The 279387-nt window shown below is 40.7% G+C and overlaps 26 protein-coding genes across 50 annotated transcripts; 9 read left to right on the forward strand and 17 right to left on the reverse strand.

The window, feature by feature from the left end:
• Window positions 1–1638: 1638 nt before the first annotated feature.
• On the reverse strand, window positions 1639–12737 carry bicc2 (bicaudal C homolog 2). The gene is made up of 19 exons (XM_068326286.1): window positions 12488–12737; window positions 11383–11429; window positions 10933–11002; window positions 10353–10432; window positions 10036–10197; window positions 9894–9947; window positions 9463–9678; window positions 9110–9352; window positions 8837–8968; window positions 8308–8497; window positions 7841–7971; window positions 7532–7737; window positions 7107–7212; window positions 6712–6751; window positions 3788–3951; window positions 2902–3100; window positions 2640–2806; window positions 2314–2413; window positions 1639–2219 (listed from the first exon to the last, which is right to left on the reverse strand). The coding sequence occupies exons 1-19, from the start codon at window positions 12735–12737 to the stop codon at window positions 2089–2091; spliced, it is 2688 nt and encodes an 895-aa protein (XP_068182387.1). The 3' UTR covers window positions 1639–2088.
• A 4197-nt stretch (window positions 12738–16934) lies between these two features.
• On the forward strand, window positions 16935–23179 carry dele1 (DAP3 binding cell death enhancer 1). 3 transcript variants are annotated; one of them, XM_068325525.1, is made up of 12 exons: window positions 16935–17117; window positions 18193–18310; window positions 18438–18540; window positions 18765–18909; window positions 19036–19236; window positions 19364–19446; window positions 19562–19655; window positions 19834–19976; window positions 20097–20255; window positions 21617–21709; window positions 22097–22256; window positions 22406–23179. In XM_068325525.1, exons 1-12 carry the CDS (start codon window positions 17087–17089, stop codon window positions 22660–22662), a joined length of 1587 nt encoding a protein of 528 aa, XP_068181626.1. In that variant the 5' UTR covers window positions 16935–17086; the 3' UTR covers window positions 22663–23179. The 3 variants fall into 3 exon arrangements, with proteins under 3 accessions (XP_068181626.1, XP_068181627.1, XP_068181628.1); XM_068325526.1 differs by having other exon boundaries at window positions 22409–23179; XM_068325527.1 differs by having other exon boundaries at window positions 19565–19655.
• Window positions 23180–23743: 564 nt separating this feature from the next.
• On the forward strand, window positions 23744–60171 carry LOC137603098 (amyloid beta precursor protein binding family B member 2). Of its 3 annotated transcripts, none has more exons than XM_068326304.1 (14): window positions 23744–24001; window positions 27643–28907; window positions 29309–29517; window positions 29996–30142; window positions 30678–30763; window positions 30861–30921; window positions 33779–33925; window positions 36353–36480; window positions 50891–51005; window positions 54652–54727; window positions 57480–57560; window positions 57649–57764; window positions 57874–58056; window positions 58461–60171. In XM_068326304.1, the coding sequence occupies exons 2-14, from the start codon at window positions 27674–27676 to the stop codon at window positions 58635–58637; spliced, it is 2760 nt and encodes a 919-aa protein (XP_068182405.1). In that variant the 5' UTR covers window positions 23744–24001; window positions 27643–27673; the 3' UTR covers window positions 58638–60171. The 3 variants fall into 3 exon arrangements, with proteins under 3 accessions (XP_068182405.1, XP_068182407.1, XP_068182406.1); XM_068326306.1 differs by having other exon boundaries at window positions 29312–29517; XM_068326305.1 differs by having other exon boundaries at window positions 23744–23911.
• A 325-nt stretch (window positions 60172–60496) lies between these two features.
• LOC137603225 (putative methyltransferase NSUN7) lies at window positions 60497–79970 on the reverse strand. Its single transcript, XM_068326465.1, has 12 exons — window positions 79679–79970; window positions 73700–73758; window positions 71208–71338; window positions 69968–70120; window positions 69231–69408; window positions 68289–68523; window positions 67462–67605; window positions 66783–66884; window positions 65399–65531; window positions 64809–64917; window positions 61088–61343; window positions 60497–60888 (listed from the first exon to the last, which is right to left on the reverse strand). Exons 1-12 carry the CDS (start codon window positions 79968–79970, stop codon window positions 60497–60499), a joined length of 2184 nt encoding a protein of 727 aa, XP_068182566.1.
• A 4874-nt stretch (window positions 79971–84844) lies between these two features.
• On the reverse strand, window positions 84845–90539 carry LOC137603226 (neuronal acetylcholine receptor subunit alpha-9-II). Its single transcript, XM_068326466.1, has 6 exons — window positions 90491–90539; window positions 89824–89969; window positions 88371–88525; window positions 86948–87128; window positions 86031–86382; window positions 84845–85641 (listed from the first exon to the last, which is right to left on the reverse strand). The coding sequence occupies exons 1-6, from the start codon at window positions 90537–90539 to the stop codon at window positions 84845–84847; spliced, it is 1680 nt and encodes a 559-aa protein (XP_068182567.1).
• A 5535-nt stretch (window positions 90540–96074) lies between these two features.
• LOC137602522 (ubiquitin-conjugating enzyme E2 K) lies at window positions 96075–101505 on the reverse strand. Of its 2 annotated transcripts, XM_068325343.1 has the most exons (7): window positions 101168–101505; window positions 100507–100600; window positions 100218–100276; window positions 99999–100081; window positions 98820–98919; window positions 97392–97520; window positions 96075–97299 (listed from the first exon to the last, which is right to left on the reverse strand). In XM_068325343.1, the coding sequence occupies exons 1-7, from the start codon at window positions 101228–101230 to the stop codon at window positions 97225–97227; spliced, it is 603 nt and encodes a 200-aa protein (XP_068181444.1). In that variant the 5' UTR covers window positions 101231–101505; the 3' UTR covers window positions 96075–97224. The 2 variants fall into 2 exon arrangements, with proteins under 2 accessions (XP_068181444.1, XP_068181445.1); XM_068325344.1 differs by lacking the exons at window positions 96075–97299; window positions 97392–97520 and adding an exon at window positions 98687–98713.
• Window positions 101506–102558: 1053 nt separating this feature from the next.
• On the reverse strand, window positions 102559–108400 carry klb (klotho beta). Its single transcript, XM_068326476.1, has 6 exons — window positions 107642–108400; window positions 106185–106698; window positions 105823–106091; window positions 105470–105726; window positions 104397–105325; window positions 102559–102926 (listed from the first exon to the last, which is right to left on the reverse strand). Exons 1-6 carry the CDS (start codon window positions 108398–108400, stop codon window positions 102559–102561), a joined length of 3096 nt encoding a protein of 1031 aa, XP_068182577.1.
• A 638-nt stretch (window positions 108401–109038) lies between these two features.
• Window positions 109039–118576, reverse strand: ints10 (integrator complex subunit 10). The gene is made up of 17 exons (XM_068325422.1): window positions 118084–118576; window positions 117920–117987; window positions 117715–117818; window positions 117429–117568; window positions 117260–117341; window positions 117030–117170; window positions 116681–116855; window positions 116043–116212; window positions 115785–115924; window positions 115458–115611; window positions 115209–115291; window positions 113706–113861; window positions 113395–113503; window positions 113013–113092; window positions 111952–112114; window positions 111723–111816; window positions 109039–110889 (listed from the first exon to the last, which is right to left on the reverse strand). Exons 1-17 carry the CDS (start codon window positions 118210–118212, stop codon window positions 110733–110735), a joined length of 2145 nt encoding a protein of 714 aa, XP_068181523.1. The 5' UTR covers window positions 118213–118576; the 3' UTR covers window positions 109039–110732.
• Window positions 118577–118830: 254 nt separating this feature from the next.
• slc25a51b (solute carrier family 25 member 51b) lies at window positions 118831–124721 on the forward strand. The gene is made up of 2 exons (XM_068325423.1): window positions 118831–118974; window positions 122037–124721. Exon 2 carries the CDS (start codon window positions 122110–122112, stop codon window positions 123040–123042), a length of 933 nt encoding a protein of 310 aa, XP_068181524.1. The 5' UTR covers window positions 118831–118974; window positions 122037–122109; the 3' UTR covers window positions 123043–124721.
• A 162-nt stretch (window positions 124722–124883) lies between these two features.
• frmpd1b (FERM and PDZ domain containing 1b) lies at window positions 124884–151247 on the reverse strand. Of its 3 annotated transcripts, none has more exons than XM_068326517.1 (17): window positions 150939–151247; window positions 142876–143027; window positions 140854–140964; window positions 139090–139262; window positions 137791–137893; window positions 136416–136461; window positions 135988–136092; window positions 135772–135867; window positions 134425–134550; window positions 134103–134222; window positions 133332–133465; window positions 132525–132651; window positions 132279–132371; window positions 131995–132177; window positions 131466–131613; window positions 130220–131197; window positions 124884–130001 (listed from the first exon to the last, which is right to left on the reverse strand). In XM_068326517.1, the coding sequence occupies exons 3-17, from the start codon at window positions 140958–140960 to the stop codon at window positions 127426–127428; spliced, it is 5115 nt and encodes a 1704-aa protein (XP_068182618.1). In that variant the 5' UTR covers window positions 140961–140964; window positions 142876–143027; window positions 150939–151247; the 3' UTR covers window positions 124884–127425. The 3 variants fall into 3 exon arrangements, with proteins under 3 accessions (XP_068182618.1, XP_068182616.1, XP_068182617.1); XM_068326515.1 differs by having other exon boundaries at window positions 131412–131613; XM_068326516.1 differs by lacking the exon at window positions 150939–151247 and adding an exon at window positions 143131–143309 and having other exon boundaries at window positions 131412–131613.
• Window positions 151248–151664: 417 nt separating this feature from the next.
• Window positions 151665–152880, forward strand: tomm5 (translocase of outer mitochondrial membrane 5 homolog (yeast)). Its single transcript, XM_068326521.1, has 2 exons — window positions 151665–151865; window positions 152514–152880. The coding sequence occupies exons 1-2, from the start codon at window positions 151745–151747 to the stop codon at window positions 152546–152548; spliced, it is 156 nt and encodes a 51-aa protein (XP_068182622.1). The 5' UTR covers window positions 151665–151744; the 3' UTR covers window positions 152549–152880.
• A 199-nt stretch (window positions 152881–153079) lies between these two features.
• Window positions 153080–156718, forward strand: LOC137603260 (zinc finger and BTB domain-containing protein 5-like). The gene has a single exon (XM_068326518.1). It carries the CDS (start codon window positions 154457–154459, stop codon window positions 156434–156436), a length of 1980 nt encoding a protein of 659 aa, XP_068182619.1. The 5' UTR covers window positions 153080–154456; the 3' UTR covers window positions 156437–156718.
• A 146-nt stretch (window positions 156719–156864) lies between these two features.
• Window positions 156865–161807, reverse strand: grhpra (glyoxylate reductase/hydroxypyruvate reductase a). Of its 2 annotated transcripts, XM_068326519.1 has the most exons (10): window positions 161626–161807; window positions 161106–161236; window positions 160681–160743; window positions 158716–158788; window positions 158526–158642; window positions 158338–158420; window positions 157866–157967; window positions 157576–157711; window positions 157306–157436; window positions 156865–157194 (listed from the first exon to the last, which is right to left on the reverse strand). In XM_068326519.1, the coding sequence occupies exons 1-10, from the start codon at window positions 161688–161690 to the stop codon at window positions 157073–157075; spliced, it is 1023 nt and encodes a 340-aa protein (XP_068182620.1). In that variant the 5' UTR covers window positions 161691–161807; the 3' UTR covers window positions 156865–157072. The 2 variants fall into 2 exon arrangements, with proteins under 2 accessions (XP_068182620.1, XP_068182621.1); XM_068326520.1 differs by lacking the exon at window positions 160681–160743 and having other exon boundaries at window positions 161626–161805.
• Window positions 161808–168088: 6281 nt separating this feature from the next.
• ssh3 (slingshot protein phosphatase 3) lies at window positions 168089–180768 on the forward strand. Of its 2 annotated transcripts, none has more exons than XM_068324881.1 (17): window positions 168089–168242; window positions 169193–169356; window positions 170742–170779; window positions 170891–171077; window positions 171686–171801; window positions 171930–171998; window positions 173176–173241; window positions 173398–173580; window positions 173725–173827; window positions 173948–174076; window positions 174318–174364; window positions 176356–176502; window positions 177028–177228; window positions 177354–177543; window positions 177621–177734; window positions 177833–177928; window positions 179602–180768. In XM_068324881.1, the coding sequence occupies exons 2-17, from the start codon at window positions 169309–169311 to the stop codon at window positions 179761–179763; spliced, it is 1896 nt and encodes a 631-aa protein (XP_068180982.1). In that variant the 5' UTR covers window positions 168089–168242; window positions 169193–169308; the 3' UTR covers window positions 179764–180768. The 2 variants fall into 2 exon arrangements, with proteins under 2 accessions (XP_068180982.1, XP_068180983.1); XM_068324882.1 differs by having other exon boundaries at window positions 173725–173818.
• A 153-nt stretch (window positions 180769–180921) lies between these two features.
• Window positions 180922–182856, reverse strand: mrpl18 (mitochondrial ribosomal protein L18). 2 transcript variants are annotated; one of them, XM_068324884.1, is made up of 4 exons: window positions 182607–182856; window positions 181869–182037; window positions 181244–181478; window positions 180922–181122 (listed from the first exon to the last, which is right to left on the reverse strand). In XM_068324884.1, exons 1-4 carry the CDS (start codon window positions 182686–182688, stop codon window positions 181045–181047), a joined length of 564 nt encoding a protein of 187 aa, XP_068180985.1. In that variant the 5' UTR covers window positions 182689–182856; the 3' UTR covers window positions 180922–181044. The 2 variants fall into 2 exon arrangements, with proteins under 2 accessions (XP_068180985.1, XP_068180984.1); XM_068324883.1 differs by lacking the exon at window positions 182607–182856 and adding an exon at window positions 182142–182361.
• Window positions 182857–183636: 780 nt separating this feature from the next.
• Window positions 183637–193540, reverse strand: tcirg1b (T cell immune regulator 1, ATPase H+ transporting V0 subunit a3b). 2 transcript variants are annotated; one of them, XM_068324879.1, is made up of 21 exons: window positions 193380–193540; window positions 192004–192126; window positions 191303–191381; window positions 191077–191225; window positions 190887–190982; window positions 190745–190806; window positions 190532–190658; window positions 190329–190411; window positions 189723–189816; window positions 189398–189610; window positions 189153–189303; window positions 188897–189036; window positions 188501–188658; window positions 188330–188420; window positions 188107–188225; window positions 187787–188000; window positions 186405–186515; window positions 186227–186316; window positions 186009–186129; window positions 185665–185836; window positions 183637–184484 (listed from the first exon to the last, which is right to left on the reverse strand). In XM_068324879.1, the coding sequence occupies exons 2-21, from the start codon at window positions 192118–192120 to the stop codon at window positions 184391–184393; spliced, it is 2481 nt and encodes an 826-aa protein (XP_068180980.1). In that variant the 5' UTR covers window positions 192121–192126; window positions 193380–193540; the 3' UTR covers window positions 183637–184390. The 2 variants fall into 2 exon arrangements, with proteins under 2 accessions (XP_068180980.1, XP_068180981.1); XM_068324880.1 differs by lacking the exon at window positions 192004–192126.
• A 745-nt stretch (window positions 193541–194285) lies between these two features.
• On the reverse strand, window positions 194286–199175 carry prpf19 (pre-mRNA processing factor 19). The gene is made up of 16 exons (XM_068325697.1): window positions 199013–199175; window positions 198687–198836; window positions 198119–198195; window positions 197826–197967; window positions 197606–197679; window positions 197418–197483; window positions 197272–197313; window positions 197108–197182; window positions 196900–196975; window positions 196669–196778; window positions 196353–196508; window positions 196160–196229; window positions 195898–196071; window positions 195608–195690; window positions 195077–195182; window positions 194286–194989 (listed from the first exon to the last, which is right to left on the reverse strand). Exons 1-16 carry the CDS (start codon window positions 199029–199031, stop codon window positions 194892–194894), a joined length of 1518 nt encoding a protein of 505 aa, XP_068181798.1. The 5' UTR covers window positions 199032–199175; the 3' UTR covers window positions 194286–194891.
• Window positions 199176–200013: 838 nt separating this feature from the next.
• Window positions 200014–207760, reverse strand: LOC137603022 (uncharacterized). Of its 6 annotated transcripts, none has more exons than XM_068326193.1 (11): window positions 207652–207760; window positions 205566–205647; window positions 203901–203915; window positions 203680–203810; window positions 203459–203594; window positions 202888–203172; window positions 202381–202719; window positions 202105–202286; window positions 201286–201381; window positions 201085–201183; window positions 200014–201010 (listed from the first exon to the last, which is right to left on the reverse strand). In XM_068326193.1, the coding sequence occupies exons 2-11, from the start codon at window positions 205645–205647 to the stop codon at window positions 200789–200791; spliced, it is 1587 nt and encodes a 528-aa protein (XP_068182294.1). In that variant the 5' UTR covers window positions 207652–207760; the 3' UTR covers window positions 200014–200788. The 6 variants fall into 6 exon arrangements, with proteins under 6 accessions (XP_068182294.1, XP_068182295.1, XP_068182293.1 ...); XM_068326194.1 differs by lacking the exon at window positions 207652–207760 and adding an exon at window positions 205974–206180 and having other exon boundaries at window positions 200014–201007; XM_068326192.1 differs by lacking the exon at window positions 207652–207760 and adding an exon at window positions 205974–206180.
• A 7-nt stretch (window positions 207761–207767) lies between these two features.
• Window positions 207768–213722, forward strand: LOC137603024 (uncharacterized). Of its 2 annotated transcripts, XM_068326198.1 has the most exons (9): window positions 207768–207886; window positions 208023–208065; window positions 209781–209932; window positions 210081–210216; window positions 210329–210601; window positions 210681–210977; window positions 211066–211205; window positions 211283–211504; window positions 212642–213722. In XM_068326198.1, exons 2-9 carry the CDS (start codon window positions 208026–208028, stop codon window positions 212828–212830), a joined length of 1449 nt encoding a protein of 482 aa, XP_068182299.1. In that variant the 5' UTR covers window positions 207768–207886; window positions 208023–208025; the 3' UTR covers window positions 212831–213722. The 2 variants fall into 2 exon arrangements, with proteins under 2 accessions (XP_068182299.1, XP_068182300.1); XM_068326199.1 differs by lacking the exon at window positions 207768–207886 and having other exon boundaries at window positions 208049–208180.
• Window positions 213723–215710: 1988 nt separating this feature from the next.
• Window positions 215711–218790, reverse strand: LOC137602703 (voltage-gated monoatomic cation channel TMEM109-like). Of its 3 annotated transcripts, none has more exons than XM_068325649.1 (5): window positions 218439–218790; window positions 217819–218167; window positions 217443–217502; window positions 216428–216530; window positions 215711–216178 (listed from the first exon to the last, which is right to left on the reverse strand). In XM_068325649.1, the coding sequence occupies exons 2-5, from the start codon at window positions 218062–218064 to the stop codon at window positions 215823–215825; spliced, it is 765 nt and encodes a 254-aa protein (XP_068181750.1). In that variant the 5' UTR covers window positions 218065–218167; window positions 218439–218790; the 3' UTR covers window positions 215711–215822. The 3 variants fall into 3 exon arrangements, with proteins under 3 accessions (XP_068181750.1, XP_068181751.1, XP_068181753.1); XM_068325650.1 differs by having other exon boundaries at window positions 218629–218789; XM_068325652.1 differs by lacking the exon at window positions 217443–217502 and having other exon boundaries at window positions 217819–218788.
• Window positions 218791–218960: 170 nt separating this feature from the next.
• rnf20 (ring finger protein 20, E3 ubiquitin protein ligase) lies at window positions 218961–229605 on the reverse strand. 2 transcript variants are annotated; one of them, XM_068325303.1, is made up of 22 exons: window positions 229511–229605; window positions 228941–229121; window positions 228752–228820; window positions 228557–228655; window positions 228303–228450; window positions 228008–228193; window positions 227777–227892; window positions 225402–225548; window positions 225222–225296; window positions 224963–225082; window positions 224171–224350; window positions 223962–224097; window positions 223745–223866; window positions 223464–223617; window positions 223047–223371; window positions 222295–222412; window positions 221598–221747; window positions 221301–221513; window positions 220825–220950; window positions 220500–220640; window positions 220296–220400; window positions 218961–219874 (listed from the first exon to the last, which is right to left on the reverse strand). In XM_068325303.1, exons 2-22 carry the CDS (start codon window positions 229109–229111, stop codon window positions 219698–219700), a joined length of 3078 nt encoding a protein of 1025 aa, XP_068181404.1. In that variant the 5' UTR covers window positions 229112–229121; window positions 229511–229605; the 3' UTR covers window positions 218961–219697. The 2 variants fall into 2 exon arrangements, with proteins under 2 accessions (XP_068181404.1, XP_068181403.1); XM_068325302.1 differs by having other exon boundaries at window positions 223745–223884.
• Window positions 229606–232270: 2665 nt separating this feature from the next.
• aldob (aldolase b, fructose-bisphosphate) lies at window positions 232271–235130 on the forward strand. Of its 2 annotated transcripts, none has more exons than XM_068324899.1 (9): window positions 232271–232425; window positions 233037–233149; window positions 233225–233436; window positions 233522–233576; window positions 233729–233889; window positions 233980–234063; window positions 234175–234349; window positions 234418–234617; window positions 234848–235130. In XM_068324899.1, exons 2-9 carry the CDS (start codon window positions 233038–233040, stop codon window positions 234941–234943), a joined length of 1095 nt encoding a protein of 364 aa, XP_068181000.1. In that variant the 5' UTR covers window positions 232271–232425; window position 233037; the 3' UTR covers window positions 234944–235130. The 2 variants fall into 2 exon arrangements, with proteins under 2 accessions (XP_068181000.1, XP_068181001.1); XM_068324900.1 differs by having other exon boundaries at window positions 232312–232429.
• A 449-nt stretch (window positions 235131–235579) lies between these two features.
• LOC137602316 (membrane-spanning 4-domains subfamily A member 4D-like) lies at window positions 235580–238589 on the reverse strand. Its single transcript, XM_068324901.1, has 7 exons — window positions 238532–238589; window positions 238256–238445; window positions 238045–238155; window positions 237737–237793; window positions 237491–237634; window positions 237218–237331; window positions 235580–236598 (listed from the first exon to the last, which is right to left on the reverse strand). The coding sequence occupies exons 2-7, from the start codon at window positions 238385–238387 to the stop codon at window positions 236548–236550; spliced, it is 609 nt and encodes a 202-aa protein (XP_068181002.1). The 5' UTR covers window positions 238388–238445; window positions 238532–238589; the 3' UTR covers window positions 235580–236547.
• Window positions 238590–239084: 495 nt separating this feature from the next.
• tmco6 (transmembrane and coiled-coil domains 6) lies at window positions 239085–243635 on the reverse strand. The gene is made up of 12 exons (XM_068324898.1): window positions 243420–243635; window positions 242477–242583; window positions 242290–242402; window positions 242005–242188; window positions 241815–241919; window positions 241625–241716; window positions 241393–241509; window positions 241142–241256; window positions 240424–240601; window positions 240129–240220; window positions 239812–239979; window positions 239085–239709 (listed from the first exon to the last, which is right to left on the reverse strand). The coding sequence occupies exons 1-12, from the start codon at window positions 243508–243510 to the stop codon at window positions 239584–239586; spliced, it is 1488 nt and encodes a 495-aa protein (XP_068180999.1). The 5' UTR covers window positions 243511–243635; the 3' UTR covers window positions 239085–239583.
• Window positions 243636–243716: 81 nt separating this feature from the next.
• On the reverse strand, window positions 243717–250589 carry LOC137602312 (uncharacterized protein DDB_G0286299-like). Its single transcript, XM_068324897.1, has 11 exons — window positions 250368–250589; window positions 249189–249241; window positions 249026–249102; window positions 248368–248444; window positions 248086–248250; window positions 246712–246808; window positions 246581–246630; window positions 246311–246479; window positions 244554–245678; window positions 244365–244474; window positions 243717–244255 (listed from the first exon to the last, which is right to left on the reverse strand). The coding sequence occupies exons 1-11, from the start codon at window positions 250473–250475 to the stop codon at window positions 244223–244225; spliced, it is 2064 nt and encodes a 687-aa protein (XP_068180998.1). The 5' UTR covers window positions 250476–250589; the 3' UTR covers window positions 243717–244222.
• Window positions 250590–258065: 7476 nt separating this feature from the next.
• LOC137602736 (glutathione synthetase-like) lies at window positions 258066–274090 on the forward strand. Of its 4 annotated transcripts, XM_068325717.1 has the most exons (13): window positions 258066–258384; window positions 260675–260846; window positions 261970–262115; window positions 262230–262305; window positions 263442–263581; window positions 263770–263886; window positions 268101–268184; window positions 268869–268946; window positions 269431–269497; window positions 269740–269934; window positions 270089–270170; window positions 270643–270832; window positions 272736–274090. In XM_068325717.1, exons 2-13 carry the CDS (start codon window positions 260709–260711, stop codon window positions 272857–272859), a joined length of 1437 nt encoding a protein of 478 aa, XP_068181818.1. In that variant the 5' UTR covers window positions 258066–258384; window positions 260675–260708; the 3' UTR covers window positions 272860–274090. The 4 variants fall into 4 exon arrangements, with proteins under 4 accessions (XP_068181818.1, XP_068181815.1, XP_068181819.1 ...); XM_068325714.1 differs by having other exon boundaries at window positions 261970–262305; XM_068325718.1 differs by lacking the exon at window positions 260675–260846 and having other exon boundaries at window positions 261970–262305.
• The last annotated feature ends 5297 nt before the right edge of the window (window positions 274091–279387 follow it).

Here is a 279387-nt window from a genome sequence, read left to right on the forward strand (position 1 = left end):
AACAGGTAAAACACATTGTGTCCATAGTTAATAAAATATATTCAAATAAGCAAAAAATCACAGAGTATTTACAGTTTATTTTTCCTGCACACTTGTGTCCTCAGTCACCACATGGTTCATCGGTTACACACCACCGCCCCCTAACTCGTTTTTGTTTCTATTTCCTCACGCTCTCCCACTCATTCTACCAGAGTGAGTTTCATCTTCAGCTCCCTGAGGGAGATGCGCAATTTGTTTTATCCTCAGGGCACTCAACTTCTCTATTTTCTTTTTCTACTGACTAGATTTTTTTTTACCATCAACAACTGGCTACGCTGCGAGGTGGCCCCTCCCAGCGGCCCAGTCTTGTCATGGAGTCTCACCATGGATTTATATAATTGATGATCTTCATAGGAAGGGAAAAGGAGCTCCCTGATTAAATAAGCCATTTAAAGTGAAATGTTTCTTAGCATCTTATAGTCAGATCGAATTTGCTGCAAACAACATTGTCATATCGTGAATAAGCTATTTCCACAAACAGCACCACATTATCCATCATATAGAGTTGTATATGTGCCAATTAGAAGAATGAGTCCAGTAATTAATCTCTTTTTAACTCTGTTTCTGATATGGAAATCTTTGTTGCTGAAAAGCAATTCTTGATCACTAGAACTCTTAGTATGCTTGTCATTGGTTTCCTGAGCAGGTAGCACAGATTCAGTTCACAACAAGATGGACTAGAAGTGGAGTCTGCTAGGAGCTTCAATTTGCATACCTACCATATAATTTTGCTGCCTGGAAAGATTGCCACTTCAGTAGGTGAAAAGCCCAAGTGGCTTTCAACAGTCTTCAGGTTTGAGCTGCTGCTGGTTCTTCCAGTTTTTCATTCAATCTCGGTAATCAAGGACTGATTTAGAACCACATCCACAGGAGAGTGCAATTAACTCCCTGACAAAAAAAAAATCCAGCAACACTCTAAAGCCCAAGAAGCAGACTTGAGAATCACTGGTCTGAAGCCTGCCTATGTAATTGGCAGAGACATTATAATAAGCAGGGATCATCGCTCTAATCTGTCACAGACAACCACTTCCACTCACACTCTCTTTCATGCTTGGCTGCTGGTGCACTAGCCAGCTTGCGGAGCTTCTGAATGGATCAGACTCCCTCATGCCCCGATGGAAGTTTACTGGCTCGTTCACTTCACTGCGGTAATCAAGATGTTATTCCAATTTTTCACATTTAGATAGAAATTGGATGGGTTGCTGTTAATACACATCATATTGAAGTATCTGATGATTGTAAGGTGCCACCTCCACCTTTCCCAACAGGATCTCTGTTGCTTTTGTCACTGCACTACTTCTTGAAACAAATCCATAGTTCTGTATGTAACAGAAATGTGACATGAATTTCCAAATATAGAGTGGGACACCAGTGTCCTCTGGTGGTAGGGTACTGGCCCTGCGCAGGAGACCAGTTCTCAATGAAACTGGCTGTAATTAATAAAAAGAAATTACAGCCTTGGGGTGTTCATGACTGTTTTATGTATGACATTTAGAGACTGTTGTTAATTTTTTTAGTCTCTCCCATCATGTCCTGACATCGCTTTCATAGCAGTATCCCCCCAACCAGTCACCCAAAACAATGAGGTACACTGCAGCAATCTTTTTATTCATCATTACTATGAGAGTACAGTAGCATTTAGTTTTCTAAATCTCAATTACAGTTGCAAACAATTGCATATGCGTAGCGGTTAATGTCTACTTGGTGAAAACATATCTGTGATAATGTGAAAAAGGAAGGCACTTCATGATTAGAGATGCAGTAAAGAGTCTGACTGATTCCATGTTGACTTGTATTTATTTTATTTTTCATCATTGGCATATTGGAGGGGAAGCCCCTCTTGTCTTGGCTGTCATTTAAAAAATACGGGTATGGCTATGGTTTAAAGGCACTGGATTTAAAGGTTTAAATAATTCTTGTTGCTCTTCAGAGCAATTTCATAATAAAAAGATTAGAACTCTGTATGGGCTGTAGAATCACTGTGCACTTCTGGAGTCTGACAGTCTCCACTTAGGTCAGCTCTAGCATACAGCTGGTTGACATTTCATCTCACCAACGATTACTCTGTGCAGCAGCATCTAGATCCATGATTCGTGGAAGTCGACCACTGGCACCACCCTCCAGGTACCCAGGTTTCACTCCCGATGTATCTGAAAGTCTCCTCTTGCATTTGTTCAGGTCTGGAGAAAACAAAAATCAACAATCACTTCAGCACCTTTCGTCACCAAACACAGAAGAAGATCATACTTCAAGTCAGGGACATCAGATTCTCACCTGAGATTGCCAATAACATCTTGCGTCTGGCCCCAAAAGTGGAAACGCCCACTTCCTTCAGATCTTCATCAGACAGGGTGAGGAATGTCTGATAATCAATCTGCAGGAGAGAGAGCAGTTTAATCAAAATGCTCCATCACAAAGTAGCACATGATACTTTAGGCTGGGGGTTAAGAGTGTGTGTGTGCTAGTTTGTTAGAGTTTCGATGCTCTGCATCTAGTTCTTCCACAAAAGCAGGCAAAGTGATAACAAAAAATTTTCACACTTGTAAATGTTTTTTTTCCACCCAGAAAATGATTGATTGCTCATCTCTGCATTTTCTCACCTCTTGTTCTTCAAACACATCGATGTATTTAATCAGACCAAGTTGGCTGAGCAGCTCTGGCAGGTCATCTGTCATTTGAGGAGAGGGGCTCCGCTGACTACAGGTTGATGCCCTCCTCAGTGAGCAAACCCCTTCTAAGTAGCTGCTGCTGCTGGGGAAGCTCTCCGCTGGAATGTTTCAGATCAACAATCAGGACTAAATTTTAAAAGTGTTCCAGACTCTTTAGCAAAACAAAACAAAACACACATTTGGTAAGACTTACAAAGTTTGTCCTCTCTGCTTCTGTGCATCGTGGGTGCAAACGCAGCAAGGGAGGATGTGGATGAGGAGAATGTTGATGGAGGTGAGCATGGGGAAGAGGAAAAGGAGGAAGAAGATACAGGCAGGGATGAGCCACGCCTGTCTCTCCAGTTATCAGAGTCGCTCCCATTGCAAGCTTTTCCGGTCGCTGCAGCCCTTGACTTGAAGGAGACATTGTGATGGTATAAAAATTAACCAGCGTTTCTCCCATTTGCAAAAATTTCACAGCAGGATCTTGTACTTCTGCTACTCCTTTCTTTCTTCCTCTCCCTTTCCACATTGAAGATGATGAGACAAATGAATACAAGTGACAAATTATCTAAGGTGCAGGTTTCAGCAGATATAATGTGCACAGATCCAAAAGATTGGACAAGAAATGTGATTAATCATGTTACTCAACTAGCTCATTTTCCTCTCTTGGCTGACCTGTGACGATAACCCTCTGTCACTAGAAATTATCAGTGCAGTGGGAAAAGAATATGCTGTCCATATTCTTTGCCGTATTTTTCCATGGATCTCAGAAGAAAACTGACCTTATCTGGGGACTGTCTTTCTCCTGTTAAGCACAGTGTGTCAACGTGTGTCATGTTTTAAGAGCTACTGAATTGAGATGAGAGTTTAGGCAAACAGATTTGCTGATATGTGACTATGTTGATTAAGACAGTATTATCAGATATCTGTACAGACTGGTGATGCTTGCCACCCAGAGATTAATATTTCAAATCAACACTAGTTAATGAGAAATGATGATGGGGATAAAATACAGGTTGTCAGACCAAACAGCAACTAAAAAGACACGTAAAGTTTAGTTAAAGCACACATTAAATTAACATGACTTTTATTGGTACCTGATGCTGGCTATTGATCATGCTCAAGTAGGGTTTGTAGCAGCGCCGGCTAACGTGGCGCATCTCTTTGACTGCTTCTGCTGGCATAGACTTGGAGAAGCCAAGGCCACTCCAAGTGTCTGTGGGTGTCCGGACCTCTGTGACCACAGGCTTCCTCTGCATAGCTACAGAAAGAAAATACTTTGCATTAGCTGTTTTATATTATATTATATTATTCATTCATTCATTCCTTCATTTTCAATACCCGCTTCTTCTACTGTCACGAGTGGGGTTGCTGGAGTCTATCCTTTGGCCGTGAGGCATGCTACACTGCAGGCACAACCCAGTGTACCATGGAGCTATATTATATTATATTATGTTATGTTATGTTATGTTATGTTATGTTATGTTATGTTATGTTATGTTATGTTATGTTATATTATATTATATTATATTATATTATATTATATTATATTATATTATATTATATTATATTATATTACTAGCGGGAACCAGTGGAAATTCCACCATAAAACCATAATATCAGACTTCATTTGTTTTCTTTTTTTTCTTCGCTGTCACAAGAAAACAAACCACTGTGTTCATTGATGCCGTGTGTGCGGGACGAACGAGCACCAAGACGAAGGCCGCTTCGGCATTACGGTCTGTCCATCTGGGTAGACGATTGTTTTATGACTTTGGTCCTGATGAATAAAATATCGGGGTTCCGACAACAGGAGGTCTGTCACAATCAAAGAATATAAACCGCTATGTTTGACGAAGCCCAAACGGCTCCGTAAGTGAGAGACATGGACAAATGTTGAAGGCCGGAGTTAACTCAGCGTGACAGCGTGACGTTTTCAAGTGAGCTTATTCAAATAAATAGGTGGGGATTATATTATATTATGCAACTTTGCAAACATCATACTCTTAGCAAAAATGTACCAAATTAAACTTCAGTCTCTAGGCATGTCAAGACAATGGCATTCAGATGACATTTCATCATAGCACCAGGGATTGAGCAAATGTTAGGTAGACTGCAAAGGGAAGTTTGAAATCATTTTTAAAAATCTGTTTGTGTCATAAGAAAATAACACAGATGGGAGAAATGCCTGTTCATTAAAGTAATAAATTTATTTGGAGCCAAAAGAGATGAAAGGTTCCAAATGATTTGTGGTGCTGTTGTGTTAGGGAGTGATAATTCTGTTTCTCTTTGTCAGATTAACGTTGTTGACCATATTGCCTGTCATCAGTTGGTCCATTTTTAATCTAACGCTATTGATTACAGAACATTGAAGTGATATACTGTATAACAGTTTATGTATCTGCAGTTGCTCCATCCTGAAAATGTATTAGTTATTGTCCATGTCTCCTCCGAAATTCTAAAGTGATTAAGTTTAGGTGACAAACAAGGCTTCTTCTTCCCAGGGTCCGATAAATTCAATAAATGCAAATTGCTGAAATGGATACAGATGCACTCTCCAGTGATGAATAAATTAACCTGGTCCACTTTTTGCCCTGAAATGGGTTGTAAAGATGTAAAGTGTAGCACCGCATCACAGATAATCCAGTATCACTATAAGAATATAATTGGTTGATTGACATTTGTGTATGTGCGTGTTTTTGTGATTAAATGGCCCATTCATATGTTGACATATGGGTGTTTTAATGACAGTGAGGCAGATGGCCCATTCAAACTGCTAATTCATATTCCCATAAAGTAATACTGGGGGAATTCAGTATCAGTTGGCTGCAGATCTCCCGGTATCTCTCATTCTGCATGATGAATGAGAGAGCACTTCCCGTGTGTGTGTGTGTGTGTGTGTGTGTGTGTGTGTGTGTGTGTGTGTGTGTGTGTGTGTGTGTGTGTGTGTGTGTGTGTGTGTGTGTGTGTGTGTGTGTGTGTGTGTGTGTGTGTGTGTGCATATGAGAAAGAGAGAGAGAGAGAGAGAGAGAGAGAGTGTACACCCGGGTGTCTAGACGTGTGAATGTTTTGTCTCTGCTATGTTTCTGGACCATGTGAATGAAGTGGGAGTGCCCGTGCCACTCAGTTATACCTTTGGCTCAGGGCTGCTCATAAACAGGTCCTTTCATCAGTTGTCTTGGCAGAGAGCACCACTGAAATGGGAGTCGACCATCAAGGCCCCCTCTCCACTCAGGATATCAGCATGTTCCCTCCATAATGTGCTTGAATACACTAAAAAATCTGCTTCGTTTTGTATGATTACTGCATGAGACATCCAATACTTTAAAGACATTATCAGAAAACTGTCTGCAGTTTTACAGAAAATGAACTAATTTTCTGCTATGGTGTTGTGTGAGGAGCTGACTTTATGTATAAGAGGCCATTAAGGACATAACATATTCTTACTCCTACACACACTATCCAACTCACACACTATCAAACTCTTTCATAGAGTTTGATAGTGTGTGTGTGTGTGTGTGTGTGTGTGTGTGTGTGCGTGCGTGCGTGCGTGCGTGCGTGCGTGCGTGCGTGCGTGCGTGTTTGCATGCTGGCATGGGTGGGTGCCTGCACGCGTGTTTGTTAGTGTGTGTAAAAGTAAGAATGAATTATGTCCTAAATGGCCTCTAATATTTATGGACTTCTCCATTGTATACCCTCTTCAGCGCCATCTCCAAAGTTATTATTGTTCAAGTGTCTCATGGGGTCTATTTAAGATTAAATTATCCTTCAAATTGTGTCTTAAATATATTTTCTACTCCGTAAAGCGGCTAAATATGAATAGAATAGGAAATATTTGTTTGGCAGTATTTTATTACATCCCGCTTCAAAGCGGCGATGTAGTGGTCAAAGCTAGCGCATAACTTTGACCTAACATGAAGCTTTGACCCTGACCTACCCTTAAAGTAGGTCAGGGTAAGTCGCTGGATGCTGCAGTCTCTGACTGCCTTGTTGTTACTGTAGAAGTGTTTGCAGCACTAACCTCTGTTGGCCAGCAGTTTCTTCCTCTCATAGTCATAATCCTGCAAAAAATAAACATTAAATGGAGTGGTAAATAATGTAAGAAAAAAATTGAACACTTTGTGCTGCTGTGACTTTAAATCTAAACACAGAAAAACTTTGCAGGGGGTCAACGATGTGAAAGTAATTTAAGTTAGTAACAGCAAAACAAAATATTACTGTTGTTTTCAATCTGTTTTCAGTTTGATGCAAAAACCTTATAAAATTACACTTCATCTTTTCCCTCTCTCAGACTCTCCTCCTATCTCATTGTATTTCATCTGAAAGTTAGCGACGGCAGAATCAGGTTGCTCATCAGTACAGTGTGCCATTTTGTTGGTACAAATAAAGAAACCTTCAAATTGCCGTTTTCCTCACCTCATCCTTGAATGACTCAGAACGAACATCTTGAGCGAGTATCATGTCTCTCCTTAGGCTATTCCTCCACTCACTCATCCCTTCTTCAGTCCCTGCATTCAACAGTCTTGCGAATTAAAGACACACACACACACGCACACACACACAGATGGAAGGATAAGGTTTGTCTCAGATTGATGTACAACATCATCTAAGGTCTTATCTACTCTTTCTTTCTATTACAGCAAAGTATTAGGAGGGCTTGAAAGACAGATTCATGACATAATATTTAATAATATTAAGAGAGTGCACCTTATTTAATACATTAGTTAGAAGATTAATTACAACAGAGCCCTGGAGAGGAAAAATATATATTTTTCTCAAGTATTTGTAAGGCCATGAAAGCCAAAACACGACTGTCAGATTGGTTGTAACTGAACGCTCACCTGTGTGTTAGGGCTTGTCCCGTTGAATGACGTCTCCCTGGGTTGAAAACCTTGGTCATTTCAGGACCCTGGAAGCTCCCCCTACGACACATTAATCCTGCCCTGTTGATGTTGCTAACCGCATCACACACCTCAGATGATAGGTTCATTACACCATTAGGGCTCTCATCCTCTGATTGACAAGACACATCCTCAGTTTCTAGAATCTGAAAAAGAGGAGCGCATTCATTTGTTTTTGTTGTCGAATAAGTTTATCAATCAAAAGAATGACTTTTTTTTTTTTGCACTGATGGAAATTTGGTCACTAACCTTTTCCAGTGGTCGACTGTCTGTTGCTTTCAGTACCGTCCTCGCTTCATCAGGAGGAGGGTTAAGACCTGGTGGAGCGGAGGGGCGGGGCTTAATTGGACTTGTCTCTGAGGTGGGAGCAGGAACAGTGCCTGATCAGCAAGCAGTGAGAAACGTTGTGAAGTTGATGAGTTTGAGTAATTTGTTGGTGAGTTACAACTAAAATAGTGCAATTTAAAACACAGACTGAACTTAAAATACAGGTCTCACTGAATAAATATGCTAGCGTTTCAGGGACGATCATAAGAAGATTAAAGTGGAGACATACATTTGATAAGTCATTGACCATTGACCATGGTCGTTTTTGACACAATGTCTTTTTTGGTCATTGGTGGAAGTTTTAATATTTAACCATGTGAGTTTTATAGTTGTCCATGCTTTCTGGAGTTGAACTATGCCAACATTTTCTATTATGAATGCACACTCACCCTGTTCAGATAGATGAAGCTGCTGCAGCAACATGTTCAGCCAGTAGTTGGTCAGCCCACTGGTGGTGAACATGGGGTCAGGGGTCATCTCTGTTGCCTTGGTAGTCTCACAAGAATCCAGTCCTAGGAGCAGACGACGAGCTTCATAAAGACAGGAGATGTTCTTCTCCAGACCTTTCACCACCACTGACTGAATTAGGAATCAACACAGAGATACGGTGGAGTAGTGCTTCATCCAAAATAAAAGTAAACACTGAAGAAGGATTTCTGTTTTGATCCAGCAGAATTTAAATTAGTAATGACAAAATCCATTTGGTAATACCAAACTGGAATTACTAAGTTAAAAATGTGGAATTAATGTCAATGAAAAAGCATCACAGCAACACTGTGTATGTCGCATTTGTTGTTGGATGCTAGATATGACATTAATAATTTACCTGGAAGACTATAGCCAGCGATACCAAAGTTATGTTTAAAATAGGTTCAGTATCAGGCAAGTAAACAGCAGAGAGCCAAAACCAATTTTTACCTTGGTTGTCTGTTTTACTTTGGGCTTGACACTAATGAAGACTTCCAGGCTTTGCATCATTTGGGCCAGTTTAAGAGGATCTGCCTCCCCATTTTCACGCATGTCAAACATCAAACACACAGGCAAACAGTCCTAGATGTGCACACAGTAATACACATATCAAACAAACTGTAAAATAAAGATAGATGCACATTTTTATAAAATGTGATTTCTACCTCAGGATGTTCATTTTTATTTTTGTACCTAAACTATTAACAACACACTGCACTGTACCAACAACTGCTGTCGAGCCAGACACACTCCATCAGGGTTGCCCTGAATTAGCAGTGATGGAGGGCTCTGAGGAGCGCTGAGGTCAGGTAGGATGATCTGGGTCTGGGTCTGGTGCATGACACTGAGGAAATGAGCTCCATTCTGTCCCAACAGGAAGAGATGCTGCTGGGAGGTGACATCCAGCTGGCTGCTCACTGTGACCTCTGACCCCAGCAGCAGGTCCATTAGGAGGGATGCTGCCTTCTGTTAAATTATGTCATATGACATATGATTATTTGATGTGCATTAATTAGACATTATATTTGTAAAGATCATAACAGATTGAATTTCTTATCTAAATAATTTACACTAACCTTGACAGCAGCTGAGTTGCCCTGCAAGCCCCAGACGGTGCAACAGCTTTCATAGAAGGCCGGTTGCACCTGAGGGTGGGGTGGTATGGCCCTGAAGGTCACACTAACCCCCAGAGTCTGCACTACCTGCTGGATGAGTGGAGATCCTGCATCTGGAAGTGTCTGTGGCACCAGGCTGACTGGGAGGTCAAAGGTCAGGGATAAGGGCTGCAGGTCCTAGGAATGGGAGAATATGTTGGAAAACAAAGAAAATTGTGTGATATAGAAGGGGGACATTAGCCAAAAAAAGACAGCATGTTTTATATAAATACTCCTGTCATTTCTTGTTTTGAATCCTTTCTTTAAAACACTTTATTGATTGATGTGTCTTGACAGGAGTGTAGAGACAAATAGAAATCTGTCTCAGCTCAGAATATAAAACGACCACTTACTCTTATTCTTCTCCTGGCGTCTTCAACTCCTTCAATGGGCCCAGCAATAGAGACCTGGATAAAGGTATAAAAAACACTTCTGAATAAAATCGTTTTCGATTTCTTAACTAATATTTGAAAAATTTGCGGTTGCTTGAGTCACCTGGTTGCTTTTCTCTCCTGTGGCATTGTGGCGGTTCGAGTCAGGGAAGTGGATATGACAGGATGTCACCTCCATCACCTTTTTGATGTTTCCGCCACCTTTTCCAATCACATGGGAGTGTTCTGTGTAGGCTACATCCATCTTTAGAGTCACCTTGTTCACCTCGATTTTATAGTAACAGTGGCATCATTGATAGGGCTCACTTTCCAGTTTTTTGTATTTTTCATGAAATGTCATTGCAAGGTCTGTCACTTAAAGTATGCTATTGGCACATTCTTGATTGAAAATCATTAAAATTATGACAATCAAGGCCTCACCCTAGTTTCCAATAATTCCAGTATCTTCTTTTTGGCCTCCAGAACATTAGCTCTCTTCCCTTCCACCTTCACATGAGGATCTAGATTGAGATACTGCATTATTTCATTTTCTTTTCAATTCATTTAATTTAAGGCGAGACAATCCGTAATAGTCTCATATTTAGTCTTATCTGGAATGAATCCTACCTATCCCAGCTGACTACAGGCAGAGGTTGGGTTCACTTTGCATAAGTCACCAGTTCATTGCAGGGCCACACAGACAGACAGACGCCCATTCACACCCTCAGTCATACCTACGGTCAGTTTGGAATAACCAGTTCCCCCAAGCTGCATGTTGTTAATGTTTGGAAGAAGCAGGAGAATCCGCAGACAACCCACACAGACATGGGAGAACATACAAACTCTGCAAAGAGAGGCCCCAGGCGAAAGTGAACAAACGGAGCAGCAACTTTACCCTCACCGTGCTGCCCCAGGATATTATTTCAGATACCTTTCATTAGTTACACTTCATGGGTAATGGTGAATCAATTTGCCAGAGCAGAGTTAAAATAATAATATTTGTGTGACTTGAATTTGTCACCTTTCTTTGATTTTGCTCCAATTTTCAGCTTGGATGGCCATTTCACCTCAGTGTCAGTTTCCCTCATCACCTGTGAAAACACGGACAATGAGAGCGAGAGATACAAAGACATGACTGTCATTGTATGCAACAAAGACACTCATACAATCAGAACACACACAGCCTGACACTCAGAGAATCCCTTTGACCAACAATTACCGGCCTGTTTTGCATTTCAAAGATTGCATTGTCACCTCCATAAAATCATTAATCAGTTGATACAGACAGGGGCTTTCCCACCATAAAATGATAGTTGGTAGGGGTGCTGTCACTAATCTGTAAATTACATTTTATCAGGAGACATTGTACAATTACATTTATCCCTGGCTTAGAACAGCATTTCTCTTTTCTTTCCTCTGTTTTGGGATTTTTTGGTTCATGAGATGTTTCCACATATGACGCTCTACTTACCCTTTCAAAAAATTCCTCTCCTGTTTCACCATCTCCATTCTTTGGAGCTGAAAGACACAAAGATTACGATAATGACAAATATAAATTCAAAATTGCTGGTGAAATTCATCACATTTTGGGGTTTCTAGCAGGCAAGTATTTTCATTTGTTTGTAACACAAGCACCCAATATCAAGCATGTGTGTAGAGTCAACATTAAATGTTGACTAGGCTGACATTTGCCAATTGGAACAAAAGTTTGCCAGGAACACAACAATTTTACAAGGCCATTGCTCCTCGGTGACATTTACAAGGTACCAGAGGGACCCAGGAACGCCCTCACCCCCACCCCACATCACCATGGGATATGCTGGCCAGAGTTCAGGAATGGGAAGAGAACAGTATGGGCTAAAAAGAGAAGGTGGTGGTTGAGAAGGGGGCAAACACAAATTATCCTTGACATCTAATGACAATGACGCAAAAACCTCCCACTTGAACAGAATTTAAACAACAACTACAAAATCAAGACAGAATGTCGAAAAAACTGAGTGCTCTTCCACCTGTTTGAGAGAAGTCTGAACTGCAACCTGACAGTGTATGACTTAAATACATGAACTGCAATATTTACGGTTTTACTGAGGTAGTTTAAAATTGTTAATGCATTCAATCTTCCTATCCAGAGTCTGTGTGGGCACAAATCCACAAATATAAGAATCTATCTGTGGCAGTACTGTGCTGTCAAAAAGAGCTATCCAAAATAGAGGAGAGGTATTTATAATGAACATCCCTAGCAGCACTAACGAACAAAGGTAGCCACCTTGTCATCCTGCATGGGATGGGTAACAACCAAGATACTCCTGATTGCATAAGCCTTTGCAGGTCATTAATCATGATGATAAAGCAACAGGAGTTCAATGAACGTGTGGTGTACTGATGGTGACAAAGGTGCAGCTGGAGGCTGTGACAGATGGACAGGGCCAGATAGATAACAGAGGCTGCGGGGCAGAACACACGGGAAGGCCGTGACAGCCGAGTTTCAGAAAAGAGCAGCTATTAGAGAGAAATATGAGAATGAAGTTGGAGCTACTTGAAGGCCACACAGCTCCAGTTCATCTCAGGTCACTCACCATACAACATGTTCTCCAGCTTCTTCCTGTCGATCCTGAACCTCTCCTCCACCCACTCTGGGTCCAAACTCTCCCCTCCTGGGTTCTCCTGCCCAACTTCCTCCTCTCCTTCATCTTTTTCATCGAGCTGACCATTGCTGGACTCAGGCTTTGCTGTTGAGCTGGGTTCTACGTTAGTTTCCAAGTCAGACTCCTTGGGTGCTATGGTGGCCAGGACCGGAGAGCTCTCCTCAGTGGCGGTGGTGGCCATAGCAGGACTGAGCCCTTGTCAGTGTTTGTGTATGTGTGTGTGTTTGTGTGTGTGTGTGTGTTGTGTGTGTGTGTGCGTGTAAGGATGTGTGCATGTGTGTGACCAAGGAGATCAGCGGGGAGAGAAAAGGGGGAGAGAGGGGCAAGAAACACCCCCTGTGCCTTTTCTTTAAATCCCCCGCCCCCTTCACTTACTCTAATACCCAGATCAAGCTGTCTCTGGTTGAGCTGTTTGAGGCTGGATGGATTTGCTGTACTTTCCTGCATTGCACAGATGTATAAAGACAGTCACTTCTTTCCTGAAGCAAAGGCCATGTTTTCTCCATCTGAGGGGCTCCAGGAAAACAAACTAAATCTATAACTTCGCCTGAGGCACACTCTGCTTCGAACAAATCCTCTCTAATCCCCGGGTCAACTTCCACAGATTTTGCAGATATTGTCAAGGCCTAAACTAAGGCAAGACTCATCTCACACACATACACACATCCTGAAAACTGTCCTCACACCAGCAAACACAGCTATCAAAATAAACAGGCCATCCTATTGGATTCCACCTCAAACCCCATCTAGTTCTGTCCTCCCCCCCTCCACCAAATGAGAAGTGTGAGGGCCAGAGATTCCAGAGGGTGAGAGTGGAGGGGTGAATCACAGCAATCCACAGTCTTTATGTTAAGGGGGGAGGCTTGCAACAAGTACTCAGAAATTAATATATATTTTAATTTACAACAGAATAATGACACAAAACGCTCGTACAAGTTCAAGTAATTGAATCAAAATCCTGCCAGATGAAAAAAACCTGATCAGATAAATATGCATTAAGCAACACGAGTAATAGTAATTAATGTGTAAGCTGTCCCGTGTTACTGTCGTTACCCGTGTTGCTGTCCATGTTTATGCACCAACTGTACGTATTTATTCCAGAATGTGCAATATTTTCAGAGTTGTTTGCTGAGTGTGTGTGTGTGTGTGTGTGTGTGTGTGTGTGTGTGTGTGTGTGTGTGTGTGTGTGTGTGTGTGTGTGTGTGTGTGTGTGTGTGTGTGTGTGTGTGTGTGAGTGTGAATTTATTCACTTCTGAAAAATGACGTCTGTGTTTTCATTCATTCCCTGTAAACATTGTTTTCATTATGTAATTCCCCCTGCCATTAACAACAACATCTACTGCTCAGACTGGAACTGTTGGGCCATTTCTGTCCACTTGTCACTAATATCCTTCTCACCGAATAAATGTGTGGATTAGCTGTTGCCGAACAGTACTATACATTTAGAACATTACTCTTTCTAAGCTGCTGATACAACCTCAATCCCAAAAAATTAAAATATTTCAGAGTAGTGAACCTGTCTTGATTTGCTGCCGTAAGCCATAATTCAGGTCTTAAATTATCCTATTAGCAGCTGCTCTAACATATGGTCGGTCTTTTGTCCCTCTTTCAGTTTGTGATAGCAGCTAGTTTCATCATCTGATCTTTTCACCACTCTGACACACCATCATTTGTCTGTCATCTAGCATCTTTTCTTTTTAAACATAACAATCTCATTACCTTTTGTAGATTTCCAGAGTTTTCGTGCACGCCGTCTACCACCCTGGCTCACAAATTCACCAACTTCAGCTGTCACCCCTAGCCTCATGGCTCTCAGCAGAGTCATCAGTCACCACCACCAGTGACTCCAAATTTTTTTTGCTGCCGCTTGAGGTAGACACCATTCGATCACAATCTCCCTGAAGCAACAAAGGCTTTCTGACTGACTAATCACCACATATCACCTTATGTAATGAAAAATGATCTCTACTTCACTCCCTTGTCTCCCCTGGTTGAAATCAATGAAGCTGATCAGTTATGAGTTATGAGATGTATCGCTTTTATATTGTTTTCAATTGAACTGGATGTTAAAGAAAGTATCAGGAAAATATTGTACTCTTTTGTTTACATTTTACACAACATTAAAACTTTTTTAAATGTTTTTTTCTATCTATTTAAAAATAGGAATATCTGTAATCTAAAAGCATGAATAGCAATTCAGCAATGATAACTCTACGAGTCTCTTGCATGTACAGAATTAAGCTTTCATGGCAAGTGAAACCAAGATTTTGCAACTTAGCCTGATTCACATAAATCTTATTTGTAAATGTCAAATAAATGCAATCACACATCGGAATCAGAGTGCTTTATTAAAATTGCTTTAAAATTGCTGTGACAATTGTACTTGTCCAGAAAGCGCACTAGAAAATGTTAGAATATGAAAAAGTTTTAGGATAAAGAGCTAAACAACAAAAAAACTGCATAAAATAACTTTATTACTTTCAACATACGACTTAAATAATACTTAACTCAAATAATATGTTTACATTAACTACCAAGTTCAAAAATCCTAAACTCTTGTAGCAGAGTTGCAAAAAAGCTATATAAATTTGAAAGCAAATATTAAGTCTCATCCCTATTTCTGAATTTGCAAACTTGAGAACTCGACTGCAAACATGAATAAAAAATGCAGTTAGTCAGCTCATGTGGGAGCTTTCCAGCAGTGTTTTCCATATTGCACAGACAAATTTAGCCCTAGGTGAATCAGTATTTGGCTGAAATCTTAATAACATTACAAATTACTGAAAGCTTTACGTATTTGCCCAGAAAACATAGTAAGTGACAAATGAAAAAAACATGGATTCATGTATGGTTCAGTTTCTACTACAATGTATTTGAAATGTATGGCCCAAAACTAATCTGTGGTCATGAATTTCACCTGTCTTATGTTGCTAAAGTCATTTCTCCTCATCTGATCTTTTGCCAACCTGTTGACGGATTTGGACGATTAAATTATGAATGTGGACTTTTCGCATTTGGGTTCTAACTACACCCTTGACAGTGAATGTTACATTTCACAATCCATTTGTATCTTTGTGTTAAATATGAAAGTTAAACTGGTCAGAATTAGGCTCAGAGGGCCTATCATTAATCTAAAACAGAACTATTGCATTTGACAAGCTGTACATTAGTACAGCTTGTTTTTCATGATTAAAAAAATCCTTCATCTGTTTTTATATACCATATATTATATATATACATTGTTACGGCCGGCTCATAGACCACAGCAAATATACAATTTACATATGTATATATACATATAATCTTTTTTTTAAACAAATTTTTACTTATTGTGATTCACCGATAAATACTACAAGAATTAATATTTAGTACATATTCCTAAACAAAACATACTTGTGCATTCAGTATAAAAACAGGATTTTCAAAATATGGTTCTAGATTCATGCAGTGTGCAAAACTAATACATATTCCAACCATCCATCCATTTCCTTGTACACGAGATGAATGCAGTCTCTGCAGCACATAAATCAGAGGAAAGATTTTGCATTTACTCACCCCTGCTGGAGATGTAAAATGTTCTTTTGACTGTCTTCTTGATTTTATATGATTACAGATGGTCCTCAAGAAGCGAACATCCGACTTGAGAACATTTATAGACAAAAACAACTACGTTCATGTCCTGTTATTGTTTCTGGTAAGTCTTCAGTAATGTTACTTTTGTATCTAGAATAGTAATGGCATTTAAATGACCTCAGATGGAATTTATAGATTGATATTTAATAAATAACAACTTACGTACGATTTGGAGACATAAATATTATTCCATATGAGTTATATAATGATATGGGCTAATAAAACTCATGATTAAAGACTTTTTGAAATGTAAAATATAGTAAGAAACACACTGATTTAGCTACCAAAATGATTGATGGTACTCTGCATGCCGGCTCACCACAAAGTGCCATTGATGCTCTTTTTGGGGCACTTGCACACAATGCAGACAGTGTTGATTTTAAAACTAACACCACTCCTACAAAAGGAGAGAGATAGACGCCAATACGTTTGGCTTTATTAAGCTCACTTTATGGATTTGTCAGCCATTTATCAGCCTTCTTGCACAATTCATATGGCATGCTTCATTCAAAAAGACAAATCAGTTAGATTACACAAAAACATACTTCAAATATGAAGACTTCTTTATTTCAAATTCTAAGTATACGTAAATAAATTTGAAAAGTGATAACTGAGTTTGGAAATTAGGACGCTTATTTGCACATGCAGCTGTTAGACTGTCGTTACTCATCAGTCCGGTTAGTGGCGCTGTGACGCTGAAAACCACCTCAAACTTTCACAATTGCGTCATTACCTGTACTTCCGGTTTGCGCTTCTTCCGACAGATCTCGTGAGTCCTGACAGGATTTACGTATTTATTCATCTTACGGGCCAGTAGACCCTCCAAGATGAATCTAAAATGTAAATATGGGTGCTAAAAGATTATTTTTCACTTAAAGCTGCTGTAAAAGACGAGCCATGTGGAGAGTCCAAGGTTTCGTTCTAAGAGGTAAGAGAAATGACACTGACATTGAAGAGCCATGTTGTGTTTCCATGAGACTGTGTTTGCTAAGTGGAACCAAGAAACTGCCAGCACCGTCAGTCGATTTGTTTAGATACTAAAGTTGTACACAAAAACTTCTCAGTGTATAATATACTATATGGCTGCATCCTTGCCACAAAGTGCTACCGTATGAACACTACTACTGCCTATCATACAACAATACAATTTCCTCCGGGATTAATAAAGTATCTATCTATCTATCCAGCCATCGACCGACCGACCGACCGTGTTATTTGAGTCCGTCTCTTGCTTTGTTCATATGTTCAGCTTCTCCGACATCCTGCAAACCAGACAGTACATAAATAGAGGAAACCATTCCTTCCCACTACTATGATTCTTTATTATTAATATCTCACCTCACCAAAAGTGAGTACTCAGGTCCCACAACTTCACACATTCCATTCTTATAAAGGTCCATCACATATTATTATATTCTTGTGCTCTGTATAGTTTTTAAATGTCTTCTGTTAAATAATTTTTATTTTTTTTTATCATTTTATGCTTCTTCAGTCGTTACTTAGGATGTTTTATTATACATGAACGCACACACGCACACACAAACCTTCTCCTACTACTATAGTTGTTTGTTCTTGCTGCTGTAAAAAAAAAAAAAAAAAGATTTTCCCAAACTGGCATTAACAAAGTAAATCTTTCATCTAATGAACAAGTTCCAATTATATATTGTATGTCATTTTACAGCAGGTCTGCATAACTGAATTTTTACTGAATTCCAAAAAGAAAATGTCATTTCTAGTAATTTAGAAATATTTTAATTCATTAATTGAAATATGTGCCCTAAGTAGTTTTTTTGGCAACAAGAAACAATTTCTTATGAAGTATGCAATGAAATTAATTGATCTTAATAGCTTTAATTTTAGTGACTGTCTCAGGTTACTTTCACTTTCCATGTAAGGGTATTCTATTCGGAAATGGTTCCTGGGGGCTGGACCTCATATCTCTCTGAATTTTCCGCATTGGTGTAAGTATTTCTACTGTTTTTGTCCCCCACACTACTGCTCAGCTCTGCATCGATGCTATGGAAACAACCCCTTGAGATTGCCACAGACACACCACGTGGAGGATGAGGTCATCAGCAGCTCAAATGTACTCTCCACATCTCGACACACCTCTGACAGCAGGTACATTCCACACTTCCATCAAGTTTTTGTTTTTGTCTGTGAACAACAACAAGAGCACCACGCATGTCTTTATAGCGTAGACTGATGATAAAAAGAGATTCACACAAACAAAACAATTTTTTGTCAGCTCTCAGAAAGAGGAAGGTGGAGATTGGAGACAGAAACAAAGAACCTTCCAGTATGAGTTTGCTGAGCTTCCACGTTACACAGCTCTCGATGCTGTTGGATGGGTACGTCTAAATTTAAGCCTCAACTATTCACAATTATTTGGCATGCAATTTACAACCAGAATTCTGCTAAGCATGCATTTTGTATATTAAGCACACAATCTGGTAAGTTTCCATCTTTGTTTTTACAACCTGTAGATTTGGTTGTCCACAGCACATGGAAAACCACACTTCAGTTATACAGTTAAAATGATTCCACTGGTAGCAATGCTGATGTTTCCCCACAGGGTGCCGCAGCAGCTCTGTTCATGCAGATCTGCAGGAGGATCCATTCTCAGCTCTCTTCAGGCACTGAATCAAACCCAATAAATGGGAGCCTATCAGCTGGCTCCACCTTGTACAAGTGTGGCTACCGCATCTTGCTGGACACTTGTGAGTCCTTATTCCCTTATTAAATCAGTTGATTATGTCAGTTAACAAGGTTGTTTTACAAAATAGACTTTAAGTCGTCACACATTTTGAATCAGAATGCTGATTTTGTTTGTTTGGATTCTCCAGTGTCTAGACGTGATATTCTACCAAGACAAAGGAGTGTGTTGGGTCTGCAGGGAGTACCAGAGAATCAGAGCAGCAGCAGCGGTGGCGGCACTACAGGTACAGCTGCCAGTCATCACAGCAGTAGAGAGGACCATCTGACTACTGAGTGTTCCACCTTTGACCAGCAGAGAACACCCCTGAGCCAGGACTCTCCAATATTCGGTATGTACTTTACCTTGTTATATTCAAAGCTGATGAGTTTTTTAAAAAACATTATTTTTCCTCATTTTTTCTTATGGTGGTATGTGTAAAAGCAGAGAAATCACTTTTTTTCATGTCCAATCCAAAGAGGAATCTATTGTGTCAGCATCCTGTCCCCTACAGAATGATGGCAACAGAAACAGCACCAAGTCAAACAATTCTAATAATCAGGTGAAAGTTAATTTACTTATTAAAGACCATTTTAAAGGAAGTAGTACATCAACTTTATTCTTGCTGGGACTGAGTGACGTGTCGTCCTGATTGTTTGGATTTTTTTTTCTTTCAGAAGGCATTGTCTGATGAGGAGAGGCTAGCAGAAGCCATACTGAACCTCAAGCATGTGGGAGACGACAGTGTCCCTGTCATCCTCAACATCATTGGTGAACATTTGCTTGCACAGATCCAGACCAAAATGTTTTCAAACATTAATTACAATTCAGGATGATCAGTTATTCACAAACCAGATATTGCATATGTTCTTCATTTTAAGTCTTTTAAAAAAATGAACTTTGCTGTTTCTGTCAATAACCAATACCACCATCTCTTTGTTTATGACAGCTCTAGAAAATGCCAGGAGCGAGAACTATGATGAAGCTTTCCCTTACTTTGTAGCTGCAGCACAGCAGGGCTACAGCAAGGCCCAGTTTAATGTTGGGGTGTGCTATGAGAAAGGGAGAGGAGTCCGTAAAGACACAGAGAAAGTGAGAATCCAGACAGCATTCTTTATTTGTCTGAGTGTTTGTATTCTCATAGTCATTGCACTTAGTCCTCTGTAATGTAGAAAGTGTTATTGAGAGGATTGTCTACTGTTTCTGTTCAAGGCTATAAATTACTACCAGCAGGCAGCAGCTGGGGGTCACATACAGGCTCAGTACCGGTATGCAAAGCTGCTCCTGACCACTAGGGAGCACCAGAGTTTGGAGGAACTAAATACAGCCATCACCTTACTGGAACAGTCTGCTGCCGCGGGATTCACTAAGGTACAAAGCTTGACAAATCCTGCTACACCATGCTGTCCAGTACAGATTGCATAACAGATGTAGCTTCAAGTATTGTGAGCACCAGCAGACCATTCACGATGTAGAATGCTCATATGTGGGACCAAGAATCATTATACAGTAACATAATTCTTTATTCGTCCCACAATGGGGAAATTTTCATGATCACAGCAGCAGTATTCAAAAAAGGACAGTGACGTGTCTAGCTGCTAAGGTGAAATAAAAGGAGACGGTGTCGAGCTGAGGAGGTAATTATAAGTGAAAAGAGCCTGCAGGAAGAGGATGAGTTTTGTGTCTTCACCCGGTGAAGCCTCCAGTAAAATAAAATTGATAATAGATATTGAAAAATTTGATCTCTGGTTAATGTTCAGTGATGTGGGGCCATATGTTCACACTGAACAGCCAATCAGATGAAGACTTATTTAGTTGGCTGATTTTGGTGGTAACGACTGAGGAAGGACAAAGCGCTACTACCGCCAATTAGGTGTTTGTTAATCTGACTTAGATTAGTGATCAATAGATAACAAGTCAACAAGTTGTCAAGAGTCGATGTCCATTAGCAGTGGTGCTCCCCAGAGCTGTACTTCATTCCCTTGTTTGTATACACAGTGCATTCCTCAGTGCCTTAAAGCAAAGCAGCTTCTCACAGTGTAGTGTTTTTTATATCCAAAGGATCAATTCATCAATGTATTCAATTAAGTATCTCAAAGGAGATAAGAAATGAACCATACAAACAAGTGGAGTATATTAACAGCAATTATATGTAAATGAAAATGTAAAAAGAAATAAATAAGTAGTTATAGGCTAATTACGCTTTTCTACACGGAAAGAAGCAGGTGATTTTTCATTAAACTATAATTTAGAATGGAGGGTTAGTTCTGAGCTGCAGAGACTTAGAACATCACCATATTGGGCCGACCTAACCTAATATATTTAACATGCATGTTGTGACTGTAGGAGAAAACCGGAGAGAACCCACACAGACATGGAAAGAACATGCATTCTCCTGTTGCAGCTGATCTGCAATGTCTATCACAGTTTGCAGGTTCTGGTTTTGGACGTTGTACTTGCTCTATTTTTGGGTTCAAATCCATCCTTTTTGTTGTTTTTCATGTAACATTTACCAAACTTGTTCTCCCCATGTCTGTGTGGGCTGCCTCCACGTGTTCCATTTTCCAACTGAGGTACAAAAACATAAAGAAAATTAATTGATGACATTAAACTGCATCCGTTGTGCACCAGCCTCCAAGACCCTTTGAAGGATGGGCAGTTCAAGAAAGCGCATGCATTCCCTGCTGGTACTGTTTGGGCTAATTGACTCTGTGTCTGTCTTCGCTCTCTAGGCTCAGGTCTGCCTCGCCTCTGTCTTCACTCAGAAGCCTGTGAGAAATGGGAGAAAGTCTGTTCAGTTCCTGAAGATGGCAGCAGAGAGCGGAGTGAGTGCCTTCTAGATGCTTCTAGAGTTTTATCTGTGGCACCATCACTCAGATTTCATCTCCCCTCCCAGGTTCCATCTCAGCCATCCTGCAGTAGTAAACATCCACCCCACCTCCTACATTTACTAATCGTTTGAAACATGCCTGTGCTTCTTAAACTTCGTTGTCGTGGTGGTATTTCTGTATAATCGCCGGGACTACAAAATATTCAGAGGTGCAAATCTGTTGTGATATTTTTAATAGTGACATCTTCAGTCTTTACCACTATGTATTGAGGCTCCCGGTGTCAATGAACCTCAGAGCTGTCTGTCGCTTCTTTCTTGTACATGTACAAGTCTCCTCTTGGAGATTAAGCAGCTGAAAGGTTGACTGTGTTCTTGTGTTCAGGACAGCACAGCGCTGCTCTTCCTGGGTCAGTGTTACCAGAGTGGTTTTGGGGTGCAGCAGAATATGAAAAGAGCAGTTTTTTACTATAGACAAGCTGCTCGGGCAGGAAACAAGCAGGCACAGCTCCTACTATTGCCTCCTACTTGCACAGAAAGTAAAGGTAAACACACTTGCTCTCTTCACATTTGTATTTATTGTTAGATTTTGTGCATATGTTAACGATGGTGCTGCATGTGATAAGCATTTAATGAGCCAAGGCAGCTATGATAATTAGTAGTTCAGTTCTCTTCCACCTCTCTCTCCTCTCAGCAGAAGATGCAGTGTTGCGCTCCATCCGTTCTGCTCCGTGTTTCCCTGAGGCAGACCATTTGTTGCAGCAGCCCCTCTCCTCCCTAGCCGGTCACATCCCTCCCTCCACGGGTCACCCCGTCAGCCTTCCTGTCTTGCCTCACTCCTGGAGCACTGGGAGCCTGTTTGTCCCCATGACCCTGTTCTCCAGGCCTCTTCAAGTCAACCATCACAGCACTGAGGAAGGATCCTGCCAGTGGACTGTTGGGATAGGATAGTTACTAGCTGAATGTTATTAACAGGTACATACAGTATGAAGGCAGGTCTTTGAATGAATAAAATGTAACCAGTGTGATTGATGTAACCAGCTTTGTACAGTTTAAGAGGAGGTTTTCTGAAATTACCTGTTGCCATAGAGTGATTTTTTTGCATTACAACATAACGATCAATGTGTGTAAGGTGTGTAAAAATTGTGTGAATCAAAGTGAATAATTCTGGGTCAGCTATGTGAGTGAACATGTTTTTTATAGTTCTGAATGTGGTGTTGGATGAAACATTCTATTTGGAAAATAATGAAAGTGTAGCATGTGTTTGCTACATTACAGTGTTTCCTGTTACAGGTTTTGCTATGCCCAAGAGAAAGTGATCTGGGTGCCTTAGCAATGATGGTCTCCATACTTGTGAGATTAAAGGTAGAAAGAAGATAGGTGCTGAGATTTTGTCATCTGTAATCTGCATCATGCTCCTGACAAAGTGCTTTAAGATAATGTTTAATAAAAGAGGTTTGAAAATTCCTGCTTGTTTACTGTTTATAAAACAGCTTTGAATGACAAAAACATTACATTCTTTTTTTGTAACAATCCAACTTCAACACATACCAACGCGAATTATAGTGCATTATGAGGAAAGTGATGCTGAAAAAATAGGTGTCGTTATAGTTCTACTTGAACATTTAAATCTGCTGATGGACAGCACTTCAATTTTCTAACCAGACAGTAATCTGTTGACATTAGCAGGACTAAAGCATGTGATGGAGGCATTATTTTGGGATAACTTTCTTTCAGGCGTCAAACAGTATAAACAGAGACTGTGTCAAAGGGGGCAGACGTAACGTATAGCGCTAGACGAAATTTATATTTCCCGTGATGTCTGCATACCTTTATTTCCCCTATAATGTATGATTTCACCACCTGAGTCACAAAATTGCACTGGCCGATTTATTACGGTTGCAACTCCTCCTGTCCAGAACGTCCTGCGTCCGCGGCTCTGATTGGCCGGCAGGGAGAGCGCTGCACAGCGCCGCGCAGCTCTCGGTTCCTTTTGCGCAGAGAGAAAACGCAGCTTTTTCCGCCAGCGAGCACCGCGCCGGGCTGAGAGCAGAAGATGTGATGTGATCCATACGGGCGACCGGCTGTAGCTACGGGCGGACTGGCACCTTAAAAGCGGCTGCTCCTCGGCCATTGCTCGCTAATGCGTGTGTCGTCCTAAGAGCGGAGGCGCACAAGCCCGGAGGCTGACCGACGAGCGGTGAGTGGATGTAAATAGATGCTGTGGATGGGATGCGCTCCCCTCCCAGTGCGGCGGTGCTGTTGGTGGTGGTGAGGTTGCAGAGAGAAGGTATGAAGACTGAAATTTTGATGCGTTTTAGACGATAGTTTATCTTCCGCACATCTTTTGCACCCTGTCGATGTGTCCACGGCGGTATGGTGAATTTATCAGTTTCTGATGAGAGAGTTTATTTATATTGGAGAGAGAAACGAGGAGCCAGATTACCCCACCCATGACATCATCGACTTTCCCAAGTTCATGTCTCCCCATCCTGAGCTTTCATCTGTTGCTCTTAATTTCTTAAGCAGTGGGTGCAGCTCAGAGTTGAGGGAACAGGCCTGCCATACGTAAAGCAACGTACTAAAGGACATTTTCCTCTAACAGGCCGAGGTCTCAATATCTATTGATGAACTCTAAAATAGGTTATTGGTTGAAAGTGATACAGCTTTAATTTCTAAATGGAAAAACTGTGTAAACAAGGGTATCAGAGAGTGTAACATCTAGAGCAGACAAGGATCGAGATTCAACACCTTCCTCTGAAAAAATAGAGGGGGCATGAAATTGTTTTATCAATATACATCCTTTTTATACTTGTAAACAGAGAGGTATGCAACATGATTGCCCCCTCATATGTTACTGTAACACAATCAACATTAGAGAGCAGAGCATACGTCTTCGTTAATGGAAACTATTTTGTTAGGGTATGGGTTCTGTTCTTTACTGGGATAAGCTGCTGAATTCTAATGAATGACTTCCTTGTTTAGAATTATTGAGGAACAGTTCTGACTATACCCCTGTTGCTGACCATGCACCAATGTTCGGCAAACTGCTGTGTCATTCTCCTCGCTTTCTCCCAACAATAACTGTCGATCCCTCCCCCTCATCCCCTGGCATCCTCTTCCCACCTCACTTTATTTCCTCATGGAGATTTGTTCTGCACTGCCGAAGTGGAAAAAAGAAAGAAAAAGCTAGTTCTCTGTAGTGTAATGCAGTTAGCTCAGTACTTGTCATCAGTTGTAGAGGGTAGTGTCAGGATGTGTAACCCATTGTCACATCCCAGAATAATGGTACATCTAAGATGCTGGAACAGTGACAGATAACCAATAATAACCCAGAGTCCAGATCGCATAGCGGGAAGAAAAAGTTTATTTTCAACAAGTAACAAATAAAACAACTCAAAATCAAACTGGAGTGAGCAAAGGTCGTGTCAAAATTAATTAAAAAGTTTACAAGAAAACTATCCCTTCCTAACCTTGTGAATGGAAACAAAAACCTGCGTACTCTAAAACAGATGTAAACAAATATAAATACAAGGGTTGGCACCGACCACTTACCTACTTTATCTACTAAAGGTAAACCTATGTGATAAAAATGTACAGGACACCCCCAAATTTATCTACTCCCCACTTGTTATCAAAAACATCAGTCTAAATTTAACAGAAACACACCACTGGCTGTGGCTTCTAGAGCATAGTCAAGAGAGAGTGGAGATTCTGCCATGTGCAGTGCATAAAACCACTGCAGGATGGTGATTGTGACCAGCCTTCAGCTGGGCCACACCAGTGAACCCCATTCCCTCTGTCACCTCTTTAGGGAGCGTGGAAAGTGGGAGAAAACAATTAAGATTCCTACTGAAATGTAACACCTGTCCTATGAGTCATGAAATATATTTGCTGTGATTTGCAGCTTCATAATTTGTGACTGTTGGATGGCCTGTAGCTTGTTGTTAATGCATTCCCAGTATCGCTTTATTTTTGAAGGTTTTTTATAACATTCTGTAACTATTGAGAATTGGTTTGTATGGTAGCGTTACAATTGCAACATTAAGAAAGCCTTTCTGATTGACGATTGTGATGTGACCTCATGCATAAATGCAGGCAGTTTGTACCTGTTGACTCTTTGCTTGTGTCTGAGTCACAGGCCTGCAGCATGAGAGCAGATTCAGCACAAACACCTTGTTGTGGTAGTTTGACTCCATGATAAAGGTAGAAGATGAAGCCACCCAGGGAGAATGGATAGGGGCCCCTTATGAACGAAGCGCACCAGGGATTGTTCTGTCTATTCCCAAGGTCTTACTGGGCTGTCAATCTGTTGAGTTTGTGTTTTTTTGTTTGTTTGGGGGGGGGCGGTTTTCAGAAGAGAGGCGCTGATGATGACTGAAGCATTTTTTGAGGTGTGTGTGAAGTTTATGATTGTACAATGATTATGGATATCTTTTTCTACTTGTGTTCGGCTGTTTACCAACCGTTCACACTGTTCTAGACATTTAACTACAGAGTACAGTGATGCAACCCATACATGCAGTGTATTAGGATCATAATGATCCGTGCCATTGTCTTTCTTCATCTTCTTGTATTCAGCATCATAAGGCTGACCCACTCAGCGATAAGTGAGGTACTAGAGCAGACTGAGTTGCTGCTCAGCTCGGCTGTGAATTTCAGTCCTGGACGGACAGATAAGCTGAAGCTGTGACTCATTCCTGCCTCCAAATAAATGCAGTCCAGCCCCAGTGTTATTTAAAACTTCTGTAGTGGCACCTTTTCTGTAAAAGTGGTGTGAGGATGAGAGATACTGTAATGCGTGTATTAATGAAGCACATTGAGACTTGCTGTGGTAGAGACAGAGAAAGCAGAGAGAGAGAGAGATGTTTGGTTTTATGTTAATTTTCAAGAATCTGAGAAATGCAAATGACTAAAACATTACTGGATGTCTGAACCTGATGATGTCACCTCTCTACTGACGTCAGCAACAAATGAAGACGTGGTGAAAAAATATCAGACATTATTATGGTTATTATACTTTCTTCTCACTTTTTCCTGTACCCCTCTGATAAAAAATTTAACATATGCTTGGGATTAGAGCTCTGGATATTGAATATAATATAAAAATCATAAGAACAAATGTTCAAACTGGAAAAACTGATCTGCCCATTTATAGAAATTTCCTCTCAACCTCATTGTTCTCTCTCTTGGTCTCGGCCTTGTCTCCCACCAAGTTTCTTTGAAATCCATCAGGTAGTTTAAGCGAAATTTGCAAAGCAGTGTAAAAAGGTGTTATGTTCAAAAAAGGGTAAAACATACCTGAGTCCACCCTTTTAAAGGTTCTTCTATGTACAACTTTATAAAGTTTCCTCAGAGTGCAGCTGGTCGTTTATGTGTAATAGATGAACATACTGATAAAGGCTTTGTCTCACAATATTAAAGGAAGTTATAAACAAAATCTGCATCAGTCCTTTATCCAGATGGCCTTCAGAATTTCAAAACAAAGTGCTTCAACCCTTACAACCAAGTTTGAAGAAAATCTGTCATTTAATTTGCTTGTCTGTTTGCTAAGAGATGAACAAACAACAGATGCCTTTTTAAACCCAGTCTCCTAAGCAGGGATAATGAAACAATCAATACTGTTGGGAATGTAGTTTTAGCACATTATGGCCTCATTACAGATGATATAGCAATATTCTTGTTTGATAAGATAAACAGGTGAAATCCTGTCAGTAGGTATTTACTGTGTGACTCCTTTTGACCACATTTGACATATCGACCACATGTCCTGAAGGGATCCTTATGAATGTTGTTTTCAACTTTGTTTTGTGCATATCTTTTAAAATTACAAAGTCCAATTTTACAATTATAACAATCCAGTATCAGATGATTCTTATTACGGAGAAAGCTTAAATTTACACAATTCCATAACCTCTTTTCTCTCTACAGCTCTATCACATCAGTGGATATCCAATCAGCTATGATGTCAGTACAAACTCCTCCTCTCTCCCGCTCTGGCTCCTCACCCTCTAATGTGGGTTTATGCAGTCGCAGCGGCCCGTCCGCCACCCCTCCCAACTCCCTCGGCCTTCGCTCATCATACAACCAATTGCTTGGGAGAGATGCTCTAAAGGGGTCAATCGAAACAGGAAGCTCAGCCACTTTGCCAAAGAGTCGTCAGAGGTACGCAATGACCAGCGTACGGAGCGCCATGGGGCTAAGCGACAACATGGCTCCGTCCTCTAAAAACCAACCTGTAACCAGAGGGAGGAGTCTCCCCACCAAGTCCTCCTCCAGTTCAGCTCTCTACTCCTCCTCTGCCTCCTCTTCTCTTTTTAATACGACCAATCCCAAACTAGCCAAGAACGGGGCCAACATGCAAAGACGAGCTGAGAGCCAACAGCTGGAGCTGAGCCGGGCCAACACAGAGGGGAAAATTCACAATGACCTTATCAATAACCCCAGCTGTGACTGGCTAGAATTTGGAAAAGACAATTCACAGGTGCCTCCATTCCGCAGAAGGACCAAGAGCTTCTTGGAGTACCATGAAAAGTGCTGGGATCTGGACCTCAGTTGGGGAAACAAAGAGGACATGAAGGAGAACAAGCAGCAGTTGTCCCCAGAGAAGGAGCAGGCCAGCCCTGTCAAAGAAAGGGAGAGTCAGAAAGAGGAGAAGCCCAGCAGCAAGCAAACCTGCCAGGAAGAAAAAGTGGAGGTGGAGCCAGTACTGGAAGAGGAAGAAGAAGACCCGACACCAACTCCAAGACAGCCCCTGCTACCGGTGGTGGTGGAAGCAACTCTTTCATCCACCTCCTCTTCTTCTACCAACAGCCCAGAATGGGTCCCAGACAACCAGAACCAGGCTCCGGCCCAGATAAGAGAAGCACTTTGTGCCAAGGTTCAAGCTACCCCACGCAGTCCTGCAAAACCTCCTCGAAGCTCCCAGCCTCGAGTGATCAAGGTGGAGCTGCACCCCAACAATGAGAACCAGTTCCTGCAACAGTATCCACCATCCTCCCCTAAACAGGCTCATGCTACAGAGAGGACCACACCCACCAGGAACAGGCCGAACCCAGTCATGCCAGATCCTGAGCCAGAGACGGGGCTGCCTAAAGTGGCCTTAAGAATGGATCTGACTCCATCAGAGGATGAAGACTCCAGCTGGACCACCCTGTCCCAGGAGACACCCTCTCCTCAAACTCCACGGGACACAGGTTTGATTATTCCCTTCCTCTCCTCCTACTTCCATCTCTCCTTCAGACCTCCTGAAGGCTGTCTGATCCTGAAATTTATGAAAGAGCCTTCTTATGCGGGGATGTCACTCCAGCAATACTGCTGGAACCTGTAAGGCCCCTGTGAGCACCCTATAGCACAGAGAGAAAGCAGGAGGGATATAAAGGTACTGCAGAGTTCAGTGTTTAACAGGAAGGATGAAAAGAGTGAGGGAGCTGGATTCAGAAAGCAATGACTGTTTGGAATGTATGACAAGAACAGTATGAAGATATTGAGAGCAATTTGTTGTTTTGAAGAATCTCTGTGGCCACATGTACATGTAAAGAATGTGTTTGTGATCCAGTCATATTACATGTGTTTGATTGTCACTTTCATTTATCAGCAGACGTTTGGGGTGATGGAGACCTGCCTCCAGGCTGGCGAGAGATCTCAGACTCATCAGAGGTTTATTTTTGGCATGTCCCCACCGGCACCACTCAGTACCACCGACCCGTTGCCTCTGGCAACCAACACACTCCTCCCAACAGTGAACCAGACGCTGAACATGATCCACCCCAGGAAACACAGGACTCTCTGAAGCCACCCAATGAGGTGAGAGGACCCACAATAAATCTACCGTTTTTTTTCTTCAGGTGTACTTCACACATTATCATAAAAACATAAACTGTCGTTGAGACATTAGATGAAGTGAAATCCAGAAACCATAATGTTTTTGCGAAATAATTATGAAACAACATTATATTTGACATTTACTATATATACAGTTTAACATGAAAGCCAAATATTTAAAACTCAGTTTTAATGTGTGTACACTGTCTCAATGACCCATGAAAGGTCCATCTGCTGATGAACTGTGAGATATGACTGAAGTCAGTGTAACAGTTAGAGGGTGGACTATAAAATTTCTTTTAAAAGATTTAATAGCAACGTGTTGAGAAACAGGTTTAACACTTTTCTACTTAGCTTTTGGTGGAACAATAGCATTCCAGGTGCTTGACTGTTGGTGATCATTGATGAAAACTCTATCTCTGTATACCTATATCTCCTTATCTTTATCTGTCTCCCACAGCGTCCCAGCAGTCTCATATCTGATAGTTCAGTGGAGCCGGTCCCCTCACCCTCTGGCTCCTCCCACTCCTTCTCCTCCTCCTCCTCCACCCCTTCCAATGATGTCACCTCTTCTGGACCAAATCACACAGCCACCTGTGCTGCCAATGTGAATCACATTTATTTTGTTGAAACTGCCTCCCAGTGGAAGGCCAATACTGTTAAGATTTTTTACATAATTTTTAAAATATTTTAATTTATTAGTTTTAGTTTAAATTTAATGTTGTATTTATTCATTATGGAAATACTTGCAATGATTTATTATTTATCCCCAATCAAAAATATCTCAAAAACAGTCATTCTGTTGCATAGAGTGATATATGCATCTAATTCAGTGACAGTGTAATTCCGGTCAAGCTTAGGTACGTTAGAATAGCGCTTTGCACAGCTGACTTTAATTTGCTTTTTCCCCTGAAAGCTCTCTAAATCTAAATCACAATTTCATTATGGCGTTGATTAAACCTGAATAGTAATCTCTATCCAAGCCGACATAAAGGACATTTTCAACAGTGGTGTATTTATAGCGTGAGCTCAAATAAATATTTACCCTTTTTTCAAAACAACTAAATTGGCAAAATTAAAAATATGATCTGACACTTTTTCCACTAATGCCTGAATATCTGTCTGTGTGTGTTTTGGTCCAGGAGCTGAAGGACTATCCAGTCTATCCTGACCCCAGTCTTAAGGCTTTTGAAGGGGCTACCCTCCGCTATGCGTCACTTAAACTCAAGTAGTGCAGCAGAGACTAAGCTACATTATTTTCATGATGAAGTTTGTGTATGATGACATTACATAGAAATTTTCTTATATGTGATGTTTCTCTGCAGCCCTCCAGAGCAACTAGAGACGGTGGACCTCAATAATACCTTCTCTGATCCAGAGGCATTGGTAAGATCTTAGCAAAAACAGATCCAACACCAAAAAATGTGTTTGTGAAATAAACATGTAACCAAATCTAAACATGTGCTGGGTGTTATCACTGGATAAACTAAATAAATGGATATCTGTCACTGAAGCTTGTACATGTAGTCCTCAACTTAAGAACATTTGACTTACGAACATTTGGAAATATGAACAAATGCGCGCCGCCATATCCGAGTATTGTACTGCAGTTTCCCTTTCTGCCACAACCCCCTCCAAACATGCATCTCCGACACTCAACACCCCCTCTTGTTGTTGTTTGTTTTTGTCTGCTTCAACATCTCATCAGGTCTCATTAGGTCCATGCTGACCTTGAACCACCAAGCCAAGTCCTTAAGGACTGAGCTGCTGCCACCCTCTAGTATTTAGCAGTTAGTAGTTAGGAGTGGGCGGCACTGTCAACCACATAACCTTCTGTCAACCACATAGCAAGGTGGGTCCGGGTTTGAGTCCCACTCCGTGCGGAGTTTGCATGTTCTTGTCGAGTCTGCATGGGCTCCCTCCAGGCTCTCCGGCTTCCTCCCACTTTCAAAAACATGGGCTTCAGGTTAATTAGCCTTTCCAAATTGCCAGTAGGAGTGAGTGTATGTGTGCGTGGTTGTCTGTGTCTCTGTGTGGCTCTGCGGTGTACTGGCATTGTGCCCTGCTCCCCGTGACCTGCTACGGCGGATAAAGCGGTGATTAGAAGATGGATGGATGGATAGTTAGAAGGGAGTAAGAAGGAATGTGGTTAACAGGCCTTGTAACTTGGGGTTTGGAATTGTACCTGTATTTGATGTGTTCTATGATGGGTTTTCATTCATTAATTTTCTTCCGCTTCATCCACCGTAGCGGGTCACGGGGAGCTGGAGCCTATCCCAGCCGGCATAGGGCGTGAGGCAGGGGACACTCCGGGCACGACGCCAGTGCACACACAATGGGTTTTGTGTGTTTATATTTTTAAGTATGTCTCTGTTGTGAGAGTTGGTGTAATTTCTGGTGGGAAAAACCTATTAGTGACTAAGCTCTGTTAAGTAAGGCACATGGCCTAAAGTTTCTGTTATCAAAGAGAGAGTCCTCTGGGAGTTGTTATTTTTAGTGGCTTACTGTTAGCCCTAATTTTGAGAATCCTGCTCAAATGAAATGGGCTGAATAATGAGACTGCTACTGACATTATTGGCATAGCTGACAACTTCAGTTTGCTCTCCAGGGACCTAGTAGTCAAACAACCTAACTACATTTTTTGTTTGTTTGAGAATACTCCCTGCTTCTTGTTGAAATACATTCTTTGTGTGTAATTTTACACATTACATGCATTTAACTCATGCTTACCCATTATTTAGGTGGTAAAAAGTAAACTCAGGTAAAAGCCAAGTCTTACACAGGATTGATTCTAGGGCTACACATACTGTATATGTTTATTGCTTAGAACACAGTTGGCCATCTTTTAACGACTGTTTGGTAAATTTTATAGCATTTGGTGAAAAGACATTTCTACTGTCAGTCAGTCCGACCTCAGTTGTTGAACAACTTTTCAGTCTTTCATAAAATCCTGCTTTAGTTAATAAAGCTAAGTTTGCAGGCAGTGTTTGCATTGATGTACTGAACCTGTTCACAGCAGTAATCGCTCTCTACTGCAGCCCCACCTAGTGGTTACTTTGTGAACTGTGGTATAGTAGTCCACGAATTCACAACAAAATTGAGTCTTGATGGAACGAATGATTACCCATCGCAACCCTGATATGATCACAATGACAGCACTAAATGATTCCATTAACAGAGGAATGGAAGGAACGGTCATTTCGTTCAGTCAAGTTTGAAAATGGCAGACTAATCTTTTCTCAGACAGAATTCATTTAATCCTACAATAAACATATGTTGCATGAATCTTTAGTGCATTAATAGGGCATAAAAGAGAAGCAATAGCATCACATTTTTGATTCATACTGCACTCTGTGCATTTTCTTGTTTTCATTTTTGCATAAAGACAAAACATGAATCACAAAGAACAGAAAATTAAACTCAGTGTAACAAAACATTCTGATATTCTGATCGCTCAAAGGTACCCAAAAACACAGAAGAGATTATTCAAATTCAGATATGATCTCAGGATGTGTGAAAGTTTAGTAACGACAAAAATGACAGTCATTGATATGATCAGATATGATCAAGGACTGAGAATGTGTGCGTGTGTGTGTGTGTGTGTGTGTGTGTGTGTGTGTGTGCGTGCGTGTGTGCGTGCGTGCGTGCGTGTGTGTGTGTGCTTGTGCTGAAGTGAAGCTTGACATTGATGCTCAGCTCAAGGAAAGTATGAGGTTGTTTAGCAGAGAAGAGCTCACCATTGTGGGATGAAAATAGAGATAGCGATGGAGAGAAGATAATGGTAATCATTGCAAGCCTGAGGCTGTCCACATGCACACACACACACAACACACGTTTTATATTTCATCCACTGTCATCTCCTTAGTCTCAGTTACCGTTCTTGCGCTCAGCTTTTTAGTATATCCGTAACCTTGAATTTGCTGTAATTCTGCCTACTCACAGTTTTATTGTCTAATAAATGATTGCCCCAGTTGTTGATTATTAAAAAGTGGTTTTAGAAAGTATAGCTAAACTTTGCTTTCTTTACAATCCATCCAACCTTGTTCCCTGTGAGACTTGTTTATAGTATTATCAATGAGTAACAAAATCTCACACATCATTTTGCTGAGCATAATGCTATTTTAATAGCATTTCAATACCTGATTCGAAAATTCATAAATTTGTTTAATCCCTTAAGAACATACCTTAAATAATATAGACTCAAAACACTGAAGTCTGATAAAACTCAATGTGACTCTTGCAGTCATTTCCAGTGCGATCTCTGGGCTGGATGGAGATGGCAGAACAGGACCTGTGTGAGGGGAGGAGCAGTGTGGCCGTTCACCACTGCATCCGACAACTGTCCTACTGCAGGAGGGACATACGGGACTCCGCCGGTGTCTGGGGAGAGGTGAGTGCACCACTGAGACCTTTGTCTTCCTTTCTTTGTTTTTTTGTCTGTGTTTCTTGTTCTTTATTTGTATGGACTGTTTACAATATTGTGTCGTGGTCTTTAATTTTCATAAGATGTCACAAAATGCATCACACAAAGTTTAGGATTTAAGATTTTGGAGTAGATTTTATGTATACTTTTATTTGTTGAAGTCTGTATTATATTTCCATTATATGTTGCACTATTAAATCTATAACAATTTTCATATACTGTGTGTATGTGTGTGTGTGTGTGTGTGTGTGTGTGTATATATATATATACATATATATATATATTAGGGCTGTCACTTTAACGCATTCATTAGATTCATTAATTACGCTGCAAATTAACGCACTATAAAAATTAATGCAATTAATCGCGAGTGGCAAGTCAACGCGCAAGCATTTTAAATTTGGCCCATTGAGGAACCCGTAGGCTGCAGTGACATCACTTCCTACCTGCGCCACTAGTCAAAAGCAGAGTGACTGACAACAGAGTTGGACGCGACACAGGAGAACGAGGCAAGCCCATTCAGACCTTTGGGCGGAAAGTTTATTCATTAAAAAAACAAAGACGGGACTATCAACAAAAACAAAGTGATTCTGCGCTGCCAATTTGCGCTGTAGACTCCTCCGTCAGTCTGCCCCAGGGCAGCCGTGGCTACACACGTAGCTTTACCATGAATGAGGAGTGAATGAGTAATGGATCCGATGAGTGTCCAGAAAAGCGCTATATAAATCGAATCCATTATTATTATTATTGTTATTAATATTTGTACCTTTTGTAAAAGAGAATTTTCATATCACTGAAGCAGCTCCAGCCTAACCTATCATTTAAACGTAAAACATGTCAAGGACACAGAGTTGAATGTTAGCTTACCCTTTTAAAGGAAAAGCCTGTTGGCCTCTTGCTATTGATGTTACCTTATTTAGAGGCATGTTATACTATTCATTTTCAATTGCTGTATTGAGTCAGCTTTAGTATTCATTTTGATTGAGAGTCTGCTTATGTGTCTATTTGAGACTCAGCCTTATTTATGAAATTTATTTTATTTAACTGTATTTGTGTTGCATTTTTGAGAAATGCACCTTGGTTTGCTGATGTGTTTGGCCTTTTTTCTTTTGAATTTCATTTATAAAGCACACTTAACCTATAAAAATGTGGATTTCAAATCTTTTCTTCTTGGTGCATTTTACTATTATTTCGTAATGTCCTAGAATTCAAATTCTTTATTTGGGGGCCTTTAGCAGATATGATATGAGATTTTATATATATATATATATATATATATATATATATATATATATATATATATATATATATATATATATATATATATAATTTATAGAATTGGTCAAACTACAAAAATATATTATTAAGTATAAAGGAACTCATGTGATTTTCACAGTGCATGTACATTTTCTATTTGATGTAAATTGCAGTTTGACCAATCTTTTTTATTTTATTTGTTTCACTTCACATTACACTGTCTCTAGATGTATACATGACACTTATTAATTGAAATTTGAATTTCTTACATAGGTAGTCTTCAACATACAAACAAAATTGGTTACAAGAAGTTATTCGAGGGTTGAATTGTTTGCATGTTTTTATTCATTAAATTTCAATCTGTAATTTTGATTTGAGTTACGTAATTTAAATACAATTACTACTCTAGATACGAAAGTATTATTCCCTAAGACTTACCAGGAACAATAACAGGACATAAAAACAACACATAATGAAGTAAAACAAAGTCGTTCCGAGTTAAGTCGTTCTCGAGTATACTTCAGTTTTAACAAAAATACATGGAAAACATAATCACGTTAACGTCTTCTCACTTATTCGCCACAGATACTGGACTCTTAAAATCACTAGAAAACCATTAAAAACAAATAAATTACAATAAAACCATAAAATCCTATTGAAAGACATACAGGTAGTTCCACTGTATGGTTCTATACCATGTGGTATGTAGCTTACCTTTAGAGCGAAGGGGGTGGGGGGGGTTATCGTTGGTCAGAGATAGAGTTGTCACCAGAGAGATGGTCATCACTACCTCTTACTTCACTAGACTTTGCTTTATCAACCATGATACAGTAAATAGTGAAGTATCCAAGGTATGCGCTGAGATGCTCAGACACAACAACAAACAACAAGAGGGGTCGAGATGCACAAATGTAGCGGTGCTGCTCGGGGGGTTGTGGCAAAAAGGGGAACTGCAATACAATAGTTGGAGATTTTGTCGCACATTTGTTTTTATCTCCAAATGTCCATAAATCGATTGTTTGTATATTGAGTATTGCCTGTAATTGGCATCTGAAAAGTCAGAGACGAGGAGGTAATGTATGTCGCAGCTTGGTTTTCAGCACCATTCCTAGTCTTTCCCTGTTTGTGCTCTTTCAGGGTAAAGGAATGTTACTGGTGCTTCGGGATCGCATGTTGACCCTGGTTGACCCAGATGATTGTAGCCTGTTCCACTCTCAGCCAATCAGTAGCATCCGTGTCTGGGGTGTTGGCCGAGACCACGACAGGTCAGTGGACACAAATCTTTTTATTCGGAAACCATTTGTTTATTTGTTGTTGCTTTGCTGTTTGATCCATAGCAAATCCATTTGTATAATTTGTTCTTGAATTTCAATGGCATACAAAGACACACAGACACATAAATCAACCGAAAAGCATACCTGCAAATATACAAATACACTGTGTGTACACTGTATATAGCCTGGAGAACTCACCAGCAGCAGCTGATTCAGGGTTTTATATTATCATCAGAGAATTGAACTAGAGTCATTATTTTTCTATGTAAATGTGTAAAATCTAAAAAAAAAAAAAAACTAATTATGTGTTTTGTTCCATGCTTTCATTCCTGACTGAGGACCTCTGGGACCTTCAGTCATTTGGCAACGTCCCATAATCTTAACCTTTCACTACTGAGATGACATGTGCTGATGCTAGCACAGTTGCTAATGTAGGGGGGAAGTAAGCCCTTATTGATATGTCCCCCTCAGGGTTTCCACAATGCAGCCACTATTTAAAACACTCACATAAACTTAGACAGAATTTTAAACGATAGTACTGATACAATGCTTATATTAAATACCAGTATAGAGATGTTGTGAACTCTGTATTGGATGTTAAAACAGAGAGAAGTGAGAACATTTTGGAGATGTGGTGGACTTTAGAGATTTGTCACATGATGGCTGCAAAAACAGAAATATTGTGGAGGTTTGTACTGCAGGAAGCTGTGTGGTCCTGACATGTGTGATCAGTTAGTCAGGGTTTGGGTGAAAATGAAGTTTAAAATAGAATCTGTGTAAAAAGCTTCATGTCAATTCTCTTGCCGGTGTCATGTTACATTTTTTCTCCTTTCCTGCCTTGAGTGTCATTCAATCCCTCTCCTGTTATAATCATAAGAATGCAGTGAGACACATTCTACCTCTTCTTCCATTAACAATAGATAGATAGATAGATAGATAGATAGATAGATAGATAGATAGATAGATAGATAGATAGATAGATAGATAGATAGATAGATAGATAGATAGATAGATAGATAGATAGATAGATAGATAGATAGATAGATAGATAGATAGATAGATAGATAGATAGATAGATAGATAGATAGAAAGAGAGTCAGTCAGTCAGTCAGTCAGTCAGTCAGTCCCGGAGGAAATTGCACAAAATAGCGTGTCTTTGTGTGTGGAGGATGAGGAAACTTCAGTGTATGTCTATCTTAGCAGTAATGGATAAAGCATGTAGAGGAAGGAGGGGGGAGGGCCCTGTCTCTCTTTCTCATGCTTTTTGCTCATTTTTTTTTAATTCTTCTCTCTAATTGTGTTACATCTCCTCGCTTCTCTACGTCTCCTCCTAATAACGTGATCTAAACTGCAGATTCTATTTCAGGCTCACAGCTTTGAAAGTACATTAATGCATCCCAAGCTAGGAGTTGGTATCACAAGAACACAGTGTGTGTGTGTGTGTGTGTGTGTGTGTGTGTGTGTGTGTGTGTGTGTGTGTGTGTGTGTGTGTGTGTGTGTGCGTGTGTGCGTGTGTGCGTGAGTGCGTGAGTGTGTGTGTGTGTGTGTGTGTGTGTGTGTGTGTGTGTGTGTGTGTGTGTGTGTGTGTGTGTGTGTGTGTGTGAGCATGCGTGCGTGCGTGTGTGCATGGGTGTGCATACATGCCTCTACCTGACAAGGTGATGCTTTGCCACAGGCTGCAATAGCTTAGTCCTGCCAATAGAGTGCAGTATAACCAAAGTCTTACATTCAGAGTAGCAGCAGAAGAACACAAAATGATCTGGATGCAATCATACATGTGCTCTTTTTTTCTCGATCTTATTTTCATGTTTTGGTAATGTCCTTCAGTTAAAACATTCTTAAATCCTTACAATAACAATTTAGACAATGGTGGAGGGATTATCTGTTGCAACTACAATGGAGGGTTTAATTGAAATTTTTTTTGTAAATTTTTAAAAAGTTTGAAAAGAAATGTTTTTACAGTTTTTTCATACTTTTCTACTGTTATTAAATCTGTATATTTAAGATTGAAGAGTTTGCACTCCAGACAAATGTATATGTACTGTATGTTCTCTTTAGAAAAGCAGACGACTCAATAGATACTGACCCTGGACTGGAAACCGTGAAATATAATCATTAAATGATTATTAGGAAGATAGAGAGAGAAAAAAATTGTAGCAGAAGGGCAGGGAAGAAGAGGGGGAGACTCAAGGGGGGTGGGGCCATAAGGGGAAAAGAAGCCACACAAGATAAAATAAATGATTGATTTGATATTAAAAATCACGTTTATTTACAAAAGCCAAATTACAAGATAATCACGTTGACACAAAATCCAAGAGAGTCACGCAAACAGGAACTCAAAGAAAAGAAGAAAGCAACAAAGATTGTATATAAACTGTGCATATCCTTGGAAAAGTAAACCAAACAATGAGAAGGGGCAAAAGACCGATGCTTCTCGGCACATGCATTGACGGCTTCCTTTACTCTGTATCTTTTGTCCATCCGTCTCTTTCTGTGTTTCTTTGTCCATCTATCTGAGGAATATTCCTAGTCTTTGCCTGAATGTTGTCTTTGCCTCTCCTTCAACTTGATTCAATATGAATGAGTCCCCCGGTCTCTTAAGAGAGGCAGGATGAGGAGGGGAGGGAGGCGGGGTGTTTAGCTCCAAGGTGAGGTCATGAAGCTATATATGGAGCACTCAGCAACTCTGTGTACACACCCGTGTGTGTGCATACACATGTTTGTGCCTGCATTTCCATGGACTCGCAATGATGAAGTCATAGTTCTGCATCTGGAGCACTCTGGTGTGTGTTGGTGAATGAGTGGGTGTGTCTATGTTTCCCCCCACTTCGCCATCCCTTCTTTCTGTCTGTAACGCTCTTGCGCTATTTCTCTTCTTTGTCTCCAGTATTCTTTATGAGTCCCTCTTCAGCCATTGGATGCAAAATTTGAAGTCTTTCTGTCTTGCTTTGTTTCTATTGTTTTCATAATTCAAGAGAGGCAGAGACAAAGATAGCAGCAAGTGAGAAAGAGAAGATACTCAACATGGAAGCGTGTAGGAAGAAAGAGTGAGGTCTGAACACAGTGATGGAGGGTCAGTGAGGGAGGAAGAGGGAGTGTATGGGCTTCTCTGCTTGCGCTGAGCTGGACACCGCAGGAGACTCTTCAGATCAGGCGAACCAGGCAAAGGAAGCAGACCAAAGAGGAAGACGGAGAGAAAGAGAAAAGGTGTAGAAGAGGGGCAGGGAGGAAGAGGGGGGAGACAAGGGGGGGAGGGGAAGGAAAGAGGGAGAGTAGGGGGGGGGAGAAGCCACACAGGATTAAAAAAAAAGAAGAGAGAGAAGGAAGCGAGAGGAAGCACACAAGAGATTTAAGCCGGGTACGAAATTGAAGAGGCTGTAGCAATGTCACTGTGGTGGAGAAGCTAACGAGGCAGGGAAGCGTTCATCTGTAACGGAGCGAGGATGTCTGCCTGTGTGAGTATCACAATTTGTTATTCTCTAATTCTCCCCATCCATCCATCCATCCATACATTCAAACAGCTGCACATCCACTCTCTTCTCCATTTGCAGAAGACGCATCCAGACCCACTTTCATTCATTCGCTTTCCCTTTATTTTTCATTCATTCGCTTCTCAGCCTCCTGCTGTGTTTGACTTCAAGCTGTGTACTTGGTGACTCTTCTTCTTTCTACTCGTCTCTTCTTCTCTGTGCTCTATGATGAGAAAGAAAGAAAGTAAGAAAGAAAAAGAAAGATTAAGAGTTTGGATGTGCTGCATGGATTTGCGTGTCAAAAAACTGTTAGATATTGTGTTTGTGTGTGTGTGCGTGCTCGCACTCGTGTGTGTCTGTCTGTATGTGTGTTCTGCAAAATAAGACATTATTTTTGACATTCACATCTTGTTCTGCATAATATTTTTTTCCAACTGAGGATGTAAATGTAGGTGAAGGAAGGTGTTTGGGCACACGGGGCATTCCTTCACTTCATGCAAAAGTATTTCCCTCCCTTTTCATAAGAAGCAGGGGAGGGGGAGAGATGATTAGGGATGAGCAGTTAAACATTGAGCAAAGAACAAAAGAGCAGAGTGAAATGATTTACAACATCAGGCAGGCAGCGGCTGCTTGTTTTCTTGTCCTTGGTGCGTGACACTTATTAGGATTGAAACAACAGCGAGGGTGATGCACCCCTTTAATAGTGTCTTTGTATAACCCTGGTTTCCCCATGTGTGATTCTTGCTATTACAGCAAATTATAAATACATACAGTGATTCTAGGTTTCATTCATATTAATTTGTGACTTCAGTGGGGATTCTTACTCCCTCCAGATCCTTCATATAGATCCTTCAATCGAGAGAAGGAGAGGAGAGGACAGAGAAGACATCAGTCGTTATAGTTTAAGTCCAAACACGTGAGATCATCTCCACTTAAGTCAGTGAGGTGTGTTTGCTTCAGTCAGACCATCCCAGTTTTACCACTGTTTGCTGACATCGATGGTTCTACAGCCTTAATTAACATGTGAGGCCCACTGACGGCCCACAGGGACGGGGACCAAACACCTAGACCCACTCGATAGGACCAAGAGTGATTGATGGCCTCTCCCCCGCTCCTGCTCCAATTTGAGTCCCTACCAGCCTCTTTTTTCCTCCAAGTCAGTGCTCCTCCATGTCAGCACCTTCTGTCTTCCCACAATCCATCACTCCTACTTCTGCACACACACACACACATACACACACACACACACACACACACACACACACACACACACACACACACACACACACACACACACACACACACACACACACACACACACTCCTCACATCAGTGGTATGTCCACTGAACTCCCCAGAAACCCTCATTCTCTAAAGGGTCATTATGGCAGGAGCTGTGTCCCCACTTACAACACTACCATACAGCTGACACACACGCGCACGCACACATACACACACACACACACACACACACAAATACAAATAGAGTCACTCATGTTATTCATATTCATTTATACAAAAAAAATTCACCATCACAAAGAAACATTCAAAATCACAAACATTTTTCTTCCTTTTTTCCACACTTTCTCTATCCCTCCCTCTCTCTCTCTCTCTCTCTCTCTCTCTCTCTCTCTCTCTCTCTCTCTCTCTCTCTCTCTCTCTCTCTCTCTCTCTCTCTCTCATTTGCATTAGTATTGTTAGGCACACCTGCTGTAATCCCTGTCTCCCTGACAGATTACCCTGCCTGTTCTTCCTATAGATTCCCTGTTTTGACCCACCAGCCAATAAATCTCCCCCAGATAAAACCTTAGCTGTGGCAGAGATTTCAGATGATGTTGATGTTCACTGATCCCACAGGACTTATCACTGCAGGACGCCGGTACAGTCAGTCTGCCTGTTGCCCATCATCCTGACTGGAGATGGCCTCAGATGCCACAAATCAGTTACTTACAGCTGTTCTAGGTTTGTTTTTTTCATTAGAATTTCAGCTCTTTTTGTCCTCAGAAAATAAATATAATTTGAGACATATCAATCAGCTATTATTTCTTTTAGAATTAATAATTAACAAAACAATTTGTTCAGATAGCATGTTTAGCTCTTAAAGCTGCATATTTATGCCTATTATTTATTCATTTATTAATTTTCTACCCGCTTCATCCGCTTGCGTGGGTCATGGAGAGCTGGAGCCTATCCCAGCTGGCATAGGGTGTGAGGCGGGGAAAACTCCGGGCACGATGCTAGTGCGCCGCAGAGACATAAAAACATACTCACTCACTCTTACAGGCAATTTGGGAGTAGCCAATTAACCTGAAGCGCGTGTTTTTGGAGGTTGGAGGAAGCCTGAGAACCCGGAGAGAACCCACGCAGATACGTGGAGATAATGCAGTCTCCACACAGAGTGGGACTCGAACCCGCACCTGCCTTGCTGTGCGGCAACAGAGCTACCTACTGCGGCACCGTGCCGCCTATAAAAATATTAATTGTTCAAATTATTTTTCCACAAATAAATAAATATATAAAACTTTGTACTCACCCTTTGTGAAAGGATAATTTGGGGCTTGGTCTGCAGGTTTTGAGATATGCATGTCTGAGATTTCTGCCTCCATGACTCAAAGGCAACGTCTTTCCTGAGACAGCATCTCTGGATAAGCCACAAAATCCACAGTCAACAAAAAGGTTTTAATGGAAACTGTTCACGGGCCAAATCTCACAGGTGAACACCTCCGATAAAACTGAAGCTACCTGAGTGCTATAGTAGACACAACTGGAGGACGATGAGGGAGAACTTTTTCAATTTCTGTGGAAAATTTGCAAAACAAGCAGATAGCAGAATGCTTCTGTTTGACCAGACCCAAAAATGATTATGTAGTTTCACATAAAACAAAGACAAGCAGTTGCAGCAATGCAGTTTTTGTTAATTGGCTAAACAATTAGTTGACTCAGGTCTGGTTAGAAGATTTTTTTTATTCTTCATGTAAGTACAAGAAGAGAGACCAACTGCTAATTGCTTTCTCCTGTGTACATGAAATATAGTGATTTATGGCACAAGAAGGTAATTAGGTTACATGCATACAATATGACACAAACCGCTCTGTGGGTAGAGCTCAGCATAAATCTGTGCTAACTCGACACCAAATCCCCACGCTCTCCCACGCACTAGCTTTGTCTATTTCTGTTAGCAAGATACACGAACAGGGACGTCTTCTTTAAGTGAGAAGCTGAAGAATTGTCTGTTAAAACATCGTAGCTTGAGTGAAAAACTCTCACATCCATACACACATCTATCTGAGCAATGTGATGTATAAATGATCAAGAGCAGACAGAACAGCAGGACATCATCTTTCTCCTACTCTCGCCTACCCAGAATCCCTTTTTCTTCCACTCACCCTCAACCACATTCCACACATACACAAACACACTTTCTATCTTGCCCAGCCACCCACCTATTCCTGCTTTTAAATGTGTAATCAAATATGATAACTGTTGACACCGGAGTACCGTGTGTGTGTGTGTGTGTGTGTGTGTGTGTGTGTGTGTGTGTGTGTGTGTGTGTGTGTGTGTCTCCTCAGCTTGTGGCCCCTCCCTCACTCGTTTGCCTCTCTGCCACACCAAATGCTTGGAATTGGGTCACAAAGCCGCATAAACATAAACCGGGTTTGTGTGCAGGCATCTTCTTTTTTAACAGTCTTCATCGTGATCTTTGGAAATTAGTGCTGTTTTCTTAGAAATATTGCAGGGGAATGAAGGACGAATTAAACGAAATCGTTGTGGCTCCAGACTGCTATCTGCTTTTCACACATTGTAAACAAAGGGCTAAATTTTTATTTCAACATGATTTTGTCCTAGTTCTTTGTTGCCTTGGGCAATATTAGTTATTTTGTGTGGTTCTGTCTGAATATGTGTGTTTATGCCTGCAAAGAGTGCGTGCGTAGTGTGGTATCACTGATGCATGGCCTCCTCCTTCTCCATTGCACCCTCTGGTCATGGGTGCACTTTTTATTTCTCATCTTGGTGCTGTAAACAAGTTTATAGTGTAGAGGTAATTACGCACAGACATTCTACATTAGGCCTAATAGCTGTGTGCTGTGACTAATTCTCTAGGTCACAGTGGGTTTTCTGCTTGGTTGTCACTAGAATAGTTTCAACTATTCTGGTGAGATTGTAGATGCATTAAATGATGTTTCTTTTACTGTTGTCCAAGGTACTTCCAAAGTCCTGCTCTTTTGGACATTTTTTGTCAGTGTGATTCCAAATCATTTCACACCAGTACAGGTCAAGCTCTAGTTTAACTACTCAGACTCTGCATCATTGACACAGTCATCAAAACTGCAGTGATCCAAAATCTATGCAGTTTAAATTTGGCTTTGTAAAGTTTGGACTTAATTGTTTATTATTGTATCTAATCTTTGTGGTTTTATCTTTAGCCTTTCTTGAGCCTTTTCATCACAATGGTCTATCTCCCCTTGCTATAAAATGCCATTAACTTCAGTCACAAGCACCATTTAATGTTTTCTGCTATCAGCCCTCAGGGGTCCTATTTTTTATCGCAGTTTGTTTCTATGTTTATCGTGTTTGGATGTATGAGAATGGAAAAGGTTACCAGCAAGATACACGAAGGTGCATAAGGAAAAATTTTGATGAATGCAAATATAGAAGCATTTGGAAGCCCCAACACAGAAAGAGAGATTTAGGGTGGATTTATTGGATTTACAACCCCATTTAATATTTATGGATATTATTATAGTTTGTAATAATGTGTTCATTTTATCTTTCTTCTGATGATGTCTTTCAAATCTTTTGATAAAAAAAAAAAGTTGTGCAGGGGTTTGCCCTGCAGAGACAGATTTCACGCTGCATCATGTTTTTTAAGTAAGCTTATAAAACTCACAGTCTTGCAAAAACCTGATTTTTTTTAAAAAGAATATTTTGATTGAAACAGCTGCTAAATATTAATGTACCTGAGAGTGTTTTGTTATTCCCTTTTTCAGCACAATGAAAAGACATTTCACTAAATCTAAATCCATCATGTCACAATTCAGATTCACATCCAGTTTGGACTGAAGCCAAATCACAACATAAAAGCAATCAGAGACTTACCAGTGCAGATACGATAAACAGGTATATCTCTCTCTCTCACACACACACACACACACACACGCACGCACACACACACAAGGACAGTCACAGTCACTTCCTCCTTAGACATTCTCTATTTCATTCAACATTTAGCAGTTAGCTCTTAGCATCTGTAAATACTTTAGCTCAGCAACAGCCAGTACCCAAACTCTGTGAAGTAGTTTGATAATTTAAGTCTGTGTGAAGTGTGTATGTGTGTGATGTCCCAGTGCTCAGTGTGTGTGCGTGTGTGTGTGTGTGTGTGTGTGTGCGCGCACGTGACAGATGGTTTGGAGAGGACATGAGTCTCTGCTGAGCGATACTGGAAGCTACAAAGGACAGGAAAACAGGCTGGGGACTAGTTAAATTTTGTGTTGTTTTCACTGCCTCTTAGAAATACTCTTTTTACAGCAGCATTTACTTTTATTACACCATTTTAGATGCACAGAAATGCATAGTCAATTTATTTAGATATTCAAATCTATGCAGTAATACAATTTGATGTGATTTATAAACAATATACTCTACAGTGAAACCATGTTTTTAATCAAATTTATTGAACATTACATTCAGACATTATAATGCCCATGAAGCAAAAACAACAAGGGAAAACAATACTGCGACGCAATGCAGTTTTATCAGCAGAAATAAGTGAATACATTTGAGACAGTAATTAATAGCTGCAGATGTCAGTTAATAATTACTGTGCCAGAAAGTTTTTGGCTCTTAGACTCATAGATAAATCCCGCATGGTGTCCAGACGCTGATGGTGGTGGTGGTTGATGATTCTGCTGAGACTGATGAGGCTAATAAATCTATGATAAATGATATAATAAATCTACAGAATCTGTCTCATTGTCTACCACACTCCTCAAAGTGTGGCAGTTAAGATTTTGATTTTTACAAAGTAAACCATGCTTAGATGGTTATAAAAGCTAAGAAATGGCGAATGTCAGCGGGAAGTCAAAACTTCAGTGGGCCATATTGAATGACTTTTGATGTTTATGAGTCTTTGAATGATTGGGGTCCAGTTGAAACTAAAGGTTAAAGTATTGATGAACTTCATGACAAAAATCTGAAAGCCTTTTTCTGCCATTGCTTTCTGCCATTGAATTTCCCTTTAACTGTACAAATGTTCAGTTTACTACTACACCCAGCGCTGTTACTATATGATGTGTGTCTGATGTCAGAACTGCAAACCCACTTCAACATCCATCTTTAGTCGTGACCTCATTTAATCTGTAAGTCAGTGTGCACCGTCTCCACCCTCGCAGAGACATCTCACAACCCTGAGGATCAAAGAAGGATCGGTAGTAGTGAGTCAGTCATCCTTTCAGCTTTGGAAACATGTGGAGCACAGAGAGCAAAAAAAAGAGCACATGAGCTGTGGGAGTCATGCTGAAAACTCATCTCTCTACGTTAGTACTTTCATACCTTTCATCTCGTAGCTCTTTTTAGCTTTCCTTTGCTTCATCGCTGCTTTCTCCCCCATCCAGCCCTCACCTCATTCCTCTTTGCTATTCTCCCAACTTTTCATTTCGGCTTTCTGTCCTCCAGCCTTTATCACATCTTGCTCTGAGATAATATCTATCTCTATCAATCTGTCTCTCCTCCCACAGCATCTCTGAGGTCTAGGTGTCATTCATCTCCAGTTGGTGGTTCGCTTATTGCCTGTCTGGCTCTGCCATGTGTGTGGCCTCTTCCATGAACTGAGGCCAGACACAACTGTTTCTCGATGTCAGAGAGCAGAAGTTGCAATATCGCCTTCTTCTAGACAAAAACACAGTTTACATAAGTTGACAAGCCTGTGTTTAGGTTTAGGTGTTTAGAATTCACACTAAATTCTAGGAACAATTTAGCATTTTACAATGAAGCTTAAATTGGAGGATATATTGTTACTGTTATGTCAATGACACACAGATTTACCTCTCTGTAGAGTTTAATATGTACAACAAAGAGCTACTCAGTGAATGACAATCTCTGCCAAGTGTAATTATGAACACTGCTGTAGCACATTTTGAACGCGCCCAATTGTTTGAGATGGTCTCCTTTCGAACCCAAAAATACACACTCACACACACCATGCCACCAGAAATAAACCAATTTCAGCACTTTCATTCCACTTACCATGCTCAAATTACGAGACGAAGTGTTGAGGTAAATGGAGAGAAGCTTCGAATTTTGGCATAAAAAAAATTAATTCAACCAAATTGACAGGCAGTGAAAGATGCCTTGAGTCTGAATTTGAAATGGAGCAGGAGGAAGCAGAATGGAGAATATAAAAATACGAGTGGCATTCAAACAGAGAGAACAAAGTGTGTTTTCAGAGGAGATGTGAAGACACTTTTGAAACTTTTAAACAGTTTACACATTTGTTGATTTTGTTTGTATGTGTGTGTGTGTGTGTGTGTGTGTGTGTGTGTGTGTGTGTGTGTGTGTGTGTGTGTGTGTGTGTGTGTGTGTGTGTGTGTGTGTGCGTGCGTGCGTGCGTGTGTGTGTGTATGTGTGTGTGTGTGTGTGTGTTAGTTTGTGTCTGACCACCGGTTGCTTAGAGGAGAAGCAGCAGCTCTGATGCTCTGACTGAAGATCTCTTTTTGAAAAAAGCTGCCATAGACACACACACACAAACATACACACAAACACACACACACAAACATACACACACACACACACACAAAGATGCACACACACACACACGCACGCATAAGCGTACCTCTTCTTACAAAGTGAATCGTCAAAGACTCAAAGAGAATGGATGTTTGAATTATGCCTCTGTTCTTTATTCAGCATGTGCCTCTTTTGTAGTGTTACGGAGTGAGGACAGCAGCTGGGATAAGTCACACTGTTGATATGAATCAGTCTTTTGGGGAGGAGCACACCTCCAGTTAGGAATGGACACATAGTAAGTAGGGGAGTGGGGGCTGAAGAGAGCCATGGAACAGATAAGAAGGATTAAATGAGTGAAAGCAAAGAGGCGGATGAAAGGGGAGGAAAGGAGGTAGAAAGATGTGCTATGTCACTGAAATGAAAACACCACAACTGAGCTCCAGTGCACAAATGCAACACATCTGTCTTATAGGAAAACAGTGACTGAGGTGAAAGAGTGTTTGGTCTGTTTCTTAGGATGTCATATGTATTAAAATTGCTTTTGTTTTCTCTTTTCCAATTTCTATTCCATTTTCTGCTCCTGTCTTTCTTTTTACTTTTCATGTTCTGTCATAATTTTTATTGTTCTTTCTTACGTTTGTGTTTCAATTCCGTTATTTTTGCCTTATTTCTTTAACTCATTTATTCTTCTATTATTTTCCCCCCATCATCCTCCTTTCATGTCCTCTTACTTCTGCTACCTGGGATTCAGAGAAAGGTAATTGTTCTTTTTGATGTGGTCAAATGTGATCTGCTTCTCTATTGTTTCCTGTAATCATCGCATAAAGACTCCCACCCCACCCTCAGTGTCAATTCACGTATCAGACGAGTGGCTTTGCTTTGGCCTGACTCTGCAGCTTCTTACCAGCTTCAGCAGCATCTCGTCAACTGTGTTAAAGTTGTACTGGACTGTGACTATTTCCTGTAAAGAGTTTTATAGCGTTTCAATCTCAAGAGAGGGAACAGAAGTCATAAAAGATCCATTTGTTGTATGCAAGGCAAGGCCACTCATGCTTCCTTGGTGACACACCCCTCGAATCTCCCTGAACAAAGTGTACTCATGCACTCACTGCACACACACACACACACGTCCTATTACAATTTCCTTTCTGGCCACAAGCACAGGCACCATTATCGACCCAAAGTGTGTGAGCACACGATTAAGCAGAGGAGATGGGATGTATAATAGACTCATAAACACAAAGAGCCCACTGTGATAAATGCCAGCTGTGTTTGCTACATCTCTGGTTGTGCCTATGGTCATTTTGGAGTGTGCAATGTATACCTGTATGTATGTCTGTGCATGAAGTTGTGTAGTGACAAAGCCTCCAGCTGGTTCTTTGCATGACCCCATGTTCCGCTGTCACACTGCTATCTCAAGCTTTAAACCTACTCTCTTGTGCAGCTTTCCTCATAAGAAAGAAAAGCCTTTCATTGTGTGCATGAGTGTGCATTGTGTGCATGGGTATGTTGTATCTTCCATGTGTTGTTGTGTTTGAAATTTCCATTCTCTTCAATGCAACACCATTAAAACACTCGCAATTTCACACAGTTTCTTGCAATTTGTGTAGCTGGGTCTGCCTACCACTGCTGAAACAACTCACAGCACAAACTGCATCAATGTTGGAAAGTTTTTCTTCCATACTCTGCTGCCACATTACAAAGAATTTGAAAAACACAAGTTGGCATTCATACCAACAGTTTTGTGTGAAGCCAGTTGCCATTTGGCAAGAGTTTTTTGAGCATTTAAAGAAATGTTTAATCTTAATATGCAACACTGTCCAAAATTGGCTCTCTGAGGAATAATAGCAGATGAAAGCTTTTTACTGAAGCGCTAGTTGCAGGCTCCCAAATGGAATACAAGGAAAATGATTTTTAAAAAGCATCAAGGGGAAAATAAAAATTCAGAAATAGATATATTTTTATGATGATAAATGAAATAGTCTTATTTTACAGTTTTGAACAATAGAGTCCTCATATATTTTCTCACATCTTCCCTATCAGAAACACATATGTGCAGATTTATCTCATTACTACACTACATGCTCAAACTAGAAGCACCCAGAGCACATACCCCCCCCCCCAACACTACCATATCCATTAAACCTGAACCACTGGACAGAAGTTTCAAGTCTGGTGCATAAAAAAATACTAATGTTGTTGTAGGTTTTTGTTATGACATCAGTTTTCTTTTAATTTGATCTTTCATTTTTCCCTTTAGTCCAAAATATTGCTTGTTTTTTAGTTTATTGCCATTTGCTCTTTTACATTCCCTTCCACTCAATTGCCCACAAGTAAGACAGCAGCGGGCTACTGAGATGAGTTGAATTCCATCAGTGAAGTATCAGTTCAGGCTGGTCGATCACCCATCCAATGAAATATCATCAGTGAGTTGTTTGTGATTTGAGACAACATACGGTATCCATATTTAATGCCTTTTTATTAAAATAAATGCTTGTTTCAACTGTGGAAGAGGTTGAACAAGGTAATTTGTGTATCAGTTTTCTCTTTAGCGTGCGTCCTTGTGTCATTGATGCACATTTTTTGACAGGTGCGCACGATCGTCAGACAGCATGCTTCCCTGGGACGCCTGCTTTAAATGTACTTCCATTCAACAAAAATATTCACAATGCTTCTATTTCTCCACTTAAATTTCGAACCCGGAAATCGACATTATGTTTTGATCGTGCACGAGTTTCTCGTCACAAGACTCACCTGTGTGATTCTGCCTTATTAAAATCTACCAAACGCCAAAACAACAGCTGCTCGATTTATGCTCTGCAGTGAGGGCGATGAGTTAGTTAGACCCTTCAGAGCAAGCATAGGCGACCTGTTGGGTTTCTCTGTCTCTTAAAGCACTTATGAAATGTCTGCTGTTGTGATTAAGCGCTCTACAAATAAAGGTTGATTGATTGATTGATTGATTATCACCATGCCTCCAAAAAAGATGCAAAAGTTGGAGCAAAACCAAGTGACAGGATTGAAAAACTCAGTCCTTATGTGTACTTCTACCGTATATTCTGTTATTACTTTTGGGATTTTGAGATGCACAAATTTTTCTTGAAGCACATCCAAAAGATGCAGAACTTTCTTGAGGTAAAATGAACTCTGATCTATGGTTTTATTTTTTAACAAACATTCACATGTGATTATTCTCTGAATTTGTTTCAGGGACTTTGCCTACGTGGCGAGGGACAAAAACACTCGTGTGCTAAAGTGCCACGTTTTCCGATGTGATACCCCTGCCGCAGCCATTGCCACAAGTCTCCACGAAATCTGCTCCAAGGTGGGTGCCATAGTCACCCATGCCTCCACATAAGTGAGCATATCTGTTACCCTGAAACAAGCTTCCCAACTTTAATTATGGTGGAAACTGAAGAGAGAAACAAATACTTTTTTTGCTGATTCTGTTGATCAGTGCTCTATCACTTTGAAGGTAACGTATCTTATATGGTTCTCCTACACACTGTTATATGAAATGAAAAGAAAGAAACTCTGTGGCAACACCCTGTCATGATTCCGAATACCATTGTCAAGAAAACTAGAGGTAAAAAAAAGAAATACATTGAGGTTATTAGGGGAAAGGCAAGGAGATGAGAAGAGATGCCAGAGAGAGAGAGAGATAGAAAGAGAGAGAGAGAGCGAAAGGATGGCAGTATGTTAACCTTCTCAAGGACAGGAAATCCCGGTTCTTTAATAGCTGCAGAGCTAAAGCTTTATTCCTCCTCACCATATGAAACACAGCTAACAGGAGAAGCAGAACACACCAAATCAACCTCTGGATAAAAAGGATTGGAGTTCTGGAGGGGTTATATGCTGTTACACGCCCCGTAGTGATGCACGCCAAAATGCGGAAATTGTTACAGGAGCATTGCAATGGTCAGTGTAGAAAGTCAAAGCTTGAATAATGACTACGATTTCATTGCAGCAATATTGCGGGATGTTTTTGTAAATAGCTTTTCTCTCTTTCACCCACAATTTAATAATTTATTTACATCCCCATAAAAAGAACAGTACCAGTTCACACAAAGTGAAAAGCTGTTTAGTTTTCCCAACCTGCATTTATGACCCATCTCCACGATGACACTGGATAAGCGCGACCATAAAAACATCCTACTGAGTTACAGGTGTGGAACAAACTCAGATTTGGATTCTGTATCTGTTTATTGCATCTGATTTCTTGACAAAAAGATCCCAAAATGATCTGTGCTGCTATTACGAAGATGTAACATTAAGGGTCAGACATAAGCAAATTCTCATTGAAAATGGAAAAAGATTCACCACATTATTTTTTGTTATGTTCACTATTCTATCATGTCCTATGTTGATAAATGTATCAGCCATTCCTAATGTGTGAAGTAATGGTAATGGCATTTAAAGCATCAAATGGCCATTGTAGATTGAAATTTAATAACTAACGACTTATGAACAATTCAATTTACAAAAAACCTCTCTGAAACAGTTGTGTTCCTAGGTTGAGGACTACCTGTAAGGATAACAAACCAATACTGAAAAGGACAAATACTCTTAAACTTCAGCAGCAGTTGTGGATCAGTCCATTGATCGTTTTCGAATGGTGGTACTTTTGCATCGCCAGAAGAAATTGCTGAACACCCACTATCAGATTCTCCTGCTAGTCTTCACCAGGATCAAAATTGACATCATCCAGATTAGCAGGTCTAATGGAACCTGCATTACTATCATTTAAATAAGCTGTGGCTGTCATTGAAAGCAGGCATGTCTGGAACTACTTGTGGACCTGTCAAAATCGTTTCTACTGAGCATAGCGGTGTGTTAGACTCTATTTCTTCAGTGACAGCTGACGGCCTGTGAGCGTACATACAGTAGGTCTGGTAATGTCTCTGTTACAAGAAAAACATCAGGTTCAATGTCCCTTAAACCACTGCTAAGCCCCAAAAGCTTAAAGCAGTCCCTGTCCCTCTGTCCTGAGCCAGTATCAGGTGAGGTCCTGTCACCTCAGTACTCAAAGTCAGCTTTCCTGTGAGTGACAGTGTGACACCTTCCCTTTTTTGGTAGTACAAGCTCCAGAAAAGCTTTAATCTAACAAATTTTGGCCCAACATGTCACTTTTCATAATCCAGGTGATTTCATGTATTAATAATCATAACATATCAGGGACACAATCTGAACTGGTGTCAAAGACTTGTGCCCTGTGGCTCAGTACAGCAACTCTTTTCGTAAATTTGCATTGGATGGGGTCTGATTTTGTCAGGAACTCTGGAGTGTGTCAGATTTCTAGACAACTTGACACTTGCTGTGATTTTGTGTTGTTCTGGCAACTTCATAACACATGGCAGGTGGGCCCCTGACAGGCTCAGTAGGTGTGAAAGAACCTTTATTATCTGGTATACAGACCCTCTACAGGAGAGTTTTCTGTCAAAGTCAAATTCCATTCTCATGTCTTCTGGACACTGAACGGGTCAAGCCAAAGTCAATTAAGTGGACCCCAATGGCTGGTCTGTGTGGTTGAGTTTCATGTTACAGTACCAGATTTGAGGCGTTTATGAAGGATGGCAGTATGCCTCAGCCCTCCTGATGTGAAGAGCAGCTGGTGTGTGACAGGTCAAATGTCATTAACAGACAATGAAGAAACTAGTCCCAGCCTCAAGGCTCTTTCCTTCAGATAGCAACATGAAAGAAACAGACTGAAAGTAACATCATTGATGTGTCAACATCAACAGCATCCCCCCACCACCACCACCACCACAGCCACCCCCACACCCCAGGGCTTCATAAAGATATAGCTGTTGCTGTGTCTCTCTGTCCATAAACATTTTTGTTTGTCTAGAGCATAATTCAAAAACTGTACAGTAGGATGATTCAGACGTATAAAATGTTGTTTAGAAATTCACACAAACACACACAAACACACACAAACACACACAAACACACACCGCAGTAAATCTACCAGGACCCACAGATTTTCTCACTTAGGGGCATGTTGACCCATTTAGAAAATACTGTTTTTTTTATTTCCTATTAACATGTACCCCATACTGAAAGAGGAGTGTGTTTCTGTGTGCGTGTGTGTGTGTGTGTGTGTGTGTGTGTGTGTGTGTGTGTGTGTGTGTGTGTGTGTGCGCGTGCGTGCGTGTGTGTGTGTGTGCGTGTGTGCGTGTGTGTGCGTGTGTGACCAGGATTCTTCATACTGGTTATTTTAAACATAGTGGTATCTTTTTCTTACTGCAGCGGAGAAACTTGGTGACCTGAGTCTTGCAGCTGTGCAGCGTGCTGAGCGGGCTTAGTGTGTGTGTGTGTGTGTGTGTGTGTGTGTGTGTGTGTGCTTGTGTGTGTGTGTGTGTGTGAGAGAGAGAGAGAGAGAGAGCGCATATATGTGAATATGCTCCATTGTGAGCAGAGCTGCAGACTCACCATTGATGTTGATTAATGACACATAGCATTAATCAAGTATATGTCGCAGGAAGAGCGCAGCAGTTCGATGCAGAAGCCATGCAGACCATTCAAGATTTTTAAAGTGTGTCCAGTGCTGCAGAAGAGCAGCAGGAATGACAAAAGGCAAAAAGACAATGCTAGAAATTTTGCTATCATAGTGTAATGCTGTAAATACTATTTGTATTACTAATAAAATCCAAACGCCTGCTGCTGCTTCATCCGTTGTAAACCGTAATTCACGAATATTAGAGTAACGACTGCTAAAAACTACTGTGTCTGGCTTTTCTACTCATTTTTCGAAAACAGTTACAAAAAATAAATTTTCCCTTGCCTTATCCTTCAAAACTTATTTACGTTACTCAGCTCTAATTCTTTGCTGAAAATATGTTTGAGAGGCAACCTAAGCTTCTTTCATCCCCGTAGAGTTTGGTTCCAAGTTAATCTCATCATCTTCCCACTCCCATCATGAATTCGCACCTCCTCTCTCTCTTTCTCTCTCTCTCACCTCTCTCGTTTAGATCATGGCTGAAAGGAAGAGTGCCAAGGCTGCAGGTGGCAGCTCCTACCAGACCAGCTCTGATGTACCCCTACAAGGTACACACACACACACGCACACACACACACACAAACATGCTGTTGTTGTTTCTCGTCTAGCATTACATCATTCCTCATCCCAAGCCATGTGTTTTTAAAGACCTTACCGCCTCAGGAATGATTAAACAAATGTTAACAGAAAAGGTAGCAGCGTTTACTTCAGTCACACTCACATATTGCTGACTCAGGAACAACTGTTCAGTCTATAATCACTGAGATTTTTCTGCCAAGCCTATTTCTGTTCACCATTTCCTCTTCAATTAAGTCAGATGCTTAAAAAAAAAATCAGCAGCAGAGTTCAACCTCCACTGTAACTGCAGCATCTGTGTCTGCTGAAAGTCAGTGTAAGACGCTCTGGCATTCGTCACTATATCAGCTCTTAACTTATTAAAAGTTAACGGGGTATTATGAGGCAAAGGCTGGTCTTCCACCTCACAGGATCAAAAATATACAGTATACTGTATTGATGACAATCCTTCACTTCCTTTAAAGCTGTAACTTGTTGAATTTACTAACTTTTAAATGGAAAAGTTGGTATTGTTGGAGAGGCATTGTCATAGAAGAAGACAGACCAGAGATCTATTCTCAGCAAAACCTCCCCTGGCTTTGATCTGTTCCGGTTGTTAAGGTACGATCCCATGTTGAGACACATTTTCAGAGCTTAGTTGCCGCCTGACTTGGAATGCGCTCCAATGTCATCCGATTTGGCTTGGTCTGAATTCCACTTTTAATATGACTTTTAAATACTCTGACTGTTCATCACTCATGAAACTACTGACATTTGTAAAATCTTTAACATAGAAAATGGGATATTTCTGACGTTTTCAAGCAGTACACTAATGAGTTGAATCCAGACTAAATCCTTCACCCCCCAAAGGCTTTTCATTACTTATTCCATGTTGACTAATTAATTACCTGAAGTAAGAAAGATGGGAATTGCACAAATTTGGAACTTACTCCTTACTCAGCTGCTTTTTTTCTTTACCTTTTGGCTTGTTCCATTAGGGGTCGCCACAGAGTGTCATCCTTTTCCATGTCAGCATCCTTCTCTCTAACACTAAATGCCCTCATGTCTTCTATCACTACATCCACCGTCTCTTTGGTCTACCTCTTACCCTCTTGCCTGGTAGCTCAGTCCCCAACACCCTCGTATACTCATAATCTCTTCTTGGGACGTGTCCAAACCATCACAGTCTACTGTCTCTAACTTTCTCTCCAAAACATCTCACCTTAATCCTATTCAACCTGATCACTCCTAGAAAGAAACTCAACATCTTTATTTCCTCCACCACCATTTGCACTTCCTGTCTTCTTTTCAGCAGCTCCATCTCTAATCCATACATCACGGTTGGCCTCACTGCAGTCTTATTAACTTAACCCTTCATTCTAGCAGAGACTATTCTGTCCCATAAGACACCTCACGCTTTCCTCCAAACGTTCCAGCCTGGTACCGCATGTCCATTTTCTTTTGCAAAGTCTACCAGCATCTGCCCGCCCAAATTCCTTTGCTGGATGTCAGTCCTGTCTATCACTTCTTCATCACCTCTTTTTCCTTCTCAAACATATTCTGTAAAAGCTACACCAACTACACAAAGTTACAACTAACTCCTTCTACCTACAACCAGAATTTCTCTTTCTCCTCCACTTCACCTGTGGGGTGTAATGATTAATCACATTATACATCACACCCTCAATTTCAAGTTTCACCCTTATCACCCTTATGAATTGGTTGAAAACATACAGTAATGAGAGGTTTTTCATTGATTCTGGGGACGGGAACTACAACAGCCAAATGGCTTCTACCCATCAGCTATTTTTTTTAGATGTTGATGATGTTGCAAATGAGATGAAGGTTGCAAAGTCTGCTGTAATGACAAGTACGAAAAAAAATAAAAGAAATAAATATAAATTTTAAAAAAAATTTCAGTCTGACACTCTTTTCATCTCCAACACACTCTAAAGTAACTCTACTGCTCCATTTCTCTTACCATCAGCACTATAGTTAATTAATTTAATTAATCCTAAGCTTCAAGACTTGCTGCTTTTTCACTTGCTCACCTGTACACACAGTAAATCTATCTTCCTCCTGATTATCAAGTCAGACAAGACAATGTGTCTTGTAATATGAGGCAGTCACAGGTCTATTCTGGGTTCTGAATTTTGGCATTTTATTATTCAGAGAGGTAACAAGAAATAAGAGAAATGAATCTCCCTGGTTGGATTCAAACCAGGACATTGGTTTTCACAAATTTCACAAATTCTATTATGTTTTATGAAGATTTTCACAGATTCATATTGACTAGAAGTCCATACTTTATGTCGCAGTATAGATCTTCATAATTAGGGATGCATTATCGTTATTACTTCAACATTAACAGAAGTTTATTACACATAGCATGAGGTGTTTGTAGTGAACGTACAAAGTTAAATTATGCTAAACGTTGTGCTCTGTTGAAATGCAGTTCATAAATTTTTCATCACCCTCATTCAAGGTGTATTGCAATGTTGTCTGCCTGCATTGTGTAAACAGACACAGCTGGATTTTCAAGCAAACTGCATGAATGTATATTTATAATGCCCTAATCATGTCAACGGCACCCTAGCATATTCACTGATGCTTATTTTTCTGTTTTAAGTTCATTAACATCTCTTTTGGAAAGCTGCGTTAGATGTTGTGTGATAAAACTCCTGCGTATGAAGTGTGAGTTTGTATTTTCCTGTGTGTCGGTATGCTTGTGTTTACTCTCTGCAGAGTTTCCCATGCCAAAGACTGAGCTTGTGCAGAAGTTTCATGTGCTGTATCTGGGTGTGACATCTGTGTCTCGCCCCATAGGTAACTGATCCTGAAACCCACGTACACATTATAACACAACCAACACAATCAGTCTCAATGCTCAGACAATCATGTGTTTTGTTCTCAGGTATGGATATCATAAATGGGGCCATAGACAGTCTCCTGTCCTCCACAGGCAAAGAGGACATGACTCCTGTCACACTGAGTATCGCCGATACAACGATGGCCGTCATCAAAGAGAAGGTAAGCAGTATCAGATGAATAAAATATATTCATATTAATTGATTAAAGAGGAAGAGCTAACAGAGTATAGCATCTATAGGTCTGATCCGCATCTTGGCTGTCTCTGCAGGAAGAGGAGGAGGAGGTGTTGGTGGAGTGTCGTGTCCGCTTTTTGTCCTTCATGGGAGTGGGGCGGGATGTGCACACGTTTGCCTTCATTATGGACACTGGAAACCAACATTTTCAGTGTCACGTGTTCTGGTGTGACCCCAACGCAGGCAGCGTGTCTGAGGCTGTGCAGGCAGCTTGTGTGGTAAGTTCATATTATTTCATTTGCCACAAGATGATGATAGACATCCAAGTGTTGTTTTGTTTTGAACTGTTCCTCAATTAATATTGGAAGGTTTTATACTTAGAATAATATTGTAGCATTTTGAAAAATGTAGCTTCCCTTGCCCAGAACTGATGAGAAAAGTGATACTGCTCTCATGTCTGTATAGTAAATGTAAATCTCCTGCTAATTTTAATATTCTGTGTATAAATTTAATGGTGATATCAATCATGTCATCATCTTTAAGGAAAGAAGCAAATAAGTGTATGTCCCTAAAAAAATTACCCAACTGCAGAAAACATAAACGTATCTTGCACAATGTTTTTGTCTTTTACCCCAAACCCAAGTGTTACAATGTCTTCTGATTCCATCCTTGTCTTCTGTAGCTGCGGTATCAGAAGTGTCTGGTGGCACGACCGCCCTCCCAACGAGCAGGATCATCCTCTGCACCCTCTCCAGACTCTGTGACCCGCCGGGTGACCAGTAGCGTGAAACGAGGTGTCCAGTCTCTCATAGACACTCTGAAAACCAAGAAACAGCCATCAGAACTCCCCCAGAAATAACCGTCACCAACCACAGCACCCCCAGGAAATGCCTGGATGCCACTCACACACTATTGCCACAATAACACCTAATCAGTACCAGCCATGGTAACCAGTGATATGTACATATATGTTAAAAAACACCAACACAGAGGAAGGAGGAGTCATTATTGAGTCCGACGGTTAAAACTAATAAACCTACAGTATGTTTTGGGATGAAAAGAAGAGCTGCTGACTCTGGGTGAAGTCTGACCTTTGAACGTGTGTCCGAGTGGAAACAGCCTACAAGTCTTATTGGCCTTTAGTTTGTTTGGCTTTCTGGGCAAAAATGAATTGATGAAGCACTCCACAGGAAGGATGCAGAGTCAAACAGAAGAAAAAGATCTATTAACATGCTGATCACTTCATTTTATTTCATGCTCTGTTGCTGTGAAAAACCCTTCAGCATGATCAGAGCTCCTGGATTGGAAACCTAAGCCAAGCTACACAGGAGCTTTCCAAGAATGGAAAGATGGAAAGACACCCCCCCCCCCCAAAAAAAAAGAAGTCTCCTAATTATAATAATGAACTGTATGTAAATGATTGAACTTTGAATTTTGAATTTATGGCACAAGAGTTGTAGATACGAGGGTGTCTGGACAGAAAGAGAAGAGGAACAGACCCTGGTTTTGATTTTGCATGTTTTCTCAAGAGGATAATTATTGTGTTGACAAATTATGAGGCGGTCTCAGAAGAGTGAACATGAAAGAAATGGATGCTCTCAGCACAAGCAATCTACATTTTATTACTGGATTTACAACTTGCACAAAAAAATTAGGCCTCTCTAACCTATAGGAGAATAAAAGGTTACTTTGTCCCATTTTACACAATTACTAAAATAATAAAAGATTGTCAGTCAACAATTTTTACTTTCCATTTCTTGGTGGATGAGTAGATCAGTAAAAAGAAATCTTTGTTTTTAATGTGTTTTGAAGCTCTGAATTAGATAAGAATGCAGTTTTTGCATACAGTATAAAAGACTGAGCTCATGAATGTTACATTGCTTGTTAAACTTTACAATTTCCTCAGGAATCTTTTTCCATGCACCCAAATTTATGTCGTAGCAAGAAATTCAAGATCCAAATATTGATGCTGACAGATGTGGAGTTGTCTTTGTGGCTCTATGAACAGTGGAGCACAACTGTGTTCAGTCCTGCTTGGACTGCAGTGAAATAATCAAGTCTCTGACAGACATTAAGGGTTAATCACACTTTCTTTTCTCTGGTAAATACAGCCAGTCTAGTACCACTCACATATAAAATACCTGTACACATATATGCATATTTAAAAATGCATTTATGAAGATGTCTGCTATCACTGTTACCAAATCGTGACACTGCTCCTATTGCTCGGGGCCACCACCTGCACTAGACATGAATTCATGAACTCCGTGGTCCAATTGAAATAAAAAAGAGATACACACACAAAAAGCAGACGCTGTAAAACATCTCAGTTTGTTCTTCAGTCATCTCTACACCGTGTATATGTAATCTGTTGTGACAATAAATGCATTAACATGACAAAAATAGCTTCCTGAACGTCTCCTTTGTCTTTCAGGTCAAAGGAACCACATGCATATATACATTCATCAAATACATTCAGTTTGATTACTTTCTGACTCAGGCAAGTTTTTAATGGTGGTAAATAAACACTAATGAAATTGTTGTAGGAAAAAATACTAATGGCTGCACTTGCTTTTTCAAAATGCTATCTAAGTCAGCAGTTGAATGGTACTGTCAACATTTTATTCATAGATGCATGTAATAGTGAATTATTTGTGTAAAATATTGCCAAAAATTCATTTTTCTATACATATATTTATTTGTGTTGTGATTTTGAGCTCAAAACAGACCACGAGATTTGAACACAGCATCCCTGGCAAAAGCAGATGAATGGAGTGTGATTGGGGCTCCCCGTTTGTCGTGGGTGAGGTTGGGGCTTGCTCTTGTGCGGCCAGGTTGATGTAGGAAGAAGTTGGGGAAGTTAAGAGGAGGCAGATGGAGCACCACAGGCTTCAGCACAACTTGAGTTTTGCAAGGACGGACAGCTGGGGCCACTGGGATAGGAGGGGGGGGAGGGACGGGATGGAGGTTGGAGATGGAGGGTCTTGTTTTTACTGCAGGGGTGATGCTTTTCTTGGATGTGATGGAGACAATGCTTTTTTGTTTGGAGGAAGAGAAAGTGGGCGACAAAGTGTTCTTTGAGTCTTGTAAATGTGGTGTTTTGGCTCTTCCTGAAGGACAAAAACAAGAAGCGTTTTTTTAACATGGCCAAAGATGTAGATTGAACAGCTGTGGTTTTCTGGGAGTTCACACTTAACAGACAGACACCATGTAACGTTTTATGAAGAGAACAAGTGTTGTTACCAAAACATCTTGATCATTTAGCTTCATGCAGGTATCTGAAAGTACCTAAGTTGGAATCAACCCCACCTTGCATTGACTGCTGCTGATGACCACACAGTGGAGGACTGTTGCTTCCCTTTGCCTCTTGTTTTTTCAACTGAATACAGGAGGAGAGGAGGGGCTCAGAAATGTGTGCACGGGTTTGCTTTTTCTTCTGTTTAGTGCGACCATGCTGATCTTTGCTGGTTAGCTGGTGGTCGGAGCTGATCTTATCCAGTATGCCTTTGGCATTTGCCTTGAGAAGCACTTTGTGTGGTATTTCTTCACCTTTTGGCTCAGGCAGCTGAGAGGCGACAGAGAAAATCCTTTATTTTCTAAGACATAATAGAATTACACAGTTAACCTTCAACGTATCAGTGGATCTTGGTTGTAGTAAGTCCATCTAAAAACTGTTGCATCAAATAAGAAATCTGGCATTGCACACATAAATTCTAATCTAGCGCAACGAGAACCATGCACTGAGTCAATTTTGCCAAATTGGGAAATTAATTAAAACCAATTTTGATACACCTTAACCAAAGACCATTAATGTTCTAACCACCGTCAAATCATATACAGATGAGAGGAGAGGAGAGGAGAGCAGGGGAGAGGAGGGGAGAGGAGAGGACCACCTTGTCCCTGCTGCTGGCTGCAGGTCACCTGCTGCCTCAGCATCAGCCCACACAGCAGCCTCCTGCTCTCCTCCACACGTGAATAATTCACAGGAGCAGTGTTCACTGCAGGGACACGTAGTCTGTGTGGATTTTGAGGCTAATCTGACTTTAAGTGTTTGCTTATTCTTAAATTCAAACATTTACCCAAGAGGTCTATAACCCTATGCACATGTTTCTGTGCATACAGAAAGAAATTGTGCATTTTGCACTAATTCATGGGCTTATGTGTGTTGATGTATTATACCCATGTAAACATGCTTCAGAAGCAGCACTGTGATGCAGTCTTTGGTGGACACCCTCTGAACTTCACTGATGTTAACTCATGCAGACAGGAGCCGCTGAATTATTCAACAGACACTCTCTTGCCTCCTTTCCTTCTCTCTCACCCCCGTAAAATTCACTTCTTCTCCATCTCCATGAAGAAATATGCCATACCTTAAGACTCACATCTCTTTTAAGACTCTTTGCTTAATGTCAAACACCCTTTGGAGTTGAATGAAAAACGATACTCTAGCATAAGGTCAGTCAGAAAAACTAAATCCTTGTTCACTTGGGGTATATTTCATAATCTATGTTGTTCTTATGAATGGGTCAAACCCATTTAAAAGTACAGTGACACACCTTCATTGTCAGCTATACCATCTTGCTCCTGTCTGTATAAATATGACTCATTATTTCTCCTATTATTGTTTTATAGGCACTTCAACCACCACCACCCCTTCACAACCCACTCTTTAAAAATTCACCATGTTCATAATTCATGAGCTCCCCCAGTTCAACCACCAGTTTCTGGGCTCCAAGGGGGATATACATATCTTGCTGCTAGTCCGGACAAATGCTCTTTGATCTCCATCTACCTGAAGCATCTCAGAACCAAAGACTTACTGACCCTAAAGATTAATTATCACACATCATTTGATGTAATAAATGCTCATTAGTCTCTCATGATTGAAATTACAGAAAAACTTGTTGGTGTCTAACACAAATTTAGGAAACATCCTGAGCAATACTTAAAAAGTGAAAGCAGTAGGGATCCCGAACCGCTCTTACTATTGTATAAATATTTCCTGCAGAGGTCAGGGTCTGTCCACTTGTGATGCGCTTTATGTCCTCTGGAAATTATACAAGTAACACATCACTGGACTCATATTGTTCCCAGCTGTTTCTGAATGGAGGGTTCATAAAGAACGCACGACTGCAACAGTCGATGCAAGCCAGACAGCATTAAAACAATTATGTAATTGCTATTTTTATGGCGTTTATCAGAGTGCCACAATAACTTTTGATTGGTTGAGTTTATTAGAAGCAGGGAGGGGGAAAAATTCTGTTCAAACCACCATTACTACAGTTTGATTATCTTTTCATCCCTATCTGTGGAGGAATAAAACAGGATGATGATAGCCAGAGAGGACCAGACACTACAAGAGCCCTACGTCACAACTGGTAGGGGGTAAGAAGGTTTAATAACCCCACGCCGGCTTGATGATACAAAGGGGTATGCTTGAGAGTGTGAGGATGTGGGGAGGCCCAGTCACACAGATTTGATAAGGCTTACTGATGCACATTTATCAGCCCTGTGGCGATGCTGCAACACCAAATTATAAATAGGCTTACCTCATATAGTAGTATTACAGACTTATTATAAACCTCTAAGAACTAATAGAACATAATAACAATAATGTGACAGAGGAGTAGAGAGATTAGGAGAGGCAGTCGGGTGATACCAGAAGGAAGAGAGGGTCAGTATGGCTGATACACTAAACATGAGATGTTATAAAGCAATAAGAGCCTGTTGGTAGACAACATAATAGTCACAGAACAGATGGAGGGAATCCTAATTATTTCATGAAAGTTCATGAAGGACAATTTATCAAAAACACTGGTTTTCTTGAAATAAAAGTACCATGAAAGTGTGTTGCGTACGTTTTTAAAGCTTAATTCATTACAAATATATCCAGCTTTGCACTTTTACCGCAGTCGTGTTCTGCTCTGGTTAAAAACCAACTTTCTGTTTTAACTGCATGCGCCACTGCTCTCACTCCCCAAATCATTTCATCCCATCTTCTCAGCTTTCTGAAGCTGACTTCAGAATTCATTCACACTCATCCCACCACCTTCTCCACCTACATCTTACACTCTCTTTCTGATTACTGATTAGAGTGCGAACTTACTTCCATTTCTTCTCGCAGACTGTTCTCTTTACTGCATGTTTGTCTCTATCTAGAGTTACATGTTACATGATCTCACCTTCAGTAGAGTTGTTTATATATACAGTATAATAGATAGACAGACAGACAGACAGACAGACAGACAGACAGACAGACAGACAGACAGACAGACAGACAGACAGACAGACAGACAGACAGACAGACAGACAGATAGAACAATGAAATGGATGGATGGCTGCTTCCATTCTGACCTCACCTTTAATAGGTGATTCTTTTAATTTATCTTTCATTATTTTTTAATGTCATTTATTTTTTAATGTCAAAGCCCACGGTCAGAGGCAGATGATCACATCGATCGTACTAGACAGCTTGGCAGGATTCTAAAACGAGCTAAATTTGTCTCTTTTACCTCACTGCCAAAAAGCAGCAGCAGCTGAAGACATGTCATTGGGTGACTGCGGCTTAGGTGGGAAAAATGTTTTTGCATTTACTGGGTTTGGTGGTTTTAGCGCCAGTCCTCCAGTCTACATGTCAAGATACTTACCCCCCCAAGTGTTAGAAAAGCTGCCCACTTCTCCGCAGGGATGGGTCAAATGAAGAATTTTGTCTCCAGTGCATCAATTATGTAAAAGAAAATCTTAACTTTGTATTCTGTGTGATTTAGGTAGATTACTGTAATCCTTTGCTAAACATTTATGCTTGGAGACAACAACCTAGAAGAAGCTCATCTGTTTTCACTTCAAAAATGAGCCATGGTGGTTTCCTGTGGTAACCTGTATACATAATAATTTAAATGCTAAACCTGCTTCCTGGTGTATATAGGTGTGTGATGAGATAAACAATATAGTGATGTCACCCTGTCTTTGTCAATTCATCAACATTCACCACTGCTTTACTCTGTGAGACTTTTGTCAAAGTGATATTTACATCTCTTGTGAAGATGGCGAGAAAGCAGCCATTATTCTGTCTTGAGGGCTCCAACATAAAGACGGGATACGCATCCTGGTCAGGAATGCTGAACGGAGAAGCACTGAGCCTGGAAGAAACACACACAGACGGGAAAAAAAGTGCTCAAATACGCATTAAGGCAGCTGCAAAAGACTCACACAAAGAATACATGCATGAATCCACTGTTTGAAGAGACTCATACCAATAATATGTCTCTTTTATTGAGTATAGCATGAAACATGGCCAACTCTCTCTCACACCCACACGCACACACACAAACATAAAAAGTCTAAAAAAAAAAAAAAACTAAATCGATCAGAGGTTATTCTGTCTGAAAATCTTTTTTTTTCACATTTAAAAGACATAAAATGGCATCATTGATTATATTTTTACTGAATCTCCTATAGTCGCTCGCTGAGGTAATCTGAGATCTTCATAGAAGCCAGTCTGCAGGGAAACAGACGAACCACCAACCCGCTGACAGACACCAAAGCAAACAAAGAAAGACAATGATACAGACAGGCACAGAGAGAGCAGCAGAGTTCTGGGGTACAGAGATTTAGGCTGACCTGAAGTCAGCTTGTTTGGGTTCCTCCTCCTCTGAGCGAGCTGTGGATTCCTCCAGAGCTCTGTAAATCACCTCTTCATTCTCCTCTGGGTATGATGAACAGGTAGAATACACCACCACCAAAACCTGAGCGACTGCACAGAAAACACACGCAACATCTCAACACACAGTATGCAGTAAATATAATGGAGATTACATCCAACCCTTGAGTATCTGCTACACCGACAGCAGATACTCAAGGGTTGGAAGCTCCATTATAAATTATTTTCATGTTCACAAGTTGTGGGACAAAATGAGCATTCCATCAAAAAAGTTTCTTCTTCTCATTTTGTGACAATTAAATTTGATTATTCAAACTTTGCCATTCTGTTCATTAACAAACCCTTTGAAGAAATGCTTTTCGTAAATATTAATTTCCTCACACTGTTAACGTACACGTACACGCCTCATCTTATTCAGCTGCTGCTGGGTTGTAGATATCTGAAGCTATTGGCTGTGTGATTTCCTTCATTTGAGCTTTGATTTTTTTTTCTTGCTCACTAATTAAGCCCAACAGTAACAATTAACACCAAGATGATAAAAACTTAAAAACGAATGTGGTGAATCGCCTCCAAACATGTGAAGAGTCTCTTCTCAGAAGGAGAAAATGAGGCAGCAACAGGAGAGAACTGAGTTGAAAGATGTCCACAGCTTATAGCCCACACTACTGGGGCCGTGCAGCTATGCAGGCGTGTAGGTTTATATAAGCATTTGTCTATACATTCGTCAGAGTGAGGAGACTGAGCTGACACCACTGACTCCACCAAGACAAGGCACTCGATATACACCCACCATTAATTAACAGTCCTATTAGAAAGCATCTAGACAGGCAAACATACACAAGGAGAAATCGATGGTTTTGTGATTAAAGCAACCGGTTTTATTCAGCAAACAGACTTCACCTAAACAAGATTCAGATAAAACACGATGGATAGCATTTACAATGACTCCAGCCCACAAGCTATGGTATTTAATGAAATAAAATACAATAGAACTGTTATATCTCAATAGCTGTATAAAATAGAACATATTGTATATTAAATATATATTAATTAAGTGGGCCCAGTATATATTGTATGTACTACATTGATTTATGAAGAATGTTTGCAATACAAATCCCACTCACTAATCCCAGAATGTCTGCAGCAGGCTGTGACTGACCACCACAGAGCAACCTTAATATTCCTGAATAACAGTGAGAAAATCTTACAGGAATTCCACAGGTGTCACTCTAATTTCATACAGGATGGCACCAGAACTGGATTTGGAGGCATGAGCTAGATTATATCAAGAGGCTGTATACTCCACAAAGAGCTCATGTTGAGATCAGGTGGTTCGACACTCACACTTCAAGGCATGATCAATATCCTTCTTCTGATGAGCTACAAGAGCTTCCAATTTCCTCTGCGGTACGGCGCCCTGGGATAAGTCCTGTAGCAGGTTTGTGTCTGAGAAGAAAAAAAGAAGAGATTTCTTGTTCCGTTAGCTGAACCATTTATGGGTGAGTTGCATTTGGTCATGCATTACGTGTGAGCACGTCGAATAAATCAATGTGAGAAAAGGGCTAGGATGTGCATCTATGACAGATTGTGGGAGGATAAATAATAATTATTTTTAAAACTAGAGAGATATAAAATATAAGAAATTGTAATTCATAGCTTCATATTCATTCATCTATTTGAACAGGATGCCTTTGACATGATGTTTTATTGTTCTGGTCTTTTGCAGCAGTTTATTTTATAGTCTTAAATCTTAACATATTCTTTTTCTTTAAACCTTTCTTCCAAAAGTTTATGAAGTGACCTTTTTGTCAACATGTAGAAGTAATAGTATGTAGAATAAGGAGTGTCAATTACTCACATTTACAGGATGTAAGATTCTACACAAATATTATGTCGTATAAATGATAACTATCAGTATGACAGTATGACATACAGTACATTGTACTGTAAGAGCACAACAGGATGTCGTGTGTCAGGTTTCTTTATGAACCACTAACTCAAATGCTCTGCTGTCATGTTCTACCTCCATTCTCTTGAAGCATGAATTGGACTGGGTTGCAGAGTGCTGACATCGAACACCTGGGAGTCAACAGGATGGCGCGCACCCTCTGAAGTCTCTTGTCATCACAGTGCAAGGACTGGAAGTTCTCTGATATCAGCTTCACATCTGGGCAGAATGCACATTGAGTTTTAACTCACCTCCTAAGCACTGCAGGAATGCCCTTGAGCAAAGCCCCTTGCTCATTGGGCACACCATGAAGAAGCTGTCCGCTGCTCTGCCTCTCACTAATGATCTGCATGCTTACAGGCCTGTTCTGAATGTTCTAGGGCCTGTACATATTTATGTATGTGTGTGAAAAATAGGCTTGAGTGGAAAAATAATTTCCCCAAGTGGATTAATAAAATGTATTTGTTCTTTTTCTTCTTGTAAATTAAAATTTAAGTTAACCACAAACATTTTTCACTGGTTAGATCTGTTCATGATGTCCCATTATATTCATTTGCAGATAAATAACATATATTTTGCATCATAGCAACATTTGAATTATAACATTGTTTTGTTTTTTTGATTTTGTCACTTTGTTTGTTATAATAATTTTTTTCTAAAATGACAATTTGCACACAAAAAAGCAGCCTCTTCAAAAATATTTGACTAGTGTGACAAGGGCAAGGAAATTAAGGATGCGTTATATTTTCTTTATCAAGTAAATGACAAAGATTGTCAGTGCAGTCTTGAGAACAATTGTAAATGAACTAGTTTTCTGTTTCCTTACTCCTCTTTTTTTCTCTCAAACAAACACACTCACAGACACAGCACTCATGAACACATCTACTCTACGTCATGCCTACTCTTGCAGCCCATGGCAGTCACGGTCCGCTGCAGCTCCTCCCTCTGACAGTGTGTATGATCGCTGACACAAGTGAAGACTGTGGGCAGGCTGTTGCTGCTGGCTTTATGTTTCTCTGCAATTAAGGATGCAGTGTGGGAGACAGTGAAGCCGGAGAAGCAGCCCACCATAAGAATATCACCATCCTCTGGTATCTGGGAGCAAACTGCATGTGGGCCCAGGCTGCAGGATTTATCCTACAGACACATCAAAGTTGTTTGATTAAAACTGGCATCAGCCTAATACCTCTTGATTTAAGTCCCTGCATCAGAGAAATTAATGAGACAATGACTGGGTGCACGAGAGGTCAAAAGAATGGAGAGCAGTCAATACAGGCAGTAGTGCATGAGAGCGTTTGAGGAAGCCCTTAGAAAGCAGTTCCTGGGAGGCACAAAAAAACAGGAATACAGAGAATGCATATAAACAACAGTGCAGTAATGGCAGAAGACCTTTAATCATTCAGTGTGTCTCTTTAACTTCTAAACTAAGTATTAATGTATGACAGAATTTGCCAGGAAAGACAAAAGGGGATAAGAACAAGCGTATGTGGAAAAGAGAACAGAAGAGGAGAAAAAAAGCATAAAAGAAAGGCTCATAAAATGAAAGAAAAAGAAGTGATTAATTAAGTAGTGGGTTTGAAAATTTGATTGAATTTGGCTTCAGAATCTGGTTTAATTGTGTTGTGGTGCCGTGTGCTGCTACAGTCTGTGCGACAGCTTGACTTTAATGGAGTAGAAATTAAATGATTTAACTGCTCTCCCACTCCCAGAATGGAGAAATCTTTATGGCTCAAAGTGTAAGAGAGGAGGGGATGTGAGAGATTTGTATCTGGGCAAAATAATCTAAACTTGCAAAAGGAAAGACTAATACACTGCTTCTTGAAAGCTGTCTGTACGGCTGATACCTGGATGATGAGTTTGTGGCTGCTGAGAAGCTGCGTGGGTAGCTTCTTCAGCTGAGCAGGGAGCACCAACATGTCCACACAGTGAGGATCCCGACAGAAGGTCCGGCCCTCCAGCTGCTCAATCAGTTCCACCACTGAGAAGCCAGCACTCTTCAGCACACAGTAGACCTCATCAAGGCTGGAGACAGAGGAGAGGATGGCAGTGAAGAGCAGGTTTGTAGCAACCCAAGACAAGAAATGAAGGATTGAGAGAGGAAGGTGAGATAGGGGGAGGAAGAAAGACAATTATCATCGTAGATGATAATTGTGTGTAGAAAAGCTACGTGGCCTTATAATAGACCTGAACACTAAGAGGTGCCATAAAAGTCACTGAGCTACACACACAGCATGCACACACCACTAATCCCAACAGGTGACCTTTACAGTCGCACAGCTTGCTGAGGGTTGCTGCTGATTGAATCTGTCCACAGTGGTAGGATTTACAACTAACTGAATCAGTCTGTTGGGATGTGTGTAGGACACACACACACATCCACACACAGAAGTTTAATTGGATGTCAGCTGAGCACCTGGGCCATAAAACATAAGGCTAAGTTAAAGGTCTGTATGAAGAGACTTGCACACACTCTATATGTGCTTAAGGTGTATGTACAGACTTGAATGTACGGGAGTGAGGTATCCACTCCTGCTTTGGGGCATGTGTGTGAGTTGTGTAAGTTTGAGAGCATTCATCCAACCTGCTGTTCAGCGTGTTGACCCATGCGTAAAGAGGAAGACTGTTCGATCTCTCCTGCTTCATCCTCACAGTGTCTGGCAGGATTAAGTCAATCGACCAGATGTTATGACTGATCCTGTATCGGGCGCGAGAGGCTGCCAGCTTGGTTTTAAACCTACATGCAATGCACAGGTAACACATTGGTAGGGTTTCAGGGTGAGTATTTTTGATTGCATCCAAATACAGGTGTTATTAAACATTCTCCATTGCTTGCAGAGGTGAGGTTGAAATTCAACAAGTCAGAAAAACATTTAAAACATGAATTAAAAATGAAAAAACATTGTTCTTTATTTTGAATTGGGCTACTGTGGGGGTTTTTTTTTATCATAACATATAGCAGTGGCTGCTGCACTTGCCCCAGTTCTGAAAATGATCAGTGATGGTCACCATTACATCTGTCCTATGGTGCCCATCCACAATATTTCTCTCCATAACTATCACTGGTTGCTCTGGGAAAAAAGACATGACATAAGAGTGTCTGGAAATACAAGAAATATGACTCGTGGCCAGACTGTGAGAGTTAATATAAATGTAAACTACAAAGGATAGAAACATTTCTCAAAATTAAAGGTCACTCTCACCACACATATTTCATCGAATGTTGCAGTCATCCCAGTAAAATACAAAAGATCCAAAACTGCTAGAGTTGAAAGTTATACGATCTGCATGTATATCTGATTACCTTTCAATTTTGATGGCAAGTCCAGCTAATTTATAAAAGTTCAATCAATGTTATGAAAGGAAATAGCACATCATTTATGAAGATAGGATGAGACACAAAGGAAGACAAAAGGAAAAAAAATAGGTTGGAAATACACAAAATAATGATACACAAAACACACACGTTTAGAGTTTAAATGATAATACTATATGTTTAAAATAAAAATACTTCCAAATGTGTGTTTTTTTTCCTTTAAAAACTGGTGTAAATCTGTAGATGAGTTATTATTAAAATGTAGTGGATAAATAATCCTGAACTGACCAACCAGAGAATTGAAACCAAATGTTTAAGTAATTAATGAAATAATCTTGATAAATGAGTCTCTCACTCTTTTAATGCCTAGTTTAAATGCCAAACCCAGTTGATATTGGGTGTGGGGGGGGTTTTGTGTGTTTAAAGTTAATTGGTGCCTTCACAGTCACTAAAATAATGTCTTAAAATTAACCAAATTTATTAGAACTGTGATTTTTTTTTTCCTTGCCTGAGAAGATGGTTCTCCACGTCTCTAACTTCCTGTATGATCTCCTCTTCGCTCCCATGTTCCCAGGGGATGAACTGTCTGTCCTGAAGTTCATACAGCATAACAGCTGCAAGGCTTTTCTGATCATCAGGCTACAACATAGCAAAAAAAAAACATAAGGCACAGTAAGTTTGCAGATTTCATTTCAACAAGATAAAATCAAAAAACTGAAATAAAGAAGAATTTCTCATTAAATACCACAACTGGACCACAAACATTTATTTGGTGAATAAAAATTACAATGTCTAGCTGTACATCCCACATAACAAAGGCAACACAGAGTGATATTAGCATATATTAGACTGATTTTGGTTTAATTCAGTTATCTAAAGGGTGGGACAGTTCAGCGATAGCCTCTCTGAATTGCTTTTGACACTGAATTATGTATGAAGTATGAAGAAAATGACACATGAACACAGACAGTAGCTCAAGGATGTCCTGTCATGACCTCATTTGTTCCACTTAATTAAACACAGAAGGAAGTCTGAGTAATGTATCTACCCTCATCCTGACAATTATCTCCATCCCTTCAGCTCTCTTTCTTTCTCTCTCCATCTCTCTCTGTCCTTAAGGGTGGGAGGGCATCAGCCGCATTAGTAGCAGATGGTGTCCCACAGCTTGTAACATCCTCACTACTGGTCTAATGGACCGAGAAGCTAGAACACTACAAGGGTTTATACTGCAGCTAACAAATTAGCCACCACTTATTATTCATTCCAGAGGCTTTTAATTTCACTTATGGAAAGATTGGTTTCAGTGACAGGTTTAAGCACTCAGATTTTCATTCTTGTCTCTGCAGAAAGTTGCACTTGCCCTTTATCAAGGTTAAACCCTCGGGTGTGGGAAAATTCCCAGTTATTAAGTTGCCTAGCAACAACCTGACATGGTGTGAAAGTGCCCTACAGTAAACACATCCATTACATTTAAAAAAAAAGGCTGGTCTGACTTCACTTTGACTTGTTTTCAACTTTCAACATGAGTGTTAATTTGACAATAATGTCAGTATTAATTCTAAGGTCTTGAATGCAAGATAGAAAGTACTTATGAGAACATACCATAAAATGTAACATAACATAAAATACTTTAATTTTCAGATGACAGATGACTTTCAAAACTAAATGAACGTTAAAGAAAGAAAACACTTTCAGTATTGGGATACCATCAGGCTAGTGTTCTGACATCATGTCGACCTGGTCACATTGATATTTACTCACAGAGGGTGGCCTTGTGATCGAATACAGCACAAGCATGTCTTTCTATGTCCTCCTTCTCTCCCACCCCAACCCCCACCTCCACCCAAAACCTCCAGGACCTCCCTGAATCCATGCAGTCTTTTTACTCTCATCCACCTTTTTCTTCCCCCTCTATCAAGGTTGAACTTTATAGATGCCATCGGTGTGAGGGGAAGTGAGAGTGAGTTCTAAGGACTGTCTCATTGTGTCTGGGCTTTATTGTGTCCCTAAAGGGATGCAGAGTAACGACCTGCCACAAACACATAAGGAGTCCCATTCATTTCACCCAGGGTCGTAGCCCACAAGGGCTACAGTGTGATTGTACCATAAGTGTGTGTGATTGTTTGAACCTTACCTGGTCTGAATGTAACTGCCCCCAATGAAGTAGACGACAGCGGGTCTACATTGATTTCTGTTTGTATATTCACAAACTGTTGTTTTGCATTACTCTCCATCTAGCCAAACAAACTATGTCCACGTTTTATTACCATCTTCAACGCCAGAGAAAATCCTCTCCTCCATCCCTTTTCCTGCCAGAGCTTCTTTTATGTGGATTGTTAAAATTTAGTGGAAAACTGCATGCCAATCTTCTCTGGGGATACCCTCTCAGTTAAGTATTCATAGTAGAGCGTTTTTCAGCTAACAGCTGCAGGTGGTTCTAAGACATATGCAGGACTGATACTGGGTAAAATACAACCAGACCCCACCTCTGAAGACAACAACCCCATGGTTGTTAGAGCATTTTGATTTGATCACTAATCAATCCCCATTAATTAATGTTTTGTCTGAGAAATGTAATAATTCAAAAGACATTCTGCTACAGCGAAACTTTTTGAAGTGTTTCCAAAGGCATTGGGAGAGAGAATGTTAAAGACATACTCCATGATTTAATGAGTGCAGTAAATCAGTGTTACACATCAATGACGTTGTTCCTGCCCTCTACACAACAGAAAAAAGACAATATACAGAATCATAGGCAGGTCATGAATATTGGAGTAACCCGTCAAAGGGCTGTGAGTGAGGGGGTACAAGAAACCAGCATGGGGTAAACAAAGCAGTAAACAAAGGAAAAACATGGTAAACCAATAAAGTAATCTTAAGCTATTCTCAGAATCAAAGACCCTTTGATTTTCAGCAGCAAACTCAAAGTAAAAAATGCACCCCTCATGCTTACTTCTCTTAACCTCATGTATTAGAAATAAATTCTCTCTGTTCTCTTACCATGGGCTGTTTAAAGTAAAAGCAGCTGTCAGTCATGATGTCCTCCAGAAATTCTTGATCTGTCCAAAAACAAAGTAAAATAAAGTCAGGTAGAAGGATGGAAATTAGTAAAAAGGATTTCCACTGCAGTAAGTGTCTTGTGTAATATTGGGGCCGTGCTTTATATCGGTGTCTAACTATAATCTGAAATCAGTTCAGACAGTCCAGACTCTTTTATTAGAAGACTGAGAGAGACACACAAGAAATTACATTTGTCAGGTTTCAGGGTTTTAAACTTTTCTTTGAGTTTGAAGAAATATGATCAATCAAATATGTACGCTTGGGTTACGGATTATTTTTCACAGTACTGCTTGACTGTCATGTCATGAAGGCAGCCACTGTCTCTAGCCTAGGGTTCTTTCTCTCTGAAATATACATCAAACACAGACTGATTCCTTCCACTTGCATCTGTCATCAGTGGGCTTGTCAATATAAGGGATCCAGTTTACAATCCAGTTTACGGGTACAGCATTTCTTTATAGCAAAGTGGATGTGATGATTATTACTTTCTGGTTAATTTTCGCTCTTGAAGTACAAATATCACACCCTGCTAACAGATCCCATTCACTGAGACACCATGGATACTGGAAACACAGTGGCTAATCTATCACATCATCAAACCTATGCCAAGATTTGCCCTGAGTGCTAGCCTAATAAACAGCAGGTCGATAACATGTAGTACAGGAGAATCAGCTGACTGCTTCACATCTACACACATCCATATACACCCACAGTAACAGCTAAGTACACAAATAAAGGTTTGCATTCAATACAGCTTATCTGCAATTGAATAAATAAATGTGCACCATTCGCAGCAGTCTAATTCATAGTAGATGCAAGTAAACTGGATTTACAATGGAGGCCACTTGTGCAGGCTTCAAGATAAGCCATGAGGTGATAACCACTCAGTGCATACGGAGCGGACCGGGGAGGAAACACATGATGGTTTTGTCTGTAGAGGTCATACTGCTAAACATCCTATAAATCACATCATACAGGCTGAATAGAAATTTAGAAATCAATTACAGTAGACATCTTAACACGGATTATACTGTGGCTAGGCTTTCCTATGAGACAGAATTTCCTCTTGTCCTGACTCCCAACTCTAGGAGTCAACATGCAGACAGGGTCATGAAACAGCCTACCAACAAATCATGACTGCACTAGCAGGAAAACTGATGTGTGCTTGTGGTCTCCATCCAGGGGTGAAACAATGAGAAGTGACTGATGGAGAAAGTAGTCAAACAAATCCATCTTGAAAGAGTCCAACCTGAATGCAGGCTCCTCTGTGTCTTTAGCCAGGTCTTTGTCTCGCAATGTTTCACATGAATGCACTTAATCGTTAATCATCAGGGGACAGGGTTAGATGGAGGCAACTGATTTGCTGTGGTGACCCCTGAAGGGAAAAGCCAAAAGGAGAAGAAGAAGGAGAAGATCCTCATTAGTCATACAGACGACCAAAAAAAGGTATGAACTATATGTTAAACAACCACCTTTGGACTATATGACAAATCTATAGGGCACATTATATACTGAGCTCATGCACAATTGAGCATTTGCTAAGGTACACTGGCGCCGGCTGCTCTGATCGTAGTCAAGGACAAAAAAGTCAGCATTTCTCTCATGCTTTAAATCTAGCTTAACACAAAGTAGTCCAAAGAGCCTTTCTAGCTGCACACAATGAACACAGCAGCCATAGTCAGTTGACAAGGGCGTCTGGCAGCCTGGTTGGACAGCGTGGAGACTGAGGCAGAAATACTCAGAGGAGAAACTGGTGAAAAGAAAGACGGACTTGGGGAAGGAGAAGAGGAGGAGGGTGTCCCTTACAGCCAGCGACAAGGTCAACTACACTCTACCATAAAAAATACACTCCAAAATGATTTTATATTGCTCGACACCCACTTTTACCTCAAGCACAGAAAACATAAAAAATGAGTCAACAAGAAATTGAGCACTTCCAACAAAAACTGCCTCTAGGTCAGTGTCCAAGCAACGTCTCACACAAAAAGAGAAGAAAAGTACAAGCCAAACAAGCTGAAAAGTTCTAAAGGTGTAAAACACAGACAGAGGTGATGAAAGGAGTGCAAAAACGACTTCACTGCTAACATTTGTGCTCAATGCGGGTTAAATTTTATCTTTGAAATAATAAATCTATACCTGAGTATAAATCATCTCCAACGCTAATTGAACTATATTTTGCTATTTGTAGATCATCACAGCCAGAGATGCTTTCATTTCCTCAGTCAGCGATACAGAGTTTACCGAGCAACTTTTTAGTTTAAAGCAGATAAGAGCTGTAATCACAGGATCAATAGCAGAGCTCATTGGCATTTTGCTCTGCTTGTTTTTGCTGCTGAAGCATTTCTTCCTTCGGTTAACAACTGACCTCAAATCGGATAGGATTGGATCATTCATTCCAAAGAGAGTTCCTGAGCATTTGTGTGTGTGTGTGTGTGTGTGTGTGTGTGTGTGTGTGAGTGTGTGTGTGTGCGTGCGTGCGTGCGTGCGTGCGTGCGTGCGTGCGTGTGTGTGCGTGTGTGTGTGTCACTCACTAGCAAAGTGATAAGCGCACCAAAAGTCAAAAGGCTGTTTGTTTGTTAAAAGAGGAGAATAAATTCAACTTGGTGTCCAAGCTGTGTTACAGGCAGGTCACCCGTATCTCTACAGTAAGATTATGTTTGTTATGTAATGATTATGCACTGAGATAGTTCTATATAAACCATATGTAATGAAGAAAACTCATCTAAATTGAGATACAGGAAAACCCCTACTTCTTTTTTGTCAAGCTATATGAAAAAAATATGTAAATCTAATGTAAAGAACAGAATTGCTGATAATGCTGATAATCCTGCTTGTCAGGGAAGGGGTCACCTGCTCATCACAATCATTAACCATCCACACAATCACTGACACATCAATGACCTGCAAATTAAGGGTTCTTGTTCAAGGACCCATTGGACATGTAGACTACTACAATCAACTCTTAAGTCCAATGACACAACATATATTTGCCTCTTACAATATGCTCTAAAACAAAAGGTACTTCAATGTAACCACAACATTCAGTACATAGGAACTATCACATGCAATTTCCTCCGGGATTATGCAATTTCCTCCGGGAATAATAAAGTATCTATCTATCTATCTATCTATCTATGCTGGGTGGTGGGGGGGGTTGTTTGTTTTACATCCAGCTTCAAAGCGTATATGTCAGCGTTCGTGTGTTCGTCCGTCCGTTAGTTTGTCCACCAAATATCTTCTGTTGCTGATAGAAAGATGAAACAAAAAGCACATGACCTGTACTCAGGCAGCAAAGGGGATGAAAATGAGATGATGACCTTGACCTTCAGAAAACTAGATCAAGGTCAAATTTCAACTTTTGTACACTCAGGAACCAGATAAGAGAAAGACGAGGGAAACATGGCCTGTTTGAGTGAGACCACAGATCAAACCTAGTACTATGATTTTTGACAGTAGGTCAGAGCACTATGCAAGTTGGTCAGGGTAACATTTTGAATTCAGGGGTGTCACGGGATGTTGCAGTCTGTGACTGCCTTGGTACTTGTTTTTGTTGTTGTTGTTGTTGTTTTGAGGTGGGGGGGGTTCCTTAGTAGAACTTGCTCCATGCTCTTGAACAAAGAACCGTGTTTTCAATGTGTGATAGTAAAGTGGAAGAAATCCTGTGATGGTTAGCGTTTACAGGTTCGTTACAGGTTACATTCAAAGAAGAACGGCGTGGGTGAGTGCAATATAACAATAAGATCTTTTTTATTAAGCTTGTCCTCTTTCAGAGGAGGAGGGTTCTGAGGAGGATCTGAGGTTCTCTCTACAATAATCTTCCCTTCCACTAAAGAAATGTTAAATCGATTCCAGCCGTCTGACTGACTGACAGCGGGCTCACCTCCCCTCCCTTACAAAAAAATAGTCATTACACACTATAGTGATTACACAGACCTGTGACTCGGGTCACCCACACCCAACACTTGTCACAGATAACAGATTATGGGCCAAATTGATGCAGCATCACACAGAATTCCCGCTGGTCATTCAAGCTTTTTTTTTTCGTATCTTATTTGCCTTTCATCAATCTATCTACATCCAATTCTACCTGTCAATTAACTTCTCCAGGATTAGCTGTTCTCATTTCCAAAGACTCTTCATTTTCCTGGAATCCAATAAGGCTTACTTGTGACAGAAATTGTATTTTCTTATCTTGCTCTGTTGATGTGTTAATTCCAGGGTCATCAAAAAGATGTGTATGAAGTGTTTGAACCCAATACATATCATACATATACATAAATTTGTCTGCAAATGTGAACATGATTCGATAACGTTGAACTGCAGAAAACTATAGAATATAATTTTAGCATTCTCAGCTACCACCTGTGCTCACATCTTGATGTTTTAGCGTAGGATTTAAAAGCTGATGGCATGTTTGATGGTTAGCTATCCAGGCACAAAATATTTAGAGTTGTTATTGGTAGACTACATTTAAATATTTTGTCATAGATGGTAGTTCAGTTGTATTATTGACTTGATTATTTGACTTTGGATTAAGGCTTGATTGATTTAAAGAACTGTGTTTGACTCAACTGAGTCAAGTGAGGGCCCATTTCATTTTCATTGTTTCCATTATACAGCAGCTGCAGACACAATCTCCATGTAACTTGGTAGTAGGGTGCAGCATGTGCCAAAAAAGACACCATTAGATTTTGGAGCAGTATATATAGCAAGATAGGGAAACAGAATTTCACTCAGAAAGCGAACACTTCAAAACAGTACACACCCACTGAGGCAGAGAACGAGTGAGTGACAGCAGCAACAGCAGAGGAGCATCAGGGAATAACAGTGTCTAGATCCAGAAAATATTTTCAATATTTTCATATCTGACTCAATGCATATCAGGTTATTTGAGTGATTGTTGGAACAGTCAGAAGACTAAGGAATTTGGTGAGTTGTATGTTATATCTGATGGTTTAATTTAATGTCTTCAGTTAGGTAGGCTTGTCTTTGTTTGGTGAGAGAAAATTGAAAGTGCAGAGTTTTATTTTTTGGAGTGGTGAGGAAATTCAGTAAAGAAATATTTCCTTCATGGAGCCTTTATGAATTTGTTCAACTCCCTGGGTCCTCACAAATCTCAGTTGCTTTGGGGACAATACACACCATGTATCAGGAGCCTGCTCAGTGCTCAGCTGATAGTGTGCATGAGGTAGGCTACAGCCATGACAAGTTAACAGTTCAAACACAAACAAGAAAACTTCAGGCATACCTTCAGGCAATTTAGAGAAATCTGAAAAAAAAAAATTGCATATTGGACAGAGGAAGACGCTAGAGTACACAAAGAGAACTCAGGCAGAAGTTCACTCTACTGTTCACAATTCTTTAAGTGGATTTAAACCAACAACCTCCTCCTGTGAAACAGCAGTCCACTGTGCTGAAATCACAAGAACACATCACATGGCATTGACTTGTTGGATTGATGGTAGCTTACTGCAAAGTTTTGATAAATCACTTTACTCTGATGCTCTCCCTCAAAATAGTAGTAGTTAGGGACAGACATAGCTTGAATTGCAAGCTCCCACATTTCGTGCAATGAATCAAATCTCCTTGTCACATCAAATGTAAACTTTCTCCAATAAAGTCCAGAGATATTTTTTTAAAAACGCTCAAATTTTACAACTAAGAAAAAGTGATTTTTTTTAATTGAATAACCTGTTATCTATGTTGGTAACATTATTATTATTATTATTATCATCATCATCTTTACCATAATTGATGAATGATTGCTTAGTTGATATACATAAAGTCTGACTCAAAAATTTAGAAACAACTGGGAAAATAAATCCAAACTGGTCTGTGTCTGGTTTTAAGTCACTTGACTGACAGGAAGGTACGATATAAAAACAGAAGTCCAACAACACCTCCAGACTTAATACTCACATTTCAGTGTATTGAAAGCCAGCTCATAAGCTCTATGTAGCACATCCTTATTTTTGACTTCAGGTAATGGGAGCTTTCTCTCGTTCCCATAATTCACCACCCGAAGAGCAGGAGGCTTGTCCAAGTGATTATTCTGGAAGATGACGGACGCCAGCAGGTAGACCCTGTCTTGAAACCCCTGCTGGTCTTGGCAAGTGGTCTGGAGCTCTGGAGAAATAATAGCGATGTTGCTGTCGGCATAATTCTCCAGACTATTCAGGTCCTGGCCGCTTGAAATTTGTGAGTCAGCCATTTTTGCCTTGCATGTCGATGAGCGATGGTAACGCCTTCCAACAGGCCTTTTCTTATTTTTAACCATCTTCTCATAGATGATTTGTCTCTTGCATCTGAGAACATACCATAGAATCCTTACCATGAGGACATGAAGACACAAATTCCTTACATCGTATACATATTACTCTTGTAAGTTACAGCTCATGGCTCAGAAGTATGTAAGTGCTCGAAAAGCCGGAGTGAGAAAGCACATGACGTGAATGAATTTGCTCCACCTACATGAAATTAAGAAAACAGTTTTCACAATTTAGTTAATTACCTGAGAAAAATGCTTGTATGAGGTATGGTTTTAATTACGATAAATGTCTGTCAGCCAGCAGTCTGTTGTGTTGGGAAATAGAAATTAGTTGCATACAATAAAATGGTTTTTGTCTCATTTCAGAAAATTTAAGCAGTTAAGCATGATCAGTCTGTCACCATGGAGTAGACTCAGAATTTTGGTTTACATGTGTACTTTCTATCTATTCTTCTTTATTTCCATGCATATATAAATACATGCAGACTTGTTGTTTGAATTTTTTTTTATTTCTTTTTAATAAAAAATAATGTCATAACTTTATTGAAATGTGTTCCATATATATTGGGAAAGTTGTTGTTTAGATACGTAAAAAGAAATTATGTGTGTATTATAAATGGCGCAAAAATACTTGTAAACTACTTAAGTGTAACAAAATGCTCTGCAAAAATATGTGTAATCTGCAAATTGTGAGCCACTGACTGCCACTTTCCTATGATACTCTATGTCTTCTTCTTCCCCTCTTAATTACAATGGGGGAACTGAAATCATCCAAAGTGATTACTATGCTCAATTCAGCCTAAAAGTGTATTCAAATGATTTTGAAGAATTTTAGCATATATTTAGCATGTTTTAAATCGATATGGTCCAAGGTGTTATGCTGACAGGTCCAGTAAAATCTTTAGGTAGAACTACCCTTTAAGAAGGCAGTCATATAAAGTAGAATTCATCAGCCAGGTGATGCAGATAGATTATAAATCAGTGCAGACTTTGTGATAATCAAATTAAGATTTAAGAAGAGTCGATGCAATTCTGCTGATGGACACTCCTTTATTTCTATATATCATCCTCCGTCGTTTTAGGCTCATCATTTAAACTTGTTTAAGATTCCCATTCCAGGTCCAAGGAAAGTTGTAACTTTCATCTCTTAAACAATACATGAGAAATAATATTAGCAGATACAGAGAGAAGGTAAAACTGGCAAATCCCTTCTGAGAGTGTTCCTCTTTCAATATCAGATTAATATAAAGATTTCATTACGTGAGAATGTTGATATTTACCTGTGAGGGGGGAGAATAACGGGTCCGCTCCAGGTGGTTGTCTTCACTTTGACTTTCGGTTTACATGAGCGTCTCCCCAGATGTTTACTGCTCCAACACCCTGAGTTCCCCTCTCTGATACTAAACTGTGTTTCAGCTTTGTGATAAAGCTGGTTGTAATTCCACGTTAAACGACACTTTCCATTCCTTTATCAACAGCGTGGAAACCCTTTGGATTCGCGTTCTTCCCATCACCATGGCAACCATCGCGCTAATTCCAAATTCCTCCGTGGATCGTGAATCAGTCTCCTTGACGCTGGACGCCTCAGTTTGTTTGTTTGTTTGTTTGTTTGTTTGCTCTCTCTCTCTCTCTCGCTGTCTCTCTTTCTCTTTCTCTTTCTCTCTCTCGAACATCTTTTGAGGAACACACTTAAATATCTTTATTAGAAGTAATGTCCATAATTTAAGTTAAGATACAAATCAAAATGAGCTGTCATAGTTCATAGTTGCCTTTGACAAAAGTCATGTCGAAATGTTTTGCTGCAATATTCTGAAGTATTTTATGAAATGGTTATTTACAGAGATTTAGTTAAGTCTTACAGTAAATTTAAGTGATGATGGATAATATTTCATCAAAATTATCTTAGCCATTTGCAAATTCCTCTACATTCTCTCCATACATGTCTTTCCACAATCCCTGTCCAAATGACTGTTTCCCACTGTGTTTACTGCCTGCTGGGCTGGAAAGCATTGCAAATAATTTAATATAGCGTAGTCTCACTTATCTGATACATTGTGCTTCAACGCGAAACAAAAACCGAGAATAAACTTTCCATTTGATTTCCACTCAGCAGAGCTGACACTTAGAAACCTACAGTAATGATAGAGTCAACAGGTACACGGCCTGCTGCAGTTGTGTTGACCAACTCATTATCATGTTAATAATTATCAGCCTACTGAGTTATATTATAAAACATATCATCTCTCGACAGAAAACAACCTGAATGAACGTTGTCCTTTCTTCCTCTCATTTGTAAAATTTTGTGTTATTTTGTGACATTGGGGAATTATTCTGTGGTACAAATCTGCTGCACCTCCAGTGCCACATGCAGCTTTGAGGAGCGCCCCTCAGGACGTCGAATGGGAGGAGAGCGCCCTCTGTCGTCTCCTTGAGCTTCTTGGAGAAATAAAAAAAACACAACCCTATTTGTTGTTGGGTTGTTTTGGTTTTTTTGTTGTTGTTTTTGTTTCTTGTTTTTTTATTCTGTACCAGCTATAGAGGGTTATTCTGAAAGTATCAACCTTTTTTGTCTTTTTCTATTTTCCATATTGTTGATAAATCTTATGAAAAAACAAAAGTAATAATAAACTGATCCTATATAACACAATGTGATATCTGTGCTGTGTGAATACATCTATCATAAAATTACAGTATATAATGTATTACTTCATATATTCCTTTATGAAGATTTACTTTGAGCAGATCCCACACACAGCACCCTTTTGTTATTAATACTCACAGGCATATTAAATCTGCAACTGACGACCAAAGAAGCTCAAAGATTGACTAACATAAAACCACAAAGTGTCCAGATGTTTTAAAAAATGACATTTCCTTTCGTATATAAAATTTCATAAGTTAATGTTTAAGATATTAACTTTCATAAGTCACTGACAATATCAATACTTCTAAATCCTGCATTCAGAGACAGTAAATGAGCTTGAGATGTGCTTCAGCAAAGTGTATCATAGTTAATAAGCTTATTTTTTTAATTAAAGGTTAAAATAATCATTAAGAACTATCAGCATCTTCACAATAATCAGTTCAATATCTTACTAAACTATTTAAATGTTAATGCTGGTTCAGTTCTATCCTTCTATCATCTGGTTTTCTAGAAGTGGGGTTGATGAATCTATAGCAGCACATCATATTAATAAAGAGATCATCAGTCAGTCATTTCAGTCATCTTCAGATTACCACCGTTGTATCCGCCGCAGCGGGTCACGGGGAGCTGGAGCCTATCCCAGTGGCATAGGGCGTGAGACGGGGGACACTCCGGGCACGACGCCAGTGCACCACAGAGCCACACACAAAGACAAACAACAACACACACACACACTCACTCCTACAGGCAATTTGGGACCGGCCAATCAACCTGAAGCGCATGCTTTTTGAGGTGGGAGGAAACCGGAGAACCCGGATGTTTTAATGTACAATCTAGTGGAATGTTGCTTTTCAACATCTTCAGTGTAAATAAACAAATGCAATGCCTCTCACTTCTTTGCTATCTTATAATTTTTTATTTATTTTTTAATCATATTTGAAGCAGTTGCATTGACACGTCCTTCTGAAAGTGCACAGACAAACACTACATGGCTGTCTGTCAATCTAGGCACAAGATACACTTTCCATTGTCAGAAAAAAAGACCTGCTCATTGATCCAGCTAATTAAAAGAGATGAGATCCATGAGTCTTGGGGTTTTAGGTGACTTGCTTGCATAAGGTGGGCACATCCCACCCTTCCACGAGGGTCTTCTCTCCCTTTACCCACCATGGATGAGTGGATCTGCAACCTCTGGACTGAACATATCAAGATTTTTGTGCATTTGCACACCAAACCTTTGAGCATCACGGTGATCAAGAGCCACCAGGTGTTGATGACTCCATCATCCATTTGACAAACGAGGTAGATGACAATCTGAGAGGTTTTTCAGAGGTACAAAGTTATCGTGTCATTAGCATTTATTTTCATGGAGTGAACAGACTGTGATGCCTTGCAGGAAAATATATAGTAATGTTACCATAATGTGCATACCTGTGAATGGTAGCACCTGCTTGTGTAGTGAACAATGTGTTTCCTGTTTGATTCGATCTGAACAATGATACCATTTCTATCCCTAACCTGGCAATGGGAACATATACATTTTACTAGCTGCTTAACTATACCTCAAGTACAATATTCACAGTGTTCAGTATAATGTTCACACAAGCGAGCGCACACATTTTTCTGACTTTCTGACTCTCCTAGGTGCAGGGTTTTCCGGACAGGTGGGTGCCCTGGTATGCTTGCTGTATTACATAATTGATGCTACATATTGCCTTTCATCCTCACAGCCTTGGCTGTACTACAAACAAAGCCTACTCATTAAATATTGACTGGATGATTTTGAAGAGAAAAATTATTCAGTGGATCCAGAATATGTGGTGAGGTCATAACTCTCAGCTCCAGGCGTCTGGTTTCAGAGGAGTTCATTTGACATGCGCTGTCTCCACTGATCTTATTTTAAATCAAATGAAATCAAATAAACGGCAGACCTTCCTTATTTTACTCAGTAGTAAGATGATTTAATATGTGAACATGAAACCGGTGTTGATCGGGAAGCCGGTGTTGATGTTGTACAGTTCCAAATGTGCTTTCAATGGAGATTTTAAAAATTAAAAAAGAAATTAAGTTGCGCAAATGCAGTGACTGCTACAAAACAATGATCTGATGATACAACATATCCATAATTACATGCTCTTTTTAACTTTTCATTTCACTGATATTGAAGTCAATATTACAAAGCAGTTGTAACACCACTGCTTGATCCCGGGGCCTTGCCAATAATGAGAATGCTCATGAGGAATACCATGATGAAGAATATCCACATGAAGAATCTGTCCATCACCTTGGCGATCTTCTTCCATTCTGCACCTTTGGCGCATGTGGCCTTCTGCTCCCGGAAACAAGTGGCAATATATTCAATGTTGTGCACTAGCTTGGGGTCCACACCTTGGATGCCACTCCCATAGCTACAGAAAACACAGGGGCCAAAGGTGACACTGGGGCCTCTGGGCGGGGGCTTCTTCACTTCAGGGCAGTAAGGAACCTTCTGGTCATCTTTGTAGCAGTCACCACTTGGTATTTTCCTGTTGCAGTCTTCATATTCCCCTGGACTATAAACAGAGAAGTTGTTCCCTCCTTCTCTAGTGATGTGATGAGGAAGTTTCCCTCTGGACTGGTGTTGTAGCTTGGGGGTCTGAGGTTTGGGATATTTTTTTACCTGCCAGTTTGATTGGGAGATGTGGTTCCCTGCTTTACCATTTGCATGAACATGAGAGCTGAGGCGCTGGTGATGGACGTCATCAGGGGGAAAATTGGAGGGTGAAGAAGTAGAGGAGGACGTAGGGGTGGAGGTACAGTTCTCACCCACCTCATAAACACAAAAAATCTTGGACATGTAGTCAATGATGAGAACTTTTGCCCAGTGGGGGACCGGTTTGGCTTCTGCACCACAAAAGTGGATGTTCATGATGAAAATGGTAAGAGATGTGGAGGCTGTGACCATGGTCATAGTAGCAATATAGTACTTCCCTGTGGGATGCACAGAGACAGAAAGAGACGGAAAAGAGAGGAATTTCTTTTAAAAATTACTTCAAAAAATTCTGGATAAAAACCTAATTAAAAAAAAAACATCATGTCCTGAGCTGTGAAGATGAACAACTGTCTAGTGAATAAAATTGAAAACACTCCCTTCCTTGTGTGCCTTTGTTCACATTGAATTATTAATCTCTGTGTCATCCACAGGAATAGCTTCTATATGAGACTGATGCAGTCTTATTTACTTTACTTTTTTGACTCTGTTCTGGGGTTTTTTAACAATCAGAATGAGGCAATTATGGGGAATGCATTATGTTTCAAGTCCTAAGATGTCACATAAAAATCTATACATGTAAGCTTTAACAAAATACTAAGAGTCTTACCTATCAGAGGAACACTCTCAGATGGAGGCATGCTTTCAGCCACCATCAGCTGGAATACAGTTAGAGCCAGTAGAACCGTCACTCCTAAGGAAGCCTTCTCCCCAGAGTCTGCAGGCAAGTAGAAACCCAGAGGAGCCAAGAAGGAGATGAGGAAGCAGGGGAGGAGGAGGTTGAAGATGTAAAAGGAGGACCGGCGCTGCAGGAGCACCGTGTAGGTGATGTCTGGATAGGGATCGGCGCAACATCCATACATGATGATGTTTTTGGTGGCTGGCATCCCGTGGCATTCCCACTCCACATTCTCCACAAAGTCTGACAGGTCGCCGCTGTCCATGCCCATAATGACATCTACCTGCAATGACAGTTAATGGATAAGAAAACCCAACCACGTCCACCCACACACATTTCCTATAAATACACATATGACCACAGAACAAAACAATATTAAGCAATTGGTGGGGGAAAAAAATCCAGCATGTTCATTTGTGAAAATATTCTGCTTACACTCCCTAATGAGTGTTTGATGCAAACGTTTGTTGGAACTTGTTTTCACGCTCTTACAAAACTAGCTGTTGCAATGCAACCTTCTGAAGGATTTAAATTAGAATGGCTTGGAGTTCCTTTGTAATTTCTAGGTGTACAGGTATCCCTATCTAAAGAGCACTTCCAACAAAATTTTCTGTCCAGGAGGCTCTCCTTCCCTTACATTACAAGAGTCTAAGTATGTCTGATCCCTTTTTAAACTCTGCCTGTCTCATTTACCCCCTAATGTAACCCACACAACCTGGTGAGTATCATTTAACCAAGGATTCATCGAGGTGAAACAGATCATCAACCTGAAAGGACAGAAGACTGAACCAGGCGGTTTTATTCAGCATGAATATGCAGCAAGTGGATGTAGTTGCGTGCGTGCAAACCTGGTTGCCATTGTAGGTCCAGGAACCAAATGTCAGGTTACATTCCTGGCTGTCAAAGGGGAAGTAAGAGACGTCTACCACACAGGAGCTCTTGGTGATGGCAGGAGCATCCCAGGTTATCTCTCCATTGTAGCGCAGTCTAACGTTGGTGTCCATCGGCCCGGAGAAGTCGTCATCGGCTCTGGAGAAGAAGAATACATGACACAGTCCCACCACAGAAGTCCTACTATTGTTCCTCAAATCCTGCATTATGCTATTATTGTAAATGGATTGCATGATCTGGATGTGTATTAGATACTACATTCAACATAATCCAATACATCAATCCTGTGCAATAGTTTGGAATATTAAGCCTTAGGATGTTATCTATCTGTTATGTTTAAGGTACTTTGTTCTGATAAGGAGACAACATTAACTTATTGTTTTTTCATTGCATGTATTATATAGTATTAATGTGGGAAGGTTGTGCTTGTTAACTGAAGAACCTAATTCATCTCTGAGTATGAGTCATCATTGTTAATATCTCCCCACCTGTATATTTGAATAAACTCACTTGAAAACCTTACCGTGTCACATTTTAACTCCACCCACTACCTGTCAATCAACCGCCCAACCAATCACAGCGCATCTGCCAGAAGTAATTACATGAACAATATGGCGTAAGCCATCGGGCAGCGAGGCTTTTTGTTACGGTTACGCCTTTCGTCCACACGACAACGCAGATATCCGGAACGAAAACACTGGCCAAAGTGAAGTTTTTTGAAAACGCACTGTCGTGTGGACGCTGTAACCAAAACTTTTTTCTATCCGGAGGGTGTGTCCCTGTGACAAAAACCGCTGTGACCTTAGTGTTTGACCTGTGTCCTCATGTACACACAGACTGGAGTTAAAACCGGCTATTTTGCGACGTATAACAGCTCCACGTCAAAGATGCATTGATAAACATGCTTGACAGTTGGATATTTGTTCGTCTGTTTCTTTCTTTATGAGCCATAAAGTTTATTTATTTATTTATTCATTCATTCATTCACGTTTTTTGCCAAAGACGCCCTTGACAGTTCTGGGTCAGACCGGGACGCGCTGCCTGCTGGTGGAGGACTCAGTGATGGGTGTACTTTTGGTTTATAGTTCCAATATCTTTGTTTTCAAATGTGTAGTATGAACTCTAATATTATTGTTTTATCATAGAACTTCCACGGGTTCCCGCTGATACATGTATAATTTTACTATCGCAAAGGAACACTTGCAATGTTTGAAAAGTAAAAGGATTATGCTGCAGTAAAAGCGTGTGTGTGTGTGTGTGTGTGTGTGTGTGTGTGTGTGTGTGTGTGTGTGTGTGTGTGTGTGTGTGTGTGTGTGTGTGTGTGTGTGTGTGTGTGTGTGTGTGTGTGTGTGTGTGTGTGTGTGTGTCTTATGGGTATACTTGTTATACAGGACGAGGTCCGGCCTCCACACCAGACTGCTGGGGATGTGGATCACCTCAAGTCCATCATAATCCTCTTTATTCCACTTCAGGTATGCATCATTCCACGTCTGCCTGATCCAAAGGTACGCAATCAGCACCTGGTTCCTTTCATCCTTCATTCACATGGGCAAACACGCACACACACACACACACACACACACACACACACACACACACACACACACACACACACACACACACACACACACATACACACACACACACACACACACGCACACACATTCTCATTTTGGTGTCATTCTCGTTTCTGTTTTTGCTCCTTACTGATCATTAAATGAAAGCTACTGTTCTTATTACCACAGTGCCTGAAATCTAGACCTGTCTGTCAATATCAGGTGAGGGATCTCAGATCTCTGTCTCAGGCTGACAGGAGTGGTTCTGATATCACTGTCAGAGTTTCACTGAAACACTGAGTTAAACAGAGCATAAACTCTTTGGGTAATAAGATCCTACAAGGCACATGCTTATTGTTGTCTGACCCTCACTGGCAGCATGGAACACTGCAGAGACACACACATAGGCAAAAGGCAGAATTCACATTTGGCTGAAACTGTCTTCTGAGTCCAGTCCCACTGCAAACGTTCTGTCCTTTCAACACATCAGCAGACTAACACCTCTAATCACTTCTGACTTTGCAAAAATTAAACCGCAACACCATTGTCTTTTTGTAATAGTCATGTTGGTGGTGGAAGTGTGTGACCTCCGCTAAAATAAGTCATGAGGATCGGAGACTACTTTACTTTGATCAGCCAAGACATGCTGTAGTTTTTTGGTGTAATGAAAAACTAAATACAGGATCCTAAAATCTCAGGTCTTGATTGAAACTCTGCATGCATGAGGGAATAATTACGTCCCACTTCAAAGTGGTGATGTATCGTAATTGTCAGTGTTCATGTGTCTGTGTGTCCGTCCGTTCGTCCATTCGTCCGTTCGTCCAAATATCTTCACAACCGTTGCAGATAGAAAGATGAAACAAAAAACACATTACTTGGGCAGCAAAGGGGATGAAAATGAGATGATGACCTTGACCTTGAAAAAACTAGGTCTAGGTTAAATTTCAGCTTTTGTGCATTCAGGAACCGGATAAGATAGAAAGATGAGGGAGAAGGCCATTATAAGACCGTAGATTAAAGGAAGTGTTTTGATCAATAACAGTGGGTCAGTGCACTAGCTTTTTAATTTTTGACCTATGCAAGTAGGTCAGGGCAAAATTTTGAATTCAGGGGTGTTGCGCGATGTTGTAGTCTGACTGCATTGGTTCTTGTTTGAACTGTAATACTTTTTGCGGTACTTAATTTAACCAAACTGACTCTGCTAAAATAAGGTTTATTTTGAAGTAAGTTCCTACTTAATTTAACAGCACGTTAAGTGCCAGTGACCTAATACCCACCATGTCTTTGATCTGTGAGAGAGTGATTCGCAGGGTGACGTTGAGGGCTTTGTCTGTGTCCTCAACAGGCCGCAGGGCGCTGGAGTAACTCTCCATCAAGTCATTCAGAAGTTTATGGGCGTAATGACCCTCGGCCGATTGTGCAACTGAAGGAAGAGAGACATCAGCCAGGTTTTCATATGATATCGTTTTAAGTACTTATATGTACAATTATGTAAACTGAAACAGTGATGACTATGAAGATCATGGAAGCCTTTTGTTTCATAAAACCTAAAAAAAATGTTTACTGTGTTTCTTGGTTTTCATCCTTGTTTATGGCACAAATTCTAGACATTATATAATAGTTTATCAATATTTGATGTTCTTCTTATGGAAATGATTGTTTCTAAATGAGAAAGCATGCAAGCATTGAAGCGTGATATTTAAATGTCATAAGGGATTTAAATACAAATCTCTTTGATAACATTATTTATTGTGTAAATATTTTGTAAAACAACCTAATTCAAAATTCACAAACATAATTACGGTTTGTTCAAAATGACAGTAGATTCTGAGTAATTGTGCACACAGCATTGTAATAACCATTGATAAAACGTCCTTTCTTCAAAGCACTTTAAAACATCAGCACAGAAGTTTAATTCTATACAAGCAAGAGCATCAGGCTCACCTTCAGGAAGCAGCATCATCAGACAGATTATTATAATCATCTTGAGCATTTCTGCATAATCCCAGGGGGAAAAAACACACTATTTCACTGTAGCCAATGCTCTAATGGTGTGAAGACACAGTCCCCTTATGAATCCACATGCTGCTAGCATTGCACCATTTCATCTGGCCTTCCCCACCATCAGTCCAGCTCTTACTACTTGGCAGGGGACTCAACATGTCTGCTCATTGAGACAGGGAATAAAACTCCGACTATCACATAGCAGCGGCAGACTGAGAGAAACAGGATGCCCAGGAATCATCGCCTCACCACACACTGGGCTATTCACCTGTCAGTCAAATGCCTGTAGAATGGTGGGCTTCCGGCATATGGAAGACGAAAAGCAGGAAAACTAAAACTCAATTATTAAAACACAGCAAGGAAACCCACTCGGTCACGTGGTTTAGATTAATATCCTGACTCATTCTTCCAATCAAAATGATTGTTTTTGCCACATTAAATGGTGCAGCATTTAATGCTACAAGCAACATTGGCAGGATCCTCATACAGAGACTCAAAAAATTTGAAACAAGCATTGTGCAATATTGGAGTTGCATCGATCTCCCGTTTCATGCAAGAACATTGCAAAACAATGTGATGTCATTGTCACCACATTCAAATGAAAACTTGAAAATTTCACAACAAAATTTACATCACTAAGGTCATAAGATTCAACCACCAAGTGTGACTTTGGTTGAGTTAAATCTGTAAGAGTTTTGTTAAAGGAGAGACACTGAAAGTGCAACAAATCCTCTATGAAAACTGTAATAACTTGTAAAAATCAGAATTGCAAACTTCTTCATGGGAGGTAGTGATGCAACATTAGAAGAGCAAATTATATTATTAATCAAATGCAGAATGCAGACATTTAAGGAAATCACTTCAGCTGAGTACCTTAATCTCCAACCAGTAGAATGGCTCAGTGTGCAGCAGGTGCAGGTCTGTGCAGTTAAATGTTATAAATGAGTTCATTTAATAGATTCTAGGTAAATCCTGCTGGTCACCCGTAGCTACCCTCCTGCTTGGCAGCAGCAAGCTGGAATGTATTGCAGCGGTCAGATTAATGCTAATGATTCTGGGTGGGGTCTATCATGACAAACCGTGCTTCTGAGTTGACCATCTGCTGTTGGCTAATTTGAACATTCTGAACAGTTTAGGTGCCCGCGACACAACCTTGCCCGGACTCTAAAAGCCCTTAAAACTAGAATTAATGTAATTGGTCACATGGTGCAAAAGAAATCACCTGAAAGTCAATGTCAAAAAACCAATGCACTTCTGTCAGACATGCAAATCAAGCACATACAATCTGTCCCTCATTTCCTGGGTTTGGTTTTGAACAGTGACCTCTTCATATAGAACACGAATAATGAAGATAACTTTGTAGACATAAAATCATCAGTCATTAGTACTCTACGGGTCACAGTGCCCTTGACGTTTGATCACTATATTCTTAACAATTCATCCATGAGTCCTGGAGGAAATTCCCTCAAAAGCATTTTGAAGAACAGGACAGGAGAACTGATGGTTCATTTTCAATTTTATTTCCTGCAGTTTCAATTTCTGCTGGTCAAGTTAGATTCCCATCTTCATTATCCAAAAAAAAAGTAGCAGAAACACATTCTGGATCTGTATGAAACAGACTAATTGCTATATTGATAATTCTGTTTAACAGACTATGGGCCCGTTTCACATGAGTCATTAATTGATTAAGAGAAAAAGAAATTAATAAGAAATTGAAGAAAACAAAAGTGGTCTACTATTTTATGTTACTGATTGTTTTCCTCCCATTGTTTAACATTCTGGTGCAATACGGTGTGATATTTAGCCTTTAGACTCTGAAATAATTGTAATGTAGCCACAAGAGGAATACCAAATTACTAAATCAAACATGTAAATCAAACCTATGACTTCCATACCGGACCGGTCAAGGCCCCGGGTTAACAACGACCGCCATTGGCGCTGTTGACCTATAGGAATTGGACTACTGTTCGTCGAAGAAAGAGGAGGAAAGTGTGATCGTAGGAAGAGAGAGAAGAGGAACGCCAAGAGTATAGGACTGAGAGTAGGGACGTTGAATGTTGGAACTAGGACAGGAAAAGGTAGAGAGTTGGTTGACATGATGCAGAGGAGGAAGGTAGACATACGGTGTGTCCCGGAGACCAGGTGGAAAGGTACCAAGGCTAGAAGTTAAGGAGCAGGGTTCAAGTTGTTCTATCATGGTGTAGATAGGAAGTGAAATGGAGTAGGAGTTATCTTGAAGGAGGAGTTTGTTAGGAATGTCCTAGAGGTAAAAAAGAGTGTCAGATATATAGATAGATAGATAGAGTGATGAGTCTGAAGCTACAAATAGAAGGCGTCATGTTCAATGTTGTTTGTGGGTATGCTCCACAGGTAGGATATGAGCTGGAAGAGAAGGAGAAATTCTGGTTGGATTTTGATGAAGTAATGAGAGCATACCCAGAAGTGAGAGAGTTGTCACTGGAGCAGACTTCAATGGACATGTTGGTGCAGGAAACAGGTGATGAGGAGGTGATGGGCAGGTTTGGTATCCAGGAGAGGAACGCAGAAGGACAGATGGTGGTTGACATTGCAAAAAGGATGGAAATGGCTATAGTGGATACTTTCTTCCAGAAGAGGCAGGAACATAGGGTGACCTATAAGAGTGGTGGTAGGAGCACACAGGTAGACTACATCTTGTGTAGATGGTGTTATCTGAAGGAGATCAGTGACTGCAAAGTAGTGGTAGGCGAGAGTGTAGCCAAACAGCATGTGGTGTGTAGGATGACTCTGGTGGTGAGGAAGATGAAGAGGGCAAAGGCAGAGCAGACGACAAAGCTGAAAAAGGAAGAGTGTTGTATGACTTTTAGGAAGGATTTAAGACAGGCTCTGGGTGGTCAGGAGGTGCTCCCAGACGACTGGACAACTACAGCTAATGTGATCAGGGAGACAGGTAGGAGAGTACTTGGTGTGTCATCTGGAAGGAAAGTAGATAAGGAGATTTGGTGGTGGAATGAGGTGGTACAGGAGTGTATACAGAGAAAGGGGTTAGCTAAGAAGAAGTGGGACACCAAGAGGACTGAGGAGAGTAGACAGGAGTACAGGGAGATGCAGCGTAAGGTGAAGGTAGAGGTAGCAAAGGCCAAACACAAGGAGCTTATGATGACTTGTATGCTAGGTTGGATAGTAAGGAGGGAGACTGATCTATACAAGTTGGCAAGACAGAGAGGCAGAGATGGGAAGGACGTGCAGCAGGTTAGGGTGATTAAGGATAGGGATGGAAGTCTATTGACAGGTGCCAGTAGTGTGATGGGTGGATGGAAAGAGTACTTTGAAGAGTTGATGAACTCTGAAAATGAGAGAGAACAAAGACTAGAAGAGGTGACTGTTGTGGACCAGGGAGTAGCAAAGATTAGTCAGGATGAAGTGAGGAGGGCATTGAAGAGGATGAAGAGTGGAAATGCAGTCGGTCCTGATGATATACCTGTAGAGGTTTGGAAGTGTCTCGGAGAGGTGGCAGTAGAGTTTGACTGGGTTGTTCAACAGGATCTTAGATAGTGAGAAGATGCCTGAGGAATGTAGTTGAAGTGTGCCCATTTTTAAGAATCAGGGAGACGTGCAGAGTTGTGGCAACTGCAAAGAGTAGTAGGGAAAGAGTAGTGGAAGCTAGACTAAAGGCAGCCCCTTCTTGTTTGCTATGGATGGACAGGCTGACAGAAGAGGTTAGACAGGAATCTCCATGGACTATGTTTGCAGATGACATTGTGATCTGCAATGAGAGCAGGGAACAGGTGGGGGAGAAGCTAGAGAGGTGGAGGTTTGTCCTGGAAAGGAGAGGAATGAAGGTTAGCCGCAGTAAGACAGAGTACACGTGTGTGAATGAGAAGGACCCAAGTGGAAGAGTGAGGTTACAGGGAAAAGAGATCAAGAAGGTGGAGGATTTTAAGTACTTAGGGTCAACAGTCCAGAGCAATGGAGAGTGTGGAAAAGAGGTGAAGAAGCGTGTACAGACCGGATGGAACGGGTGGAGAAAAGTGTCTGGTGTGATGTGTGATAGAAGAGTTCCAGCTAAAATGAAAGGAAAGGTGTACAAAACCGTGGTGAGACCAGCGATGTATTTGGTCTAGAGACAGTGTCACTGATGAAAAGACAGGAGGCAGAGCTGGAGGTAGCAGAGATGAAGATGCTGAGGTTCTCTTTGGGAGTGACCAGGAAGGATAGGCTCAGGAATGAGTACATCAGAGGGACAGCACATGTTAGAGGTTTTGGAGATTAAGTCAGAGAGGCCAGACTGAGATGGTTTGAACATGTCCAGAGGAGATATAGTGAATATATTGGTAGAAGGATGCTGAGTTTTGAACTGCCAGGCAGGAGGCCTAGAGGAAGACCAAAGAGGAGGTTTATGGATGTAATGAAAGAGGACATGAAGATAGTTGGTGTAAGAGAAAAGGATGCAGAAGACAGGTTTAGATGGAGGCAATTGATTCGCTGTGGTGACCCCTGAAGGGAAAAGCCAAAATGAAAAGAAGAAGACTGAAATGATTCTTGTAGATGGTATCTGTCACTGCTCTCCTGTCTTGGATAGCAGGAATCATCCTGAGGTGTTGTAGGCACTGGAAACAGGGTTTCAGTAGGCCTATAGTCATCTCTACCCAGACTCCCGTCCTGCAGTGAACCTAGTGGAAGTTCTGTTGAGTGTCTGAGTCAGAATAAACGGTCAGCAGCCTCGCTTGGTATGGGTAACCCCTGACCCCCAGCAAAAAAAACCCAAACATCTAACTCTCCTGTAATGTAATTCATTAGAGTGGATTAATGGATGGAGACAAGTGAATTATTGTGTTAATATTTAGGTTACTGACCACATTACAGTCTGCTGCTCAGGTAAGATTGATCATACATCCGAGAGTCAGGAACTGACCCAGACCTCCAAATCAGAAATGTAGTCTGCAGCATCACACATGATCTAGACTGATGTTAGTTGTGATGCAGTCTTTAACATGTTCAAACAGCCAATCTACATGTACCATGATGGGAATGTGGATACCATCTATGCAGCCAATTACATTTGGAAATTCTAAAAGAACTTGAAGTTACTAATCCAATTCTGAGGTTGCAGCAAGATGTTATGAAGATAATATAATTTGAAATTCATTTACCCGATTTCTACATCATTCACCTGCAATCCTGTGGAACTCCTCGATTATGACAGAGTTATTTCCAGAGAAATAGAAAAACTGGGGTAAAAGTTTCAAGGTGACCTGACCAGGTTAGCTTCAGAGTCTGTTACTGCAGTAACAAATCAAGAGGTAGGTCAGGGTTACTCCTCTAACTCTGGATTAAGTTACCTCCCTTTGTGAAACCAAAATCCCCAAATTCAGGGTTAACTTACCCAGGTTTTCCACTAAACCTGCTTTGTGGAAAGGGCCCTATAACTCGCTGATTTAATGTTTTTCTTTTATTGTTTGTGTTCACTTCCTAGAGTAGAAAAACTTTTCCAGTTCAGAAGGCTCATACAGCACTGCAAGAATATACCACGAGACAGAATGAATTAATTTACACAGACTTTAATATCTTTATTTACAGATGAATCATTGACAATTATCTGTAGGCATAGTTAAAATTATGCAATATTTTTCAAACATTTTTGAACCAGTTCCGTCTAGGCTTATGACAGCTTGCAACTCATTTTGTTTTCTTGACTTTGATTTTGCTGTTTAAAAACAAGCAGCCAAATCTATTCCAACATGAGGCCAAAACCAAATAAAACATTTTTAAAATGTAGGGTGAGGACAGGTGAGGTAAGCTGTGTCATGGACAGGTGCGTGGGATTGGGCGCTGGTGTTTGCTGCAGGAGTTTTGGATTTGTCACATAGTTGATTAGGGGAGAACGTGGCATGAGAACAAAAGATGGCGGCAGTGAGAAAACCGACTGACACTATGAGCTGGAGTCCAGGACAGGGAATGAGTCTAGTCCTTACAAGACCAGAATTAGTTCAAATACTTCCAAAGAATGAACAAGACCGTAAACCGAAAGGGTCAACAAATTTCAATTTACTGCTCATTTTGGAATAACCACAAATTACACAAAAACATCATTTCTTGTGTATAAGTAAGCAACAAAATTAAAGTTGCAATGCTTGAGGTAAGAAATGCTGTTAAGTTTTGGACTTGACTTATTCCCTGGTTACCTGTAACCAGCCCAAAGTGTGGAAAAACAACAGCCAAGGATAACGCATTCTGAAATACTTTTACTCTCTTCCACAGCGTAGTTTTAATGGCTGAAAGCAAATGCACTGCATAGGCAAGGATAAGCCGCCGACAGCCACTTCTTAAACTCAGTCAGAAAAGCCGAGACTGGTGGGCGCGGGTGGTCTTAAACGTGGCATTTGCTTCAAATAGGGTGAAAGGTGATTGAACTTGACTGTTGGACAGAATGGAATGTTGAATAAACTTAAGAAACCAGAGGTTAAGAGCTCACAGAGCGATAGGAGTGTGGTACAGCAGAGGTGATGAGCAGGAAAGAGACTCCACATAAGAGGAAATGGGCGGAGACGAAGGGAAGCATGGAGATGAGAAGTCCACTGTGAAACAGAGGGTGCAACGAGGGACAGACACCTTGAGACAATGGGAGTTTGGAGGAGAGAGCATGTCAATGTGTGAGATGGGGCTCAACAGGAACATGACAAGCGTGTCAATATTCAGTTGTTGAGCAGTAGCTCTGTTGCAGTCTCTACGTCCCAGGATTTCGATGACAATGCCACTATTACTGCATTCTAGGAAACACACAAAACACATTCTGTATTAAAAAAAAATCAAAAAACAGTTTTGTAGTGCACAAAGTTTCCACAAGGTCACAAAGCCTTACTTCTTCAAAGCCCATGGAACAGAGTTTGTCTATTTTGTGTCTGTACTCTGGACTGGAGGCAGGAGCGCCTGCATAGACATACGACCAGAGCTTCGCTGTCTGTTTGAACATCTCTGGGTTCTGCTTGTACTGTGTGACAAACAGATGGAGAAACAAAAGGTGTACGTAAAAGTTTTAGCATTCCAGAAGCAGAAGAGAGCACCTATGACCCATCTGGAACACACTTTTACCAGAAACAGAATTCTGTGAAAGTTTAAGGCTTCTGTCAATTCTAACCAACGTTTGGTTGCAATTCATTCACAGCAGGAATAGGCTCCAGCGTAAACCCATGATCTGCATGTCTGAAAAGTGAATAAATACGAGACAATTACGATCTTGTCTTTAACAAGATGGATGAAATGCTATCCTAGTAATATCTTTTTCAGGGTCATTCCTGCTTTGAGGGCTCTACTCTTAAACATCTTTCCATCAGTTTAAAATGTTTAAAGCACCAAACAGCTGCTTACACTTCATTGGTGTTATGTGTTCAGTAGGGGAATAGCTTGACACTTATGCACGATTTCACAACACTTTCATTCAACCTTTAGTAGAATGTGCAGGCAGGTCATCCACACAGCCTTTAATGTTCAGCCATTTGTCAAACCATCCATAAGAATTTGGCACTGCTGACACAGAAGATGATATGTGAGGTTCATATCACAATTTCGCTAAATTCAGGATTGCGGTCTTCCGATCCTAGAAGTTTATTTACACTTTGTTTTTGTCAATAAATAGTTCAATTAAAAAAATAGAAGTGAAATATACCTCCAGTGACTTCATTAATCACATTTCTGTCTCTAAATCAGGAGGAGCAGGAAAAGCCCCTCCCACCATAGTAAAGTTATATTTTGTATTTAGTTTTAGAGAAACCTAACAGACTCGAAAGAGAATTAAATTAGAAGAAAATGACCGTCTGTTATTGTTTCAAATTCCAGTTTTATTTTTTTAAATATTGATGTCACTGCATTTTCGTATTTTTAGCACACTGCTATTATTGTAGTCTGCCTTCATCCCACCCCTAGTGACATTTTCACATTTAACTTCATATATGTTATAACCTTTCATTTAAGAGACTGGCAGAAAACTTTTGTTTCTGTTATGCCTTTTAATTTTAATTCATTACAAATAAGAGAAAATTTTTAAATTTAAAAATATAAAATATTTAAAATACAAATGCTAAATGGTCTTAAATAGCAGAACATACATTTTCATTGTTGCACTGTTGTGTGAAGAAAATTGTGGGGGGAACAAAAAAAACTCAACATTTCTAGAATTCATCTCATCTGCGATGACAAGGAAGACAAAAAGTGTATACACGTTACTCTGCAAAAACAGTAAAACTGCATATCCACAGTATATTTGTAAAACAAAAAACACGAGCACCCTCACCTGATTGGCTACAACTGCATCCTGTGGATCATCTGGTTCTGCGGCTGCAAGTAAAGCTTGTAATGACAGGAGGACTGTCCGAAGTGTCATAGCTGCTGCCCTGAAAGGACATACAGGAAACATTCAAAAAATTTCTATTGCTGGGTGACGTTAACAGAGTTGTTTCCAGTATGACAGGTTATCAGGTTCACTAAATACCTTAAATCTTATAGTGTTTGAACAGGTTTATCACTGTAAATCATGTCAGCTGTAGTTATGGAAGCATAGTATTTATTTTTCTTAGCTGATATACATAATCTGTATTTTCATAGAATCATCAATTTAACGCACAATAAAGGGAAAGAAAGGCTAAGAAATTATGAGCAAAATGGTGAAATATTATAAGTTAATATTTCCTACCTACAATAACTTTCCTTCTTCCAGAAACATGTATTCCAATTTAATGAGATAAATATATACTGACCATTCTTCTTTATGGTTGATTACAAATTAAACAATAATCAGGTTGATTTACCTACTTTTGTTTGCTGTACTTGACTGAATTATAATAACTTCAACTTCAGATCAGTGCATTTTGAATACGATTAACTTGAAGCCATTTGAGAAACGTCTGAGTGATATAAATGTGAAATTATAAATATATAATATGGTCAAATCGATCAAACAGACAACTGTGCAGCAGTAAGTAATTGGGTTTCTTGTTTGTTTTTTTCTAAACTACAAATAAAAACAGTTTCGAAAAGAATTCTATGTAGTTTTATTCTGAATCGAAGTGATGTCTAATGGCCTCATTTATTGAATTACACATTTAACCCTGCAATGAACTGGTGTCTAATCCAGGGTTTATCCTGCCTCTTGCCTATAGCCAGCTGAACTGATCTTCAAGAAGATGAAGGAATAAGTGCATATTTTACAAGCATAAAGGAAATTATTCTAACCGTCAACATCAGCCAGAAATAAAAACAGTGAGCCACCAAAAATGACCTGAAGTGGTTCTGCCATTCTCTTTAGTGCCAATATTGTATCAGGCCTGAACACCTGTCCATCAAGACTGAAAACATGGCATGCAACTATTTTGATCACTGCAGTTAACAACAGCTGTCCATCAAACTGTGAGATGTTTTTCATAATGAATGAAAAAAGTTGAAAGGTATACAGTGTTACTCCACATTCACTCACCACTGGTCTTTGAGAATGTCCAGACATATTGCACCTGTGACTGAGCTAATGTTGGGATGCCAGATCTTTGTGATAAACCGCACCTGAGACAATGATTAAAATCCAGACACAAAAAACAATGAGGATTCAAGGAGTATTGGAAAAGTTTTGGCATCTATATCAAGAAGGACAGGGATATTTTATCAGAAAATATAATGCATGATTATAATGAACCTTTACCTTGGGAGGATTGAAAGGATAAGTCTCTGGAATTTTAATTTCTAGTTGATATCTACCCCCTGGAAGGAATGAGAGGTGTCAGGGTTATTGAAGAACAATGACAGGTCTGTCTGAACATGCAATACGAAACTGGCTGGTATGATCAAACTTGTTCTGGTCCATATTATGTGAGACTATGTAGGATTAACAGCGAGAGTTGGGGCCTTTTTTGAAAAACAAATCACTCACTGACAATCCACAACACTTAAGGAGCTCTTGTGTTCAGATTAGTGTCTAAATGCACCCTTGCCTTCATATGGAGTGTCTGGTGGCCCCGCTATCTCCCCTTTGAGTTCTGTGAAGTTGTCGTCCACCAGCTCCACCTTTATCTGGTTTTTGCTTGTCTGAAGGAGTAAAAAGGGGGGGAAAAAATACATTTAAACTCCAGCAAGCCGAACTAAACTGCTGTCAAACCCCAAACTTGCTTATGCAGCAGAAATCGACACCTCAAGTTGACCTCAACTTGTTGCCCACGTCTTATGTTGCGTCCTGTTATTTAAATACGTCTACATATATGAACCTATGTAGACTTATGTAGACAAACGTGACGGCAAGCAACACGGACATCAGACTCCTACTAACAGAGCTAGCTCGGTTATCATTACAGGCATGGGACTTGAACCTCTACTGTTAACAATACATGCTGTAGGTTTCAGAGACAAAGCCCTGATGGTCAGATACATTGCCTGCTAACAGCTGCTACGCCCTTGGGTTTAACTTCCCCGCAGTGTCGTATTAAAAAACCAGTGCTAGTAAATAAACGTGAGGCTGGTTTCACTCCCGAGCTAAAGCTAGCAGCCTAATCACCGGGGAGCTGACAGCTGAGCCAGGGCGCGTCATTCAGATTAGCCCCGCAGACAAAAAAGAGGAAAGGGGAAGCCAAAACAAAGACACAAGACATGACAACCAACCTCTTCACTTTTGAGCACCTCCTTGAATTCCCGTTTTATCCTCTGAACTGCGATGTTGGCCATGGTTCCCCCGGGTTCCCGTGTGCGGTTGGGGCCTCGCCGCCGTCCGAACTGACTAGCTAGTTTGTTCTGCGTACAGCAGCTCGGCACTTTTTAGATGTAACCTTACAAATAACGGCTGCAACGTTGCTCACCGTGATAGCAGTCAGTACCGAATGTCAACGCGATGTTGAGTTGGGTCAAACTAGCTCAACATGTACCTATCATCTCAATTCTGTTATGGCACGATGGTTGGTAGTACCGAAAACATTTTAATACCAAACTGCATGTAGTCTGGAGGAGAGGAGGTCATGTGATCTGTATTGCCAACCTGACCGGCTTCTCTCATTGGTCGATCCATACGCCATCGTCATTAGTATCAGTATTGGTGTTAGTACTGTATTGTATCTGTATTTGTATTATATAGTCTTTCCCAGTACTAGAGTAACTATTTCTCATTCATTTAATGATTCTAATGAAATCAATGTGTCTCACATACACATTATGCAAATCAAAGATAGAAAAACAGTGGTTTTATATGACTGACGACAGCCAGAGACGAGTTTAAAGTATATTATTATATTCCTATATTCTTATATTACTATATTCCCATATTCCTATATCCTACAGGCAGAGCAATAAACCAGAACAACTCCTTGCTCAAGGGGGTGGATGGGCATCAGGCAGATGTGTTTCATGCTCAGCTGGTAATTTTGCAGCGTCGCAAACGTTGCTGGACAGTACATTTTGTTTGTTTGTCTGTTATTGTTTGTCTTGTTTGTTGGGTTGTCGGAGTTCTTAAACAAAATACGTGTTTTCAGTTGCTCAAAGAGACCATTAGGTGGCATCATTGTCCGATAGAATAGATGACTTTCCACAGAGCAACAGACTTTCCACAGTTGAAGCTGAGATAACATCTTGTTGCACTACTTACATTCATTAAGGGAATATTTTAGTCTAATCGCCACAATAAAAATTTCCATTCAACGACAGTATTATTATGACGCTACAATATTTTCTCCCCAGGTGATGATTAAAGTTTTTGTGTTGGTTAAACCTTCTCCTTTGTGAATACTACGGCTCATATGATAGAATTTCATCTTTTGTAAAAAAAAATTTAGCAACTTAAGTAAATGCAGAAACACAAACAACATAATTGCTTTAACAATTCTTAGTCATTATTCTTAAATTATGCTTTATTATGGTAAAGTGGATACTTCCTTTTCTCTTGTCAACTGCACATATATGAGCGTTATTGGAACAAACAAAATCACATTCACAGTTTGTCACTATATGATGGTGTCACTACAGCCAGCACTATAAATGTCCTAACTCATCCTGTTTCTATTCCTTTACATCCTGTTAACACCATTCCTCTTGTATCTTCTTTGTTTTCTCTTGGTGGTGATGACAAAGATGATAAGTGCTGTCAACATAACAGCTGTTATTAGGAGACAACCTCCAAAGAACAGCATGGCTTTGTCTTTTAACAACCATGTACATGTATAGCAAGGTTCATTTTGCTCAGTAGACCTGCAGGTCTGTGTGGTATTATCCTCAGGGAAACCACCACGACTGATGATCTCTCCATAAGCAGTAGTGGAGGCTTTAGCTTTGGATTGATGGTGGAGTGAGGTGAAGAGGCCAAACTGGGGCACATGTCGATCCTGCAGCCTCCACATGTAGAAGCCCTGCAAGTTGACTCCATCTAATTGATGAGCTGAACACAAATAGATAAAGGAATGAATGTGAAATAAGATTCACCCATCCACTTCCAGCAATATGACTAAACCAGTTTTGCTGTAATTTATTGTTGGAAAAACAGGTGAAAAACAACAGCTATGTGCAAAGAGAAGAAGCTACAGGCCATTAAGGGCAAACTTTGAACACTTCAATGATAAGCCTTATTGCTGAACTGGTTATCTCTCCTCTCCTCTTTTTTATGGCCTTCAGCTTTTTATAGTAGAAAGCAACATGACAATAAAATTTATTTTGCTGGTAGACATGTGCACTCTGTCCAGCTTATGACAGGGTGCCCAGAGAGGAACTGTGGTATTGTATGAGGAAGTCTGGAGTGGCAGAGAAGTATGTTAGACTGGTGCAGGACATGTATGAGGACTGTAAGACAGTGGTGAGGTGTGCTGTAGGTGTGACAGAGGAGTTCAAGATGGAGGTGGGACTGTATCAGGGATCAGCTCTGAGCCCCTTCTTGTTTGCTATGGTGATGGACAGGCTGACAGACGAGGTTAGACAGGAATCTCTATGGACTATGATGTTTGCAGATGAAATTGTGATCTGTAGTGAGAGGAGGAAACAGGTGGAGGAGAAGCCAGGGAGGTGGAGTTTTGTCCTGGAAAGGAGAGGAATGAAGGTTAGCCGCAGTAAGACAGAGTACATGTGTGTGAATGAGAAGGACCCAAGTGGAAGAGTGAGGTTACAGGGAGAAGAGATCAAGAAGGTGGAGGATTTTAAGTACTTAGGCTCAACAGTCCAGAGCAATGGAGAGTGTGGAAAAGAGGTGAAGAAGTGTGTACAGGCAGGATGGAACGGGTGGAGGAAAGTGTCAGGTGTGATGTGTGATAGAAGAGTTTCAGCTAAAATGAAAGGAAAGCTGTACAAAACTGTGGTGAGACCAGCGATGTTGTTTGGTCTAGAGACAGTGTCACTGAGGAAAAGACAGGAGACAGAGCTGGAGGCAGCAGAGATGAAGATGCTGAGGTTCTCTTTGGGAGTGACCAGAAAGGATAGGATCAGGAATGAGTACATCAGAAGGACAGCACATGTTAGAGCTGTTGGAGATAAAGTCAGAGAGGCCAGACTGAGATGGTTTGGACATGTCCAGAGGAGAGATAGTGAATATATTGGTAGAAGGATGCTGAGTTTTGAACTGCCAAGCAGGAGGCCTAGAGGAAGACCAAAGAGGAGGTTTATGGATGTAGTGAGAGAGGACATGAAAATAGTTGGTGTGAGAGAAGAGGATGCAGAAGACAGGGTTAGATGGAGGCAACTTATTCGCTGTGGCGACCCCTGAAGGGAAAATCTGAAAGGAAAAGAAGAAGACATGTGCTCCTGTCTCACAGCCATTAACTCTGAATATTATTTGTACTCACACAACAAACTACGGATCAGTGATGATCATTAAGAATTTACAGACTGAAAGAGATTTAAGATATGAAAATGGATGTCTCACCTTTGAGTGCTTCCTGTAGATAACTCCTGACAAAATGTTGCCTGATTTTATCCTCCAGAGGAGCCTGGTCATCTATACCACTGGCTGTAATAATGATAGGCAGAGCCTCTCCATATCTGTGTTTCAACCAGTTTAGGACTTTCCGCAGGCCCCAGGGTACAAGGGCCTGCCCCAGACCAGACAATGGCCAGGTCGGATCAGAAAGAAGAAGACAACTGTGATCAGGGGGCTGGTTCTTCTGTGAATTCTTCTGTTTGTGGGGATATGGAGAGACCAAACGGGTGGTAAAGTGATTCAGTGCAATAAAACTCAATGCCCCTTTCACCTCCTCCCTCTCAGTCTCAGTGAAGTCAGGTAGAGAGGATCCGTAGATACCCTCTTCTTCAGCTCTGCCCTCCAGGTATGCCTTCATTTCCTTAGGGTAGTCACCCTTGCTGTGCTTCTCATTTGTAGTTCCCAACAATGGGTCTAAGAATCGACCGAGTTCAAACAAAAGGAATCTCTCTGCTGCAGCTATATGCGAGTCAAGGAAGGGGTTTGCTGGTTCAGCCCAGTCAGAGTGTAAAGCCAATGAAACCAGTGCTCTCCACTGACTTGAGAAGTCTCTCTCATATAGCCTCCAGGCTTTTGCATGAGCAAGAAGAAGATTATGAGCTGCCCAATTCTTGTCATTCCCATTGGAATACACATCTACCAGTCTGTTAGGCTCATTGATTGTGATCCAGTATGGCACCCATGCTCCTAGCTGCTGGTAGCACAGTACTGCGTATTCTTGAAAGGCTTCCACTGTGCTGTAGTTGAGCCAGCCACCGGATGCATGCAGTGGCCCAGGCAAACCAATATTTGGAGCTCTGTGTGTAGGGTGGTAGAGTATAACAACAACGTCCACGTTCAGTTTTTTGAGTTCAGTCAAGATACAGCGGTAGTACCTTTTAGAAGCAATAAGAATATATAATTAGGAGTAATATCTGTAAGCAAAAGGAGATGGAAAGCAGATGATTGTGTATTTGTTGACTTTAGAAAACTTCATTGTAATTTGAGGACACATGTGAAAAACAGTCTAATAGTTGTACCTCAATGCCTCAGTGTTAACATTAGAAAGGTCTCCCTCAGGTAAAATCAGTGACCAGTTTAGGGCAAAGCGATAATTAGACGCCCCAGTGGACTCAATCAGGCGAAGATGGTCAAAAATGGCCAAGTAATCAGTGCACTGCGCTCGCCTGGTGAGGACTGTCACCCCTGGGACTGGATGGAATGATCCATCTCCAGTCAGGTTCCAGCTGTACAAATGGGTGTCGGTAAACTGTGGTGAGGAAGGGAAGAAATGCACCTAGAATAACAAAGGAGACAGACAATAGCATCATGGTGAAAAAAGACATTGCTTGTATTGTTGGTGTGAAATGTTTACTAGGATTCTATCTCTTGCCTGTAAAATGGATTCAGAAATACCCCAGTGAAATTTGCAGGGAAAACGGCCTTTGACCTCTCTGGAAGTTTCATCACTAGGGAAACCGTTATCAGCAACAACACGCCTGTAGTACTGAGCAGTGGTTTTCGGGGTCCTGGTTCGATTTGGTAAACTGAAATCAATGTAAAAAAGGCCTCGTCTAACAGTGAAGCCATCGGTCCACTCAAATCCATCCACCAATGACCAGACAGAGTAGCCAAATACCTGGACACCATCTAACTTAATAGCTGCAGAGGAAAACACAACATTAAGAATAGGGGGAAATGTTGTGTTGTTTTTTTACACTCTGTCTTTTATTTGCTTCCTAATTCTTTGCTTACCTTGAAGGGCCTGGTTGAGAAACTTCTTCATTAGGTAAATGGCCACTGTGTCCTCTTTTCCAACACTGGCTTCAGAAAACCAGCCTCCCTCAGCCACTAGCACCATTGGGTCCCCATACTCCAGCTTTATCCAGCCCAGTAGGCGCCTCAGGTCTGGGGTCACAGTTTGCCCATATTGAACAAGGCTTCGGCCAAGGCGGAGGTTGTTAGGGCCAAAGGACAGTGCGAAAAAGTCAGCTGTTTTCTGCACCAAGAGCTTCTCCTCGGGTGAGAATGTGGGCAAGAGGCCTCCATATTTGATTTTTAAAGAGATTGGGTAGTCCCCATTACCAAAGATAGGGTTGGCAAACCAGCCAACAACAGCCTCTATTGACTCCTGGCAAAGGTTAACATTAGCAGTTGTGGCTTGGCCTCTTTGAGGTTCAACCCAATGGGATCCCAAAACTATGGATACTTTTCCCTTCTGACTTGATCGGAAGTGGGTGTTGTAGGTGTGCCATGCTTTGGCATGTGCCTGGAAATCAAAGCGGGTACATTTTTAATGATGAAATACACTGTAGTGCATAATAGTAATGAGGCATCTTTCACAGAGGGCATTTTGATGAAGAACAGGCACCCATTCATTCATTTCCTGACACAGACACGCACAGAGACATACACTCGCATACACACACACACACACACACACACACACATTATTATTTTAATCATTGAAAACTTTTGTAAGAGCAACGATTGATTAACAAATATCAGTTGTTGCTTTACCTCAGTTTGAGCAAGAAGATAAAGATCAAAACAACAGGAGGACATCTTCTGAACAGAGGTGATTGTGTAATCACACAATTGCACACCACAAAATTACTATATAATCATACTATTTGTGCTGTGTTGTACACATGTACGGATGTAACCATATTATCCATGGTAAACTACACAGTGATTTTTAATGAGGCGTATCTCAATGACTTCCTCTCATAGACTGTTTCTCTTTAGCATAAATGTGCTGATGTGGCGGACTTTGACCTCTATTTCTTTACACAGTCTCTTTAAGTGTTCCATTTACTTATCATAACCCTGTCAAAATAAAATATGATCCACTTGTCATTGAAGAGATAAAATGAAAAGTGAGAAGTACAGCTTGGCAGAGCTGCCGCTGTTCAATGCCACAAGGCAGAAAATCAATCTTTACACCGTTTATTGATGTCTTTGATTGCAACAAAACATCAGGAGGAACCAATGCAGTCTGGGTTTGTTTCACCGTTGTGTGTACTTAAAATCATATGGAGGATACAGACACTAAATAAACCGATACTGTCGCTAAAAGTCCAAAGTATCTTCAGCGAAATTCCCGCTATGCTGACATTTACATTTACAGCCCATTATGTACAGCATGCAGCATTATTACAAACCATACTTCAGGCCCTGACAGATTTATCAATTGACCCTGTCGGACTTACCTTGATTAGATTGTGGGCCACAATGAGAGAGCCAGCAGGACCCCCTGTCTCTCCAGGAGCATGCCCACCTGTACCATACCCTTGTACTGCCACTAGGTATGGATTATGCATTGTGAGCCAGTATCTAACATGTTTCCCAAATGTGTGGAAACAAAATTTACTATACTCCTCAAACAGCCCCACCAGTGTTTCATTTTTCCAGCCTCCATGTTGCTCCTGCAGGGTTTGTGGCACGTCCCAGTGATGGAGAGTTACTATTGGCTCAATTTTCTTTTCCAGAAGTCTCTGTATGAGACGACTGTAGTGTGCCACAGCAGCTGTATTGGCTGGACTTCTTGCATTTCCATCAGGAAAGATTCTGGGCCACGAAAGAGAAAAAGAGTATGATCTTACACCAAGATACTCCAGTGCCTGAACATCTTCTTCCCAGCGAGTGTAGCTGTCACTCGTCACATCTGCAGTCTCCACAGCCAAATTAGTACTGATAGTGGAGTGGGTGAAATGGTCCCAGATGGATGGACCTTTCCCCTCCTGATTCCAGGCTCCTTCTGTCTGGAAGGCAGATGTCCCTGAACCCCAAAGGAAATCTGAGGGGAAGCTGTCATGAAGAAAAGACTGGACTCTGGCAATTGGGTCCAACTTAGGCTGTTGCCAAATCTTCCTGCCTTCCCCAAGAGAACAGGCTGTCTTTTTCCAACCACATACCAACAACAGAAATAAGACGCAATGACATGTAGGAGGTAAAAGATGGTTCAGCATAGTGAAGCAGTCTACCTTGTTTCAGAAATCCAGTTGAAGGGGATAGCTGCTATCAGTCAGAGAAATAGCTTTGTTCATTATCATAAATCCTCCTGAGATCAGTGATGCTGGGAGCAAGAACAAGAATGATCCCGTTTAGGAGAAAGTGACATCTGAAGTGTTGAGGTGCTGCAGTATCAAAGTGACAACCTGGTCAGACTTCCCTATCTCTCTCTACTTATGCTCCTGTTCTGCCCCTCCCCACAATGTTCACACATAGGAAGGTTGACTCATATCCACACTTTCTTGTATCACTAAGCCTTTTGAGTTTCCCTGTATTGTTTTTCATGATAATTCTAAAAACGTTCTGTCGTCCTACAATCAGCCTTTATAGTAGATCAGCTTTAAAAGAGGGAATGAACACTTCAGAAGACATTACTGACACACAAGGGAATACTCCTGTGTCAATAATTAGCTTGTACTCTGATCTCACCTTCATGACTAAGAAGCGGTTCTCACTGTTTGTCTGTTTTCAACACACATAATAAAATTTTACTCTTAAATTGTGTTTTTGTGTGGTGAAAAACATGTGCTTGAATTGAATTTCATTCTTCTTATGTAAAATTATATTTACATGCATTGAGAAAGAAGCGATGGTGTACATCATAAAATTTATTGAAAAAAAAAAAGACCACAAGTTACAAAGCACCTCTATAGTGATATTCCAAGACTTGCTGTAACCATAACGAAATGATAGGAGATACATGACCTTATTCAATTAAGGTCATTTGCTGTCAGTCACAGACCCAATGAACCAGTAGCACTACTAGCATAAATGAAACAATGCAGTTTTGTGTGTGTGTGTGTGCGTGTGCGTGTGTGTGTGTGTGGTTATATTTGATAAAGCCTCCACATGATGATATAACAGGTCAAAGCCTATCAAAAAGACTGTTTCTCAATTCTCCTTTATTAAAGGTTGTGTCAATAGCTGTTCATACTTAGAAGTGCAGTTGCCCAGGATACACTCGGCCTCAAGGCATTAGTGAGAGTTAAGTTAATTGATTTGGGAAATGGTCATCTACCACCCTGACTGACCTCAGTGTGGGGCCCATGATACCACAGAAGAGATGACATTGACAATTTGTGAAATTTAATCAAAAGTTTTTTTCTCAATGTTGAATGGAGGATCAACATCTTTAGTCCACCCAATAAGGGAATAAAACAATAATACATTAAAAAGATTTATTAGAATAAATTAAGAATCAATTTAACCATGGTTGTTACTTTGTGCGTGAAGTATCCCACCATAAAGATAGAAAAAATAAACAAAGCCTGTTTCAATACAGCTGTAATCAAAGGGAAGTAAAAAGAGGATGTAATGGTAATGGTTGAATTACCCTCAAACCCATTATCATTTTTGTTTGTAACACAGGGAGACGTTGTATAAAAATTGGAGAAAAGCAGATGCATATAGATAATTTATGAGCTATTGCCTTTTTTTATCAATACTTTTTGTTTGTTCTTGTATTTATAACAGGGTTTTTTTTAAAATACTGTATTAAGTCGTGTAAAAACTATGTCTTCTTCTTTTCCTTTCGGCCTCCATCTAACCCCGTCTTCTGCATCGTCTTCTCTCACACCAACTACCTTCATGTTTTGTACAGCTTTCCTTTCATTTTAGCTGAAACTCTTCTATCACACATCACACCTGACACTTTTCTCCACCCGTTCCATCCGGTCTGTACACGCTTCTTCACCTCTTTTCCACACTCTCCATTGCTCTGGACTGTTGACCCCGAGTACTTAAAATCCTCCACCTTCTTGATCTCTTCTCCCTGTAACCTCACTCTTCCACTTGGGTCCCTCTCATTCACACACATGTACTCTGTCTTACTGCGGCTAACCTTCATTCCTCCTCCACCTGTTCCCTGCTCTGTTCCCACTCACTGCATATTCAGAGAAAAAATGTTTTAAGGGAAATTATCAAAATAAAAACATCCTGTTATTTCTTTACTTAAAGGCTTTTATTAAAAAGCACCAACAGTAGTAAATTATTACAGCTCCTACAGCTGAATAAACACACGAAAGGAACTAAACTTATGACAACATAGATACAATTAGAAAATGCAGGAGTTGCACAACACACACTTGGTTGAGGGGATGAAAAGTAGGGTCACAAGTGGACAACACAACAATGCAGCTGGTAGAGAAGCACAGCACAACTTGTCCTGGTTACACTCGTGATGGTTGATTCAGTTCCACATGTGCCAATGGAGAAGCCCCACCAGTCAGTAACAGTTGTTATAAACTTGTGCCAGAAATATCAGCGAAGAAAAGGTTTATGAGTCAGGTGTCATGGGAGAGACTGGATGATGATGATTTTCTCGTTGATGCAAAAACGGTGAAGTACACTTAACAAGTTCTCTCCACAGCGCGATACCTGCCTCTCCATGGCCAATCGGAAATCTTCTTTCACTCCTTTGGTAATTCCACGGGTGACTGTATGATGTCTGGAAAACAAAAGACAGGATAAAAAAATATATATGTGGTCAAACATCACAACACATAAACAGAAAGACAGATGATCTACACAGTTGAAACAAAATGATATCAGCAGCATGTTACAGTTTCGTTGCATCCATAAATCAGCCAATCAAGAGTACACAAAAAAAGTTTTATCACAATCAAAAACCACATTAAACATGTCCACAAATGAAATGAGATCAAGTGTTATGAACGGGCAAAAAACTAAGTTGATTACACAAGACCTACATCATTCTCAAATAACAACAACAGTGATGGCCACATAAAGACGAGCAATGGCTCAAAGAAACAAACGCCAACATGAAATCAAATAACGGCCGACTCTTGATGTAAAATGACAGGCCCAAATCAAAACTGGGGAATGACAAGCCTTGACGCTGGGAATGAACAAAGGGTGATTGGTGTGGGGGACAGATGGGGCTGTGGGAGGAGGGGCCTGGGGTACCTGTCCATCGTCTGCACCCCTTGTAGCAGAAGGGTATTTAACTCCACCCCCAGGGCGGGACTAGGGTTCCTGAGGGACAGCAACATTCAACAACTCTCAGTCAGTGAGGGTGCATTCAAGTGTCTTAACTTCTACAGCCTGAAGGAGTTTGATAGAAGTGTTATTTTAACTGCGAACCCTTCTTTTTCTTATGCCAGCTCCATTAACAGCATTTGTAGTTCAAAGTATCCTTTTTTCCCACAGGCCATGTCAACAGATCATTCAATAGCACTGTTCTCTTTGAAAACAGCCACAGAACGGGAGTGTGCAAAGTGACGATGCCAACTGAAAAGATTTTGAAACCGAGTTGCTTACTTGATCAGCATTCCCTGATTAGGCAGCAGCTCCAGTTGAATCCTCCCCCCGTCTGGAGTGCGCAGGTACGCAAACTCCTCCAGCATGTCAATGTCTGAGTACAAAATCATGAACTTATGGAAATCAACATCCATAAATGCAAAATACCATCAAGTAATTGGTTCTCATATCATATTTGCCAAACCATCTGGAAAAGCTGAATGTGTTTGCATATAGTAAAAAAGGATACTGGTGACATAGTTGAAGAAATTCTCATACTGGAAACTGCCTTGTTGACAGATTTTATCAACTGCCTTTAAGAACAGCATCTCACCCTGTGGCCAGTCGAGCTGCAAAAGCACCACCACATGACCGAGTGACAGGTCATCTCGACTGTCTGTGAAAGCACGGAGCTGAATGGACAGAATGGAAAACAGAAAAAGGGTAATGCAGACCTGGCAATCTGAGAAAAACATCATGAGCAGCAAAGTACTGTAACGGCAATGCTGAGTTTACATTCACGTACGGACACACACACACACACACACACACACACACACACACACACACACACACACACACACACACACACACACACACACACACACACACACACACACACACACACACACACACACACACACACACACACACACCCACACAGTAAGTTCAGAAGTAGTTATTTCTGTGACAGGTGTACTAGAGTTATTCATAAAGTCACATTCAACTCCTCTCATTACATTCCAATAACACTTGAAAATCAAATATAATATATAATAGTCATATTCAGCCATTTGTGACACAAAGACAATACAGGTGAATGATTTTGTAGATTTAAATGGATGGTGATTAAGCAAGTTATCTTAAAAATCCCATAACAATAGACTGAGTATTTCATTTAGCATTTTTCATCACTTGTTAGACCTGGCGTGAAGTCAATTCACAATTTCAGCTGTCGGCATCCACCCAAATTCATTTTTGTGTGCAAATAATTTAAAAGCTCTGAATTTCTTGTGCAATCAGTCAAAGAAGTTGAACAAGAGTAACAAGATATCCAAACTCAAAACTCTTCCTCTTCTGTGGCTTATTGGCTGGTTAAACACTACTGCTGTTTAGACAGTACCACTGCACAGACATAACTAGAGTCATGGGCATCACCGGCTTTCTGAATAATTTAGAGTGACAAGTTGGAACAGTGCACTTTGCTGTCAAAATATGCAGCTCATACACAAAATGAGCACATTAGCAGGTCAGGAATGTCAGATTTAATACCAATGTTTCATGCATTTACATAAAAATAAGTTTCATTACCTTGAAACAAGCCAGCATCAGCTGGAGACAGAAAGGTAACACAGCTTTGCTGGTGCATGGAAACAATCTCAGGTCATTACCTGAAGAGAACAAAAATAAAACACTCAATAAATATGTAACAATAAACTTTTTCTTTTCCTCTGTCAAGAACACATTGAATCGTTTAATTTCCAATGATAACAGCTAAGGTAATCTTCCTTTGCCAGTACTTTGAATATATGAGGCCTGCAAATTTATGACTGTTGACTTAATATAAAGCTCTTTTGCACAGAGTACAAAAGTTTTATCAGATGAGTTCAGTTTCGTATAACAAATTAAAAGCTGTTCATAGGTCAGAATCTGTGGCTGAACATTGTTTTCCAAAAACATCAGATGACTTTACCTTTCCTTATTTTTGTAGTGACTTTACCAAAATCTTCTGTGGTCTTTGTTACTGGATGTGTTGGGGGAACAATCCCACTGACCACATCAAGCAACTTCTCACAGGCCAGCTGATGAAAGAATACAAGACAATTTACACAACCCAAATTTCATTATAATTATTCTTCAATTTTGCTGTCTTCTGTAGTTTTAGGTGTCATGTCAAATAATGATGCATAATAGCATGTATGTTTAATATCTGATATGGTATATAAATATCACAAATGTGGAAGTTCTACGCCTCTATGATTTTGTGTGCGTGTGTGTGTGTACCCTGTACTCTCCCAGTGCATAGTGACAGGAAGCCTGTTGGATGAGGGCCCTGTGGTGCTCCAGACTGACTTGACCTGAGGCGCTCTGCTGCCCAGGCTGGGGCTGCTGCACTGAAGCCATCTGGTGCAGGCTGGAGAGGGCCTTATGATACTGTCCCTACAGACACACAAACAAACACACACACTTCGTCAGAACATGGAAACATTTAACATTACGAAATATCTATGTTTCATAACCACCATTCCCCAAATTTTAATATATGTATAAAAATAATTACAGTATATTTATTTTTATATATAGTATATACATAAATTATATGTATGCATAAATGATATGTTATGTAAACAATGATAAAGTATGAAAATAAACACAAAAGTCAAGAGCACACATGTTATGTCTTTACTTCACAAAAGAGAAGATCTGGTCTCATGATGTTGTATCCATCCGCCAACTAGCAGCGGTGTCCCGCAGCCCGGCTTGTGTCTTGGCTTATGCTCGTATTTCTAACAAAAATATGGACAGAGCGACAGCTCGTATCTCAAATAACGTATGTCGGACAGCTCATATCTTGAGGTACTACGATATGTGCACTGCAGGCCAAAAAAAAGTCACCCCCTGGATTAAACTAAGCAAATAGATACAAGCCTCCTATTGGATTACTACTGAATGGGTGTTTATCTTTCAGCTGGCAACGTGTTATTTAACTCAATTGGTGCAATGAGTTGCTTCTCACAACCTTGTAGAAAGACATGGAAAAGATGTTAGTCTGTTTGAGAAGGGTCAAGTCATTGGCATGCATTGAGCAGAGAAAACATCTAAGGAGACCGCAGAAACTACTAAAATTGTCTTAAGAACTGTCCAATGCATTATTAAAAACTGGAAGGATTGTGGAGACCCCTAATCTTCAAGGAAGAAATGTGTCAGGAAAAAATTCTATGTCAATTTAGTAGATTTCATTTGATTAAATCCAGTATGAAACAAGGCAGTCAGAGATTGCAACACCTGAATTCAAAACTTTACCCTGACCCACACATTTTTGTGCCTCTGGCTTCTTGAAGATGTAGCTTTTTGTTTTGTGGTTAGATCTCATCAGATTTCAGAGATGTGTACCTAAAAAGGTATAAAAGTGAAAATTCGACCTTGACCTAGTTTTTCAAGGTGATTTACTTTTCATCCCCTTGCCTCCCTGAATATAACGCCTTTTCTTTCGTCTTTCTGTCTTATCCGGTTCCTGAGATATGTGCAAAAAATTGTACTAAAGTTGAAATTTGACCTTGACCTACTTTTCTCATGATCAAGGTCATTTTCCTCCCCTTTGCTGCCTGAGTAATGTGCTTTTTTTCATCTTTCTATCTGCAACGGTTGTGAAGATATTTGGTGGACGGATGGATGAACACACAAACACTGACAATTACAATACAGTACATCACCGCTTCGCGGGATGTAATTACCAAACACAAGAAGAAACACAAACCAGGGATATAAACATTGTGTATGACTTGCCTGGTATATGATCATATCAGTGAGGAATATTCTGAACCACAGCCAGCTGTCTGTCTTCCAAGATGCACAGATCTTCTTGAACTCTGTTTTTAAATTGAAATGATTAAAACTCTTCCCAAATCTCTCTATAATCAGAATTAAAGAAATCTTCATGAAACTTGAATTCGAAAGCTCAGATGTTGTGCTTAATAGTTTATGATACTGTTACAGAGTGCCAGGTCCCTATGTATGGGCAGATGAGTCATTTACCACTTTCCAGGCCGTCGTGGGAGTGGAGAAGATCCCAGCATTCCCTCGCTGTGCGGAAGCTGTCCATAGTCTCTGACCAGTTGGGCATCTCCGTTTTGTTTACTAAAATATGGCGACCTCGACCTTTTCCCAAACCTTCTTCATCATCTGAGCTCTACAATGACACATACATTAACAACAATTAAAATACATATATAATACCAACACATATCCTAAAACTAGACAGCAAAGACAACAATCATGTACAGGAACAGTGATTAATCAGTCTTTCTCAAGTTTCATACAATTCAACTAAAAATATCGAAATGATTTCTGATCTGTCCTCACCATTGTTTTCTCTCTCCCATCTGCCAGTTTGCGTTTTTTATGTGTGTGTTTCACTACTCCTCTTTCAACCTCCACATCATTATACACACAACTCAAATCCTCGACAAGGATCCAAGGCCCCGAACTTAAGGCATTCACGCCTGTCAAGCATATATACAAGTTTTATTATGAAATGATTCAAATAAAATATGACATAGTGAAAAACCTGATGCAAAATTAACAGAGAATTTTGTGTTCTTCAGAGAGGTAGAGGTTGACCTTGAAACAGTGCAGGCTGTACAGCTGCAACATATAAGAAGGCACTGCGGAACAGCACAAGTGCAGCATAGATCACAATTTGACTACAGCAACGGGATCTTGTGTCTCCTTCTAGACCGGGCAGGTAGCAACACAGCTCCTTCACTCTCTGCAGCATGTCCACATAAGTCCTAGAAGAGGCGCACACACACAAATAAAGCCACACACCTTCTTAAAAGCACTTATACTCACCTTCAAACAACACTGCTACACATGTCCCTGTGTGCATAACATGTAAGTATTGAGAGGAATATCAGTCATTTCACTTCGATTTTGTGTACGATGGACTTGAATTTTGAGATATTTGACACTGAAATTGTTTAGTTAATTATTCAGTTGTTAATGAATGTGTGTATTATTAATATTCTATGTTTATTGCTAACTCTTATATTACAAAAATGTTATACATGCATTACTAGGAAACTTGCCTGGCTTGACTGAAAAGGGAATTTATGGCAGTCTTGTCATATTAGTTACATTAATTTCAGACAGTAATATTCAACAAAAATTTATTAGGTGTGCCCATTAAGACCTGTCCGTAAAAAAAACATGCGTGAAAAACATTGCAGGCCGATTGATAAGCAGAACTTTGAGACTACCTCTGTCCCTTGTCTCCCTGCCACTCGCAGCGTACTCCAACGACTGAGAGGATTTCCAACAACCTCTCCCAAGGTTCTGCAACCAGTGATGATTTTTCTGACAAGCCATCAATCACATATCGCTGGGATCCACGGGATGAACTCGGTGACTTTAATGACCCACTTTCTTGAGAGCCTGAGTCAAAGAACAAAAACAATAGATATGAAATGTCAGGCAGGCAGGGAAAATATGTACAGGTGTAGGGGCATAAACCTTCCTGCACAACAACCAATGCTTGAATTTAAAACAATCCCATTGGTTTAGCACTTATAGAAATTTACAATATAGCATCAACCAGTACAACTTTACCCTGTTTCTGTACATCAGGTGAGGGTCCACGGGTAACATAGCCAATGTAGAATTCAGCTGCTTTCAACATGTACTTCTGCATCAGACTGGCTGGCAAGCGCATGTCCATATTTTTTATGACCAAAGGAAGAACATCACACACTGTAATAATAAAAAAAAATACTAAGTGTGAAAGGGATAGCACAGAGTAAGTGGGCTTTTCAACTGAATAGAGTGTAAGTTTCACTTACCAAAAAGTTTTCTAAAGCAGTTAACAGGAGTCTCAACATTCTCTGATGCCTCTGCCTCCAATAATGTTTCTCCTAGACTGATCTGAACATTAAGTAAAATGTTATATATGACTAATTAGTTCTAATTATACTAGGGTAAAATGTCAATTTATACATTATTACTACATACCCCATGTTGGACCACTGACTCTGGAAAACGCTTGAGAAGAAGGAGCAGCATCTCTGCTTTCTCCAAAGTGTTGAAACACTGCTCTGTGGCTTTCAATAGCATCTCACATTGGACACGACCAGGTAAAGTCTCAAACAGCCCTTTGTAGATATTCATATAGTAAAGATCAATTTAAATGTAAAAAATGTAACATTTCATGGTGGGAAAGAAGTGGCAATGTATGCTCAAGTATGATGCTCAAGTAACTCACTGATCAGTATGTTAGCAAGGCAGATGAAGTTCTTACCTCGTAGAAACTGTGCATGTTTGTCCTGAGAGTCGCTTCGCAGCACAGCCGTGATGACACTTATCTCCCGCCAAACAACGGGCTGATCTGGAAAGTTTATAAACCTGAACGACAGAGGAATATGCGCCAAGTATGAACTCAGGAGACTCAGTAAGGCATGTGACAGTGAAACCACAATCAGAACAATTAGTGCACTTGAACTCACATGTCATACAGGAGTCTCCCTGCCGAAGCAGTCCTTTCTGCGTTGCGTTCAATGATGTACATTTCATACTGTAAAAACATGTTGACCATATTACACAAGTTTTAAACATGAGGTGAATGTCAAACAGATTAATATCAAGGAGCTCAGTTACGTCTTGATGTTACCTGTATGTTGAAATCTGCAGGGTAAAGGGTTCTGGCAGTTATGAGCCAAGCTTTGGCTGCACAGGGATCATCAGAGACCAGTTCCCGGGCCCGTTTCACCAAAAATTCGCAGTCTTTTTGTGCTGACATTTTGCTTGAATTGATATTTCGTTGCCGATGGAGACAAACAAATCCGCAAACCGCTCTATTTTAATGTATACGCGTCTCTTTTAAGCATAGGTGGATAAATTTGAATTGAAAGTTGTTACTAACATTGATATTAAGCTAAAGCCAACCTTTGTATCTGAATTGTTGTAATATTGCTAGCAACACACAGCTAACTAGCATTACCTATGAGACTTTGAATTGACATTTTTGGTAGAGTAGTTCTCCAAACGATATTGTATTATTGAATGTTCTTATTTAAACACAGAGACACATCTTGAGAAAACGCGAACATACTGTTTAAACCAGTCTTCGGCAAAAGTCGGATAACCCTTTATTTACCTTCACGTTCTCGACAACGATTCACGTCACTGTCGTGAAAATGACCCTACTTCCTTCTTTACGACAAGTGTTCAAAAGGTCAAATGATCGTACCAAAACAAGGCGAAAATTATTTGTTTCTAGGTATTTCTAAGCGATGAAGTATAGCGACGTTTCGCCAACCCACTCTTACTACCCATACTTACTCCATATTGTTAAATTTGCAATAAGCCCGTTTACAGTCAGCTGCAGGCCCGTCCCTTACACGGACTTTTCCGTTACTGCGCCTGCGTCTAAAATGAATTTCTGCTGTCATCCCCGTCCGCCACTGGCGCTGGCCGGGAATTCACGACACGACCTACAGTTGTGCCCTGATCACTCCGTCAATAACTACTGCTAAAGGACAGCAACTAGTGTGCACTACAGGTAACGACTATTTTATAAGCGTTGCGGCTGCTTGACCAAAACTACGAGGCACTCTTTTGCTCCCTGATTTTTAGTTCCTGCAAATGAAGCTTACAACCGTTTGTCAATCCCCGCTTCTCCTTTTTGGCTATAATAGTGTTAGCCATTTAGCATGTTATGTATTTAACTTGTTTTGATGAAAAATGCCATGACTTGGTGTCATGCTCGTTTGAACCTTTTCTTTTACAATGAAAACAACGCTGACGAACTTTTGCTAATATAGCTTCGCAGGCCAAACAACTAGCACTATTGAGATAGCTAAAGAAGCTAACCACACTTGCATTTCGATGTCAGGGTATGCTAGCCCATGGGCGTTTTGTTGAGCTAATAACTTTAGCTAGCTCTGCGTTACGACCATAAACGTGTTTTGTGTCTGAGTGTTACACTGATGTTTATGTTTGTGTCAGCCGTCGCATTAATTGTGTGGCAGGAAAACCGAGTATGACACCACAATATAATATCATAGGAAGTACTGTAAGGAAAATCTACATTATATAGAAGGGTTGTTAACTATCAATCAAATCCATTGATTTAGTAATAGTATCATTATCATAATACTCTGACTTGTTTTTCAATCCTGAGTAATGGGAATGTTCCTTTCCCCGAGTTTCAAATTCGTTACTACACAGTCACATTACAGAAGTAGTTTTATAAGATTTTCTTAGTATATGGATTCCTTTGTTTGTTTAACAAGGTATTTAAGTTTATATGTATATGACCTTAAATGACCTCACCAGCTTGTCATTGCTACTGTTACAGTACTGTATGCACCCCCTTCGCTCTACATGTTTTATGTACTCAAGATATTCAAACTACCTTTGGTATCACCTTGGTTACAAGTCTGTGTGTTTTGTCTTGCTGTTGCTTATGTGTGTGAGCTGCTAGCTTATTTAACTCTAAAAGAACAAGACAAACAAGACCATTCACGTTATACACTGCCTGGTCAAAAAAAAAAAGTCGCCATCCAAAAAAGTCACACCCTCTCATTTGTTGTTGGACTTCATTTAGCTTTGATTACAAAATGCATTAACTGGGATATTGTTTTGATGAGTTAATGCAATATCACAAGAGTTATTTCCATCCAGTGATCTAATATTTTTCCGTATTGTTCATCAATATCTTGCATTTATCATCATGGGGTCTGACCACTATGTAAAGCCATCTCCAGCACTCATTGAGATTCTTCTTTCAAAGAATATCAATGAGTTTGAGGTCTGGACTCTGTGGTGGCCAATCTATGTATGAAAACGATGTGTCATGCTCCCTGAACCTCTCCCTCACAATTTTAGCCCAATGAATCCTGACATTGTCATCTTGGAATATGTCCGTTCAGGTCAGGTCTAGGTTCAACAACAGTGTGTGTTCAAAGAATGAGATCATCTGATTACCTGAATATACTGGATGACCAGGTTATTCCATCAATGGATTATTTCTTCTCCAAAGGCAAGGGAGATTACTGTGTTTTAGGGCTATTTGTTCTCAAAATAAAGTTTAAACTGGCATAGGGCGTTAGACGGGGGACACTCCAGGCACGACACCAGTGCACCACAGAGCCACTTACAAAGACATACAAACACGCACACACACTCACTCCTACGGGCAATTTGGGACCGACCAATCAACCTGAAGTTCATGCTTTTTGGAGGTTGGAGGAAGCCGGACAACCCGGAGAGAACCCACGCGGACACGGGGAGAGCATGCGGACACGGGGAGAGCATGCGAACTCCGCACAGAGTGGGACTCGAACCCGGACCCGCCGTGTTATGAGGCGACTGCGCCACCGTGCAGTGGTTAGCGTACATTCAAGTACATTCCCACCCTCTCCTTATCCCCACTCCCACATCAAGATCCCTTTGTTACACACACCTTACACACCTTTTTTGGCTTACACGGTAACCCCCATGGAGTCCTTCCATTGACAAAACACATTTTGACACTTATCTAAAACTTATCAAAAACAAGCACAACCTTGTTTCAGTGATATGTAGAAGTTTTTTGCACATTGGCGTAGAATAGCTTTTTTTAGGCAGTAATGCTGTGGAGGAGGAGAGGAGCCAGAATACATTGTAGTTATGATGATTTACTGATGTCATCAGTATTTGGAACGTGTTCATATATTACTTTTGTAATATGAAGTTTTCACATGTAGATTTTGAATTTTAACCTCTTTACTATATAAAATCGTACAAGTTAGTTTCATCCACAAATGAAGAGATGTTATTGTTGCCACAAATTGCAAAACTTGAATGGTTTAAATGCAAATGTCCATGTAGCCTGGGATACAGAGTACAATAACCTTCAAGTGAGTATTTGTTACTACTGCTATTTAATAAGAAATTAATACAAAGGGGAGTTTCAGAGAACTGGCATTCGTGAGTTGTGCTCTTCTCCACCATGACTCAGCTGATCCTTATCCAACATGTAACAGTCTGGTTATGCAAGTTGACAGCAGGTGACTGAGTTTAGTTGTCCTTATATGTCAACATCTAGCCTGTACAGACTACCTAATGTAGATTGTGACAACGCATTTTTAACATTTTGCTGAATTGTATGTACACATATAGGTGGATATGCGAATAAAAATAAAAGTATTTACTCATTTTAAGGATTTCAAGCATGTAGTCAATTGAAAACTGTTCAAAGACAAAAAGAGCAACCTTCCCCCTGATTATCATGTTTCTAACACGTCAATCTCAGTAAAACTACACTTAATTAATTACATTTAATTATAGTTAAACGTATGGTTTTATGATTTGGTATGAAAGGGACACAACTACAAGTCTCAGTTTGTCAGAAGCTATCATGCAAACAACATTATTGCGTAAAGTATATTACTGCATGCACCGAAGAGCACATCATAAATCTGTCATTGTTAAGGATTTTTTTTTTTTTGTGCAAATGATTGCATTCTATTTTTATTTCATTGTTCCCATTATTTTTTGGAAAATCATTAAATTAAAGAAATGGATTAACAAACACAATGACAATGAAGTATGGATGATTATTATTCCTTTCTTTCACAGGGTATAAATTTCACAGAAGAGCGTGGCACTGATGTGATGCTGAAGGAGCAGGCTTTGGAGCACTGAGTCCCTCATGGCCGTTAGCACGATGGGCTCTGAGTCGGCCCGGACACCACAGTCTCAGACTACACTGGCTGAAGGTCACACCCTGTTGCCTGCTGGGCTGCTGAGTACCAGGTTGAGCCATCATGGGAAGCACTATGTCTGTGGCTCCATTGCAGCTTTTAGCAACATTATGATTACCTTTCCCATCCAGAAAGTATTGTTTCGCCAGCAGCTTCATGGTGTGTTAGCAATTGAGGCGGTTCAGCAGCTCCAGAGGGATGGGCTGAGGAATCTATACCGGGGCCTGCTGCCCCCACTACTCCAAAAGAGCACTACTGTAGCGATAATGTTTGGCCTGTACCAGGACTTCTCCAGAGTCTTACTAGACTTGGGGGATGGCAGTGGCGTGCCAGAACTAGTCACTCGAAGCTTTGCTGCAGTACTGGCAGGAACAGCAGAGGCCACCCTGGCACCGTTTGAGCGTGTGCAGACTCTCCTACAAGACCACCGGCACCATGGCCGCTTCAACAACACTGCCCACACCTTCCGAACACTTCTGTCTGAGTATGGTGTTAGAGAATGCTACCGTGGCGTTGTGCCCATACTTCTCCGGAATGGCCCTAGTAATGTTCTGTTCTTTGGGCTCCGTGGACCGATCAAGGAGAGACTCCCAGAGGCCAGTAGCCGGGCAGGTCATTTGGTTATTGATTTTGTGTGTGGAGGGCTGCTGGGAGCAGCCCTTGGCATTATGTTCTATCCATTAAATGTAGTAAAATCCCGAGCTCAGTCTCAGGTTGGTGGAGAATTCCAGTCCTTCAGGAAAGTGCTGCTAACAGTGTGGAGAGAAAGGGGTTGCAGCTTGGCCATGCTTTTCAGAGGAGCCCACCTGAATTACCATCGTTCACTGCTGTCGTGGGGTATCATCAATGCAACATATGAGCTTCTACTGAAGATTTTATGAAAAAGAATGGAGATAAGATCTACAGATTAAGAAAAAGTATAGGAAGGAAAGCTTGCATGGAGTAATAGAAACATTTTTGAGAGGGAAGAAAATCGAATGCACTCGCTGTCTACAGTTGTTGGGATGCTGAAGGTTGACTAAATGAAAGACAACAATAAAGTTGCACTTCTTTGAGGGGCCAACAGTCAGTTTGAGATAATCGACCTGCCATTGTTACTACTGTATTTACTGTTTTGAAAGTTCGGAGAACGGATGCATGCTTTAGCTTAAAAAAATGTGCCAGGGTCCAAATGAAATGCCCTTGTTGGCACTGACTTCAAAATTCTGGGGAGCAAATTAAACTGCCGTGCAAAGTTTAAAGTAAAGGTTATGTCACTGTATTGACTGGTTTGTAGGTAAAGCTGTTTCTTTATTCATGTTGTGTGCTGTGATATGTCTTGCTGACATTGTCAGTCTGACCAAAAACACTTTGTGTGTTTTATGCCACCTAAAAGAAAAACTTTTGTACTTCTGAAATACACCACCATTTATTGGCAAATTTAATGTTGGCCATGTTTTTTTTTCTTTAGACTTCATCGCCACAGTTTCACCTGGTTAATATCTGTTTGTGTATGACATCTAAAGCTTGATCAAATTCGGTGATACATGAATTTACTATTTAGCAGCTATAGGCAGGAAATTTTAGACAACCTCCATTCACACTTGATCAGTCTCAACAGCAGCAATGAACAAATTATCTAGTTGCATTTTCTGACATGCTATTTTCAGGGTGTATGTATTATTTACGATTTTTGACAAGTTCCAATTTTGTTATTTAATGGAAAGAAACATGCAATATGTAATTGTCTTGCAACAAATAAGCCCACAGAAAACAATTTGTTCAGGTCTCAATTTTTAGGAAAAGATTTGCACCCTATGAAGGCCTTTTTATAATATGCCTCATTGCTGCATTTGTTTAATTTTAAGCCATTGTTTTTTTACTTTAAGATTATAAAACTGTCAAGGTTTGCATATTTTTTATAAACTTGTAAAAAATATGCAAACTTTATAAAAAGATCAAATACACGTAATATATATATATATATATATAATATTATATATATGTACTTATTCTTAAACTCATATTTCTGACTTGTTCTCTTTTGTTTACTTGAGATTTCAAGCTTGAGTAGATGGAAGTCACCATGCAGCCATTTTAGTTAGATACGACAGCCGAGAGAGGGGATGCTGCTTGTACACCAAGAGTTGCTAAAGAGCAGAGACGATGAGCAGAATCCAATATTCAGTGGCACCAAAAGCTTGAGCTACTGTATAAAACATGTTGATGAACACCTTAAAGTTTTTTCGTGTTAACCGGCAGCAGTGTACTGTTTTAATTACATCTTTTCAGGATGTTTTTGATTTTCCTCTTCGTCAATAAGCCTATATTTATTTACGTTTTGGGCGGAGGTGACACTCTTACTTACATGAAATAACACTGTATGTAAATGCCATTTCACCCTGAAGCACAAAATGTCATATTTACAATAACTGCATAAACTGTTTCAGATACACAAAGTAAAAGTGTTGACATTGAAAGTCCTATGTCCATGTTTGTGGTGTTTTAGTTTTTTTGACTAAACAAGACTAGAACAGTATAAATCCTTCTTGTATAAAACCGCACCTACACTTTGAGCTGAATAGCCTGTCTTGTGACCTTTGTGTCACTGCTCTCTGGGATACTTTAAGTAATATATCTGGCATGCCCTTATTCAAATATGCACGGCAATCCCTTCTTTGTAATAAAGGATACAGATCGGATCACCATAACAAAGGTTTATTGTAAGTCAAACTGAACATACTTTACACTGAATCTTTGTCAATGATGTCATGAATGCACTGTACATTACCATGTGTGTTATTTGCACAACAGTGCAGAGTGCAACCATCAAGAAGGAAGTCCGATGGTGGGAAACTGAGCAAGGGGACTTCACTCAGGCTTTAACTGCTGCACTTTCTCCTGCTGATACGTTTCACGCTCACAAAATTCTTCCAATCATCTTGTGTGAAATTATGGTTCTTTAAATTACAAGTCAGCATTTAGGAATGTGTTTTTATCACAAGACTTTTAATGTTGCGCTTAACTTCAGTTGTGCGTCCGTAAATAATTCAGAGCCATCCTCAGTATCAAATGAAATAAAAATAGAGAAAGGATGGTGCAGTGCGACATGAGTAGAAGTAGATTCATTGTTGGAAGAGAAATTATAGGAATCATTAACAGTATCAGAAATGAAGTAAAACTACAATTAAGTTATTTCAGCTGGAAATCTATATCTTTGGTATCTAGGTTATTTCTTAAATATTTACCCTGGTTTTAATGTTAGGTTTGAATCCTAAATTTATGTCTTTTTTAATTCATAAAAACCAAACATAGATGTTCAACATCATGAGGGTCAATGTGTAATTTATTCCCAAACAATACATTTCCTGGTACATCAACTTCATTATATGTGGGTATGGAAAGTGACCGCTTGTGTGAAAACACTATATCGCCTATAAAAATTAAATGCCGTTGAGTACAATTGAACACACAGAGGAAAAAAAACAGTGGACACAGGCACTGTTTTCACGACTAGAGATGTTTCCGAAACATACAACGTCTTGGTGTTTAATACAATGGTGAACATTGCTACAGGACATAACCTCCATGGCGTCTGGAAGCTCTAAAATCTCACAGGAATTTTATTTTTAAGCAAAGACAACCAAGGGAAGTTTTGTCAAAGTTGTTATTTAAAAAATTAAGTACATCATTTAATTCAAAACCATCCATCTAAAAACGCTTTTTTTCTTTTTTCTTTCCCTTTTTTTTAATAATTGTTTACCGATTTGGCGTATGGCTCATTAAATTAATTGTTATTCAGATGGACGAGCTGATCGTTAGTACTGCACATCAACAGTCTCAACAAGCAATTTAACTGATTTTTTAAGAATCCCAGACTTCAGTAGACAGGAATATTTATATTGACAAAAATGCAAATCCCATGCAACTTCGCAGATTTTTGCAACCCATAAAGCAGTTAATTTTTCAAGACAAAGGCCAACACACCAAACAAGGGAAGCATTTGTCATATTCAGAGAAACATAATGCTTGTTGTTTTTAATGTTACCACAAACGCATACAGTATGGAGGGTGAATGGGTATGTTTGCATAGCCATTAGCCATAAACTAAGACAGAAAAAGACAAAAATGTATTTCTACACTTCTGACCTCAGCATACAGCACTTGGTTCATCATCCAGTCAGTGTGTTATTACACAGAGCTGTCCAATGAGAAAGCTGTAGCGAGGGAGAGTCGTGGCTCAGTGTTGTAAAACTTTGGATCTCTGCTACATCCGGACATAGTTTAACAGTCACCCTTGTGCCGAGTCAAAAACCTCTTTCTAACAACATAAATAAGATCCCATGTTTTGCTCATTGGGCTGCATCCACACATTTTCAGAAAATATATACTGTATGTAAGTTCCTTTGAATGAAAATTATATCAATGTAATGTTACTGCATACTTTTGGGTAACGGGAATATTTTCAACAGGTGTTCACTCAAATTCAGTCAGGCCCGTGCAGTAGAAAAAACATTTTACACAATATTTCATAGAAAGATGTAATCTGTAACAGTCAAAAGTGCTCTCCCTGCTTTGCAATGTTGTAGATTTGAATCCCTTCATATTTGACTGTAGTATTGAAAAACTAGATTCTTAAAAAGGTGAGATCCCTTCACATATAAAACAAATCTGTTAGCTATTTTGCAATTGTGATATAACTGTTTTGAAAGTATATAGTATACTTTCTGTATTTTGTCAGTAAAATGTACTTTTTAAACTTGAAAAGTGACAATTTACAGATTACACCTTGTTCAAATGGAAATAGTTAAAGCAGCAAAAGATAACATAATACTGTCTAAAAAGAAGGAAAATAAAATTTACAGTGACATCCATAGTTTTGATCTTTTTTTTTTTTTTTTACCAGGTACCTGCACACAACAGACCAGGTGCAAATATTGTAAAAATAAATACATAAATACATACATGGGAAATCCATACTTACATACATACACTTATTGTATCATAAAATAAGAGAATTATAAGATAATTACAAAATTCATATGTACAAATGCATAGTCCGCATGCGTCAAAGAAGAGACCAGGAAATTAAGCTCCTTTTCTTCGTTTAGGGTTTTGTTTGACAAATGTGATTTACAAGTGGGTTTGAGTAATGTGTGGTAACGTTTGTTTGATGTGGTGTGCATGGCACTTACTATACAAGAACACATGGGTTACACACCAGATCACTCTGTGCTGTTTCACATTGAGAGTCTGTGGGTTATTAGTGGTTAAGACTTCACAGTTCAAAAGTTGAGAGGTACATGTCTAGGCGTGTCTGTGGACCCTATTGTTTGTGTACGGAAGAGCTGTGTTAGGGCAAATACAGAGGAGATGAGTACAGTGCAACGTTTGGCAAGTAGCCTCACTCCATCACTCTCTCCCTGACCCCGTCCAGACTCAGTGAGATCCGTACTCCTTCCTCCAACCCGAGCACCAGTTCCAGCTGTCTCAACAGCCACAACAAACTCTCGATACAATCCCACGATCTCCTTCAACTTTTCCATTGGTTCCTGGTTGTCATCAACCTCGTCCTTGTGGACCAGACTTGCATTATGGCAGATGTCACAACCAGGGCAAGGGTTTGTTCGTAAACATGCTGCTGACAACTGAACCAAAGCACTGAAGCTGTTAGACAAAGAACGCAGGGCTTCATCAGGAGCCCAGCCTACACGTGTGGCCCGCTGACAACCAGATGCTAGTCGTCGAGCCTCTGCTTGAAGAAGACTCCTTTCAGCCTCAGTCATGGCAGTGGTGCTTGTTCCAGTACAGCTGAAGCCAGGTTCTGGTGTGGTGCTACCTTCATTTCCGTTGTGATTTAGGTCAGGTTCTACTTTCATACCTGTGATATCCTGCTTTGAGTCATGACATATTTGTTGGGGTTGTTCAAGTCCTCCCTTCTCTAAGACTATCAGCAGTTGGTCTATATCGTGACGTAGGGAGGTAAACCCTCCTTTCAGTCTTCCATAATTCTTATTGGTCAGTGACCGAAGAGGACAACCAAGTGAAGTTGTTGGGGAAACAGGACATGAAACGAGGGGACTGAGTTCAGAGGAGGCAGTGGAAAGTGTAGAGAGCGGTCGTGGGTTGTCCTTAAGTAGTGACAGAATATTGGGGTTTGGTGATGGTGTTGTAGGAGAGGAGACAGGTGAAGCTTGGGTTGGTTTGGGACATGTGCGTCGGGAGAATTCATAAATGGTAAGCTCTTCATCAAAGCTTACGCCATCTTCAGTGTCTCCACTAAAACAGTTTGCATAAACGGTACGGCAGCCACAAGATTCCCGGTGCTGCTGGGGAGGAGTGCTATCTGCAAGAGAGGAGGTTGGTGAGTCACCCCCAATTTGCATGCTAGACACACCTCCGAGCCCCACTGCTGAATGGGGCCTTGACTGAGGTTGTTCTGAAGAAACACTACCATGGTGTGAACTGTTATCTTTGAAACTAAGATTAGGATGGGAGCCGTTTGTCCCACTGGACTTTTTCAAGTGTGAGGCCACTTCCTTAACCTCTTTTATGGTGGCTATGACAACCTCCACTCCATCCTCCAAAATGTTATTTTTCCCTCCAGATTTAGATGACATGGACTCTTTCTCCTTAACAGGGGTCTTGTTTAAGTCTGACAAACCGCTAGCTACAGACAAACCAGAGCCAAACCCAGACGTGTCTCCATTGATGGAGCTAGTGGAGGGATAGTCCAGAGTTCCCAAAATCTCTTGGGAACGGGTCATATACCATGGCAAAGCTTGGATCTTCCCTCTAAGGGAAGAAGCTGGCAGTCTGCCTCCCAGGCTGGAAGAGCTGGTCCTCAAGTCAGAACCGGATCCAGATCTTCCAGGCTCTTTGTTTTCTAAGCACCCCACACCTTTGGAGTTTGTGGAGGTGAGGGAGGTAGTAAGGGTAAGAGGTGCATCTGTATTTTTTGGTGACAGGCTTTCGTGACTTAAAGACACCCTCCTGGGTGCTGACTGGACATTGCCATTGCGGCTGCTCCAAGGGCGGTTACCATTTGATGGACTTATGCTATCCTTTAAGATTCCTTTGGTTGGATCAGTTGGGGAAACAGGAGAACTAGCCGGTAGTGATAAGGGATGAAAGTTGGAGGCAGAAGTGGGTTTGGGAGGCACTGGAGGAGGAAGGGTTAGCTTTGAACAACATTTAGAACCCGAGATAGGGGGTAGGTTAAGGGGCTTTTTTGTATGCAAGAGAGACTCACTGTTTTTCCCTTCAGCTTCAGGGGTTTCCTTTTCATCAGGTATGCATGGTTTGACATTGGAAATAATAAGTACTCCATTCTCATGTATCAGATCTTCATTCTGTTTCGGGTTGTTTTCTTTCTTCTTTGTCCTTTCCTCCACTCGTGCAATTTGTTGTGGTTGCTGGCTATACCTCACTGCTGTTATCAAGGGTGATGAGAGAGGGAGTCTACCTGTCCCAGATGCAAGAGATTTGAACTCCATGGTGTCTGGCTCCATTTCCAGGAGGTCAGAGGACAGACGTCCAGAGGCATCCCCATTGCAGTGAGAATATGATCTTCCATGCTGAGGGGATTTGGGAAGAATGATATGAGGTTTAGGTGGAATTTGGGGCTTAGATGCCAATGGTGGTTTGACCTTCACTTCAGGTTTTTGAGATGGTTTTGATGCACTAGGCTGCTGGTTGGTATCTGGATTTGTGGGGCCTCTATGTTCCTCACTTTTTTTTTTCATAGAGAATTGCACTTCACTGGCAAGCGGAGAAGATAGTACTTTTCCTTGGAGACCGGAAAATCCATTCTTGGTTCCACTCAACCGATTGGCATTCCACTGATCAGCCAGCTCCATGTCTGTGAGAGCCCAAGACAAAAGAGAAACGTGTTATTGGATTTGCACAAATCCTATCTCAACTTCTTTAAATCACCACAATAGCTTAATGGTGTCTTAGACTGCTATCTTTTTTTTTAAAAAAGGACCCAAGGCCCACCATGGATAAACTGCACAGATAAACAGAAGAAAATTTTTCTTACTAATCTACGAAATCATAACAAACAAGCTGCAGACAAACCTGATAGATCAGGAACTGGGGGAGTAAATCTCTCCTGTGCATCAAAAAACTCATCTTCAGAATCTGAGGTAGTCTCTTTGGAATGTAGAGATGGTTTGGGGTTGGGTGAAGGTGTCAGGAATACACTTTCTTCATCCTTGGAAAGGCGTTGCTCAGCATGTCCAGATTTGTGTCCAGGAATTGAGCTTGTTCTTAATGGGACTTTGGGAGGGGTCTTTTTTTTTCTTTTAATGGATGATCTTTCAAAGGGCATGCTGTCAATCATTCTCAAGTCTCTTGAACTAGGAATCTTACTAATTCGTCTGAGTTTCTCTATTCCATGCTTTTCATCCTCCTCCTCATCATCCTCATCATCATCATCATCACTTGTAGCCCCAGGTGGACTGGGAAGGAAATCAGATTTCGAGAGATCAGCAAAGCAAAGGCAAGAATTGTCAATTCCGCTGTAATTTAGATTGGTTGGCCGCAGGGGCCCCTTATTACGTTTTGGCTCTTGGAGGTAAGGTTGGTGAATGTCCATGTTTGGAAGGTTTTCACTTATGTGTGGTCCGTTGCGAGCATCCACAGAAGGTGAGACTGTGGCTGTAGCATTGCTGTCTTCTAGGGCAGCACTCAAAGAACTACTGGACAAACTGGAGAAGCTGCTAGTGACTCGTGGGTCAGTGTGGTACCAGCCACTTTCCAGGTTCATTTCTTCATCCATAACACTAAATTTATGTAGACCACTTCCTGTTGCTCCTCTGTCTTCTTCACTCTCACTTTCTTTACCTTCTGTTGTCACTATTATTTTTACTTCCTGTTTACCTCTGTACTCTTCTCTCTCTTTTCTTTCTTCTTCTTTCCTCTTTTCTTCCTCTTCTCTCCTTCTTTCTTCCCAGTCCTGACTTGCTGGGTCCGGGCATTTGTAACCCTGAGCATCCATTGGGTCATCTTCATCTGTTGAGTCATCTGAGTCACTACAGCAGCGAGACACATAACCTAATAGCACCGGGGAAATACACATAAAAAATTATTTTACTCCATTGTTAGAACAGAATAAAGCTCAATTCCTCTGAAATAACATGACTGGCTTGTCTATCCTTATCCATACAGGCTGACGACAGCAGCAGACAACAACATATGATGTAAATAATATGTATCAATTAACCAAAGCCAGAAGGTGATTATTTTAAGTGAAACAATTTTTGCTCACTTGATAGGGATTCATAGCACACGCCCTCAATTACGGCGAACTTCCCACACACACCTTCTTCAGCAGGAATACGGTGCACCCTCACTTTTGGGCGCCCCAGTCGGAAGACACTGACATTTGGATCCACAAGGAGTTTGTAGTAGCCTCCCAGCAGACACCCTAAGTCTTTGGCTGCCAGAGAGTCCATGAATAAGGCAAATGGCTAAGAAGTAGAGGGAATAGTAGAAGATTGGGTAAAGTTGTAGTGGTCATGATTAAAGCCAGAGGGTGAGGGACAAAAAGGGAGGAAAGGCCAAAGAGTGAGAGAAGGAGGGAGAGAGAGAGAGTTGCCTTTGAGCCAGTGAATTAGCTCTGTAATGCCACCACACACCCCATTACGTTGCATACGGTTTGTTTATTGGGGGAGAAAAGACTGACCTATATTTTTTCAAGCATGAGATTTGATTCAAATGTGGTGTGGTGAGTGAATATCTATTTTTTCTATCTGTGTCAGTATATACAGTAAGTGCCTACAGCTTTATGAATTATAGAGCCTAGATTCTGGATGACCATGCACTGTATATGAATTAAATGTCTTCTATACCTTCATATCATGTAGTGAGATGCGCAGCAAGCTGACTTTGTCCGACTCCGACAGCAGCTCCACTCTCGTGATGCTGCTAAACTCCACCAGAGTAGAAATCATGTTGAGCTTGTGGTTGATGACTTGGCTCATTCCATACTTTGCTCCCACAAGCAGGTTGACTGACACCTCCCTGTCCTGAAGCTGTGGTGTAGATCAGAGCAAAGGTCAGCATTTTAATTTGACTGAAGTGGTGATACTGTGTTGCAGTACCAAGCAGGCCACATCAGTCTCCTGAGTCTTACCATCATTGTGGCAGCATAGGATCGTCCCCCATATGAGATGAGCTCTCCCAGCTGAGTGAGGTAGGCCAAACGAGCCTGAGTAGCAGATATTACCTACAACACCACAGGGAACATCGGAGAAATGAGAAGATTCATTGAGGATTTAAACTTGAACCCTCACACTTTCTGTGAGTCATTGACTACAAAACAGTTATTGTCTGTCCTTTTACACAATTTTGATTTCCATCCATTTCAAATCAGACGTACCTTCTGGCGTGGCTCTAACAGGGATTGAATCTTTTTGAGGTGGTAGCTAATGGCTTTCCTCAAGTCCTTCTCCCTCATGTTGCCTAGTAGAGTGGGGGAGATGAAGCTGTCGAGGCCAAACTCCTTCCTGTCACCACAAATACAGAAGATTAAAAAACACATAGTAATACTCTTCCCTTAGACCAGCTAATGTTAGAAGTAAAGTTGGACTGCAGTACTCAAAATGTAATTTGGTTTAAACCCAAAAAATGCTGGTGCATCAATTAATAGGTGGATATACAGTAGCTGGTCCAAATACACAATAACTGGAACTGCAGGACAGGTATAAAACACAGTTTGACACATAGTATGTTAGCCTCATGAGCTAGTTCAGTTAGTCTTTTAACACATTATAATAAATCCTGTTCACAAACACAGCCTCAGTTTCACTAACCGTGCACTATAATCCTGTCTTGTTTTTCTAAATATTTGTCAGGTCACTGGATACATCAAATGTTTTAATTACACTTCTCTAAATAGCAAGCTAATACTGTTATCAGCTAACTTGTTGGAGATGTGAACAGTGGACATCTGAAAATATTTTTCTAAATAGTCTAATCCAGGTTTCTTTTTTATGGTACTCTTCGAAATTAGTAATGTTGTAAATTGCACAACACGATATCCATGAGTGCATGAGCATGCATCCTTATACCACACAAATTACAGCAATTGCAGGAAAAGTTCAAGATAGCTCTTTAGTTTAGCTTAGATACCTCTAAAATGACATCCACAAGAAAAACACACGTAAAAAATCCCCCCATAACTCACGTAATACTCTTAATAGAGGTCCTGGTATGTCCACAACTATCTAGTCTCTCATGCATGTGCAAGGCAGCCAGGCGAAGTGCTGTGTTACACTTCATTTCTAACGCAAACCTCTCCTGCAGCACGTCGCCAACACTCTGGAAACATAATGACAGCATAATGCATACAGACATTACAATATATCCATCACAATAAATGTACCAATTTTATAACTGAAATGTATCAAACTTTCAACATTATTTGTACAGACATTGCAATACAAAACTTATGAGCAACTTTATAAATAAATCCTGGGACACCCACGCTGGCATTCATACAGTACAAATAAACACAGCAGGAGGGAAAGACCTCCTTATAGAAAAATAAATCAATCCGATATGAGAGGCACTCTGTCTTTGTGGTAATGTTTTGAAGAGCAGAATTAGGGCACATGAGAGCAAGTCGCCAGATCCACTAATCATTTGTATACAGTAATACCACATTTGACAAGTTAAGGACAGATTTTTGAGCAATGTGAGCATTCAGACGTGGTGTGCACATGAAAGTAAAAAAAAATGGACTAATGTGCGAATGAGGTTCTGAAAGACAAAACATTTCTGAAGCTCTGGAGGGTTTTGTTGGGTTTCTCTGTCCGATAAAGTGCACTGAAATGTCTGCTGATGTGATTAAGCACTGCACAAATAAGGTTGATTGATTGATCGATTGATTTCTTAGTTGAATAAACAGAGGAAACTGGAACATAGTTCTGCTGATTATAGAATTTGCCCCTCTAACCTGTAAAAAGAAGTACTCAAATGCAGAGGGGTCATCCTGCAGCATGTCTGAAGGGTCTTTGGGGATGAAACACACCCTGAACAGACATCTGTAGTCATGGGAGTCTTTTTTCTGCACCACCTGAGAAAGACAAAAAGTGTAACATGTAAAAATGTAAGTTAAGACCTTATAAGTGAAGGCACATGCATGGCAGGCATTCTTTACTGTGTCTGTAGGTCTACTGTAGCTGTTATGCTTGTAACAATGTGAATTACACCTAATTTAAACAGTCATTGACAACTGCTGCATACGTGCGGATTGGTGTATTCATTGTTTCTTTCACCTTCTGTATGAGTTCATCCTCGTGCAGCAGCAGTAGTTTAGTGATACTGTATTGTTGCTCTAGCACCAGAGAGAAGTACTCAATGGCCCGGATGGACAGTTTATCCTTCAGAGTCAGAACAATGTCCTGGAATGGTGAAAAACAATCAGATCAGACCTATTAGACAAACATGTTTCATCTCTGCTGGTTGATGGTGATGCTCAAATCTGTTTCCCTTTGCTTCCATTTGCAAACTGATAGGATATCTAACAACAATGAACAATTTTCACGATACAGTAAGCATCACATCATGAGACTATGTCATATAATTAATTTATATGACAATGAGAAGGGCTAAATAGAATAATGATGTTAGCAACACACCAGATATTGCCATTTAGCATTTTACATATGTAAAATAGGGGATATATAATGTATTTAACTATCCCTCCATTTTACTGAAGATGAGACAATCGCAATTGTCTTCAGCTGCTTGTCTGTCTTGCTGGGCACATATCTGCTGGGGCCTATTTCAGCTGGATACAGGCAAAAGGTGGGGTACACCCTGGATAAGATAGGAGCACACAGCTGGGCTACACAAAAGTCAAACAACCACTCATGCTCACACTCACACCTACCGACAATTTGGTGTGACCAATTCACCTAAGCTGTATGTTTTTGGAAGTGGGAAGAACCTGAGGAGAACCCACATAGACACCAGGAGAACATACAAAATTTGCTTAGAAAGGACCCGAACTCGGAATCTTCTCTCCGTGAGGCAACAGCGTTACCCTCTGTGCCACTGTGTCGCTGTTATCTAACTATATGCCGTGAATAAAACTAACTAATTTCTCAAAAAAGTGTGGTTTAGGGATACATCAAAATTGACACCGATCCTGTACTATGCCAGTGTACTTGTATTCATAATACTAATAATTGTCTTCTGCTAGATTTCAAGATCCCTGGAAGACTGAAACAGCACCTATTCCATGCAGTAGTTTCTGAACTAACAGAGGTGACCCCTGGGAATACCGTACTTGGATCTAACAGTCACACCACTCTCCAGCGGACTGGAATTTCACTCACATACTAAATTAATTTTGTCAAGCGATCGTAAAATAACTCATCCTTGGACTTGTTATACACAATACACAAATGTATGTACTGGTACAAAGTACATAAACATAAATGAACATATTGTGTGTTGTATCATCGGTATTGGTACATAACATGTTTCAGTAGGGATGTTTCCCATCAGTGGTTTATGTTTTTTTCATTATCAGTGTACACTCAGTCCACACATTACACTAGTGATTCTTTGTCAAGGTTTCTCTCTCTTACTTACTCATCACACAAGTTGATACACACCTTGACAGTGGTGGTGGTGTCAAACTTAAAGGCCTTTGTCTGTCCATTCTCTAAATAGACTTTCAGGACATTGGGCAGGAAGAGAAGAGAGTTTCCCTGTGGAGAGAAGTGAAACGAGAATTGACATCAGATGAGGAAAGGCAAAGGGAAAGACATGTGACAAATAAGATAACAAAAAGCCATTCATTAGTGGCTCACAAGGGACTTCATTCCCACCTGAGTGTGCCCATTGACCAACACCTCCTCTGCAAAGCGCACTTTGACCGGATTACTCCTCAGACGGGCCCGCTTCTCAGCCGACATGATGGATGACTTCGGATTCTGAAACACAAAGGCATGCAAAAGGACCATTAGGTTAGGGATGGTTCCTAGAGAGGGTTCAATTAATTCTGAAAGCCACAAAGTTTAAGACACAAACAGACGCAGCCAAACGTTCAACACACACGTGTTCAAGTCGGAACAACACAATATATAAGAGGAGTGAAGATAATTAGTCCTGTCAGAAGTTCTAGTCCAACCCTAGGAAACACAAAGGGGCCTTATAAAGTATTTAAAAGACAGATGGCCTCATGACGTGAAATTGTGTGTGTTTGTGTGTGTGTGTGTGTGTGGGGGGGGGGTTATCAATATTTCTTTGTACTCACTGTCATGTGCCTCAGGATTGTCACCGTGATACAATCCTCCAAGTCCCTGTGCAGAAAAAATAAACACACACAGAGAAAACGGGAGAGTGAAACACAATCAAACACATCCGCAGACACACATGAGATCAATACCTCTCTGTCCTGCTATCAAGGAAATATTTTCACCCCTCTAACCTGTTTTCCTGCCGTTCTCTCATCTACATACCCCTGTGGATGAATCATCTACATGCGATGATAAAATAATGCACAAACTACGAATGAGCATTTAGTTATTTTATGAACTAGACACACTGGCAGAATAAAGACCTGACAGTGTGTCTCACCTGCCACAAAAGTCAATTTAAAGTTTTTTATTCTAGATTTATAAATGTGTCACAATGATCAATTTTTTTTAATCCTTTGGCTAATACAAGGCCTTGGTTACATAAATACACTTAAACAAACTAACAAGACTGGACACCACTGACAAAAAACATATGCTACCAGTTAAAAGTTTGGACACACCTTCTCATTCAATGGTTTTTCTTTATTTCTATTACTTTCTACATCGCAGGTACAAACTGAAGATATCAAGACTATAAAGCAAAATAAATTGAATTATGTAGCAAAAAACAAATTGTAAAAGAACTCTAAATATGTTTTATATTTTAGATTCCTGAAAGTAGCCATTCTTTGCTTTGGTGCTAGCTTTGCAAAACCTTGGCCTTCCCTCAATGATCTTCGTGAAGTCGTCACCTGAAATGGTGTTCAGTTCACAGCTGAACCTTGTCATGGTTCATTTGCTTGGGACTGTTGGTGATTTATTATTAGTTTGTGAGTGTGAGCGTGCATGGTTGTCTGTCTCTGTGAGGCTGCACACACTGCACTGGCCTCGTGCCCGGAGTTTGCCGCCCCTCACGCCCTAGGACAGCTGGGATAGGCTCCAGCTCCTCCTGACCCACAACGGTGGATAAAGCGGTGATTAGGATATGGATGGATGGATGTTTACTACATAATTCCATATGTATTCATTTATAGTTTTGATGCATTCAGTAAGAAACTGCAATGTAAATAGTTGTGAGAATTTAAAAAAAAAACATAAAAAGGAAAATGTGTCCAAACTTTTGACTGGTGCATATCTGACATACAATGTATTAACACAGTTTTTCCACAGCAGTTTTAGTTTTAGCAGTTATATAATTTGCTATAAATTTTTCAGAAATATTCCGCTCACACTAAAAGGTTAAATGTGTTTACCACTGAAGAGTTGTCATTTCAGCAGAGTCACACAGCTGCCATGATGTGATATGTTTTTCCACTTCTTCTGGAATTAAAAGTATGCTTGAAACTTCCTTATTAGCATTTGGTGCGTTATAAAACAAATAAATCTCCTTACCTTACGATGATGTCCACCTGCTCGTTGCTCAAATCCTCCAGCGCTGTATCATTAATCTGCAGCACCTGGTCCCCTGGGAACAGTATCCCATCTGCTGGACTCCCTGCAGCCGCACATGCATGGAACACACACACACACACACACACACACACACACACACACACACACACACACACACACACACACACACACACACACACACACACACAATCACCAATAACAAGAAGTGGATGTTTGCATGAAAAAATCCTGAACACAGGTTTAGTTGAGTTCTCTGCAGTGTGAGGGGTTTATTCTGGGTCTCGTCCAGACAGCTCGGCTGTGTTTTCTAGTTATTTATATTCATTTGTCTTCAGGCAGGAGAGCACAACTGAGGCACAGCAGTTTCAGCTTACTCTAACACTAACAGACACGCAGGCTCACACATGTGTTTAGAAATATTTGCACTCACCCCATCTGTTTGTCCCGTCTGCCTCCGATTGCTGACCCACTGATGGTATCCCACACACTGCTTTGGAGGCTTACATAATGCACACAGCGCACACTGACTGCATGAGCACATATTCTCTTCCTCCTGCCAGAAAAGCTCACTCCTTCCCATCAAGCTTACATGTCAGCTCTGCCAATATCCTCATCTTTTCGATATTTTAAGTTCCCTCTCTCCTCTTTTCTTTTTTTAACCTTGTTCAGCCACCACTTCCCTCTTCCTCACACTTTCATAACAACAGAACCTTGCTGACTGATCCCACCACCACATCACCAATCTACTGTAATTGCCATGTGCACCCTTTCACTTTGTTTTAATGTTGTCCATCTATGAAAGTGTGTCTTTGTGGTTTCTACATCTCTTTTAAATTACAGAGATGGTGATGTGGTGGGACCCTACTCTGGGCATTACTCAACTTATTTTACAGAATATATAAGAGTGTTTGATCAGCCTCTCTCTCTTTTGCTCTTCCCTTCAGTCTGTGTGTGTGTGTGTGTGTGTGTGTGTGTGTGTGTGTGTGTGTGTGTGTGTGTGTGTGTGTGTGTGTGTGTGTGTGTGTGTGTGTGTGTGTGTGTGTGTGTGTGTGTGTGTGTACGTATGTGAACAAGAGAGCATGACAGAGTGAGAGAGAGAGTAAATCCAGAAGGCAGCACGCTGCTGCATAAAGCAGGTGGTGATTTGGAGAGGAAACAGAAAAAACAAAGAGCACTCTTCTACACAGACAAAGGAGACACACATGCACGCACGCACACACACACACACACACACACACACACACACACACACACCCTCAATCACACAAAAAGATCTACCTGTAATGACATCCCTGACCAGCAGGGGTGGGTTTCTGGTCATGGTGAATCCATGTCCCGTGCTGCTGTCGAGGACCGGGTCCCTGTTGATCTGGAGCGTCAGCTTGGCCTGGAAGTTTTGATTGGACAGACTGTTGGAGCGCTGTGACCTCCCATCACCTAGCAATCGCTCTCTGCAGAAGTCAGACAGTGTCACAGGTTACCAAACTGGAAACTTAACACTGACGTCATCAAGAAAATATTCCAGTTGATCACGGTGAACACAGTTCACCAACATGTCCCTGTATGTCAAATATTTCCTTCATTTAACATAGAACTAAATGAAGTTTTCCCTTACTGACAGTTATTGAACAGTCAGCTTGTGATCATGTAAAGAGTCAGCTTGAAATTCAATCAAATAATTTTCGGTGTAGTTGTAAAGTTTTGCAAAACCTGAATTTGGTTAATTTTAAAAAGTCTTTAAAAAATCTTTAACATTCATTGTCCCTTAACTTGATCCTTTATTTTCTCATTTATACAACTTCACAATTTGTCTATGAAATCAGAACATTCTAAATAAAAATAAATCACATTTCCCATACAGCCAAAGGTGACATTCAAATATCTCAAAGAGATTCTGTTTCCTAGGACACAAACAGAGAAAGCAGAGCTGCGTCATTATTGAAATTCATCCTGCGAGGATTTTGTTGCGATTCTCAGAATATTCTATAGTAAGAACATCTTCAGAAGATCAACATACAGTACGAGGACTGTAAATGTGTGCCAAGTTTTGTTCCAATAAATAAAGTAGTGTTCAATTATTTCAATTAATATGTGAAGTGTTTGAATCATGACCACTTTCAGGATTTATCTCCTGGACTCTATCTTCATCAAGCCGAGCAGTTGTTTCGGCAGACTTCAGACTTCTTTAGAAACAGACAACTTTGTAGCATGATATCATAAATTCCTTTACCTACAACCTGCTACACATCATCAGCTCAAATATTCCCGGGGATATGTATTATACGTATACTGTATGTGAAATCTGATCTAATAGTGACATCCTCGTTTGTTCTGGTCACTTCTTTGTGACATCATGAGACTTTCCCAGGATGACATACAGGAAATACTAATATCTTCCTTTCTGCACTGCCTCCTCTCTTGAGAATTAGAAACTACCCGTCAGCAGAGTGAAAGACTTGGAGGCATAGTTGTGGTTCATTGTGGGGTGTGTTTGTGTTTGCCAGAGGAACACAGAACTTCTAGGCTTACGTCTGACTAATCACAACTTCCAGGCTGGTTTTAAAAATGTCCTCAACTATGTGGTTTTCCTCTCCATGAGTGGGTATAAAAAAAGATGTGTCTATGTGTGTGTGTGTGTGTGTGTGTGTGTGCGTTTGTGTGTTTGTGTGTAGGCGTGTGTGTGAGTGTGTGTGTGTGTGTGTGTGTGTGTGTGTGTGAGAGACGATGCCCTTTTTTCTTCACTCTGTCCTAAACTTGATTGTTCTGATTTTTGTGTGTGTGACTAGTGCTGATGCAGTCATGTGTGTGGTGTTTGCGTTTTCTGCTACAGCTGTTGTGCGATACCAACAATGTCTCAGATGGTTTCAATATCTGAACAACACTGATGGTAACACACCAAGATCAGCTGATGAGTCAGTATTCGTGTGTGAATATTAAATAATTGTGCAAAAATGTAATAAACTGAGAGGTATTTTTCACAAATATTTCCTAAACTCTGAGGAGGATCTTTGTCCTGACCTCTGACCCGTTTTTACTCTGTACCTGCTGAGCGACTCTCGAGTGCGACGTATTATCGTTCCCACCACTTGCTGCACCCGACTGGCCCCCCGAGATGGAGACCTGCTCCTACATCGCTCCTTCTCCTCCATTTATCTAAAGAGACAAGTACAGAGAATCGTATCAGTTTGCGGCACAATCCCAGTAAGCAAAACAGAGAGAAAAGGTTTTGGAGAGAGGAATGCATCAGAAAGCATTTGTTTACCTCTCTGGTCAGTGTTCATGCAGCGACAGAACCAAGCTCTGTGTAAATTAGCCTATATTTAAATTCAGAACATGTAGCCTGCCTTGAGCACAATGAATAATCAGACATGCGAACGGAGAGGCAGAGTGAGAAAAAAAGGAGAGAAGGATGTGGTCAGCTCCAAGAACAACACACGTCACACACATATTCCTACTTGATTTTTCTCAAGACTAAATTTACCATCACAGTAAAACACAAGTGTTAGAAGCAGCACTTTTCTTCATAAGCACAACATAATTATGCGCTAATCTGCATGTTGGTAATAACTGTATTTTTTTTGGTCTTGGTATCTTTGAAATGTGGGGGTGTTCGGGACGTACTGGACACTTGAGGGCTCAGTTAGACATGGGGGAGGCAAAGATGGTCCCACCAAATTCTGTCCCAAGACACAACACCTATCGACTGCTGATCTTGTAGACTCTTTATTAATTATATCATCTATTACTTTAGATGTATTCTAAGAGGGATACTGATTTACGGAAGTTTGTATTTCTTGTGTTAATAGCTGAAAAGCTCATTGATGTGCTTCATCCATTGTTAAGGGCTACATTGGAGTGTTTGATCCCAGGAGGCACAAAAAAGGGAGCAAACACAGGCAGCAAAGGGAAGAACCGTGACAGGCATCTAATCAATATGACTAAAGATGATGGATGCGTTCCTGGAACTGAATGATTCACACCATGTCCTCCTAAATCGGGTGCAGAGAGCTCAGTTTGATAACTCTCAAATGTGAGAGAATCTTCTCCAAGCCAAAATGTTTCCTTCCCAAACGTAAAATGTGTTTTCCCTGCCACCTGCCAGAAATGAGGAGAGCCAAGAAGTATTTGCCTTTTAACCTCTGAGCAATGGTGAAACAATGCTAATTACACTGCAATCAGTAGAGGATGTTGAGCAGTGCTGCTGTGAGTTAAGTTTTATTCACAAGGAAGAATACGGAATTAATTATTTCATTTTTCAGCAGGAATTCCTTATATCTCCGTTGCATTGATCACTAGCTTTAAATGAGTGTTGACTAGCCTCCATCTGTAGTAACAACAGATATAGTGTGGGTCTGTCCTTTAAGAGGATTACAGGCCCTTATTGTATGCCGACCCACACTGATCAGAGTGTCACTTTAGCACCTCCTGCTTATCCAGATTGATGCAGATTGATGAAGATGAAGGAGGATGATTGAGACTTGGAAGCTGACATCTGCACATGACATACAGATGAATATCACTGACAGAAACGGAATGTGACACGTCATCATAATGATGGTGAAACGTGTTTGCACTGCTAAGACATTGTCAAATGTGTCATGCTTTCAAGTATACAGAGGTGTGCGCGTGTGGCATGTGTCGTAGTTCTTTTCTCTCCTTATTTCTCACCCTGACTGTCCTTGCCAAGTCAGGTAGTTGTCTCAGGTGACGGGCCTCTCTGAATAGAGCCAGCAAGACATTTTTAAATATATGCACATCGTTAAGTACTTGGTCAACGTCTTTCCATACATCTTTTTAACTCTGCTGAAGCACATAGTCTTGCAACTGTCGTGGCAAACATGCGGCGCTGCCCTTAAATCCTCACTTTTTCAAACTGTTGATTATTTCGCTTAAATCCTACACATCAATTACATGTAGTAAGCTTCTGGAAATGGCAGTAAATGATTTTAAACATATGAGGTCCTCAGGACACCAACACCTCCAGCAGCTCAAACCTTGCCCACCTATTTCCAGTTAACAACACAACATCCTGAGTGAATACAAAAGACTTGCAGAGTGACTCACCGTGATGTGGCTTGTCTCTTCAGGACTCCAGAACATAAATACCCTCTTGCCCTCTGAGACATCAGCTCTGCAGCCCCTCCAGGATTGGCTGAATAGAGGTGGAGGGGGGGTCCTTGTGATCATCAGGGCCAATCCCGGTCTATTGCAGCCACCTGTGCAGAGCAGAGCAAAGCTATCAGAGAGGCCTGTCAAATCCAATAATCTAGATTCAGAAACACATGACAGAGTTATAATTAGAGTGAAACATGAAATTACCACTTATCAGGTCTGATTGAGTTGTATCAGCTGTATCTGAACTGCTTTTTTTTAACCTACTTTCATGCAACTGAACTATATTCCAGTTGGTGATGTTTCAAAATGCACACGTATGTGTGTCAAGCCAAGCATATGTGAGTCCAAACCAGCTCGCGGTTGTGGTTTTCCAAGAGGCCCCTCCTCTCGTCCCCCAAGGATCTGTCGTGCTCTGTCTTTCTCTCTCTCTCTCTCTTTCTCTCACTTAGAAACACATGGTGATGTTGAGACGAGGCACTCCATCTCCGCATAGTTGTCTAAATAAAAATTTCATACCACCCAGTTCAGTTAACAGTTCTTACTGGGCGTACTCTGAAAGCAAAGAGGACGGCCTGTGAATTCAGATGTGGTGGGGAGGGGACACGCTTTCAGGCAGACGGAGCTCTTGGCCAACAACAATGGAGGAAAGTATTTCATATCAACATCAGGCCAGAAATGACTGAAAACGTAGCATTCCTCTAGTCTGTAGATAACAACGCTTTGTTGTGCAGAGCGTGGTGTTTGAATCAGGAGGAACACTGGATAAATATTCTTGATCTTGTGTCAAGAAGCTGCCTCATTTTGAGTTTGAATGTTGGTCTGTGAAGTAAACTCTCACTCCCTGGTGCTTTCATCTGCAAGACAGAGCAGGAATCAAATTGGTAGTCCCATTTGCACAGCTCTTCAGCAGGCCCTCTGTCACCCCCACCCCCTGACATCCCAACCCATAGACACACAACTTTTTCACACGGCCCGTGTGTCCCTGTAAAATGCCAGCAGAAGACCCAGACCCATGCAGACTGCAGGGCACATGAATAATGCATCGAGCTAATGCAGCTAGCCAGGCCTTCGACCGCAGCCTTCTGCCACCTTGCCAACACAGGCAACTTGAGTGGAGCGCAGATGAAGACAGAACGGGGGAAGACGTATGGGGGTTGCAGGGGTTGAGGAAGGGTGGGAAAGAGGAGGGGTGGCTGGGAGGGGCTGGGAAAAGGAGAAAGGACACAGAGAAAAGAATTGGTCAAGGCAAAGAAAAGGACGAAAGGAGTGGATTTTAGGGGGAGGATTTAAAGCTGGTGAAGAGGGCAGTGGCAGAGAAACAAGAGAGTACAGCTGCAGAAGAAAAAAAACAAATAAAGCCTCTACAGTGAAGCGGAAAGCAGTTGAAGCAGAGAAAAAAAGGCTGATCAATGTGTTTCTCTACCAGCTGAGGGCAAACAAAACCAGACACCAGACAGTGATGTATGGTCAGAAGTTAAATAAATAAATAACTAAATAAACCAACAGCTCTGCTCCCATTCAAGCTACTTCTCTTCGTCCTCTTTTGCACTACAATATGGTGTTGTAAATAAAGAGACTCTTCCTTCCATCTGATGGCAGGATTTTCATTTGATTGGGACTGTAAAGCCTGTGTGACTGCAGGCTGATGATGATGAGTCTGCTCTAATCTGATTCTGAATCAATAGCAACAGAGAATCCGTCCTCCATTGACATGTCCTTTAAGTCTCCAATCTGCCCTAACACACGCAAACACATGCAAACACACACACACACACGCACACACACACACACACACACACACACACACACACACACACACACACACACACACACATAGCCCTTGTTACCTGCCCATTCTTTACTTCTTTTATTATGCACCTGTTCATGGAGAATATCTGTACATCGTGTCCTTAGTAAACTTTCACACACAGTGTCTCCCAACCCATGCCGCTTTTTTTCTGCAACATCCTTCTGAGTCAGACAACAACAGCCACTTCTTCAATCCCGTCATTTTATGAGCACATGCAGTTCTCTGAAGTACTCGTCTCCCTCCTCCAGGGCTGAGATGTTGTACTGAACTTGCCACCTCTGTGCAGCCAGGTGGAGAAAAAACAGCCCAATTAGCACCGCTGGGCAAAGCACAGGTCACAGCAGGTCCCATCAACCTGGACAGGCCCCAAAGCAGTGTACTAGGACACAAAGTGGGGGGGAAATAGCCTGGACACAGCTGCTGTTCTGCTAAATAAAATAATCCAAGACACTGCAGATGACTGTCAAGGTGAATTTCTCTGGGACAAAGTTTAACCATCCTATTGCACAGGTAAATGGAGAATGGACTTTAGAAACTGGATCACACCTTTATTGCAAGTACTCTCACGCGCACATACACACACACACACACACACACACACACACACACACACACACACACACACGTCCAGCTAAATAAGATACACCGGAGACAGCTGCTTTACATGTGGCCCAGGGTTGAAGGAGCAGCAGCAGGAGTCAGTTTGGCACCTGAACAATTAATTTTGGAGACTGAGCTCAGTGAAGATTCAGTCCAACAGCAGCATACTTGGCAGAAAATATAGTGTATGTGGGAATATCTGGATGACTTTTGGTGAGGGTGATTTAGGTTTATGCGAGGCAGCTGTATCGTTTCAAATTTCACAAATGCAAAGTTGTGAATGTGAGAGGTAAAAAATACAACAAACATCAACCATTTTTGTCTTAGAACAGGATTACAACTGGACTATACACTAATTTTAAATGGGGGAGGTTGACCCCCATCTGAAAATACATTATGTCACAGTATTTAAGAAAACGTCACATATTATCATCATCTACTGAAAACATCTGGTCTTGGCGTGGCGAGGGGGCTTGTGCGTTCCAGTGACCCTTAAGAGCGTTATTGTCAGGAGCTTTCTCCTCGTAGGGTCGTCCATGGCGGGCCAGTCTCCAGGGTAGATTTCAGACAAACAAAGACCCCAGCATGTCGACACGCTGTGAGGTGGCAGCCCTACCAGCCGACTATCCTGCAGAGGGCTAACAACCCACTGAGGAGAAACCCCTTTGTTATGAAACTGACCAGAAAAAGAAGCTAGAATGCTCAACAATATAATGGACCCAAGCCTGCCCCAGACCAACCAATACGGATCAACCTTCCTCCTAGAACCCGTGTCACATGGAATATGGAATGTCCAGACACTCCTTCACCCCGGAGCCGCTATAACATCACCCTGGCAGGGCTCTGTGAAGTACAATGGCAAGACAATGGCGAAACAACAGCAGGCGACCACTGCCACATCTGGAGCGGCCTCGAGAGACGGACAGACCTCTATGGCATAGCACTTGCTTTCCCAAAGGTTCTCCATAAGTACCTCATCAGCTGGACTCCTCTGAGTGACAGACTGTTGTTGGCCCGCTTTCTCCACCAACACAGCAAGATGACAGTCATTGTTGCCTATGCTCCCACCGATGTCGCTGATGAGGATACGAAGGATGCTTTCTTTGACCAACTCCATCAGGCTGTTGGCCAAACCCCACCACACGACATCACCATTACTCTCACTGACGCCAATGCCACTCTTTCCAGCAGTGATCGTTCCACAGGCTCACCTCTCGGCACAACCTTAACAGGCTTACAAACGACAACGGTCACCGCCTTCTTCTCTGCCACCACAACAACTTCTGTGTTGCTGACACCTGGTTTCCCCGGAAACTGATCCATCACTGGACATGGTACAGCCCAGATGGCAGAACCAGGATAGTGTTGGACCACATCCTCATCTCCCGATGCTGGAAGTCGTTTGTCTCCAACTGCTATGTGTACAGAGGAGCAGAGCTTGGCAACACTGACCACTGCCTGCTTGTGGCTCAGCTTAAGTTAAAGCTGCGAGCAAACCAGCACACCAAGACTCAACCTCGCCTGGACTCCTCCCTACTCAGTGATCCAAACATCACCACTGAGTTCAGTTGCCATCCACCGCACCTTCGATGCCCTGGCCACTGACAAAGTGACAGACTGGCAGACCCTCAAGAATAGTGTCATCTAGTCAGCTCATATTGTCCCTGGATGCTACCGATCCTCCCCCAAAAAGCCTTGGATATCGGAGAGGACACTCCACATAATTGACGGGCAGGCCAGATTCCATGGAGACCTGATTGAGTACTGGGCAACAGGACTGCCATGAATACTCTTACATTGATGTATCTGTTCAGATAAACCATAATAACTCTGTTGATTAATCAATCATCCTGTGTTAACGGGAAGAAACTTCACGTTGTTCATTATATTGTTTTAAGATCGTCTACTTTATGTTTGGGCTACTGCTACAAGGAAATGAAGAGACAAACATGAGCATTTTAACAACATCAATGTGAGCATATTAGGATACTAATTTTATCATATAGCTCAAATTCATCTTATAACGCTGCTAGCATGATTGCAGACTCATCTTGTTATTGTGCAGTATCATTGTCTGTGTTGTGTTCTGACCTAAAAAATGGAAAAAGGCAGATTTTTAAAAAATTATTATCAGGTTAGTATTATTGTACACTTAACATCTACATAAAAATAACAGTACAAAAATTTAAAGACAAAGGTCTTGTTTCCATGAAGCTGCTCTGTCTGACCTCAAGGAAGTCTCCATCCCCCCCAAACTAACGTTTGCAAAACAAAAACATGATAAGAATTTCTGTCCCAGCTGTATCCCCAGGTAACAGTTGAATAACCAGATTATCTGTGGAAACTCCACCCTGCTAGGGCTAAAGAAACCCGCTGACAGAGTGACAGCAGCTATAATGTCACATGGTTTCTGGCTGTTAGCATTAGTTATCCAGCTGTCTTTGTGACAGAGCTGTCAATAATAAAATCTCCTGGAAACACTAGAGGTCTGTTTCCACGTTCACGTCAAAAAGGCCTTCTGCTATACGCCGTACGATAAATGGCTCCGGTTGTTGCTATGTACTTGTCCTTAGGAAGATCAAACATTAAAACAACCAAATCACCCAAATAATAGGATGACTGAAGAAGACATCATGAAGTATTGGGAGACCATTGGAGCTTTCTTTATTATTAAGAAAACCACTTTGTTTAAATTAAAGGAACATTCTCCTTTATGACTGGGAAAAACAAATCATACTTAACATAAGACATGGCTGATTGGCCAGCCTTCCTTCCTTCCAGCCTGCATAGGTCAAGATTTCTAATTCAGAGATATTATATAATATGCCTTTAAGTCCAAAAAAATTAATTATGGGAACAATAATATGGTAAAGAAATCGCAGTCAATAATCAAAACCAAACTTGTGACATGAAGTCTTTTGCAGCTGCCGTTGCTTGGCTTTGTTTTTCTCGACCTTACAGATATAATCACAATTCTTGTTTTTCATCCAGCCTGTCGGCTCATTCCATTAGCATTATGAAGACAGGACTTACCATACACTACTCATTTCATTTCCTCTTAGATCAGCAAACTGGTGAGGCTTGAGTTCCCCAGTGCCTTATTAAATAATGGGTCTTTTGTAGATTAATAGCACGTTGCATTTCGTTACAGATTTCTATTGATGGTTCTGGTGGTTCCAGACAGAGACAGACAGCAACACAGGGAGAGGGAGAGGTGGATTTCAATGTCTGAGGAAGGTTTTTGTACATTAGACAATGACGTCTAATGTCAGACTGCTGTCTGAGCTAATTTCCTCTGAGATATCCTTCAAACGTTGCACAATAGAGGTCTTAAGTTTTAGTAAAAATAATATGAGAGAAGCCAATAAGTCAGCAGCTACAACAGGCCTCTGGGCTCTTGAATAATCCTCACATTTCACCATAGTACAACTTAAGTACTTCAAATAACAAGGAGGGCAAAACCAATTATTTTAAGGTTTGTGGCTTTCATATTTGTAATATTTTATTATCTGTTCATAAATAGAGATGGCCTCCATTTTGATGCTTCTGCCAGTCAATTGTGCCATCACTATGGAGCTGTCACATCAATGAGGTCACATCTCATTTTCTCCTCTGCAGGAGCAACACTGGTGGACTTTAAAGGAAAAACAAGGCAGTCAGAGACTGCAACATCCCGCGACTTACCCTGACCTACTTTCAGGGTAGGTCAGGGTACCCTGAAAGTACTACCTGACTAGTGCATAGACTAGTGCATATGGAGAAAGTCAGTGTGAGTAAGGCCATAGATCAAAGCTAGTGCATAGGTGGATCAGAGCACTAGCTTTGATCTATGGTCTTACTCACACTAGCTTTCTCTCTCGTCTTTCTATCTTATCCAGCTCCTGAAAGTACTACAGTTGAAATTTGACCTTGACCTAGCTTTCTCAAAGAATAATGGGATGACCGAGGATGACAATGGTTGCGAAGATATTTGGTGGACATACTAACGGTTGAACGAACGGACAAACACTGACAACTACAAAACATCATCGCTTTGAAGGGGGATGTAATTAATAACAGTCCCACCTTTATCCCAATATCTGTGTTACACATGTCAGTACTTCTACCTAACCATCCATCCACTGGTCATTTCAAGATTATCAGGTGGAAACCCTGAATAATTAAATGAGTTAATTTACTGAGAAAGACAGATATTTACTGATCAACAGCTTCTAATAGCCACAATGTGAAGAATCTCGTTCAACAAACAGCTGGTCTAAATGTTGAGCTGGAGCAGCAAGCAGCAGCCATCATGCACCGTGGCCTGGAGACATGAAGCTCAGACTTAAGTCGAGTGGGGGAGAGGATGGCTGACGGTCTGGTTTGAGCAAGTGGGACAGAGCAGCAGTCATCTGGGCAGATTCTAGGTTAATGCACGTATCATGCCTGTCTTGATGGACACGTTCTGCACATCTAGTCATGTTTCTCCTCTTATAGAAGGACCTTACAGACAAAAAACTCCATGATGTAACATACATCCCTGAGTCATAACAAAAAGCCTGCGGCAGCAGGGGCAGGGCAGCAGCCATAAACAAACAGTACACAAGACTGTAAGCAAAACACTGAGCATCCGTTGCTATTCTACAAATGCAGGGCATCATATGACTAAAATGACGTTCATTCATTCATTCGTTCCTCCGTCTGGGGGTTAGCAGTAGAATGCATGGCTGTGTTTGTAATGATGGTTGTCGTATCCCACGTGTTTAAATAGAACCGCGATCGGCGGTCACGTTAAAACATGTCATGCATTAAATCGGGGCCCCAGAGCAGCAAAACGCATTGTTCCGGTCTAGTTGTGTTGCGCTTATCACGCCTGGCACGGCACGGAGAAGCGCAGGGCAGAGGCTGCTGTTGGCCAAAGGGTATGAGGAAGACAGAGAAGAAAAAGAAGAAGAAAAAAAAAAAAACGTCAGGCGACTTTCCCGGAGTAGCTGCACATCGCCTACGCCCATTCACAAAGTGCGTGTTTTACTACCCAGACTGCTGGCATTCCCTGATCCGTCAGGATTTAGTCCGTTCGTTTCAAATCTAAGCCCAGTGCCGGCGCTTTCACTGCGCATATGGCAGCGTGGGTTTTCAAAATCACTGCACAAAACAGGTGTTTGTCAATGCGTATTGTGAATCTTCTTTTTTTTTTCAGAATAGTGTCAACTACTCATTAACTTTGATTTAAATATGAATTGTGGTAATGAACTATGGACGGATCGTCTTTTTCCACGCATAAATGCTCGTTGTCCTTAAAATAATCATCATTTAATTGACAAATACTTAACTTCGATCAGTGATTGCAGCCATGATAATCACACCATACGGCTTAACAAAGAAAAAAAGGGTCAATCTTTTGTTGGCTCTTTTATCATATTAATCGGATTTAAATCTTTACACCACCTCTCTCAAGCGGTCACACGATTCCATCCTGGAGGCGCCGTGGAAGCAACCATCGGTTCAATTATACATTTTGATGTGGGGAAAAAGCATAAATATCAAGACGGGCGCAAGGTGTATGTACATCCGTAGAAAGCGCTATCTGACAATAACACCGGGAAATACCGACAAAACTCACCTCGTGGTCTGAAAACAAGAGAGACGGGCTAGACGAACCGGGAGACTGAGGGGGTTATCCCCAACAAAGATCAATGATGGCGGAGAAATTGAAGGGAAAGGATATCCGTTTCTCTGAAATATCTGCGTCCTCCCGATGATGATGGTGATGTGGAGTGTGGGGGGTTTGGCTATGTGCTGGATGCTGTCATCACGCTGGGACTGCTCTCTAATCCTCGGCCCTGAGCTCAGAAATAACCCACCCCCGCCTTCTGCTCGTCTCCCTTTACAACCTGCCTCCTCCGCTCACAGACCGGAGGACCGTCAGTCCCTCCTCAAGGTCAGTTATTATTATTATTATTATTATTATTATTATTATTATTATTATTATTATTATTATTATTATTATTATTATTATTATTCACAATCACTCACATGTGTGAATCATAATAATAATAGTAATAATAATAATACAGTAATATAAATTAGCATATTTATTTGGTTACGTAGGGTGCGATTTTAATTTCCACATCCCCTTGCTGATTACCTTACCACATAAAAATAACAAAGTTGAAATTACGTGAAGTATAAAAACATATTTTCTATGTTTAACGCCTAGTGCTCGCAACGCGATTAATTTGAGGGGTTGTGCTGAACGTGCCACTTTGGTTGTCGTCTTAACGTAGTTTGTCCTCCCGTGCTCGCCGTCTTACATTGGTAACTTCCGTATGACGTACTTCCGTTGTAGATCAACGCGTCCATTCACCCCGTGGCTTTGAAATTTCAACAGGAGACGGACGAGCAAGGCTCAGTAAACCACTTTCCAACATGTTTAAATTGGAGGGACTCGGACCAAAATTGGATCCGGAGGAGATGAAGAAGAAAATGCGACAAGATGTCATTTCGTCTGTACGAAACTTTCTAATTTACGTCGTTCTTCTGAGAGCCAGTGAGTACAGCTAGCTGACATTGACAGTGAAAAGCTTAATGCACATTGTTGTTACAGCATTAGTAACTGGTCTGCAGTGGTATGTAAATGTAGTTTGGTCACGTATGTCCATGCGTCACCAGAAGGTCAAAATGTCACCTTTTACAAGGTAATAAAGTTACAATACCATTAAAGCACCATTGTAATCAAAAATATAGTGGAAAAAGGAAATAAAAAAACCCTCAATTGTTGCTGTATGAGATGAGATGAGTATGAGATGTCAAATACTGTACATATTAATAGAAAGAAATACAAATATCTCATTGGACATTACTGCAGTATACAATGTTTTACACATTTGGTAATCACTGTTTCCTAACAGCAGTAGTTACAGAAGTTACTGTCCCCATCATGGACTGGCCAACTTGCAGGTGTAATCATGTGGGATGTTTGTCATAGATTTTTAAAATTATTTAAAAATCTCATCCACAAGTTGACATGACTGTATTAAAACAGAATGTGTTTTTTTAAAATATATTTTATTAAATTATGGTGTGGTTTTAAATGACTTTCATACTCCAGTTTATATACACATAAAAATCAAGGCGGATACAACTCTGAGAGCCTATTCATGTTCCAAATACAATGAGCTCTTGTCTGTGTTAACAGCTCCATATGTGTTAAAGAAGCTGGACAGTATATGAATGGAGCAGCTGACCACTTCCTTCAGCACCCCCTGAGAGATTACTTTACCAGGAACACTGGAACACCATCTGTAAACAGCAAGGGACAGTACAAGAGGACTGCTGTCCACCTCCCACTGCGCCTCAAGACACATCTTTTTTTTTTTTTAAGTTTTTGTTTCTTGTTAAACATATTGCAGTCATTGTTGAATGCACAGATTGATAGTGTCCATGTCTGCTGTGTTCACCCAGTGAAAAGAAATTGTTTTTTGTGTTCATTTGTTATACATGGCACATCTGCTCAGTCCTGCAAAGATTAAATGGAAAATGACAAAAATGTACTCTTCTATAATTACTTTATTAAATGTCTAAGAAATAGAGAACAATAAACAAATGCAAAGCCCTTTTTTTCTGTTATCATTGATACTTATCCATTTAAATCTGAACTTTGAAAAACTCAAATTTAAGACTGGTCTTCAAATGCATCTTTTTCATTTGAGTTATGCAGTGTTAAAAGCAAGCTTCTATTTTCAGGATTTAATTTCCTCAGGGAAAATATTGTTAGCATTGTGTTCTGAAGTTGATGCATGTTGTGATGGTTCTATTAAACGTATATTTTGTTTATAAAAACCCGTGAACTTACAAACCATCTGCACAGAATGGGAGTCTTTCATAGTAGAGTGTTTTAGAAACAAATGCTTTATTTTTCATTTAAATTCTCTTTTTTTTTGTTCATTTTAACTTCTGTATATTTTTAAAACTGGTTGCATGTTAAGGTACTATAATTAATAGTGCTGGTGATAAGCTAACTTATTGATCGTTGTATTCTCCAATTGTGTCATCTAAGCCATTAATGGTACTTACACAGATTCTTTTAGTTAAATCTTGAAATAGGGTTGTTTTTTTTATAAAACACTACCCAGAAAAATCTACACATACACACATTTGTTTATTTCAAACCCTTGAATGTAGAGAAAAGATGTTGCCAATCACAAATATACTTACAATTTGAATCAACACTACTCAACATTTCATCAATTTTTTGTCCAATGCTAAAATACAGTAAAGTAAATGTGACCCAGATTTTGCAAAAGTAGTTTGAGATGGACCCACTACTATCTGTACTTTTCTAGTCTTTGTACTTTTCCTCGTTTAGAGTTTTTTTTTCCATTAGTCTGTCTAGTTGTGTAATATATGTCCTGTAGTGTCAATGTTATTACATCACACTTTAAAGCAGTGATGTATTGTTCTCTTTCTGTGTTTATTTACCCTGTTTTGTTTTCGGGGGGGGGGGGTTGCATCTATATCTGCTGTGCTTGTCTATGGAATTGCAAGTATATGAGCAATTCATACACGCAAATTCATCCGGGATTAATAAAGTATCTATCCATCCATTCATCTACCCCTCCATCCAGCTGTACCGTAGATGCACTCCCTCCTGGCGACCGCCAGGAGGCGGTGAACACTGAGGAGTGTTATGGAAGCGTTGACTCGAAAGGAGACGATGCGTGATCGCGAACCAGTACAATGAATAATAGCGATGATCAAAGCTAATATATTTGAGTTTTAGATGTACAGTTGCGTGGATATCGAGGCCACACGCAGACATGTAGCCTGAGACCAGGACACATCTTCACGTGTTCTAGTTGGACTCGACCCGCCCATACTCCCGAGCATCTCCCAAGAAAACCGGCTCCTACTGACTATCACCCGCTCACACATCAGACCTACCGGAGGTAGGCTTCTCCAAAGGTCAGACCGACCAGCCTGTTGGCGATTTCAGCCGTGGAGATACGAAAAACTCGAGCAGATATTCCCGAGCAGTGAGAATGTCTCCTACCCGCTTTGTGTGACGGTACTGCCGGCAGGACCCCTGATGTTACAAAATACTATCAGCAATATTAAAGAACAACAAATCAACCGCCTGCTATGGATTTCCCAGGTCATTTCCAGCATATTTTCAAGGAGCTCAACCACCAGCGCCGCCATGCTCAAATGTGTGACTGTGTGGTGGTGGTTGGAGGCCAGAGCTTCCAGGCTCACCGCTCCATCCTGGCTGCATGCAGCTCCCACTTCAGGGCTCTCCTGATCTCCAGCGATAGTAGTGAAAAGGTTGGAGCTGACATAGGTGTAGTTCCTGGTGTGATAAAGTTAGATCCAGAGGTGGTGACCCCAGAGGCCTTTTCCACCCTCCTTGACATGATTTACACCTCTACTCTTTCATTGGGGGCTTCCAATGTGATGGATGTACTGCTGGCAGCATCAAACTTGCATCTCAATACTGTTGTCAAGGCTTGCAAGCTCCACTTGTCCAGGAAGAACTTCCCTTCATCACCACCTAAAGGCTGGAGATCAGTACACCAGCAGCAGCCATGTTCCCAGGCAGAGAGGCTGGTTACATCCGGCATGAACGAGAAAATCAATGAAGAAGAAGCAGGAGGGGAGGTTAGCCAGTCTGTTGGGTTTGAAGACCAAGGTATGAGTAGGAATGTAGTAGGGGAGCACAGCGATCCATTTGTGAGGCACAAGAGAAAGTCACAGGAGGATTTGCTCAGCAGCGGGAAGAGGTCCTGCAGGCCGCTCGAGGGAAACTTTAGAGAGTGTTTGCCGACTATAACCAGAAGCGCCGTCAATACAGAGGAGCAGGGAGAGGAACTCCTGTCTCCAGACTGCCTGAGAACAACTGAAAGACTCTGGGACAGCCGAGCTGAGGAGGAGAAATACGAAGCAACAAAGGGAGAGTTGGAGGAGTTCCAGCTGCCTAGTCAGTCAGACTGCAGCACAGGAGGTGTAATTGTGTGTGAGAAGAGTGGATGCACAGGAGAAAACACTGTGGTCAAAGTGAAGGTGGGGGAGGAAGGAGAAGGTTCTGACGATGAGCAGAAGATCCCCATCATCGAGGTGAAAAAGGAAAATCAGAACTCCCCAGATTTTGACATGGAACAAAATAGTTTTCCTCTATCTCCACCGCAAGTTCACACGGACAATTTGCACATGCCAGGACATGATGAAAAAATAGCCAGCGCCTGTCTGACAAACAGTGATGCTAGAACTTTACAATCTCATTTGTGTGCAGATCTCCAAACTGATTCACAAAGAGAGGGTGGCGGTTTGGACCAGGAGTCGGTGGACACAGGTGAAGGCCTGGACAGTCTGTCAGAGTTGACCTTCTCCTGTCTCCTCAATCCTAGTAGTGAAATAGGAGCTCTGGAAGAAGAGGACAGTCTAGCCAGTCTCACTGATGCTGCTAATGCCGCCGCTGCCGCTGCAGCTGCTAGCAGCGGTGGACCTGCAGGTGACGGGGGTGAGCAGAGTCAAAACTCGGAGGTCCAGTCCTCTGACTCCTCTTCTCTTCTCTTTCCAGTGCCACAGCAGCTTCTCCCAACTCAGGTCTCTGGTTTCAGTGACACACTAATCCTCCATCCCACCCATAGTCCCCTGGCAGGGTTTCTGAGTGGCATCCGACCAAGCCTCTGTCTGAGACCCTCTCTCATCAAACCATCCAGGGCAGGAAAAAGTTCAGCTGCAACGACCTTCCGTCGCATTGCCCCCAAAGTGTCACCTGGATCAGAAACTGATGCAGATCATTGTTCTGCAGGAGACGCTTCTGATAAGCCACTTCTCACCAGAGCTTCGGAGGATGTTCTGTCCAAGTGCAAGAAGGCAGCGGCTGAAGACCTTGTGCTGCTGGTGGAAGGGGAGAAGAAATATGCCTGTAAAATCTGCTGTAAGACCTTCTTCAACCTGACGGATTGCAAGAAGCACATCCGCATCCACACAGGCGAAAAGCCCTATCCATGTCCAAAGTGTGGCAAATGCTTCAGCCAGTCCTCCCATTTATACAAGCACTCAAAGAACACCTGTTTAAACTGGAAGGATGATCAGTCATTCCCAGACACCCTGCCCTGACAAGGATGTTGTTTCTTCTTTTGGCTTCTTTTTAAACATTGCACTCTGGAAGCATGTCAAGATGAACATTGAGAAACTATTTATTACTCCTTGCACTTTGTTTTTATGCTACTGTTACACAAAATCAAAGGCAATTAGCTGATGTAACTTAAGTATTTTCAACGATGATGCGATTTTTTTCTTTTCTGTTTAATGAAGACTTAATGAACTCAAACTGATGTGAATGCATTGAAAATATTCCCATAAAATGACATGTTTTTTGACTACTTTAAATAAATGATGAACTCAGTAATTTACATTGATTTTAAATTTGTTATGAAAAACAGGGATTTATGAAAAAGACATAAAATATTGCACGAAAACTAAGCTGTCCAGTGTGATACTTCAGAAAAATCTAATTTCACACTCAAGTGCACAATTTTTTACAGTCCTAGACTACAGAGGAATTAACATATTTAATCTTGGAAGAAAATGATAAAAGGTAAAAAATAATCATGCACATTGTGTTTTCATGAGAAGTATGGTCGATGACTGTTGATTGTTTTTCTAATTGTCTAAACCTTGGATTGAATATATTGTGTATGTAATCTCATCCATGCAGCACCGAAGTTCAGCACAGTAGTTCAGTTCCAGGGGCTAGAAGCTGAGTTCACTCGGCATGTGTGTGCCCTGTAAACCCGCCAGTAGGTTTCGAGCTGCCAAAACTGCCATGGCTCCTCTTGTTGAGAAAGTGGCACTACCAATGTGTGGCAACACCACTGCACAAGACAAGACAATAAAGACAGAATTTAAAAAAGATGCGAAGAAAGTATTCAATGGGTCCACTGGGGTAGAACATGTCTACTTTTTTGTATATTCTATATACTCACCGCAGTTTGTAAGTGTGAGGAGGGGGTGGTTTGTTGGGAGGGGCTCAGGTGATGTAACATCCAGTCCAGCTGCTGCTATCTTACCACTGGACAAAACCTCGTACAGATCCTCCTGGTTTACCACAGCTCCTCTAAAACCAATAATTCACCTCATCTTCATTATTGTGTGCTCTTTTCAAACATGGCAATAGACAAATGACAACTGTTTAAACCAAAATCAATGTGTTTCACTCAACACGCACTCTGGTATGCAGTGTTTTGGAAGTCTACCTGCTAGAATTGATGAAGACTGCTGTGTTTTTCATCTTGCTGAAAAAGGCTTTGTCACACATCCCTTGGGTTTCTGGAGTTAGGGGGCAAGTAACAATTACGAAGTCGCTGTCAGACGCGAGTGTGTCCAGGGGTACTGTTCAACAAAGGAAAGAACAATGAAGGAAACAGGAGAAGAGGAAGCACATAATATACAGCACAATTTTTTTTTAAATTTTCATTACATTTTAATTACATCTTATCATTTTCCTCATTGTTCATTCTCTGTCATGTTCACTCCATCACCTTACCAAACTCTCCATTCACCTCAGCAGCCTGGGCCTTCACTGTTCGTCCAGAGTAGAGCAGCCTTTTCACGCCAAAGGGCATGAGCCTCTGAGCGATGGCAAAACCTGAACTCAAACACAGCATGTTAATCTACAAAGAACAAGCTGAGACCTTACTGAGAAAACAGGCATGAAAACTTACTCCTGTTTCTGTGTCAATAACAACTCTAGTTAATTGCATACAGGAGAAAACAAATCTCATTCATTCATTCATCTTCCGAGCCGCTTTATCCACAGTAGCGGGTCAATAAATCTCTAAAATTGAAATTAAATCTACAGATGGACGGAACCCAGTCCTAAACAACCCTTAGTTGTTTTTGCGGTAGGGAGAGTAAGAAAGTTCAATGTGCTATTGATATGATGACACAGTCATCTAGTCATAAAATATAATGATGAAGTTGCAGCACTAAAGTAAATGATTAACAGTAATTTTTACCAATGCGACCCAGTCCAATGATCCCCACTGTGCTGCCGGTCAAACCATAACCACACATCCAAAGACTCCCACCATGTTCACCTCTGAAAAAGAAAATGACCACATGAAGATAATGACTTGTACTGATGGTTAAATTTTAAAAGACAATCCTAACAGACATTGCTTTGGGTCGGGGTGTTGAGACTAACTTTTTGACCATCTCCACTCCCTCTGGTATCCTCCGAGATGTGGCCAGCAGCAGCGCTATGGTCAGTTCTGCTGTTGCATCAGTCAAGATATCTGGAGTGTGTCCAACACGTATACCACTGTTGACAACGGCAATGTGACTTAGACAATGTGACACAAGTCCCTCATTGATTTTTGATCTTTGCTACCTACCGTTTTTTAATTTCTACAAGATCCAAATGGTCAAATCCCACAGAAAAGCAGCTAATCATTTTCAAATTTGGACCTGAAATCACAGACACCAGTTGAGACATAAGCACATTTGATCAACAGATTTTGGTTGTTGATTTGTTTTGAAAATGGATTAATTAGTTGAAAACTAGAAAATAATAAGGAACATGTATCATCCCTGGCTGTGTGGATTTGGTGATCAACAGAGTCGTATATTTAAAAATTACACTGTTGCCAAAAATATTCACATCCATGCAAGTTCTCATTTGTAACTTTTTTCAAACAATGGGTCAAAGTCAAGTTGTTTTTGAGCTATAATTCAGATTGTTTCTGTCATTTATTTTTTTGTCTCTCTACTACCATCTGTGATATAGGCATAAAAAAGTCCTAAAATTTCTTAATATATGACAACAGTATCGAGGGATCTCAACAAAACATGACAACTTAAAGTAGTGGTTAATAGACCCATTCTGCCCTTTCAGAATGGGCCTTGTGATGAGCATGTGACACTGCAGGCAGTGGTATTCTTGAGAAAGACTCACTGACACAACTTCAAACTCTGTGCTTCCTTGGAATGACAACAATAAAGTTACCATCATGTAGTTACATTATTTAGCAATGCAAGAATCTACATATAATTTTCATGCAAAAGAGGACAAACAATCAACTGAGCTACTGCTAACACGTTCTAATTGAGCATCGAGATAAGGAGGATTAGCTGCAGCTTGTTCTGCAGAGGAATCACACAGGGGTCCTAGAAGAGGTCCAGCAAGTCAACCTTCCCTCCTCACTGAGATCTAAACAGTTATACACCTATAAATATGGGATTCACATTTTAAGCCAAATGGGAAAGTTTAGTTTTTGGTTTTATTATATAGAGAATCATTTTGTGCCTTTTTTTTTTTTTTACAGTATTTCCAATATATTTTTCGCGTAACAAACCTTCAACAACATGTTTTTAGACATTTATTTACTTTGTTCCATGGTGCTTTGGTAAAAATATGACATTATTAATAAACTCAAACAGGCTAAAACACAGTCCCTGAAAAGCAAACATGAAAAGCAAAGAGCAACAAGCCCTTTTTTCTCAAAATCTGTATTGTAGACAAACTCTTTTGGTCCATAATAGCCCCAAAGGAAAACTTAATAAAGTTTTCTTTACACCTAAACTCAGCCTGACATCCACAGATGGAAGAACAAATGTAAAAAAAAAAACCCCATGTATCTCAAATCCCACGCAAACATGGAGTCTCATGTATCATCCCTTAGATTTCAGTGGCAAAATGCCACACATAACTACAGAACCATACCTGCCAGCAGTTTAGCTTCATTTGAAACTGGTTACTTTTCTGACCACAAAGAGATTCTATACGAAATCATCTGCAAGGAAAAGGAGATCTGAATACAGGTTGAAAACTAATTTGAGCTATATTAAAACTTGATTCATTTTCTGACATAGGCTCCAGCTCCCCATGACTCGCTACGGCGGATAAAGCAGCAGAAAATGAATGAATGCCCTGACTTCGGCCGGATTCGGCCTGCAAATAAATTATCTACGGCCCCCCTGGATGTTATTACTGATATTATAAGAACCGGACTGCAGGCCCCAGCTACCTGCTGGTGTTTTGCACGCACCAACATTACATTGAAACGGTAACCCATGAAGTCACCTTGGCCTCATTATTCATCACCCATCAGAGGAAAAGTTAACTTTCAGCTACCCCCCTCCTCAAAAATGGCTAAGCGGAAGGTGGACGCTTAGACCAAGGGATTTCAAGCCAGGTGGGAGTCAGAGGTAATGTTCAGGGAGGTGAAGGGAAAACCTGTGTGTCTTCTGTGTGGACAAAGTTTGGCTGTAACAAAAGAATATAGTTTAAGAAGGCACCATGAAACGTCTCAGAAACACACAAAGACGTGATTTTTCTTAGAAGTGTTAGGTAAACGGACTTTTATCCCGAAGTCCACCCAGAGCAGTTGTGCGTGGAAGGAAGTCCATTTTTGTCTTTTTACCTGTTGAAAAATGTTTTCACTCGAAATTACTGACGGATCCATAAGAATATATTGCTTTATTCATTTAATCATTCAATAATATACACTCTTGGTTAAATAGGTTATATGCAATCGTTTCAATGTGTTTTAATAAACATTGAACCAGTCCGACCCTCAGTTTGAAACAAATTTGTTTTTTCAACCTTTGTGTATTTGACTTTGACATCCCTGCTCTGCAGTGATGAAAAATAGCAGTTGAAATTTACAGCATTCTTTGTATTAAAAACAAAATCTTTTGTTTTTGTGCTCATGTTTTTTGTAATCACTTCTTATTTTTTTGAAAATTGGAACATTTGCCAATCGGACACAGGAGTGATCAGTACCTGCAGCGTCCAGAACAGCAGAATCGATTATGTCATATGGGACACACAGAATCCCATCAACCCCATCCACGCGTTTCAGAAGCTCTGCCTTCGTTAAGGTATCGTCTGAGTCGCACATAGACACCTCACACCTGTTTTCACGGACACAAGAGAACATTTTAAAAAAAAACATGCGACAGCCTGCAATGTGGCAGAGAGGCTAATTAATAGACTAAAGTACCAGTGAGCTCATTTACAAATTTGTTTAAGTAGTTTGAGTCATTTGAAAATAAAAATCTACAACATTCAAACATTCTTCTCCTTGTCTCTAAAAAAAAGATGTTCCTATAGTAACGTTATAAACTGGTTCCCCATATGTCTGCGGGAATTGAGAAAATGTTTCGTGGCTGCGAAATGAAACCAGAACAATTCCGCGGTTTTTTGATTTATCCAGTGAGGATTACCGTGACAGTCTACACAAACAACGTGATGACGTCTACATAATCGACAGTGGATTATTAAAAATCGATCTGATCCTTACACTCCAGACGCCGTCAGGATCTCCAGTCCCTCCTGTGGGAGACGTTTCGTTACGAAAACTTTCATGATTTTGCCCCAGTCGTTTATCCGGGTACGACGGTTCTAATGAAACATCACGGGACTTCCACGCAGGCTTTGAAGACCAAGACGTCCAATGCTGAGTCATTCGGCGTAACCCGGCCTCTAAAACCTACTCAAAATGCACCGTCACTGAAGCCACGCCCATTCAAACTGCCCCCACTCTTACCCTCACCCCCCAGACCCGACTAGAGACAAGACAATTCTTTCAGAATTCAGCAAGTCACAAGGTTTGTTGAACAGGCAACATGAAGTAAATTTTTATTTATTTAGTTGGGGGTTTTTTTTGGATATGTTATTACAACAGACTTCACATCTTCATCACATTTGAACATCAACAACATCTGAAAAACAAACGGCAGAGGGGTAGAAACCATTTGGCTTGTGAAATTCCCATCCCAAATCATATCCTCTGCAGAGGATTCATTCAGTGGCATAAGATCTCACCGAGAGGAAGTTCGATCATCGAAGAGTCTATACCAGGGATGTCAGGGGGCCAAAAAACCAGATTTGCGCCGAGTTCCAGTTAAATGTATATTAAAATATAAAATGTACTATTGAAAATACTGCACATAGCCTCTGGAACCAAGAGTTTCTAAACCAATAATACAGAAATATTTTCTGAAGGATCTGTCAGTAATTTCAAGTGAAAACATTTTTTAACAGGCACACAGACAAAAAGAAACTTCTTTAAAAGAAAAATCACATCTTGTGTGTTTCTGAGACGTTTCATGGTGCCTTCTTAAACTATATTATTTTGTTACAGCCAAACTTTGTCCACACAGAAGACACACAGGTTTGCCATTTACCTCCCCGAACTTGTCCTCTGACTCACACCTGGCTTTAAACGCCCTGTTCTCAGCGTCCACCTTCTGTTTAGCCATTTTTGAGGAGGGGGTTAGCTGAAAGTTAATCTCTGCTCTGACTGCTGATGAATAATGAAGCTGAGGCCAACTTGCTCCAGTGACTTTGTGGGCTTCTGTTGCGTTGTGGGGAATGTAGTGTGTTGGGTAAAAGACCAGCAGGTGCCTGTGGCCTGCGGGCAAGTTAGAATAGTAATTAAATAACATTCAGGGGGCCATAGATAATTGGTTCGTGGGCCAGATCAAGGGCCTTGACTTTGACTTATATGGTCTGACCTATGCTCAGAACTTAAGAATGTTTCTGGCAGGCTCTTTTCATCTAAATCCTTCCTCCTACAGACAATGTAGAATGACCATGACATGTTTTGACTTTCTATTGAATGGTTTCTGCTATTTGAAACAAACAGTTTTACATTTTATTACCCAGACCCCGAGTGTCCGAAGAAGTGGACATTCAGAGCGACACACATATGAGAATATGCAGAACCAGAATTTTAAGTGATGTGAGTCCAATATGCTAGCTCAACAGTGAATAAACTGTTAAAGCATATTTATATTGTACAGTATATTAAAGATACAAATGATTTAATACATATTTGAGCAAGTATCAGGCGGCACGGTGGCGCAGTGGGTAGCGCAGTTGCCGCACAGCAAGGCGGTTCTGGGTTCAAATCCCGGAGTTTGAATGTTCTCCCTGTGTCTGTGTGGGTTCTCTCTGGGTTCTCCTGCTTCCTCCCACCTCCAAAAACATGCACTTCAGGTAAATTGGCCAGTCCCAAATTGACCATAGGAATGAGTGTGTGTGCGTGTTTGTGTGTCTTTGTGTGGCTCTGTGGTGCACTGGCGTCGCGCCCGGAGTTTCCCAACCTCACGCCCAATGACAAGCTGGGATAGGCTCCAGCTCCCTGTGACCTGCGCAAGCGGATGAAGCAGGTTGAGAAAAGGAATGAATGAATGAGCAAGTATCTCAATTGTTCTACTAGTTTGATAACAACATTGATGAAGTCTTAATGTATTAACTATTTGATATCTTAGCAATTTACCCTTTTCACATCATTTATGATTTGGCCAAAATAAGCCTGTAAATTTAATATGAGACGGCAAAGCAAAATATGACCACACAATGTGTATAAATTCATACATAATTTAACCTAACCTGGATTTGGTAGAAGAGCCCAAAGAAAAAAAAGCTGTTGACAAAGACTAGAACTTGAAATAACATCATAATAAACAAGTGGATGGATCCATCCATCTATCCAATTTCTTGGAGATGAGACAACAGTATTTGTCACCAGCAAATTGTGGAGCCACATAAAGGACAAACAACCACTCATGAACACACTCATACCAACAGACAATTTAATTTGTTCATATCACCTAATTACATGTTTTTGGACTCAGGAGGAAGCTGGAGAATCCACCCAGACACCACATAAACTCCCTGCAAAAAGTACTCAGTCCTGGAACCTTTCTGCTGATGTGACAGTGCTACCCACTGCACCACCATACCACCTGAATGCACGCATATTCCATATGAAGTGAACCAATGATTATATGAATCAATGTGGCACAGTGGGGCAGTGTGTCCTGTCTGTGCAGAGTTTGTATGGTCTTCCCATGTCTGCGTGCATTCTCTACAGGTTCTCCAGCTTGGTCACACTTCCAAATACATGCACTTTAGGTGAACTGGTCAGTCTAAGTTGTCCAGAGGTGTGAGTGTAAGCATGAGTAGTTGTTTGTCCTTCATGTGGCCCCACAATGAGCTGGCATTTTATCTGGGGTGTACCCTGCTTCTTGCCAATAAGCAACCGAGATAGGCTCCAACAGTCCCAAGGTGAATAAGCAGCAGTTGAGTATTGCCATTGTCTCATCTAAAAGAAAATTGATGAATGGGCGGATGGAATTTATGAATCTGTGAATGTCCAAATAGATAAAGATAGTAACTTGTGTAATCTATAAGGAGTGGCATGAATGTTGGTCACCACGAGACAGAAGAGGCATGCTGTGGAATATCAGGAAAATCATAGTAAATTGATGTATTCTCAACTAAAGGGAGCAACATGAACTGACGCAAAGGGATCGCTATAACTAGGGCTATATGTGCAGTTACAAAGATATCTTTTGTTAATGATCCAGGGGAAAGTCATAATTACCAACTCAAGCCAAAGGAAATTCCTAAACACAATCACACATTCAGCCAACCATCTTCCACCGCTTATCTGTAGTCAGGTCAGGGAGGCAGAAGCTTCAACAGGGAGCCCCAAACTTCCCTTTGCCCGGCCACATCCACCAGCTCTGACTGGGGGATCCCAAGGCGTTCCCAGGCCATTGTTGAGATACAACCCCTCCATCTGGTCCTGGGTCTGCACCGAGGTCTCCTCCCAGCTGGACATGCTAGAAACAAATCCCTAGGGAGGAGCCCCAGAGGCATCCGCATCAGATGCCCAAACCACGTCAACTGACTTCACGCGAAGGAGCAGCGGCTCTACTCTAAGCCCTTCGCGAATAGCAGTGTTTCTCACCTTATCTCTAAGGGAGATACCAGCTACCCGCCTGAGAAAGCCCATTTCAGCCCCTTGTGTCTGCGATCTCGTTCTTTCGGTCATGACCCATCGCTCATGACCATAGGTGAGGGTAGGAACGAAGATCGAACGGTAGATGGAGAGCTTTGCCTCTCGGCTTAGCTCCCTCTTTGTGACAACAGTGCGGTAAAGCGACTGCAATACCGCTCCTGCTGCCCCAATTCTCATCCAATCTCATGCTCCATTGTTCCCTCACTTGTGAACAGGACCCCAAGATACTTAAACTCCTTCACTTGTGGAAGGACTTCATTCCCCACACGGAGAAGGCAGTCCACCGGTTTCCTGCTGAGGACCATGGCCTCAGATTTGGAGGTGCTAATCCTCATCCCCGGCACTTCACAGTCGACTGCAAACCGGACCAGTGACTGCTGCAGGTCACAGGCCGATGACGCAAACAGGACCACATCATCTGCAAAAAGCAGCTATGCGATCCTCAGGCCACCAAACTGTAACTCCTCACCGCAACTATGCCTCGATATCCTGTCCATGAAAATCACAAAGAGATTTGGTGATAAAGCACAGCCCTGGCGAAGGCCAACAGCTACTCGGAATAAGTCAGACCTACTGCCGAGGACCTCTCGCAGCTCTCACTTTGGGCGTACAGGGATTGGACGGCCTTGAGGATAGGCGCCCTCACCCCATACTCCTGCAGTACCTCCCACAGTATATCCTTTGGGACCCGATCGTACGCCTTCTCCAAGTCCACAAGACACATGTAGACTAGATGGGCTTACTCCCAAGCCCCCTTTAGGATCCCTGCCAGAGTAAAAAGCTGGTCTGTTGTTCCACGACCAGAGCCGTCAGCATTTCCGGGCGAATCTCATCAACACCTGGGGCTTTGTCACCTTGAAGTTGTTTAACTACCTTCGTGACTTCGCCCCGAGAAATTGACTTGAATGCCCCATCATCCTCCAGCTCTGCCTCTGCAACAGAGGATGGGTCAGTTGGGGTAGTTGGATTCAGCAGTTCCTCAAAGTGCTCCTTCTACCAACCGACAATGTCCTCAGTTGAGGTCAACAGTGTCCCATTCTTGCTGTATAATGCTTGGATGGTCTCCCGTTTCCTTCTCCTGAGGTGTTGGACAGTCCTCCAGAACAACTTTGGTGCCGTCCAATAGTCCTTATCCATGGCCTCTCTGATCTCCTCCCACACCCTCTGTTTTGCCTCCATCACAGCCGAGGCTGCAGTCCTTTTGGCCTGTTGGTACCCTGCAACTGCTTCAGGAGTCCCCAGGGACAACATGCCCCTGAAGGCCTCCTTCTTCAGTTGGACGGCTTCCCTGACCACTGGGGTCCACCACGTTGTTTGAGGGTTACCACCCCTTGAGGCACTCAAGACCTTGAGACCACAGCTCTCAGCTGCAGCTTCAGCAATGGAAGCTTTGAACATCGACCATTCAGGTTCAATGCCCCCAGCCTCCACAGGGATGCATGAGAAGCTCCTTCAGAGGTGTCAATTGAAAGCCTCGCAAACAGAGTCCTCTTCCAGACATTCCCAGTTCACCCGTACCACTCGTTTGGGCTTACCAGGTCTATCCAAAAGTTTCCTCCGCTAACGGACCCAACTAACCACCAGGTGGTGATCAGTTGACAGTTCTGCCCCTCTCTTCACCCGAGTGTCCAAAACACACGGTCAAAGGTCAAATGATACGAGCACAAGATCAATCATTGACCTCCGACCAAGGGCGCTCTGGTACACTTATGAGCATCCTTGTGTTCTAACATGGTGTTAGTTATGAACAATCTGTGACTAGCACAGAAGTTCAACAACATAACACCACTCGGATTTAAATCAGGGAGGCCATTCCTCCCAATCACGCCCCTCCAAGTGTCTCCATCATTGCCGATGTGTGCATTGAAGTCCCCCAGGAGAACAATGGACACAATCACACAATGACAGAAAATATTGCAGGCTGTTTGGGCTGGGGCTCTGGATCAATGCCTGTTTGGCTTTAGCCAGTGATGCATCTGTGAAGTGTGTGCCATTGTTTAAATGGCTCAATTTAAAGAACATAATGTGGAATCAGCTCTTTTGGTAGTACTTTTATCAAGTGTTATGTTTTACATGGGATGGCCTCTACCCATTTTGTACCTTTGTCTACCATTACCATGATATATCTACATTGTCTGGTCCCACATCTGTGTAGTGTTATGACAATATCTTGCCAGGGGGGCATTTGGCATTGAATAGGAACCTACCAGTCTCTTGTAGGGGAAGGTGCGGCTGTAGCTGTTGCAGGTTACACAGTCAAAGTTACACAGGGATTTGAACACAAAAATTTGAATAGTTTGGATAGCTAAGCAAATACTTTTGTCAATATAGTGTACATCGATCCATCCAAGCATACATACACACATATGTATTTGTCATATTATAAACCACAACATTTCACATACATTAATACCTACATGTTGCTGTGGTTTGTTTAATTAAGTTTATCTATAAATAGAATCACCATTTGCATGAATTACTATTCGAATAGTGATTTATTTGTTTTTTATTTCATTTTAATTTTTTTATTTAAAAAATCACTTGAATCACTATTTGATTCAAGTAGTCAATTTAAGTAATCAATTTACCTATTTTTTTAAATTTATTTTTTATGGTCTTCCACATCTCAGACTATACTAATCAAGAGTGAACCCTGCAAGATCAACGCGCAACACACAAAAAGCCTATGAACTACCAATGCTCCAGGCTGCTTCCCACACGTTTGACAAATAAAAATAGACGATTGATTATGATCATTATAGATATTGGCCATGGTTCAATTTTTTTTGCAAATACAGAGTAGTTATTATGATAATAATATTGTATTTTTAGTTTAGTTTGTATTTCTGTGCACGCATTGAATAAATTACATTCCAACAACACCGTTCCATTTGTGACACCGTTTTGCTTGTGTGTGACGTCATTGTCCTCTCCTTCTCCTGCAGTCCGTTGTCCTCGTCCCGTCTACCGGGGCAGGCGCGCTCTAAACAGTCGAGTCGTCGCCTTAGATAGCAACAGAGGGCGGAATAACAAGTCCGTAGTTGAGGAACAAACGAGTGGACTTCCAAATCTGGAAACCAGAGCGAGGACCCAGTCTTAAAGAGGTGAGAAACCCATCTTCTTCTGGATAACTTGATATATCCGTGTCGTGGTTGTTTTGTTGAGGCAGGCTAACGTTATCGTCGGCTGGTAACATTAGCCGGGAGTGGTTTTTACAGGCTGCGTCGTTACGGCTGTTTGCCTTTTTCTTGGAAGCTCATGCGAAACTGTCTCATGGCTTCTTTGGTTTCCGTGTTATTGCATACAAGTCAGTATGATGGAGCTAGCTGGAGCTACATTGCAGATATGCTTCCGTAACGTAGGCTCTACCAGACGGTTCATGTTGTCCACTCACTGGTAGAACCCTTTAGACGAAAACTTTTCTCTGTTATAACCTTTTCTAACTAATATTTAATTGATTTATATACAAAAAGGTTAAGACCCATCCCCGTATTAACATTTTATAAAGCCATTAGTGAGTAGCTGCATGATTAATTTGTCAATCTCCATGGTTGTGCTGTTACTATCTCTGTTCGTTCTGTGTGCACACAATAAAATTGTGTGACATTAAAGGAATGCAGTTTGGTTCCGGTGTGCAACAGGAATGTCGAGTCTTCCCTTAATAAAAGATGGATAAAACCATCAGAGTAAGCAGTTTTATGTTATGTGTTGCTCTACATGCTTTCTTGACTGATTTACTAACTCTAAGAAATGTCTGATTGAAGAAGGGAAATATTAAGTGACTTCATTACACTTGTCCACTAAATCCAGTAATATACCTATCATATATGTATATATAAATATAGAACATCATCTAATCAGACATGTCACAGTATTTGTATTTAGTGGTATTCTGTAATGCTCATGTTTCTCAACCCCGACACTACTGCAAAAAATTATGTTCTTGATTTTATTGGACTCCATGAATCAGTCAGCTGATATCTTTGTTCAGGAGTTACTCATAAAGTCTATTTATTGGATGTAATGGGATCTAAATATCCTTTTGTCGTTTCAGAGACAAATACCAGCGTTCATCACACCCACAGCACACGTGTAGTGGAGGAACTTGCAGAGCCTGTCTGAGCTTGTTACCAGCTGCTGGGTTTAGTTGAAATATACTTGCAGTGTGCTATGGCTCTGTTTACTCTTCATAGGACGCCAACCAACCCCACTGCTGCAGTGAGTTCAGTTACACTCATGTTTTGTTATACATAAACAAGTTGAAGAAGTGGTGTCATATCATTCAGTATGAAAATGTTCACCTTTTGCATTTAAATGATAAAGTTCTCCTGCTTCCTGACCTTCCAGGTTTTTCATGTACTGTAAAGCACTTGTTCCTCATTGACGATATCGTCACTAACATACCACAGTTAAAGGGTCAGCAAAGTGGTTTAGCTTCCATTCTCATCCATTTCTGTGATGTTAGGTGGTGATTGTATAACATTCTGTTCTGACATGCTCTATAACACTATGGTTGTTTAATGTATAAATGCAAACAGAAGTCCAAGAAGTTTTGATGCTGTGTAAATGATTGAAAGTCTCTTTTAGCCTAATTGTACAAAGTTGCTCCAGTGGGATTCTGCCATTCCACCTTCTGTCTTCTTACTAGAACTAGAATTCCAACTCAAAGACTGGTGCTCTTAGTATTCTCTCTTCTAAAACTCTTCCACAATCATATGAGTCTGTCGTTATCATCTCCTTTCTTCTCCTTCAATCACTCTATAATGGAGATAATTTATCCTACCTCTACATCTGGCTTTGTTTGTTTTCATTGCCAACTAAACCATAAATGATCTGATTGTAGGGACATCACTCATTTTTTGCACATTTTAAATCTAATCACTCCAGTATCTTAACTTGTGTTCTCTTTTTTTTCTGCCAACCGTCATTGTTCCTGTCTTGGGTCCTTCCCACTTCTCCTCATTACGTTCTTTCTTTTTTTCACTCTGTCTGGACTTGTCAGTTGCACAACAGGTAATGTTGCTGTCTCAAGTTTCTTTGTCACCCCTTGCCACTACTCCAACCTTCCCTGTTCGCTTGTCTCTTTATCCCATCACTCTCTTGCATTGTATCTTAAATTTCTTGTCCTTTGATAATTTCCCTGCTAAAATTGACCTCTCTTCTTTTTCTACATTTCACTCTTCACGTCCGTCTTCTCACATTGGTCTTTCACTGCATCTTTGTCGCACCACCTTTGACTAGAAAAACATGTTGTCACATTACTTGTGTCCATGCAGAAAAACACTGCACACTGCCTCGAATGCTCCCAACAAGGCTGTTATAGTCAGCATCAAATATGCATTTTGGGAGTATTAGAAGTGGTGTGCAGTTTTTTTTTCATTTAATTACTATACTGTAATACAACGTTATCTGTTTAACTTGTGTTAATGTTGCTTACATTTCTTTCGAATATGTGTATTCAAAGCTTTCAAAACAGCCTACACAACACACACGTTATAATTTGCTGGATTATAAGAATGCTGGTAAACAAAGACTGAAACATACACAAAACACAATAAATGATTAATAATTTTATGATTGATTCTGCTTGATTATTTTTTAAGGATGACAGTCTCAAAAGGAGAGCAACACTTCAGAAAAGGTAGGTACTCACTTGTGTGTCTTTTATACTTTCATTTTATGAATCATTTTATGAATCATTCCTGGTTTGTAGATTACAACAGTATGATACTAAGCAATCTGCCCAATTCAGGGAGAGTTTTGCCCTTGTTAAGGGGGCTGTCCATCTGTTGGAAGAGGGTCGCAGGACAGACTTCAATGTGGAAACTTCTCAGCCTCCAATTTCTCCTGTAAAAGAAGATTGCAAAGTGCCTGACACGCGCCACAAGCAGCTCCACGCCATGGTCGAACAGCTCAGACCAGAAGACACCATCAAGCTGGTGAGGGCTGTTTTTTGCTTTTATGTTGGATGTAGCATTTGGTCAAAAGTCTGGATCAGAACTGATGCCAACACTGACCTTCTTTACTGGATTCATGTCCTTCAAAGAAACCAATTGATTTTTTTTTGTCATAGCCATCCTGTATTACAGTGTTTAGTTATCAGTTTTCTGCGGTCAGACAAAGTAAACTCTCTGGTTTCTTGTTACTGAATATAAATAACTCCAGTACTTCCATTCAGTGAAATTCAAGATTTAGAGAGGGATAAAAGAGAACTGGTATGAGATGGTTCTTTGGCGTTGATATAGAGAAAGGTGGGCGGTGCATCCCTAATAAAAGCCATAATTTGCCGCTTGCTATGGGTGGTTTATTGTGCTGAACATTTAGTGCTGGCTGGGTTTTTTAAAAGTGTGTTATGTTTAATAGAGAATTAATGTTCCAGATGTGATTTCTTTTTGAAGGTCAAAAAAAAAATCTCACATTCTGTCTGATGATATTTTTATTGGGTTTAATTTGTATCAACAGACTTGAGAGGACCTCAGCAACATATTACATGTATGTTTCTTTAATTCTGAGTGACGTCATGCTATGCTATGCTCTCTCCTGTCAGGCAGTACAGTTGGAATCTGTCAACGCACTCCGAGTCAGATACCTGATTGTTATCGCCACCCTCAGCAACAAAGAAGAAAGCATCCTGCTGGGCATGGATTTTCCTAACTCAGACAGGTGTGTGTGACAAAGATTCTGGTGTGCTGTGTCACAGATAGAGCTAAAAATATATGATTTATAATAAGTTACTGGTCTCTGGTTTTCCTTTAGCGAATTAAATTACTTTCCTTGTTGCCTCCTTGCAGTGATCAGTGTACAATCGGCCTGGTTATGCCAGTGTGGAGTGACACACAAGTGTATTTGGACGGAGATGGGTAAGACATTTTTAAAATCACTGATGGTTGAATTGTGAGTGCAGCTAAGGTTGTGAGGCACAGACTGGGCAGCCTGAAGTCTGGGATTCTGGCTGGAGAAAAAATGAATGAGTAATGTCTCTAATTATGGAGCTGAATCATTCTCCACACATTACAACTGTGCTTATCACTCAATCACACCGTTATGTAAGCATGCAGCTCATGTGTTTTTATAGTTGGCCTCTTTCTGTGTCAGTAAGAAAAGTTAGTTAGACTTTAGCTGCTAAAAGCTGTGAAATAAAGAAAATATCCCCCCGTCTCTTACTGGGTTGCACCCATAACTTCAACTGTTAACCCTCTTATAACATATCTTACACATAACAAGGGCTGAAACGTAACTCAACACATGTAAAGCAAATTAAAAGTGAGCTGGGGGGGGGGTGCATTGGTGTGTTGGACAGAGAAAGTACCGGGGGGTAGTGCATTGGTGTGTTGGACAGAGAAAGTACCTTAAGTGGATAGCAGAATGGATGAAGAGTTGTTTGAAACAAGGGAGAATGTCCTACCAGAGCTCTGTATCAACCTTAACAACATTACTATTTATATAATAGTTATTGATTTGTTTTTTTACTTACCGGTATATTAAATATTTTTTCCATTTCTTAACTTTTTATCCCTTCATTTGTCTCCATTTTCCTATCATTTATGTATGTTTATGATTATTGTATAATTTTGTTATGACTGTAAATGAAAAATGAGGAATGACACAATGATTATAAATGGAACAATGTCTTCACAGCTCAATGTAAATATTTGAAACAGAACCAAAAATTATTTGTTCTCAATGTGACGACTCCTTAACCATCTGCAAAGAGGGAGATGTGGAGAAGCTGAGACGAACACAGTATTTTAACTCTGCTTCACGTCAAGCATCATGACAAACACTTGTAATAGCTACCGTATCAGCCCATGTTCACCCTCATGAGGTTAGATCACACTTACAGTTGTTCACTCTCTTAACTCTGATTTTCCTCCAGTCTCCTCACCCAAACCATTGCTAATTTACAGTGAATGACTATCTTATACCTCCCTGTGTGATCATTTGTCTGATGATGTTAACTTTCTTAGTATTTGCTTTCTTCTCTTGATCTTCCTGATTTAATCATTGTAGGTTATTTTCTTGTGTTTTTTCCCACAGTGGATTTAGTGTAACCTCAGCTGAGGACACCAGAATCTTTAAGCCTGTATCCATGCAGACCATGTGGTGAGTGACAGCGGATTAACATGTTGATGTTAAAGCGTCAATGCTTTTACTCTGGTGCCCATGCTCCTTTCATAACTTTGTGACTGTGTTGCCCCCTTCTGACATATTTCTTGACAATTCTTAATTCATGTGTCTCGCTTTCCTTGTCCATGTAAGGTCAGTGCTGCAGGTATTGCATGGCTGCTGTGAGCGAGCAGTAAAGGCAGCAGTGATTCCAGGCAATGGCCTGGAGTGGGCTGAGCACTACAAGAACCACATAGAGTCAGACCGCTTCTGCCTCAATGAGTGGGAGTCCATGTCCGACCTGGAGTCGGTTCGCAGGGATAGTGATGGACAGAGGTACAAAAAAGAAACATAGCTCAAAACTGTAGTTACCTTAGTCATATGGTACTCAAGTAAATAAATTGAAAGTTTTAATTTGTTCATATTAGAAGTGCAAACATGTCAGCTTGTACCCAAGTTTCACATGTACTGTACTGGAAGCTCGGCAGACAGACTCTCCAATGAGGCGCAGATCAAAGAACACCTGAGAGACATAATGAGCACTGAAGACCTGGACAACCTTACTTCTAAGATGGTAAGACATGTGAGTCAATGTAGAGAGGAAGTCATCTTAAATGTAGTCAGAAGTGTTAAAACACTGATGAGAAAGATTAAAAAGCAAAAGAATTTATGTGTCTATAATCAGATTTGTCTGTTACTATAGGTGCACACTGCTTTGCAGACCCGGATGAGCTTTGACCTCAGACCCTATAAGGAGTACATTGACAACGAGATCATCGTCACCATGGCTCAGATTGACAAGCCCTCCAAAATATTTGACTACCTCTACCTGGTAACAGCTTAGCTTTAAAGACAGCTCTAAACTTTCTTTGAAAAATTCTGTTCAAAAGCCCTTTTGTGCTTTAGTCAATATACTGACGGAAGTGTGTTTCCACCCAGATGTTGTCATATGACTTTAACTTCCCCTTTGTGGGGCTCTGCGCTGGCAGCGATAGGGAAGATAACTCTGTGGGCTCTTTCCTTTTTGTCTTCTCTGGCCTCAGCTTAACCTTTTTCTTGTTATCTGCTGTCAGGGCTCTGAGTGGAATGCTGCTAACTTTGAGGAGTTGCAAAAAAACAAGTAAGTGTTTTGACCTGCAACATGTACGTCAGCTCTGTTTATTGTCCTCCTGCTCTGTTGTCTCATGACATGGGTAATGCTCATTTGAGCATTGTGTTTTACTGAGTAACACCATGGCTCTAAGTTGGAGTCTGTATGCTCAAAGAAGGGTATGTAGACAGGCAGAGCGCAGGTGGGGCAAAACCAAACTCCAGGTTCATTATGAAGACAGTCTTGACATCTTCAACCAGGAATGGAAAAATGCAACACAATCATTTTTCTCAGAAGTTATCAATAGAAACAGTAATAATGCTCGCACACTGTTTTCGGTTGTAGACAGACTGACAAACCCCACAGCATCAGTCTCTTCTGAGCTGTTGTCCAACAAATCATGCAATGACTTGGCAGCATTTTTCACGGATAAAATATTACAGATAAGACAAAAAGTAAGCGTTTCTCCTTCAGGAAAAATCACAATGTAACTTGTACCATACAACTTTGAAAGAAACTGTTTTAAAGTTAAAATCCACAACAGGCTGCCTTGTTATGGTGCCTTCAAAATTTTTCTAAAATGTTTTTAACTGCATTGCTCCTAACTTATTACTCATAGTGAATAATTCTTTACAATCAGGGCAGTTTCCCCAGGCCTTAAAAACTGCAGTAATAAAACCACTTATAAAATATGCCCAACCTGGATACTTCAACAATAAGTAACTACAGGCCTATATAAAATCTTCCTATTTTGGGAAAAATAATGTCTCTTTCAACAGATTCACAATTTTATGATGCAAAACAATCTCTGTAATGCATTTCAGTCTGGATTTTGACCACACCACAGCACTGAGACTGCACATATTAAAGTCTTAAGTGATATACAGTACATACTGTATCAATAATGACGCCTTCGAAACCACCGTCCTGGTATTGTTGGATCTCAGTGTTGCATTTGACATGATTGATCATCCTGCATGACAGACTAGAACAGTGGGTGGGACTCACTGGCACCTAGTTAAATTGATTCAAATCTTACTTGCAAGATAGGGACTACTTTGTCTCAGATTGTAGTCATGAGTCCGTGCGAACGAAGATCAGATGTGGGGTCCACAAGGGTCCATTCTAGGACCACTTCTATTTAATATCTACTTGCTGCCCCTTGCTCAGATCATGGAATACCACAACATCTCCTATCATACTTATGCAGATGACACACAACTTTACATTTCAGTGTCAGCACAAGACTATAGTCCCTTTCATTAAGCAATTGTATTCATCAAATCAATAAATGGATGTACCAAAATTTCCTCAAGCTCAATCCAGACACGACAGAAGTGATTGTTTTTGGCCCCAAAAATGAAAAATCAAAGATCAGTGCTCACCTTGACTCCATGTTATTAAAAGCTACAAATCAAGCCAAAAATCTTGGTGTAATTATAGACGCAGACCTGAATTTTACCAGCCATTTAAAAGCTATTAATAAATCTGCCTATTACCACATGAAAAACATAGCTTGAATAGAGGGTTTTAAGGGAATCAAGGGAAAACCTTGTTCATGTTTTCATTTTCAGTAGGATAGATGACTGTAACAGTGTCCTTACCGGTCTACGTAAAAAAATCAGTCAGGCAGCTGATCCAAAATGCTGCAGCCAGAGGCCTTACAAACAGCAATAAACTGGACCACATCACACCAGTCCTTAAATCACTACACTTGGTTCCTGTGAGTCAAAGGATAGATTTTAAAATTTTACTGCTGGTCTACAAATCTTTAAATGGTCTGGGACCAAAATATATGCAAGATTTATTAGTTCCCTAATCATTAGCTTCACTTTGAATATTTTATTCTCCTGTTTAATTGCCTTTTTCCTTTTACACACTTTTTTAATTGATATTTTATTGTCTTATTTTAATCCCCTTTTGTCTTCTAAATGTTCTTGTATTTCATTGTCTTTGTAAAGCAATTTGAATTGCCTGTGTATAAATTGTGCTATACAAATAGACTTGCCTTGCCTTTTCAGTGTGGGCTACATTCTAAATGTGACTAGGGAGATTGACAACTTTTTCCCAGAGGCCTTCACTTATATGAACATCAGAGTCTATGATGTGGAGACCAGTGACCTCCTCTCTCACTGGACAGACACGTATAACTTCATCAACACCGCAAGGTACTACTGAAGCCTTAAACACCAGAAAACACATACAATGCAAAGTAATGTTTCATTTCTTATGTTTGTTCAATTATAAGACATATAAGATATAAGACACGGTCATATTAACATGGATATGATTCATTTATTTGCAAGTGCTCCAGTTGGCCCTGTTCGACAAGGGAAATTGTCGACCCACTAACTCCCCCTAAAAAACAATGAATGCAGATAGTAGATGGGAACATTGGTAACGGTCCCACATCCATCCTCTGGATGTGATGCTGGACCCAAAAGATGCTTAGCTTAGCATGAAAAGAGAAAGCGGCGGGAAGTAGAGTCCTTTATAGACCACAAAATGCTGGAGTATTTTTATCTTTTTGCAGTTGGCAGGAAATTAGAAAATAATCCCAAATGAATGCAACTATTAAACAGCTTGAAGGGTGTTCAAGTATATCTGGCAGTTTATGCATTCTAACGTCACCAACCTTGACAACAGTGACTAATGAATGCTAATGTAGTGAGTTTCTCTTGATACCTCTGCAGAAAGAGTGGACAGGCGGTGTTGGTGCACTGTAAGATGGGTATTTCTCGCTCTGGGTCTACGGTGGTCGCCTATGTCATGAAGCAGCAGCACTGGCCGCTGGACGTGGCTTTGGCCTTTGTCAAGGAACGGCGATCTATCGTCAAGCCCAACGAAGGTTTCATGAAGCAGCTTCAGACATACAATGGCATCCTCAAAGCAAGGTCAGACATGCTGTTAGGCCTGATGCTGGATTTATTCCAGAAGGTCCAATAACACAAAAGAATTGTTTGCTTTTTATAGAGATTTCTAGGAGCTTGTTTGAAGGTTATGTGGTGCATCATTACAGCGAGCAGCGTCACAGTGCACTCTGGAGGCGAAAGTCTAGAGACCAAAGACAGAAGTCAGTACACAAGAAGGAAAGAGGGGAGGAAGAGGAACCCAAAGCGGATGGAGAGGAAGAGGAGGAGGAGGAAGAGGAACTTGATGAAGATGAGGAGAGTTCAGATGAAAAAGATGATACAGAGGAAGAGTCAGAGGTAATTAGTGACTTTAGTGAACCAAATCAGTACTTAAAGCGCTGTAGTTCGCTAATTATCTTCCCAAACACAACCAGGTGTTTGAAGAGCCCGACTCCCGGTTTGATACTAACGATGCATCTCAGCAGATGGAACCACCACGAGCCAGTCCTGTTATCACAATAAATGAATCAAGAAATGAAGTGGAAAATGTGAGCAGACATGACCTCACTCAGACATACTGCATTGGAAGTATGTTTATCCATCATGCCTTTTCAGTACCTTTCTATTTTCTCATTATGTTTTTCAGCTCAAGGTAGCTCCGAGTGTTAATCGTAGTGGCAGGATGAACCTTTTCTCCCTCATGCAATCCATTAGTGAACTGGAGGATTTGGATAAAGAACAGGTAACTGAAGCAGAGTTTTTCCTAATCTCATGCTGTTTGATACTTGACATTACGATCCAGTGAGAGGTGGTTAATTTTCATTGTTGCTGCCTGTTTAAAGATTTTAAACAAAACAGATGGATTTCCCTCATTTTTGTACCAAACGAATATTTGTTCCCAAATTGTATTTTCCGCACTACAAGGCGCACTGGACTATAAGGCGCACACAATAAAAAATAAATAAAATTTATTTGATAAACTGCAGCGGCTAAGGTTGCGCAATCGGTCCACTAGATAGAGCCGCGCTGCTCAGGCAGTCATGATTGCATTCATAACTCCTTTGAATGGCTCCTATTGTTATGTCAATTAGCCATTCTGAGCCTCATCAAGGAAGCCTTATCACTTGATCACATCTTAGAAAGAAGTCAACACACATATTAAAAAACCTGACATTAAAACTGGTTAAATTCATTACAAGTCCACTCAGCGGATTATTTCCTGATCTGAAGTTCGAAGCAGATATTTAAGCTCCGACGTTCGTCTTCGTTTATTAATTAAATATTGTTTCGATGGATCGGTAGTCCAGTAGGAGGTGGGGTGCAGCTATTTGCTGCTGTGTGTCCTAAACAATTTTTTAACTAGTTTTTAATGCCAGGCTGCTAATTTACTGGCAAATATGACCCTGTTTTACTCCTAGAACTGACTTTAACGTCGGTGTCTCACCGCCGTGAATTTCACAGCACGTCGCTGCAGACAGAATACACAAGCCTGAATGCGCCCCTCCGCCACCCGCCCAGAGCTATCAACTATATTTGTAAATCAATTGCAGTACAGTAGACACCTTTGTCTAGCAGTGACTGCTCTTGAAATTTCAGAAAAGGCTGGAAGATCAGCTTTGAAGGTCTTTCGTTCACCTTTATGCCAGTTCCTCCGTGTGTTTCCACAGACTAATAGAATGGACCGTCACTAGATTCCAGTGACGGAGTGCGGCATGACTGTCGGCCAGACTGCCGGCTTTCATCATGTCTTTAACCAATGTTAATATGAATATTAATCCATATACAAGGCGCACAGGATTATAAGGCGCACTACGGGTTTATGAGAAAATTTTAGACTTTTAGGTGCGCCTTACAGTGCGGAAAATACGGTACATGAGAATATATTGCTCTGCTAAAAATACGGTAAGTATTGATTTTAAAAGTTCACTGTCAAAATATTATTCCTCAACCAGCCTTTATTGTAAACAATAATTCTAATACTGTAATCTTAGCATACATTAGAACTTTCTGGGACGATTATCATTTCTTTAGCATCTCATATAGTCGCAACTCTGGGCAGCCATCCCACAGGATGACCTGAGGTTGTTCAAGTCCAAAGAGAGATTGATTACTGCTGTAGACAATGCTACTTGCTAAAAAAATTTTGAATTATCTGGGAAAAAAATCTTGATCATCCTTTTTTTTATATCGACCTTTACCAAAATACAACTTTTTCTTTCCTGGTCTATTCCTTATTCGTCCATTTTTGGGGGGATATCTATCCAGTAGTTTTTTCCACAATCCTCCTTTAAAAAAACATTAAAAGAGTGACAAGTGAAAATATGACCTCCTGAGTACCAGAAATAAAAGTATGTTTTTAAAGCCTTTGAATATTTCAGTTCAAAAATTTAAATCTTCAATTTATTCTTTTTGAAGTTGTCTGGCAGTCTGAGGCAGTCTCCATGTCAGCGGAGACGTAGCCAAGGCAGACGGGGTCTGGTTCACCAGAAAGCTTGTATGGATGTTTCACCTGATCCAAACGCCAGAAAAGAAGCCATGAAAGCAGAAACAAAGCTGATCAACACAGAAGAGCAGTAAGAGACGAATAAACAAGGAAATAAATGGGGGGGGGGGGTGTCCAGAAGAAGACAGCTGGAAGAAAGTTGGTTCCAGTTTTCATACACTTCTGTGCTCTTTTATTTCATATTCTCTATATTACCTAAGTTTTAGATTTTTTAGCAGATCTTTAATTGCATTTGTTGTTAACAGAGTGCTCTGTTGAGAAACAGGTCTTTTCAGCATTGACAAACCAGTGAGTCAGAATTTCTGATGGCTGAAGGGATTATGGGTGTAGATTGTTCAGTGTTTTTAGTGATGTACCATTGACCTCACCACAAACTGATGTACTGCCTCTCCTTACATTCTCCCTCATTCCCACGTCCCTTCTCTAGCCATCAAATCACTGGTGTGGATATTATCTATGCAATCAAGTTTCTCTTTTCGCTCCCACTGGTGATGAGGCCGTATGCTGCCAATGCAACAGAATATTTATTTTACATTACCCTCAGGTCAGGGATTTCACTGTATCCCAACCTGTACCTTATGGGCCAAGTCAGGGCCAGTGTTTTGACACAAGCCTGTTTGCCAGACGATGTATTCATGTGCCAATGCAGTTCTTTTTTGTGTTAATGTTTTATTCCCTCTATTTAAACACCAGAGCTGTATGAGTGCCTCAACCAGAGAATGAAATATGACAATGACTTGGTGGCTGTATCCTGTACAATTGTTTCTCGTAATTCATATCACATGCATTATGTGTGTATGTATGTACAGTATATGTACATACATACGTATACACACACACACATACACACACAAAATGCTGAAGTGGGAATACTTCATGCTGGTGTCACTTTTTATCCTGTGAACCCAAGCTAAAGTGCAACCTATTTAACCTGCATGCTTGCTGTTGGAGAAAACATGCACTTTATATTCCCACAACACAGATGTTTCCACTGCCTGAGCCAATGTCACACTGTATTTCAATTAAATTAAACCTATTTCAAAATTTTTTTTACATCTGTCATGTTTTATTGTGCGTTCTATGGTTTGCACCTAATGTTTACAAAAACGCGTTCAGTGAAAGAATATAGTAATAACTCTGACCACCTGTGAATTCAAATGTCCAGATTAGAACTGCTTCCATTCAGAAACATTTAATCTATGAGACAAAACATAGCAACTTACTTTCATAACTCATTTTCCACTCTTGACAAGTTTATTCACTTTTGTGTTTGTTACTTGATATCATGTTTATTCGGTGATCACTCAGATACAGGGGACATTTCGCCAAATAAACTCGATAGATATAAGTGAATTTCAGGTCCCAATGTATTTTCTTCTGGGTTCACTGAGGGTGATTCCTCCTTCTTTCATTGCGGTCCTGAACGACTGAACCTGTGAAGAAAAATATGAAACAGGTGTTACCATAAGCTTGATGATTTTATTCATTACGTTAATTGTTATAAGGCATTACCAATCTGCTGTATCAACACTAGCTGACACAGCGTGTACTCACAGCATCAGAGCGGTACGTCCATGGAATTGCCCTGTACACCATCCTGGTAATGCCAGCCTGATGGCATCGATGTGCCAGTACCTCCCCCACAGCCTGACATGCCGCCACGCAGTGTGTGGAGCCCAGTTCCTTCTTCACTGCCCACTCCATTGTTGAGCAAGAAAGTACCGGGACAGGAGAACTTCCAGAGAATACTTGTGCTGTCACGTGTCTGTGTGTACGATTAAACACCAGCCTGAAAAAATCAAATTACAAAGTGGTGAAAAAGAAATAAAGAATATAAGGAAGTGAAAAAACAGATTTAATTAATAGCAAAGATGTTTCATCACAATTTATGCAGCTTATTTTTTTTCCCTCCACTTAGGCCTCCTTTCAGAATAAGATCCCACTTAGCAGAGGAAGTGCACTGAAAAAATTGACATTGCACATTAATTTAATGCAGACTACGGAAGGGCAGGATTGTGTCCATTACATGGTAATATTCTGAAAAGTGAATTAATGTAGTGCAGACTGCAGTACTAATACATCGCTTTGACAAAGAGCAAGCACCCAAGACTTTGTCATTAGACGTTCTAACGTGATGGACCAATGTCTGGAAAAATGATTTTCCAGGGATAGAACGAACCTGTGGTAGAACTCCCGATGAGGCCAGGTAGTCTTCCAGCCCCGTTGCTTCACAGCAAGAGCCATCTGCTCAAGGTTCCGTGGATTTCTGTTCACAAAGGTCGGGTTCACAACTTCATTTCCTTCTTCCCTTATCTCGGGTTGAGAGGCTGTCTGACTCAAAAACCGAGCTGGGTAACAGAAAACAAGTTTTGTTAAGCAAAGGTGCTTGGTTCCTGAATATTTACTCTGAAACCAAGATAAGAAGTATCCAAAGTTGTTTAAATCAATTCACTTGGCTTCAGGAAAGTTTCTTCAATGCAACAACTCCCACTGACACTCCATGGCACTCCCATCAGCCATCGTTGAGGGGCCAGACGGGTCTTGACAGTGGTCATTGGAATACGAATTGCACTGACCACACCTCACAATGTTAAGAAGCTGAGACAAGACCAACCACCACCAGAGCTGAAGAAGCCTCTTGAATGAGAGGTGGAACGTCCTCAAGGAACTATAAGTCCAGTGGATTGATTTAAACAACGTTGGATAACCATGACCTGGACGAATGAGAAAATACACAGAGAAGAAGAGGTCAAATTCAGGTGGTTAAGTGAGGATACGCGGTCAGTATCTTCCAATATTACAAATTAATTTACATATTAAATAACTGACATTAGATACACACACAATCACCGTTGGAAGTTTGCTTAAATCCACACAAATTATCAACAAATAATACTAAAATAATAACCAAACCCACCCATCGGTTCCAAAGCCACCACTGAACGGCACTGGTGACCTATCAACATCCGCACACGGTGACTAACTTCGCTCAAAGCCATTTCCTTGTCATCGATGTTCAACAAAAACTGAATTATCTCCAATCACGTCCTGGTAAACTGATATATCCAAGAAAAAAAAAAAAGAAGGTATTTTTTAAACACAGGATTTCAAAGGGACACAGTCCGAGTCGTATGGAACGCCATCTTTGACATTCACATGCATCCGGTTTACTTGATGCAACATGAAAGGCAGAACGGACAGAAACAAACACCCATTCTTCAGGAGGTCCTAGAACAAACGTTCCGTCCTCCCACTGAGGACCTGTAAATTTTATCAATAGCAAAAAATACATAAATAAATTCAGACATGTTGGTTTTGTGGTCACAGACACTAGAATTTCCCCATACTGTATTCACAGTCATATTTCTGTGGTAGTTCTGTTTTACACTTCTAGTATTCTTGCACATTCATCAGATGGCTACTGCAACTAGATGTTCTTCAGATAAATACATATTTGTCCTAAAAAACAGGATTCATCAGTTATTTAACTAACCACTAGTGTGAGTTTTTTAGTGCTGCGCTCCACTCCACTCCACTTGTGAATTTACCAGGTTGGGATTAATAAAATGTATCTTTGCATCCCTGACTTTCTCTCCCTCCCTCCTCTCTCTCTCATTATATATATCTTTCTCTATATTGTCTATCTCTCTATCATCTATCTATCCACTCCATTCTGTAGATACTACTGTATATAGTTCACATTTATAAATATATTTAGCTTGTACTACTATCGAGAAAACTTTGAATGCAAGATTTCTCATTTGTAATCTGATATTTACAATATTGCTCCTGAGATGTCACTACTATGTCTTCAAATTCATAATAATCACACATACTTGGTACCAGTTGTATATTTACATATAGTGTAAATGTACACTATATTTACAGATATTGTTTATATACAACAGGTAAGGCAGATGTCCAGTGAATGATTTTCCACAATAAGATTACACAAGAAAATCGTATTTATTTCAATTCAGATTTGATCCATTTTAAAGTGCAAGCTGACTGAAAAAAAAGGACAACTGTCAATTTTGTTCAAAAACAGTGGCATAATCAGTGTTGTGATTTTTACAAAAAGACAAGCACAAGTAAGGCACATGAGAAACATTCACTAAATATGGATATCTGTGGTATGTTGTGCATGGAAGACTTGACAATAGTGGAAAAGTATCTTTGGCTAATGAAGATCATTTAGGTTACTTCAAAAAGATTCCACGTAATGGTCTATTAAAGCAAAACACACTAATCAAGGAATTATATGTTCCCTTAAGCTGCAGCAGAGATTCACTGCATGGTATGCTTTCCCCCTTTTTCTCATAACAAATTTTACAGTAGATCTCCATACAGATGAGCATAAATGATTAACATTTTTTAAGGTAAGGAGTCATTAGAAAGCAGTACACAACTCCGATGATGGGGGGGGGGAACAAGGGGATACAAAAGTATATTTTTTCATTTCATACAATAGAATTGCAAGAAATTGTACAGGGAATCATTTTCATTCTTCTGGTGAAAAAATAACAGTCTATACCATCATTCTCATTTTGCAAGTGAATTTAATGAAACCATTATTTTGAAAAAAGGAAATAGAATACCATTGAGATGGTCATTCTGGTGTTTACAGTTGTAGTTCAAGTACTGAGTAATACACATAATTTAACATAACAATCAAGCAATACTAAGCAACCATTCTGTCAGTTATATAGCAGTCGATGCATTGATTAGAGATGAGAAAGAGAAAGGGCTCAGCTTGTAGCCTGATCCACTGTAGAATTTGTTCTGAAACTCCACCCTGTAAGACAGAGACAAATCATCTCTTAACAAATACAAATCATAATACACACAGAGCCAGTATTTTCATCTAGTTGGCTTCACAACATCCTTTCAAAAACAACTAAAACCAAGGCAGTCACAGGCTGCAACATCCCGCGACATCCCTGAATTCAAAATTTGACCTGACCTACTTGCATAGGTCAAAGATCAAAACTAGTGCTCTGACCTATGTCATTGATCAAAGCACTAGCTTTGATTTATGGTCTTACTCACACTAGCCTTCTCCCTCATCTTTCTATCTTATCCAGTTCCTGAATGTACAAAAGTGGAAATTTTACCTTGACCTAGCTTTCTCAAGATCAAGGTCATCATCTCATTTTCATCCCCTTTGCTGCCTGAGTAATGTGCTTTTTGTTTCATCTTTCTATCTGCAATGATTGCGAAGATATTTGGTGGACTAACGGACGGACGGACAAGCACACGAACACTGACAATTACACATCACTGCTTTGATGCAGGATGTAATCATACATTTTGCTTTTAATAGTGGTCACAAAGCTGACTGTCTTTTCTGAGTGAAAAATGACATGATAACCTTAGGTATGATACTACTGCCATGAATGGATTAAATAATGACAATTAAAAAAACAGCATATTGTAATCATCTTCCACGTATATACAAAACAATTTGAGTTCAGCAGAAGTATTAGTTTCACCAATGATTGGGGGGGGGGGGGGCAACAATAAACAACAACAATAAAAAATAAGCATGTAACCCACCCTAAAAAAATAACATGTTCCCAACAGATTCAGACAGTTCACAGAATTGATTAATTTGAATGAAAATGGATGGGAATCCACTGTTCAGTGGAAAATTGCTAATTGTGCTCTTGGAGCCTCCTGAATCCAAATTGAAATTTTAACATGCAAGATGCATGATTCAGCCACAAAGGTATTGTCATGAAATTTACTGCATGTCACATTTGTGAAGAAACCTAGGCTGCATATTGTCTGATTAAGCAGACTTTGCTTTGTCATTTATGTGAAACTGCAAACAAAGTACATTTTGTTTTGTTGTTCACTTTCTACTACTTGGATGATCATCAAAAATTCAACTGGAAAAAAACTGCTTGGTCAAAATATCTAGATAAGCAAGTATTTAACACATTTTCCCCTTCTCGTCTCCTGACTACCCTTACCAGTGTAAACGAAGTGCATGCAGGAAAGCTGAGAGCCCCTCCATGATCAGCAGGATGGCGACAGTCAACAAGGCAAAGAAGGCGAGTATCACAAAGAGGACTGCTGAGCCAACATAGCCCTGCCATTTCAGGGCAATACGCATCACCATTACCCACAACACCTCTGACAGCTCTGCAGACACAAATAATTCACTGTCAGACACCAGTGCTTGGAAAAATACATCATGTGCATGTGAGTAACTGGCTGGAAAGAAGAACAGTGTGCTAAAGTCAAACAGGAAGTCTGTGTGTTCATAAATCATGTAAGTATTATGGGCTATGCTGTATTTGTGTGTGCCACTTACGTGCGTGTGCTAAGCTGAGAGCCCAGAGTCGGAGGTACGATGCTGTGTTGGAGATGCAGCCCAGGCAGTACTCTATCGTGTGGATGGCCTGATGCATCAGCACATCTGCAATATCAAACTTCTACAGAGAGAAAGTCCAAAACTTTACATACAGGATACAACAGAAACTCATCTTCTAAGCTGCTCAGTCACCTGACTTACACAGGCGTCTATTTTACCTCATCATCATCATAAGCTTCTTCCTCCAGTTCACCCTGACGGGTGTTGATGTTGCCGTCATCAGCCACAAGCGGACGCCTGTCTTCCTCCTGATGTTGCATAGAACCAAAAGTCTGACAGACGATTCTTCTAAGTTTTAATGAGGGTTCTATAAAGTCCAGTCAAACACAGACTCACCACTTGATGTTGTCTCCTTCTGAATGTGACATATTCACATATGGGCTTTCCTAGTAGGAGTACTGGGACAGAACACAAGGCCAGAGCCACCAGGACCCTCTGAACCACAACCTGTGTTGCAGGAAGAACCATTAAGATTGTAAAAAAAAAACCTCTAATGATAATATACTTTTCTGCACACAGAATGTTTTGAAAATTGTTGCTTATTAACTTAGATGCACAGCATGCAAATTATATTCAATGGTTTCTGGGTATTTATTCAGTCACTTTTACTTCTCCTGAGGAAGTTATGATCAGTTTGTTTTGCTTGTTCAAAGCTAAAGCTAAGATGCAGCTATTTGGAGTGGAGAAGAATATAAAGAACGATCTAAGAACTTTTTTTTTTTTTGCTTATGGGTATAAACTACATGAAGGGACTTTCATGAAACCCCATAGAAAGATTGGACATGCATCAAGGAAGCCATGCCAGTTTGGAGTAAATCTAGATAAAGGGGCAGAAATAGGAAGGTTTTCTACTTTTTGAAACTTTTTTTTTTAACTTTTAGCATTGCATGTCTTAACTGTTGGGCATTGGCAGAGTATGGCAGGTGTGTGTTCGAAGTGCCTTTCCAGTTCATAACGTCCTACAGATGTTCACTGGTTTGAGTTCATTTTAGTAAAAGGGAGTTGGTAGAGACTTAAAAACATACTCAGAGATAAAATGCAAAAAATTAATGTCTACAGGTTACTCTAAATCACTAAATCCCACAGCACACAGACTAGAACCAAGGCAGTCAGAGACTGCAACATCCCGCGACACCCGTGAATTCAAAATTTTAATCTGACCTACTTTCAGGGTAGGTAAGTCGCGGGATGTTGCAGTCTCTGAATTCAAAGTTTTACCCTGACCTATGAAAATAGGTGGTTTGATCTATTTTCACAGGTCAGGGTAAATCAAAAGATATGTAGATCAAACCACTAGCTTTGACCTATGGTCTTACATCGGCCTTCTCCCTCGTCTTTCTATCTTATTTGGTTCTTGAGTGTACAAAAGTTGAAATTTGACCTTGACCTAGTTTTCTCAAGGGCAAGGTCATCATCTCATTTTCATCCCCTTTGCCGCCCGAGTAATGTGCTTTTTGTTTCATCTTTCTATCTGCATTGGTTGCGAAGATATTTGGTGGCCTAACAAACGGAGGGACGAATGGACAAACACATGAACACTGACAACTACAATGCATCACTGCTTTGAAGCGGGATGTGTCAGAAATATAAGGAAATACATTCTGCAAAATAAAAGCAAGTCATACTCCACACTGGTGATTTTGTGAAACATGTAGCTCATGCCTTATACACTTTTCTTTCAGAGAAATGATCACACACACACACACACACACACACACCTGTCCTTTATAGAGAGGTGGGTTCTGAGGGTTGTCTGCGAAGAGGAACATGTCTATGAAGTGGATAAGTATACTGGGAGCAAATTTGGACTGGTCGGGGGTGTACGCGATCCACTTGAAGACCACCATGAACACCAGGTAGCCAAACAGACACAACATAAAAATCAGCTCAGGGATCAGCACAAAGAACACACTGCGTATCTGACGGAAGTGCCTAGAGAAAACAAAGATGAGTGTGGACATAGAAAGATACAGCGAAGGAACGTCAGAATAAATGAGAATAAAAAGAAGGGACCACTCAGTAAGAAAGGATTACTAACCAGTAGTTGAAGAATGACAAACAGACTCCAAAAGTCATGTGAATGATACCAATGATGATTGACATCTTCATCTTGTAGGAGTTGAGGAAAGTTAGTTTGTTGTTGGCCAGTCCCCAAATCTGACAGACAAATCATGAGACAGAATCAGGAAGATGCAGCAACAAACAAGAGGATGAAAGAACACAGATTGTTACTCAAGGTTTGAAGAATGTTAAGATCATACCGGGTCAATACCAAAAGGATAGGGGCTGGTGAAAACACCAGCTGTAGTAGCATCCATTTCCAAGTACGGATACTTTGCCAGGACCGATGAACTGAAATAAATCGTATAATAAGATGGAGCAAAAATGAGGTGGAGAATGAGTGAAGCAAACCGAAGCAGAAATGTCCTCACTTCCATTTGTTCTGTTCAAACATCGGACCGACGTGCCACGCAGAGTCGAAGACATTGAGACCTCTGCTGAAGCATTCGTTATAAACAGCCCCCGTGTAGATGGAGAACAGTCCCATCAAGAGAATCAGATACCTTCCTCCGAACATCATCCTCCAGATCTGAAACACAGACGTTTAATGTCAGCATTCAACCTGTGAGGCTAAAGACATGCATGGGCTCTGTTGATGTACAATTTTGCTGATAGCTTACTTTTATTTGTTTGGTTTAAGAAAATATATAGACATCTGATATACTGTAGGTCTAAATCGGGAGATACACTGAATATATTTTTTCATATCTATTTCACTTCTCTGGTTTGGAGAAATGATTGGTGTCACATTTTTTTATTTGAAATACCTCATTGTTGTTATTCTGCAATTTGGGGTCTTTCTCCTTCAGAACCATCCAGAGGGCAGCCAGTGTCATCAGAATGCCATGACCCACATCCCCAAACATCACAGCAAACAGGAAGGGGAAGGTAATTATGGTGTATACCGCTGCAGAGGCATTGAGAGAAACGACTCGACTGAAGTTGATGGAAAAACTCAACATTACATGGAGCAGTCTCTGGGATTTTAGCTGAGCAAAGACTCTAAGTGGTGTCCAGCCATACCTGGATTGACCTCACGGTAGCTGGCCACTCCGTAGGCATCAACAATGTTTTGGAAGCCCGCTGTGAAAGAGTTTAGGGGAAACAGGGTAGGTGGAGGGGTGGAAGAAGGCAAGCGGTTGTAGAAAGAATCAACCCCGCTGCCACTCTTTCTCTGAGGACGAAGGGAAAAGTAGGATAAAAATCGATTGGTAGAAGTGAGGTGGCTTGCATTATTGACCAGTTTTGGCAGTTTTACATCTCCTTACCCCTCCCTCTCGCAGAGCGCTCTGCAGTTCAGGCAGCTTGGCAGTGGGACACCAGGCCTCGGCGATCAGGCATTTGTCAGTGACGGAAGGGCTGCAGAGATTCAACACCATCTGGACGGCTTTACACTTCTGCACCCTCACTTTCCACTGAGGCAGCAAAGCCAACGCCCGCATCAGCAGCTGCTGCAGGAAGGCCTCAGTCTGAGACAATACCTGAAGTAGAGGGAAGTGAGAGTGAGAACAGTTCTATTTCTGTGCTTTTTAACATTCTAAAATATTTTTATTGTACCATTGCACTGTTATTACATACATGAACGATACTTACAGATTTAATATCTTCAATTCTGCCTTGAAGTCCATGGAGAATCTCCTCTCTCTCTGTGCTGCTCTCGGGGTATACAAATGTCTGTGTGTGGAAGCTGTGAGGAAGACAAATCAGAAGATATTCAGGATCTTCCTCAAACATTCAATGATGAAATCTGTGAATTAAAGGGCAACGTCTTGTTGTGTTCCTTGTTGTGTGACAACCTTTAAAAAAGTAATAAAATTTTTCTGGGTTCCAAAGACTTTCATGTAGAGGATTCCTTTTCACACTCACTCCATCTGATCAGCTGCATCGCATAATCCAGTGGAATTTGGTTTGAATATCTGCAACAATCTCACTCAGACCTGTTCAAACCTGGAAAAACTTGTTTAAATATTGCCTCTTGAATCAAACTTAGGATAAGAATTTATCTGTGATTATTTTTTCCTCAAATGGTCTTTTCCCTGTTTCGAATTAAAGATATGTAAAATATTGAATGAGTAGATTTTAACAATTCTTTTTTGTGATGGACGTGACATGCATGACATGCAAGTCTTTATGGAATCCGGTCTGTAAGATGACAACAAAAAAAATTACTGTTGGAAACTGGTGGAAACATTTACCCACCAATCACATATCTTCTTCACTTTCTGTCCAATCTGATCTCCCCAGTAGGAAATTAAGAATACGGTCCATTGCACCAACTCTCCCTGCCAATGAAGAAACAGCTGTGATAACATACACATAACACGTGCAAAAATTTCTTACATGACTGAAATCGTCAAGGACTGTCCCTCAAACAGAACGCTTTCACCCCTCCCAGTTCCTACTGTCTCCGGATGTTCAAGACGTTCCTCCATTTCTCTGAAATCCACAATAATATAGCCACGACAGGCCCGCCATAGCAACCGCTCAAATGAGGGGACCTTCCAAGGATGAACCACTCCTGCCACAAAACTGAGACAGAGGAGACGACGTCTGAAATGTGTCAAGTGCAGAGTAAAAACCTGAGAAACATAAGAAGTTTAGCAAATGAAATCTACCTGAGGTGGACATCCTGGCGGTTATCAAACAGGCCTTGACTTTCCAGGACAGGAGGTGGAGACTAGAAGATGAAAACATCTTGCAGTTTGTGATCTTTTTCATTATTATGAAATAGAATTTTTTTTTAAAGTTTTGTACTACCTGAGAAGCTATGAGAGAGTGTGTTTTGTTCAGGACACCTCGGCATTGACAGAGTTGGGTCAGCTGAGCGCGGAGGCTGTCTCTGTTCCTGGACACCTAGTGAATCGCATGAATGGAAAAAAGAGAACTATCAGGTCAGTTAATTTAACCTCTTTTGATTTTTCGTTTCTGCTGTGTGTCAAACACTCACCTCTCGAAGCTCTCTGGCCAGCCTCTCACATTCTTCCTCTATGGCGATGAGCTCACGGGGCTGAGGAGCCAAAGGAGTCGGGCATGGAGGAGGAAGGGGACCCTGTAAGTGTGGAGGCAAGGAGCGATTGATCTCCATCTCCAGGAAGTCTGATGGATCAATAAAGAAGGTCAGAAAGGGCAACAAATAAACTATGAATGAAAACATACAACAAGTAAACACTTACTAAAAGTTTTCTCCAGTTCTTCACATCTTCTCACTTCACCAACAAACTTCCTCTGAAAGGCGTTCACATTTGGATTTAACTGAAAACACAAATACAGATGGGAGAGGAAGTGAGAAACTATAGAAGAGATGGAAATTCTAGCTTTTGGACAGTGACTCAAAAAACCTCCATCATCTCTTTCCAGTTCTGATTTAAAAAAACAACATTAGTGACTTCCATGAGGTCGCTTGCTACAGTGGTCCCCAAACTTTTTTGCATCAAGGACCGGTCAAGGACAGGATAAATACGACTAAATAAAATGATACGACCAACATAAAAACGTTTTTTTTCGTCCAAATATCCAATCCAATGAATATGCAACTTTAAAACTGAAGTAATGTAAGTTATGTATTTTTTCTATGCGTCTCAGTACTAATCGACCAAAGGACTGGTACTGGTCCACGGCCCCGGGGTTTGTTGACCACTGATCTTCAAGTAACAATTACAAGAATGTAATTTTCAGACGTGTATTACTCTGAATCAACAAGAATATTGATCATAAGTTTGTAAATAAGACCCAAAACACACAAAACAGGGTTAAAAATCAATTCACCATGTCCAAGAGAAATTCTTTAGAAATAGACCAGTTTGTAACTAATGGATGAGTTTCTTCACCACATTAGCTTGAGCCAAGAGTTTCTCCAAGAACTGAAGTTACTCACGTCTCTGAACTCAACCAGGCCCAGCTCTCCCAGTTCACTGACACAATTATAAGCAGAGCCGGACTGAAGGAAGAGCTGCACCAGACACACCTCCTCACTGCGGAACAAGGAGCCCATAGCTACCTGCAGAACACCATGGACAACAACAACAACAAAAAAGAGGACAGTTCTCAAAAAACTGAGAGCACAGCTGAAGAATTGACCGTTATAGTGGAATTAGGAGTACTGTCGAATAAAGAGGAGAGCAGCAGCAAGCAGGGAATTCACTCACTGGTTTTGAGTGGTAATGTGATAAAGCAGAACTTCATGAGTGGAAACAGAAGAAAAAGGAAGCATCAAGTCATGAGTGTGATCAAATGGGAATTCCACTGTTTCCATACAAATTTACAGCTAGTGTCTCGACAACGCCCAACTAGATGTGACCGATGCACTGAAGCAGAAGCTCTAACAATGATCCTGTCATTATAGAGATTAAATGCTTTAATGAGTTTTTGTTGATGCTATTTAAATGGAAGTGTTGATTTTAGTTTATAGTCATATTTGTGGTTAGTTTGAAGCACAAAAATTTCCATTTTATAGTACACTCACCAATACATACAAAACAAAGATTTAAACAAATGAAAATGAAATGAACACGGCTGTGAGTCAGACTGCACTCATTTTCAAACTGACAGATAACATGAAATATAAACTAAAGGGAACATGATTCAAATGACAAACATGCCATTAAAAGTGCATTAAAGAAAAAAAGCCTTTAGTGTAACATTTCCTTAAACAAATAGGAACCTCAGGTCTTTCACTTCTGTAATATCTGGATGGTTTTCATCACACCCTTTTCACTGGAACCCTGTTGTGATGAAACCCAGAAAGGTCTCAAATCTGAATTTGAACAGCTGATTCATTTTGACAGAGGACATGATTTTATGAAGACCACTCACTAGTCACTGCTGTCACAGAGGACTAAAAAAAAAATCATCTTTATTTGTACTTCCTGGAGTACTACTTTATTTACTTTTAGATGTGGTATAAACATACTATTTGAAATGATTTAGATTAAATATTTTGAAATCCCCAGAAATACCTGTTGTCGTTTTCATTGTACAATGTAGGGCTTGTATAAAAAATGGTATCCCAGTACAACTGAGCCACTATCAGCGCCCATGAAGCCTTATTGTTTCGTCCTGTATGTACAAAGTTATCAGAGTTTCGCCGGCGGTAGTGTCAACAACACGAAACCGAACGAGCAGCAGCCAATCAAAGCTGTAAGGTTCCCATCACAGACCCTCAGGTGACCGATTGGGTCGTGGTTCACATGTTCCCTTCACGATCAACAGAAACAGTTCGACAATAACACCAGAGGAAGCTCCGGGACTCACCTCACCGGTCTGCCTCCCAGACTCCACCGGATACCAGGCAGCTGTCTATTAGAATGGATGGCCCCGCAGCACCGATCCCCACACCGGCAACCGTACGGAGGTGTTTATTAACGTCCACTTGTGATCACACTTCCTATTCATATGCGCCCACTTATGGCAGTCTCGTGTGCGGGTGACGTATGAGTCACTGGACCACGTGAGGCCGAGTTTCAAATGGCGGCTCGGACCGTGAATGTAACATTAGATGCTAACGTCTGACGTTAGCTTGATGATTACAGTAATGGGAATCATGTGTGCAGTTTTTTTGGTTTGAATTAAGTCAGTCGTAGAATGTTATTAAATTTATTTTAATTATGGATGTGTCTAGATTTTTTCCCTCGTTAATTTCAAATATTTAAATGAACATGGCGTTCGATGGGTTTCAGAACAGAAAACCTAATTGGCTCAATAAGACAATAATGTAGCCCTAGTCATTAATGAGACGTTTAAAGACACCATTCATGTAGTACATCTGAAGACTTTCATGGTGAAAGGTTCAATGACCTTAAGGTTCATAAATATAACATAAAGTCAATGAACGTTTTCTATTTGATAAGTTTTATAAAAAAAAGCAGGTATATATATACATATATACACATATATATACATATATATACATATATATACAGTATACTTCAATTGAGTTTTCCAGTTGTCTATTGTTTCACGTTTCCACATTAAAAATATTTTTGTCTTGCAAGACAATGAAATTACAGTAATTGTAACGTAAACAAACGAGTAAAAAAACTTTAAAACAAAGAAAACATGTAAAAAGCTAACAAAGTGCACAAACAACCCATCCTATTGTGTGTAACTGCAGGTCATTTTGTTGTTTGATCTTCATTAAAAAAAGAAGAAGAATGGCAATACAAAAGATTTTTATTGTAAAAGGGTAGATTTGCAACCTGTAAAATAAAAAACAAAAACGCATTTGGAAAGACAAAAGTTTAAGGGAAGCAAAAACAACATTGAAAACTACATTTTACACAGATGAATATGAATCTGATTCAGCTGTTTGTTTTTTTTCCAAAGATGCACATCAAGATGTATTTTCATCTTAATAATCTAAAGTTATTGTATGAAGCCAACCTACATAAAGAAGCAAAGATTTTGGTTACACCAATTAAAGCACCCGGCAGTGTACTACAAACACATACAAAAAACCTAATGAAATCATATTTTTTCACAAATAAGACAGGGATATTACATTGGCTTCTGCAGATCATTTCACATAATCTACACTTCAGACTTACAATGTCAACAATCATCTGAACAATGGCTGCACTGGTTTATTCTAGCAGAGAGTTTTATGGGATCTCACTCCTGAACACAAGGACACACTAATTAAGCAAAGTTAGCAGTGAATTTTCTTTTTCTAGGATTTGCAGGCCAGTATCCAGGATAGGGACAACTAAGAAGACTGTTCCATCTTCCTCAGTTCTCTTCCAACCATCATTCTCATTTAGTTGATTTCTACAAACTGTAAAATTTGAGGCTTCTGTCCATTCCTGCCGAGGTCAAGAACTGAGCGTTCTCTCCAAAAGCCACCCCGGTCACCAGCCCTGTGTGGTCTGAAATTTGAGAAAGAGCCACGGTAAAAATCTGGTATTCAGTACAAAATCCCTAAGACATGCACCTAGGACATCATTCCCCCTCACCGGTGAAGTTGAGGACCTCAGACCATTGCTTGCAGATGTAGACGCGGATGTCAGACCCTCCCACAGCCAGGTAAGTACCACTCTGATCAAACACGAGGGACTTCACCTGGAACAGAAAATGAGAGGAATGAGGAGAAATGGAAGTAAATGTTTCATTTGGAGCCACAGAGATTAAATTTTAGCTTAGCATAAAGAAATAGCTAGTAAAGTTAAAGAAACTCACCTAACCACTTATAAACAAATGAAAAGTTGCAATGCTAGAATTTTACAGGAAATAACAATTTTTATTTTAATCACAGTTAAGTGGGTCAACTCCATTAATGGCTAAAAATATCATCACCATCATCTTTTCACCGTGAGAAAAGGTCACTCATTGCAGGAGTAGCCACATACAAAAGTCAGAAAACAATTGCCCCAAAGTGTAAAATATTCCATGGCAAATTTTGTATCTGCTGGTTCTAGATTCACTTTTGGTGTAGGAAATAATATTTTCAGAGCTCGGCAAATACTTGAATACTTGCACTTTCTTACTTCATAGTTGTTGTCGAGGGTGATGGTTTTGAAGTTCTTCAGTTTCCTCAAATCCCAGAGTTTTAGAGAGCTATCCTGGGCACCTGAAGCACAGCAACACAGAGAGATGTTAAGATTCTCCAGACGAACACTATTAAACAAATGCCAGGTCCTGATCGAGGGCTGTAGCTGTCCTGAGCACTGAAAGGACTGAATTTCACAGTAAAGGTTAAGATGACATCAAAGTGCAATTTTATGAACAACACTTCAAATGTGCAGCAATGTGGTGTAAAATTGTCGGCTCTCTTAACCTGTGGCTAGATAGTATCCGTTCTCAGAGAAAGCAATTGAGGTGACGGGACCAGAGTGGCCTGGGAAGTTGGCCACATTGGTGCGCTCCTTCAAATCCCAGATCTTGATTTGGGAATCAGCTGTCCCAGTGCCAAAAATGAGACCATCGGGGTGGAACTGGGCACAGGTAAGAGCTGGAGGGGCAGGGAGCAACATTAGCACCTTAAATTAATTCATTTAATTATTTTCACTGCCAAATGAACAATTCAAAAAGATTTTTACCACAGCCAGCGCTTTCATCAGTGACTTTGGTGAGGACGCGACCGGTCTGGATATCAGAAAAGGCCCAGTACTGCAGAACAATGAATAAAATGGAGAAATGCTCATTTGATGAGACAGTTATCCAGTGAAGATATCACTAGGACAGGTATGAAATACAGCATGAGGTCTGATATATTTGACAAGCTGCACACACCTGATCCTCAGAGGAGCTGAGCAGGTAGTCTCCAGTAGCATGAAGGGACAATCCAGTGACACCTGCCTCATGGGCACGAACCACCTGGACACAGTTGCTGCCACTGACAGACCAAACACGGATGGTGCTGTCCGGAGACGCGGAAAAAACCACGGACTATGGGAGGAAAGAAGGCAACAGAGCAAAGGATGAGAAAAAGGATAAAATGACCAACAAAAAGAGATCACAACACATCCAACACTTCTTCTGAGGACCGCAGAAACTGGAACAATTTAATGTATAACATTACTAGTCGATGCTTGAAACAAAAGATTACCTGAGATGGATGGTAAATGACAGAGGTAACCTTCTTGGTATGACCCTTAAGTGTCGCCACAATCTGCTCCTCATTTTTGTCAAACACAACCACATTCTTATCAGCTCCACCTGAGGAACACATGAGGAACGGTATCAAATATGGTGGCCATACAATGACCTGAAGATGTTAAACACACATGTCATGAAAATAATTTCAAAGAAACATGCAGCAGAGATAAACTCAATGTACCGGTGAGAACTTTGTTGGTATCTGAGGGGCACAAGTCCAGGGCCAGAATACCAGGAACACTGGCACTATGGAGACCCTGAAGGCAACAATGACAGCACACATGACATTACATAGAGTCCCTCAGTTGTAGTCTGTTGTAGTCTTCTGATTCAAAACAGAATAAAAAAAGAAAGATTTTAAAGTCTGACAGACAGAAGTCCAGACTTACAGCGTGTGAGGCCATTTGGCGATATTTGCTGAGATCCTCAGCTCTGACCAGCTCCTCTGGGACAGTTTTCCCTCTCTGGAAAAATACAGTCAAATAGTTAGGAGTGTGACAGGATGCACCACAGCACAGTTACAAGCAATGTCATGAATATAACAATGTAATACCTTCTTTCTCTCTGTAGTGAGGATGGTAGCTTTGTCTTGGAGCTGAAAACAGAAAAATGTTAAAACAGATCTTGGACTTCAGAAGAAATTACAAAAGCCACACCCAAATAAAGAATCACTGCATGGACAGGAAAAAACAATCTTACCTTTTGAACGATCTCTGGTGTCATTCCCACTTGTTCACTAATCTCCATAGGCTCTCCACCAGCACCCTGAGACAGCATTTTACCCAGTTATTAGGAGAAAGTATCATAAAAGCATTTGGGAAGAGTTTCGATCAGTATCAGACTGACCGCAATTTAATGAATTTATAAGTAAATAAATAATAAATCACCACTGCAGCTGGCTGAGAGGCTGGAACTGCCTGAGGAGTGACCAGTCCAGCTTGTGGTTTGAGTGTGGCCAAAGCTGTGAAGAGGAGAAAGAAACCGTAAGACAAAAAGCTATAATATCACCTAAGCAAATGTGTTGATTTAGAACCGATTTTGAAAAACTGGTGGGCGTTAAGACTGAAATTAAGCCCGGCTTTAGAGGACAAACTGCTACCAACAAACCTTCTCTTGCAGCAGTAACCTCTTTAGTGAGCCGAGCGATGACTCTGCAGGCGGCATCATGCTGATAGAGGGCATGTGAAAGTTCCTGGCGAGTTGTCTGCAGTTGCTGCCGAAGGGTGAAACTGTGAAGCATTACAGCATCCTAAAACAGAAAAGGTAGTAGTTTTTAAACACAGAGCAGCAACACATTCAGATTTGTCTATACAGATCAAAATAGAAATTCTTGTTACAATATGAAAGTGTTTTACTGAGGATTACTCCCGTGCCTTTTCCTCAAGGTTAACACTACTTACCCACTCATCTTGAAGGGACTTGAGAATAGCAGGAATACTTGTTGCTGATGGTGCCTTTGGTCTAATAGGATGGGACACTGAAACAGACAAGTTGCTTATGTTAAAAATAACATGCAAAATCTTCTTATACCAGCAGCACTAAAATGATAGGAGGCCAGTAAGTTGACTGAAAGTCATTCAGTATTTCACTATATGGGACAAAAAAACACTCTTTTACTTAACTTTTAAAGTTTATCGCTCACAATGGCAAGCGAAAAACATTAGCGTAGACCTGATTCAATATTTCTGTCAGGAAGTTTTAGAACATTTTATGCCCAGAGACAACGGAAAAAGTAGTGAGTTTCACACCTGTGGAATTTGCGATCTCTGTATCTTGCAAATTGAGTGGAAACATACTAAAAATCTCTATCAGTATAATCCACTGCACTTCACCATCTAAAAAATTGACTTTACAGCGTTCGTGAGGATTTAAATGAAGGATGTTTTAAAGTTTAATTAATCCTAGCTGCTTGCATGGATACGGAATAAACTTAAAATAGTGTGTGGGTGTTGAAGCCTCTCCCATTACCCTTGATATCGACGAGCTGCTCCTCAGAGAGAGGCTGTCCATTCATCGGATCCGTTCCATTCTCTGCTATGTATTTCTCGATCAGTCTGCGCTCGAACACTTGGTTGGACACCGGGGAGACGCACGGATGCTCCGGCACCTCGTTCGAAACTAAGGAAAAGTGTAACGAGAGTTTAAAAACAACTGGATTGCATCAAAAACAGGATCACAAACAGAAAAAAATAACTTTCCCATAGAGAAGTCGGCGCTGCATGGCCGCTAAATAGCCGATAGCTTTAGCTAGCCTGTACTACCCCCGTCTCTTGAATGAATTAATCTCCACTTACTTGCACAAACCAAAGACATCTTTCAGACCAGTACGTGACACTCTTTGGAAGACGGGATTACGTTTGACGCGCACTTTGTCGATTACTGCCAATAATTTACACTGTACTCAAGTTTCAAGTAGCACGCTGTCCTTTCATTGCCGTTACAAACGTGTCTTCTTCTACGCTTTTTTTCTGCGTTCTCGCGTCACGTTAGCGCCCACTAACCTCAGTTATCCACCACCGGAAATACGGGGCTTCCTCGTTTAATGGCGGAGTTTGGCGATTTAATGTAAATGTCGCCACCTAACGTTCGTCTGGTGAACTCCAGGCTTTCGCAGATTTCCAGACTGTTGATTCATATCTTTATTACTATGGCATATAAAAATAAAAAAAAATCGATGAAAACTAATGTACAAACATGTTCTGCCGGATGTTTTCCTGGTTGGCAGGTAATCAAATACTTATGTCATGCAATAAAATGCAAATTAATTTAATTTTCATACAAATTGATTTTCTAGATATGTCACTCACAGTTGAAGTGTTCCTATGAAAAAAACAGACCTCTACATGCTTTATAAGAGGGAAAATATACAAAATAAGCATTCTATCAAATATATGTTCTCCACACTGTATATGTACTGTATATATACAGCATATATGTATATAGTATGGCATGGCTGGTCTAGGTTGTAGTAAACTTGCTTGAATCGAGCTTGCATGGTGGACACTAGAATGGTGTGGCAGTGAGAACACACTGCCACACTAGTGAGAACTAGGCAAGTCTGTTTGTCATCAGCTTATACTGTATACTCCCGTCCTCATATATAGTCCACCTGAAGGAGAGCTGGTCCAGGATTCCTTTCTCTAACCAGGAAAGGGAAAAAATCAGGGGTCTCACACTATCTATGTAATCCAGCAAAGAATTAACAAATTAATCAATAATTAATAGTAAATAATTCTTAGTTGCCTCCAAATATACAATATAATAGAAATTAGCATCTCAAATGTGTTTGGTAAAGATATATTTTATTGTTTGAGAGAGAAAGTCAATGATCCAAAAACATCACAAATGTCAGTCCTGTCTCTTATCATGACAAAAATTATATCCTTGATATTATACTGTACATAACATTCACAGATGTATAGGCTATTGTAATATTTTGTGAAACATGTTCTAAATTCTATTTCTAAAACAAGCTCCATACTACAACACTAAATTATGGCAAAAATCAACAAACTCTAGAACAGACTTGTAATATAAGTAAATTTTATCACAATAAGGAATGGCTAGCCTGGAATAAACACATTAAGTAACTTTCTTTCACGGTATAGTACATACTAGTTCTCCTTTCCAAACTTGTGTATCACAATTCAAATATCATGTAGCCCTAGAGATCACATTACTCCCAAACATATAGCACATACCATCACTCAGCAAATGCAGTGCAGATCATAAGTGGTCCTGAGGGTATGGAGGTAGATAGGAACAGGAGATTTCAGGAGTGTCATCAACATTGTCAACATTGGTAGCAGTTTGTCCTCTAAAGCCGGGCTTAATTTCAGTCTTAACACCCACCAGGAGTGTCATCAACATTGTCAGGACATCTTAACTCATGCCTCCACAAAAATTACTTGAAAAATGACATGCAGTATCGAAAACGAAATGTAAAAACTAAGATGCAAAAGGCACAGATGAGGTATTCTTTTCCATTACAGCATCCCTCCATCTGAGAATCTTACAGCTTCTCCAATCCTCAAGTTTCTTCTTCCCTCATTTCAGCTCCAGTTCTCTGTTTATAAGAAGTTTAGTTTCTCAGAAGTGTAAACACTTGTGGATTCAGAGGTGTCAGTGTCTAGAGGCAGCGTGGAAAGATATTGTTGTGATTTGTTGCCCCTTTCTTTGCCTCCATTTTTTTTGATCTGAAACTGAACGCAGTCCTCAGAGGAGTGGAGACAGTCTGAAGCCCCGGGTACAGAGAAGGAAATCATTCTATCTTTCTCATTAGTTGTGTCCTGCTAAGAAAAAATGAAGAGGTGTTTTAATATTTGTTGATAACATACAAACAGCCCCAGCTCAGTTATGGTATTACCTCAGCAGTTGAATTGTGAGAAGGGGAGTTTGCAGCTGCTGATCTGTGTACTTCCTGGTTCTGTGATCTCGGGGTTCCTACCATAACTGGACTGTAAGCCTGGAAAACATAAACAGTAACATGGTTCACTCACATGATACTAACAACTTAAACAAAAACACAAAACCTGCCATCTCTTTTAACTCATTTAAATTGTCTTACAGAGTGACTTGGACTGGGTCTCTGGGTCCATTTTCTTGGCGTTCCAGGCTGTTGAGAGTGACTGTAGAAGCCTGAGGGCTGAGGCTGGCTGTAGTCCTGTAGAGACGAACATACAGACACATTAAGATCAGAGCTAGGACTTCCTCTGTGGAGATTAGGAGGGAGAGAAACAAGACAAAACATGTTGAACTTGATCATGAATCATTCAGATTCCTTGTTTTTCTTTTGGATCACACTGATTTTTCACATTATTATAGTGAAGTTAATGTAGATGCCCAAGGGTTTTAGAGTAGCATACCCAAAGTTTGCTATTAGCACCCCAGTGCTTTGTAAACCACTGAAAGCTGTGTCTTTGAATGAGTTCTTTGTCAACGATCCTATTATTTAAATTCAAAAAGCACTAAGGAAAAAGTCAAGCTCCACAATGGAAAGATTTATAAAGAAGCAGGTTCTTTTAACGGCCCCATTAATACTATTTTGTAATTAATTTAAATCTACCCATATGTCATACATTACATAACCCCAAAGCTACAACACCCATCGGTATTCAATTATAATCCCTCCTTTTTATTCATTGCTGCCGACAAAAGTGAAGTTTTCTTTCATTGGGTTGTTTTGTTTCATGTTGCACAAAAACTCAGTTGTTTTTGTGCAACATGACACAAAAACAACTGAGTGGACCACAAAAGGTTTTTTTTTTTTGTAGCTCCAGATAATCGACTATAGTAATGTCACTCAAGCTTATGCTGAAATTAAAATGTAATCATTTGTAGAAAACATAAAACCAGCATGACTAACTTACTGGCCATATTCTCTCACCTGAATGTTCACCCTAGGAGGGTTAGCTGGTGGTGCACGGTTTCCTCTAAGGCCACCAATGATCTGTGAGAGGCTGCAGTATGGGTATCTTTTCATGAAGAGGATGAAACCGGCCAGTGACACAAACATACCAGAAGGGACAGTGATAGACTTGAGGAGGGCTCGCCATCTGCCACCTCTTTCTAGATAGAGTGGCGTCACAGAGACAAGACAGATATTAGAAATGAACAGAATGTGATGAAGTAAAACAACACCCAAACACACACTGCCACTCACCAATCACATGTAATGTGGTAGAGGAGACCAGGTTGCCATTTCCATCTTTGATTTCATACAGCCCATCATGCCTTGAGGTGAGTCTTCCTATGACAACCTCGTTGACGGTGCCATTCCTGCCCAGAGAGATGAGGCCCCTGTAGCGTATGTCATGGTCTGTTATGTGGCCCTCTCGGATTAGCTGAACAGAGCCACGGGGAGGCTTGTAGTCAAAAGGGCCCAAGGAGGATTCATCAGGGTGTCGGGAGGGGGTAAAAATGAGGTTGGCATGAGGAACAGGAAGAAATAGGGGCAGGTTTAGAGATTCCTTGGTGAAGCGTGTGATGTTGAAGTAGTGCCCTGAACCCACATGCAGGATCATGAACATAGAGGGGAGCACACAATCAAAGGTACGGGAGGGTGTTAGATGGGAAAGGAAAGAGAAAGATAAATATTACACTTAAAGTTAAGATTAAATTAATATGTCAGCTTGTTAAACCTTGTGCTGTCATGTTAGTCTCTGCTCACCGCGGACAGTGAGGGTCCTTCGGGAAAGAACGTTCCCCATGCTGTCTCTCACAGTGAAGTTGCCTTGGTCTGATTGCGTCACCCTGTCAGCTACCCAGACCTTCCCGCCCTTTATCAGCCGTCCCCTGCCGGTACTGCTGGTCTCAGGATCTGTCCGATTCCACAGCACAACTGGCATGGACATCGGCGGAGCACCACGGAGAGTAAACTCCAGGATCGTGCCATTTTCAGGGATGTTGTGCTCAAAGTTTTCCCCATAGTTTCTGTAGTAGGACTTGGTGCATTCTGAACCAGAGCAGAGCAGAAACGGGTTAGAGGAGTCCTCAATTCTTCATCAATTCATCCATTTTAAACTTAATATCATGTAAGTAAAACCAAACTTTTACTATTACTGATTATATTATCAAATCCATTTACAGGCCAGTTAAACAAATAATTTTTGTTACAGACTAAACGCTTTAGATTTTGATTTTGAAACTTCTACAGGGGAAATTTTGCACCAGTTACAAAACCATCAAAGAGACAGGTCATTGTAATAAAACTGATCAATTTCACAAGCAGGTGAAATTACCTTGAACCATCAGGTAAACAGTTTCGTAGGTGAATCCGGATGACAATTTGATTGCATAGAGTCCCTGATCATCATGAGACACTTCTCTCAGGACTAACATCCTATCTCTGGTCCACTCGAACCGTGGGTCCATAACCTACAGATGCATATTAACAGGTTTTTGACACCATGGTCACACATTAAACAGAAAAAAGACAAACCACAACACACTTTTTCCTCACAATAGTGTTCTCCAGCAGGACTCGCCTCGGCCCCTTAGAGTCCGGTTTAAAAGTTACTGTTCTGGATGTTGAAAACACAGGCAGACGAAATTCCTTCCCAGCACAGACCATCTGGGCTTCTTCTCTGTCACCTATCAACGAGGAAAATTAAGTTAGCAACCTCTTCAGAAAATACATTTTGTTTGTGAAGGATGCTTGATGAAATATGACATTTCACTTACCTAGTACGACCCAACCTGCAAGGAGAGGAGAATGTGCATTGTGATTGATGGACCTGAGCACAACACCTGAACCTTATTACAATATCATTGAAGAAATGATGATACAGTTTCTATTTAAAATTTTAAAGAGGTTATAAGTGGTACAGTAAAAAATGACTTCAATATTGATTATAAAATGTGTTTGTCCCCAAAGGATCTATTCTCACACCTCTTTTATTTTCACTACATACTCTCTATTCTCAGGAAACAAACCTGGAGGCATTAAAGAGAGAGAACCCTTAACTTTTAATGTACAAATAACTTGTCTGTCAAGATTAGATGAACTGAATCCTAAAACATAAAACTATTATGCATACCTAATGTAAGTGTTGCCATATTCTATGTGTGCAAAACACACTTGGCTTTCATAGAGTACATATTTTTGTGTAATAAACAAATAAATACAAAATTAAATAGAAGTACTCTAAATCCATTTGTTAGGGTTATAATATAATCAGGGACAAATTAATATCCTCACCAAAGGACCTGTGTGTCCATCACAACTTTGTGCGATGGACAAAATGGTCTGTTTTTTGGACGGTCAACCTGTCGAGGTCAGGTGAAAAGAGCTCTCCAATGAAGCTCCACTATAAGTTACTATGCTATATACTATGTTCACTATATACTATAGTATTTAGTCTAATTCTGAGGCTTAAAAAAACAAAACAGAAAAGACTTTCAAGGAATTAAGGCTCTCTTTTCAGGACATGCAAACGACAAGCCAACACTACCATGTATTGATCTATTTTGAACTCTGTCCATTCACAAATATACTGTAGTTCTATGTCATTGAGGTGTGGATCCATTCAAGATGTTCCCAAACAATCAATAAACTCCTGTATTCAAGTAACATATTTGTGTCTGTGTTGTTGTGAAGAGACCTTTCACTGTTCTGGTCTTGCAACTTCATTTTGGCTATTTACATGTATTCATCCTGCACATTTGATTATATCGGTTTTCATTCATGTATATTTACTATTAGCTCTTCTCATTTTTTATCTTTTAACACATTAGATAGCACAATTACACATTCCAGCCTTCAACATAGTGTTTTTTATCTCCCCAAAACAAGGTCAGAAAAATACTAGACCCTAAATGTCAAAAACAGCAAATGAAGCACCTCATGTGTCAACCCTTATGTCGTGGGGAAATACACACCCTCAATAAAAGTATGACCTCTGACTTTCTGCTTCAAGACTGACTGAGATTTACTTTGCTATTTATCAACAAAATATCTGTAAATGCTTATAACATAATAAATGAAATCTAATGCTAATTGATTCCATCCATGAATTAATGATGCATAAATGATTTAATTTGCATTTAGAATTTAACACAACCCTGAGTAGCCTTGCGAGAGAAATCTCTTCTTAATTATCGACTATTAATATTAATGAAAACGCGTCACCAAACACAGAAACACAGATTAAATAACACCAGTGAAATCAAACACCGTGTAAACAGATAAACACACACAATGTGACAACCTACTAGTATTTTTCGAAAGAGTACATTGTAACTAACAAATAAAACATTATTAAATATTTATTCAGCATTATTTAAGATATTATTATAACACATGTACATCAAATAAGGTTCTACTATACCATTTTTTGGAGAACTCACCCACAGCGAGAGGAAAAGTGAGCAGGGCAGCCAGCAGCACAGAGGAGGACATCTTGCGTGAAAACAGATGAGCGTGTTTCATCTACAAACACAGAGATACGCAGAGATTATCATCAATCCTCTCACCCGAAAACAAGCCGCTGGACGTGCGCCCATCGATCAACAGGCCCGAGGTGACCTTCGATACGATTCCGGTGACGTTTCTCTATCACCGACACGCACGCAGACGGCTATAAACCCTGATCAATACTGTAATACTGTATTCCAGTCTGATCCATCACGCCCTGTGCGTTTTGCAGTCACGTCCACTCAGGTTTCCAACATGTTTCCAGCCTGTGACCGGTGTCCACCGTTTGGCACTGATGTGATTCGATGCAAAGGTCTTTGCAGCACCGCGTCGGGACTCACCTGCAGAATGCACGAAGAATAAACCCACCGCTGTTTGTCCACCAATGTTGACGTGAATAGAATTTAGCTGATACTAACGAGCTCTACGAAGCGCGCATGGGCACTGGAGCCCGTCTCTAATTTGTGTGAACGGTGAAGTGTATTCCCAGTCGATGCTACTACGCAAGATGCGCCACACGCTTTTCACTGCGGTCGCGCCATCTACACTCCGCGCTCGGGATCTGCGCTGAAAAATCAGCTGAACGTGGACGTCGATGCGTTTTCCAAAAGTCACGTGTTCTGGTATTTTGTCTTTACGCCATCATCTCCACAGGATGCGCCGATACACACAAAGAGGAAGTGCGTTAATTGCGTTAAACCAACAAGTCACAGCAACATGAACGTAAACACACACTGATGCACATGATGTTATGAGCCGAATTGCTTTAAACACATTTTACTGATAATGCGTGACCTAAATACTATATGACCAACGTTAACTTATTTTCTGCCTTGTAATAATAATAATAATAATAATAATAATAATAATAATAATAATAATAATAATAATAATAATAATAATAATAATAATAATAATAAATAATAATAATAATAATATTAATAACAACAACAATAATAATACTATTATTATTAGTAGTAGTAGTATTAGTATTAGTATTATTATAATAGTATTATAATAATAATAATAATGTGTGTGTGTGTGTGTGAGCGTGCGTGCGTGCGTGTGTCCTTTTGAATCAAACAATTAAAAAATAAATGAAATGAAAGAAATGAAGAAAACACACAATTTCTGTCATTACATTACCTTAATCTTTTTCTTTCAGTGCGTTTAAACTTGTGAACTCATTTTTTTATTTATTTTTTTATTTTATTTTATAATAATAATAATAATAATACAATTATTATTATTATTATTATTAATCATACTAATGCTAATGCTAATAATAATGCTAATAATAATAATAATAATAATAAAAGTGAATGAAGTTAGGTCAAGCGTGACCTGACCTGACCTTTACAGCTGATCGTTTTAGTGTTTGTCTTTGCAGGAGAAATCTACAGTAGGTATTACATTAAAAACATAAGCATAAAACAGTCACAGCATCATTCTATACTTATTACATTTTAGATTTAAGTTCAAATTAATGTATACGATTGGAACATGAATGAAACGCATTCACGTTTCACTGAGAAATATTACGTTTTCTGTTTTGGCAGTGGTTCAAACTGTTTGTCTATTTGTGAATTTTGGAAGAAAGCAGTTAAATCCATGAGGATTCGACTTGTGGACGGGATGGTTCGAGTCCCGGGTGGACCACAGTGGATGTACCGTCAGTGGACCAGAGGACACTGGTGAAAAATGGCTGCTCAAAGGCAAAAAGCTGTGCAGTGGGGTCCCATCTGTTGAATCCTCAGTCATGGTTTTGTATCGTGTGTGTGTGTGTGTGTGTGTGTGTGTGTGTGTGTGTGTGTGTGTGTGTGTGTGTGTGTGTGTGTGTGTGTGTGTGTGTGTGTGTGTGTGTGTGTGTGTGTGTGTGTCTGTGTGTGTGTGTGTCTGTGTGTGTGTGTGTGTGTGTGTGTGCGAGCGTGCATGCGTGTGTCCTTTTGAATCAAACAATTAAAAAATAAATGAAATGAAATAAATGAAGAAAACACACAATTTCTGTCATTACATTACCTTAATCTTTTTCTTTCAGTGCGTTTAAACTTGTGAACTCATTTTTCTAGTGTACCTGAACCCCTCTCTGTCGAACCAAGGTCCAGCGCCTTCGAAACAACACATGCGCAGTTTGCCTACAAATGGCGCAAGTATGACGCGCGGTGTGCGTGAAAGAAGCCTCGCCCAATTGACTTTCCCGTCCTGAAAAACACACCGCACAAGACAGACTGTAACAAGGGAAAGGAATTTATAAGTGAGTTTATTTACACGTTTGTCTCACAACATTTGAGAACCTGTCGATGTTCCGTGTTGTCCGTTCCGACTTGAGCGGAACGAGGCGGTCATAAGACAGCTGATTTACGCGCTCCAAATGTTTCCTTCCTCTACAGGACATGTTACTGTTTTTCCTCCCCGCTTGCTGCGTCTTGTTCGGTGAGTATTTATCCATCCTTACGCGTTTCGACGGGTTCAGTCCACTTGACCATTGCGTTGAAACGGTCTCAAAATCTCCTTCGAGTTTCACCCGATACAGAAAGGATGTCAGCTGGTAGGTTACAAACTGTTTTACAAACTTAATCTAATATTGGATCATACGGGATTCGTTTTTATCATCTGACACAACAGGATCTCTGCCAGGAACTCCAGATTTACATGTCTGCATAATGTTTGCAAAAAAAACAACAACAAAGACAAGATGTTCACATTATTTACTAAATGCTTTGCTGTACAACCCCATACACAGTAAGCATTAGTTTCCAGTCAGTAATACATAAATATATCAATAAACACTTATCAATCCTGTCCTAAAATGTATTAATTAGAAACCACACAGAGCGGAGACGTCCACCAAACACCACACTTTTCTACAACAAATCGATGTGACAGTGCACGATTCGTTTATTCCGTATTGGTGATGGTCATCCATGAGGAGATCATCAGCATCTGTCTCGGTGTGTCTTCATTACATCACACTCCATGGTTATAGCACCGTGATGACGTCACCTACTCAGACCTGCGTCACGCCTACTTGAAGCAGCTCGATTTACAGCTCGCATTTGGAATCACTGGGTTGTTATGAGTAGTTATCACTAATTATTAGTAGTTATCACTACTAACTAGTTAAAGAGAAACAAAATTATTATTTACATTTTAGCATAGTCATTTACTGGAAATACTATTACTATTACTACTATTAATGCTATACTACTCCTATAATTAATGCTACTACTACCATATTACTACTATAACTACTACGACTACTACTACTATTATTCATACTATTATTAATCAATCAACCTTTATTTATAAAGCGCTCATTCACATCAGCAGAAATATCAAAGTGCTTTAACAGACAGAGAAAACCCAACTGGACCCTCCGGAGCAAGCCTAAGCAACAATGGTGGGGAAAAACTCCTTCACTGAGGAAGGGCCTCCGGGTAGGACCCAGACTCTGGAGGGCGGTCATCCACCATGACCGTTTGGGTGGGAAAGGAAATAGAATCGGGATAGAGACAGGACAAAGGAGAGAGAGAGAGAGACAGAGAGAGTGGCAGATAGGCCAGATAGAATTTGCAGTCCTAATTGTGCTGTAGTTTACCACTTTTAATACTACTGCTACTACCACTACTACTATTACTATTATTACTACCACTATTACTACTACTGCTATTACTATTACTTCTGCTACTACTGTCACCACTACTACTACTACTACTACTACTATTACTACTACTATGTAATAAATGTACTAATGGAAGATGCCGTAGTGTGTTTTTCATCCAGCCCACACTGAACCAAGGGTTATGTTTGTGGGATTATATTTGAGTCATTTAACAAAGAAACCGCAGCAGTGAGTGACAATCCAGCTTGACTTTGGTTGGATGAAAATAAATTCATTACTCATTGAAAAAAAATTCATAAGTCATTGCTCAATTTAGTGTAATGCTTTATGTCTCTTTCTTGTGTACAAAACATTTCTATGAATAATGACCTTGTTTTGAGTAGAGCAATCACATATTATCGCATAATATTTCTCCCAGTATGTCTGTGCAGGACATTCATACAGCAGCATGCTCTTCTGATTTCTCTGTGAATACACTCACCGCAATATTCCATCTTTCTCTTCTCCATATTTGTCTTCCTGGTAGGACGTTCATTTGCTCAGTCTGATAGAGCACAGAAATGCTATGGTGACAGCTACACTTTACCGTTTCGGTACTCGCCACTTTTGTTCAAGGACAAGCTGTACTTCACCCCGAGTACGGGGGGGTCCAGGAGGTTGGTGCTGGACAAGGGGAAGGTGAGCAACTTCTGATGCATTCATTTTATACTACAAGGTGTATTGCTATAACATCATTGTTCAAGTTGGAGGAATGTCTGGTGTTGAATGAGGACAGGATGATCTCTGTCTTCAGTAAATTAGTTCATTGATTGTTTCATTGATTCAGTCTGTGGACCCACGCTTCAAAATATCCTATGACTCAGTGGAGTTTACAGATCTGAGATACAGCGACGCAGGAACGTTTTCAACAGTGAACTCATACGTTAATTATCATCGTGATGTCATCAGTCTGAAAATTACAGGTAAGAACACATTACATTTTATATTAAATTAATCTATTCCAAATAGTAAGTATGTATTCATATTAGCTGTTTAAAGATTACATGAAGCCTTTTTCTTAATGTTCTTTTTCAGATTGTTCTACCAAAACTGTCAAGTATTATGGCGACTCATACTCCTTTGACGTACCTAGACAAGCAGAATATCTGGAGTATGCTCCTCTTCAGTCTCCGGAGCAGACGACGGTCCTGTGGAATCGCACAGACTCTTCTGTTTCTGACGGAGGCCGAGGAAAGCTGAGATATAGTTCCTGGAGGTTCACCCAACTCACGCCGGGAGATAATGGCTACTACAACTTAAGGGCAAAAGACAACAGGCTGGTGTCTAGGTTTCGGTTTACAGTAGAAGGTGATCTTATGGACTTGACATTAGCTGCATGCTAATCTGAATAAATTTTAATGTTAAAATTCTACTTTTTATCATGCAGAAAAGGAAGTATACTATGATGTGATGGTGAATGATAAGCTCCTCATCAACAATCCATCAACCGATTCCTCATGGTCAGTGGATTTTACCCCAAAGGGCGATTCCGAGCCAATAGCACTGGTACGCGAAGGAAGACTTATCTTAAGTCAATGGGATACTATGGCTTTTGGAGACAGAGCTTCTGTCTTGATTGAAGGCATCGAGATTGCTCCTGTGGAACTTACAGAAGCTGGCACCTATGTCTTCAGAGATTCCAAAGGTTACCAGGCCCAGACAGCATTTGTGTCGGTAAACTATGGTGAGCAGCGTTATTTTTTATGCTTTAGAAAGAGAAAGTGTCTGACCATTTGCTAAACTAACCCTGCCATTGTATTCTGCTCTTACAGAACCAACTCCTACATTTGTTTATGTTGCTATTATTGCTGGTGTTATCCTTGGGGTCCTTGTCATCTATTGCTGTATGAGAAAGTGTTGTTGTAAAAAGAGCTCCAAAAGGTCCGCTGCGGCGCCTGCTACGTATTACCGTGTAAGTACTGCTTCTAGTATGCATTCATACTTAATATTTACAATATTCTTACTTCAACATGCTTACTCCAATTGCAGGATCAGAGTCAGCCTGAACACCCAAGTAACTCTGCTGCACCAGCAGCCCCAAGTTACTCTGCTGCACCAGCAGCCCCAAGTTACTCACCAGCAGCCCCAAGTTACTCTCCTGCACCGGCGGCCCGGAGTTACTCTCCTGCACGAGTGGGCCCAAGTCACTCTGCTGCACCAGCTGAAAGTTTCTCTTATTCCCCACTGAATCCCACTGATCCTAACACATCGGTATGTTATTCTCTTTGCTGAGCAGAATTTTCCCAGGGATGCATGATGTTAAAGTGCTTTGGTAGCTGCATGTTGATAATCTGAAGTAAATGTATATAGATCAACAGTTGAAATTTTAGTAATTTCTATGACACTTGTGGAGGCCATTGATGACAACTATTCATCCTTGAGTAGCTGTCCTTTATTAAGGATAGTCAGCCTCATATTTCAAACAGGTTCTACTGGCTGTTGTCACTCCTGGTCATACAGAGACACATACAGAGGCATTTAACTCTTCAATGTTTTTTCATCAAATTTGATGTGAACACAAACCCATGCAAGCATGCTGCCTTTTTGGCATTTTAGTATATTAATTACATTATTTTTATATTGAACCTATGAAATTTTGAATGTGGATAGTTTAACGATTTAGAAATCATTTTTTGTTTTTCCATGGATACAACTCAAGTATATATATACTGTATTAAAAAAAACTGCAGTTCCTTTTTGAAGCATATTTTTAAACTTTTATTCATAAGTAATACTCAAATGTGTACATTTTTATTTTTCATTATGGTGTCATTATTTATTTCAAACTGATTGATAACTTAATTATTTATTTATTTATTTAACAGGGACCTTGTGCAACAAATGTGTTACACAGATCAGACATAGTTTAAAGCTAATTTTTGTCTGTAGTCCCTGGGCACATGCAGAAATACATCTGGCTTATGAAAATCCAACTAGCTCAACAAGATAAAACAACAGTTTAAAGAATTTGTATCCATGCAAATACATGCTGTGATGGGGGGGTACTTGTTTAAGATATGCTGGGGGTACCTTTGCCTTTACTGGACATTGTTGACAGTTAAACAAGAGAAACATGGGGATAGGAAAAGTGCTATGACTACAGACATCTTGGAACTGAACCAGCAAGAATTATGTAATATATGAGGTTATCAATGGCCTGATGGAAAAAAACAGCCTTCGTCTTGTGTATAAATACTTCACATGATTTAATTGAAGATCAATGTGGGGTTTAACTGTCTATGTTGAGAACTTCAGAGGTTTCTGCTAACACTATTAAGCTGTCGAATATATTTTTGAATTGAACAACACGCATGCATTTACATTTTACTTGTTACCTTCTGTGTCCAGGTTGCATGTCCGGCGGGACAGCGAGCCATGATATCTGCTGGTCTTGGCTCTGATTTTCTCTCCAGTAACCCCCAGCCGACGTTTGACCCGAAAGGATTGGCCTTTTCCTCTGCTCCACTCAGCTCAGAAATCAATTTCTCTCATGTTTATAACTCTGCTAAACTAAACTTCATTTCTGAAGTGCACTGAGAATCAATATGATGGAGAGTAGGAATCAGAATCATGATTTGTTACTGGAATGCAGCAATTTCAGTCAGACACGCATTAACAAAAAGAGTTCAGGATAACATAACATGTTAAAAAACAAGACGTCGTTCAAAATGTGCAGACATGTGACATGAGTTATGAATTATGAATGTATATGAGAAATATCCCATTTGTTTTGATATAAATACAACCACAAATGTGATTGGGTCAAATCCTGAAGCCAGTGCAGTATTAATTGGTTTGATGTGTAAAGTCTCCTGAACGCATGAGGAGCTGTAGTTGTGTTGTTGATAACCAAATAGTGGAGAGTAGGAGTGAAACATAGCCATTAATAATTATAAATATACTCCTGCAAAAATCTTTAATATTTGATGCTTTCACTTTTTCTCAGGTAAAGGTCCTTTTTTTACATTCTAGAGACCAGAAACTCAAACTGGAGTCACTTCATTACTAATGGAAATCTGGAAAGCTTTGCCAGCTCTATTTATATACATTTTTATTTTGTTGTTTCTAACTGTCATGTGCCTTCAGCTTTATATATCACTGTGCATGAGTTGTGTTTATCACATTTTTACAACTTATATGGGATATTTTTAACTTTTTCTTGGTTTGTAAAGTTTTACATTTGGAAGCTGATCCACTTTTCGTGTGTAATTTTATATTTTGTCAGCTTCTGTTAATATTAAATTCTATTGAGAATGAAATAGTTTTTTTTTCTGCCACTACGACAACCTTGACTTGACTGTCCACTCATCCGTCACTTCCTCCTCCTCACTGTCTTTTCCTCACTTGACCTCCATTGATTAAATCATATATCTATCTGTGAAAATGCATGTTAATATATGTTTCACTGCATTAAAATGTATAAAAACTCTTCAGATTGTGTTTGCACTCAGTCCATCGTCTCCGTAGACAACAGAAATCATTTTGTTTCCATGTCATCATTACAAGCGCCACCTGTGCAACATGTCTACACAGCTAGAAGATCGTACAAACATTCTTCACCAGTTTCACCAGCTGGGTGTTTGCATGTTGATTGAATTGTCATCTTTCACTGTGCTTGCTCGTGGGGGTCATTACAATCTTGACCTGTTCCATTAAAAGTCTGGGGTAGCCTTTGTTGTTGGCACTATGTACATGAAATTCAACTTGATAGAACAAATTAAATGGAGCAGAGGATTTTTGTTGTGCAAAAAATGGCACGATAGTAATCTCTTGTCAGATTAAATTGCAGATAGGCCAAATCTAACCCAAACACAACCAGTCAACAGAAATACATTATTTTATATTAAACTTTTAAGAGTGGAAATGTGTTTTATTTAAGGCTATAAATGGCTAAAAACTGCATTAAAATATTATATGCTGAGTTAATTTTGAAGTTAGTCCTGCTGACAACTATCAGATATTTTGATTTAATAGAAGGTTGTATACTAATTAAATAATCCCTCTATTTTTATGCTAAGTACAAAATAATAATAAATAATACCTTAAAAGTGGAACATGTCTATGACTAGAAATAACATTAATTGTGGCGTTATTTCTGATAAACACATTTTTTCATTGTATTAAAAGCAAAATTAAAGTAAACAGCCTTTACTTTTTATTTTTACATAAATTTAGCAAGCTGGAGCAAAATTAAGGTTTATTTGAAGATTGCTGAAGAATGTAAATCCAAATGTTTGCACTTGAATCTCTTTTGTTCTTCCTCTTCAAGAATATACCAGTTTTTGTTTTTATTTTGTTGAAAATGCTGAGGATATGTGTCACACAACCAAAATCAGTGATCTGACACAGAACTAAAAAAATAAAGAGGCTGACTTAGAACCAAAGATCCAACATTAAAGCTAAAGGCTCCATTTACACACCTTTGTAATCCTATTAGGCATTTGAATTTTGCAAGGAAATAATCCCCAAATAATGTTGCAGGTTAAGTTGTGTGAAGAATCACAATTGTTGATCTCTCGCTCTGTAACGATGCAGAGAAACAGTGACACAGGGGACTTCACAGTTAGTGTCACTCTGGCTTCGTGTCTGGCCTACTTGCCACTTCACCACACAGTGAAGAGGAGAGAAATGAGTTCAGCTGCTGCATGGTTAGTTACAAGAAAAATCATTCTGGAATCAAGGTCAGATTATTCCACTCAGATGGAGCATCACAGAAAGGCCTCCAGCAGTCCATCCAGTTTGTTCCAGACTAGTTTTTTTTATATCTATATAGATAGATCTATAGATATATATCTATTGGATGAATTCCCTTAAACTGTTATCTTTCCCTTAATGTTACATGCCGTAAAACATTTTCACTTATATACACACACATACACCCATGACTTTGATGTGTCCTGACTGTGTTTCTTCTAAGACCACCATGAGGTCAAATTTTGACGCAGAGAAGCAGAAGCTGTTTCCCTGCTCAGTCCAGCCACCTGACGGGGAAGACTCATGACCACAGGTGAAGGTTAGTAAGTAAGTGGACGACCAAGTCGACTTCTGAATCAGCTCTCAATAACCACCGGGGCAGTCATACACAGCGCCTGTATTGCTGCTGATTCTGCAAGTTTAGACAGATAATTTCATGTGTATTAATGGCCAGAAAGTATTTTGGTGTTAGGAATAAGAAATAGTTTGTTTTGTTTTTTACGGTTGTGGCCCCAAAAGATTTTGCATGTCTTTTTAATTTTTGCATGATTGTAGAAAAGAGAGTTCACAGTCTGATTTATCAAACTACCCAAAAATTCTGCCTCCACTATTCTTATTCTTGCTGCCTTTTAATACTTCTGTATGTGATTGGGTGTTCATGCTAATTAGAATATCCTATGAGTTTAAGCTTTTTACTGACAGGAAACAAAAACAGCATTTTTCATTATAACTCCCAGAGACTTTATTTCCCATAATAGTTTGATATGCACACAAAAACTTTTCTAAACCAACATTACCATCACCATTGTTCATCCCAACTCAGCCTTTTTTATCACTACTCTGCTTTCCTCTTTTCCACTGCTTTCAGCCGGCCCTCCAGTGAACTCAGACGGTGGTCCACTGACAAAGTCTTTTCAGAGCCTGATGTGAGCAGAGTCAAAACGACACATCCCAGCACCAGGACGCCCAGTCGAACCGCTGTAGTGTCCGCAGTGGCGGTCTTGTCGGTCACAATCAGTCCAAAAAGCCAGAGTGCCAAGACTGTTTTCACCAGCCAGAACACCTGCCTCACCACACCAATCAGCAGACGAAGAATGATGGTCAGCAGCCAGTAGCCGATGAGGGCCACCAGACCCCATTGGGCAATTGCAGTCACACCCTCTGGAGTGAAGCGGGGCATTGTCTGTGCAACTATGAAAGGAATAAATCCAGACTTATTTTCAGAGCAAAAAACTTCAAAGCACTCACCTGTTGCCTAAGAAGAAAAACTTGGTAAACATTCATGTTAAAAGGAGTGGCAAAGAAAATCCTTGCAATTAAAAGTTTCACTGCCACAGATCCTGTATGACAATAGGAAAGAAAGTAGAACAAGAAGCAAAGCCAAAACACACACTCAGTAGCTCAACTGCACACATGAAAATTAGCCAACCCAGAACGTACCATCGAATCCCGTAACCCTGAGGATCTCAGCGACATAAACAGCGATAACGTTCAGGCCACTGGCAGCTCCTTCAGCCAGGAAACGGATCACTGTCTGGAAAAACTGTATTGGAAAAGAAGAAAAGTTTTAGTTGTTATTCACACAGTATCAGTCAAGAAAGAGTAAGAATATGAAAGGATTACAAAAGCACAATTAGTAGAGATGTATTCTATCGGTTCCAATGCAGTGGTTATATCTGGTTTGTGCAACACTAAGATCTGTTATTTCATGTAGTTGATCCAAATGTTCAAAACTGGTGCTTATATTAATACAGAACTCTTCATGTGCTGCTAAGCTGCACCTTACGACAGAAGATTGTCTGTATTGTTGACTGTGACAAACAGCTGTGTATGTACCTGACAGCTGCAGAGTGGCTCTCTATTCCTGCACAGACTACACTCACCCCAAAATCACACAACACACAAAGTTAAGCTTGTCAGTCAAGGTCAGTGGAAGCCCAGCAAGTTTGACACGTATCTTATCTGCACCTGTTGCTCCACACACAAGAACACACATGAGGACTGGCCAGCATTTTGGAACAAGATCCAAGCGTTTGTCTCTCAGAGTGAGGAGGATTCATTTAAAGGCAACAAAACAGTAAAAAATAAAATTGCAGTGTTATTCTATGAGCTGCCAAACATACAGTACTATAATTTTATATTGCTTGATTAAAAGCAGATTAGAGTGGATTTTCTGTCTGAAAAACATACTGGGAAGTGATAATGATTTATTTAAGGATTCACTTCTCCTCTATGAATCATTCCCTCCTAGGATCACACCTTGATTTTACATTCAGAGCTACAAACAGAGGTGCGTTGAACAATTTCAGGCTTTTTACCAGCACAGACTCTTATTACTCCAAGTAGAGTTATAATGCAGCTTCATGCAAATATTATGGCACAAACTGGCACAGCCTCATGGATTGTTTCTCTTCATCTATACTAACTAAACAGAAACACCCAAGAGCTTTCTTACCATGGCCACTGTATAGACGTTGTCCTGACCAAGTAATGACTCAAGAAACAACACGGCACTCTGGGGAAAGAGGAGCCACAGTGGGGTGGAACCAGGAGCATGAATGGGTGAGGGGTTGTAAATGATCAGTGAGGGTAGAGGAGATCAGGGGATGAAGCGAGATTAGCATTTTGAGGGGCGAGACGGGAGAGAGAGATGTGTGTGTGAAGGGCGAGGAAACGGATTGGGAAAGGTGACAGGGTTGGAGTTGAAAAGTTGTTAGCAGTCAGTTATTGATCACAGTTACAAATCTCTCAAGTTCAACCAATTAAGTAAAGCAGGATAGTAACAAAGGAGTATATAAGTTTACTGGCCGGCTGTGCGCCACCGTCCGTACCTCAGCTACGGAGCGCATCACGCCGCTTCCCACCACCGACTCTGCGTAACGCTGGACCTCCTGACAGGTTCCTGTAACAATGGTCCGCAGGGTGACCACAGGCGGGCTGTCCACGGACGGCTTGGCCTCCTCTGCTTCGGCTCCAGCCCATACCAGCGCCAACCCGAACACCAACACACAGATGTTGAGGAAAAGCCGACGCATGTCGTTCCCACCGCGCCCAGAGCCAGACGCACCAAACAGCATTGTCGGGGACTTGAGAACAATGGCAGAAAAAATGTGTGCGCACAGGTTGGAGCTGCCGCCGGGATCAAGTCGAGCAGCTCGCGTTACGTGACTGAAGACGGACCTGCAAATCAAAAACTTACAAATGACTTCTGTCTAAAACTTAAATTGAATTGCAGTTCATAACCGGCAAATAAATACACGAGGGAAAGCCGTGTCAGCTTTAAAAAAAACCCACGCACAACGTGATTCAAATTTCCTATTTGCAAAGTAAAATGAAATTTTTGATAAAAACTACTACTAAAAAAAAAAAGAAAAAAAAAAAGAAAGAAGATTATTTAATTATAAACTTTGGCAGAGCTTCAATGCCTAATCTCGGATCGCTCCGTCATTACCAGTAGCTGTATTTGGTAAGAAACGGTTTCAGGAGTGAATCCAGCGTTGATCGTAATCCACCCGGACGCAGCAGGAAGGGAAAATCATGAGGAGCAGAAATGTATCCAAAAAATGCAGCTTTTGTGCGTAAAAGAAAGCAGTAAAACGCGGTGACGTGGGGCCGACCACGAGCCTCCCAAAGCCTCTTACTTCAGATCTGAGCTCAGCAACCCTCAAATTGGGTGTTCCTTTGTGTCGGAGGTTGCATGAAATCCACTGCTATGATGGATTATGTTGCACAAGCTTTAAGACCTCCCTTCTTGTTTCCTCGGGACGCTCCCGTCCTTCGAGCGTTTCACCCACAAGCTGGTGCGTAAACACGTCTTCATGTAGGGAGACGACGAGAAGGAGGGGCAGATTAACACAGATTTGCACACTGGGATTTGTGGTTTTATGTTCCAAGTCAAATGTAAACAGTAATTCAAGGGTTTGATAGACATTAAAAAGGGAATAAAAGTCAAAAAATAAAAGTAAAATCGACAAACAAGATGAACAGTTTAATAACTAGTAGGACAGCACATACAAACAAGTCCAATTTCAGAAGAGTCAGGTTTCATCTAAAATTAAACAGCAAGGAGGCTCAGCACCATAACATCACACCGCAAAGACCATGTCTTCAGTCTGGTTCGCTGTGAACAGGATTACAGGCAGAGTAATGACCTGATTATCATGAAACTTTGAGGGAGCCTTGCCGGCAGCTGGGAAGAATCCACTCACATCTTAAGTGGATCCAGATAAAGGGGTGGACTCAGGAATAACTTTTCCACTGTTGAACATTGAAAGAGCGATTTTTGAAAACCCGTTTGACTTACCTATAAACTACTTGATAGTCTAGACTAAAGCTGAATGGAAGGGTGGGCCGTGTAAAAGAACAAACTGCAAAATTCCGGAGTGGATCACGAACATTTTTTACAACCTTTATTTTGAGATGGGGCTTTATAAATCGCCTGTTCTAATACACGCACAGAGAGATCTCAGTGTGTGACAACATACGACACTGGATGGTGGACAGAAGACATTGAATTTAGTCAAAAAAGTTAAAAAGCATTCAGTTCAGAGCAACAAAACGGAACCCTCCAGCCGTGTCACGCTGATCGTGTCCAGTATGATCAGGAGGGGAACATGTTCTGTGTGTCGAGTCTTGTTCCCGGCAGTATTTGTACAACTGTCCATTCCGTGGAATCTTTATTCGCGCCAGTGTATGCGTAGAACCGCAGCTTTAGCCGATGTAAATACGGTGGAAGTCGTTTGCTCCAAAAGCGGCGTTGCATTTGGGGCACTTCCTCTGACGTGTATCATAACGAGTCTTAACACACTCAAAGCAGAAGACGTGGAAGCACTTCGTCAGTACGGCGTCCTTCACCCGAGAGTTGCAGCATGGACACGTCAGGCGTGCCTGGGAGAGATCAGGAAATGAACAAGTTGAGCAGTTAATTTAGAAAACCTTTTGGACATAAACTGAAACTTTTGCAATTCCTAGAAAAAAATACATCCAGCTGTCAGTCAGGATCAAACCACAAGAAACTAAAACTGTTGGATTCCATGGTTTAAACAAAGGAAACATAACTTTTTTCCTTCTGAAGACTACCGCATGCGACAGGTGGACATGATTACACTCAGAGAAAAAGGGTTGCTTTTTGCCAGTTGCCATTCCACGCTAAGCTAATTAGCCGCTGGCAGTAGCTTTACGTTCAGTATACAAATGCGAAATCTTCTAAGTTAACGCCCTGCAATATGTAACAGTTTTTTGCACAAAATGTGAGGCTAAGACTTTGCAGGTTTGAGATTTCAATTAGGTCTGCGTCCAGGAAACCCACCTTGTAATCATTGATTTCTTCATTTAGAATATCATCGCCATTACTGATTTTCTCAGCTGGTTTCTTGGCCTTCTCAATCTTTCTCCTTAGTTTGGAGATGTCCTCCTGAAATACAAAGTAAACAGCTCTGCATGAAAACCAGGTTCTGTCTGTCCTTTTGACTCATTTGTGTGTGTGCACACGTTTATCTGCGTGTGTTGTTACCTGTGCTCGTCTGGCGTTAAAGGACTCTTTCTCCCTGGAGATGCTGTTCTCCACAACTTCCTCTCTCACCAGACTGAGTCTCTGTTGAACCTGTTCCAGCTGGCTCCTCACCTCCTCCGAAAGCAGGGCAGAGTCTTGAGCCTGCAGGATGAACAGACAGGTGACTTCAATTTTTCCTTCTTCCCATATTGAAAAATTCTTCATTTACCTTGAAAGTGTGTTTAAGAAGCTCTTATCAACCTAAACTCAAACTCCTTTCTAACAGCTCTCCCTTTGAAGGATCAGTTTACTTTGCAGGTGTGGCATCATAACCGAGCTAGGTTACCTTGCGTTTATTCATGTCCAAGGCTTGTGTTCGGAGAGCCAACTCTCTCTCTGCAGTGCTGATGGTGCCTTGCAGGAGCCGCTCCTTTTCCTCAAGCTTCCGTACCACCTGTAGTTGGGCGTCGACCTGATAATCCCCAAAAATAGAGATTACAAACAAAGATTAGAATGGATTACAACTGGAGTATTAACGTGAAGAAACAGAATTTGGGTAAAGACATTAACATAACAATGGACAGTTGCTTGTGTGGAATAAAATGTGAAGACTTTCTCAATCCAAATTTTTTAAATTTACTTTTGAGCAAATCGCTTTGCTGCAAAGCGAATGTGATTGTATTTTTGTCATTAAATGTCATCCATGATTCATATCAAGTGAGAAATGTCTACAGGTAGCTGTGGCCCCAAGTTAGGTCACAAACATGCCTGAACAAACCCTTGTTTGCAAATTGTGCATTACTGTGATGAGCGGTGACTCACCTGAGTCTTTAGAGTCAGCAGTTGATCAGCTAGCTCCTCCTTTTCCTCCTTTAGTAGCTTGTGGATCTGGTTGGACTTGATCCGCTCGCTCATCAACTTGAAGTTGGCATCGTCTTTTTCTCTGAGCTGCTGCATGAGACGAATGTTCTGTTCCTGCATGTCCTCAAAGGCCTGGCCCGTCACGTCCATCTCACTCAGCAGCGCATCCTCTTCCTGCAGAGGAAGCAGGAGCGTAACACGTCCGGAGTGAAAGGAGGCCATGAGAGTGCATTAAATGAAACATAGCATATTACACACCTGTTTTGCTATGGAGAGCTTCTTGTTGAGGATGTCGATCTGCTCCTCCACAGAGCGGATCTTTCTGAGAGCCTCTTCGTCTGCCATTTTCTTACCCTCCCTCCTCTCCCGCTCCTCTAGCTCCCTCAGCCTCTGCCGCAGCTCGTCTCCCTGGATTCAGGATTATCATCCATCATGACAAATGTAGCACTAATATCCAGAAGAATCGATTTTGATGTAATGAACTGAATCTCACATTTGCATTTGCACATTTGTATTATGCTGTGTATAATGTATTATGTTCTCCACCCCTGGGCAAATAGGATCAATCACATATTTGGAGTTGCAACAGTTATACACCATTTCCTGCGCCGCCGGGTATGGTATGAATGGTATTAGACAGCTCTGTTACACTACAGCACTGATGTTTCATTCATCTCTGACAGCTATCAGTTTTTCCACATTTCCTGCCAACCAGTCTGACTTAGACAGGTCGTATGCTGTATTTTCTATAAGGCCAGAACATCACTTAATTCTTTGGAGGAATGTCCTGCTGCTGGAAACCCTTTAGAAAACAATCAAGCATGTTCACAGTCACTCGAAGGGCTTTTGTAATCTCTCTTCATATATTTTGTTTCTCTGTTCAATAAAACAAGGAGTGAATTTGTAAAATAGGACAAAAGCAGGTCAGGAAAGAAGTCCGTGCTGAGTCTCTCACCTCTGATTTGGACTTTTTCTCCGCAGCCATGAGCTGGACTTTGTCTCGCTGCTCCTTCGGTGCTGAGCGGTACATGTCCAGCAGCAGCTTCATCTCCCTCTGGGATTCCTGTGCTTTCCTGCACAGTAAAGAAGACCATTCAAATAAAAACCACCTCCATCATCCCACATCATAAAAAAAAAAACCAAAAGCCACTTTTCCTCTAATAACTAAAAATGTTCATGGAAGTATTTTCTTATTCTCAAGAATTAATAATAAAGACCAAAATATTACCGTAAGATAATCTGAATTCAAAACAAGGCTGTCAGAGACCGCAACATCCCTCGACACCCCTGAATTCAAAATTTTACCCTGACCTACACATTTTTGTGCCTCTGGCTTCCTGAAAATGTTACTTTTTGTTTTGCCATTATATTTTATCAGGTTTCAGGTATGTGTACCGAAAAAAGTTATAAAAGTGAAAATTTGACCTTGATCTTATCTAGTTCCTGTGATATGGGGGGGGGGATGTACAAAAATTGAAATTTGACTTTGACCTGGTTTTCTCAAGGTCATCATCTAATTTTTAATCAATTTTAATTATTCAACAGTACAGTAACATGATATTGTGATGACCTGTGTTCATGCAGGCTGTTGTGATGTTATCCTGAGCTCTAGGTTCTGCGTGTGTGAAGAAATTTGCAAGAACTTGGACTATTAGGCAGTTAAACTTTCATCCAAAAACAAAAAAAACTTTCACTCTGGAGACATACTTGAGCTCTGCTCTGACAATCTTCAGCTGTTCCATCTCTTTCCTCTTTGAACCACCGACCACAGGGGGGCGCTCTCCAACCGACTCCTCAAGTTGGCTGCTGCTGCCAGGCTTTTCCTTCTCCTCCTTTATCACACTGCTGCTTCCACTGCTTCGGGTTAGCCTCTCTCTCTCCCTTTCCTTCTCTCTCTCCCGCTCTCGATCTTTCTCCTCTTTCTTTATCGTATCCTTTTCTTTCTTTTCCTCCTTCTCCTTCTTCTCTTCTTTCTCCTCCTCTTTTACAGGTGTCTCAGGTTCTACTCCTGGCTCAGTTTTCACTGGGGCTCCTGCAGAAGTGCACAGCAAAGTGAGGGACAGGCCCACTACCGGAACAGTTGTAATATGTATCATAGCGACACGATCAGCTGGTGTTGGTTACCAGGGCGGTTGGGTGTTGAGGAGCCGTTGTCAGGATCTGTTTTGATCACAGGTTCCCCTGAGATGGCTGGCATAGGAGAGGTCGTCTCATCCTTCACGTCAATCTCTGTGCTTGACTGGGACTGGAGGATGGTACTGCCCTTTGAGGCACGGACCTAAAGAAGCAGCAGACAAGCGTGTTTCAGGGTCATGGTTGTTTGCCGTAAACTAATCCAAAATTTAGTTTCTTATTTTGGCAAGTAGGGGACTTAACAAGCTTCTCTTTGTGTCCATCTGACCCACCTGATTCAGCTCGGATTGAGCCTCTCTCAGTCTAATCTTGTATTTCACCACCTCTCCCTTCATCTGCTGGTTGTGTGTCTGCAGTGTGCTGATCAGGTGACGCATTTCCCTGTTAATGGGACCTGAGAGAACAAGGCATACTTAAACAGAAAAAGAGACAACGTGTTGCTATTTAAAGTGAATTAACGCACCAGTTCAACCAAACAGTATTGGTTACCTGCTTGCTCGTTGGCAGCAAGAGTCTGCTCAAACTCGATGCGCAGCATCTCGTACTCCTTCCTAACCTGAGCCAGCGTGTCTTCCAGCTGGAACACCTCCGTACGAACTTTCCTCTGCAGAGCCACTTCGTCATTCTGCGCACAGATAGGATGAATGTAAGTAGAGGACGAAAGGTGAAGCAGAAGTGACGTGAACGTACACACTTACCTCCATGTGCTCCAGCTGTCGAAGCCTTGCTGTCCTGGTGGTGTTGAGACGAGCGCGTGTCTCATCTAACTGGGCCTTGAGGATCAAAGACTCGTTGTAGAGCACGGAAAACTGTGACTGTAGACAACGATACTCAGACGTCTCTTTGACCATGCCTTCCGCTCGACTTAGCAGCTCCGCCTGAGAACAGAGAGGAAACATATAAAGGCCCTTTAATCAATACAGCTTTTATACATCTGAGGACTGTGTGCTGCAAGAACTATGCTCACAAGAGATTTAGTTTAGGTACTGCTAAATTCTCCTCATTTTATTTTTTCCTAGTTTCTCTTTGTCAGAATAATCCAGATACGAGTGGTAGATGAATAAAACTTCAGCAGTTTAACAAGATTTTCTCTCTTTTGAATGAATATTAATTAACATGAAATAAGAAAAAACTGCACATTTAATTAAGAACATTTCTCAAAACACAGCAAAATATAACATTCATGTTGTAAAATAAAGTGCTTCAATTGAAAAATGTTCTAAAAGTAGCTGTTTGTATTTCTCAGTTTTAAGGATGATTCGAGTTGTTTCTGCTTATTTGGGTTAAGCGTGAAAATGTAAAATGAGTGAACAATTATTATTTTATTGATTTTACCCACATTTTTGGTAAATTCTGTGATAACTAGCATTCTAGAATTAAGTGTGTTTTTACTGCATGTGATTCTGTTCGTTTTCAGTATTGCAGTAATCGTGGTGAACACATTCATAGAACTCCATCATCCTACAGTCAAAAGATTGTGTGGGAAGAACCTTCATGTTGTTGTTCTCTTGGTGAACACTCTGCAGGTCCTGCTGGAGTTTCTGCAGCTCAGTGAGGCGATTGTCAGCCAGCTCTCGATTCTCCTCCATCTCACTGTTCATTTCTTCAAACTTTAAAGGAGATAATAAAATGTGAATTTTTCTTTTGTTGCAGAGCAAAGCTGTAGAACAAAAACAACAAAAAAAAGATCTGAAGGGATCCTTCATTTCACATCTCTGTCTTTATTAGCAAATTAAACAAAGGATCTACCTTTCTCTTGTTAATGGTGATGGTCCCACAAACACTGCTGGCCTCCCCACACACTTTATAGCCTTTACTGTTCACCTGGGAGGAATTACAGGGACTATTACAACATGCTCTGATGTGACATGACAACATTTTTGCGACATTCAAAAATGCACGAGACACAAACAAAGAACACATCCTCACCCTTTCCAGAATTTCAATCAGGTGTGCATTCAGTCTGTTTTCTCGGCGGCGGATCTTCTCCATGTCCCACTGGAGCTCCTCAATCAGGACCTGAAGCTCGTTGACACGCTGGTCTGCTTTGTTGGCTGCACGACCCAGAGGCCGTGACTGGACAAGGCAGGGACAGAGGGACATATTAGATCGATTTATACTTTATTAATCCCGGAGGAAATTGCACATGCTGCTCAAGATACCACTAACTCACAGAGTAACGTCACACGGCAATAATGAGTATTTTCTTTAAATGAGCAATGTGGGGCAGCAGTGGCTCAGTGGTAGAGCGCGCGGTAGAGCGGGTCATCCAATGTTCAGAGGTCAGCAGTTCGATTCCCGCTCCCGCCCCCAAAAAAAACCAAACATCCAGAGTTGAGCTGACAGTGGGAGGTGTCATCCCCCTTACAAGTTGCTCATTTGGGGCGCACCACAAAGGAGCTGCCTGCCACTCTACCTCCTGTGCATGCGTACAGGCCCCCCTGTGTGTGTTTGTGTGTTCAGGGCCTGTACACACTAACATATGCGTGTGGTTTGATTGGACTAACTAGAGTGTGCTCTTAATTTCCCTTCGGGGATTATTAAAATATATTACCGTACTGGCCCGATTATAAGACGAATCCTCTTTTTCAAGGCTCAAGACTTTTTGAACACCAAATTTTTATAGAGAAAATAATTACAGTACATCTGAAACAAATAATTATAACACTATATTCGAGAGAAAAACTGTAGTGCAATAAAATAATGCAAACTGGTTTAAACTTGAGAGTAGCTGAGATCTGTCATGTCAGAACATTACTCCTCGCAAACATCCACTGCCTCGCTGTGCTCAGTGTCACTGTCCTCACTCCCATCCTCTGGCTCCTTCCACAGCACGTCAACCTCACTGCCGGTCAGAGCATTTGATATGCAACATTTTTTTGCATCGTAACTTCTCCTCAGCTGCCGGTTAACCTGGCTGATCTTCGACCCACTTTTCTCCAGATGGTCGCTACGTTTCTCCATTTTCTGTTATCTTTCTCTTATTTTTTTTCTTTTCTTTCTTACCACTATTTTATATTTTTCTGCTTCGTGCTACGGCTATTTTTATTTTTCTTCTTCGTGACAGGGGTTCACTTTGGCCTGGGGAATTAGTTCAGCATTCGCTTTAAAAATATCTGGCGCTATCTAGCGTTGTGCATGGGTATAATGTCTAGACCCGAATATAAGACGATCCCCACTTTTTCAGTCTTATTTCAATGCAAAAAACACTGTCTTATATTCGGGCCAATACAGTAAATTGAATCAAAATTGAATTAAATGTACTGGATTGCTCTTAGGCCCAGTGTAACAATGAGTTTGGAGTTATAGTGCAAAAATCCAGTTGACTGTCTGATTCTGACTGTTAGTGACTTGTTTTTCTTTTGCACTCAGAGGTGGTATGCAACAATCAGTTGCATTCCCTCAACATAGTTTTTGGGAACAGGGAGATCCTGACCTTCTACCTTAACTATCATAATAACTTAGAGCAGCATTTCTTTAAACAATGACACCTCCCTAGCATTCTCTCTCTTAACGTTGAGTGATAGAGCTTGCTTCAGGCTCTTTTCTATGGAAACCATGGATCTTTATGTCAGAGGCAATTTTCAAATATTGACTGAAACACTTAAAGGAAGACAGATCTTCAGTGTGACAAACATCACAATCTTGTTTGCTTGTATTTAATGTTACCACAGATCCACCAACATTTAATGTTATTTAATGTTAGTGGATTTGAAAGGGGCCTGTATTTCTTATGGTAGTCTTTCTTCCATTTATAGATGCATCAAAGTGTGTTTACTTGGTAAAGAATTTCAGAAGTGTTCTGAAGCTCATGAGGCGACATGCCTCAAAGAATCACGTCTGTTTTAAAAGCAGTGCTGCCTTATTAATTGAGAGTCATATGCTCAATTTTGGTTTTGGTCCTCCCCCTTGCACGCAGAGATTTCTCCAGGTTCTCAGAATCTTTTGATCATATCGACCTGAACTCCTTAAATTTTTTTGCAATTGTACATTGAAATAAAAACTTTGTCCAAGTTGATTTCCACAATGTGTTGAAACTTTTGAACCATTTGAAGAGACCCCTTCACACCTTGTAATATCACTTGCTACCAGTGACTCACTTTAGTTGTGGATTGATTCAGTAAAGTGTCACAACTTTACTGACATTGTCCCAACTTATTTTTTTGGTCCCATCTAATTTTTTTAGATGTGTTACTGGCATGAAATTCAGAATATGCATACATTTACAAAATCAATTAAGTTTGTGAGGTGCAACTCACCAATGTAAGGAGAAATATGAGGAATAAGGATGACTGAATTTGTACCTCACTTGTCATGTGACTGTGCTTCTGCTTCAGGTCTTCTGTCAACTGCTGCAGTCGCTCATTTTCTGTGGTTAGAAGGGCGTTCAGTTTGGAAGCTGCCAGCCATAAAGTGCCCTCTGGAAAGAAAAGCAACAATATTAAACTTTAACGCTGTCATAACACAAACTAAATTCATTCATCATAAATGTGTTATATAGAAAGCTGTGCAATCATGATGTCTGCTTTCCCCACCCGTTCCTGAGTCTAGCTCTGCCTTCAGTTGGTCCACAGTGCTCTTCAGACATTCATAGATCTCCATCACATGGGTTGCCTGCTTCTGGCTGGACTCCACCCTCTCTTGAAGCTCTGCCTCCATCTCCTCACTGCTGCTGCTTGCCAGTGTGGCCAGGAAAGAGTTGGCTGCTTCTCCCTGTTGGCCTGAGTGACATCATCAGAAGAAGTTTTGGGGCTGTTAACTTGTTTGATAATCAAATATCTGCTTGGTATTGCTGTTAAGATTGAGATCGACGTTAAGCTCAGTTTTTACCTCTGTCCTTTGCCCTCTCCTGGTTGGAGTCTCCATCAGGCTCAGGAGTTTCTGGCTTGAGGCTCCGTCCCTCAGCTGCTTGTGACTTCTCAGGTTCACTGTTTGCTCTATCATAACGCCTGATGGTTAGCTGAACGTTTTCATCAAACTGAAAGAGAGTGGCATGACATTAGGATGATTTAATCTGGATAGGACAGAAGACTGTTGATGTTAACAAGTAGATGTATTTTTTGCCTCCTTGTCTGCACTCTTACCTGGTTCCAGTATCTATTAAGGATCAGAAGACTAGCATCATCAGTGGCCTGACGGGTCTCTAGTCTCTCAATTCGCTCACGCAATTCATCCTCAATCACCTGAAAACCAAAAAGCAAGCAATCAACTTTTTTTGTCCCAAACAGGTAGAGCTTCAAGGTTCTGAGTTGTAAACAAGTATTTGAGAGTTGGCTCACTTGTCTTAGATCAAGAGCTTCCCCCAATTTCCTATTCTTAGCTTGGAGAGCCTTGATGTCTTGTTCTTCCTGAAAAGGAAATTATTCAACCATAAACAAAGAAAATACACCTAAACAAACACGTTACGTGTCTTGACTACAGTAAACAAACACAGTAACAGTATGGTGAAAACAGAAAAGGGGGCTCACTGAGTTGGACACTCCTCCCAGCTTAATGACAGTCTCCACCGCGGTGCTCCCCCCGGCAGCGGTGCTGACCCCCGGTCCTCCGTCCTCTCCCTCCCTCTCCCTCCGTTTCTCAGGGGGCGCACCGGAGGACGAGGGACCGCTGGGGTCTGCAGGACGCTTCTGTCCCGACATCCCTAATATCCTGACACGGGAAAAAGAAAAGATAATACAGTAATAATAAAAGAACAACACCTGAGGACTAAATGATGCTAGCGCTCTTTGGATTCAGTTGGTTTTCCAGAACGAGTATGTTGTTCATAAAGTTGCCGAGATGCCGTTCAAAGTGTATTAATGTTGTCTCTGAAACTTTACTTATGTGAGGTTAAGTGATCTACAGCTGAATGGACATAAAATGAATTAAAAACGGAGCGAACTGATTGAATCAGTAAGTGCACTGTTACGCTAACATTAGCATGCTGCTAACGTCAGGTCTAAGCGCTGCAGACGCTCAAAAGCTAATTCGTATCAGACCCGACCATGTACTTAATCTAAGATATTGTTAACGTCAGTAGCACCTCACGGAAATCTTACCGATTTTTAAGCAAATACTTTTATAGCGAACTAAAAAAAAATCTCCTGTGGCTGCTTTAGATGCGGCTCCCTGCCTCTCGGAAACGGAAGCGCCTCTGAGTGGGTAGTTCTGTACGAGGAAACAGCGCCACCTTCTGTTCTGGAGGAGAACCTGCTGGGCTGAAAGTTCATTACAGGCTGTGAGGCCTTGGCAGAAATCCTATGAGTCTTTTAATTAAAATAAACTCTAATCTAAATTCCATTGGAAGCCCTCCGGCTTCTGTTACATCAAAACACAAAAAAGTCATGGCTGAATCTCTTCATCCAGATTTCCTCTAAAACTTATGAGTTCTACACTGAAAGTATACAGTACCACACTTTTCTGTGGAGTTCCATGAAAATCAGTTGAGCAACTCATGCTCAATAAATGGAAATTATGGAAAAGCCTAATGTATTAAAGTGAGTAAAACAAAAATGTGGATCCATTTTTACATTCAACAATTCCACAATGTTTCACTAAAATAAAATGAAAATTGAAAAAAAGTTTTTTGTAGCTAAACAAATAAAATAGTGGAATATTGCACTGTTCGTTGGATTTGATTTAATAAGGGCTCAAATTTTACATATGACAGGACCCTACCTTATATTATTTCATTTATTAGTTTTACAAAATCACAAAACAAAGGACAAATAATAAACTGAGGAAGATGAACCATGAAATACCCAAGGGGCCCTCGGGTATTTCCGTCTTATTGTAGGTATAGTCTTATTGTAGGTATACTGTAATATAATGTAATATAATGTAATAATTGTAAGACATTGTGTTGACAATTAAAGACAATGTACTGTATGTCTCCTACATTGGAAGTACTGGCATTAACAGATGTGGTGAATGCAATATGGTGCCACAATAGTGGTAATTTGTGTTACTGCTGTGCTGGATTGGAACTACCAGACCTCCATAAATATATTACAGCTGCACTGTTTATGGATTATTGTAGTAATCATCTGATAACAAAAACAACAAAATAAATTTTTGCAAAGCTCTTTGATTTATGCATTCATATGATGTATATACAGTTAGCCCCCATGAAAACAGAAATCAATGGACACATGTTTAACGCCACTAATCACTATTAAAGAGCACATTGCACTGCGAGCAGAGTCCAGATTGCATAAAACCTGGCTTGCTTATTTGCCAGTCTCATATCTACTCCCATCCAACATAGTTCAAATGTCACTGTCTGCTGAGGTCACTCCTGAGAGTTTCACAAACACCATTCAAGCTTTTTGTATGGACACTTTCAGACATCACTATGTTTATACATGACCTGTTTGACAAGCAAAGTGACGCATGAGGTAGATAGAGGGTGAAAGCATGAAAAAGCAGGTACAGTATTGCCTAAATGATGGTACACATGTCAGAAATACATGGACTAAGGTGATCCTGTGATACACAAAGCAAAAACTGAATTCCTAATACTTACTTTACATTTGAAAGGAAAATAATTATAATGATAGAAGTAATCATTAAGTTAGTTAATAATGGTGCAAAATCTTCACAGGGCCAGTTAGAGGCTTAATAGAACTAGACCTGTTTCCTGATAATAGTTTTTTGTTTTTTGATCACACACAGTGTAACTTCTAACAAACAATACTGAAAATACATTTTTGTCAATACAATGGCATGTTTTGACTGCTGGGACTCCTTGTCACCCACTGTGACTGGTTGGTTAATCAACAGCGACTTGTCCAGAGCTTGAAGTGCTATGGGATCTTTGCTTTGCTGCTCTCCAACACTTTCCTCAGTTTTTTTGTTTTATATCCCTGGGTTTATGTGCTACAATCACCATATTTAAATCCCAACAGGCATTTTTCACCTATGTTAAGTAGTATAAGTATCTGAACCCTCTACCAGTCAGTCAGAACTGAAGAAGCCTCTGGTGAAACGTCTTCAACTAACTTTAAGCAAGTCCAGTTGATTTGTTGTCGCTGTTCTTGATTTTCTTTGGGATTCATGTCAGGCGACTCTCACATCCATTAAGCCTACGTATACTTTAAGGGAGTCTTGCTGTTGCTGTCTCCAAGGAATCACTAGAATCTTTGACAGGTGCTGTTATGATTCTCAATGGGTTGACCGTTGTTTTCATCGTTCATCCTCCTCCTAACAAACAGTACTTCAGCTTTTAGTCATCACTCCTTAGAAAAGCATTCCACAGCGTCTGGCTTATTAATACAGTTCTGAGTGGATGACCTTTGTCACGTCTGTGAGTTTGGTCTTTAAGGCCAGAAACCCTTTACGCATCTGCAATAATGGATCAAGAGCAGTACAGAATTTTAACACCTGATCTGCAACTGTGTGAATGTGTCTATGAAATCATGCGACAATCCATGCAGGTTTATTATATCACGTTGTACACTACAGTTTCATCTGGACGAGGGAACAAAGGAACCTGACTGGCAGCATTGCAGCAGCTATCGTGAAGCAACAAAAGGAGGAGGCGTCGTTTGAGGACTAATTCATGCTTGTTTATAGACATCTCCAACATTTCAGACAACACATGATGTTCCCCTTCTCGTCCTCAGCCGATCTGCCAAATTACGCACAGGACTTTTCTCTAGCACACAAAGACATAGTGATGCCGTAAACCAAGTACGCACACACACACACACACACACACACACACACACACACACACACACACACACACACACACACACACACACCGCTAGTCCACGGTGGGATAGGCCAATCGCTTTAATCCGTGTGTGACCCACGCCCCGCCACATCACGGGCACCTCCTCCCCGGCCCCGAGCAGGAAATAAATAGAGCTTTACGCACAGGTTTCAGCCTCCTCGTTCGGTCCAACCCGTTTGGAGAGAACAGAAGCCGTTTGTCCTTTTTGTTGCCGTCGCTGTTACACAAGTTTCTCAAGTACGTAAGTCCTATTTCCAACCTGAAAGCGTTTGCATGTTCTCACTGCTGCTGAAGGTTAACGAAGCTTTTATTTTTGTGCGACATTTGCGCGATTGGGATCCCTGCAGTTTGAAGCGTGCAGGATTAGACGCATGGAATGGAGTTGAGATGAGAGCTTTCAGCGGGTAAAACTTTGGCCGCAACTAAATAAACTGCAAATAACTTGGTATAAACGCACCTTCCAGCTGATCAGCTGGGATGTCTTTTTGCAAGATATTTTTGTGCTAAACATACTTTGAAATGTAGTTTGTTAAAAGTGTCGAACGGTATTTTGTCCTTTATGCATTTATGTTATGAATAAAAGTTTTGGTCATCATATGATGTTATTTACCTCAGTACATACTTTGGAAAACCACAGCTGTACTTGACTATAAATATATATTGCGCTCTATAGTTAAATGCAGGAATTATCTGTGTGAGGGCCAAAGTTCAACCATATAAGACAAATATTTACAGAGCTTGCCCAAGAGTCCTGTTCACTGTATTTGGAGAATAATATCTTCCTCATACTTGCATCAGTCTTGCAGGGTTTCTCAGTACCTGTGAAGTAACTTCTCTTTTACCTTCAGGATGACTCATCAGTTCTCACCCCTGTGTCCGGAGAAGAAGAAGGAACTCGCTGATATCGCTAAGCGGATCGTTGCTACAGGAAAGGGAATCCTGGCTGCAGATGAATCCACAGGTGGGCTCCAAGTTTTCCATCAATGGAGTGACTGCAGTGTGTGCAGATGACTAATTAAATAGTCTCCTCTGTCAGGAACCATGGGAAAGCGTCTCCTGAAAATCAATGTGGAGAACACTGAGGAGAACCGCCGTTGCTTCCGTGACGTCCTCTTTTCCTCTGATCCCTCAATCTCCAACAGTGTGGGTGGAGTCATCTTCTTCCACGAGACACTCTATCAGAAATCAGACAGCGGCAAACTCTTCCCCGAAGTTATCAAGGAGAAGGGCATTGTTGTCGGCATCAAGGTGAAGACTGCCTAAGAGGAGAAGGTTGGAATCTTCTACATGATGACCTTTTTTGATGTTAAAGTGTCTGTATCTCTGTCATCAGGTGGACAAAGGCACGGCTGTCCTGAGTGGAACAGATGATGAGACCACCACACAAGGTTACAATGGACTCGATTCATTTTGCCACAAAATATTATATAGAAAACGGAATAAAACTATTTTTTTTTGCAGAATCTCTAAATTTCTGTGGAAGTTTCAGCAGCTTAACGCAGAGTTCTTCCAATCTAATCTGGGTCTCATTTCCTTGTAGGTCTTGATGGCCTGGCTGAGCGCTGCGCCCAGTATAAGAAGGATGGTTGCGACTTTGCTAAGTGGAGATGCGTCCTCAAGATCTCAGACAGCTGCCCATCATCTCTCGCGATTGCAGAGAACGCTAACGTCCTCGCCAGATATGCTAGCATTTGCCAGAAGGTGTTTATGGCCATATGCTAATTAGAAATGATGGTTGTTGTGATTCTAAAAGTGTTCGAGGCAAGTTACTTATGTTATTTACTTTACTAGAATGGTTTAGTGCCCATTGTGGAGCCAGAGATCCTCCCTGATGGAGATCATGATCTTCAGCGCTGCCAATATGTCACAGAGAAGGTTGGTCCATCATATTTGAGTCAGCGAGCCATGAACTGTAATATAATTCTGTCTTGTAATATTTTAAAGCACCCATAATTAACTGCAATGAGTCTGCCAATCCTCCTTCAGGTTCTGGCCGCTGTGTACAAGGCTCTGTCTGACCACCACGTGTACCTGGAGGGGACTCTGCTGAAACCCAACATGGTGACTGCTGGACATGCTTGCCCCAAAAAGTACTCTCCTCAGGATGTTGCCATGGCTACAGTAACAGCTCTGAGGCGTACCGTCCCCGCTGCTGTGCCTGGTCAGTATCTCAAGGCCAGATTTTCCATTTAAGAGACAAGTGTTTCTAAGCTGTCTGCATCTTTCCAGGCATCTGCTTCCTGTCTGGAGGTCAGAGTGAGGAGGAGGCTTCCCTCAACCTGAACGCCATCAACCAGGTGCCCCTCAATCGCCCCTGGAAGCTGACATTCTCTTACGGCCGTGCACTTCAGGCCTCTGCTCTTGCAGCCTGGCAGGGTAAAGCAGCAAACAAGAAAGCTGCACAAGACGTTTTCTGCAACAGAGCCAAAGTAAGTGTCAGAGGGCAGGAACAGGTATTGCTAAACATGTATAGATGTCAGTTGTTAATGCACAATTATCAAACTGAAGTTGTGAACTGTGAACATCATGGGCTGTTGCACATTTTATCTTGCATTAGCCAGCTGACGGGTAAATGATTAGAAATTCAGAGTTGCACTAATGTGGTTTAATCATTAACATTTCCATTTGACTTTGCCCTAACGCTCCTCCTTCTCTCCAGATCAATGGTCTTGCTTCTAAAGGAGAGTACGTGCCCACCGGCTCGGCTGACCAGGCCTCTAAGGAGTCTCTGTACACCGCCAGCTATCTCTATTAGGTACCGAGACTGTGAACATTCAAGATAAAAGCACGCACATGGACCAAATGTGAATACAACAGTCCTCTGTTGGATTTCCCTCATAAGACCAACACCAGAGGGAGGTTTGAACTACTGTTTGTCTACTCAGTGAAATAATAACCTGAAATAAATGACCAAAAGTTTGGTTTTTGCAATTTTTTTTCAATTTGGGACCCATTGTTGTGACTTCAGCATCATGATAGTACAAACATGATTGTTATAAATTTTAAAGTTCATCCATAATTATGGTTAAATATGATACTGAAGTTTGGTTAGACAAAGTCCATTGATTTACCTGTAAGTTTAAACTAAAGTAGAACAAATTAAACATGGAATAGAAGAGAAGGGGCACTGTAAAGAAAAGCTTGGCCGAGTATGAGGCAAAGCAGGCCGAGTTTTGAGTCTGGCAACGCAAGAAAAATTCTTCATCTGTAATTTAGCAAATGTCCATCTTGGTCGATAGCTTAACTTTTTGTGTTTTCCTCTAATTACAGACAGGATAAAGTGTATGTGATATTTTGCCAGCCACCCATCTGCAGGAACAAACAAAAGATGAAAGTCTTTAACTCAGTGAGGTTTTGATGTGTGGTCTGTATGTTTTGAGGAACATCATCATTTTGAGCATCACTGAAGTCATTTTATTGTTGACAATTAACATTACATTTATTGCACCATATAAAGCCAAAAAGTAAAATAAAATCAAGCACAACCTGGACCTCCATTTTTCAAGGATGTCTCACTGTGTTTCACACATTCACAAGATAGCAACAAGCTCACAAGCAGGTTCTTCATATCACAGCCATGTGGTTGAATATACAGAAAAATATTTGATGTCACATCAACACCCCAGTTCACTGAGGATCTTAAGATCCCAATGTATTCAAATATCATATATTCTTCTTCAACCAGAAATATACTAAAGTACCTTCAGCTACATATATACAGACATTCACATCATCGAAAGCTACGATTAGTCTCAAATGCACATACTGTAATAATACTGCAGATAATGTAGATAATGATCACACATATTGATTGCATATGGGTCAAAGGCTTACAGTAACTGGCAAAATTATAAAATTAAAATACATATTGATCAATTTGTAAAAAATACCCCTAACAAACCATGGAACAGTAGGAAAACAGACTTGAGATAAACTTTAATATAAATATCAAAGAATGGGCCTCTATCTTACTTTATCAATAAAATACTTCACATTATTCCCTTTAATATTAGGGTTAACTGATCACATCACTGTGGAGTTAAATCAACTTTATTTTTATCAGTATTGATTTAGGCTGTACTCTGGACAAATAGATTGAAAGTATTGTACCAAAATGTTTTCTAACCCCAACAATAAGTGCTTTGAAGTCATGCTAGAGAGACTAGTGATTTTAATTTTCCCTTATAAGTGCATGTTGTAATTTCTGCCACCCAGCCCAGGCTCCGTCCTCCAGGTGGGGACTGGCACACTGACATGTAATAAAATATATCGGTACAGAATCATGACAAACTTCATTCACAGGGTAAGTGTGCTGCAAGAAAAGTTGTTTTAGTTGCTCTTCAACGATAACAAAAGGCCTTAGTTTGATGTAGCCTCACTCTGTGGTGCTGGGATGTGCTGAAGAATCACCTGCAGAAGACCAAAAAAATGACACGGCTAGTCAGAAATACAATGAGTTATTTCTATGAGTTCAGCTATTGGAGGGCTGTAAGATGCTGCTTTGATTTTTAGTTTTGTAACGTTGATTTTAGATTTTGATTCCTTCAGCCGTGACTGATGTAAATGTTGCTTATTTTGGCTGCTGGTTTTAATTCCAGAGGTTTTTCTGTTAAAATAAATGCAGATTAGGAAAACTTTCCAGTCAAAAAATGTAATGCATCAGAGACAGGGTAATAATAAGGAACTTGTGAATCTCTATAACTTTGCTGAGTTTTAATTTATTTCCATTGGCAAAACAAGGGGTCTGTAGATAAATCTGAGGGGCTGTAATACAACAATGTTGCTGACAAACTGAAACAACACACAACTTTACTGCCAATCTTGCTTTTCAGAAATATAGAAAATATTACATAACACACATAAATATACAACTGCTGATGAGTGATGACAAACCAGCAGTGCTTTCTTTCTGGGGTCAGGGTTGGTGGTTTAAACTGAGGAAGTACATTTCCAGCCAAAGGCTTAGACTTCACACACAAATTTCTGTTTCATGTGTTTCAAATAAAGGAACAATGAAGTCCAGTTTTACCTGAGTGCGTGTGGACTTCAGAGCTAAACGTGAAATGGCACACAGAAAGATGAGGAGCAGTGACACACACAGAGAGGAGGTGCACAGTATCGCCTCGATACAAATCACCTGATCCTGAAGAAAGAGACAGTGAAAGACAGAAATAACTGTAGGACAGTGAAGGTGACAGAGGCACCACAAGTTATATAAATGAATCAAACTTGACTTTTCATATACTATAAAAATGTGTGTTGTTAAGTATAACATGTATACCTACAGTGCACTTAAACTTACCACTAAGTAGGAATAGTATTCATCATCATCCTCCCAGTATCTATACTTAATGTAGCTGTAACTGGAAAAGTTGTATATTCTGTGGCCAACTGCGACTATGATTCCAAATGTAGTCACCACATACATGGCTAAACACACAGTCACCTGGAGACAAAGAGTCCAACAAGTGGAGAATTACTGGTACAGAGAGAGGGAATGATGGTGACTAAATAAAAGCAAAGATGTACTAAATGTTTATATTCCTACCATCTTCTTAGATGGATGTAGCTCTGTGTAGATTGACAGGCTTCCACAGATAAGAAACTTGTACAAGAAAAATATACAAAAGTTATGTTTGGAAAGTTACGACAATCACAATTTGATACAGATTTCATGGGCACCAGTATTTTAAACCCTGCAAACTTGATCTAAATAGTAAAATTAACTTAAGTTCTTCTCTCTGCTTTTTGGGTGAGGGTTAGATGATTGATAATGATCAATAATGCTCTCTTACAGTAGCATCAATGTTCCCATTTTCAGATGGACAAAGCTGACCAATCAAATATTTTATGTACCAGAAGTCCCTCCCAAAAGGGAGTGTAGAGCTCGTATGAAGTTTGCAGATTTTGTCCAGCCAGGTGAATCCCCATCAGGAGCTCAGCACAGCCAAAAATTAAGATAACAATCTTGGGAAGAAAAAGAGGAAGAATGGATTGAAGCTGCTCTTTCAACATACGCTTACTGTTATAAGTGTAATTAATACTTGTGGAGTTGCATATTTGTTACCCCAAGACTTCTGGGTTCTCTCTGGATGAAGCGATGAAGAGGTTTGCCAGACATCAGGACTGTTTGGTCCATTTCCTGACTCCCATGCTTTCCTGCTGCACACTCTTTAGTTGTTGTCTCGTGACCTTCCATTGCCAGTAAACACTATAACGTTCAGCAGCTGGATGAGAGGAAATCAGACTACACTGACCTACAAGACAGATTAAAAACGTTAGAGTAGATCTGAGATAACAGAACTGTTTTTTTTAAGAATTACAAAAGTATGTAGTAACCCACCTAGTCTCAGTTTTTCATGTAGAGCAATGTGAATAATAACGGGAAGGGAATGTTGTGGGTGGACAAAGGAAGTGAGGAAATTTGAGAGTTTTTTTTTTTTTTTAATTTGGGGAGGAGCTGAGTGTTTTGCAAGTTACTGGCTGAGGCTATTGCTCAATACAAACCAGTCAGCAAATATCTCAACTCCCGGAGTCATCAGTAAAGACTCAATTCAAGCATTAAAATGCTTTGCCCTCCTTTTTTGATTTATGGATTATTTTCTCACAGCACACTTAAGATGTTTGCATTAAAATGTCAGACCTGCACTAACATTACATTCTTTCATCTTTATTACACAACTGGATTGTCATTCAAAATATGAAATTTTAATAGATCTTCTCTGCTATTCTCTACTAGATTGCAGACAAGATATTCTCGAGGTATGGATCAGAATCAGAATCATGAAGTGAGTCATTTCCTCATCAGCTCATCTTACAAGCTTCAGAAGAAGTCAGTGGAGTATACTTTATCACTCAAGGCATTATAGACACACAAAACTAGATTTATATGCAATACTGTAATATTTATTAAGTCATACAAAAGGTGATACATTATTGGATCAAATACATAATTCTAAAATATCACAAAAAAATTTAAAACGTTTCAGTCCACTTTTTCCAGCAGGTATTTCCAGCTCCTATAAATCCATCCTCTGTAAATACTGCAGTTGCTCAAGCTTCAAATTAGCAACTTGAAAAAGGTACTAAATACCTGGTATTACAAAAATGTAATATAAACATTAAAATACCTTGATCACAACACTAAAAAGACGTGTGCATCAAAATAGCAGCAGATATAATTAAAAACGACTCAAATATTCACTTCATTACAGACTGCATTAAAAAAACAAGAGGTGCATTATTCGGTGTGTCCGTGTTGTATTAGGGTTTCTCGAATCACCATCCGATTGTTCAGCTATCCCCATGCAACAGGTAAAATATGACTCAGTTTAAAAACATTTGCAAATAGTACAAATTCCGCAAAATTCACATTGTAGAAAACTTCACCGAGCCCTAGGATGAGCCGTGCAGGAGGTGCTCCAGGAGATGTGTTGCTTTTTGTCTAACTTCTCCGTCGCTGTTGCACTGAATGGCTTCCAAATGGGGACACCCACCTTGTCTCACAAACTCCTCAGCCACCTGGGGAAGGAATAACTTAACTAAAAGCTTCCATAGTTACAGTAAAGTGTCATCTTTCATCCTGCTGAGCAGCATCTGAGCTATGAAGGTACACTAATTTACCTGTGATACACTAGTTATCAGCATGAACAGGACATCCATACTCAGGGTCACCATCTCTTGGTTGTCCATTTTCAGTGTGGCACAGAGTGCAGGCAGCAGTCCAAGATGGACCAGTTGGACACAGGACTCCTTCTTATTGTGGACAATGTTGGCTATAACCCTCATGATCTATGTTTAACAGGACGGACAACAAGCTTTATAGGACATTGTTTGAGAAATGGATCGTCAAAAATCGTGATTATTTACAAGATAGAATAGCAGCCCAAACACATGGGTCATCACAGTAAAAAATTATATGAAAATGACATTGGCTTTACCATGGTATTGATGTCTTGGACAAAGGGAAGCATGATCAATCCAGGGATCAAGTTGTGAGTAATCACAGCAGAACAGAAAGTACTGGAGTGAGCTGCAGTAACAAGATACAACATGCACTGAAGCAATCCTTACAATAACAACTCCCAATAAACCTTTGAATCATCATGTAAATTCTCAATAGTAGAGAAGGAACATGTGCCTACACCACCCTCCTCTTTTAGCTCACGATGAGGCAGAAACATAGATTTTATATTGAGATGAAATCATATGTGACTTTTAAAAAAATGTTCAAACCTGTGAGGTTGTTGAGCACCCAGGCTGCCTCTCTTGCTAAAGCTGGCTTGGTTTGTATGTAGACCCGTATAATTGTGGCCAAAACAACCACAATGCCAACTTCACTCACGTGAGAGCTAAGGTTTTCCGTTGAGCAGGACACAAGGTTTCCAAGACACCTCAGCAGAGGACAGATGAGCTAGGGTGAACCAACATAGACAATCTCTCAGTTCAGAAGCCATAAAGGCCTTTTGTTCCAATAGTTGTTTTTTTTCAGCCAACAGAGACACATTTATGCATTCATATTTGGCTGATTTGTACTTGGTTTAGTTTTTGATTTTCTACATTAAGATAAAAAGTCACCGATTTCTTCATTCGATAACATCATAATGTAAACATTTGTAAGCCTTCAATTATGCGTGCATCAAAACACATCCTCCACAATGACACAGCAAACCCAAACCATAAATATGTTCCACAGCTTTAGCTCATTTTCTGTCATGGCAAGTTAATTGGATAGCTTTCAGCAGTTAGACCTTCAATGAATGCAGAAATCACCTGGAGTAACTTTCATAAACATTACTGGTCTCAAGCATGTTTCAAATCTGTCACTAAACCTCTGTATTTGTGGGTTGGCTGTGAGAGCAAAACCAACTAAAGAGAAAAAACAAATAAAAAAAACAACTAACAAGCAAAAACAATTGAACAGGTACTGGATTTGATCAATGAAGTTCCTTACATGCTCCAGTTGTCCGCCTTTCTTTCCTGCAGCAATCTCCCCACCTAGTGACACTAACAGGTCACTGCACTGCAACAAGGCCCCATTAGCCAACAGCGCTCCAATATTCTCAATGCTTCAGTGTGAAATAAAAGTCAAAGAGACAATATAACAAAACTACACCTTTTGGGGATTTATCAAATACCGTGACAAAGGAGTAATTATAACAGATACTCTGTTGACACATGAATCAGGATACTATCAGCTCTAACCTGCTTGTGAGGTAGTGCAGACACCAAGCACACTCAATGGCAGACATCAAGTCAAACGTTGGTCCAGGAGCCAGGACTGATATCACCTTTGAAGGTAAGCTGGAAGCCATGACCATCCTGTGGACACAGTATTAATCTGAGCAACGACTCAGCAGTGTTTCTTTTAAATATTTTATGAGCAAAAAACAGTGAGGAGCAGAGAAATTATTTAGTGTATCAATAGAGTGCTTACTTAGTTATTTTCTCTGCAGTACAATTGGAAAAGAGAAGCTGAAAGAGGGCGAATCCCACAGCTTCCACCACTACATGATCATCTTTGTGGTTCTGAACACAGGCAATCATCATGAGACACATTTTCATTTAACACTGGCATAACGGCTTAGGTGTTAAAAAAGATTAAAAAATATTACAGTGGTTATTACCTCCATACAGTTGGCCAGAGATGGTATGATTCCCTGGGCCACGAGTTTCTCTTTCACAGTATTGCTATCTGGGCATAAATTACCTAGTGTGTAGAGACACAGTTCCTGTGTGAACATGAACACACACATGTAGTCAAAAACATTTCAAATGGTAAATATAATACAATGACTGTTAAAAGCAGATACTCACGGTGAACTTGGTACTCTGACCTGAAAGGAAAGTGATCAGGTAGGGGGATGCCGATAGACAAGCTAATGTCACACTGGGATGATGCGAGTTAGACAACTCGTGAAGACACTTAATGGCCTCCATACGGTATGTAGCATTTGAGCCACTGAGGTAACCAATCATAACATGCATGCTGTTCACTTGCCTAGAGGTAAGACAGGTTTATTCAGAGAGATCAGCAGAAACAAAGATGGCAGTAATGTCCTCTCAAGTCCTATGATGTGGAAAAGAAAGCTACGACCATACTTGATGAAAGTGAGATGTGCTTGTGGGTCACGGAGAGCTATAGTCAGTAGTTTCAGACAGGCCCCCTTCTCTGTCCCATGTTCAACAAGATTCTTGAACAAAGTGACTACATCCTATGGAAATGAGGAGCAAATTCAGATGGCAAGTATTACATGAGTCTTTCAAACTATTTTGTAGAATGCATCACCTGTTCCTTTGAAACTTCGATATTGATGTCTTCTATATCTTCGTCTGCTTCATTCACAAGGATTCTCTTGCTCACAATCTTTCTTGCTCTCCAGGCCTGTCTCAGTTCTGTAGCAATAGTTGTACACATCACTTTCAAAACACAGCAACTTATATTTTTTGCACTGCACTTGTTGTGAAGTTGATGGGGTGTTGGCCGTTTTGAAGGTTATTATACTGAATGGACCCATAATGGTTCACTATTCTGGATTTCTTTTAAGAATAAAAACGTCATTCCAGCTTGTCCCTTAGGAGTGTCCAAAGCCAGATTTCTTTGTGAAATCAAGCCACCTTAACAAATACCAAGTTAGCTGATACCAGATAACCTCTTTTTAATTAGCATAAGATTTAGCTAGTAGGGTTGAACTGAAGTGATAGTCATCTGAAATATTTCAGGGGCTTTGTTGCCTAACTAATCAGTGTAAATAATGAAACTTTCACACCATAAATTAATAGTACATTAAACTAGGCGTTACAATATTGACATAATATAAAGTAGAAAAGGCTTGACCTCACTGGCATTAAATGCTTCAATATTAGGAATATTTGTAAACACTGTTTAACGAATGGATTTAAAGTAAAATCAATAATACATCAAAATTATGGCTTTTGAGACCTGCATGCAAAAATGTCATAAATTATAAACAGCAGGTATAACACAGTTAAACTGATTTGTTTTACAACAAGAACCCAAGACAAATGCACACACACACACACACACACACACACACACACACACACACACACACACACACACACACACTTTGTTCAGCACAGGTCTGACTTGGTCTGCATGTCTAGGCTATAACCCCGACAGGCTAACATGAACCGATGTAAAAGACGTTGTTTGCTAGCTGGTTGACCTGCAGCGTTGTTATTTTTTATTCTAAAACTTTAAAACTCACCCTTCTCGTACTGTCGTAACTTTATCTTTAGCTCCAACGTGCTGGTGCCTTGCCGGGCTGCCTTGTGGTTAACTTTATCAAGCCTCCACATTTTGGTTATTTTGATGAAATCAACGCAGTTGACGCCAAACGTTTGTCGCACATAGTAAAACGTCTCTCGACGATTTAATAGGTTAAGGCTCTTCTTCTACGGATTTCTGTCTAACCTTAGTCAGCTACAGCGCCACCTATCAGACACAGCCAGTACACAGATAATCCCCAGAACAGGTTAAAAAAAATTGTATCAAAACTACAATGCATGTATAAAATATTTTAAAGTTTTGCTTAAAAACATGCTTTTCACAAACATAGGAATACCACCCAACCCCAAACAATATTTACAATACATGTAAAAAAAAATATAAATGGTAAAAATGGTGATACAGTACATTATTTTTAGTTTCAGCGCATACTGTCTCCATCAGGTTTTTGAAAAAAATTCCCGACTGCAAAACTTTTAGAGAGACATCCCTTCTGTTCAATGATTGGACTGCAGTTTCAAATACCATGATCATCCAATGAATAAAATAAACATAAATCATACAAATATGTATTCACAAGTATCATGTAAAATACAGCGGATAGAAAATTAGAAATGTCAGTCTGACACTTCATGGGTAAAATCATATACAAATAATTACCAAAAATAGAAATAAAAATCTTTACAGGTTTCATTGTTTCCCCAAAACATCACAATATCATGGGATAGAGAGGGTGATGTGCCTTTCCCCCGTGTTTCTGTGGTGATGAAGAATCAAGGATTTTCATGGCTCAGAGTTCTTGGAGGATTTCTTCTTCTGTGAAAAAAATTAAACAGAGATTTGAGCAAATGAAGAATTGCCCTTTAGAATTAAAACTAGTGATGTTAAATCAGTAGAATGATGAACTTGTACAGTATGAAGGTACCTTTTTGTGGCTTGTACATGAAGTTGTGAGGAGGGCTTCTGCTTCTTCAGTGTCTTGCATCAAAACTGGTGGTGTCTCTTGGCCTTCGTCTGATTTCAACTTACTTTTTTCTAAGAAGGAGAAATTAACAGGTGAATAAAAACAGACAAACAACCAAATTAGTTTGCCTGGACTAATGTCACTACTCACTTTTCTTCTTCTGCGTTTCAGGAGTTGCATTGGGTGAAAACAGTGGAACTGAATTTTTTAAAGTTGAATCCTCTTTATTTTCCTTCACATTAGTATTCTGTTCAAGCTCTGTCTTTCCATCACTACTCTCCGATATCTTTGCCGATCTCTCTTCTACTACATGCACAGATACCTCCTCATTATGATAGTCCTTTTTTCTCTTTTTCTTTTCTTTAACTATCTGCTCTGACTTTTCCTCACTCTCAACTGTCTTGTCGTTCTTCTTTATCTCATACTCTTCAGGAATGTTCACTGAATTTTCTTCACGTTTCTTTTTTTTATTCTTGACTTTTTTCTCTTTGACTATCAGCTCTTCATTTTCTTCCACCTTTTCAGGCACCAGGTCAAAATTTTTACTGTCATCTTCAATTTTTTGCTCTAACTTTTCCTTACAAAAAGTATTTTTCTTGTTCACTTTATCTTCTTCAGCAGTCTCCCCTGAATGTTCCTCATGATCAGTTTTCTTCTTTTTCTTGTCTTTCTTTTGATGCAATTTCTGCTCTTCAATTTCTTCATTATCAACATTCTCTATTTGAATCTTCTCTTTAACCTTTTCTTCAGTCTCATTTCTTTTTCGCTTTTTCTTCAGCTTTAAAGTTTTATCACCAAATTCTTCTTGCTCCATGACTTCATTCTTACTTTTCTTTTCCCCTTTACTATCTTTTTCATTTTTACTGGTATCTGTATTCTCATCAACGCTACCTTGAGCAGTCTCCTTTAACTTTTTCTTCTTGGGTTTAGACAATGTGTCACCAATTTTTTCTTCACTGGGAGTCATGGCTTTCCTTTTGTCATTCATAATCTGTTTAGGCGAGGAGAGAGTAGGTGCTTGTGTTGTTTGTTTGTCCGTATCAGTGTTGATACTCTGCTCTTGGCTTAAGATTGCAGAGGTCACAAGTTCAGACTTTTTTGTTCTGCTCTTCTTGGGTTTAATATTCTTTGCTGGCGTTTCTGGCATGGCCGGTTGGACTATGCTATCTGTTTTTGTGGGAGGCTTAGTTCGTGGTTTCCTCACTCTCTTTGCCTTAGGTGGAGATGCAGAGCAGTCCAGAGCATTGACTGTGTCCATCTTGGCTACATCAGCATCTGCGGATGAAGTAACACAGTAATGATAAGGAACAACTATCAGTGACACAGTGTGTGGTGTTTCTTCACCAACAACCATATATAATTGATGGAGACAAAAGGATGACAACAAAGGTTAAACATTACCTGTGACTAAATGCAGTCACTTAGGCCCTCACCGGTTAAAAGTCAATTGAAAGTCAAAACATGTTTCATGTCTCAAGGTACTCCTAAAATTTTCATCAGACCAGATGCTTACTGAAAAGAGTCATAAACCAAAACTAAACCAAATTTCATCAGATAACAACATAAATCTTGTCTGAATAAATGAGTAAAACAACAAAAAATAATGGTTTTGCCTTGATAGTGACAAAAATGTAAAACAAAAAACAAAAAACAATCCCCCAAAAAACTAAAACTAGATTAAAATGTCCAGGAGTTGGTAAAATTTGATTAATGAAATAAGAGGATAGACCAAAGTTGTCAAATTAAGATAAGAAAAAACATTTCAAACAGAATTAAAATTGAGGTCACATTTAAACATAGCTGACAAAAAAAGAAGAAAGTGTCAAGAAAACATGAAAAAAGGTTACATACATTCAGTGGCTGTTCTCTCTCATGCAAACGGCCACCCACACCCACACCCACACCACCTGTCATTTGCCGGAGCAGTTTCTTCCATTTCTCTACATCCAAGCTGCTGTCAGAGTCTGAATCTTCTCCTCCAGCAGTCACGACGTCTGCTTTTGTTTGGGTTTTGGATTTCTTGATAACTCTGACTGGAGATTTACTTTCACCCTTTTCCCTTTTAACTGATGCAGGCTGAGAAGAACACAAAGGAAAAACAAACCAACTTAGTATTAAGGACATGAGCTACAGTGAGAATCTGTCATTTCAAAAAAAATCTTGTCAAAAAAACTCACACTCTTTTTTTGCATCTCACTTTTTTCAGATTTCTTTTTCCTCAGTGTGCCTGGACAGAAAATGTATTAACATGGATTAAAGTGCAGTCATTTCTTTCGTCTATATCTGCAGTAAAGACCATTAAACATACCAACAGCTGGCGTTTCCTGCTCAGAGGTGCTGCTGACTTTCTTCTTAGGAGTTCTGACTTTTGAAGAGGAGGATGCACCGGCTTTTGTCTTTGTAGCCTTTGGTTTAAAAGGCACGAAGCATTAAGAACATGGCTGGTCTTTTTAAGGGACAACAAGGACAGAATATAGCACAAAGAGGCCAACATGATCATGTGCAGGCCTTAACCAATGTCTGATTTATTCCATCTGTTCCAGTTATTAAGTTCACAATCAAATTATTTTTTGTCTGATTTGATTATCCTTGCTTTGGCATTGACTGATGTTGTTTTAACTAATGACAATTTGGATCTTCATTTCACAAACAACCAGATTAAATATCTAGCAGACCTTAAAAGTTTGATGTTTCTTCATGCTTTTTTTTCATCTTCTTGAGTACAAGAAGATTACAATCGTCTCATCTTCAGCTGATTATCCGAAATACAGGTCGTGGGTGTTGCTGGAGCCTATCCCAGTTGGTACAGTGCCTTGCGAAAGTATTGGCCACCCACAAGAACTTTTTGACATTTTCCAACATTTCAGGTTTTCAAACTTGAAGATAACAAATTGAAAATATTTTTCATGAATCAACAACATGTGAGACACAATAGTGAAGTGGAACCAAATTTAATCAACATTTTATATTGTGTTTACAAATAAAAAACTGAAAAGTAGGATGTGCAAAAATATTGGCCCCCTGTTCTCTCCACTCAGCCAAACGACTCCAGAAGTCCCCTGATGACTTCTGAATGATCCAATGTTGACCTAAATGACAACAATGACAAACAGAATGTACCTGTGTGTCATTTGGTCTCACATTTGCACGTCCTACTTTTCAGTTTTTTATTTTTAAACACAATATAAAATGTTGAATAAATTTGGTTCCACTTCACAATTGTGTCTCACATGTTGTTGATTCTTGAAAAATATTTTCAGTTTGTTATCTTCAAGTTTGAAGCCTGAAATGTGGCAAAATATCAACAAGTTTTTGGGGGGCCATTACTTTCGCAAGGCACTGTAATAGGCAAGAAGAGGAGGAGGCGTCATCTGGACAAGATGCCAGCTCATCGCAGGGCCACATGGGAGACAAGACCCTCACACTAACACCTATGGATAAATTACAGCAACCAATTAAATTAAATTGCATGTTCCTGGTGGTGGGAGGAAGCCGGAGAACCTGGAGAGAACCCACGACGACACAGGAAAAAACATACAAATTGCGTATAGAAAGTAATCAAACTTGGAACCTTCTTCTATTGTGGGGCGAGAATGCGAATCGCTGCTCCACCATACTGTCTTTCTTCATGCTTTCAATGACTTACAATTAGAAATAAAGAAATGCTGGAGATGACACCAACCATAGATGGAGTATTCCCTTCTATTTTGGTGGTTTCACTGGACTTGCACGGCGCTGTATTTACGGGGGTGAACAAGCGCTCTAGTTTCTGCTTGGCAGTAGATGCTGCAGCCTTTGGTTTTTTTGGGGTTGCAGAGGCTGACATTTTACTGTCAGAAAAGGGAGTCTGTAATGTCAACATAAAAAAACTTAAAATCAGTTTACATTCAGTAAAGTAGTGTATAATTAAAGACAGCATCAGCTTTTTGTTGTAACCATGCACTGAAGGTATTCATCATCTAACCTGTGGCAGCAGACTCTGACTCAGCTCCTTACAATCAGAGCTATTGCTGCCCTCAACCGGAGTCTGACTGGAGACGGCTGCAGTTTGGATGTTTGCAGTTGGTGCAGGGTTCAAATGTAAAAAACAACAACAACAACAACAACAACAATGAGCAACGATTCTCCCTCCTTTAAGATTAAAGATTAAGATTAAATGTACTTTGCTGTCCACACGTGGGGAAATTATCTTTACACTCTCTTCACTCTTTTTGCATGTGGTTATGTGGAACACAACACACTGGGGGCCTGTAGGCATGCTATTAGTAACACATCACAAACAGTGGGGGGAGGCAGAGTGACAGGTCGCGCACAGGGGGTTGCGCCCCAAACGAGCAGCTTGTGGGGGGGGACGGCGCCTTGCTCAAGGGCGCCTCGGCAGTGGCTGGGAGGTGAGCTGACGTCTCTCACACTCTCTCACACTCTGAGGGATGTCCTGGCGGGAGTGGGATTTGAACCACTGATGGCTGGGGCGATCCGTCTTCAAGACATCTGCTCTACTGCTGAGCCACTGCCGCCCCAATTTAACAATGAAAAGACAATTCTCTCCTCTCATACGGCTGTGCTTCAGATGAACATTTCCATTCTGTGTCTTTGAGATTTGAATAACAAACTAGCCATACCTTCAGCTCCATTTTGCCCCTGTTCTTTAGACTTGGAGTGCTTTGCAGACTCTAGCTTCTTTTTCTTTTTGGAGTCACTGTCAGAGGAGAGACAACTCTAATGTCATCACAACCAACAAAGTCCAATCAGGGTGTTTGGTTTCTACATCGACACCAAACTCACTTGAACCAGGAACTATAGATGTCCAACAGTGTTGCAGAGACTTCTGTGTCCACCTGCAGGTATCAATACAAAACAGGGATTGATTAGGCCATTAGTTATGTGTACTATGGGTAGTAAATAATGTTGATAGTCTCACAAACATTAGAGTCCTTTACTCATCACTAATACTTTCACCCATTTCATAGATCTATTCAGATTAGACATTTTGACTACTGTAATTACATAAGTGTTTGACTATTACAAAGCTTTGGAACTGTTCTATATATGTGTTAAACATCGATAAATGATATTAGATAGAGCATCTAAATAATCTATAATCCCAGTCCATTAAAAGACTAACAAAATCAAAACATCCCCGTTTGTCTGCATTTTTATTTTAAACACCCCTAATACAGTTACCATTCTTTATTTACTTCTTCTTCTTTTCCTTTCGGCTTTTCCCTTCAGGGGTCGCCACAGCGAATCAATTTCCTCCATCTAGCCCTGTCCTTTGAATCCTCTTCTCTCACACCAACTACCTTCATGTCTTCCCTCATTACATCCATAAACCTCCTCTTTGGTCCTCCTCTAGGCCTCCTGCCTGGCAGTTCAAAACTCAGCATCCTTCTACCAATATATTCACTATCTCTCCTCTGGACATGTCCAAACCATCTCAGTCTGGCCTCTCTGACTTTATCTCCAAAACCTCTAACATGTGCTGTCCCTCTGATGTACTCATTCCTGATCCTATCCTTCCTGGTCACTCCCAGAGAGAACCTCAGCATCTTCATCTCTGCTACCTCTAGCTCTGTCTCCTGTCTTTTCTTCAGTGGCACTGTCTCTAGACCAAACAACATCGCTGGTCTCACCACAGTTTTGTACACCTTTCCTTTCATTTTAGCTGAAACTCTTCTATCACATTTACTATTTTAAATATTTAAGGTGCGCAGCGATTGGCTCTCCAAATGTCATTCAAACTCGAACTTTCATGAAGTTTAGGATTAGAAGAACTGGTTTTGACTTCTAGTTAATAACAGTCACCAAAATTCCCGAACAAATAATGGAAAACACAAGAAACCGATCAGTCTGCAACGATAGTTTTTCAAGGTTTTAAAACTATTAGCCAGTATGATACATTGCGTTGTGTGTGTGTGTGTGTGTGTGTGTGTGCGTGTGTGTGTGTGTGTGGACACTGTCGACCTGTGGGTTGTGCCTCTGTAGCTCGTCTGCTGCTGAATGGAAGCCGTGGTCTTTCAAATGGCGGTAGATCAATTGGATTAGCTCGTGCTTTGATGCGTTGACGGACATACCGACACAATAAAATGTCAACACGTATAGAGGCAAAGGCGACAAAACGACGGTACGTCGTTATTAACGCAGCTCTCGTAACGCAGACTCAACGCTCCGAAAGTAAAGCAAGCATGTAGCCACGTTGAACTTTCAACTCAGGATATCGTTCTGTGTGCCACTGCAATGCATTATGGGAGTTGTAGTGCTTGCGTTAAAGTGACGGTCGTTTACCGTACTTGTTAATTTTCTGTATCTGTCACTCTGTGAAAATGGTAATTTTGAAGTAATACGGCACAGTTATCGATGTGTTACTGCACTGCAACTTTATTGTTGCAGGTCATAATTAAAAATTTAATCTTTAAAATGTATTTTTTTAAGTGACAATATTCACATGGGAGAGTTACACACTAACCGGTTCCAAGATGATTTTATTTATTGCACATAAACTACCTGGCACGATTTGATTAACTTTGAATGACGGATTGGACATTTAGTGATGAAAGGACAAAAACAGTTCGAGTGAAAAGAAAAAATATTTTCTACAACTTTCTACATAAATAAATAAATAGATAAAAAAATTATATACCGAACAAATACCGAAGCTAAGTTGTCAAGTACCTTCAGAAGATGTGAATGCTGCAATAAGAACCATCCCCACAGGGAACACAACTGAGACCAACAAGCTGATCCACAGTACAGCAACAGTAATCCTCGAGATGCTGGGATATAAGATCAACACAGGGCATAACAAACAATACCCTCCATGGAAGAGACGGTTAAAGGCCAAGATAACGGAGAGAAGTCAGCCAGCTAGCCGAGCTACAGAAGGGGAACATGGTGAATAAAGGGGTACCCAGGAAATACAGCAAGCTCTCCATACCTGAAGCACTCGAAACTGCCAAACAGAGACTAAAGGCTCTGGCTAACCGACTGAAGAGATACACCAAGGAGATTGAGGCCAGGAGAATAAACAAGACCTTCTCCACTCAACCAGCAAAGGTGTACTCTCAGTGCACGGAAATAGCATCCGGCCAGACCCACAAAGAGCTGAGGTGGAGAAATACTGGAAGGGCATATGGGAAAGAGAAGCATCACACCACACCGATGCCCAGTGGCTAGTGGACCTGAGGACTGACCACAGCTGCCTCCCAGAACAAGAACCAGTAACCATCTCAATGGAAGACATCCAAGAAAGAGTGTCAAAGATGAAGAGTTGGTCAGCACCGGGCCCGGATATGATCCATACATACTGGCTAAAGAAGCTGACAGCACTCCATGAGCGTCTAGCAGCACAGATGAACCAGCTGCTAAGGGATGGGACGCACCCAGAATGGTTGACTGAAGGCAGGACAGTCCTGATCATGAAAGACCCACAGAAGGAATCTACCCCATCCAACTACCGGCCAATAAGCTGTCTCAGTACAACATGGAAGCTCCCGTCAGGCATCATGGCGGCTAAGATGAGTAGGCATCATGGATCAATATATGAGCGGGGCTCAGAAAAGAGTTGGTAGTAACACCAGGGGAGCCAAGCAACAGCTACTGGTGGACAGAGCAGTACACAGAGACTGTAAGAATAGGCAGACCAACTTGTGCACCGCCTGGATTGACTACCAGAAAGCCTACGACTCAATGCCACACACGTGGATACTGGAATGTCTGGAACTGTATAAGATCAACAGGACAATAAGAGCCTTCATCAAGAACTCAATGGGGAAGTGGAAGACAACCCTGGAGACTAACTCCAAGCCAATTGCCCAAGTTAACATCAAGTGCGGCATATACCAAGGGGATGCGCTATCACCACTGCTGTTCTGCATAGGCCTGAACCCACTCAGTCACATCATCACAAAGAGTGGCTACGGATACCGATTCAGATACCCCGCTGGGATCATAAGCGGGCCAAAGGAGGAGATAGAAGCCACAGACATCAAGACGAGAAAGCTCCTCACCATGCATGGAGGGTTTCACCCCAAGTCCAGCATCCTGAGGCTGTACACTAAGCGGAAAGAGGGAGGCCGAGGATTAGTGAGCATCAGGGGCACTGTCCAGGATGAGACATCAAAAATCCAAGAGTACATCAGGAAGATGGTCCCAACAGATGAACTGCCCAGTGAATGCCTTAGACAGCAGAAACCTGAGGAGGAAGAGGAGGAGACAACATGGAGGGACAAGCCCCTACACAGCATGTACCACCGTCAGATAGAGGAAGTGGCTGATATCAAGAAGACCTACCAATGGCTGAATAAAGCTGGACTGACAGACAGCACAGAGGCACTGATCATGGCAGCACAAGAACAGGCCCTAAGTACAAGAGCAATAGAGGCCAATATCTACCACAGTAGATCTGACCCAAGATGCAGGCTATGTAAAGAAGCCCCAGAGTCGGTCCAGCACGTGGTAGCAGGGTGTAAGATGCTCGCCAGCTCAGCATACATGGAAAGGCACAACCAAGTAGCTGTGATAGTGTACAGGAACATCTGTACCCAGTACGGACTAGAAGTACCCAAATCCCAATGGGACATATCACCGAAGGGGGTTGAGAACGACAAGGCTAAGATCCTGTGGGACTTCAGCTTCCAGACCGACAAACAGCTGCTGGCTAACAAACCGGACATAGTGGTGATGGACAAAGAGCAGAAGAGAGCAGTAGTGATAGATGTGGCGATTCCAGCTGACGTCAACATCAGGAAGAAGGAACACGAAAAGATTGACAAGTATCAAGGGTTGAAAGAACAGCTGGAACAGATGTGGAAGATCAAGGTTAATGTGGTCCCTGTGGTAGTAGGAGCACTTGGGGCAGTGACCCCCAAACTGGAAGAGTGGCTCCAGCAGATTCCTGGAACAACATCTGAAGCCTCAGTCCAGAAGAGCGCAGTACTAGGAACAGTAGGAACAGTATATATATATATATGTATATATATATATATATATATATATATATATATATATATATATATATATATATATATATATATATATATATATATATATAAGTATATAAAAAGTATATAAAAAGTCCTACTTTTTAAGATATCTCAACTCCTCAGGTATTCAATGAAATGCTCAACATATCATCAGGTAAGCTATGGGACCTTCAAATAATATCTGAGAACTTCTGTATAAAAGACTGCTCCAAATGTGAACGTTGTGTTGCCAACATCACTTCAGTGGCCCACCTCTGTGACAAACTGCCATGATGGATCTGGCTGTACCAGGAAAGAGAAAGAGTTGAAGACGGTCTTTCAAGACACAGAACTCATTTTACATAACAAACTAAATTGAGACAGGATTATAGTTGAATACATTTGAAGCTTGATATCCAGTTTTATTGAAAGACTTTACACTGTGTTATAACTTAATAGTTTTATTGCCGTCTGGACGGCAGTCAGATGTAGTTTCTGGGTTGTGTGAATGGGTGTGATCGTCAAAGCCTTAACTGGTTTGTCAAATCAAAAAGACATTTTTAAAAATTTATGTCTGGTGATATGTATTTAGTCAGTTAAATTGAGGAAACCAATTGCCCTATACAAGTTTAGTTCTGCGAATTTAATACAAACTCATAACTGTGTTATAACTTTATAGTTTTGTTGGTAATATTTTTGTTCTGTTTCTTGTTAATTAATACAGAGGTCATGGTATGTAAGTGTAATCCTGTTGTTTGTACACAGGGTGGAGCACTACGCTAGGAACACAGGTGATTTAGGACAGGTGCCGGTGTTGAACGGCAGCTGTGTGAACCTGGACAAGAATACAGTTTTTTGAGCGTGTGTGGTAGCAGGAAGGTTTGTGTAAAGAGTTTTGGATTGCGTCGGGATCTAAACGGTTAAATGGATACTTACCTGTGACGGACTCAAGATAAAAACTTGGTTGAGATGAACTATGAGCATGTGACGATTTTCCCTGTGTAAAGCTGAGCACACGAGAAAATAAATGGGTCAAGCACTCAAAGACATTTGCCGCACTGGACATTGGTTTGTCGTTGCCAGAACACGCGTCCGAAGTTCTCCCCGTTTGCCCCTCAGTGGCACGTAAATGTAACGAGTTTTTATTGAAAGACTTTACACTGTGTTATAACTTAATAGTTTTATTAGGTTGAATGCTTAACACCGTAAATCACCCCAGACCAGGCCACAGGTCTGGACATCTCATCGCCAACTAATTGGCCCAAAGGCGTTGGTGTAGTTAGAGCCGAGTCACGCGTCAGCGCGGACTCGGCTGGTGAGCCGCCCGATCCCTGTTTAACCAGTTTGTTTCGGACGGTTTAGTTTCCCTATCAGGTGAACCCGATGACGAGTGCCCAGTGCGTATTTTGCGTGTCACTGCTTGTTCACAATCTGTTATCCTTGCTAATGTGTTGCCGTTTTCTGAGACGTCTGCTTGTGGTTACAGTGCTGTTTTACGTGGTATTGAGATGGGTTATGTTCCGCGTCCTGTGGTGTCTCACGACCACCTGTGTGTGTAATAGTGTGTAACAGTGAGTAGGTACTAATATGTAATAGTGTATAATAGATGATAATAGGGTGTAATAGCTTGTAGCTGAATATTGAAATGCTAAAGTAAATATCACAACATGGTCAGGCAAAATGGATTAGATAAAGCAGAATTTAGATAAAGACGAGATAGGATTTGGGTTAAGAAAAAGCAAAACATAATAATAGTCCAAGATTTTAGAAATGCTGTTATGGTACAAATGGTACAAATGCTAAAGCATACATGTGCATATGTGTTGATTGATGTACATTAGGAAGATTGAACTGTTTAATTGGTGATATGGTCTTAGTTTGTATAAAGACAACTGAACAAATATGATAGGAATGTTTATTACTTTAACTGATTTTGGATTTATCACAGTGTAAGAACATGGTAGTGATGATTAATTTTTATTTCATTGTTTTTATATGTTATTTGAAAACAAAACAATGTTATTTTGATTGTTTATTCATTCCAGGAGTTTGTTTATTGCAATATGACTATGTAGGCAATGATATCTGTTTAGATCGCAAATGTCTAGATCTGTACATGCGAAAATGGATTGGTTTGGTCTGCGACCAGACTACAGAGTTTCGCGGGGTTTGGTGAAAAAAAAAGAAAGGAAGGAGAGCGAGAGAGAGACGAAGAAGTTGGCGAGCGTCAGATGGACGGATGAAAAATTAATAAAACTATACACCTGGATTAAGAAAACGGCATCGCTCATTGGTGATTTTAATTACCCCCTTCTTCCGGAGTGTAACATGTGCTGCGCAAAGAGCGGACCCGATGCTACAGAAATGCTTCTCAGGTGTGGTGAGTGCCGACAAAGGAAAGGGTACAAAGGTGGCTCATTTACTCGATGGTGAAATTTTAATGCATAAATGGTCCCCTTCCCCCTCTGACGCAGAATGGAGTGATATATATCAGATGTTCCTTCAGTGTACCGTTCACATGTGCCGTGTGTGACACTTGACAGCGGTTTGGACATTTGGGTATGACTAAAACATACCAACAAATTCTGAAACATTTCTTTTGGCCTGGTTTAAAATCTGATGTTGCCAAATACTGCCGCTCCTGTCACATCTGCCAAATTTCAGGAAAACCAAACTAACCCATTCCTCCTGCTCCTTTGCACCCCATACCCGTTCTGTTGTAGGAGAACCATTCGAACGAATAATAGTAGATTGTGTCGGACCTTTACCCAGAACAAAAAGTGGAAACCAGTTTTTACTGACCGTTATGTGCGCCGCCACTCGTTTCCCCGAGGCCATCCCGCTGCGTAATATCACAGCCAGATCCGTAGTCAAAGCCTTAACATGGTTCTTTTCCACATTCGGCCTTCCTCGTGTTATTCAGACGCAGACCAAGGCACCAAATCCAACCTGTTCAAGGAGGTGCTGACCACTTTAAAGGTGCAACATGTAGTCTCCAGCCCGTACCATCCTGAATCTCAGGGCACGTTAGAACGCTGGCACCAGACGTTAAAGTCGATGCTTTGTAAATATTGTTTGGAGACCGCAAATTGTTAGGATGAAGGAGTCCCCCGACCAGTCCGATGATGTAGCTGTGCGCGCCTCCACCCATCAAAGCCCCCGTCTGTCAAACTTGGAAATGTTAATGGTATTGGCGGATCACTTATCCCACCTGTCACCTGAGCAACAGGTTGACATAACGGAGTTAACAAAACGATACTCTTGTCTGTTTGGTGACGTTCCATCCCGGACTACTGTCACACTGCATGACATTGACGTTGGTGATGCTCGGCCGATCAAACAACACCCGTACCGTGTAAACGCCGCTAAGCGTGCAATAATGAACAGAGAGGCTGAGTATTTGTTAGAAAATGGTTTAGCCGTCCACAGCTCCATTCCCTGGAGTTCTCCGTGTCTTCTGGACACTAAGCCCGACGGTTCACCTCGTTTCATTACGGACTACCGAAAAGTAAACGCTGTTACTGTTCCTGACTCCTATCCGTTACCGAGGATGGAAGATTGTGTGGATACTGTGGGTTCAGCAAAGTTCATGAGCAAATTACATTTGCTCAAAGGCTACTGGCAGGTGCCGCTAACCAAGCGTGCATCTTTGATTTCCGCTTTTGTAACTCCCGACTATTTCTTGAAATACACCGTCATGGCCTTCGGTATGTGTAACGCACCGGCCACCTTTCAGCGTCTCATTAACACCGTGCTGGCAGGTTTACCACGTTGTAGTGCATATTTGGACGATCTTATTGTGCACACCTCCACGTGGGAGGAGCACATCCAGACCTTGGAACAGGTGTTCGCACGTCTCGCCAACGCATCCCTCACCAGAAATTTGGCTAAATGTGAGATCGGTAAGGCTACTGTCACCTACTTGGGGAGACAAGTAGGCCAGGGACAGGTGCGACCCGTAGAGGTCGCACCTGTGCCATCCACCAGGATTGTGCCATCCACCAGGAGAGCCCTACGCCGCTTTCTGGGCATAGCTAGTTACTACCACAGCTTCTGTCGAAATTTTCCACCGTGGTGAGACCACTAACCAACCTCCTTAGCCCAAAAGTTGAATTTGTGTCGTCCCCAGAGTGTCAGACTGCTTTTGAAAGTGTAAAATCACTTTTGTGCTACTCTCCCGTGCTCGCTGCGCCTGACCTCTCTTGACCCTTTAAATTGGAGGTTGATGCCAGTGGGGTGGGACCTGGTACTGTTCTGCTGCAGGAGGATGGGGAGGGAGTAGATCACCCAATCTCGGTACTTTTCACGAAAATTCAACAAGTACCAGGTCAACTACTCCACCATCGAACAAGATACCCCAGCTTTATTGTTGGTACTCCAGCACTTAGAAGTTTACCTCGGGTCCAGTTCGTTGCCAGTTAGTGTTCACGGATCATAACCCACTCACCTTTCTATTCCACATGTATAACCACAATCAGCGTCTCATGCGGTGGGCACTGGTCGTTCAGGACTACAACCTGAACATTCAACATAAAAAGGGGTCTGAGAATGTGTTGGCTGATGCTCTGTCCAGACAGCAAGTATGGTGTTTGTATTTTGTGAGTTGTGAATTGAAATAAATAAATAAAGGGGTGTTTGTGGTAAGTATGCTTTGAGTTTAGATGGGTAATTTTGATATGTAACCCAGTTGGGTTCCAATTTTAAGGGGGGGAGTGTTACGGCCGTAGCTCATCTGTTCATATTCTGTATCCCTCTGCAACCCTGCCTCTGAGCTGCTGGCCCTGCTCTGGGATGCTCCGCCCTCCATCATCAGAGCCAAGGGGTGTGGTGTCTCTGGGACTCTTGGCCACGCCCATCTCCTGATAGGTGTGCAGTCTCCTTGATTAGCCCAAGCCCTGCTTCGTCACCTGGAATGGACAGCTTAAAATCTCTGCAATGCCATTCAAGTGGGGCGACTGTCTGACTGTGGCAGCACACCTTTGAGAGCAACATCGAACTGTGACCTTATGACTTGTGACCGTGTGAGTTGTGACCTTGTGATTCGGCTTTTGTGATTTTGATGTACACCCTCGTTAAAGAGCTGGTTGTGTTTTTTGGTCCATTTAGTAAATTTGTGTAAGTGAAGTTAGCATTTTAGAATCTCTTAGAGTCCTAAGTTTAATGCATTTTTGTTAGTTAAATAGCACCCATTGGCCTTTGTTAATTAAAAGTACAATCTTAGTTAAACCTTTGTATTTAAAGTGAGAATTTGAAAATAAATGTTTTATGTTTCCCCTTTTTCTATCCTAGTTATGTTATTTCCCCAGTCCTCTAGCTGGGTCGTAACATATGACATGCTTTTGTCACCAGACAACAGCATGTCATGGAATGCTTTTGTTAAAGCATACATGCTTTTATAGAGCCATGTAAATAAAAGATTTCTTAAGTATTTATATGGCTCTATAAATATGTAAAAAATCTGCAGTATTTTAATTATTACATTTTGTGTTCATGCTTTTCAAAAGTCATGATCATGCTCCAGAATTTTTGTCATTTCGTAACTGGTAGGTGTATTTGTACCTGCTTCCAGGGTCCATGTTGTTTTTCCAGTAGGCAGAGCACAATTAAATCCTCTGTGGAGTTATGTTGGACATGCAAGTTTTATTTTTGGTTGTTTATTTCTTTAAGAAAAAGTCTTATTTATTTTCCCACCTTTTCGCTTCTTAAGCGATGCCGTGTTCACTGTTCATTGTCGGAAGCTTAATAAACCTGTAGCATTATGGCAAAGCATCTGGCGAACTTGTTAGACAGTCATTGTTAGCTGAACATTAACTGATGATGTTAATGGCATTATTATTAGTTCACAGTTCAACCACTGTAATCATGCTACTGCTCATAAACACAACAATGTTGGGGTATGGCATAGTTGCAGTTAAAACAAGAACCAACTAAGGCCCCATTAACACAGTGCCAAAACTTTTTTCACCCCTCATAGAAAAAGATTTGTGTCCACATGACAGCGTTTTTGAAAAAAATCTCAGTCCACACGTATCCGCATCAGTGCGTTGATCAACACGCTTACAAGGAGAACCAATCCCAACAACGACAGGAGAGAGGACCGGGACGTGTGGAAATTCACGCCGTTCCTCCTGGAGGACGACCTCCATCAGAGTTCTCCCACCAGCAGAAGCGCATCCCGGTCTGACCCAGAACAGGCGTCGGCATCTTTGGCGAGCAACGTGAATGAATGAATAAAGTTTATGACTCATAAAGAAACAGTCGAACAAATATTCAAGTGTCAAGCATGTTTATCAACGCATCTTCGACGCGGAGCTGTTATACGTCAGAAAATAGCCGGTTTTAGCTCCGTTTGTACATGTAGACATGGGTCACATGCATGACGTCACAGCTATTTTTGTGCCATTAACATGCCCACCGGATAGATAAAGTTGTGGATACAGCGTATACACAACAACGCAGACCCGGCGTTTTCAAAAAATGTCACCTTGGCCAGAGTTTTCAAAAAGTAGCATTTTCGTCCCAGATATCTGCGTTGTTGTGTGGACGGAAGGCGTAAACGTGACAAAAAAAGTTGAGTTTTCAAAAAGTTCTGGCACTGTGTGGACGGGGCCTAAAGCAGTGTTGCAGTTGCATGAACAATATTAATATTACAAGCACAGTGGCACAGTGGGTAGCGCTGTCGCAGCACTGCAAGGGCAGTTCCCGGTTTGAATTGACGATGAAAGCCAGCAGTGCTCTGAGGTAAGTCCCACATTTGTTTACAAATTGGTGACACAGGAAGACAAAAGGTAATATCATAAAATACCTACTGTCAAAGATGTGTCATATTACATAAATTACATAAATAAGAATGTCATTTATAATGGTTGCAGGGGGGCAGCACAGCACTGAACAGAAAAGTTGATGTCAGGGAGAGGAGTACAGTAATTAAATTACCCGAGGTGTTCGTACGAGAAATGTTTTCATGATACTTCAATCTTGTTTATCAAGTTTTATTTGTAAAGCGCTTAATGGCAACAGACATTTCAAAGCGCTTGATCATATCAGCACTACAATGCTTGTAATTAAGTTTTCATTTATTTTCAGAAATCACGTTTTTGAGCTCTGAATTGGGGTGGTCAAAGTTAGGGCTCAGTAAAGAGGCTCCCACATGTATTAATTTTTGACTGGCTGGCAAGACTGTAGCCTGACTATTCAACAGGTTTATACTAGTGTCTGGTGTGTGTTTGTTTTTAGCCAGCCACTCAAAGGCATTGTTGAGTTTACTCTTAAAATAATTTCTTCAGTTAAATATTTTATTTCTGTTTTTAGAAAAATTGCTGTGTAAATACTGACCAGACCAAACATGATGACAACCAGTGAATTTCTCCAGCAAATAATCCAATATCCTGAGAAATTAAACAGTTTAGTGTGTGAAGCAAAAGAGTGTGCTTTTCAACATGGGAATATTACACGCATTAATGAGACGCCCACTTCATCAGAGGTAAAGGCACACAGTCACATCTGTCAAATTTGTTTTTGCTCCATAGTTTCTTTTAAAGTCTGGCATGAAATTTAAATTTCCATAAAAACCTTGGGTTTCAAAACTCAAATGTTTACAACAAAACATATCAGTGCAGGACTGACGCCATTGCCTATTCATTTATGATACTGTTATCTCTCCAGAGATAGGGAAAACAGTGGAAATAAGACTTTGAGTCTAAGAGAGGTTCTGTTTGAGGTTCTGTGCACTTTGGAGTTGGTGTTCGACAGGGAAGCATAGATGCAATACACTGGGATAAATCTACCAAGATGGCATATTCTACTTTACAGGCTGACTGTGGTCCCTGACTAATCTAAGTACTGGTAGTCCTCAAGATTACGAAGAACTGATTTATGAACATTTGTAGACACGAACAACCACACACTATCATGTTTGACTACTGTAGTTACCCTTTCTGCTGCATCCCACGCCAAGCAGAGTGACATTAACACACCATAGATTAAATTAAGATTTCAAGTCATGTCAAAATAACTCGGCAAATATCAGCCCAAGTGAACAATTTCCTCTGATGTTAGACTTCAAGTGGTCTTTCCGACTTTCGTCTTTCATCTGCAGCGGTTTGTCCTTTTATGCACATTTCTGTGAACTTCTGAACGGGAAACAAACCCACAATGTACTTATGTGAATGGAGACGTACACCGATATTGAGACTGTAGACAATTTAGGTCAGGCTGACAGTTTGAGACACCAATCTAGAATGCAGACTACCTGTAAGAAAATTCTGTCACAACCTGCTGCTAGTTCACTTTTCTTTCTTAAAATATTGAAGAGGTTGTTCCTCTGTAGGAGCTATAAGATGTAGGTGTGTGTGTGTGTGACCTACAACTTCTACTGGACCTTTCTCTGCTTAGAGATGTGGAAGGTGACTGGGTCAGCTCTGGAGTGCACCTGCAAGCCAGATAGTCTTTATAGAACTCTAAAGCTACAGATCCTAATTGCTACTGGCTCAATCAATAGTAGCGCAAGTTTATTCTGCTCTTGGTAAAACTGCACCGCAAGAAACGGTTTGGCAAACTTTACAGCAGAATTTGTGAATGACATTCATCATCTGTTGTGTTTTTAGGCTGTGACCTACCTTCCATTCACACTTTTCCCTTCTCCAATGCCAAAAGCCATCATCCTTCAGGCCCTGGCAGTGCAAACTCATTTTAACATACTGGTGGACAAGATCAGCCAGGATCCAGACTTTCTGGAAGAGGCACTTGCAGGGTACAAGAAGATTCATCATGCTGATTATGAGAAAATTCTGTTTAGGAGAGAACGAAATTCAACAATGCTTCACCACAACAATGTAACGTTTGATGATTCCCTTTCACGTCACAGGACTATTCAGGTGGATGATTTCACAGCCAACTTATTTGATATATACAAACAAATTCAGCAGGAAGGTTTGACACAGGTAAGAACATGATTTAAATTGTTAGATAATTTAAATTGTATAGACAAGCTGACCTTGAAACAGTATATTTGCTGAAGATAGATTCTTGTGGCTGCTAGTCTGTGTATCCCTTTGTTACCAGTTTGTCATTGTCCTGTTACTGTATTTAGTTCCTGTGATTCCTCCTGATAGCTCATCTGTGTTGCCATGTTTTTGCCCATGTCCTCTCCTTGAGCTTTGTAATAAGTAATCTGCGATTTTTGTTCATTTGATTTTGGACTATGTACAATTCATTCATTCTTAGGATTTATAAAATGAAATGAAATTTTGTTTCTTTTATTAAGTTTTTTGTGTTTACTATTGAACTGCACTTATGTCTCCGTCCCCTATTTGTGTTTGGAACCCATTTTCGTATTGCTGTCCATGTTGGTCCCTGCATACAGGAGACTCTGTTAAATTGCTACACGCACTCCTCAAAAGTTCAGGAGAACTTATTGAGATGTCTTGATAAACCACTGATACTGAGTTTTCAACCAGCATGGCTTAGAGGTGTTTTTTTTAAATTTAAATTTCCTAGCTGTTTGTCTCAAGGAAAAGCAAGGGAACAATTTAAAAAATCCATTCCTGGCCTATCCCCAAGTTGGAGACCTACGAGACATCCTGGATAGCCAGCCAGCTCTGTCTGCTCCAGCCTGTCTGTGAGCTTACATTCTGCCCAGTTAGTGGAGAACTTGCTGATTACACCTTCTCTTGACTAGTGCCACAATATACGTACTGTGCAACATGTATGTGCAAGTTATTCTGCATTACTAAAATGTCTGTTTGCAATGTACTGGAAACAAGTACGGAGTATCTCCCCGCCTCATGCCCATAAGTCCGCTGGGATAGGCTCCAGCAACCCCTGTGACCCACAAAAGCGGAGGAAGCAGTATGGATGATGAATGGATGAATGAATGAAATGTCATGTTATTCAGGGAAGCTCATAGCTCACTGATGAATGCTAAATAAACTAAAAGATAAACACAGATTTACGTGAGTATCATCAATCAATTATCACCATGTTCATTTGCTGTTACATAAGCTGATTCCTGCACTTGAGTATGCAGTAGTTGATCATGTGAGTGAAGTTGGAATTTCTGAATAGTGTATATTTTCAGTCAATCGCCGTGGGTCTGAACCGTATTGACTACATGGTGGACCACAGGGAGGATGGACCTTCACCCCTGAAACAAGTAGAGATAAACACTATTGCTGCTGGTGGTTTATATGTGTCCGACTGTCTCCCTGTAGTGCACAGGTACTTGAGAACATTTAACACTCTTTTTCCTCAGTTTAACAAATGAATGGGATGTTTAGCAAGTTCCCAGAAGAATAGAAATATTGTGTCATACATTCTAATTTAAAATAGTTGATCATGCTCATGGCACATTTTGTAAAATGTAATTTTTAGTTTTGGGAAAAGTGAGGGTGTCTCTGATTTTTCAGGCACATTTTGAGATCAGCTGGTCTTTTGGAAGAGAGCAAGTATGTCCAGGATAGAAACAATTCTCCTGGAATGTGTGCCGCACTTGCCAAGGGCTGGGAACTCTATGGCCAACAGAAGTAAGTGCGGTCATAATGGGCGTCAAAATAATAAATAATCAGCAGGGTTGGGTTAACTTTGATATGATAATGATATGATTTCTGGAACCCATAACTGGTAGCTAATTATAACCTCTTTCAGTATGTTACAGTATTAGTAGTAACTAAAAATAGTAATATGTGAAAATGTAGAACTAACTGAAAGGGGGAGATATACTGTATTGCCCTGTCTACCCTTCCTTGTCCAGAATAAAATAATCTCAGCCTTGAAGATATACTGTACATTATTTGACTTGGCCAAGCAAGACATGTTACCGGTATTGTTTTGTATGTTTGCATATTGGTCTATTTGCAGAATTACTCAAAAACTACACTCAGACTTTAATGAAACCGAGAAGAATGGTTGGGTGTGTGATAAGGAAATTATGTGTGTAATCAGTTTGAATAAAAATCTAATGTTTTTACATTTCAAGATAAAGCTGGAGGTTTTATCTTTTTTAGTTGGACAGTAAGGAGGGGGAGACTGATCTACACAGGTTGGCAAGACAAAGAGACATACAGTAGATGGGAAGGACGTGCAGCAGGTTAGGGTGGTTAAGAGGAGGTTTATGGATTTAGTGAAAGAGGATATGAAGGTAGTTGGTGTGAGAAAAGAGGATACAGACAATGGGGTTAGATGGGGGCAATTGATTCGCTGTGGCGACCCCTGAAGGGAAAAGCTGAAAAGAAAAGAAGATTCTTGATCTTGTAGAAATTTAAACGCGTTCTTCTTGACCATACACTCTTCTTCTTCTTCTTTTTCTTTCGGCTTTTCCCTTCAGGGGTCGCCACAGCGAATCAATTGCCTCCATCTAGCCCTGTCCTTTGAATCCTCTTCTCTCACAGCAGGTACCTTCATGTCTTCCCTCATTACATCCATGAACCTCCTCTTTGGTCTTCCTCTAGGCCTCCTGCCTGGCAGTTCAAAACTCAGCATCCTTCTACCAATATATTCACTGTCTCTCCTCTGGACATGTCCAAACCATCTCAGTCTGGCCTCTCTGACTTTATCTCCAAAACTTTTAAAATGTGCTGTCCCTCTGATGTACTCATTCCTGATCCTATCCTTCCTGGTCACTCCCAAAGAGAACCTCAGCATCTTCATCTCTGCTACCTCCAGCTCTGCCTCCTGTCTTTTCCTCAGTGACACTGTCTCTAGACCAAACAACATCGCTGGTCTCACCACAGTTTTGTACACCTTTCCTTTCATTTTAGCTGAAACTCTTCTATCACACATCACACCTGACACTTTCCTCCACCCATTCCATCCTGCCTGTACACGCTTCTTCACCTCTTTTCCACACTCTCCATTGCTCTGGACTGTTGACCCTAAATACTTAAAATCCTCCACCTTCTTGATCTCTTCTCCCTGTAACCTCACTCTTCCACTTGGGTCCTTCTCATTCACACACATGTATTCTGTCTTACTACGGCTAAACTTCATTCCTCTCCTTTCCAGGACAAACCTCCACCTCTCTAGCTTCTCCTCCACCTGTTCCCTGCTCTCACTGCAGATCACAATGTCATCTGCAAACATCATAGTCCATGGAGATTCCTGTCTAACCTCGTCTGTCAGCCTGTCCATCACCATAGCAAACAAGAAGGGGCTCAGAGCTGATCCCTGACACAGTCCCACCTCCACCTTGAACTCCTCTGTCACACCTACCACACCTCACCACTGTCTTACAGTCCTCATGCATGTCCTGCACTGCTCTAACATCTCTGCCACTCCAGACTTCCTCATACAATACCACAGTTCCTCTCTAGGCACCCTGTCATAAGCTTTCTCCAGATCTACAAAAACACAATGCAGCTCCCTCTGGCCTTCTCTGTACTTCTCTATCAACCTCCTCAAAGCAAATACTGCATCTGTAGTACTCTTTTTTGGCATGAAACCATACTGCTGCTCACAAATGTTCACTTCTGCCCTTAGTCTAGCTTCCACTACTCTTTCCCATAACTTCATTGTATGGCTCATCAGCTTTATTCCTCTGTAGTTGCCACAACTCTGCACATCTCCCTTGTTCTTAAAAATGGGCACCAGCACTCTTCTCCTCCATTCCTCAGGCATCTTCTCACTATCTAAGATCCTGTTGAACAACCCAGTCAGAAACTCTACTGCCACCTCTCCTAGACACTTCCAAACCTCTACAGGTATATCATCGGGACCGACTGCCTTTCCACTCTTCATCCTCTTCAGTGCCCTCCTCACTTCATCTGCACTAATCTTTGCTACATCCTGGTCCACAACAGTCACCTCTTCTAGTCTTTGTTCTCTCTCATTTTCCACGTTCATCAACTCTTCAAAGTACTCTTTCCATCCACCCATCACACTACTGGCACCTGTCAATAGGCTTCCATCCCTATCCTTAATCACCCTAACCTGCTGCACGTCCTTCCATCTCTATCTCTCTGTCTTGCCAACCTGTATAGATCAGTCTCTCCCTCCTTGCTGTCCAACCTAGCATACAAGTCATCATAAGCTTCTTGTTTGGCCTTTGCTACCTCTACCGTCACCTTACGCTGCATCTCCCTGTACTCCTGTCTGCTCTCCTCAGTCCTCTGTTTCCCACTTCCTCTTAGCTAACCTCTGTCTCTGTATACACTCCTGTACCTCCTCATTCCACCACCAAGTCTCCTTATCTACTTTCCTTCCAGATGACACACCAAGTACTCTCTTACCTGTCTCCCTGATCACATTAGCTATTGTTTTCCAGTCATCTGGAAGCACCTCCTTGCCACTTGTCTCAACTCCTTCCTAAAAGTCATGCAACACTCTTCCTTTTTCAGCTTCCACCATTTCGTTTTCTGCTCTGCCTTTGCCCTCTTCATCTTCCTCACCACCAGAGTCATCCTAGACACCACCATCCTATGCTGTTTGGCTACACTCTCGCCTACCACTACTTTGCAGTCACTGATCTCCTTCAGATAACACCATCTACACAAGATGTAGTCTACCTGTGTGCTCCTACCTCCGCTCTCATAGGTCACCCTATGTTCCTGCCTCTTCTGGAAGAAAGTATTCACTATAGCCATTTCCATCCTTTTTGCAAATTCAACTACCATCTGTCCTTCTGCGTTCCTCTCCTGGATACCAAACCTGCCCATCACCTCCTCATCACTTCTGTTTCCTGCACCAACGTGTCCATTGAAGTCTGCACCAATGACAACTCTCTCACTTCTCGGTATGCTCTACATTACTTCAGCAAAGTCCAGCCAGAACTTCTCCTTCACCTCCAGCTCGCATTCTACCTGTGGAGCATACCCACTAACGACATTGAACATCACACCTTCGATTTGTAGCTTCAGACTCATCACTCTATCTGACACTCTTTTTACCTCCAGGACATTCCTAACAAACTCCTCCTTCAAGATAACTCCTACTCCATTTTTCCCCTATCTACACCATGATAGAACAACTTGAACCCTGCTCCTAAACTTCTAGCCTTGCTACCTTTCCACCTGGTCCCCTGGACACACAGTATGTCTACCTTCCTTCTCTGCATCATGTCAACCAACTCTAGCTTTTCCTGTCATAGTTCCAAAATTCAATGTCCCTACTCTCAGTCCTACACTCTTGGCGTTCCTCTCCTCTCTCTTCCTACGAACACACTTTCCTCCTCTCTTTGTTCAACTGACAGTCGTTCAATTTCCACCGGCACCCTGTAGGTCAACAGCACCGATGGCGGTTATTGTTAACTCAGGCATCGACCGATCCGATATGGAAGTCATAGGTTTGATTCGCGTGTTTGATTTGGCAAAAGTTTTACGTCGAACACCCTTCCTGATGCAACCCTCTGTATTTATCCGGGCTTGGGACAGGTGCAATAAGACACTGGCTTGTGTCCTATTGTGGCTACATTGTACAAGATCAAGGAGAAAATTGCCATTAGTGAACTATCATTAAAATAATAATTCCAAATGATTTGAAATTCTGAGGAATTTTCATGGCGAAGGGGTTGTGTAATGACGCTCAAACCATCATGTGAAAATAATTCTCAGGTACAGTCATAAGTACGTTAGTGATGTCTACAGATATGAAAATCATTATACAAAGAAACTATCTTTGTATAACGATTATTGTCTGAACATACAACTCTAAAACATTAATTTTAGTTTTTGTGAGGAAAGATATTTGTTGATAAAGTTTTTCACCAAATGATGAAAAATTAATAAATAAGAAATTTTCTCCGCAGAGCCGTAATCCTCTTCCTGGTCGAGAGTCATGCACAGATCAACAAACTCAATCACCGTGTAATGGAGAAAAATCTCTGGGACAGGTAATACAAAAAAAATTTCAACCCTGACTTAGAAGGACTGATACTTATTGGAGATTAGGAGATATATAGCATAAGAACTGAAAGTTGGAGTCCATGAATCTACAACATTTTCTGAAAGTCATAAAGTTTGATTGTGTGTACTTGGGTGTTAATATTTCAGTCTGATCCATAGCCACATTCACACTTTTGGCCTGGTTTCTTCTAAGAAGAATTTCAGTTTTATCTTTGTGGACAAAATTATTACACCTCCCAATTGTTGATTTGTTCTGTGGAATTTATTCTGCTCTTGTATGTGATTACGTTCTAGTCTGTTTGTATGGTTGGGAAAATGTACATGGTCAAATAATGTTCATTCTTTCATCCATTCATTCATTGTAATGGCTTCCTCCACTGTTGTGGGTTGTGGGATTGCTGGAGCCTATTACAGCGGACTTCAGGCGTAAGGCAGGGTATGCTTGGGGCGCAACACCAGTGCACTGCAGATCAAATAATGCTTTGATATAATCTTAGATCATGCATGTGTTGACAAGAACTAACCCCAGAATAAAGCACACACATTTTATTTTAGCAGCAACCATGGTGTGGGATTAAGGGCACTTTAAGATGTAGATTGCATATGCCAGGGGTTGAATGACTAACCCATGTAACCAATCCATCTGGAAAAATTTTTCTCTTTATGCGTAGGAATATTCCTGTTATCCGCAGAAAATTTGAGGATGTGTACAGGAGAGGATCTCTTCATGATGACAGAAGATTTTTTATGTCAGTATAAATTTATTTGTAATAACTGAATAATATGGTCCTTTATTCATCCCGCTATGGGGAAATTCACAAATAGTAAAAAGTTGATAGCATTCTTTGATTTATTAATTCTTAATAAAGTGACTGTCCTAAAATGTTAAACTAATTTCATAGCAGAAACAAATATTAAGTTTAATTTGTTTTAGGGGGTATGATTTTTTTTTTGTAGCTGTTTTGGAATGCATCATACTCAATTCTACATTCCTGGGTGAATGAAAATTGTCAAAAATATTGCCTTCTAGATATCAAAAGAAAAGACTTATGGCTTCTAATTAATCAAGATCTACTAGTCATTTTAACTAATGCTTCCTTTGTTTAATATTGTTTATTTATTCATTTAGTCTTTTTTGTTATTTAGTCATTTTTGGTTGTCTTGTTTTTTGTATATGCCGTGTTTATGCTAAGTTACATTAAAGTTAACTTCATCATTAAATGTAACCAACAGAGATGGCCAGGAGGTGGCTGTTGTGTACTACCGCTATGGCTACATGCCAAATAACTATACTGAAGAGGTAAGAAAATAATAATCCTTTGTTTAAATTTTGTCTTATATTTACTGCATCTATTTTTTTTACCCACAATGAAACATCAATGTTGTTTCATCAACAACAAATAAGATGACAGTACAGGAAGTTATGATAAAGTGCCTGGTAAATACAAAGGGGCAAAAGGTATTTTCTTCTCATGGAAATGCTAAGAAAAAAGAATGTCTCCAGTTATTAATCATTTCTAAAACAATTCCTGTATGTTTTAGTCTTGGGATGCTCGTCTTATGATGGAGCGCTCTCTGGCTGTGAAATGTCCTGACATTGGCACCCACCTGGCTGGAACCAAGAAGGTCCAACAGGTACTTGCCAGACCTGGAGTTTTGGAAAGATTCTTTCCAGATCAGCCTCAAGTAGTGGAGCAGATAAGAGCCACCTTTGTTGGCCTCTACACTCTTGACATGGTGAGAAAAATGACAGAATCTGCAAGTTGCTCCAATGGTTTTATATTTGAATTTGTGTCTAATGATATCTTAGACAGCACTGAGTGTCAAACTGTTTCATTGTAATGATGTAACAATCAGTTTTCCTTCCTTGTTTTGTTCTCATTGTCTTTAGGGCCCAGAGGGTGACAAAACCGTAGAGATGGCTTTGGCAGCTCCAGAACGGTTTGTGTTGAAGCCTCAGAGGGAGGGAGGAGGTACTGTATCTATGAATACATATCCATGCAGAATTTCCTGAAACCATTGTCATACTGATCACCATTTCTTGAACCACAATAATTACAAATGTCTAGAACTCAGTGTATGCCACAGATAAGAGTTGTGTATCAAGTTACAAGTATCTTGAATGTGCATGTCATGATGGCAGTCTTGAGAAAGTTTTGGCCAAATGACACAACTTTCTTGTCAAAAATGTTAATGTTTTTTAAGTGTTGCAACTATTTTTTTTTCATGTGTAATCCTACTACGCAGCACACGCACTTCTTGCACAAAGTGATTATCCTTTACAGAGTTCTTATAATGGACCACAGCACATAAAGACAGCATAGAGTTTAAAAGTTAACGATGAAGGACTTTTTAATGCATTTGAGCCATAAACATGACTCAAAGAGATCCAAATAAACATGCAGAATCCTCCATGCTTCATTACAGCATATGCCATTTTTTTAGGTAACAACATCTATGGATCAGCGATTTCTGAGGTCTTACAAAGACTGAAGGACAGTCCAGAGAGGATGGCCTACATTCTCATGGATAAGATCCAACCCTTCATTGTAAAAAATATCCTGCTGAAACGCAGTGCCCCTCTCCAAATCAGCGACTGTGTCAGTGAACTGGGAGTATTGGGAGCATATGTCAGGTATGTATTTCATATTCATCTTATGTATCTGTGCCGGCAAAAGGTATTTTATTTTCAAATGATCTTCTTACTCAGTTACATTGTTATGAATACAATATCTTAGTAATTCCTTTTGACATTTCAAATTCCTCCTTGGCTAAAGAATTACATATTTTTACATGTAATTTAAGACCTATCCTGGCTGTCCGAGACAAGCAGCTGCACGTAGAAGCAGGGCTACAGCAAACAGACAATTTACAACTTGCACTGCTTCTTATCATTTTGATTGTGGATCAACCATGAGCTATGTGTCTTATACAAAACCACCTCAGCTACCTCCGAATCCACTCAGTGTGAAGGAGCAGCGGTTTTATTCCAAGTTCCTCCGTGATGACTGAGCCTCTCACCCCATCTCTAATACTGCGCCAAACCACCCTCCTGAGGAAACTCATTTTGACTGCTTGTTTGGGACATTGTCTTTTCGGTCATGACCATAGGTTAGAGTAGGAAAGTAGACTGACAGGTAAGTCAAGAGCTTCGTCTTTTGGCTTAGCTCCTTCTTCACCATGAGAGACCTACACAAGGACTGCAGCAATACAGCAGCTGCATCAATCTCTCTGTCAGTCTCACACTCCATCCGTCCCTCTCTCTTAAACAGATGATGGATGGATGGACAGATAGACAAATAGACAGATAGTTTATTAATCCCAGAGGAAATTGAATATATCCACTGCTCATATATATTCATACATATTCCACAGACAGCACAGCAGACATAAATGCACATAAATAAATACTAGACACTAGATAAACATGCAAAGAGAAAAACATCTACTCTACTAAACGCAGACAGAGAAAAACATGGAAAATACAGACCATATACTACACTACCGAACAGTGTAAAAAAAGATTCAACTAAACAAGTAAAAGTACAAAAAGTAGAAAACTCCAGAGAGCAAGGGGGCCCACGTGGAGGGCAAGGCATATCCCTCTTAGATTGAAGAAAAGTCATTGTCCCAGTTTCAGCATAAACATCCTGGTTTTCCCACAGTGTAGCTCGACCTATCTCCTCCCCTCCATGCATCTACTTGCTGCCAAACCTTGTCAACCCCACCCTTCTACCCCTGAGAGATTTATTGTGCCTCCTAATGCCACGGGGCACAAAGGAGGACCTCAATCTCTCTGTTTAGGTATTCAGTCTACCTCAAGGTGTTCCTCTGCTGGCAGAAAGCAGTATGCAGGGGTTTTCTCTGGTTTCGCTGGTTTTCTCCATGATTACCGTGGTTTGGAACATGGTCCCACTTTCCAGAACTGTCTCCAGAGTCCAGGCACTGTGGATGAGTTGGTTAAGGTGTTCCATGTCCCTTTTCCTGGCTCTACCACCCCAACCCACAATGGCATAGGACAGCACAAGACTTCAATACACATAACTCCTCCACCTGGGAGAAAGGCTCACCACTGATCCGAATAAGGTGGGCCAACTTCTCCAATCATGGGTCAGGGAGTTCCTCTGCAACCTCCTTCAGTTCACCACCATGGCATGTACACGAACACTTCTGGATCCCAATGTGCATATGTTTCGTCTCATGTCGTTTGCAGCTGAGGGGTTGCAAACAACATTTCATATATTTCTACATTTCTCGCAAAACAGTCCAAAAGTAAAATCTCATGTTTCTCAGTGGAATTATGCAAATTATGATACTTTACATTTTAATAGAATCTGCAGTAATTACTTTTTGCTGTCCCACAACAGAAATGACAGAAATATAATCATCTCAGCTTTAAAAATTCATAATTATAAATTGGGATAAAAAAGCGTACACTTACCTGACTAGATATTCTTATGAGTTCATTATATTGCTCCCGTGACAAAATTCAAACCTTTTCATTTTTTAATTTTTATCTTTGCTTTTGTTTTCTGTAGAAATGCTAAAGACATGGTGATGAACACATGTGTGGGTCATCTGCTGAGAACCAAGAGTTCAGAACATTCAGATGGAGGCGTAACAGCAGGCGTGTCTGTATTGGACAGTCCTCTCCTGATCTGAAGATTTGCAGTACTTCTGCTTTCAACAAGCTAAAGCAAACCATTCCTCTGAAAGTATGAACTTCATAAAAGGTTTATGAAAACCATGTTGTTTATCATATGAAGACTATCAATTAACCCAGGCCAATTTTCACATATATGATGCATCCAGTCCTTGACTGTATGTGCATGCCAGTAGCTGTAGCTGGTGTGTCTCGCAAAATGATCAGTCATCTGTCAACTGGGATGGAAACCCTTCTAATACAATAAATAATTGGTTGGAGAGATAGCCTGGGTAGCAATACATACAACATACAACAGTTAAAGCACAGGTTGACTTACACTCAATCATTTTTTGATATAACGGTTGTGTTCAACTGTAGTTCTATTCCCGATAATAATTTGCCTAATTTAATCAAACCCAAAATCAAACCAGGGAAAGTATTTTTTAATTTCAGGCAGACAACTCACAATTTAAAACACTTTATTATTAAAATTGCAGCAGCAATGGAACAGATTTTGAATTTAGTATCTAGGCTCTGACCTCATCGCTCCTCACAGCTACATGATTTATATGATTATAGGTGGGGTCAGGAAATAACGCTCTTTTGCTGTCACATGGTCAGGCATTAATTGGCAAGGGGGGATTTGGGAAATTGTTGCAGCTTATACAGACTGCTAATATGAGAGCTTGGTGATGTTTAATGAAAACAAGCCTGCTATTTGCATATGCATATTACGCATGCTGCAGGATGTACTTGCAAACTTTGAAGGGATTATTTTCTCTCAATTTTCATTCTCTAACAATAAATATATTTTGGTTTTAATGTTTGGCGGCATGGAGGTCTCCTTTATGTCACAACAACACTTCAGTTTACGTCACTTGTATGTAATGATATCATTTAAGGTTTGGTGGATATTTGATATAGAACTCTCATTTAACAAAGAGGTACAACTTAAAATCCATCAACGAAACATGAAATAACATGTTGAATGACTCACAAGTAAAGCTAATTGAACCAGTTAACGCAGATAGGAGAACAACACTGGTAGTAACTGAGACAGTCAAGAGTTAATGGTCAGAGCTAATAGTACGGCCCATGGCTTGAGCCCCTGCATAAATTTAGTTACCAGTTACAGTAACACGGGAGTGAGATTCATGAGGTAACTCAATGACAATGCCAAATTAATACAATTTAATCACCTAACATTTTAGCAAAATCGTTTACCTAACTACAGTATATGTTCTTCATGTTGAGAAAAGTGTGTTGTTATAATACTAATAAATTCTAAACAAATAAAACTGTTTGATGTCATTTATGTAACAGAGTCTGCACTGGTGAAAGTTACAAATGACTGTGTAGTAAAGATCAAACCACACCCTCATGTCCTGGGCGTGACGTTGTGACTTGCGAGGGAAGAGCCCTCCCACGGCAGCCAGAACCCATGACTAAGGACAACAGTTTTACTACAGATGAGGACAAGAATTATTTTGAAAGCAAGGGTAACATTCCATTCCATACATGCCAAAGTAGGGAGGAACAGCACACCAGTGGACTTTATGTCCACGTTCGAGAGACCTTAAAGCAAACACAATATAAGCTATCAGCCACAAATGTCGCAGCTAGTCCAGCTAATCAACAAGCCCTGTGGCATTTAAAAGAGTGTTAAAACTGAAGAGGACGGAGAAACAGATGATGCACGTCAAACTCTATTTGATCAAACATGGCAATAATAGCAAGAGACAGCGAGGACAGAGAAGAGAGAGTGGAGCATGAAATGTCGAGACTGAGAAAGGAACTAGAAGAAGTAAGACAAGGAAGAGAAGCGGAAGTTGTAAGTGCTGTAAGTGAGGGGGAAGGGATATCAGCGGTCCCTGGTGGAAGGTCACGAGAGCGATAGAAAGTTGATAAGGAAGACAGTAGAGGTTGTTGAAGAAAGAGCAAAATTAAGTAGGGAAAGAGAAAAGAGAGATGTTGCCACTTCTTTGACAAATACCAGAAGAAATTTTGTGATTTAGAAACAGACTTGCAAAAAATACAGTTGCAATTCACTTAAGCTTAACTGCAAACTAACAAGACTAAAACCAAGACACAAATGATTCCTTGTCCCAAATTGGGCAGGAAGATGTGCACTTGTGTGTCCCATTTCTCCCATACAGATTTACAATGTGTCTGAGGCTGAGGTGACGACATGGTCACACCTGAGCTCCTATACCAAAATTCTGGAGGACAGTCCAGTCTACACAGATGCTATTGGTATCCTATGAAGAGTTTCAGATGAGTATAAATTGACGAATCAAATTGCAGGTGACTGAGTCAATCATTGTTTGGATCACCCCCAATAAAAACATTGACAGGATTAATTATATCCATTACATCGTTGAACGTCGACGTTGAACGACAAATTTCACTTTGAGGCTGTGCATTCAAAATATTCTGCCACCTCATTAGTTGCTTATCAAAATAGAATAGCTCTAGACTCTCTATTGGCAAAATGAAGGGTTTTTTGTTTTCTGTGGATGTTTTTATATTCCTTGCATTCGACAGATAATCCTAGGAAGCATTGATCCTAAGAAGCGGTGGGCAGACTGGAAATGCCCTGTCATATCAGAAGGCAGAGTGGGAGGCCCTATTGGTGCCCGACTTCAATGGCTGGGCATCATCAATCCCTTGACTGAGGAAGAGGACCATCTTTAGTCATGGTATACAATTCACATTCACAATGTTGCTAATGTTAATACATGTTCATGCTGCAGCAGTCACGCATTCCCTGGGACATTGTTTTGCTAAGCTACTGCAATATCACAAGATTTATTTCAATTCAGGGATTCATTATTTTTTCATCAAGATCTTGCATGGATGATGGTGGAATCTGTCCTAACCCTACCCCTCCAGATAACCCAAAACCTTACTCTTTACCCTAACCCAAATGTAAAGCTCCAAAGGAGAACTTAACCCTGACCCTAAGCCTGACTCTAACCCAAACCCGAACCTCTGACCCAAACCCTAACCATGTACCCCATAACACTTACCCTAACCCTAAAATGAACCCCAAACACAGCTCCACACTAGACTCCAAACCTACCCAACATTGACGCTCCAAGTGAGTTCCTGATCCTAACTCCGACCCTCACACTCACCATTAACCCTAACCCAAACCCCTAACCCCCTAACCCTAAACCTAAACTTAAACCCTTACTCCAACCCTAGCCCTAACCCCTAACCCAAACCCTCTAACCCTAACACTAACCTTAAACCGTTAAACTCCTTACCCTAACCCCATCCCATCCCCTTAACCCTACCCCTAACCCATGCATAAATCATGACCCCAATCCTAATGCTAACTCTCAACCCTAACCATGAAACCTTTAACCCTAACCCATAACCCTTAAACCTAATACCTTTCCTGATCCTAACCCCAACCCTAATCTTAAACACAACCCCAACCCTAAAGCCTGACCCTGAACCCTCACCCTCACCCTTACCCCTAACACCCTAAATATAACCCTAAAACCTGAAACCTAACCCTGACCTGACACTAACCCTAAACGTAACCCGAATGCCTGAACCTAACTCTGACCATAACACTACCCATAACCCCTAACCCAAACCCTAAACCTAACAACCTAACCTTTACCCTCACCAATACTTAACCCCCACCTAACCCTAACATTAATCCTGAACCTAAGCGTAATTCTAATCACCTAATAACCCTCACTCTAACCCTAACCGCTAACTCTATGCAACCCTAATCCAAACCCTAGCCCCCAAACTCTCTCCCTAACCCCAAACCACAAATCCCAACCCAAACCCTAAAACTAACTGAACTGTGAAGTTCCGAGTGAGTTCCCCAACCCTGTTAACTTAAAACCAAGATATGACAAACTGTATTCACATTGACCTCTGAATATGACTCATAATATCACCTATAGTCACAGAATGTTAATATAACTCTTTCCAGCCATTTTTTCAGGATTACCACACAATTATAAATAAAGCCATTTAGGAACTGTAGTACCTATTTCACCACATGATGGTGACGAGGGACCACCTGCCAACGATGTAATTCAGTAGGCAGACAGAACACAATAAGTCTCATCCATCCATCATTTTCTTTCACCGCTTTATCTGCTGTCATGGGTCACGGGAAGCTGGAGCTCCCTGTAACCCGTGCCTCATGCCCAGCTGGCTTAGGGCGTGAGGCAGGGAAAACTTCAGGCACAATGCCAGTGCGCTGCGGAGCCACACAGAGACACAGACAGCCACGCACGCTCACACTCACACTCACAGACTATGGGCATTTGGAATGGCCAGTTAACCTGAAGTGCATATTTTGGAGGTGGGAGGAAGCCGGAGAACCCGGCAAGAACCTGGAGAGAACCCACGCAGACACGGGGAGAACTCCACAGACAGTGGGACGAAAACCCGGAACTGTAGAAGGTTTTATAATACCAGGAAAGAGTCAGCAGACGTTATGTGCGTTTAGATGCATATACTTTACTGCAGGCTGTCAACACAACACTCACTTAACTCAAAGGCGTTGAGTTAAGTGAGGAAATGGCGTTCTACTAAAGTAGGAGAACACCGCACTGCGTGGCAAGATGGTTTACATAAATACAGGAAGGCACTTCGTTCCACTAGAGCAGCCTATTATTCATCATTAATCGAGGACAATAGAAACAATCACAGATTCTTGTTCAGTACTGTATCCAGACTGACAAAAAACCACAGTGCATTTGAGCCTAGTATTCCATCAAGTCTCCACAGCAATGATTTTATGAATATCTTCAATGATAAGATCCTGCTCATCAGAGACAAAATTAACGGCGTCCTGTCCTCAAACTCTGGTCCTTCTTTAGGTCCCTTTGATCTGGAAAACACACAGCTGACTCCTGAACCCTTTGGTTCTATGGATGTCTTTCTCCAATACAGATCAGTCAGCTGATTAAAATAATCTCCTCAGCTAAACCATCCTCCTGTCTGTTAGATCCAATTCCAACTAAACTCATCAAAGAAGCCCTACCTTTACTTAGCAACCACTTCCTTAATATAATTAACATGTCATTATCTACTGGATATGTACCACGGTCCTTTAAAGCAGCTGTAATCAAGCCACTTCTCAAAAAACCTAACCTGGAACCTACTTTTCTAAGTAATTATCGACCCATCTCAAATCTCCCGTTTTTATCTAAGATCTTGGAGAAAATAGTCGCTATTCAGTTATGTGATTTCCTTAAATCCAACAGTTTAGTCGAGAATTTCCAGTCAGGTTTCAGGGAACATCATAGTACGGAAACAGCACTTGTCAAGGTTAGCAATGACCTTCTAACCACTTCAGACAGAGGACTTGTTTCTATACTGGTTCTCTTGGACCTTAGTGTGGCGTTTGACACAATTGACCACAATATTCTTCTGTCACGACTGGACCAAACAATTGGTATTAAGGGATCAGCACTGATGTGGTTTAAGTCCTATTTAACTGACCGTTCCCAGTTTGTTCATGTTCATAACGACTCCTCTCAGTCAACTACAGTTAGCTATGGAGTTCCTCAAGGCTCGGTTCTTGGTCCAATACTGTTTATCTTATACATGCTTCCTCTGCGTGATTTTATAAGGAAACACTCCGTCAATTTCCATTGTTATGCCGACGATACGCAATTATATCTCTCGATTAAACCTGATGAAGTCAATCAGTTGTGCAAATTACAGGCGTGTATCAAAGAAATTAAAGATTGGATGACCAATAACTTCTTGCATCTCAATTCTGATAAAACTGAGGTCATCGTGCTCCAAAAATGTGATAGCTTTAGATGGTATCACGTTTGAGGCCAAAACCACTGCGAGGAACCTTGGTGTCATCTTTGATCAGGATCTCTCGTTTAACACACACATTAAGCAGGTTTCTAGAACGGCCTTTTTCCATCTCCGAAACATTGCTAAAATCAGGTATATTTTAAAACGGAATGATGCAGAGAAATTAATCCATGCTTTCATCACTTCCAGACTAGATTACTGAAACGCACTTTTTTCAGGCTGCCCCAAAAAGTCGCTGAAGACTCTTCAGCTAATTCAGAATGCTGCCGCCCGTGTTCTGACCAGGACCAGTACCAGAGACCATATTTCTCCTGGGCTGGCTTCTCTGCACTGGCTTCCTGTGAAAGCTAGGACAGATTTTAAAATACTCCTCCTCACTTACAAAGCCCTTCGTGGCCAGGCACCGACCTATCTGAAGGAACTTTTAGTTCCATATAATCCATATAGAGCATTACGCTCTCAACATACTGACCTACTGGTGTTTCCTAGAATTTACAAAGGTAGGACGGGGTCTAGAGCCTTTTGCTATCAAGCCCCTCTATTGTGGAACCACCTCCCTACCTCAGTTCGGGGGGCAGACACCCTCTCACTATCTAAGACTAGACTTGAAACTTTTCTTTTTCATAAATTTTACAATTAAGGCAACTTGGGTTACTACGTCTTTTAAAAAATTTTTTTCTTATAGACCTACACTATGGGAGACTCAACATCCAGACTCACTGAGTTCTTCTCTC

The sequence above is a fragment of the Antennarius striatus genome, chromosome 10 (assembly GCF_040054535.1).
Source record: "Antennarius striatus isolate MH-2024 chromosome 10, ASM4005453v1, whole genome shotgun sequence".
NCBI classification, from domain to species: domain Eukaryota; kingdom Metazoa; phylum Chordata; class Actinopteri; order Lophiiformes; family Antennariidae; genus Antennarius; species Antennarius striatus.

Coding starts and splice junctions, on each gene's coding strand:
- ssh3 (XM_068324881.1), top strand. CDS start 169,309: ATGGCTCTGTTTACTCTTCATAGGACGCCAACCAACCCCACTGCTGCA. Junction 171,078..171,685: donor CAGAAGACACCATCAAGCTG/GTGAGGGCTGTT, acceptor CTCTCCTGTCAG/GCAGTACAGTTGGAATCTGT. Junction 171,999..173,175: donor GTGTATTTGGACGGAGATGG/GTAAGACATTTT, acceptor TTTTTCCCACAG/TGGATTTAGTGTAACCTCAG.
- LOC137603022 (XM_068326193.1), bottom strand. CDS start 205,647: ATGAAACACGCTCATCTGTTTTCACGCAAGATGTCCTCCTCTGTGCTG. Junction 203,173..203,458: donor TGTTTACCTGATGGTTCAAG/GTAATTTCACCT, acceptor GCTCTGGTTCAG/AATGCACCAAGTCCTACTAC. Junction 201,382..202,104: donor CTCCTAGGGTGAACATTCAG/GTGAGAGAATAT, acceptor TCGTCTCTACAG/GACTACAGCCAGCCTCAGCC.
- grhpra (XM_068326519.1), bottom strand. CDS start 161,690: ATGAAAGTTTTCGTAACGAAACGTCTCCCACAGGAGGGACTGGAGATC. Junction 158,643..158,715: donor CTTGTAGAAATTAAAAAACG/GTAGGTAGCAAA, acceptor CGTTGTCAACAG/TGGTATACGTGTTGGACACA. Junction 157,437..157,575: donor GTCTTCATCAATTCTAGCAG/GTAGACTTCCAA, acceptor TATTGGTTTTAG/AGGAGCTGTGGTAAACCAGG.
- bicc2 (XM_068326286.1), bottom strand. CDS start 12,737: ATGGCCACCACCGCCACTGAGGAGAGCTCTCCGGTCCTGGCCACCATA. Junction 9,948..10,035: donor CAGGAGAGAAAAGCAACCAG/GTGACTCAAGCA, acceptor ACCTTTATCCAG/GTCTCTATTGCTGGGCCCAT. Junction 3,101..3,787: donor TGATCAATAGCCAGCATCAG/GTACCAATAAAA, acceptor GTCTCCTTCAAG/TCAAGGGCTGCAGCGACCGG.
- prpf19 (XM_068325697.1), bottom strand. Junction 197,314..197,417: donor CACCAGAGATCGTTCAAAAG/GTAAGATTGTTT, acceptor TTCTGTTTTCAG/CTCCAAGACAAAGCTACCAT. Junction 196,230..196,352: donor TCAGCTCCTCTGAGGATCAG/GTGTGTGCAGCT, acceptor ATTGTTCTGCAG/TACTGGGCCTTTTCTGATAT.
- tomm5 (XM_068326521.1), top strand. CDS start 151,745: ATGTTTAAATTGGAGGGACTCGGACCAAAATTGGATCCGGAGGAGATG. Junction 151,866..152,513: donor CGTCGTTCTTCTGAGAGCCA/GTGAGTACAGCT, acceptor CTGTGTTAACAG/CTCCATATGTGTTAAAGAAG.
- dele1 (XM_068325525.1), top strand. CDS start 17,087: ATGTGGAGAGTCCAAGGTTTCGTTCTAAGAG. Junction 18,541..18,764: donor CTCTCGATGCTGTTGGATGG/GTACGTCTAAAT, acceptor GTTTCCCCACAG/GGTGCCGCAGCAGCTCTGTT. Junction 22,257..22,405: donor TACTTGCACAGAAAGTAAAG/GTAAACACACTT, acceptor CTCTCCTCTCAG/CAGAAGATGCAGTGTTGCGC.
- klb (XM_068326476.1), bottom strand. CDS start 108,400: ATGCTGAACCATCTTTTACCTCCTACATGTCATTGCGTCTTATTTCTG. Junction 106,092..106,184: donor TCTCAACCAGGCCCTTCAAG/GTAAGCAAAGAA, acceptor TTTCCTCTGCAG/CTATTAAGTTAGATGGTGTC. Junction 105,727..105,822: donor TTTCTGAATCCATTTTACAG/GCAAGAGATAGA, acceptor TTGTTATTCTAG/GTGCATTTCTTCCCTTCCTC.
- tcirg1b (XM_068324879.1), bottom strand. CDS start 192,120: ATGGGCTCCTTGTTCCGCAGTGAGGAGGTGTGTCTGGTGCAGCTCTTC. Junction 189,611..189,722: donor GAATTGAAGATATTAAATCT/GTAAGTATCGTT, acceptor CCTCTACTTCAG/GTATTGTCTCAGACTGAGGC. Junction 186,317..186,404: donor GAAGGAGACAACATCAAGTG/GTGAGTCTGTGT, acceptor ATGCAACATCAG/GAGGAAGACAGGCGTCCGCT.
- aldob (XM_068324899.1), top strand. CDS start 233,038: ATGACTCATCAGTTCTCACCCCTGTGTCCGGAGAAGAAGAAGGAACTC. Junction 233,150..233,224: donor GGCTGCAGATGAATCCACAG/GTGGGCTCCAAG, acceptor CTCCTCTGTCAG/GAACCATGGGAAAGCGTCTC. Junction 233,437..233,521: donor GCATTGTTGTCGGCATCAAG/GTGAAGACTGCC, acceptor CTCTGTCATCAG/GTGGACAAAGGCACGGCTGT.
- LOC137603260 (XM_068326518.1), top strand. CDS start 154,457: ATGGATTTCCCAGGTCATTTCCAGCATATTTTCAAGGAGCTCAACCAC.
- mrpl18 (XM_068324883.1), bottom strand. CDS start 182,244: ATGACCACTGTCAAGACCCGTCTGGCCCCTCAACGATGGCTGATGGGA. Junction 182,038..182,141: donor AGAAACTTTCCTGAAGCCAA/GTGAATTGATTT, acceptor TCTGTTACCCAG/CTCGGTTTTTGAGTCAGACA. Junction 181,123..181,243: donor GGACGTACCGCTCTGATGCT/GTGAGTACACGC, acceptor TTTTCTTCACAG/GTTCAGTCGTTCAGGACCGC.
- LOC137603225 (XM_068326465.1), bottom strand. CDS start 79,970: ATGGCTGACTCACAAATTTCAAGCGGCCAGGACCTGAATAGTCTGGAG. Junction 68,524..69,230: donor GCCACAAACTCATCATCCAG/GTATCAGCCGTA, acceptor ATGTGTCTGTAG/GATAAATCCTGCAGCCTGGG. Junction 66,885..67,461: donor CATGCTTCAAGAGAATGGAG/GTAGAACATGAC, acceptor TTTTCTTCTCAG/ACACAAACCTGCTACAGGAC.
- LOC137602316 (XM_068324901.1), bottom strand. CDS start 238,387: ATGGAAGGTCACGAGACAACAACTAAAGAGTGTGCAGCAGGAAAGCAT. Junction 237,794..238,044: donor CCTTTTGGGAGGGACTTCTG/GTACATAAAATA, acceptor TTCTTGTACAAG/TTTCTTATCTGTGGAAGCCT. Junction 237,332..237,490: donor AATACTATTCCTACTTAGTG/GTAAGTTTAAGT, acceptor CTCTTTCTTCAG/GATCAGGTGATTTGTATCGA.
- LOC137602312 (XM_068324897.1), bottom strand. CDS start 250,475: ATGTCCGTCAACGCATCAAAGCACGAGCTAATCCAATTGATCTACCGC. Junction 248,251..248,367: donor GTCAGAGTCTGCTGCCACAG/GTTAGATGATGA, acceptor TTGACATTACAG/ACTCCCTTTTCTGACAGTAA. Junction 246,631..246,711: donor GCAGGAAACGCCAGCTGTTG/GTATGTTTAATG, acceptor TTTTCTGTCCAG/GCACACTGAGGAAAAAGAAA.
- LOC137602736 (XM_068325714.1), top strand. CDS start 260,709: ATGATGACAACCAGTGAATTTCTCCAGCAAATAATCCAATATCCTGAG. Junction 263,582..263,769: donor TGTCTCCCTGTAGTGCACAG/GTACTTGAGAAC, acceptor CTGATTTTTCAG/GCACATTTTGAGATCAGCTG. Junction 268,947..269,430: donor GATGACAGAAGATTTTTTAT/GTCAGTATAAAT, acceptor TGTAACCAACAG/AGATGGCCAGGAGGTGGCTG.
- ints10 (XM_068325422.1), bottom strand. CDS start 118,212: ATGTCAGCACAAAAAGACTGCGAATTTTTGGTGAAACGGGCCCGGGAA. Junction 116,213..116,680: donor CAGGGAGACAAGGGACAGAG/GTAGTCTCAAAG, acceptor CGCCTCTTCTAG/GACTTATGTGGACATGCTGC. Junction 113,862..115,208: donor CTGATATGATCATATACCAG/GCAAGTCATACA, acceptor GTGTGTCTGTAG/GGACAGTATCATAAGGCCCT.
- LOC137602703 (XM_068325649.1), bottom strand. CDS start 218,064: ATGCTGTTTGGTGCGTCTGGCTCTGGGCGCGGTGGGAACGACATGCGT. Junction 217,503..217,818: donor TGATGCGCTCCGTAGCTGAG/GTACGGACGGTG, acceptor CTCTTTCCCCAG/AGTGCCGTGTTGTTTCTTGA. Junction 216,179..216,427: donor CAGGGTTACGGGATTCGATG/GTACGTTCTGGG, acceptor TTCCTTTCATAG/TTGCACAGACAATGCCCCGC.
- rnf20 (XM_068325302.1), bottom strand. CDS start 229,111: ATGTCGGGACAGAAGCGTCCTGCAGACCCCAGCGGTCCCTCGTCCTCC. Junction 223,372..223,463: donor CTCAACACCCAACCGCCCTG/GTAACCAACACC, acceptor GCACTTCTGCAG/GAGCCCCAGTGAAAACTGAG. Junction 220,401..220,499: donor TTAACGCCAGACGAGCACAG/GTAACAACACAC, acceptor TTTGTATTTCAG/GAGGACATCTCCAAACTAAG.
- frmpd1b (XM_068326515.1), bottom strand. CDS start 140,960: ATGGAGGAGAAGGAGCGATGTAGGAGCAGGTCTCCATCTCGGGGGGCC. Junction 139,263..140,853: donor ACTCGAGAGTCGCTCAGCAG/GTACAGAGTAAA, acceptor TGACTTCTGCAG/AGAGCGATTGCTAGGTGATG. Junction 135,868..135,987: donor TGGTCAATGGGCACACTCAG/GTGGGAATGAAG, acceptor TTCTCTCCACAG/GGAAACTCTCTTCTCTTCCT.
- slc25a51b (XM_068325423.1), top strand. CDS start 122,110: ATGGCCGTTAGCACGATGGGCTCTGAGTCGGCCCGGACACCACAGTCT.
- LOC137603226 (XM_068326466.1), bottom strand. CDS start 90,539: ATGCTCAAGATGATTATAATAATCTGTCTGATGATGCTGCTTCCTGAA. Junction 88,526..89,823: donor TCTCACAGATCAAAGACATG/GTGGGTATTAGG, acceptor ATGTGAATGAAG/GATGAAAGGAACCAGGTGCT. Junction 86,383..86,947: donor GGACCTACAATGGCAACCAG/GTTTGCACGCAC, acceptor CTGTCATTGCAG/GTAGATGTCATTATGGGCAT.
- LOC137602522 (XM_068325343.1), bottom strand. CDS start 101,230: ATGGCCAACATCGCAGTTCAGAGGATAAAACGGGAATTCAAGGAGGTG. Junction 100,601..101,167: donor AGGTGCTCAAAAGTGAAGAG/GTTGGTTGTCAT, acceptor TTACTCCTTCAG/ACAAGCAAAAACCAGATAAA. Junction 97,521..98,819: donor ATGCAGTTGTAGCCAATCAG/GTGAGGGTGCTC, acceptor TTTGTCACACAG/TACAAGCAGAACCCAGAGAT.
- LOC137603098 (XM_068326304.1), top strand. CDS start 27,674: ATGATGTCAGTACAAACTCCTCCTCTCTCCCGCTCTGGCTCCTCACCC. Junction 30,764..30,860: donor TATGCGTCACTTAAACTCAA/GTAGTGCAGCAG, acceptor GTTTCTCTGCAG/CCCTCCAGAGCAACTAGAGA. Junction 33,926..36,352: donor CCGCCGGTGTCTGGGGAGAG/GTGAGTGCACCA, acceptor GTGCTCTTTCAG/GGTAAAGGAATGTTACTGGT.
- tmco6 (XM_068324898.1), bottom strand. CDS start 243,510: ATGTGGAGGCTTGATAAAGTTAACCACAAGGCAGCCCGGCAAGGCACC. Junction 241,920..242,004: donor GTCAGAGTACCAAGTTCACC/GTGAGTATCTGC, acceptor ATGTTCACACAG/GAACTGTGTCTCTACACACT. Junction 241,257..241,392: donor CTGCACTACCTCACAAGCAG/GTTAGAGCTGAT, acceptor TTCACACTGAAG/CATTGAGAATATTGGAGCGC.
- LOC137603024 (XM_068326198.1), top strand. CDS start 208,026: ATGTTACTGTTTTTCCTCCCCGCTTGCTGCGTCTTGTTCG. Junction 209,933..210,080: donor TGGTGCTGGACAAGGGGAAG/GTGAGCAACTTC, acceptor TCATTGATTCAG/TCTGTGGACCCACGCTTCAA. Junction 210,217..210,328: donor CATCAGTCTGAAAATTACAG/GTAAGAACACAT, acceptor GTTCTTTTTCAG/ATTGTTCTACCAAAACTGTC.